The following is a 288358-nucleotide window of genomic DNA, read 5'->3' on the forward strand; positions in this document are numbered from 1 at the left end:
GGACCGTCGTTGGAGGTTCCGGACTGTGAAACGTCGCCGGAAGCTCTGGACTGGGAACTGTCGCTGGAAGCTCTGGACTGGGAACTGTCGCCGGAAGCTCTGGACTGGGAACTGTCGCCGGAAGCTCTGGACTGGGAACTGTCGCAGGAAGCTCTGGACTGGGAACTGTCGCCGGAAGCTCTGGACTGGGAACTGTCGCCGGAAGCTCTGGACTGGGAACTGTCGCCGGAAGCTCTGGACTGGGGATCGTCGCAGGAAGCCTGGTGCGTGGGTCCGGTACTGGTTGTACCGGACTGGTGACACGCACCTCAGGGCGAGCGCGAGGAGCAGGCACAGGACATACCGGACTGGGGAGGCGCACTGGAGGCCTGATGCATGGGGCTGGTACAGGTGGCACCGGACTGGTGACACACACTTCAGGGCGAGTGCGGGGAGAAGGAACAGGACGTACTGGGCTGTGAAGGCGCACCGGAGACCTGGTGCGAATAGCCTGCATCAATGGTACCGGTTCTATGACACACCTCACACGGCAAGTGCGAGAAGCTAGCACAGGACGCACTGGGCTGTGGAGGCGCAGTGGAGACCTGGCGCGTAGAGCCGGCACAAATTGTACCGGAACGATGACACACTTCGCATGGCGAGTGCGAGGAGCTAGCACAGGACGTACTGGGCTGTGGAGGCATACATCTGGGCGAGTGCGAGGAGCAGGCACAGGACGTACCGGACTGGGGAGGCGCACTGGAGGCCTGATGCATGGGACCGGCACAGATTGCACCGGACTGTTAACACGCACCTCCAAACGCCTGCGTTGCCGCATACTCCTCGCCAACTCCATTCTCCGGTATCCCTCCTCGCACTGTTCTATTGACTCCCAGGCGGGCTCTGGCACTCTCCCTGGGTCGACCGACCACCTCTCTACCTCCTCCCATGTTGTCACTGGTTCACACCTCGGCTCCGCCGACCACCCCATGTGCCTCCCCCCCAAAAAATGTGGTCTGTCTTTTGGGCTTTTTCTGTGGCCGCGAACCCCGGCGTCGTCGCTGTTCTCCCTTCTCTCTAGTGGGTAGGCCAGTAATACCTCAGTCACTCTGCTAAGTGCTCACCTGTTCAGGTAACTGAGGTATTACTGAGCTATTGTAAGCAGTTAGAGATCACATCTGCTCCTGCAACGCCCTCTACTGCTCATCCTATGTCTCCTTGAACTGCTGCCTCTCCCCCAGTACTCTCTCCCCATCCCTCTGTCTCTCTGTGTGTGTGATTGTGTGGGCGGAGACAGGTGTGCTGAAGTCAGAGTAGATCCCCACCAGCTGCAACCTGTTCCATAATCAAGACCTCTACAAATACTCAGCCCTGCTACTTCCACACTGCCAGATCGTAATCTCTGCTCAGTCAGTCTATGGTTGTAGCCGTTTGTTACTATTCAGATCCTGTTGTGCCTGTTTTTCTTGCCTGATGCTGTTTTCCGCTACAGTTCTGCCTGCTCTGTCTCTGGTCCCTGTCTCCAGTCCCACGTCTCATCATCCTGCTGCTCTGTCCTGGATGCCACACTACTACTCCCTTGGATTCCCTTCCGGACCTGCTTACCCTGTCCCAACCCCTCTCGTTCCAGCCTCAGCCTCTGCACCTGGTTTCCTGCAACCCACCCGAGCTTCCCCTGGCCTGCACTCCATCTCCCCCTGTATTGCAATAAATACCTTGGTACTTCATCCAAGTTTCCTTGTCTGAGTCTGCTCTTGGGTTCCCCTGTTCCACTCCGTAACAGTAAGATTTGGCCAAGAGATGAACCCAGCAGACTCTGCTACTCTCCACCAAACTCTTGCTGGCCAAGGCATCCTGCTCGAGCAACATGACCAAGCCCTGAAAGCCCTTCTGGAGCACATTAAGGAGTTTTCACAAAGCCTGTCTGACCTACGGGGCCGAACCTTCGCCCAGAGTTCACAACCCATCCCAAGTCCTTCTTCTCCGCCCCTGGAGCCATTTGTTCTGACTCCCAAGCGCTACGATGGAGACCTCAGAGCTTGCAGAGCATTTTTAGTACAATGTTCACTAGTATTTGAGCAACAGCCCTACTCTTATGCTAGCGAACGGGCCAAGATTTCCTTCCTGATTGGCTGCCTCCGTGGAGCAGTGCTTTCCTGGGCCACGGCGGTATGGGAGAGACAGTCCCCCATCTGCTTCTTCTACTCCCGATTCACGGAGGAGATGAGGAAAGTCTTTGACCACCTGGTCTGTGGTAAGGATGCCACTAAACGACTCCTGTCCCTCCGTGAAGGCCCCCATAGTGTTGTTGAGATGGCATGTGAGTTTCGCACCCTCGCCGCTGAGAGCATTCCAGAACGCGCTCACTGAGACTATCAAGGACGAGGTGGTGTCCAGGGATGAGCCTGATGGACTCGCTGAATTCATCTCTCTCGCCATCCACATTGACAACCGTCTCCGTGAGCGTCGGAGGGTGAGTAGGTAGGGTTGCATGCGCCATAACATCTGCTTCAGCGCCTTGTCCTCCTCCTGCATCCCTTTCCAAGGCTCTTCCTGATCCTGAACCCATGCAGCTCGGCCGGACCCGTCTCTATCCAGAGGCGAGGCAGCGGCAAATCGGTGCTAGGAGCTGCCTATACTGTGGCCAGGTTGGTCACTTTGTCTCCAATTGTTCCCTACGTCCAGCAAAAGAGGAGGCTTGGCAGTAGTGGGGGATATACTGTTGAGCCAAATTGCCTGCCCATCTTCCCCAGACCCCTGCTTGAAGGCAACCTTGTGTGGCAGAGCCAGGCTTTTCCTGTCTGCTCTCATCGGTTCGGATGCCGACGAGAGCTTCCTGGACCGAGGTGTCGTTACCCAGTTGGGCCTGGACACTGTCCCACTCGATTCACCCCTCGGTGCCAACGCTCTCAACGGACAGCTCCTCGCCCGTGTCTGTGGGGAAAAAATGTCCCTGTCTCTCTGGAAACCACCAGGAAAAGATCAGTTTCCACATAATCGACTGTCCTTACTCCCCCCGGTTCTTGGCCACCCACAGATTGACTGGACCGCCGGAAAGGTAACCACTTGGAGATCATTTTGTCACTCATTGTCTACATTCTGCACTTGCCTCTGCCTTGTCTGAACCTCCGCACCTGTCATCAGTTCCTCCAGAGTATCACGACCTAGCGCCTGTCTTCAGCAAGCACCTGCCGCCTCTCCCCCAGTACTCTCTACCCCTCCCTCTCTCTCTGTGTGTGATTGTGTGAGCGGAGACAGGTGTGCTGGAGTCAGAGCAGATCCCCACCAGCTGCAACCTGTTTCTTAATCAAGACCTCTACAAATACTCAGCCTGCCACTTCCACACTGCCAGATTGTAATCTCTGCTCAGACAGTATGGTTCTAGCTGTTTTTTACTATTCAGATCCTGTTGTGCCGGTTTTCCTTGCCTGACGCTGTTTTCCCCTCCGCTACAGTTCTGCCCGCTCTGACTCTGGTCACTGTCTCCAGTGCCACATCTTGTCATCCTGCTACTGTCCTGGATTCCACACTACTACTCCCTTGAATTCCCCTCCGGACCTGCTTACCCTGTCCCAACCCCTCTCGCTCCAGCCTCAGCCTCCGCACCTGGTTTCCTGCAACCCACCCGAGCTTCCCCTGGCCTGCACTCCATCTTCCCCCTGTGTTTCAATAAATACCTTGGTTACTTCATCCCAGTCTCCTCGTCTGAGTCTGCTCTTGAGTTCCACTCCGCGTAACACACATACCACAATTGATGCTGTCTGAATCAGCTATATGAGTAGTAAGCTACACATAATGCATTTCCAATGCCATGACTAGAGCATCACTGATTTTCAAGGGTTTTTGTATGTTTTTGCCAGGCTGATGTTTGCAGGGGACGTTATAGACATCATACTGATATCCACCTACTGCAGCCTCCCTCAGAGTCAGGGTATTTCAACAACTGTGTCCACTGCCCTTTAATTCTTTAATGGGAGGGACAGGGAGCAAAGAGCATCTACATTGACATATCCCCACAGTCAATTAGTGACTTCCGCTCAGCTCCAGACCATAAGGTGCATGTTACTGCAGAGCAAACAATGGGACACTTAAAATTGGTATAACATTAAGAAACGGAGACTGTGTCGAAGTAGATTAGATTGGTGTGTTCTGTAATGTCATTTAGAGGAGAGATTTTTGGGGGGGCCTGTTTCCAATCACTTACCTGCCAGTGAAGGGTGCTTGACATGCTGGTAATCAGACAAGGGGAAGGATTGTTTTGCCAAATACATTATTTTTGATGGGGCTGTCACTGCATTCTAATTTTATAAATAAAAAGGGATGACGCTTTTGGATCACAAATGGTCAAATTGATTAAGGTTAGGGTTAGAGACAGGTATATTATTGTCCCTTGTTCATCCGGGATAGAACAGCTGTAGTGAGATCTGCACATAGTGGAGCACATGACTGAAGTGAAGTGACACTGACAGTCTCACATGATCACAATCAAGTGATCAAGGGTGGAGCTCCAGGAACCTGAGCACAGAGTATGAGATGACTATATTATATTACAAGCTGGGCTATTATCTTAGGAGGGGGTTATTTATTTATGTACTATATCAAGGTGGGGCAAACAGTGTATGAAGGGTGTAGTGCCAGGTCATGACCAATAGTAGGCATACACATGAATTATTAACAGTGGATTAAATGCCAGAGTGAAGGAGAGAGAAAGAGAGAGAGTGAGGGAGAATGTCAGTGAATGTGTGTGTGTGCGTGTGTGTGTGTGAGCATGCGTGTTTATATTCCTGCATTAATTTGTGTGTGCTTGTGAGAGCATCTGTACGTACGTGCGTGTGTGTGCGTGCATGCGTGCGTGCGAGCGAGCGAGCGTGTGGGCAATAAGCCACAGACCCTCTATAGGACTTACTGTGCGAGCTCCGGCTCCCTGCACCGGATCCTAGTGTCAGTCCAGTCCATTCTTTATAACTGGGGGAATCCTTCAGCCCATTAATCTAGCCACAGAAGGACACAGAGCTCACATCTGCTGCTAGAGCCCTGCCAAAGAGCCAACGGTTACTCTTACATAATGTGTGTGGAAGACCAGAGAGACAGCTAGTTTTCTGTTTACATCTTTTCTTCAGCACATATTCCCTACATTCTTAGGAAGGCTTAGATGTTGAGAGAATCACTGGATAAAATCAAAGTGGTGGATCTGAGCCTCTTTGGATCCCTTACTCTGCACTGGAATAGGAGGCATTGTCATGTGCATGGTAGTGGGGTAGTGGAAATAAGAAATGACCAGGGTCAGGGCTGAGTCACCAGTGTTTCTCTAGATTAGCTCTGGGCCAGAGGGTAATCGCTGACTCCTCAGTGTGCCTGTGACATACCCACAGTGAGTCCGAAGGCCATGCTTTTATGACACACATGGCTTCTCTATATGAGCGTCTGTGTCTCGTGTTTCCAGGGTCCCTTTCCTCTATGGCAACAGAGATTTGCATAGTCTGTTTCAGTGGCGACCCGTCATTCAGGACAGGTAGGGCAGAGCCCCAACTGTTTTGAGCCCCACCTGTTTAGCTAAAAAAATATAGAGACATTTTAATGTTTTTTTTCTTTTTTTTAATTCACGGTTTTGCATGTTGTTTTGGATTAATACATGTCACATATCAGTTTGCAAACTGCATAAAGCTGCATACAAACATGGTCTCTTTTTGCTTTCTTGAGTAAGGCAGCTCCAAAATGCAGGTGTTTCAGCCTAGCTCAGTGCTTTCTGTGGTGGTGGTGGTGGGACAGCCAGCCAGCGGAAAATACGGAGCGTAGGGGTTGGTAATGCTCTCTTGTTGCTCCGTGATTGGCTATGTGTTCTGTCACTCATGGGGACACAACGTCACTGCAAAATCTATGGGGAGAGCTCGAAAATTCAAGTCCCTTGGGTGCTGCCATAGAGTTACATTAGAAGTGCCCATCCAAGAAAGCTCAAGGTTATTCGCCACAGATAGAATTGTGTCAAATAACGTTATATCTACAGTATCTTTGATTGGACTGGTCATGTCAATATCATACTTTCAAAACCTTAGCTAGAAAGCTACATGTAGCAGTCATCATCATTAATCAAGTCGACAATCTACTGGCAAATCATTTACAATCCTTGTCATATGAAGATAAATTATGAAGAGATATTATAGATAAAACGTATCGGTGCTCATCAGCCATTGGACATAAACATTACACAACAAGTTGGAAATCGCAAATTCCACAATGAGTGGTTTGGAAGGAATCAGTGGCTAACTGCAAGCGTTGCAAAGCAATCACTAGCCTACTATTCAGTGGAGTGGATGTGTTGTCCAAGTCTGCTGTCAATCCAGCATGACTTCTGTCACTTTCAAAACAACTGGAAACACGGAATTGGGAAATCTCAAACTTCAGTGAGTTCAAGACAACTGGGACCTCGGAAAAAAACGATTTTCCGACTTGGAAAATACGTTTTGAACGGTCATCCAACTCGGAATTCCAAGTCGGGAACCCAGGCCTCTTTCTAGAGCCCCGACCTGAAGATCACTAACGTCATGATTCAACCTTGTTTTTTCTGACTTCCCAGTTGTCTTGAAAGTACCATAAATCCAGAGAATGCCAGACTTTGATGATAAAGTTTGATGACAAAATTTGCCCACGAAGGATTGCCGCGCCACCTTCCTGTTCAAGTGAGCACAGCACAACAAGATGAGTCTAAAAAAGGCTTGTATGCTGCTGCATCAATGATGTAATATGCCAGGGAGATATTTATACTGTAGCTAAGAAAGTAATACTAATTGTATGTTGTGTAGTAAGCTGTTAGTAGCCCATGTGCCTCACCCTAATAATTTGGTCCATTTTCCCCTCATAATGTACAGGGAGAATATTGTAAGAACGGCCCATGTTCTGAATTCTGTCGCTGTACATTTCAAAAGTGCTGAAGAAATAGTTATATTGACTACATCATCCTAGCTCGCTCATTAATGTCTTAATCGAAATTACGGATTACCTCTTTTGCACTAGTTGTCCCCTTATGTCATAGTTTGTACATCTCAATTGTCAGTATAAACCACATTTGTTTAAGCAAGTCAGCCATATAAGCTATGTTTTTTTTAAAGGCAGTAAATGCGGCTGAATGAACTGTTTTGCTGTCAAACAAGGCTCAGCTGATAGCCAGGTGTAACAGTGGTAAGGTGCTGGGACTGTTGGGACTCTGCTGTTGGGACAGCTTTATGTAGGCCCTAACAGTTTGTGGGCACCATTTGTCACCGTTATAGCCCGATTAATGTATTGTTTAGTGTTGTGTTGTGTAGTGGCTTTGCTGTCATGCATCTAAAAAAAAAAGATTTACAATTTACACTGACCATATCCTATGCCTGCTACATGGTATATGTTAGATACTTTTTTTGATGGAACGTTGGTGGAGCTTTGCAGAGATGCGTCTCTACAACAGCACCATGGAAAGGTGAGCTGGGAATGGACAAGCAAAATATTTTGCTCCCCTGCCTTTGACAAAGTGTGCACTGCTTATCAAAGGGCGTCATTAGCACTCACCTAAAATGCCCATATGCCACTGGTTGAGAGAAATTGTCATTGTATTTGGGCAGAATTATGTAAGGTTTCATGTGTTGTTCTTGGAGGTGCATCTTGGTCAGTTTAGCTCAGAAAATACCGGCTTGTCAATCTGCCGCCATAGTCGGCCGCGGTATGTATGAACCTGTCCATGGGGACTACAGCTGTTTATAAACTGGGTGGTTCGAGCACTGAATGCTGATTGGCTGACAGCTGTGGTATATCAGACCATATACCACGGGTATGACAAAACATTTATTTTTACCTCTCTAATTACGTTGGTAACCAGTTTCTAATAGCAATAAGGCACCACAAGGTTTGTGGTAGATCAAATAGAATCAAATAAAATTTGATTAGTCACATGCGCCGAATACAACAGACCTTACAGTGAAATGCTTACTTACGAGCCCCTAACCAACAATGCAGTTTAAAAAATATACGAGTAAGAATAAGAAATAAAAGTAACAAGTAATTAAAGAGCAGCAGTAAAATAACAATAGCGAGACTATACATAGGGGGGTACCGGTACGGAGTCAATGTGCGGGGGCACCGTTTAGTTGAGGTAATATGTGCATGTAGGCAGAGTTATTAAAGTGACTATGCATAGACAAGTGACTGCGTCGTGCCTAAGAACAGCCCTTAGCTGTGGTATATTGGCCATATACCACACCTCCTCATGCCTTATTGCTTAAGTATAGCCAGCTGCATAGATTCCTTTGGACTGTAAAATTAAATTACTCAATATCGCCATCTGCCATCTTTTGGGCTAGCATCAAGTCTAGTTGAGGAATAAAGTCAAGTTCTAAAAAGTGAGTGGTTTGAAGATAAAGCAAATACACACAATATCGACCAGATAAACAAGTGAATTCAAGAGGCGTACAAAACTCTAATATCATGCTTTTATTGTAAGGGCTACAACCCTTTCAAAGCCTTCAACGGTGGGGAACCGGCAGTGGTGGGAAAAGTACCCAAATGTCATACTTGAGTAAAAGTAAAGATACCTTAATAGAAAAGGACAAGTAAAAGTGAAAGTTACCCAGTAAAACACTACTTGTGTAAAAGTCTAAAAGTATTTGGTTTTAAATATACCTAAGTATCAGAAGTAAATGTAATTGCAAAAATATACTTAAGTATCAAAAGTATAAATCATTTAGAATTCCTAGTATTAAGCAAACCAGACCGCACAATGTTCTCGTTTTTCCCCCCTCCAATTTACGGATAGCCAGGGGCACTCTCAAACACTCAGACATAATTTACAAACGAAGCATTTGTGTTAAGTGAATCCTCCAGATCAGAGGCAGTAGGGATGACCAGGGATGTTCTCTTGATAAGTGCATGAATTGGACCATTTTCCTGTCCTGTTGAGCATTCAAAATGTAAAGTTATTTTGGGTGTCAGGGAAAATGTATGGAGTAAAAAGTACATAATTTTGTTTAGGAATGTAGTGAAGTAAAAGTAGTCAATATGAATAGTAAAGTACAGATACCCCAAAAAACGATTTAAGTAGTACTTGAAAGTATTTTTACTTAAGTACTTTACGCCACTGGGAACCGTAGCACGCAAGTAGGAACTGACGTTCATTCACGAGGACGAATGATGTGGCAAAAATCAAAGGGCGAATCGCAAAGAAATAGTACCAATGCATCCTTATCGCCCAAATTGTATGCGCCCTTTGCACTACATTTTTGTAATTTTTCCTGGATTGTATAAAAATGAATAGGTTTCAATTGTGAATATTCTACATAAAATGCTAATCGTGATTGGAAATTACACTTTTTGAAACATAAATATGTGTATTCGTCCGCCCCACTGAAGTACACTGCCATTTCCGGATTGTTTCTCTCCCGAGCAGCCTCCACCACCGCCATTGAAAGTCCAGGGTGTTCAGTGCAGCGGTAGCAGACCGTCATCACTGGGGAAGCAAGTAAACAGCAAAAGGACAATTACAATCACCAGTATATTGACAACACATTTTCATACAAGTCTAAGAGTCTACCCAATTGGACTTTAAACTAGCCTTTTCCTGGCTGTCCGGCTAGGATCTGAGAAGAAGCCGTAGTGTGTTAGCATTAGGAGAATCGGGAGGAGAGCAAAGGAACCGCCATGGCTCAGATCCTGCCTATTCGCTTTCAGGAGCACCTGCAGGTAACGTTATGTTGAATGAATGGTGATATTTCTGAAAAATTATAATGTATTTCTTCATTCATTGTTCATTAGGATAGTAACATAAGCGATGCTTGTTACTCGTCGGTTATCTCAGAATGAAAATGACCTCAACATAATGTTGGCTGAGTTAGCTAGTTAGCTAATCATGACATCGTCGCCCAGCTCGGTGGGACGCTGACGATGGATGACATTAGTTAACTAGATACAGTAACTATATAGATATCGTTTCTAACTAGTGAGCAAGTTGCCTTACCCATTGGTTTGGACGGCGAAGTCGTTAGTTGGCCAATAACTTATTGTTGTAGTTGGCTAACGTTAGCTACAATATAACGTTAGATAGTTTGCCAACTAACCAGTATGAGACCAGCTAACGTTAGCTTAGCCTAAATCTACTAGCTAGCTACTCACGTATGTGTTGTAGCTAGCTACATTAAGGAAACAAATTAATACCAATTCAGCAATAAACAATCTGTCGTTAATTATGATTCCGGGTGTTTTGGTGTTTATCCGCACGTTATAGCTAGCTAAATGATGACCATTCAACCTGGATCAAATATTAGTAACGTTAAGCTAAAGTTAGCCAGCCACCTATGGTAGCTAGTTTAGCTAACATTCTTATGTCACAGATCTGAACTATCAGGCGAGTTGAGTTTCATTTCCATTTACACCTGTACTTGTCTTAGTTTTGAATAAGCAGGTCTAGCTCAGCCGGCGGAGTGAGGTCACTAGCTAACACCAAGCCTGATAGTCATTTCCCTCAATGTCAGTACTCAAGAATAGGAAACGTTTCATTCTTTCCTTCACTAACAATATCATGAATATCCTTTCATTCATGCAGATTAGGTTAAGTGGGCTTCCTGCCTCATGATTCTAGTGCTTTCCTGGTAGTAGTGAATGGACATTACCTTCTGAGTATACACACCTTGATAGTATGAGAGCATGTCATCAGCAGGTGTATGACACACCTTCACACATAATTAGATAAGGCTTTTTCATGTCCTTTTGCATTGGCTTTGTCATGTACCTTTTGTATGAATGCATACTGACTAATGATTTTCCATCACAGATCATTTTGATTACTGTTCTGTTAATGAAATAAGTTTAAACTCTTGGGCAGTTTGGCTGTAGTTTATTTTCAGTGGACAATTTATTTATTTATAACCTTTTATTTAACTAGGCAAGTCAATTAAGAACAAATTCTTATTTACAATGACGGCCTACACCGGCCAAACCTGGGCGACACTGGGCCAATTGTGTGCTGCTCTATGGGACTCTCAATCACGGCCGGTTGTGATACAGCCTGGATTTGAACCAAGGTTTCTGTAGTGACGCCTCAAGCACTGAGATGCAGTACCTTAGACCGCTGCACCTCTCGAGAGCCCAAAACAATTACCTCAAGCACTAAAAAGCTACACAAATGACATCTGACAGAGAAGACAATATAGTGTTAAAGAATCAGACCAATGAAAAAGCCTTCCTCTATTAGGCAATATATGTGACTGGGAGTGTTTGTGGTTTTGAATGACCACACCTTAGCCTGACATAGTCACCATGACATGATGTAGCCTATTAAACTCACAGTAGGTCAAGTTGAGGAAGTGGAAAACATTTATGCTCCTTGGAGTGCATGTATTGTGTCAAGACTGCTGGCTTGAAAGATCTCTAAGTGAGCTAGCTAATGAATAAATCAGTCTCTGGTCTTTTTGTGGAGCCTCAGATTCAGAACGAGACATGCGATCCGCCAACATCTTGGTTTCTGAAAAATCTTTTGTTTTACATTGTGTTTATTTGTTGCTACACACAATGCAAAGTTGGTTTGTTTTAAAGCATGTCTCGCACACAAAACCGTTAGGAGAGGTGGAAAAATGTAGTGTTTATTTTTCAGTCAGAATGATAGCTTTACTACAATACTTATAGACAAAGCGCTGCGTGTGCCAGACTACGTCACTTTTGCTGTTAAATTGTGCCGTTTTGCCTCGACATCTGGAGTAGTGCTGTTTTTGCTATTACATTGATTCTAGTTTCTCTTCTCTTTTCTCATGGATATTGTATAGTGTCTGAGGGGAATCGCAACTGTAATTCCTCAGTATTTCAATCTGTGGTGTAAAATGATAGGATATTCTCCAGAGGATTATGGCTAACCACAGATGTTAGAGAGGTGAAGGGATGAAAATAATATTTCTCTCTTTCTGTCACTGTGAGCCAATGTTGTTGGAGGACTGTCTTCTGTTTTTTTTTCTGCAGACGGGAATGGTGATAACACAAATGAACCCTGCAGGCGTAGTCCCAAACACTAGACCTAGTATCCACTCCAGCCGTTACTGCTGCACAGTGCATTCACAGCAATAGCCCTTAGGGCCAGGATGATGCCACTATCGCAATATTTTTTCCCATGGCTAAAATGAAAACACGAAGCAGGCCTAACTCTTTGGTCCTTTAAAAACCTGCTGTATGTAAAATATGATGTGTTTCAGCTTGGAAAATCTATGAATGTGACTGGATGACAACATAATGATGTTTGTTTCCAACATTGGAATCCGTTTTGTTTTTCTTTGCCACGATACTAACAATTATCAAGATATTGGTATCGTCCCGGCCCTAATAGCACTCCATATCACTAATGTACCTGTACTGAAGATAAAGTTGACTAATCAAATTTATCTAAATATAGCTTTAGTTATTCATACATCACGTCTGAGGTTGACAAGCCCCTGTAATGGGCTTTAGTCTGTGGAATTATAATGTACAGTTTATGGTGAGTTTTATGCCCTTGAAGGGTCTCTAATTGCAGGAGTGTGTGTTCCAGAAGATAGAGGAAGGTGGGACTGTTTAGATAATGTACTGGCTATTCTGTGAATTGAGATTGAGCTAAACTGGCACTGTAGTTTGTAGCTGTAGGGTGTGTGAGGCAGGGGTGTTGTGCACCACATTCACCATCTCTTTCTCCTGCATCCTGAGTGAGACTTAATACTAGTACTCTGTCTATGAATTATAGATTTTGACTGAAATTACCAATACTATGTGTGTGTAGAATTCACATTGACCTCTGGTGCATTCTTCCATTTTAAGGCTGTCAAGTTATTCTAGACATGAAAGCATTTTCAGTGCAAAGCCAGAGAAGGATATTGTGCTCTCACTATGCATTGCATTTCTTTACTAGTTTCTGTTGCCTAACAGCGCCGACAGCGCACAAGTTTAGTGTAATAAGAAGTGGGGAGGTTATAACTGAAGTAGCCTATGTATCCTCTGATTTCTGTGTCATTGGCACGTCAGTCATTTGTATGTGACTGATATACACTGCTCAAAAAAATAAAGGGAACACTTAAACAATACAATGTAACTCCAAGTCAATCACACTTCTGTGAAATCAAACTGTCCACTTAGGAAGCAACACTGATTGACAATAAATTTCACATGCTGTTGTGCAAATGGAATAGACAAAAGGTGGAAATTATAGGCAATTAGCAAGACACCCCCAATAAAGGAGCAGGTGGTGACCACAGACCACTTCTCAGTTCCTATGCTTCCTGGCTGATGTTTTGGTCACTTTTGAATGCTGGCGGTGCTCTCACTCTAGTGGTAGCATGAGACGGAGTCTACAACCCACACAAGTGGCTCAGGTAGTGCAGCTCATCCAGGATGGCACATCAATGCGAGCTGTGGCAAGAAGGTTTGCTGTGTCTGTCAGCGTAGTGTCCAGAGCATGGAGGCGCTACCAGGAGACAGGCCAGTACATCAGGAGATGTGGAGAAGGCCGTAGGAGGGCAACAACCCAGCAGCAGGACCGCTACCTCCGCCTTTGTGCAAGGAGGAGCACTGCCAGAGCCCTGCAAAATGACCTCCAGCAGGCCACAAATGAGCATGTGTCAGCATATGGTCTCACAAGGGGTCTGAGGATCTCATCTCGGTACCTAATGGCAGTCAGGCTACCTCTGGCGAGCACATGGAGGGCTGTGCGGCCCCACAAAGAAATGCCACCCCACACCATGACTGACCCACCGCCAAACCGGTCATGCTGGAGGATGTTGCAGACAGCAGAACGTTCTCCACGGCATCTCCAGACTCTGTCACGTCTGTCACATGTGCTCAGTGTGAACCTGCTTTCATCTGTGAAGAGCACAGGGCGCCAGTGGCGAATTTGCCAATCTTGGTGTTCTCTGGCAAATGCCAAACGTCCTGCACGGTGTTGGGCTGTAAGCACAACCCCCACCTGTGGACGTCGGGTCCTCATACCACCCTCATGGAGTCTGTTTCTGACCGTTTGAGCAGACACATGCACATTTGTGGCCTGCTGGAGGTCATTTTGCAGGGCTCTGGCAGTGCTCCTCCTTGCACAAAGGCGGAGGTAGCGGTCCTGCTGTTGGGTTGTTGCCCTCCTACGGCCTCCTCCACATCTCCTGATGTACTGGCCTGTCTCCTGGTAGCGCCTCCATGCTCTGGACACTACGCTGACAGACACAGCAAACCTTCTTGCCACAGCTCGCATTGATGTGCCATCCTGGATGAGCTGCACTACCTGAGCCACTTGTGTGGGTTGTAGACTCCGTCTCATGCTACCACTAGAGTGAAAGCACCGCCAGCATTCAAAAGTGACCAAAACATCAGCCAGGAAGCATAGGAACTGAGAAGTGGTCTGTGGTCACCACCTGCTCCTTTATTGGGGGTGTCTTGCTAATTGCCTATAATTTCCACCTTTTGTCTATTCCATTTGCACAACAGCATGTGAAATTTATTGTCAATCAGTGTCGCTTCCTAAGTGGACAGTTTGATTTCACAGAAGTGTGATTGACTTGGAGTTACATTGTGTTGTTTAAGTGTTCCCTTTATTTTTTTGAGCAGTGTATATACCCTGGGGAGTCCAGCTGCCATCACTAATGCTTTACTTGCATATGCTGTTTCATGCGTGTTTCACGGATGGTATAGAGCGAGGTATGAGCAGTGGATCATGCGGAATATTTCCCACACATTGTCCTTCAACTGGGCCGTTCATGGTGGGCAGTAATTGGAAATGAAGACCCAAAGGTTCCCTTCAGTGTAGGTCACCCATTTACATGATGAAATGCAAAGCAGAGGCCTATGGGGCGACAGATAGGCTAGTGGTTAGAGTTTTGGGCCAGTAACCGAAAGGTTGCTGGATCGAATCCTCGAGCTGACAAGGTAAAAATCTGTTATGCCCCTGAGCGAGGCAGTTAACCCACTGTTCTCCGGGCGCCGAAGACGTGGATGTCGATTAAGGCAGCCACCCGCACCTCTCTGATTCAGAGGGGTTGGGTTAAATGCGGAAGACACATTTCAGTTGAAGGTATTCAGTTGTACAACTGACTAGGTATCCCCCTTTCCTTTCTATTGTGATCATTTGTCAGCCTCCCTTTCAGGTTTATGTCCACACTCCCTCTGGAGTGTCTTCATAAATCTCTGCTGTGCTGTCAGGTATCTGGGGCGGTAGGTATAAGGCTCCATACACACAGGAGAGCTAACTAGCTCCCAGGAAACTACCAGGGCCTCACTTTGAGCCAATTGGTGCAGTATGGTCACATGATCTGAGTCAGTCACTGACTCCTTTAAGGTCAGCCTCTCGTATCTGCTTCTGTGACATCACGGTGCTCCAGTGGGTGGATGTTTTCTCACACACCTATCCAGCCTAGTACTGCTGTTCTAATACAATACAGCCACAGAGACCGAGCCAGCCAAACTCAGTCAGGTCCATTACTTTTTATTTTATTTTTTATTTAACTAGGCAAGTCAGTTAAGAACAAATGCTTATTTACAATGACGGCCTACACCAGATAAACACTATTTGTTCAGCAAGCAGCAGCAGTACGATCTGCTTTAAAGCACACTTAAGTTCACCCAGACTGACCCCAGAGGCTGAGGGAGCCTCATGGTGAACTGCACCACTGGGCCTATATGTTGAAGCCTCCCATCCACTTTATTTGCTCTCCCTCTGACGGTGTCCTCTGTCCTCACTCATCCGGGGCCACTTGCATAGCTTGCATTTTTATAAATCAACCATTTATACAGCTGGCTGTATAGAACTGGACTTTTCCGCTCTCTGAGGTACAAGGGCTCTGACTTTTTTTCCAGGCATTGTTTTTTTACACACCACACACACACTTGGTTTTCCTGAGAGTTGGAGCTAGTGTCTTGAACATAATGCATGTTGGACTCCTATTCACTGAGTGAAGACATTGTGCCTGGCCCTGTGTTGACAAAGGCTTCCCTTGCTAATAGTATTCTGTAACAGAGGGTGTGAGGAGTCAAGTTTCCTTACCTGTGCCAAGTGTTTGTTTATATTGAGAGGAAAAACTGGATATGTCAATAAATATCTAAGTGCTTATCAAATATCTCGGCAATGTTTCACTTTAATAAGGCCACTATCTTTATAATCCTTCCCACTTTATTCAAGAGATGGCTAGTTGTCTCTTGATAAAGTGTTTTTGATTACATGGCAGATGGTCCTGGGAGCATCTGTAAGAACATCTATCTGCTTGATGTGACCCTACATGTAGTCGTCTAGTATTATCCTGCTAGGGCTGCTAGCACAGAACAGAACATGCATCTCATTCTCTCTATTTATGCAGCTTGAACAAGTTATAACAATGTAACCAGTTCAGCTGAAAATGAGATGCCCTACTCAAGGTCACATACTGTACATTTCTCCTCCTACATGACTGCTCACTGCTTAAGTCTTTGTGCATTTTACCACAGCAATAACTTGTCGAATGGCATTTAAATTGAAGATATTACATTTCACCCCACCACTAAACTTAGTTTAGTGCGTAATAGGTGTTAAGAAACTTTTTATGCCTGCGTTCTTTAAAACCTCACCTTAAAAGGTTTGTGTGGGGAACTTTGAACTCTCACCTGGTAAGCAGCTGATATCTCGTGACATGCTTGTGAGGATATGGATTTGCTGAACACTTGACATTCCTCAGTGTAGGACACCTGAACGTACAATAAAGCAGCAAAGCATTTCAAAAAAGGAAAAGCCACTAAACTATCTGGAAACCAACCCTCAGTCAGCAGAACTGGCTGGACTCCACTCTGAATTCCTCTTTTTATCTCTTTCCTTTCCCCCCCTCTTCCCTTATATCTGTCAGACCAGAGCACCCGTCTTCCTTACCCCTGGGTTGGTGCTGGTCACATGTCCCCTGGCCCGTGGTCAATCTGTGAGACAATGGGCTCCTGCTTCCTGTTGTGGAGTAATCGAGCAGTTTGGAGCTGGACCCCCTGCAAGCCTCAGCACATCCTGCCCTTCCTTGAATCCCTGCAGGACGCAGGGGCTTTTGTGCTGAGCAAGGTGCCCTTGTTCCCTTGAAGGAAGAGAGGAAAAGCAAACCTCTTGTTAAATCAGCAGATGGATGCATGGGTCTGCGGCTCGCTCAGGTTGAGAGCTTCACATGGGGTTCGGGGGAAGTGTCTGATTTGCATTTTAGCCTATTCATCTTAACTTCTCTAGGGTAGGGGGCAGCATTCGGAATTTTGGATGAAATGCATGCCCAAATTAAACTGCCTGTTTCACGGGCCCAGAAGATATGAAATGCATATAGATTTGGATATGCATGGTAGATTTGGATAGAAAACACACAAGTTTCCAAAACTGTTAAAATAGTGTCTGTGAGTATAACAGAACTGATTTGGCAGGCGAAAACCTGAGAAAAATCCATTCAGGAAGTCGTTTTTAGTTTTGTTTTGTAGTTTTCTATTCAATACCATTAGAGTATCCATTGACTTAGGACTCAAATTGCAGTTTCTATGCCTTCCACTAGATGTCAACAGTCTTTAGAAAGTGTTTCAGTCTTGTATTCTGAAAAATGAGGAAGTAAGAGCAGTCTGAATGACTGGACCCTAAAGTTTCACGGAGCTTTTTCATGCGCACAACTGCGAGTGCGTTTCTTGTTTACATTTTATATTGACAACGTTATTGTCCGGTTGAAATATTATCGATTATTTAGGCTAAAAACAACCTGAGGTTTGAATATAAACATCGTTTGACATGTTTCTATGAACTTTACGGATACAATTTTGATTTCTTTGTCTTCCTGTTTTGACTGCATTTGAGCCTGTGGATTACTGAAGAAAACGCGCAAACAAAACTGAGGTTTTTGGGTATAAAGAGACTTTATCGAACAAAAGGGAAAAAAATTGAGTAAATGAATGTCTGCTGAGTGCAACCATATGAAGATCATCAAAGGTAAGGGATTAATTTTATCTCTATTTCTAAATTGTGTAACTCTTCTACTTGGCTGGTTACTGTTTGTAATGATTTGTCTAGTGGGCTATGTTCTCATAATCGTAAGGTATGCTTTCGCCGTAAAGCATTTTAAAAATCTGACACCGTGGTTGGATTCACAAGAAGTTAATCTTTAAACCTATGTAAAATATGTTTTGTTTTCTGAATTTTTATAATGAGTATTTCTGTATTTGAATTTGGTGCCCAGCAGTTTCACTGGCTGTTGAGGAGGTGGGACGCTACCGTCTCACGTGCCCAAGAGAGGTTAACATAAGCTTTGATTATAGCCAGGGAGAGAGAGTACAGTTGCATCTTTCCTTGGAATCTCATTCATTCCACACAGTGCACCACTACTGAACCACTATCTGCCAGTGAGGCTGTAGTGTATTGGGTATCCATTTGATCCAGCCACTCCAGTGCGTCTGGGACCAGGAGCTGCTAATCTATTATAGAGCTGCATGTAAATTTCCTGTCTGCTTCCCAGTGTTACGTAACAGAAGTATGCAGAGCATGCTCCACTGTAGTGCCATTTTAAGATCTAGTTAGGGGTTTTCATGTGATTTGTGACAATGATAAGAGAGACATGGTTTGTAAAGCTAGTGGTGATGGTAATGGATGATGAGTGGTCTGACGGATGAGGAGTGACTCGCTGCGGCCTTGTGGCAGTCTGTCTGTTTCTTCCTGCAGCACAGAGTCAATCGCCTGGCTGGTGTCATTACTCCTTTTAGGAGGCGAGACAATCATGCTCCCTTCATCCTTCACTCTGTAAACCTCTTTCATCCCTTTTTTTGTATCACCAATCTCTCACTCTTTCTCACTCTGTTCCCTCTCGCCTCTCTCTCATCGCTCTGCCGTGGCAAAGTGAACTCAAACGAGGACACCCGCCAGATAAATAAGCGCGATGCTTTGCGGCAGCCTTGGCGCTAACAATCTCTCCCTTTCTCACTCCTTTCTTACATCTCTCTTCTGTCAAGTCTTGCTCATGCTCCCCTGCTGTCGGCTTACATGTCATAGTTAATGCAGTGTTTCAATAGCATCTGGAATAAAAGGCCTTGAGCCGGCATGTGCGCAAACCCACCAGTCTAGCTATTGCCAAGGGGTAGTTAACCCAACACCAGGTCTGTGAGAGCACAGGACACAACCTCATGACTAAATTAGTGAGTTTCCAGCCTCCTCCAGGTTGGTGTGTATGGTGTTAATTTGACTTGGTTTCACACACATTCCTTCTCAGTGATGTCATGCATGCCTATGTGGGGCGGCTATGTTAGTGCCTGCTTAGCCTGTGCTCATAATCTTAGCCATGGAAATTTGGTGTGGACAGACAAATCATTTTGCTCTAGTTCAACATCTGTCTGACTCTGAGCTGAATTATTTGGGTCCGGTCAGTGTAACACATTCATTGTGCAGAGGAGATGGAGAGCGCACTGGGGGCATGCCTGCTGGACTTCACGTTCCTGTTTTATGGCTGTTTTCATGTTGAATGAAAAGCTTTTTCTCCAGACGCCAGCATAGAGGGATCTCATGGAGGATGAAGAGCATGTAAATCTGTCTAGACCATTGTGGAATGACTGTTATAGGACAAGAGGGAGTTCTGTCCAGTGTCCACTCCGAGTAACATCGGTCAGATATACGACTTCCTCAAATGCTTTGGCATAGGCATCATGTCTAGAGGTTCAAATGCATATCCAGTATACATACATTCCCTTTGATTTGTCAGCCATGAGTTTATTTTTTGTGGAGTGATATGCACTGTTCATTTTGAAGAACATTGGTGAACTTCTCCAGGGCATGTCTGACAAGGCATCAGTGTGTCTTCATTTTTACAAATATCACCACAAATGTCACCACAAATGTCACCATAAATGACCAAGCCTCCAACCAGGTTTGTTTCAAACACAAATCATCATAGTCCTGTCATCAGTCAGGTTTTATAACTGGAATCTCTTGAATAATGGCCTTGCATATCTTGAAAAGTAGTTGTCGTGTGTATTCTGTTCTGGGCTTGGATAAGGCCAAGCTTATCTTTAGGGAGATGGTTACCTTTGTTGTGTGTTTCTGTGTGAATCCCCCACAGTGGCCAGGCAGCTCTAAATGTAACGGAGTGTCTTTCCTGAGTGATGAATCGTGTTTGGCTGTAGGGCTGCTTCTGCAGCAGAGCTCCATTGTCTACTGTTCAATTCAGTTGGGGATCGTTACTTCTTACGCACTGCCTACAGAGTTCCCTTCCACCGACCAATAGCAGCAAGGTCAGGGCATCCCTCTAGCCAATGAGTGATGGTTACGCTGCGGTGACATCATCAGTGCTATACTAAATGGCACTAAACTGGAGTGTACAGGAACTGATCTGCAACTATCTGTGTAATAGAATTGCGACCATACAATTAGATGGGTAGCTAGCTCTCTTTCTCTTTTTTTGTCTCTTCTGTAATAATGATACAGGAGAGTTCCTGCTTATTAACTCCAATAGCCCTTTTAATGGGCTCTTAAAATACTTTTACAGAACTTTCAACTTAGAACTGTCAGCTGTTTCCTTAATTTGATCAAGAGAATTTGTCCAAGAAGTGCAATGAATAATTTTGGTCAGAATGCATTGTCTGAGAGTAAGCCATCTGTCTGTAGGCTATTATATTTCTGTGTGTGCAGTGGTTCTTCCTTTTAAAAATGTAGAGCTGGTTTGTGACAGATTGTGGTAAATTGCATCATTCTGTCATTGCTCCACACTATCACAAGGGGGAGTTAGAACGCTGATCTATCGCTAGTCTAAACGCTGCACAAATTGACTATCTTTTTTAAATTTTAATTATTTTAATATTACCCCCTTTTCTCCCCAATTTCGTGGTATCCAATTGTTAGTAATTACTATCTTGTCTCATCGCTACAACTCCCGTACGGACTTGGGAGAGACGAAGGTCGAAAGCCATGCGTCCTCCGAAGCACAACCCAACCAAGCCGCACTGCTTCTTAACACAGCGCGCCTCCAACCCGGAAGCCAGCCGCACCAATGTGTCGGAGGAAACACCGTGCACCTGGCTCCCTTGGTTAGCGCGCACTGCGCCCGGCCCGCCACAGGAGTCGCTGGTGCGCAATGAGACAAGGATATCCCTACCGGCCAAACCCTCCCTAACCCGGACGACGCTAGGCCAATTGTGTGTCGCCCCACGGACCTACCGGTCGCGGCCGCCTGCGACAGAGCCTGGGCGCGAACCCAGAGTCTCTGGTGGCGCAGCTAGCGCTGCGATGCAGTGCCCTAGACCACTGCGCCACCCGGGAGGCAAATAGACTATCTTTTCATAAATTTAATGGAGGTGTGAATGTTTTCAGTCAGAGTCTCTTCTCTGGCACTAGAGTCCTGCAACAACAACAACAACTTCTGGCGGTGTTCCTGGAATTGAGGGAGAACTTAGGTAAATGCAATGCCGAATTACACTTGACATATGGACTGACGATTTTGGAAAAATAGGCACGGTGGGCTTTTAGTTTCTCTCCCTCTAAAAACAAAAATAAATAATTGTAAATAACAAACAGTCTTTTTTTACCACAGTGTGAAAGAGTGATAGCCCCTCTATAGAAAGTGAGTTTCTGAAACACCGAGCCCTTTGCTGATGTGAAGAACAAACTGAATGAAAGAGTCCAGCGAGGATTTGTCAGCATAAAGCTGAGTGACTCACTCATTTGTGGCTTTGGATGAAAATAAATAAGTACCAACATTCTTTGATAGTCTTTTATACATGTTTTGACCAAGTTAATCTGCTTATGTTGTGTGTTCAATTATTTGTGACATTGTGGTTACAATGAAGAATGTAAATTAAATAAATCCTGTTCATAATGAATAATCAGATGTGTTGCAAGCTTGTCATTTTTCCTTATTTGATATTTTTAGGCCATACAAAACATACCAATGACAACTACTTCACACCTGCCCAGACCCACCTGCTCACACCCCCATCTCTGACTCTCCGCTTCAAACTGCACCATTTTGTTTCTCTCCGTTGCCCACACGCACTTTCAACATTTGGATAATAAAGCATTTAAAGGCTGACATTGGTTGATTTTTAATACTTCTGTCAGCCAAATGTCTAACTCCTCCTGTAACTTTTGGACTTTTTAACATTCCCATAAGGCATTGATTATTATAACATAATGAAAATGTACCAGGTAATTTAAATTACTGCAGGCCTAAGACCTATGGGTTTAACTTTCTGAATGAATGATTATATTGAAGATGGACTGAAACATTCACACCTCCATTAATTTACAAAAGGATAGTCTAATAGCTTGGCTAGGTTTGACAAATTCCCCAATTTGTGCCAGTTTAGACTACGGATAAATGCTGCGGTCAGTCAGAGTTGAGTCCTTTTGTAAAGTGTAGCCTAATGGCCAAAAAAGGGCAAACTTACAATGTATTCGATGCTTAAATACTCTAAAGTTTTACATTTCCGCATTCCACTGCAAAATGGATAAAGCATATACTGTACAGTATTTGTTCATCAACATCTTTAATGCTTTTGTTAATAAAATCAGCTACTGTACAGCTCAGTTCAATTTTAGTTGCGCTTCCAGCTCCACGACCACGGGTAAAACCTTGCTGAGATGGCCTCCCGAGTGGCGCAGCGGTCTAAGACGCTTGAGGCGTCATTTACAGACCCGGGTTTGTCGTAGCCGGCTGTCGTAGCCGGCTGAGACCGGGAGAGGCGACACACAAATGGCCGCCCGGCGTCGTCTGGCCCATGTGTCTTACCAGTGAACCTCTGAGTGTTCATCATTAGTCCTGTTTCACAGAACTTTCTTTCCGTGACCGATGCAACCTGAAAAGCGTTAAAGACCGAGTTAATGAGTACTTGAGGTCACAGAAAGTCTGGTCATGTCCTGCTCTCCCTTGTGTGAGAAATTAGGCACTTTACTATGTAGGCTACAGACAACACTGTCCTGTTGGTTTTTGTCAGACTGCACAGTAGCATAATAAACATATACGTTTTAAAAGTAAAAAAATCTAATTCAATAATATATTTGCACCACTGCAGATACTGTGTATTTATTTTTATAATACTGTTGTCGGTTTACAGTGGAGGCACTTTGAAAATAACATGTTTTCAAACACTTGTTTTTCACAAGTGTAGCAGGTTGTGAACTCTGCAAACAATGTTTCCACTTTGAGAATGGCAAATCACTGTAATGAATACATTCATTCAATACATTGGAATACAAAAGAATCCATCCACCCATGATGGACTAGCAGGACAATACTCTTGCCAAGAAGGACATCGGGTAGGAGGACCATTGTATTTAAAGACACTGCACAGTAGCCTAATAAACATGATTTTAAAAAAAATTCTCTCTTCGAAATCAATCATTTCAAATCTAACTTTATTCGTCACATGCGCTAGATACAAGTGTAGATCTTACTGTGAAATGCTTACTTACAAGCCCTTAACCGACAGTGCAGTTCCAGAAAGAGTTAAGAAAATATTTACCAAATAAACTAAAGTAAAAAAATAATGAAAAGTAACACAATAAAATGACAATAACGAGGCTATATACAGGGGGGTACCAAGTCAATGAGTAAAATGCATAATTTTTTCTTGGAATAGAAACACCATAAATAAATCCCATAGTCTTTTAACACAAAAAGGTTTTAAAGTCTCCTAGTAAAGCCAATATTAAGCTGTCAAATGCATTCCTGAATGAAATCGCTTTAGCCGACATGTTGCAGTTTATTCATTGTTTAAGGCTCCCTTTTGTTATTTCGTTTTATAACAAATGATTGATTGTATTTAAAGACATGGATGACTTGTATGCTTTGCCAATAGGAAAGTTAAACAGCTACAGAAGCAGGACTCTTAGGCCTACAGCTCCATGTCATTTCAATAACTTAGCTTCTCAAAGATGCCCCCTGGTGGTCAAACTAGCACTAACTAGCATTAATGGCAACAATGGCTGACCGTTAAATAACTTCAGAATTCTGCGGCACCCCGCAAGCCGTTATGCAGTATGACACAACTTTTAAAGGAAGAACCACTCTGTCCTTGAAAGCCACCCAGACTGCTACACATGAGTGAAAGAATGCGGTGCCGGGCCGGTTGGTTGTGGAGGGTGTGTCTCACCATTGATAAAGATGTAGGCCCTTCCTGGAAATGTGGTTTGTGTTAGCTGATTAGCAGTGGGCCAAGTCGTCTGTGCGGTATTAACAGAGGAGACACTGAAGTTGACCCATATGCTTTCCATTCTCTACACTACACCCTCAGGCCTGATTCAGTTAAAACCGGTAACTGGGTTACCTGGATATGTCAACAACTAATTAGCATTTGACTTGTGTGCAGCAAGAGGGCACGTTTGAATTGTTTCAAATTGACTGGCCTAGACTACATTGTTTGAGTAGGCTACATTAATTCAATCAACAAGTTTTATTTTATTTTTTGTTTTTTTATCAAATCTTATGCATTTTGGCCAGTAACCTGTAAAGCAGCTACTGGTTTTGATTTGAATAGATTAGGTCTCTATGTTTGTGCTTCTTCATGTGCACTTTTATAGAATCAAGGGCATTATCTAGGGGAATTCCAGTATTAAGAGCCTGGAATGACATGTCCTCCAAGATTTGCTTTGTGAGGAGGAATAAAATACTTGGCTTACATTCCCTAATTGTATGTTGTTTTGCCTTTGTGTAATACAGATTTATTTAAAGAAACTAAGGAATATGCCATCTGATATTGGTTGAAATGTCTGAGTAGATGTGGTGAGGCATGAGGGGTTGTGCCAAACAGCTGCGTACAGAATAGTTCTGTAGTAGTGATGTGTTTTAAGCTTGGGGCAGCAATTAAAACTCTTCACCCCCTACCCTGTCCCCTGCCCCTCTGTCAGACTCTATTCCTGTCACTTGCCACCTCATCTCCTGCAGCTGGTATGGTATCTCAGCCCTGTGTGTCTGTCTTGAGGGCGGTCCCTGTTTTTTATCTTCAGTTTAAATTCAACTCCCCTCAGTGTCAGGTATGTGATCTGAAAGCAAACTCAGTTTTGGCTGCATTTCAAGTCTGAGCAGCTAGATGGAGGATTCTCCCTCAGCCCCTAGTAGCTGTGGAGGGAGAAGGAGCTCCCTGGCCCGCATCATTAATGAGCCTCAGCCTAAACAAATACCTGCAGGTTGTAGTCTAACTATTACTCTAATAATCACAGACACGTTCAGCCTGGCAGCCCTAGTCCAGTAAACACATTCACAGCCTCACATTACACAACTCGAATATGGTGAGATAGTAAAACGAGGTGAGGAAAAACCTGTCCGACTTATCCTCAGAAACGCAGTGCCACCAAATGTTACCATGACCCTTCTCAGTGATAAATGGGTCCATGGGCACAGTATGCAGCACTTCCCTGCAGGCTGTTGCTGTGTCAGGGTGTGAGAGTCAGTATGAGTTTGAGGCTGGTCTATAGGTACTGTGCCAGCCAGGCCTGGCAGACAGACTGGGTGACAGAGTGGTGCTGTTAATCTAGCGTCCCGCAGGTCTTTATTTGAACACCGGTTAACCCCTTGTGTTCCTCCTCCTCATGCAGTTTGACTATACAGTCTCTGTGTGTGTTGTCAATGTGAGTTCAACAACCGGTCAGAACAGGATAGGGAGACTACTGAATTCCGGTGCTCTTAGGGTGGTATAGTCTGTTCCCCTGCGGGAACTTTCTGGAACATATATTTAAAGAGTCCCAGAAATGGGGTGTGTTAGCATCACCACAATGCCTTGTCATTGTTAGTACATTTGAAAGGTCATGGTTAATTTGCTAAACTTAGTGGAATTAAATTGGCGCGTGTGTATTTTATTTGTTACACACGCACAGTGTGCAGAGCCTAGTTTGAGGAGCGGAATAGACTGCGAGAGCACCTCGAAGCTGGTACTGGAGTGAAACGAGAGCACCTCGAAGCTGGTACTGGAGTGAAACGAGAGCACCTCGAAGCTGGTACTGGAGTGAAACGAGACAATTCTAAATGCAATTGTGTGTTAAAATGTTTTGATGGCCACGATTCAAAAGAGCTACAACACTGAACAAAATATAAACACAACCTGGTAAGTGTTGGTCCCATGTTTCATGAGCTGTAATAAAAGATCGCAGAAATGTTCCATACACTCAGAAAGCTTATTTCTCTCAAGTGTACAAATTTGTTTACATCCCTGTTAGTGAGCATTTCTCCTTTACCAAGATAATCCAACCACCTGACAGGTGTGGCATATGAAGAAGTTGATTAAACAGCATGATCATTACACACTCTGCAATGTTTTACGTTGGCCAAAGATCACCTCCCAGCCCCCCTCCCTACTCCGGGTCCTGCCCCCCCAGTCCAAGAGACCATGCAGCTCTGCTCTGGTCCATCTCTCTGGAGTGCTGCTCAGTGTCAGGCTCAATGACATCACCAGTCAGTTAGTCACACAGCAGCACACTCCTGAGCTGATGTTAAACCCCTGACATAACACTAGTTTAGCCATGGCCTTTCATTCATCCCATCTAATGGTGCAGATAGGCCTGCTGTACAACCTGCAGTTTTGTCAACCTTATTACCTTCTTGGTTAACTAAGTTACAAAATGTAGAAGTTATGACCCATGTGTTGTATTTTTTAATTGAATTTGCCCTTTTCCCATGTTCTCTTCCCACCTGTCATTCTGTCTGGCACCAGTTGATGGTGAAGTCCAATAAAAATGTTGATCTTCCTATAATAGCAGTTTGAGAGAGAGGCCTACTAAGGGTTGACCTTATTGCTATTTATTGGCTTGTTTTAGAGCCCCTCAGTGTTTCTGTTTCAGCTGGTTACTTCCCAGGTTATTAAACGCTAAATAGCACCTAACTTTTCTCCTCTCTCCCACCTCCCTTCTCTCAGCTCCAGAACTTGGGCATTAACCCAGCCAACATTGGGTTCAGCACCCTGACGATGGAGTCTGATAAGTTCATCTGTATCCGGGAGAAGGTGGGCGAGCAGGCACAGGTGGTGATCATCGACATGGCCGACCCCAACACGCCCATCCGCAGACCAATCTCTGCAGACAGCGCCATCATGAACCCCGCCTCCAAAGTCATTGCACTTAAAGGTACGCCAATTGGAACTGACAGTCTGAATTTCGTTTAGCCTTTATTAAACCAGGATAAAATCCCTTTGAGGTTAACCTCTGCAGGGAGTTATTTGTACGTACAAGAGTTATCATACGTAGGCTTACATTCCATCCGCTTAAGGTTGTGTTGATGTTTTTATGGATGTAGTACAGCAGCATTTAACCCTTAATGGGCCTGCCTATCTTCATGATTCAGTTTTTACACGTTTGTGTAATGTAGCCAGCCGATTTCTGTCAACATCCAACATCCATTCAGTGAAGTTAACATCTGTTTAAGTCCACATACAGCTATTTATATTTTGTTTTGTAAAGTCATTTTGATTGGCCCAGCCGGCTTCTTGCCAGACATTCGGTTTACTGACCTGTGAGCCAACAGAAGTGTTTTTTTTACGGTCTTGTTCAGCAGTCATAATTGCTTTGTCTGTTTTTGTTTTGTTTTTGTTTCTCTGTTTTGTTTGTTCTTTTTTTGTTTCTTTACTGCTTTCTTATGTGTATGCAGACGGTGAGTTAAAATTTCAGTACACCTGAGTTGTGGAAGTTTTAAATCCTGTTTTTAAATCAGTATATCAAGTCTACACGAGCTAGGGTCAATATAAAACACCCACACCAGTCTCTTCTTTCATATTAGACGCATGCAAACCAAGCTGTTAGCACCATGTTATCATCCAGCTTGAGACTGATTCCCATTGTGCCAGTCCCATTGTACTCTATTTTCCAAACCCTGTCTGCATATAGTTGAACATCAATTTGTCAAAATACACTGATTTTACATTTTAATATGGAATCAGGACAAATCCAATTTTTTTTTAAAATATATGCTATATTTCGTACATGTATGTTTAAGCTATTGTCTAACTACTAGGCCATCTAAACAGGATTTAGCTTTCACAACCATCTAGCTTGAATGTTGGCATTTCATCAATATCTTTTCCTAGATGTACCAGTGATTTAGTATTTGTTTTTGGGGGTGGAAATATTGTGGGTCAAATTATGATTTTAGCTACATTTCTATTTACACAAATTTATGCTGTGTGCCATTTGGATTCCCTGCCCCAGTTCCTCTGTGTTCAAGAGTAATGTTGCCCAACCCCATGGGTGCCTACAGGTTTCACTATCGTTGTCATAAGAGCTGTGTAGTTTATCATTGCTCTAAGCTTAGGTTATTTAATCCTGAAACGAGACCACATAAGTTTGAGGTAAAGCAGTAAATAGACGTGAGCTAGGTTACTCGGGATGTTATGTTTCATCTTTTATTAAAACGTTTAGAATTCCTTCATAGCTAGCCAACTATCATGGTAGATCCAGAGTTGTAGGCAGTGAACGTGCCCTGGCTGATGTTGAATCAGTGTTCATACTCTGATGGTTGCTCTGCTCATATAGTATTGATTAGATGATACACAGTGCATTCTGAAAGTATTCAGACCCTTTGACTTATTCAACATTTTGTTACATTACTGCCTTATTCTAAAATTGACTCAATCGTTCCCCCCCCTCATCTAAAAAATATCACATTTACAAAGTACTCAGTACTTTGTTGAAGCACCTTTGGCAGTGATTACAGCCTCCAGTCTTCTTGGGTATGGCGCTACAAGCTTGGCATGCATGTATTTGGGGAGTTTCTCCCATTCTTCTCTGCAGATCCTTTTAAGCTCTGTCAGGTTGGATGGGGATTGTCGCTGCACAGCTATTTCCAGAAATGTTGGGTTCCAGTCCGGGCTCTGGCTGGGCCGCTCAAGGACATTGAGACTTGTCCCGAAGCCACTCCTGCGTTGTCTTGGCTGTGTGCTTAGGGTTGTTGTCCTGTTGGAAGGTGAACCGTCGCCCCAGTCTGAGAACCTGCTCCAGAGCGCTCAGGACTTCATCAAGGATCTCTCTGTACTTTGCTCAGTTCATCTTTCCCTCGATCCTGACTAGTCTCCCAGTACCTGCCGCTGAAAAACATCCCAACAGCATGATGCTGCCACCACCATGCTTCACCGTAGGGATGGTGCCAGGTTTCCTCCAGACATGACGCTTGACATTCAGGCAAAATAGTTAGAGAATCTAGAGTTAGACTAGAGTCTTGTTTTTCATGATCTGAGAGTCTTTAGGTGCCTTTTGGCAAACTCCAAGCGGGCTGTCATGCCTTTTACTGAGGAGTGGCTTTTGTCTGGCCACTCATACAATAAAGGCCTGATTGGTGGAGTGTTGCAGAGATGTTTGTCCTTCTGGAAGGTTCTCCCATCTCTAGAGGAACTCTGGAGCTCTTCCAGAGTGACCATCTGGTTCTTGGTCACCTCCTTGACCAAGGCCCTTCTCCCCCGATTGCTTAGTTTGGCCGGGCAGCCAGTTCTAGGAAGAGTCTTGGTGGTTCTAAACTTCTTCCATTTAAGAATGATGGAGGCCACTGTGTTCTTGGGGACCTTCAATGCTGCAGACATTTTTTGGTGCCCTTCCCAGATCTGTGCCTTGACACAATCCTGTCTCTGAGCTTTACAGACAATTCCTTTGACCTCATGGCTTGATTTCTGCTCTGACATGCACTGTCACCTGTGGGACCTTATATAGACAGGTGTGTGCCTTTCCAAATCTTGTCCAATCTATTGAATTTACCACAGGTGGACTCCAATCAAGTTGTAGGAACATCTCAAGAATGATCAATGGAAACCGGATGCACCTGAGCTCAATTTCGAGTCCCATAGCAAAGGGGTCTGAATAATTTTGTAAATAAGATGTTTTTTTATTTTTAATGCATTTGCAAACAATTCTTAACCTGTTTTCTCTTTGTCGTTATGGGGTATTGTGTGTGTAGATTGAGGAAAACATTTTAGAATAAGGCTATAACTTAAAAAAATGTGTAACAAGTCAAGGGTTCTGAATACTTTCCAAATGCACTGTATGTATCTAGTTAGACTGTACGTGTCCAGTAAGACTATCCTATCAGATGGTAGTGGCGGTAGTAAGTGTACATTTCAGGCCAGGAGTATAGAGATGTTGAAAAGAGCCGTTTGAAGAGTTAGCCACCAGTTCATTGGTTGTTCAAGTAAAAAGACTGATGGTTTTTTAGACCTGTGGATTCAATAAGGGCCGTCCTCCTCTCTGTAGGTCCAATATTGCCCCTCCCACTCCTAATGTAATTTACATAGGCCTAAAATGCTTGAACAAACATCTGGTTTGAAATGAAATTCCTGGGATTTCCATACTGACAGACAGACATCCCTGTGACAGTGGTGCTCTCTGTCCTCCTGTCCTAAGTTGCCTGTCTCTTTCTCTTTGTCACCCTGCGTTTTCCCTGACCGCTTTCAGCAGCCATTCATTTATGTGAATACTGAGTGGATAACTATTATTACTGAGAGAGACTGTACCTCATAGCCAGTCCATTTGTAGGATATCTATAGTTTATATCAGTGAGGGTGGGATGCTTGTCGGATCCTATATTGTTTGGAGGAGGACTCATTATTGGTCTATGTCGGCTACAATCCAATAAGCCTATGTACTAATTTCAGGAGTGGATTTAACCAAAAATAACCACATAGTATGACTGTCACATGCAATTTTAGTTTTGGAGCTCAATGTTGAGAGGTGAGAAATGTGACTTGTAGCGCCTAAGATGGTAAAACACGCATAGGCTATAGACTGTGGCAATAAATAATACACTCATTTGAAGCAAAAAGCAGTCGTGAGATTATACTGGATTAGCAGTCATGACTTTTGTCATTCCCAATCATCTGTGTTGTAGCTACTGTTGGACAGAACTAGTGGGAAACGCAGGGCCGTGGTCACTAGCATAGTAGCATTACCTTCTCTTCTTCCTATTCCCTAATATGCATTCAGACTGGGCCTCCCCTCCCTCTCAACCACTTTGCTAAGTCTGTCATGTGATGGGTTAGTCACCCTGGGGGATGGGAACATAAGAATACACACTGTGTGCAGATTCTCTCCATGCACACTAAATTGCTTAATCTGTTCCAATCAAAATTCACTTTGTTGAATTTAAAATGTGGCTGCTGACGCTATTATTGGTGCACTGCAAACTAGTCTGATGCTGTGATTATGAATCAGCGGCTGTCACTGATAACACAGCAAAAATAATTCTGCAGCTTTTGGAAGTGAATTGCTTTTTGTGATTTACAATTAGCTTTCGATATGGTAAATGAACAGGAAATACATTAATGCTTCTTAAGGCTTTAGCTTACCTATTTAATGTTTATTCACCCAAAACTAATCAAACAAAACACAGGTGAGTAACCTTTTCTAACCTATCATCATTGATATATTAACACTATTAAATAACATGTAACAACGCGCAGTCTTAATCACTATTGAGAACCCCTCCATTAGTTTAAGTGGTTTTATTTGCCAGTCCCCAAACACACTGCAACATACTGTATCTTTCCTCTCCCTTTAATACTGTCCATAAGTATTAATTAGTCCTCTTATATTTGACCTTGATGCAGATATGTCAAATTTTAGTGGTTATCTGTAAAATTTTGCTTTTCTTTGCTTAATCTCTGACTGGTGTTTTAGTAAGTCATGGTGACCTCCTTGCCTGATGCTCTCTGAGCCATGACTACCAACATTTCCAGCTTGACTCTCGTTACTCAAGTGGAATTTGGTATTTACTTTACCTTTCCCTCAGTCCGGTGTGTGTGTGGCTCTCTCTAACTCTGACCTGTGTGTGTGTTGATTTAGCTCTCAGATTAGCCACAACGGGTTGTTCTCCCATGCGATGCCCCTCTCTCTCCTCCCTCTGCCCCTCTCAGCCGCCAAAACCCTTCAGATCTTTAACATTGAGATGAAGAGCAAGATGAAGGCCCACACCATGACTGATGATGTCACCTTCTGGAAGTGGATCTCCCTGAACACAGTGGCACTTGTGACTGACAATGCCGTCTACCATTGGAGCATGGAGGGGGACTCCCAGCCAATCAAAGTCTTTGACCGGCACTCCAGCCTGGCGGGCTGTCAAATCATCAACTACCGCACTGACGCCAAGCAGAAGTGGCTGCTGCTCATTGGCATCTCCGCACAGGTCACTGTCTTAAACACACACACACACACTCATGCATATTCATGCAAGCGCACTCACACTATATTATGTTTGTAAATGTGGGGAAGAGGTCTGTCGGTGATAGAGATGCTCAGATTTTTTGACTCCACAAAGCAAGCTGGTTTGCAGGGATTTGTGATCTTGCATGATGTCTACTTTGATGCTAATTAGCATTTTTGGATCTGAGAATAAATAGAGCCAAATATAATGATAAGTCATCTTGCCTGCGAGATTTACATGGTTATCAAAACGTCACGCCAGGGTAAGCCTACACAAAACACTGCCCTTATTTCAAGTGTTTCTAAAATCACCTATGGTGAAAAATGAATGGTGGAATAATGTTTGGAACCATTTCCCTATTTGACTGCTAGGTTTTATAGGTATTATGACACCTCCACTGTGGTCAGGTGCTGCTAAGAAGGACCTAGAAAAACTGCAGCATGCCCAGAACACAACGGCACATCTTGTTCTTCACTGTAATCAGAGGGCTAATATCAATACTATGCATGCTAGTCTCTCTTAGCTAAGAGTTGAGGAGAGACTGAATGCATCACTCCTTTTTTTTAATAAGAAACATTTAATGTTGAAAATTCCAAATCGTTTGCATAGTCAACTTAGTCAGTTCTGACACACACACACCCACCAGACTTGCCACCAGGGATTTTTTTCACAGTCCCCAAATCCAGAACAAATTCAAGTTGACGTCCAGTATTATATAGAGCCATTATTGCATTGAACTCCCTTCATCTCATGTTGCTCAAATGAACAACAAACCTGGTTTAAAAAAACTGATAAAAGCAGCATCACTGCACAACGCCTGTCCCCTTTTTGACCTAGATATTGTGTATGCACTGATATGTAGGTCTGGCTTTGAGCTGTTGTCTATTAATGTCCTGTATTATGTCATGTTTTGTGTGGACCCCAGGAAGAGTAGCTGCTGCTTTCGTAACAGCTAATGGGGATCCAAATCAAATACAAAAAACACCAACTCCTCCATGACAGTGAATATCCCTGATCACACACGCGGCGTGGCCTTAGTATGCATCATCAAACTCAATCGACTGACTGCCAAGCAGGACATTGCATACCCTGTTGCTCTGTAGTTTGATGTGTTTTCTCTGCTGCAGCAAAACCGTGTGGTGGGTGCCATGCAGCTGTACTCTGTGGACAGGAAGGTGTCACAGCCCATCGAGGGCCACGCCGCAGGCTTTGCCCAGTTCAAGATGGAGGGCAACACAGAGGAGTCCACACTGTTCTGCTTTGCTGTGAGAGGACAGGCCGGGGGAAAGGTAGGACAGGGGAGAAGAGGGAGAAAGGACTGGCAGGTTGAAGTCTATTGTCGTTGGTAGATATTATATTTTTTTCATTTTCACTTGACAATACTCAGTGGACAAATCTGGTTTAAATAACGTAATTATAACCAGATTACCACTAAGTGGTTGAAATCTGGTTGTATTGACGTCATTGCAACCAGTTTTGCCCGTTGGCTAAGCACTTTGTAGATGACCGTAAATGACATTGTTCTCAATGATCCTCTCTAATGTAGTTGCACATCATTGAGGTGGGCACCCCAGCCACAGGGAACCAGCCTTTTCCAAAGAAAGCAGTGGATGTGTTCTTCCCTCCAGAGGCTCAGAATGACTTCCCAGTGGCCATGCAGGTAGATAATAGCTATGTACTGTACATATCACTGTTATACCCATTTCACACTACTGAGCCATGCCAAGCTGTGCTGCAGTGGCCTGGTTACGGATTCACCATAAATGCATGCTGGAAAGGAGAATGTGAAGCAATATCAGATTCGGCACAATATTGTGAAAAGGGCATTAGTGTTAGCCAATGATGGCCTGTTAGGAACCTTGGACTGTAGTTTTCACTGTTCGCCTCTGTTAGACCAGGGCAGCCTGACATTGTGACTCTGACTGCACATAGTGAAGAGGGGCATGCACATCACTGATGGCCTGAAATGGTCCATTCACACACAGTGTGGTGAAGGTGCAACAAGTGCCACTTCAACCTAAGGAGGCTGAAGAAATTCGGCTTGTCCCCTAAGACCCTCTACAGATGCACTATTGAGAGTATCTTGTCTGGCTGTATCACTGCCTGGTACAGCAATTGCACCGTTTGCAACCGCAGCGCTCTCCAGAGGGTGGTGGGGTCAGGCCAGCGCATCATTGGGGGCACACTTCCTGCACTCCAGGACATTTACAGCAACTGGTGTCACAGGAAGGCCAAGAAGATCATCATGGACCTCAGCCACTGCATGTACACCCCACTACCATCTAGAAGGCGAAGACTGTACAAGTGCATCAAAGCTGGGACCTAGAGACTAAAAAACAGCTTCTATCTCCAGGCCATGAGACTGTTAGTCACCACTAGCTGGCCTCCGCTCAGTACCCTGCCCTGAACTTTAGTCACTGTTACTAGCCGGCTACCACCCGGTAATCTACCCTGTACCTTAGAGACTGCTGCCCCATGTACATAGTCATTGAACACTCATCATTTTAAGAATGTTTACGTACTGTTTTAGCCACTTCATATGTACAGCGCCTTTGGGAAAGTTCAGACCCCTTGACTTTTTCTGCATTTTGTTACGTTACAGCCTTATTCTAATATTGATTAAATAAAAAAACAATTCCTCAGCAATCTACACACATTGCCCCATAATGACAAAGCAAAAACAACAGGTTTTTAGACATTTGAAAACAAAAAAACTAGCGGATATCACATTTACATAAGTATTCAGACCCTTTACTCAGTACTTTGTTGAAGCACCTTTGGCAGCGATTACAGCCTCGAGTCTTCTTGGGTATGACGCAACAAGCTTGGCACACCTGTATTTGTGGAGTTTCTCCTATTCTTCTCTGCAAATCCTTTCAAGCTCAGGTTGGATGGGTAGCATTGCTGCACAGCTGTTTTCAGGTCTCTCCAGAGATGTTCAATCGGGTTCAAGTCCGGGCTCTGCCTGGGCCACTCAAGGACCTTCAGAGACTTGTCCCGAAGCCACTCCTGTGTTCTATTGGCTGTGTGCTTAGGTTCGTTGTCCTGTTGGAAGGTGAACCTTCACCCCAGTCTGAGGTCCTGAGTGCTCTGGAGCAGGTTTTCATTAAGGATCTCTCTGTACTTTGCTCTGTTTACCTCAAACCTTACTAGTCTCCTAGTCCCTGCCTCGGAAAAACATCCTGACAGCATGATGCTGCCACCACCATGCAGGGATGGTGCCTGGTTTCCTCCAGATGTGACGCTTGGCATTCAGGCCAAAGAGTTCAATCTTGGTTTCATCAGATAGAGAATCTTGTTTCTCATGGTCAGAGTCCTTTAGGTGCCTTTTGGCAAATTCCAAGCGGGCTGTCGTGCCTTACTGAGGGGTGGCTTCGGTCTGGCCACTCTACCATAAAGGCCTGATTGGTGGAGTGCTGCAGAGATGGTTGTCCTTCTGGAAGGTTCTCCCATCTCCACAGAGGAACTCTGGACCTCTGTCAGAGTGACCATCGGTTTCTTGGTCACCTCCCTGACCAAGGCCCTTCTCCCCTGATTTCTCAGTTTGGCCGGGTGACCAGATCTAGGAAGAGTCTTGGTGGTTCCAAACTTCTTCCATTTAAGAATGATGGAGGCCACTGTGTTCTTGGACCTTCAATGCTGCAGAAGTTTTTTGGTACCCTCTACCAGATCTGCGCCTTGACACAATCCTGTCTCGGAGCTCTACGAACAATTCCTCCGACCTCATTGCTTGGTTTTTGCTCTGACATGCACTGTCAACTGTGGGACCTTTTTATTTAGACAGGTGTGCCTTTCCAAATCATGTCCAATCAATTTAATTTACCACAGGTGGACTCCAATCATGTTGGAGAAACATCTCAAAGATCAATGGAAACAGGATGCACCTGAGCTCAATTTCTCATAGCAAAGGGTCTGAATACTTATGTAAATAAGGTACTTATGGTTTTTGTTTAATACATTTGCAAAAATGTCTAAACCTGTTTTCACCTTGGTATTGTGTGTAGATTGAGGAGTTTATTTAATCCATTTTAGAATAAGGCTTTAACATAATAAAATGTGGAACAAGGAAACGGGTCTAAATACTTGGTGAATGCACTGTATATCCACTGAGTACAAAACATCTATCAATGACATACACTGACCAGGTGAATCCAGTTGAACGCTATGATGCCTTATTGGTAATCCACTTCAATCAGTGTAGATGAAGGGGAGGAGACCGGTTAGAGAATGATTTTTAAGTCTTGCGACATGGAATGTGTATGTGTGCCATTCAGAGGGTGAATGGGCAATGTAAAGATGTAAGTGCCTTTGAACGGGGTATGGTAGTAGGTGCCAGGTGCACCAGTTTGTGTCAAGAACACTGCTGGGTTTTTCACGCTCAAGTTTCCTGTGTGTATCAAGATTGGTCCACCACCCAAAGGTCATCCAGCCAACTTGACAGAACTGTGGGAAGCATTGGAGTCAACATGGGCCAGCATCCCTGTGGAACGCTTTCGACACCGTGTAGAGTCACCTTGTGTATTGTTTTGTATTACTTGACTGTTGAGGCTAGAAATACTATAATTTCGCTTCACCTGCGATAACGTCTAAAAATGTGTACGCAACTGATTTTGTTTTGAGGTGGCTGTAGATTAGGACAGGGATGTATTGGCACAGGAAGAGGGGAGCTTTATATATCCTTTCTTTCATTCATCAATGAATGATAGAAACCTGTACTGCCCTTGAAGGATTTTCTTTCAACCTCCAACATACTTGGCCTTTTCATTTTATACATTTGGTTTTTCTAAACAGATTTTTCCACCTTTTCCTCTCAGATAAGCTCCAAGCAGGATGTGGTGTTCCTCATCACCAAATATGGCTACATCCACCTGTATGACCTGGAGACTGGCACCTGCATCTACATGAACAGGATCAGCGGAGAGACCATCTTTGTTACGGCCCCTCACGAAGCCACCGCCGGCATCATTGGGGTCAACAGGAAAGGACAGGTACAGATACCACCTCTCCCACCCTCCTCTATTCCAAACCGACCTCCTTTATCCACACCTCCTCTACCCCGAGTGGTCTGAGGTAAAAATAAGTTGGAATAGAAATATGGCCTGATTGATTGACTTCAAGATGTTTAATGAGTTTCGAGTTGAACAATGTAAAGAGAACCTTCACCTCATCCTCCACTAATGATTAGATTATTTTCTACCACCTCTACTGTGTATCATGTAATATATAGCCTAATACATTGAAATCCATTCAGCTAGATGAGGCTAGTTGAAACCCTTGTGGTATTTCTATTGATGTGCTCCACTGTAACCCAGCCCAGTCTGTTTCGTCCTCATTACTGTACCACCGCTGGTCCAATACTGCTCTGCATTCCATACATTATACAGCCTATAATGTAGTCTCTCTGGGGATGCCAGAAACATCCACCACCGTGAGCTGATTACTCAAGCGGTACCATGGATAATACCACCCACCACCACCGCATCTAAGCCCCAATAAGACAATCATCACCACATTCAACCCTCTTTCATATTTAATCATGTTTTCATGAGCAACACAGGGAAGTGGATAAATGCTAGGTGGACGAGTGGTGTTGAGCGAACAGGATAAATAAACAATTCCCCCGGCCTGCCGTTGTCAGAGGGCTCAATCTAAGCCAGGAGCTGTGCGTTCATTATAAATAATCCAAGGTGTCACTGGTGAACCAGCGAGAGAGCCCCCCTCCCCTCCAACACACACATCCTCCACTGTGAAGGCATTACAGCAGGATAATGGGATCCATCTAGCTGATGAATAATGTTCCAGCCAGGCCACAGACCCCATGCATTATTGAGTGGAGGAGGGAAAGTTGATCTGAGAGAGACACAAACTAGAGCACAGAGCACACAGCGCTAGACATTGGCTGGGGGTTTCCATAGAGCAGTGAGCACAGACTGGCTGTGGTTTGTATAGATAATGGCATAGAGACACTGGCAGGGTGTGGCTTCTAAACAGTAGAGTGGTTGGGTTGGGCTACAGCCTCCACTTGACTAGGGCTCAGGTGAATGAATGGCATTGGACATATTTAGGCCTAATCCTCTCTTCTTGTCAGTGGAATGTTTGATAAGTGAATTCATTTGCTTCCCTTTGGCTGCTGAAGATGTAGCCAAGCTAACTGGAGTTGGAATGCAACAGCATAGTAGTCTTGTGTAGTTTGATTGCTCATTATAGTTGGAATGAATTGTAATATCTTAAGAGCATAATGCTTTGGTAATAGGGATGCCTGCTGGCTAAGCAGGTCCCTACAGTGCTTTTTTTCTCCATCGAGTCCCACACAGGGAGCTGTGGGGCTCACATCTCCTCTTCTGTGTGTGTGTGTGTGTAGCGTGCACCGTCCGTCCGTGTCCAAGATGCTGCGTCTGCAGCCTGGCACTGGCTGACCTTGAGATGGAGGAATCTCTGCAAAAAGCTGCACAAAGCTGCCCTTCAGAAATTGGAGAGATAAAAGAGAGGTGAAGAGAGAAAGGGAGAAAAGGGAGAGTGAAAGAGAGGGAGAAAAAAAGCCACTACCCTCTCAGCAGCACATGATGTTGAGTGGGAGGCACCAATGCTCTTACTGCTGACTGGCTGGGAGGAGAGGCTCTCTGTCAGCCAATCACAGCCCCTAGAGTCACCCCGCATCACAGGACTCTGACGTAAGCTTTGTCGTCAGTCACAACTGTGTGTGTTTGATTCAAGGCCACTGTAACACCGATACTACGGCTCGTCTCATTGGCAGCTCAGTGTCTGATGGGTCTATTTTTTTTTTTTTTTTTTAGATGTGGTTGTCCTAATGATATAAAAAGGGTTTTCTTGGTTGAGGGCCAAGATATGGTGACTTCCACTCTGTCAGAACCAGTTGTGGATGATGTCAGAGCTCTCTGTAGTCTAAGGGTTTGACTCACAGCTCATCCCCCTCCTGCCCATCTCTCTGCCCCTAGGTCGCTCTCTCTGCCCCTAGATCGCTCTCTGTGCAGCCTCTACCTCCTGCCCCTAGGTCGCTCTCTCTGCAGCCTCTCCCTCCTCCCCTACACACACACACACACACACACACACACACACACACACACACTCTCTCTCTGTGGTAGAGAGGGCATATCTACACTAAGAGCTCCATTGTATTTTTTTAACCTTTTCTTTCCCTCCATCCCACCCACCCTTTATTGGCCCATCCATATTATATGGGGATGTGGTCTCTGACCCCTCCTCTCTGAGTGAAGGGGAGAATGAGGTGCAGTCGTGCCTCCTATAGAGCCTCACCTACCAGAGGCTCACCATACACTGACACACTAATGATGTATTTATTACCATACCAGCCCCAACCCACAGCCTGGCTCAATGCCCCCACAACAAATTATAGCATTTAGCCTAATATGCCATGATTGCCCTCTACGTGTCTCTATTCTGTTTTATCTCCATGCTCATAGAAGTAAAACGGTGTGTGCTTCAATGTGCTTGCTGGAATATATATGCGACGCAGCGGAGTCTATGGTGCACTATGCAGTGTCCGTCATCGATGGTTGTCACTGAGTGCACTCACGCTGTGACGCTGATGGCGTTTGACAGGCCCTGAATCGTCTGCCTGTTAGTGAGACTACTACAGACTGAGGCCATTTCAAAGTGGTCCATTCAAGGCTCTTGTTATACATTTGCCCCCCACCTCCCTCCCTCTGACCTCACTGTCCTTCTCCCCTCTGATTGGTTGCTTGTCATTTGGAGTATTCTTTGAACAATGTGGCCAGCTGGTGCCTAACTGGGTTGGTGCAGGAGAAGTACAAAAAGGGAATAAATGAACGGTTAGCTAGCTCCATCTCTCCAGCAGAAAGCAGACACCCCTCTCTCTCCCTCCCTCGCTCCCTTCCACACATGTCTGTGTCCTTTGTTTACTTGTGACGTTGTAGCTTGGATTGCCTCTGGCCTGCCATTCACTGTCCTGTCTGTCAGTTACCTGATCTGGAGCATACGCTTTCATATCAACATGTCTGTCAATGGGAACAGTGTGTAAGAACAGAGGCCATTGTAGCTAGATAGTAGATACAGTCCCCTGTCAACAAGTTAGAGCAGTAAACACTAGTGAGATGGTAGAGCGCAATGTTGTTGATTTAATTTCTCCAGTCATGTGACAGTAGTTCTTAAATTGCGTTTTTAATTAAGCTTTTTTGTGACCCTGTAAATACTTCAGATTTTTCCATAATTCAACAAAAGCCACAATCCACTCTTAATCTGCAACCCACAAGTAGAGACTTGTCATGACCCACAGATCCAACCCACCATTTGAAAAATGATACTAAGCAATACCTTTATGACATCTGTGAAATGTCCCCTCAGGTTCCCCCTGTGCTGTGTCTAGGATAATGTCCAGAGACTCTTCTTTCACTGTGTCTCTCTGTCTCCAGGTTCTGTCAGTGTGTGTTGAGGAGGAGAACATCATCCCTTACATCACCAATGTGCTGCAGAACCCAGACCTGGCCCTGCGCATGGCCGTCCGTAACAACCTGGCCGGGGCCGAGGAGCTGTTCGCGCGCAAGTTCAACAACCTGTTTGCTGGCGGAAACTACTCTGAAGCTGCCAAGGTGGCCGCCAACGCACCAAAGGTAACGAACACATCAACGGTACACGGTCTCCCTCCAGGGGTGAGCTGATCACATCATTGTGATGTAACTAGAAGTTAAAGTAACTGTCTAGTTTTTCCAGATTACTATGAATATGACCCTTAATTAATTACATTATGAGTGAAATAGTTTTCCTTCCAAGAAATATTAATGACAAGTAAACAGCTGCTCAGCCAATGAGCCAGCGTGATGTCACATATGAGGAAGTGGCAAGCATTTTTGAAACGGTCTATTTGAGATACAAGTTTGAGGTGGGTTTTTGAAGTGTTTTATAAAAATTTAAAAAATGCTTTGGCCACATGAGTATATTTTAAAAGTGAGATTTTCACTGGACAGTTTAAAGTGTGATATCTACCTCTTTACAACCAAAGTGCATTTCCTTCCATTTGTTCTTGTCTTATGTCAATACACTAGAAAAGTGAATAATGGGTCATTTCATCACTGGAGTCTATAGTGTAGATATGCAGATCAGACTGTTCTAATGAGCGTGTCCCCAGCATGTACAATATGTTGCTATGTGGAATATGTTTTTTAGCAAAACCCTCCCCAAAACGTATATCAGCAGTATCTCTGTCTGTGTGTTTATATAAACTGCAGCTGACCCCTCCACCCATGTCTAAGTTGTTCCCTCTCTGCTCTCTCCTCCAGGGTATCCTGCGTACTCCAGACACCATCCGTAAGTTCCAGAGTGTGCCAGCCCAGCCGGGCCAGACCTCTCCCCTGCTGCAGTACTTTGGCATCCTGCTGGACCAGGGCCAGCTCAACAAGTTTGAGTCTCTGGAGCTGTGCAGGCCCGTCCTACAGCAGGGACGCAAGCAGCTGCTTGAGAAGTGGCTCAAAGAGGACAAGGTGTGTGTGTGACTGTGTCAGATAAAGGGGGGAGAGATGGGCATCTGACCTTCCATAGGAAGAGGCTGTGTGTCTGTCCATGTTGATATCTTCCCAGTCATCTGGGTTGTTAATCCTTTCTAAAATGAGCCAATCTGTTTATGCTGAGCATTTAAATCCTTTTTTGCCCCTCCTTCAAAGCATGCTTGGCAATATTAGCATCTCCTTTGTCAGTCTCAATGTTCCCCCCCATAGCTTCACACTAATCGTGAATATTAAAATGTGTTAACCCAACACCTGATGGTAATTCCGCACATTCCAAACATAACGTTCCAGCAGTGTTTTTCATTAGGGTCGTTTACCTGTAGGGCACAGGAGGTTGGTGGCACCTTAATTGGGGAGGACGGGCTTGTGGTAATGGCTGGAGGTGAATATGTGGAATGGTATTAAACATTGTTTGATGCCATTCCATTGACTCTGTTCCAGCCATTATGAGCCGTCCTCCCCTCAGGAGCCTCCACTGCTGTAGGGTAGTTGTGGTGAAACCTACTTTGTCTCTTAGCTGGAGTGTTCTGAGGAGCTGGGGGACCTGGTGAAGTCAGTGGACCCCACCCTGGCTCTCTCCGTCTACCTGAGGGCCAACGTACCCAACAAGGTCATCCAGTGCTTCGCTGAGACCGGACAATTCCCCAAGATAGTCCTGTACGCCAAGAAGGTACGTTGTCACTCTGAGACAGAGCTCCGTTGCTGTTCTTGTTTCGTTTCCTTGGTTTGGTTTCCTCATTACACAGTTGAGGAAGTGGATGAGTTGTATCTTAGTATCCAGAGGGGTGCTTTAGAAAGGGGCTGGGGCCAAATAGGGTTTGCAAGGAGGGTTTTTGCTTTTGTTAGCTAGATGCTTGATGTGTGAATGAAAAGTATGTCATACGACAATTACAGTTTTTTTGTGGGAGTATGTAATATTACAAATATGCACGTTGAGGAGCGGGATGGTGCATTGGTGGTTGTAACTGTTGCTCTTCCTGTGTCTGTAGGTGGGCTACACTCCAGACTGGATCTTCCTGCTGAGGAATGTGATGAGGATCAGTCCAGAACAGGGCCTGCAGTTCTCCCAGATGCTTGTCCAGGACGAGGAGCCTCTGGCTGACATTACACAGGTTGGTAGGAGGGAGGGGGAGGAGGAACAGGGGAGGGAGAGATGAGAGGTTACGGAAGGCTTAGGATAGAGGGGATGAGGCATCAGACAAATGTTTTGCTTCAGTTGCACTTTTCCACTCAGATGAGAATTGTCTATCGGCATACAGAGTCTGTAGCTTTTCTCCGGTACTTTTCCCAGTGTTTCTCCTGTAAAATGCAAGATTAACTTGAAGCAAAACATTAGGAAATGCAGCTGGCTACATTCTTCCTATGATAAACATTAGAAATGTGATGGCCATGCACCGTTTTTGCAAATAATGCATTGCTTTTTTCATTGTAAGCTCATTAACTTGTGTGGCTGCTAGCCAAATAGCGTTGCACTTCTGTCATCTTTAGTTGCATGTCCCTGATCACTCTATTGAAGCATAAAAACACTATTGACTTTTAATCGAAAACGCAGGTGAAATGGTTTAAAACGCAGATATTTAACGTTTTGTTAAGGCAGATTTCTGAACTGTAATACGACCCCTGAACACTGTGTGTAGTGGCTGTCTTATGTTGACAGTTGTTCCTTTCTCTCTGGCCCCTGTCTGTTCAGATCGTGGATGTCTTTATGGAGTATAACCTGATCCAGCAGTGTACCTCCTTCCTATTGGACGCCCTGAAAAACAACAGGCCTTCTGAGGGACCACTGCAGACACGCCTCCTGGAGATGAACCTCATGCACGCCCCACAGGTTCTCTCTCTCACACACACACACACACACACACACACACACACACACACACAGAGGGAGCGCTTACATTTTGAGAATATGCCAATTTAATATTTGCTTGCGCACAAAGCAAACGTGACTGTAAGTGACATTCACACGTTAACACTGTTCTATTCTTATCCTTCTCTGTAGGTTGCTGATGCCATCCTGGGCAACCAGATGTTCACCAACTACGACCGTGCCCACATAGCCCAGCTGTGTGAGAAGGCTGGTCTGCTGCAGAGAGCTTTAGAGCATTACACCGACCTGTACGACATCAAACGGGCCGTGGTGCACACACACCTGCTCAACCCAGAGGTAGTAACCCTACAAACTCTAGAGGACCCCCCCCCCACCCTAACCCTCTATGACAGTAGTACTCAGGCCACTCCCCTCTCATATGTGCCAGCTTGTGTGTGAAAAAACAACCAGAATACATTAGTTTCAATTAAATTCTAAATCATTAATTTGATTTAGACTTTTAGGACCCTTGTATGTATAAAAATAGATGTATTTGATGAAAGATTGAATTTGGCCTTACCTGATAAATGTTTTTATAAAAAGGAGGTGTGTTTGGAAGTGTCCTATATCTGAAGCTCTGGAAAATATTATTTTTGTTACCCATATTTAACCCCTTTTTTGGGGGGCACTTAAGTATTTCCATATACTGTACTTCCATAAAATGTTTTAACTGGTACTGGCCTACCTTCAGATGAGTCCCGTGCTGCTTGTGTGGGTCGTAGAGCAGAACTGATTTAAAAGTGGGGTCATATTAATTTGTAGCCCAAACCGTTCTGAACCCTGGCTAGATGAACATGACTGTCATGTATTTCCACATGACATTATCTAGCTCTGCTGCTGCTTCTACCTCCTCTGTGCCTCCTCTCTGTCTTTTCTCTCCTCTCAATTCAAAAGGGCTTTGTTTTTGATTAGCCAGTAATCCGACATTACCAGTAAACATTAAATACACAAACGTTTTAAAAGAATAACATGTTGTATTATAAGCTTTTAAAATGTTATGTAACGATTATAATGTTTTATAATTAGCTGTGTACAAGGTTGTGACAACGTGCAAATAGTAGATGGTATGAATGGCAAAGGGAAAATAAATGATCTTTCTCTCTCTCCTTAGTGGCTGGTGAACTTCTTTGGCTCCCTCTCAGTGGAGGACTCTCTGGAGTGCCTGAGGGCCATGTTGTCTGCCAACATCCGTCAGAACCTGCAGATCTGTGTCCAGGTGGCTTCCAAGTACCACGAGCAGCTCTCCACCAACTCCCTAACGGAGCTCTTCGAGTCCTTCAAGAGTTTCGAGGGTGAGACACACAGACACACTTTCACACTTATGCTTCATAGATCACTCTCTCTTCCAGCAATCAGCTAAGTAGGCCTGAGGCAACAGGGTCTGTCCATAGGCTCTGTAGAATGTCCTAGAGTGGAGTGGAGCCCACTAGGACAGGCTGCTGGACCTCTTTAAGCCCAGGGTAGACTAGATAGGAGGTAGTCAATCATAATGGAGGTACAGCTCAATAAACTAAATGAGAGACCCTGTTTTCAATTGTCCAAATAATTTTGCAAAAGAACATAGAGCCTGAAGTGTGATGTACATTTAATTAAACCAGGGGTGATGAGATGGCAACAGTAGCCATCCGCTCCAGTCTCTTGGGGTACAGTTGCCAGCCACCTTATCGTAATCACTGTTCTATTTCCCAGCCAATGGCTCACAATTGAACTTGACTGGATGTCCTGACATGTCAGACTGGCATGGTGTCTGGTACTGTATTTCCTCTTGACTGACATTGTCTCCATGGTGATGCTTTGTCCCAGGTCTGTTCTACTTCCTGGGTTCCATTGTTAACTTCAGCCAGGACCCAGAGGTCCACTTCAAGTACATCCAGGCAGCCTGCAAGACGGGACAGATCAAAGAGGTGGAGAGGATCTGCCGAGAGAGCAACTGCTACGACCCCGAACGAGTCAAGAACTTCCTCAAGGTAAAAGATGGAGGGAGAAGGTATCTAGAGGGAGATGAAATGCAATGGACTAAACATACTCTTGTTTTTTTATCCCCCTCCTATCTTTCTTTAGTTTAACTTTATTCTATTCTCTTTCATTCTCACACTCTCGTCTTTTCTTATCATTATCATTTATTTTGAAATTGTATTGCATTTAAATTACAAAATCTGACCTTCTGAACTTCTGTCTATCCTATGAATACGTAGATGTGCCTGCTAACACTAGCATTCGTGAAAAGCTTTCATTTAGCCTTCATTGGTAAGAAGTTCCTGATGGCAGTTATCTCTTGTGCTTTTCCCTGTTGTCTGTGGAATTGCAGGACATGTACCAGGTAAATCTATCCCCGAGTACAGGACACCCTCCCTATTTTAGTTTCACCGCCGCCCCTGACTTACTTCTAGAGATACAGGATTAAACCTGGGATTTGTATGACGAGTACAATGACACAACCCGTTAATGTACCCAAAAACCATTCATCCATGATGGGGTGCACTAAACTCTAGTCTGTCTGTCCAAAACCTGTAGTTTTACAGTTAGCTGAGCTACTAGCAACAGGGTGTTGTGAGTGTACTTCTGTTTTGGATTCGTAACTGTGCATATACAGTGGGGCGGCAGGTAGCCTGGTGGTTAGAGCTTTGGACTTGTAACCGAAGGTTGCAAGATCGAATCCCCGAGCTGACAAGGTAAAAGTCTGTCGTTCTGCTCCCGAACAAGGCAGTTCGGGGGCACTGTTCCTAGGCCGTCATTGAAAATAAGAATTTGTTCTTGACTGACTTGCCTAGTTAAATAAAGGTAAAATAAAAAATATATACCTAGCTGTTATCTGAGCTGTAGTCAAGTTAAGTTTTGGTATTGCAGTTCTGTTATCTGTATGTAAGGTCTATCCAGCACAAATGAACTCAAGTAAGCATGGCTATTGTGGTGCATTTAAATTTGTTTTCCTATGTGGATGGATTCAGAAACTAAATTTACGTCATCCAGATAACCTGGTATGCCCACATACTGTAACAGTCTTCCTGGCTGTGCAAGAGGAGTCAATGGGCCTCATCATACACTGAGTCCCAAATAGCACCTCATGCCCTACATAGTGCATGGGCCCTGGTCAACAGTAGTGCACTGTAGGGAATAGGGTGACATTTGGGATGGAACCATATAGTTTCAACAACATGCTAAAGCTAGATGTATTTTTGGTGGCAGACCCTTGGAGTGCTCTACAGGGCTGTGAGGTACTCAATCCCAGTGTATTAATCCTGTAGGAGTGTTGATGGCAGTCAGCCAGTGATCACACACACAACACGCACAGGAAACAACCGCAAAACACGCACTGTGTTGAGGGTCTACTGTTGCGGGCTCCAATAGTGGTGTGTATTGGGAGTGTGTGGCAGTACCTCAATAGTACCTGCAGAGGGAGACCTACGTCGGTGTACATGTGTGAGTGAGCTGTACTTGGCTTAGATCATTTTCTTGTTTCTTTCCTTTTTTGCCTCTTTCTCTGTCCATACTAGTAAACAATGTTTTCAATACCTAACCATCTTCTAATCTCTCAAAACGTGACTCCTTCCATTTGTCGTCGTAGTTGAAACATTTTTGGTTTTTGTTTTCCTCGATTGTGACATTTTTCAAATCACATGAGCAGGATCATTTTAAACTGGAAAATGAAATCCCAATTTCATATTCAGTGATTCTAATATTTATTTTGTCATTGTACATTAGTGGTTGTATGAGCCCAACGAGATTACAGTCAAACCTCTAGCTTTTTTTAACTACTTGCTTAATTTTGAGCTACTTTCTTAAAAACGTCTATACATACAGGTAATAACAACAAAAACGCTCCAAACTTTAACACTTGCCATTACGATCAGTGGTTAAACCCAACCCTTACATGTCAGGTTTGGCTGTGATCATTGGTGGGCTCTGATCAGATGTTCAGTCTCATAACTATGTTGTGCTAACCTTGGCCCCTCCCCCTGCTCTGTGATTGGACAGGAGGCCAAGCTGACAGACCAGCTCCCACTCATCATTGTGTGTGACCGCTTCGACTTTGTCCATGACCTGGTCCTCTACCTGTACCGTAACAACCTGCAGAAATACATTGAGATCTATGTGCAGAAAGTAAGTGAATGTGGTCACACACTTTTGCTCAAACAAACACACTGTCAAGCATCCTAGTTGACATAATGTACAAACTTTTAAGCAAGATATTATCACTAAGTTTCATGTTCACTCAAACTAGTGCAGACTCAAGATAATGGCCCCACAGTGAAAATGCACAGTGTCCAAGAATATTGACGTGTGTGTTAGGTGAACCCCAGCCGTCTGCCAGTGGTGATAGGAGGGCTTCTGGATGTGGACTGTTCTGAGGACGTCATTAAGAGTCTGATCCTGGTGGTCAGAGGACAGTTCTCCACTGACGAACTGGTGGCTGAGGTGGAGAAGAGGAACCGGTACAACACAACCCTTTTTCATCATATGGCAGAAAGAAACTACTAGTTAGAAGGGTTAATTTTAGTTGATAGTAGCTGTTATAGCACCTCAACCTATTTAAACACTGTGGTATCAAGAAATAAAGTACTCCTTACTTAGTCTTTTATACTAGCTGTGATATCAGCATCCGTAGTTGTCAGCAGGCTCATCTCCCTCTCTTTTTCTCTCCCTCAGACTGAAGCTTCTCCTCCCCTGGCTGGAGGCCCGTATCCATGAGGGCTGTGAGGAGCCCGCTACCCACAATGCCCTGGCCAAGATCTACATCGACAGCAACAACAACCCTGAGCGCTTCCTGCGTGAGAACCCCTACTACGACAGCCGCGTGGTGGGCAAGTACTGCGAGAAGAGGGACCCTCACCTGGCCTGCGTTGCCTACGAGAGAGGACAGTGTGACCAGGAACTCATCAACGTCAGTAGCTTCTCCCTTCCTCTTCTTTTTCTTATAGGAAGTAGTTTCATATAGGTTAGAATGTAGGTCTAACTAAAACATATGAGTGTACATTTAAATTCTCTGCATTGCTATGCATTAATATGAACTGACATGCTTTGTTTACAACAGTAATACTGGGAATAGCCTACATATGAAAGTACTGTTTCAGAATGTGAGGTGAGAGCCTAGTGGACGAACAGTGTGCGTGCTCTGTTTCCTGTCAGGTGTGCAATGAGAACTCCCTGTTCAAGAGTCTGTCTCGCTACCTGGTCCGTCGCAGAGACCCGGACCTGTGGGCCAGCGTGCTGCTGGAGAGCAACCCCTTCAGAAGACCACTCATTGACCAGGTAGGTAGTCCCCATACACACCAGTCTGGACCAGCTCTGAACCAGTATTGGGATCAATTCCATTCTCAATTCAGTCAATCTTCAATAAAGGTTTTTCAATTTAAGAACAAACTCGTTCAGCTGCTGGAGAAGATCGTACTGTATAACTCAGCCTTCGGTGAACCTTCTGAATTGACCCAAACTCTGATTCATGCATCTACTCATGACCATATCGAAATCTATTTTCCCCTCCCTGTCAGGTGGTGCAGACAGCCCTGTCTGAGACCCAGGACCCAGAGGAGGTGTCAGTCACAGTCAAGGCCTTCATGACTGCAGACTTGCCCAACGAACTCATTGAGCTGCTGGAGAAGATCGTACTGGATAACTCTGTCTTCAGTGAACACAGGTAACAGAGCTACTAGAGCTCTGATACCTGTGCTCACTGTAGGCTGGGCTGTCCATTGTGTTTTCTCTCTAGTTCACTTCCGCCATCTTTTTTATACTCTTCCAATAAATCAAACTTTATTGAAAATACATTTAAAATCGCAACACACTCTACAGTAAATGTAAAGTGAACTTTACAAGATCGTAACTTTACACACAGAATTGTAAACTTAACAAAGCTTTACATATACAATTGCTGAACTTTACAACTTGATTTCTGGGATGATTTGTGATTATTTGGTGTTGTAAGTGTTGATTCTGAGGGTTGTTTATTTATTTAGAAACCTGCAGAACCTGCTGATCCTGACGGCCATCAAGGCAGACCGGACCCGTGTGATGGAGTACATCAACCGCCTGGACAACTATGACGCCCCAGATATCGCCAACATCGCCATCAGCAACGAGCTTTTCGAGGAGGCCTTTGCTATCTTCAGGAAGTTTGACGTTAACACCTCTGCCGTGCAGGTGAGATGAACCCTGACCCACCCCCCAACACCATGTGGTATTCATATCACCCTAACACCATTTCAATCTTTTGAATATGGAGGTCTCAATGCCAGTAGACTTGTATAGCTTCCATTCCCCTTCTCCTTACCTTCAACATGATTGATACAGTGTCTGACTTCCTGTTATGGTATAATGTTGTCTCTTCTCCCCAGGTTCTCATTGAGCACATTGGGAACCTGGACCGGGCCTATGAGTTTGCCGAGCGCTGCAACGAGCCAGCTGTGTGGAGCCAGCTGGCCAAGGCTCAGCTGCAGAAGGGCCTGGTCAAGGAGGCTATCGACTCCTACATCAAGGCTGACGACCCCTCTGCCTACATGGAGGTGGTACAGGCTGCCGACCAGAGTGGTAAAGATGGTGGGGCAGGCTTTAGCTGGGATAGGGGGTTACAGGATGGGCTGATGGGCATTAGAATGTGTAAAATCTCCCAATGTCAGTGAATACATGTCCTCAGTGCGGGATATGTCCAGCTGTTTTTGGTGACTTTCTGTAATCATCAGCGGCTCACTGAATGACCTCAGGATTTTAGGTACTGTAACCTCCCAGCTTCTCAGCTGACTGTAATGGCTGTTCTGGTGTATGTCAGGTAACTGGGAGGACCTGGTGAAGTTCCTTCAGATGGCTCGTAAGAAGGCCCGGGAGTCCTATGTGGAGACAGAGCTCATCTTTGCCCTGGCCAAGACCAACCGCCTGGCTGAGCTGGAAGAGTTCATCAATGGACCCAACAACGCCCACATCCAACAGGTACTGTTACTGTAGTCCAGACTGATGTATTAAACAGTACAGGTTATTTTATTCCAAGTCAATGAGAAATAAACAGTGATGTTCCCTCCAGTTCCTGGTGAACTAGATTTTCTATGTTGTCGCAAACAACTCCCTATGTAAGACATTGATTGACATTCATACTCTTTCCTGCTCACAACGAAGGTCGGCGACCGCTGTTACGACGAGAAAATGTATGACGCGGCCAAGTTATTGTACAACAACGTGTCCAACTTCGGCCGACTGGCGTCCACCCTGGTGCACCTCGGGGAGTACCAGGCGGCAGTAGATGGGGCGCGCAAGGCCAACAGCACTAGGACCTGGAAGGAGGTGTGCTTTGCCTGCGTGGATGGAAAGGAGTTCCGGCTGGCCCAGATGTGTGGCCTCCACATCGTGGTGCATGCTGACGAACTGGAGGAGCTTATCAACTACTACCAGGTAAGACACACACACAGCCCACTTTGTCTCGATGTACCTTATCCTTCTTGCTGCTAGATGCTGGCACAGTTTGTATGAAATTTGTATTTTCACTCTAGTCAACATGAAAAGTTCTTATTTAGTCCACCTCTCTCCACACTCTCTTGATTGACAATCACATTTGGTGCTTTCGAACCCCTCAATGCTTTACCACTACAAACTGATGCCTACATGACCACCTTTAACCAATCCCCCCCCTCTCTCTGTGTTCAGGACCGTGCTTACTTTGAGGAGCTGATCACCATGCTGGAGGCAGCCCTGGGGCTGGAACGGGCGCACATGGGCATGTTCACCGAGCTGGCCATCCTCTACTCCAAATTCAAACCCCAGAAGATGAGAGAGCACCTGGAGCTCTTCTGGTCCAGAGTCAACATTCCAAAGGTTCTGCGGGCGGCAGAGGAGGCCCACCTGTGGGCGGAGCTGGTGTTCCTGTACGATAAGTACGAGGAGTTTGACAATGCCATCATCACCATGATGAACCACCCCACCGACGCCTGGAAGGAGGGCCAGTTCAAAGACATCATCACCAAGGTAACCCAATCAGTAATGTTTATGTCTATAATGACATCATCAAGGTAGCAGTCATTGCTGTATATGATCTATTATGACAAAGCTCGATTTGATGTGATATTGTTAAGTGTATATTTAAAGTACATTGAAACATCTCAATACACTTTACAATTGTAATACATGACAATATCTCTCCCTTTATCCCTTTCCTGTGACTGTGTAGGTGGCCAACGTGGAGCTGTATTACAAAGCAACTCAGTTCTATTTGGAGTTCAAGCCGTTGTTACTGAATGACCTGCTCATAGTGCTGTCCCCCAGACTGGACCACTCCCGTGCTGTCAACTTCTTCAGCAAGGTAAGACGTGCTCTGTCCCCTCCGATCTGCCAACACAGGAAACTGAAGCGGTGTGACACATGTTGTAGTTGTTAATCGAAGACTGTGACGTGTATTTCTATGTACAGTGCACTCTGCTTATAGTGAATGCAGTTCTAGTAATCAACGGTGTGTGTGCGTGTGGTCCAGGTGAAACAGCTGCCCCTGGTCAAGCCCTACCTGCGCTCAGTACAGAACCACAACAACAAGTCTGTCAATGAAGCACTTACCAACCTCTTCATCACAGAGGAGGACTATCAGGTTTGTGGTCAATTTTGGTTGGTTGTTACATTGTCAAACAATTAAGATAGACACATTTGTTTTATCCTTGACTAGGTTTAATATGGGTTTGGGAAGCTGGCCCTATGACAGTTCTAGTACCTTGTTTACTTGAAAACAAAGTTTGTTTTTTTACCTCATTGAACAACAGTTACTCATCCATCCATCCTTTCTTCCTTCCCTCTCTCTGTGGACTCAGGCTCTGAGGACCTCTATAGATGCCTATGACAACTTTGACAACATCTCGCTTGCCCAGCGCTTGGAGAAACACGAGCTGATTGAGTTCAGGAGGATCGCTGCCTACCTCTTCAAGGGAAACAACCGCTGGAAACAGAGTGTGGAGCTCTGCAAGAAGGACAAACTCTACAAGGTACTCATTCATTCTCTTCTCCTTACCCAAGCCTGTTTCTCCTCTGACTGCCATTATATTCTCATTGAACCTAATTGGTTAGTAGAGAGAGGAGGATAATGGGAAATGTAGTAGATTGCTGTTTTGTCTGGTAAGATTAGTGTTTAAGGGTAGGGTTAATGGTCAAAATCCCATTGTGGAGTGAAGGTTTTCTAGCATGACCAGGATACATACCAGACAAAGTGGCTTGTGCCAAGTTCCTCTCAAACACACAGCATCAAGTCACCGCTCCTTATCTTGAACCCCCATCTTGTTTCCATCTTCCTCCAGGATGCCATGCAGTACGCGTCAGAGTCCAAGGACACAGAGTTGGCTGAGGAGCTGCTGGGCTGGTTCCTGACGGAGGACAAAAAGGAGTGCTTTGCTGCCTGCCTCTTCACCTGTTACGACCTGCTGAGGCCAGACGTGGTGCTGGAGACGGCCTGGAAGCACAACATCATGGACTTCTCCATGCCCTACTTCATCCAGGTCATGAGAGAGTATCTCTTCAAGGTGGGTTGGCTGTCTGGACATGGCTGTCATGTTGAGTGGGCTAAACCAAACCAAGCATGGTGGTTCTATTCTACACGTCCAAGGATGTTGTTCATTAGGGCATCCAACAGAATTTCAGTTGTGGCTAATGAACAGAACCCAGGTCTGCTTTCAGTGGGAGTAGGGTGAACTATCCCCTAGACATTGATCTGGGCTCAGTTTGACATTTCTACCCCCAAATGGTTAGGATTGGGTGAAAGTAAGCTGATCCTAAATGCCACTTTTACCCAAAGCCCTTTCTAAACACGTTGTGCAGTGATCTTCTGTTGCTCAGTCAAATGCTTTTAGCAGTTAGCCACTTTTGAAAAGGCATTTAACTATTCAGTAGCACAATGCCTTATTTTTATATGGCAAGTTGCTACCAGAGATTCCTCAATGATTATATTACAACTCAGTCCAGCAGTCTTGACTTTGCAGCAGAGTGCGTGGCATCATATAAATAGATTTACAAGAATCATTATAATAGAATATTCTATTTGGAATAGAATAATTGTATTTCTATGTGGTGTGCCAATAGTCCTCATACTCTATACAGAAAGACAGTTATTTCTTTTTTGTTTTTCTATCAACTTGCCTTTTCTTTTTAGTGCCTTGTTTCTTCTGTGTGAGTTTGATAGAAGCTAAACAATCCTCCCAGCTGCTTTTCCTTATACTCATGTCATTCGTTTGTTTCCCCTCTTTTGTTCACAATTTTATAGCTTTTTGTTAAAGTTTTTCCATATAAAAGACGGTAATTGCTCTTTTGTTTAATGCTCTGACTAAATGTTACTGTACTCAACAGATTACAGACAATGGGTACAGTACAAGTGTTAATGCATTGTTTCAAGGTGGTGGACCCTCTGAATATCAATGACAAGAAAACAAACTATTGGACTCTATAGAGAGGAACTCAAGATCTTTAGTTCCTCTCTCTAGTGTCCAATAGTTTGTTTTCTTGTCATTGATATTCAGTGCCAAGTAAGTGGAGCTCGTCATTGGATGCTGCGTGACTGCATGTGGGACTGCTGTGACTGAACAAGAGTCAGCATGTGCCTGTCTGCTCTGCACACCTCAACTACATACATACATACATACATACAGTTGAAGTCAGAAGTTTACATACACCTTAGCCAAATACATTTAAACACAGTTTTTCACAATTCCTGACATTTAATCCTAGTAAAAATTCCCTGTCTTAGGTCAGTTAGGATCACCACTTTATTTTAAGAATGTGAAATGTCAGAATAATAGTAGAGTGATTTATTTCAGCTTTTATTTCTTTCATCACATTCCCAGTGGGTCAGAAGTTTACATACACTCAATTAGTATTTGGTAGCACTGCCTTTAAATTGTTTAACTTGGGTCAAATGTTTCAGGTAGCCTTCCACAAGCTTCCCACAATAAGTTGGGTGAATTTTGGCCCATTCCTCCTGACAGAGCTGGTGTAACTGAGTCAGGTTTGTAGGCCTCCTTGCTCGCACAAGCTTTTTCAGTTCTGCCCACAAATTTTATATGGGATTGAGGTCAGGGCTTTGTGATGGCCACTCCAATACCTTGACTTTGTTGTCCTTAAGCCATTTTGCCACAACTTTGGAAGTATGCTTGGGGTCATTGTCCATTTGGAAGACCCACTTGTGACCAAGCTTTAACTTCCTGAGTGATGTCTTGAGATGTTGCTTCAATATATCCACATAATTATCCTCCTCATGATGCCATCTATTTTGTGAAGTGCACCAGTCCCTCCTGCAGCTAAGCACCCCCACAACATGATGCTTCCACCCCGTGCTTCACGGTTGGGATGGTATTCTTCGGCTTGCAAGCCTCCCCCTTTTTCCTCCTTACATAAATGGTCATTATGGCCAAACAGTTCTATTTTTATTTCATCAGACCAGAGGACATTTCTCCAAAAAGTACGATCTTTGTCCCCATGTGCAGTTGCAAACCATAGTCTGGCTTTTTTATGGCGGTTTTGGAGCAGTGGCTTCTTCCTTGCTGAGCGGCCTTTCAGGTTATGTCGATATTGGACTCGGTTTACTGTGGAAATAGATACTTTTGTACCTGTTTCCTCCAGCATCTTCACAAGGTCCTTTGCTGTTCTGGGATTGAGTTGCACTTTTCACACCAAAGTACGTTCATCTCTAGGAGACAGAACGCGTCTCCTTCCTGAGCGGTATGACGGCTGCGTGGTCCCATGGTGTTTATACTTGCGTACTATTGTTTGTACAGATGAATGTGGTACCTTCAGGCGTTTGGTTCATCCTTGGAAGCAATTTCCAGACTTGTGGAGTTCTACAACTTTTCTTTTTCTGAGGTCTTGGCTGATTTCTTTTGATTTTCCCATGATGTCAAGCAAAGAGGCACTGAGTTTGAAGGTAGGTCTTGAAATACATCCACAGGTACACCTCCAATTGACTCAAATGATGTCAATTAGTCTGTCAGAAGCTTCAAAAGCCATGGAAGCCATGGAATTTTCCAAGCTGTTTAAAGGCACAGTCAACTTAGTGTATGTAAACTTCTGACCCACTGGAATTGTGATACAGTGAAATAATCTGTCTGTACAATTACTTGTGTCATGCACAAAGTAGATGTCGTAACCGAATTGCCAAAACTATAGTTTGTTAACAAGAAATTTGTGGAGTGGTTAAAAAACGAGTTTTAATGACTCCAACCTAAGTGTATGTAAACTTCCGACTTCAACTATACACACACACACACACACACACACACACACACACACACATTATATGGCTTTGAACGGAATAGTAGTCCAGCAGCTCTCTAGTCTAGCCAATGACATAGAGAACACAAGTTCTACCATGTCTGTCTATCAATAGAACAGGGCTAATGCAGTCTATACTGCTCTGCTCTCAATAGTAGTTTAGTGACTGAGTTGACCGGAACCTATAGCCTACTAAGTGGAAAACAGTTAAATATTTTACTAGCATCTGTATTTTTATGCATGCAAATGTGGTAGGTTAATCATTGTAGCGAGATCTCGCTATCTTCAAAACAATAGTTCTTAGGATAGAAACGATAGTTGAACAATTAAACTAGAGAAATTCAAGGCATTTTAGAGGAAGACATTGTTCCAGACTACCTTTTAGACAGGAGTGTGTTAGTCTTTTAGTTTGGATTCTTTTCTACTGTGTGGATATTTGGTTTCCCATCTTTGTATGCGGTCTCAGCCTGCTCTCTCTAGGTCTCTGCACTATGGTAAACTGAGTTATTTTTATTTTCTAAGCTGCGCTTCTTGAATTCCCTTCCAGGTTGATGCAATTAAGGAAAAGGTGAAAGTCTATTCCTATATTCCATCTCTCTCTTGCTGTTTCGTTCTTTAATTTAGGTTAATTTAGCCTGGAGCACTGCTACCTCAGGAATCTGCATGCATTGTTTTATTTTAATTCTACCATATGTTAGTTACACTGCTGCTTTTCCACAGACAGACACACAGTAGTGCCTTCTCAACTGGACTCTCTCTGACTGGGCAGCAGAGTGCTCTAGTAGATCTGTAGTTACTCACCAATGACAACCCTTAGTCTGAGGAAGTCTGTCAATGATGCCAGTCTGCCATTGGCTCCCAGTCCCTACCCTTGAACCCACAATGACCTTAAAGTGCTTTTGATGCCCCAAGAGTGTTAATTTTGTAGAATAAATAACGCCCATTAATGAACTCAGTCTTGAAGCTTCTGATTGCTGGCACATAGCTAAGACCCCCTCTCAAAATAGACTGAAAACCAGTTGTAGACTGCATTTAACCATAGTACTAAAACTGTAAGCCAAGAAATGCATTGTATGATCAAAGTTTGTGAAGCGAATGCACTTTTTTAGGGTGGAAAGTAGCATAGTGGTTAGAGCATTTGGACAAGGTGAGAAATGAAATATGTCTGCCCCTGAACAAGGAACTTAACCAACATTTTTTTCAGGGGCACCGTACTACTATCGCTGCACCTATCTGGTGGGGGTTTTTCTTCTCCAGAAATGTTTCAGTAGTGATGCCATTTTGTAGTGATGAAATTATATGTTTCTCATGACTGAGTTCATTCTCATATTGAAGTCTTGACAGTGAAATACAACTTGTGCTGCAGCACTAGAGGTGGAGAGAATAAAATCTGTCTGTTAATTAAGTTCATTTTGCATGGGCAGTAGCTGAAAAGTGCATTCCTTCACAGACCTTTACACTGTATCCGAGAGTATGTATGTTTGTATGAAAAACGGGTAATGGTACCTGCACTTTGGGAAATGTTCTCTGGTTTGAAAATATGCATGTGATTGAGCACCTGCCAATGAGAATCTAGCATCACTGAGAGCCTCTAGGAGACATTGATGTTGTCGGCTGTGCCTTGCTGTTGGTTGATGGGCCTTGAGTGGCTGGACTACGAATCATCCCGAGCTTTGACTCCCTCTGCGCTTCAGTACTTTTGCCTCTTTTTCATGCACACTATTTTAACCAATTGTAACACTACTACTGTAGCATGTTGTTCTCCTTTTAATGACGCCTCTGTTTGTTGGGATTTTGTGGGAAGAGATTTACTCATTATTTTTAATGTTCTTTACAAGAGGTATGGAGGGAACTGAACCCACTTTCAGCACTGAGAAGCACAGAAAAATAGTGAGAACAAAATCGTGAAAAGTTGTTTTTTTACTAGCGCAAAATGCATCTTGCCTCTTGCAACTTTTTCAAACGTAATTACGTTTTCTTCCTAACAACTTTTGGAAATCTGCTTCTGCTATGCTTAAGGTCACTCATTGGCGTTACAGTAGACTGATATTGATGAGCTAAAACTAAGCATGTTTGATTTAAGGGAAAGGGTGAATAGGTCCTAAATAAATCATAGAAAAAATACCGCCTGGCAGTTAACATCGCTACATTAAAATAGCTCAGAGATGACAAAGGTCAAATGTTGATCATGAGATTTTGTACTCCTGTTGCATACTTGATATGGGTTTGGTTCTCTGCATACATAGCAATGTTAATCTATACCGAAAACATCACTTCAAGAGTGGCTGAATGGAGGGACCAAATTTCATTGAAAGTATTTTTCCTCTCACACAAATCTTAATGGTCATCTCTCATATTTCTTCATTAGTTTTAAATGTGTGACGAAGGGGCAGCTCACAGCAGCCTTGTATGTGTTGCAAAGAATAATCACCTAGAATGCACACACTTCACACACCTGGAACAGTCCTATCCATCAATCACTTAACATATTAAACTACTAAATGAAAGAACAGTTAATGAAGGCTTTTCCAGCACGTCTTCTCTGGCCTGCCTGCTTGTAGCTGTTTATCATTGTGTTCTTTCTGACCTCTTCCAGGTGGACAAGCTGGAGACCTCTGAGTCCCTAAGGAAAGAGGAGGAGCAGGCGACAGAGACACAACCCATTGTCTATGGTAAGTGCATCATTCACAGCCAAGAATCTGACACGGCCAATGAGAACAGCCATTCACACCAACTCACTTAAACAGTGAAGATGACTCTCGTAACCCAGCCTTTTGTGCTCTAAGTAGTAAAGATAGGAAATAAGATGTAGAGTAAAGAGATTGATAAACTGTGTAAAGGTTTTTAATAGTGACAAGTTTGTTGATATTGGTGACATGCATGTGTATGTGGCTGTCCCTGTTTTGATATTCGTATCAGAATTGTCATTTCTAACGAATATTCGTATAGTCTGCTTTACCTGCGCCAAAACTCTGGTATTTCTCATCCTAATAGGTCCTGATAACTTAGTAAATGGTGAGCAAACATGTTTTCAGCACTTATGTCCATAACTGATCAACACTCGCTTTCTCGTGGCTCTCTTGTCCCTCTGCAGCAGACAGGCTGTAGTCTTGTGAACAATGCATCTAGGCTTCCGTGTGGGCCAGTGGCTACTGCCTCTGACCTCGGAACACTTATGGCAGAGTCGGCATGGGTTTGAATCCGGCCGGCTGCCCTTTGACTCAATCTCCTCAACCCGTCTTCTCTCTACAGTCTGCTGTTCAAAAGAAAAATCATTAAAATAAAAAATAAAAGTTGGGCTTCCTTGGCACTCTGGAATGTTAGAGTTGAGCTGTGGCTTGTGCTCCATGTTAAAAGATAAGTTTAAATATTCAAATCAATCGGCATCAAATTATTTTATTCAGTAAATTAATCGAATCCGAATAGATTCTAATCTTTGGTGTCAGCCCAACATGTGTAATGCCTCTCTCTTTCCTCCAGGCACACCCCAGCTTATGCTGACTGCTGGCCCCAGCGTGCCCGTGCCCCCCCAGCAGGCCTACGGCTACGGTTACCAGGCTCCTGCAGGCTACCCCCAAGCACCTCAGGCCCAACCAGGCTTTGGCTACGGCATGTAAAGGTCTCCTGGCAAGCCCTGGAGCCCATCCATCCATCTCTCTCAGCTCAGTCCTTCACTAGGCTATTACCATCTTCTCACAACATTTAGTGGATTCAAACAAGCAGTTTTTTAAAAATGTTTTTGTTTTCCTTAAAAAAAAACTCATGAAGGACATTATTTCTGTTGTCAAAGAAAAAGATTGGATCACAATTATTATAAGTTTTCACATTCCATTATATTTACTAGATGCCATTTTTTTTTATGGGGAATGGTTTATGTACAATGAGGGGGCTTGTGGGAAGAGCGAGTCCTCTTAATTAAAAAAAGGTATGTTGTGAAGCATCTGATTTGCACTCTGTAGTGAAGAAACTAATGTAGAATGTCTTCATTTTGATGTGTGTGAGCAGCTTGTTCTATCAGTCTGTAAAATGCATTTAATTATTGTATATTCAGAAAGGAAAAAAGCTACAATGTTCTTCTATATTTGAACATGACTGCCGCTTCCATGACCCACAAACTAGAAACACTATGTACAAATACCAGTAATGACCTACACAGGGTTAAAGGGGTTGTGTAGCTCTAGAGAAAGATTATTTTAAGATGCATACAGACATGATTTCCAAAAGTGAGTTTTATCCTTCCCAAGCCTATGCAGGCTCTCCAGTTAGTCATTGAGTCAGACCGTGCGTAGAGAGATGAAGTCGATGGTGTCTTTGCGTCTCACTCAGCTGCGTGTAAGACACTTTCCTTTCCTCATGCTGTAAAGTGCTCGTGTGGGACTATTCTATTTGGAGGGATTGATTACGAGAATTAAAGAAGCTCTGTTCTTCAGTTCAGTCAGACCTGTGCGTTACTACCCCCCCTCCTTGTGCTGCGGTTGGTTGGTATATGCCGGATATCGTGGTGTTCTAGGTCACTGTTCTTGATTGTACAGAAGAAGATATAAAACCTAATAGCCTTGATGTCCTGCCAGGTTTGTGTGGCCAAAATGGTACCCTATTCCCTATATAGTGCACTACTTTTGACCAGGGCCCATAAAGATTGTACTGCACTATGCAGGAAATGGGGTGCCATGGGGTGCCATTTGGGACTCACACCTATTATATTTGTCTGATCTAATTGAAGAGACTGGTAATTTGGTGTTTTTATCAAAGGCTTGTGTGTGTGTGTGTATACAAAGAAAATCATTAACTCTCCCTCTACCCTCAAAACAAATGAATAGTTGATTGTGCAGGATCTGGATCATGATGATGAATGAAATGGCAGTTTTCTTTTCCACATAAAATAAAGTCTTGTTTGTCAAGAAAAGTCTGGTCGGGTCTCTGTTCCCTTCTCAACCTTGTTTTGTCTGCCACGTTTGTAAGGATAGATTAATACGTCGGCCATGCACAGGTGTCAATGATTTGTGGCGATTCAACATTTAGAATTGCCAGGGAATTAATTGAAATGACGGCAGATGCAATAGGACTGCTGTGCACGGCCAACGTTTGTTGGTCTACCTTCACTCTTATGAGCCTTTTATCAAGGCATCCTTTAGGGGAAATCCATATCACTATGGATTTATGCCTGCCAAATGAGTGATGTACAATAGTGTTTTAATTGCAAGCTCAGATGGGTTTGGGGTAGTTTAAGTACAAGTGCACATTCTAAGCACAGGAAAAGATGTAGGCCAATTGGGTCTGGGTATCAGTTCTGCTAGGATGACATGGTTGGACCTTTTAATGTATATACATAGTTCCCAGATGACCACTTCTCTGTGAACCAGGATTATCCAATTCCAATACAGAAATCTCAAGTCCTAATTTCTATCTAATACAGTTTCAAGTGTCCAAGTGACTTTGTCCATGAGATCAGCTGGTTCAGGGCCTACTCCCAGCACAGTAAGGGACCCTGGTGCTATCTGGGTCCTCCCTGCATCTTGGAGCAGAAAGACAGGCAGCCCTACTTTGGCATGGGTTAGCAGTTCAATCAGACTGTCCTCATCCGGGGCTTTAACCACGATTTCGGGCTGGCCGCAGTACCCCCATTGCATCATCAGCTCAGGGTTCCTGCGCTGGACCTGCTTGTAGGCTGACAGCGGCGTGTGAGCACTGGGCTGCCACTTTCCCCATACCCATCTTCAGCTCTGATCGGACCACCTGGATCATTTTGAACTCCTCTCCCATGAAGCTGGCGTATGCTTCGCCCCCACTGTCGTTCCCCATCGCCGCTCTGATCCCGTAAGTGCCTGCCTAGGCGAAGTCCACAGCCCACTCCTTCCAATATTCAAATGACTACCTGGCCGTACAGGGAATACATTTTGATACTGGTCAAACCATTACTTAGAAAAACATTGTAGGGCTTCGATCATGCCCCTTTTCATGATATCAGCCACGTGAACGCTAGCTACCGACGACGGAACTAAAAGATAGTCCGTTTGTTTGTGTTGGTCTTGGCTATGCAGCTACACGTAGTGATTGGAGTTAAATGGACTATACTAAACAAGTCAAATGTCTTGTGATTACATGTTTTCCACACACATAGCTACGTGTAGCCTACTTGGAAACTAGGCCCCAACATTCCCCACGCTGAATAGCCTGAAGCTACAGGGGTCTTGTAGCCTATATTTCCCTATGTTGGAGCATTGCGAACCGTAGGTCAGGATGTTTGATCTGGTTACATGTAAATTGAACACAGCAGCTTTTCAGAATGTTTTGTTAATGTACAACAATATTTACGACAAAGTTGTCTCTTTTACAATGGGCGGTCAATTGGAAAGACCTGTTTTCCCCATTTTGTCGGCGTGGTCGATGGGAATTCCTTATTAATAGTGAACATCGACTAGGAGTATTTGAGTTGTGCCTGTTGTGCAGTCTCACGCGTATCTACCCTCTCATTGGCTAGAATGGTCCCACCTGATCTCGCCTCCTCTCGCCTGGCTTCCATCTTTAAGGACATGTCTTTCCCTTGTTAGAGAGGTCACTCGACCATCTTGTCAATATATTAAATAATCTTTGATCAAATAAAATACACGTCTGTTTCCTGTGAGGCAGGCTGCAGCTTTTGACAGTTCGAGAGTGAAAAAGGAGAAGGTAAGGGGACTATTTGTACGGTTGATGTCTGCTCATTGTCGTGGTGTGTTTATAACAGTAGTAGCATAACATTAGGCCAAATACAGTCTATCCAGATTTGACATTAGGCTATCCTCTATCAGCATGTATTTGTAAAATGCTAGTTTACTGTGGCGTGACAGGTTTTGTCCAGCATATAATAAGGTTGATGATATTGCTATACCCTAATAATATTTTATTTTGAGCCGCTGTAATTTTGACCGAGTCCTTGATGAATGAAAATGGTCTAGTGTCTGGTGAAAAACATGCTTTCATAACAGTAGGATCTGATTAATTAATGCCATCGTGTATGAATGAAGCTAGGTTAGTGTGAATTAAAGGTGATGTGGATTTGATGGTTTGGGGGAAACAAAACAAACGAATCTATTCTATTGCATATTTGTTATGCTCTATAATCCACCTTGCATCTACTTACTGGTCTGTTTTGTTCAGGGTCAATTTGTTAATTTCTTGCTATTCTTTTCCTTGAGGATCTTTGGCTGGATATCTGAATCATTTATTCTCTAGAGGTGCTAGCTGCCAAATAAAAAGTGATCTATGGTGCGATTGAGGCTATAAAAATGTACTCTTTAAAAGGGGTAGCAACTCCTGTCCTGACAGAATGTTGGGTTATAGCTCGAGAGCAAGGTCACATTCTTGGGGCTTTGAAAAAACGTCTATCAAGCTTCAGTCATACAACAGGTCATTGATATTGTCAGACATTAGTTTTATTTTTGTCCTTCTCTACAGAGCTGGTCTGACAGCTGCTCTCAATTCAGAGAGTTACATTCAATGGCTTTAGAGCTCAATGGGTGTCATGTTTTTACAAAGTTCACATTTGTCATTGATGATTTAGATTATGGATGTAGGCCTATTACAATAGCATGAAATGCGTAATGAATGGAATAGCATGAAATGCATTATAATGCATTATAATGCAATTGTAGAAACCCCCCTGCCTTATATCACTTATTGAGTGCCTCATCACTCCTACAGGTCACCCCTTTAGTCATTATATGGTTAATTTGTATCTATATTAAACAAAAAGTTACACTAAGTGAGAAGTAAGCGTTGGTCTGAAGCTGAAAAATAAAATAAATCCACATGAGCATCAAAATGCCTACTTCACCCATGCTCTACCAAGGTTTTCCAGCACACAGCTTTTACATACTAGCTGTGTAGGAAGGTTGTTTAGGATTAAAACCTTCACAAACAGCCTAATTCATACTTAGAGGTGCTCCCACAATGTGATTTGTACTGCATACAAGGTCAAGTATTGGATTCTTTACAGAATACACTAAGACATTATCCCTTTCCATGCTCTCTTTTTAATTATATGAAAGCAAACTTCGCTTTTATACTTACAAGACCACCGGCTTGATAGAGTGAACTGGTTTGTCTTGTAGTAATGTGGTGCCTGCCTGCCTGTATTTCCTTAAACCTTTATTTTAGCTATACATGTCATTGTGAAAAATTATATATTTCATAATTCCATTTTGGTCAACATAACAGGTGTTGGACACAGTCACTCATATAGAGATCTATAGAGCTTGTCTGTGTTCCCGATTTCTGTAACCGCTAGCTTACCCGTGTAATATTGAAATAAGCTTAGAACCACTTGTTTTGCAAACATAGTCCTGATTTATCAATTGCTGTGCTGATCAATGGACAGTTCATTACATATTTATTTGACAGAGGTAGTCTAAAGTTGTTTGTATTTGTATTTATTTTTGCAATAAAGATGGTGACGCTACAATAATACACATGTACAATAGGCTAGGCATGGAAGCGAGCGCACCCATAACCACCAGGACCAACAGACACCCTGTGTCACGATCGTCTATGGGTGAGAGAGAGGACCAAGGCGCAGCGTGTGCAAAATACATTCTTTTATTCAGAGAAGGAAAAAACACGAAACGAACACTGAATACAAACTAAACAAAAACAACAAACGACCGTGAAGCTAACGACGTAAGTGCATAGACAAGCAACAAACGTTCAACATAGACAATTACCCACAAAACCCCAATGCCTATGACTGCCTTAAATATGGCTCTCAATTAGAGACAATGAACCACAGCTGCCTCTAATTGAGAACCAATCTAGGCAGCCATAGACATACAAACACCTAGACAAGACACTGACCAATATACCATACAAAACCCCTAGACAATACAAAAACACATACATTCCCCATGTCACACCCTGACCTAACTAAAATAATAAAGAAAACAAAGAATACTAAGGCCAGGGCGTGACACCCTGCTCACAGCCTGAAACTACCCATAACCACCAGGACCAACAGACACACCGCTCACAGCCTGAAACCAAAACAAACAACATAAATAACTAAACACAAAACATACAACAATCACATTCCCAACCTCCCCCCTGATTGGATGACCTCAAACGTGTGTATATATATATATTCCAACCTTCAGACAGCCACAGATCAACCCATCTTTCCCAGTAAATCATCATTCTACCATTTTCTCTTGCAATACATTCCTCCATTCTACCATGGCGTCTTACTAGGGGCTTGAATCTTCCCATCTGCAACATTGCCCCTGGACCTTCAAATCCCCCAACAATACAGTTTGCAGAGCCAATATAATTTTTTATTCAGCTAGACAAGTCAGTTAAGAACAAATTCTTATTTACAATGACGGCCTAGGAACAGCGGGTTAACATCCTTGTTCAGGGGCAGAACCACAGATTTTTACCTTGTCAGCTCGGGGATTCGATCTAGCAACCTTTCGGTTACTGGCCCAACACTCTAACCACTAGGCTACCTGCCACCCCAGGGATAATAGAAGCTTTAATATAGGTTTAATGCCTTGATATGTAATAGTTTTAGCCCTCTACACTTATATTCATTATATAAATATACCCTTTTAACTATCTGTTTTTTTAATTACAAATAAAATGAAATATTGTTTGCTCACGTGACTTACAAAAATATTTTCCTGGAGTGGGTAGAGCCATGAATAGATATGTAAACTGCGATATCACTAGAGAATTAATCAGGGTAATTTACTCAGATGGACAGGTTTCCCTTTCCATGGTTTCAAGATCCTATCAAAATGTATATTTGCAAGATCATTAAACTTATGGGGTTGGTCCCCCTTTGCTGCTATAACAGCCTCCACTCTTCTGAAAAGGCTTTTCACTAGATGTTGGAAAATTGCTGCGGGGACTTCCTTCCATTCAGCCACAAGAGCATTAGTGAGGTCGGGCACTGATGTTGGGCGATTAGGTGTGGCTCGCAGTCGGCGTTCCAATTCATCCCAAAAGGTGTTCGATGGGGTTGAGGTCAGGGCTCTGTGCAGGCCAGTCAAGTTCTTCCACACAGATCTCAACAAAACATTTCTGTATGGCCTTCGCCTTGTGTACGGGGGCATTGTCATGCTGAAACAGGAAAGGGCCTTCCCTAATCGGTTGCCACAAAGTTGGAAGCACAGAATCATCTAGAATGTCATTAGATGCTGTAGCTTTAAGATTTCCCTTCACTGGAACTAAGGAGCCTAGCCAGAAGCATGGAAAACAGCCCCAGACCATTATTCCTCCTCCACCAAACTTTACAGTTGGTACTACACATTGGGGTAGGTAGTGTTCTCTTGGCATCCGCGAAACCCAGATTTGTCCATCGGACTGCCAGATGGTGAAGCGTGATTTATCACTCCAGAGAACGCGTTTCCAATGGCGGCACACTTTACACCACTCCAGCCAACGCTTGGCGGTGCACATGGTGATCTTAGGCTTGTGTGCGGCTGCTCGGCCATGGAAACCCATTTCATGATGCTCCCGATAAACAGTTATTGTGCTGACGTTGTCTTCAGAGGCAGTTTGGAACTTGGTAGTGAGTGTTGTAACCTAGGACAGATGATTTTTACGCGCTTCAGCCCTCAGCGGTCCCGTTCTGTGAGCGAAGTGGCCTACCACGTCGCAGCTGAGCTGTTGTTGCTCCTAGACGTTTCCACTTCACAATAACAGCACTTACAGTTGACTGGGGCAGCTCTAGCATGGCAGAAATTTGACGAACTGATATGTTGGAAAGGTGTCATCCTATGACGGTGCCACGTTTAAAGTAACTAAGCGCTTCAGTAAGGCCATTCTACTGCCAATGTTTGTCAATGGAGATTGTATGGTTGTGTGCTCGATTTTATACACCTGTCAGCAACAGGTGTGGCTGAAATAGCCGAATCCACTAAGACCTCTCCGTCACGGTTGACACACTTGTCCTCTCCCGTCTGTATTACTGCAACTCGCTGTTGGTTGGGCTCCCCGCTTGTGCCATTAAACGCCTGCAACTTATCCAGAACGCAGTAGCCCATCTGGTTTTCAACCTTCCCAAGTTCTCTCATGTCACCCCAATCCTCCACACACTCCACTGGCTTCTAGTTGAAGCTCACATCCACTACAAGACCATGGTGCTTACCTACAGAACAGCTAGAGGAACTGCCCCTCCCTACTGTCAGGCTATGCTTAAACCCTACACCCCAACCCGAGCACTCCGTTCTGCCACCTCAGGTCTCTTGGTCCTCCCACACCCATGGGAGGGCAGCTCCCGCTCAGCCCAGTCCAAGCTCTTCTCTGCCCTGGCACCCCAACGGTGGAACCACCTTCCACCTGAAGCTAGGACAGGAGTCCCTGCCCATCTTCCCGAAAACCCTACCTCTTCAAACAGTATCTTAAATAATCCTCCTCCCCCGCCCTCCTCAAAAAAAAATGTATATAAAAAAAACGAACAATTGTACTTGTGTGTTCCAGGAAAGGGATCTGAATATATTTTTGGAGCTTTAAATTAGTTTTTAACTCTTGGGGTAGTTACTGCAAACGGTGAAATGTCTCCTCATTTACTTGCCACCACCCCCTCCGCGGCCCCCGACTATCCTTCTAGTGCGTTATCCCTTTCTGTGCCTCCACCACACCCCGCACTAGACTATAGTCGTGTAGCTTATATAATTCTATTGCCACCGGAGCTTGAAACGGTGGTTTTTGGCATATTGCTAGCACTCAAGACATCTCAGTATGGTAAGTTGCTCTATCTGCCTCGAACATTGTGCATTACTTGTTGCGTACCAAGAGATTCATATGACTTTTGGGTACTGTTGATAGGCTACTTTAAAAACTAGTGCGCACTGCGTGGAGAGGGAGTGATGCTAGAACTGCTTGTCAAAAAGAAATCACATTTAATTCGACGCGATTGTTTACTTTAATTATTTATCCCCTGGTGAAGTTTCACAACCATAGTTTTGCTTTCGAAGCGTAACGGCACAAATGGGTTCACAACAGGTCTCAAACACGCAGTCTGTTTATTGAAGGAAGTTATTGCGCAATCGAGTCCTTGGCTCTGGCGGACTTTGTGGGCGCTGCTGGATCTAGGACACGCGCTGTTTTGTTCTTTTCAGGCATCAGTCTTGAAATTGCAGATTGTGAAATCAACATGACAGGTAAATCAAAGATTGCGCTCTTTAAATGATGAAGCGTAGTGGGGGTTCCAACTCCCCTGTACTGACAAGCTATGATGCTGCTTATTTGTCAACTTTTTGCACCAAGTTACGTCACACAGCCAAACAACAGTCTTGTTGACGCACAAGAGTAGACAATAGAGTATATTAAATGGTCAATCCGGAGTTCAAACAATAACAAAAAGGTACACCCTGCCTCTTGTTTTGGTAAACAGCTGAGGGATGGGGCTTGAGAAATATAAACACTCAAATTCATAGAGCTGTGGCTGCAAGGACTGACCATCCATGAGATTAAAATGGTAATGTTAACCATGTTTTGAAGCCATACAGTGTTTGTTTACATTGTTTACAAACATTGGAGTAAAACAAGCTTATTTTGTGAGATCTTATGGGGTATAACATTTTAACTCATGAAGCATTTATAAAAGTTATATTCTTCAAGAATCAATGGCTATTAATTTAACTGACCAAAAATATATGTAGCAATTCCAGATTGTCCCTTTTAAAGGTGCTTGACTAGCTCTGCAATGCAGCTGGCTTTGATGCATGATGCTTATTGCTCTCCTTTTTGGATAGCTGTCAATAGACTGTATATCCAAGCTGTTTTGTTCTCAGCCAAAGTTACTTCTCTCACAGAAAACATTCATGGTATGATTAGAGGCAGTAGTTGAAGTTGATATGGGGTATCCAATACCTTTACTCCCCCTAAACGTTACATGACTGGCTTAACTGGTAGGTGTAGGAACCAGTCTATGTATTTTGTGCTTGTGTTGCACCAACTCTTATGTAAACAACCTCAGTGACCTCACTCTGCGTTATTGAGCATGTCGGTGTAGTAGGCTATTATCTCCTACACTGAATATTGTAGCCTAAACTCAACACCGACTGAGTGATGATTTTAATGCGGCAGTATTTTCAGTCCAATAAATAACATTTTCCCGTGCATCTTTTCTATCCAAGTATATGTATTAGAAGGAACAGGTAACTTTTTGTAAAACATCTGTTTGGCTACTTTTTTGTAGTGTTGATTGTAAATAACTTGCTCATTCACTTACTAGGAGGTTTGAATGAGCAGTGATGAACTTCTGCATTTAGACCTATAAGCCACCCTATACCGTTCAGTAGTAGGTTGTCGCTGTCCATGTGTGTTCCAGAGGCTCGCAGCTATTATTTCTCACCACAAAAACAACCCTACTCGGGCCTCAGTCAGCATGTGTCCATAGAATTCCTATCTATAATAGAAGAGAGCCATCATGGGCCCCTGTAAAATCCAACTCTGTACTGTGTCTGTCAGCCCAGTTAATGTGTACGTTTGTAAACTGAATACAGGGGCCCTCCTGTAGCAGAGCCAAGGGTGCTGGATAGAGGAATTATCAGGCTGTGTGACACTGACACTTCCACCAGAGCTGAGCAGCCTGCGTGCCTGTATGTCAGAGTCCCAACTCTCAGCTCTAAGTTGTCTCTGTCACACACACACTGTTCTGTGTCCTGCAGATTAGTGGTAACCCGATAAAGCCCTATGCATGACCTAATGATACCATCACCTTCTGCACTCTGATCATCACTCCGCCATGACTAGACCTGCCAACACTACACAGTCTGTCCCATATCTTGCTGCACTTTGTTCACCACTCAGTCTGAACTAACAGTCCCCTAGGTCTGCTCTAACCACAGTCTGTCCGCTCTCTGTTTTTTGTCATTCCTCTTTAGGTGTCCCCCGGTCCAACCACTATTCAATGAGATGGCAAAACATGGGTCAGACTGCGAGCTACCTCAGAGGCGCCTATCAGCCAGAGAAAAGCACAAGGTGCAGTGTGCAGGTAGGGACCGCTGAATGACCATAACCAGTTCATGAAGTTAATGATTGTTATTGTTGACGTAACATACGGTGATGTAGGCCAAAGTATTTCTGTTCACCCTGACTGAAGAAAATAACAACCAGCACAGCATCATTTGAGTTGATTTAAGCTACAGCCTAGTAGTTCACATTGACTGACATGTCTTCAGAGGTGGTAAAGGTAAACCCCACTGTGTGTGTGTGTGTTTTTGAAGACTCCTTGTCGCTTTGTGAGAGGAAGCAGAGGGACCGCGAGGAGCGTGTGTCTCTGGTGTTATGGAAGAAACCGCTCGTCACGCTGCACTACTTCCTGCGGGAGCTGCTCATAACCCTGAAGGACTGGATGTGGAGGTGAGACACACACACTTCCGTCCTCGTCTCCTCCATCTTGGAAGTGTTGAATATAAAAGGTGTTGACTACAAAGTGTTAAAATATAAAGTATTTCTGTTTCTCAGTGTGGAAACAGATGTTATGTATTCATGAATCTCCCCAACACATAGGGATCCATTGCACTATGACAGACTAAGCAAGTATACAGTCTAGCTGGTGGTGTGGAATAAGACACAGGTCTGAGCCCACACACACACTCCCTACTGCTGAGGTCATGTTATGGCAGCCCAGCCACAGACTGACGTGGAGGCAGCAGGGTCAGAGTCTACAGTAGAAGATATAGGCTCTTTCTCAATTAGTCTTTCCTCTATTCCTCGCTGCCTCTGTCCTCACCTCCTTCTCTAACTGCATTGGCGGAAAAGATCCAATGTCCCTCCCTTCGGACCTTCTCCTTCAAAGTGTTTTGAGAAGGATGCGAGGAGAAAGGACGTGCAGACAGGAGACCTTGAGACTACCTGCTGCCCTCCTGGCTCGCTCCCCTGTAATTCATCCTGTGTGCCTGGCTCTACAGTCAGACCAAACAAACACAGGACCATTTATTAAAACAACTACGTAAGCAGGGAGTAGTTTTTGCCATTAATCTTCATTGATGTTGCTATGAAGGATGCCAATTAGATGCACTGCCCAAATTATATTTTTACCGGCCCAGTTTAAAAAGTGTTTATAAAAATTGTATTATGAGTTCAGTTGAATAATACTCCCACGCACTCCGTATCATTGCAGGCTCAATGTTGATGGTAATATGGAACCCGTTTCTGATATGAATAACCTTGTCTCAAGGGTGATCCCCATGATGTTTTCCCTGTTTTTAGTCACTAATTGTCTGTTGACATGTACACGATGACATGACGTCAATGTGCACATTGAGCCTCTTGTGGTTGTGCATGAGGACATCATGTTTATTTTCTAAATGACAAGAGGATGTGGTAAACCACAAGACAAGTAGCGTGCTGCCAGAGTAAGAGGCTGCTTAGTTCAGGATAGCACAAGTTGTTTTCATAGCAAGTGGATTGCATGGGCTCCTGAATGGCGCAGCGGTCTAAGGTACTGCCTCTCAGTGCTTGAGGCGTCACTACAGACACCCTGGTTCAATTCCAGGTATCACATCCGGCCGGGATTGGGGAGTCCCATAGGGCGGCGCACAATTGGCCCAGTGTCGTCCGGGTTTGGCCGGTGTAGGCCGTCATTGTAAATAAGATTTTGTTCTTATTTGACTTGCCTAGTTAAATAAAATGTAAATGGTGAGAGAGAAGTGATATATATATATATATATATATATATATAAATAATATAAAACAGCTAGCGTGATAAGTTATAGCACAGATACTTATTTGTAGTATCTGAAAAGCTTTCTAAGCAGACATGTGGACATGAAGTTAGTGTTAGGGTAATGGCTAGGGTTGAGCTGACAGGAAGTTAGTGTTAGGGTAATGGCTAGGGTTAGGGTTGAGCTGACAGGAAGTTAGTGTTAGGGTAATGGCTAGGGTTAGGGTTGAGCTGACATGAAGTTAGTGTTAGGGTAATGGCTAGGGTTAGGGTTGAGCTGACAGGAAGTTAGGGTTAGGGTAATGGCTAGGGTTAGGGTTGAGCTGACAGGAAGTTAGTGTTAGGGTAATGGCTAGGGTTAGGGTTGAGCTGACAGGAAGTTAGTGTTAGGGTAATGGCTAGGGTTAGGGTTGAGCTGACAGGAAGTTAGGGTTAGGGTTGAGCTGACAGGAAGTTAGTGTTAGGGTAATGGTTAGGGTTGAGCTGACAGGAAGTTAGTGTTAGGGTAATGGCTAGGGTTAGGGTTGAGCTGACAGGAAGTTAGTGTTAGGGTAATGGCTAGGGTTAGGGTTGAGCTGACAGGAAGTTAGTGTTAGGGTAATGGCTAGGGTTAGGGTTGAGCTGACAGGAAGTTAGTGTTAGGGTAATGGCTAGGGTTAGGGTTGAGCTGACAGGAAGTTAGTGTTAGGGTAATGGCTAGGGTTAGGGTTGAGCTGACAGGAAGTTAGTGTTAGGCTAATGGCTAGGGTTAGGGTTGAGCTGACAGGAAGTTAGTGTTAGGCTAATGGTTAGGGTTGAGCTGACAGGAAGTTAGTGTTAGGGTAATGGTTAGGGTTGAGCTGACAGGAAGTTAGTGTTAGGGTAATGGCTAGGGTTAGGGTTGAGCTGACATGAAGTTAGTGTTAGGGTAATGGCTAGGGTTAGGGTTGAGCTGACAGGAAGTTAGTGTTAGGGTAATGGCTAGGGTTAGGGTTGAGCTGACATGAAGTTAGTGTTAGGGTAATGGCTAGGGTTGAGCTGACAGGAAGTTAGTGTTAGGGTAATGGCTAGGGTTAGGGTTGAGCTGACAGGAAGTTAGTGTTAGGGTAATGGCTAGGGTTAGGGTTGAGCTGACATGAAGTTAGTGTTAGGGTAATGGCTAGGGTTAGGGTTGAGCTGACAGGAAGTTAGTGTTAGGGTAATGGCTAGGGTTAGGGTTGAGCTGACAGGAAGTTAGTGTTAGGGTAATGACTAGGGTTAGGGTTGAGCTGACAGGAAGTTAGTGTTAGGGTAATGGCTAGGGTTAGGGTTGAGCTAACATGTGGACATGAAGCAAGGTGTAGGAATATGGTTGTGGTTAGGGTTGAGTCCGCATGTTGACATGAACTCAGGGCTACTGTTAGGGTTTGCTTTATAATCTCATATCTGATTGAATTGACTTTCAAATTATTAACAGAAAACCTTCAATAGGGTCAAAAGTTGTGCACTATGTAGAGAATAAGGTGCTATTTGGAAAGCAAATGGCACCTTCCTGCAATGCAGGAAATTTAACTTGTGTGAATTTCCACTTTGAAATTTCAGACTTGATTCTTTTTATTAATCAACCCCTACAAAAAAGACATCATCCACATTTCCTGTTGCTGCAGGATTATTTTCCTGCTGTAGCAAACTGGCTCAAACTAAGATATCTGTAATATCCTGTGACACAGATTAATAAGTGGGTGAAGACAGGAGAGGAAGTGAGTGTAAGTCCTTTAATATGGTTACCAAGGGATCAGGGCCTTAAGTCCTCCAACAGCCCTCAGCCTCAGATGCCCACTTAAACACATTGGGATGGGATCAGCCTGTGTGCCAGTGCTACACCAGCCACCACCTGATCTGAAATATCTTCCTCTCCTCCTCAACCTCTTTTCTCCCTCGTTATCCATCCCCTTCCCCTTGTTACGAAACCAATTAGCTAGCCATCTGATTTGGCTTCACTTGCTATGTCTAGGGTTCCCAGGTCTAGGTACATGGTCTGTAACCTGATTTAATGTGTGCATCTATATGAGAAATCAGTGTATGCGGACCTGTTGTATGCATGTGCCCAGGAGACGGCAACCTTACCTAGATCCAGGGCCGGCTCCATTCTCACTCGCATGGGTCGGCATCCAAAGCAGATTATTAGTTCCAAAGTAGATAATATACACACAAAAGGAAACTACAAAAAGGCATACCAAAACTAAATAGGTACCACAAAACAAACCAAGGCAGATTTCTGGCCACCTCTCTCACAGATTGACAAGCACCAATAATTGCCCACACCCATTTGCTTATCAAGGCTTCCAGGCAGAGCACCTGACCCAGTTGCTGCTGTGTGGAAGTGGTAGTGTTTACTAATGCTCCTAACAGCAAGTGAGAGAGCTGGCCTTTACTCTGACACTTAAAAGGACAGAATAAAAACGGTTCAGAAGTACTTAATTTAAAACTGCAGTAACAGAGCAAGTTAAAAACATACAAAACTGGCAGCTAAAAAACACGTGACTCACCATGGCTAGACATTCCACTCCAAACTGCTTCTTTGGCGTTATGGCAGTCCGCAAACAAGCTTTGGAGGTGCATGCCGCCACCTACTGTATGGGTGGCCAACTATAGAAAAAAAAAAAATCATTGTAGGAAGGGGGGGGGGGGGGGATCATAAATAAAATAGCAAAAAAAATAATCCCCCTCATTCAGTCACATTCCAATTCAAGTCACATCCCTACACAGGCTCAAGGGCCTGTGACGGCAGAACATCCTTTGACAGGACTTCTTACAAGGCCTCGGCTGTAAACTCAAAATTTTTTCAATTTTCTGATTTCTTCTTTGTTTGTGCTGTACTGTTTATGACCATTGCAAAAGAAGCTACAAAGTCCACCTTTTTCACATGTAATATATCAGGATCCCTTGATTGCCGGGAAACATTCACTGGTGCAGTTTCAATTACCATTGCGTCTTCAACACTACTCGCTCCTTCCACTTCTCACCGCCTCCAAATAAGAGACACGCTGGACAGCCCTTATTATCACCACCTCGGTCTCCTTCACCATAACAGGGCAATCCGGGGACTGAGGCACATGTTTGCCACAACAGTTGCAACATATAACCTCTGCTGGCATATGATATTCTTCCTCAAATCAAATTGTATTAGTCACATGCGCCGAATACAACAGACCTTAGTGAAATGCTTACTTACGAGCCCCTAACCAACAATGCAGTTTAAAAAAAAATACAGATAAGAAATTAAAGTAACAAGTAATTAAAGAGCAGCAGTAAAATAACAATAGCGAGACTATCTACAGGGGGGGGTACCGGTACAGAGTCACTGTGCGGGGGCACCGGTTAGTTGAGGTAATATGTACATGTAGGTAGTTAAAGTGACTATGCATAGATGATAAGAGAGTAGCAGCAGTGTAAAAGAGGGGGGGGGGCAATGCAAATAGTCTGGGTAGCCATTTTATTAGGTGTTCAGGAGTCTTATGGCTTGGGGGGTTAGAAGCTGTAGAAGCTGTTTAGAAGCCTCTTGGACCTAGACTTGGCTCTCCGGTACCGCTTGCTGTGTAGTAGCAGAGAGAACAGTCTATAACTTGGGTGGCTGGAGTCTTTGACAATTTTTAGTTCCTTTCTCTGACTCCACCTAGTATATAGGTCCTGGATAGCAGGAAGCTTGGCCCCAGTGATGTACTGGGCCATTCGCACTATCCTCTGTAGTGTCTTGCAGTCAGAGGCCGAGCAGTTGCCATACCAGGCAGTGATGCAGCCCATCAGGATGCTCTCGATGGTGCAGCTGTAGAACCTTTTGAGGATCTGAGGACCCATACAAAATATTTTCAGTCTCCTGAGGGGGGAATAGGTTTTTTCGTGCCCTCTTCCTGTCTTCATACACTTGATACAAGCCCAAATCTTTTGCATTTATAACACTGGAGGGGCTTGTGCAAAGGCTCTAACTGGGTATCTCATAAAACCTAGCTTTACATGAAAGGGAGAGACTTATGAAAAAAAACTATAATACGAACGAAGTGGGTTTCCTTACTCCATCCAGGTCAGTCGACGTACACCAATCACTTCACCTACTTCCCCAGATATAAACTCAGCAAAAAAAAGAAAATGTCCTCTCACGGTCAACTGCGTTTATTTTCAGTAAACTTAACATGTGTAAATATTTGTATGAACATAACAAGATTCAACAACTGAGACATAAACTGAACAAGTTCCACAGACATGGGACTAACAGAAATTGAATAATGTGTCCCTGAACAAAGAGGGGGTCAAAATCAAAAGTAACAGTCAGTATCTGGTGTGGCCACCAGCTGCATTAAGTACTGTAGTGCATCTCCTCCTCATGGACTGCACCAGATTTGCCAGTTCTTGCTGTGAGATGTTACCTCGCTCTTCCACCAAGGCACCTGCAAGTTCCCGGACATTTCTGGGGGGAATGGCCCTAGCCCTCACCCTCCGATCCAACAGGTCCCAGACGTGCTCAATAGGATTGAGATCCGGGCTCTTTGCTGGCTATGGCAGAACACTGACATTCCTGTCTTGCAGGAAATAAGGCACAGAACGAGCAGTATGGTACCCTTCCTGCAGGCTCATCTGACATGACCCTCCAGCATGACAATGCCAACATTGTCATGCTGGAGGGTCATGTCAGGATGAGCCTGCAGGAAGGGTACCACGGGGGAGGATGATGTCTTCCCTGTAACGCACAGCGTTGAGATTGCCTGCAATGACAACAAGCTCAGTCCGATGATGCTGTGACACACCGCCCCAGACCATGACGGACCCTCCACCTCCAAATCGATCCCAAGTACAGGCCTCGGTGTAACGCTCATTCCTTCGACGATAACCGCGAATCCGACCATCACCCCTGGTGAGACAAAACCGCGACTCGTCAGTGAAGAGCACTTTTTGCCAGTCCTGTCTGGTCCAGCGATGGTGGGTTTGTGCCCATAGGCAACATTGTTGCCGGTGATGTCTGGTGAGGACCTGCATTACAACAGGCTTACAAGCCCTCAGTCCAGCCTCGTTCAGCCTATTGCGGACAGTCTGAGCACTGATGGAGGGATTGTGCGTTCCTGGTGTAACTCGGGCAGTTGTTGTTGCCATCCTGTACCTGTCCCACAGGTGTGATGTTCGGATGTACCGATCCTGTGCAGGTGTTGTTACATGTGGTCTGCCACTGCGAGGACGATCAGCTGGCCGCCCTGTCTCTCTGTAGCACTGTCTTAGGCATCTCACAGTACAGACATTGCAATTTATTGCCCTGGCCACATCTGCAGTCCTCATGCCTCCTTGCAGCACGCCTAAGGCACGTTCACACAGATGACCTTGGGCATCTTTCTTTGTGTTTTTCAGAGTCAGTGGAAAGGCCTCTTTAGTTTCCTAAGTTTTCATAACTGTGACCTTAATTAATTGCCGACCGTCTGTAAGCTGTTAGTGTCTTAATGACCGTTCCACAGGTGCATGTTCATTAATTGTTTATGGTTCATAGAACAAGCATGGGAAACAGTGTTTAAACCATTTACAAGGAAGATCTGTGAAGTTATTTGGCTTTTTACTAAATTATCTTTGAAAGACAGGGTCCTGAAAAAGGGACATTTCTTTTTTTGCTGAGTTTATAAATCTGCATCCACTTCATGCTCAACCCCAGAGAGAACTCCATTGACAGGCTCCCTGCTTCGGAAATCCATACACAAAACATTCCATTCAAAAATCTTTAAGGCACAAAGCACGCTTTTCTGCAGACACAATTTTTTAAACTAATAATTTGAATAAGACCAGCTCTTTTGACTCTTACCGACGTCACCTCACCCATGATATTCCCAGATCCCCCTGGTAACGTTGAGCCAACACCCTCACTCAGACTATAAAATAATCTAGGGATTTCTTAGCTTCCATCACAACTTTACTTCTTTTGTTTCCTTTCTTTTACAGAACTGTAGCCCACTAACTCTCATCATCACCCAACATCAGCTTCAAATCTTTTCCACACTTGCTTCAAGGAGCTGTCTTCCTTCCACTCCAAACATTCTGGCACACCCATTTTAAAATGCCAGGTGACCTAGTTACTGAGCTGAAACACCTGCGTCAATTAACCACTTAATTAGCTGGACCTATGGAATACAAGAAATACTTGACAATGAACACCAGCCTGCAATTGGTTGAAAATTAGGGGACAGGTCGAGAAACTGGAATGGTTGGTAAACCCACATACTATAGTTAACTATAGAATACTATAGTACGTACTAGTATCCCACCATCGTGTAGTGCTTACTATAGACTTTTGTAGTATACTGTAGAACACTATACGACACACTGTACTATCCCTTGATCATGATTCATGTGTAGTGCTTACTTTATAATTTTGTAATATAATGGAAATACCATACTACACACTGTAATATCCCCCTTGATCACATAGTGCTTACTTTAGAATGTTGTAGTATACTGTGTAGAATACTTCACTACATAGCATTCCTTGATCACGTAGTGCTTACTTTAGAATGTTGTAGAATACTTCACTACATACACACTGTAGCATTCCTTGATCACGTATTGCTTACTTTAGAATTGTTCGATCGATTGGACTGCTAGCTAACTTTTCGCTAGCTTTGTCGATGCTGTTTTGATTTGAACATGCTGTCCTTGGGGAGCTCATGCAGGGGATCTCTGAGTTTCCTCCTCGATCGTGTAGTGCTTAGTATAGAACGTTGTGATATACTGTAGAAAACTATACTCCATACTGTAGTATCCCTTGATTGATTTTATATGACTATATAAAATCAATAAAAACACAAATGTGGATACAATGCATTTAGAAATTTGTCGAGGATAACACAAAAAAAGTTACACATATTTCCTTTGTGGTCCAAGTTCAAACATGTTACATATTGAAAGCTAACCCACATGAAAATACTATAGTATACTATGGTCTAAATAAATGACTACACTATAGTATTCACTGTATTGTTTTTTCAGACTTTACTGTAGTATTATTGCAGACATGACTGTAGCATACTGCAGTATTCACTGTATTGTTTTTTCAGACTTTACTGTAGTATTATTGCAGACATGACTGTAGCATACTGCAGTATTCACTGTATTGTTTTTTCAGACTTTACTGTAGTATTATTGCAGACATGACTGTAGCATACTGCAGTATTCACTGTATTGTTTTTTCAGACTTTACTGTAGTATTATTGCAGACATGACTGTAGCATACTGCAGTATTCACTGTATTGTTTTTTCAGACTTTACTGTAGTATTATTGCAGACATGACTGTAGCATACTGCAGTATTCACTGTATTGTTTTTTCAGACTTTACTGTAGTATTATTGCAGACATGACTGTAGCATACTGCAGTATTCACTGTATTGTTTTTTCAGACTTTACTGTAGTATTATTGCAGACATGACTGTAGCATACTGCAGTATTCACTGTAGCATACTGCAGTATTTACTGTAGTGTTTTTGCAGTATACTGCACCCCTGATTCAGAGGGGTTGGATTAAATTCAGAAGATGCATTCTGTTGTACAACTACTTTTTAATGAGTGGAACACCTCAACCAGAACATAACACACACACACACACACACACACACACACACACACGTTCGTGACAGGCCACCTATTGAGTTGGGTCAAAAGTTCTGAGCAATGAGTGGACCAGACAACAGCAAAAATACAAATGTTTTATTACAATTTGTAACATCAAAACATTAGACAGGTTTTAGGCCCATTAAAGGGAAACAGTACAGAAGCAGATAAAGAGCAAGCAAAGCATTAAAGCTTAGAGGATTAGGTTTGCTTGTTTGACACAGATAACACATTAACAAGAGTACACCACTTACATCTCTTACCTCCACTAGATAGCTTTCTGAAATACGTCAGTGCTTTCAGAGATTCAGCTGACCAATTTCACAAGATGACAAACCATACTTCACTTCTGATGGTAGAAAACAAACAGTTAACCACTTCATTTACATAATCAAGAGATATTTCTGAAATACTAATTACTTTACTTAAAAGACCTTATTGGAGGGCGCTGCCAATAAACTGCCACCTCCACTTCGGTCTTTAAAGTCCCAAAGGATGGGACATGTTGCTAATGTGTGCAAAGGAAAAATTAGATGTGCAAGGTGTGGTGGGCATCATGAGTAAGGAAAATGTGGACCTGATACTAAAGTTAAGTGTTGCAACTGTGATGGTGAGCATAGTGCAGCATATGGGGGATGTGAAGTACCAAAACAAGCCATGGAAACACAGAGGTACAAAGTAACGAATAATGCATCCAATGCAGAGGCTGTTTGTGAAATGAACAAGCCTTTTGATTGAAATGCTGGCTCCAATACATCAGTGGTGGCTGCTTCTAGGATGACTATAGCCCATGGCGCCTCAGCCTGGTGCAATGTGATATGCAAGCAATAATGCATGGTTACAGAGAAATCGTACAGAGAAATTGTAAATCGTACAGACTTCATAGCGTTCTTGTGTAGAGCAATCGATATGGGTCAGAAGAGGAGCAGGACTGCACGAATAATGGAAGTAGTGAAGGCAGCTCAAGAATTACTGAACATTACTGAAGTTTCAGTACCATTGATACATCGGATGTTGAATCATAATCCGGATAATGATCAGAATAAGTTTGATGTATTATACTTTTTATCATCCTTCAATGGAATACTAATCAAATCAAATCAAGTTTATTTTATATAGCCCTTCGTACATCAGCTAATATCTCGAAGTGCTGTACAGAAACCCAGCCTAAAACCCCAAACAGCAAGCAATGCAGGTGTAGAAGCACGGTGGCTAGGAAAAACTCCCTAGAAAGGCCAAAACCTAGGAAGAAACCTAGAGAGGAACCAGGCTATGAGGGGTGGCCAGTCCTCTTCTGGCTGTGCCGGGTGGAGATTATGACAGAACATGGCCAAGATGTTCAAAATGTTCATAAGTGACAAGCATGGTCAAATAATAATCAGGAATAAATGTCAGTTGGCTTTTCATAGCCGATCATTAAGAGTTGAAAACAGCAGGTCTGGGACAGGTAGGGGTTCCATAACCGCAGGCAGAACAGTTGAAACTGGAATAGCAGCCTTATTGAAGCCTAGAAGCCTTATTGCAAATGGTCAAGAGTTTAAGAAATATGTGATTGATTTAGAGATTAGAGAGATGTGGCTTAGACCACATCTTGATTTTCTTATTCCTGTTTATTGTTCAGTCAGATCTGACAGAACAACTGGTCAGGGTGGAGGATGCACTACGTTCATAAAGGAAGGTCTTGCATATCGTAGTATTTCTGTTCAACCTGAATATAAATGTGATGGTTGAAATCTACAGTAGGGCTATTAATATTAAGCTGTTCAAGTTGTACAATTCTTGTCGTGAACTATCTGTAGTGATCTTTGATGAAATATCAGGAGAATTGGGCTCTAGAGAGATATGGTGCAGCGACTTTAATACACATAATAGTTTATGGGGAAGCACACATACTGTTGCTAATGGTATGATTGTCCAAGAAATGATGGAAGCAAGAGCATTATATCTTAATGATGGATGTGGTACCAGAGTTGATGATGTTAGAGGAGTTACATCCTGCCTGGACCTCACAATGGCTTCTAATGCTGTTGCAGCCATGTGTGAATGGAAGGTAATGGATGATTCTGCTATTTGGAGTGATCATTTCCCAATTTATTTTGTACCATGCCTGGTGATGTCAGTATTCCAGATAGGATACCATTCAGAAGATGGTGCTTTCCTAAAGCGGACTGGGAAAAGTTTGGAGAACTTTGTTAAAAGTCTGTTGGATAGTTGTGTTTAGAGATTCCTGTTGATGTTTGTGCTGCCTCTTGTCACTTCTCTAATTTTGAGTGCAGGGAACTTGTATATACCAGTGGGTGACAAAAGAAAGGTGGTTCCTTGGTGGACTGAAGATTGTACTTTGGCTATTCAAGAAATAAATAGGACCTACAGAGTATTACGTAGGACTTTGACTTCTGAGAATCTACTTGATTTCCAAAGGAAGAGAGCTTTAGTACGTAGGGTCATTAAGTCTGTCAAGAGAAATGCATGTACACAGTTCTGCTCTACAATAGGCAGAACTGAGCTGGGAAGGTTGAAGATGACTGGAAGAAGCAAGAACACTCGAATTCCAGTTTTGGTTGATGGTGATAATCTGGCTGTATTAGATAAAGAAAAAGATGACATGTTGGGGAAGTCATTTGCTAATGAACATAGTGGGGTTACTTTGAACAAAGTGTACAAGCAACGCAGGCATGCGATTTTAAATGCTCATACTAATGTGTATAAGAAGAGGGATATTGTTCACTTGTCATTGGATGCTGATGTTACATTGCATGAGGTGTGATTAGCCCTTTTTGGCTGTGGATGTGTACAGTGTATTTGTCACGATCGTCGTTAGCATACTCGGACCAACGTGCAGCGTGATCTGGGTTCCACATATTTATTGGAGTGAAACGCACAAAAAAAAACAATAAAGAATAAACGATACGTGAAGCTCAAGCAGTGCTCACAGGCAACTACACAGAAACAAGATCCCACAAAACATAGTGGGGAAATGGCTACCTAAATATGATCCCCAATCAGAGACAACGATAAACAGCTGCCTCTGATTGGGAACCATACCAGGCCAACATAGAACTAAACAACCTAGATAGGAACACCCCCCCTAGTCACACCCGACCTAACCAAAATAGAGAATAAAACAGGCTCTCTATGGTCAGGGCGTGACAGTTTTCGGAAAGTATTCAGGCCCCTTTACTCCACATTTTGTTATGTTACTGCCTTATTCTAAAATTGATTAAATAGTTTTTCCCCCCTCATCAATCTACACACAGTACCCCACATTTACATAAATATTCAGAGCCTTTATTCAGTACTTTGTTGAAGCACCTTTGGCAGCGATTACAGCCTCGAGTCTTCTTGGGTATGACGCTACAAGCTTGTATTTGGGGAGTTTCTCCCATTCTTCTCTGGAGATCCACTTAAGTTCTGTCAGGTTGGATGGGGAGCGTCGCTGCACAGCTATTTTCAAGTCTCTCCAGAGATGTTCGATAGGGTTCAAGTCCGGGCTCTGACTGTGCCACTCAAGGACATTCAGAGACTTGTCCTGAAGCCACTCCTGCATTGTCTTGCTTAGGGTCGTTGTCCTGTTGGAAGGTGTACCTTCGCCCCCAGTCTGAGGTCCTGAGCGCTCTGGAGCGGGTTTTCATCAAGGATCTCTCTGTACTTTGCTTCATTCATCTTTCCCTTGATCCTGACTAGTCTCCCAGTCCCTGCCGCTGAAAAACATCCCCACAGAATGATGCTGCCACCACCATGATTCACTGTAGGGATGGTGCCAGGTTTCCCCCAGACGTGGTGCTTGGCATTCAGGCTAAAGAGAATCTTGTTTCTCATGGTCTGAGTCCTTTAGGTGTCTTTTGGCAAACTCAAAGCGGGCTGTATTGTGCCTTTTACTGAGGAGTGGCTTCCGTCTGGCCACTCTACCATAAAGGCCTGTTTGGTGGAGTGCTGCAGAGATGGTTGTCCTTCTGGAAGGTTCTCCCATCTCCACAGAGGAACTCTGGAGCTCTTTCAGAGTGACCAGCAGGTCCTTGGTCACCTCCCTGACCAAGGCCCTTCTCCACCCGATTGCTCAGTTTGGCCGGGGGGCCAGCTCTAGGAAAAGTCTTGTTGGTTCCAAACTTCTTCCATTTAAGAATGATGGAGGCCACTGTGTTCTTGGGGAACTTCAATGCTGCAGGCATGTTTTGGTAAAATCCTGTCTCGGAGCTCTACGGACAATTCCTTCGACCTCATGGCTTGGTTTTTGCTCTGACATTCACTGTCAACTGTGGGACCTTATATAAACAGGTGGGTGCCTTTCTAAATCATGTCCAATCAATTGAATTTACCACAGGTGGACTAATCAAGTTGTAGAAACATCTCAAGGAGTGGCGTAGTGGTCTATGGCACTGATTCGCAGTGCTAGAGGTGTCACTACAGACCCTGCTTCTATCCCTGGCTGTATCACAACCGGCCGTGATTGGGAGTCCCATAGGGCGGCGCACAATTGGCCCAGCATCGCCCGAGTTAGGGGAGGGTTTGGTCGGGGTAGGCCGCCATTGTCAATAAGAATTTGTTCTTAACTGTCTTGCCTAGTTAAATAAAGGTTAAATAAAAAATTATAATGGAAACAGGATGCACCTTAGCTCAGTTTCAAGTCTCATAGCAAAGGGTCTGAATACTTAGGTAAATAAGTTATTTCTGTTTTTAATTTTTTAAATATTTGCAAACATTTCTAAAAACCTGTTTTCGCTTTGTCATTATGGGGTATTATTAGAATAAGGCTGTAACCTAACAAAATGTGGAAAAAGTCAAGGGGTCTGAATACTTTCTGAATGCACTGTACAGCCCCAAGTTATGATAAATTGTGTTATGCAATGTTTAAGCATCTCCCTGATGAGGTCATAAATATTATCCAGGGATTATTTACACTAAACAAAAATATAAGTGCAACATGCAACAATTTCAACAATTTTACTAAGTTACAGTTCATATAAGGAAATCAGTACATTTAAATAAATTCATTAGGCCCTAATCTATGAATGTCACATGACTAGGCAGGGGCGGAGCCATGGCCCACCCACTTTGGAGCCAGGTCCATCCGCTGGGAAGCCAGGCCCAGCCCATGAGAATTTGTTTTTCCCCCCAAAAGGGGCTTCATTACAGACAGAAATACTCCTCAGTTTCGTCAGCTGTCCGGGTGGTTGGTCTCAGACGATCCCGCAGGTGAAGAAGCTGGATGGGGAGGTCCTGGGCTGCCGTAGTTGCACGTGGTCTGCGGTTGTGAGTCCGGTTGGACGTACTGCCAAATTCTCCAAAACAACGTTGGAGGCAGGTTATGGTAGAGAAATTCACATTCAAATCTTTGGCAACAGCTCTGGTGGACATTTGTGCAGTCAGCATGCCAATTTCACGCTCCTTCAAAACTTGAGACATCTGTGGCATTGTGTTGTGACAAAACTGCACATTTTAGAGTGGCCTTTTATTGTCCCCAGCACAAGGTGCACCTTTGTAATGATCATGCTGTTTAATCAGCGTCTTGATATGCCACACCTTTCAGGTGGATGGATTATCTTGGCAAAGGAGAAATGCTCACTAACAGGGATGTAAACAAATTTGTGCACAAACTTTGAGAGAAATATGTTTTTTGTGCGTATAGACAGTTACTGGGATCTTTTATTTCAGCTCATAAAATATGGGATCAACACTTTACATGTTGTGTTTATATTGTTGTTTAGTATAGATAACACAAAACAAACAAAAGCAGGCGTAGAGGCTTTTGCCCACCTCTCTCTCACAGATTGACGATCATCATTTGGCCCCACCTGTGTGCTTATCAAGGCTTCACAAGGCTTCCTGGCAGAGAATTTGGCCCAGTTGCTGCTGCCCCCTGGTGATGGAGTGTAGAAGTGGTAGTGTAGTATCTACTAATGCTCCTAAGACCTAAACTACCTAATCTATTCCAAAACACTTCTTTCCCTCCTCCCTCACTCCTCTCTTCTTCCCTCAGGTTATGGCGGCAGAGACATTCAGTCTTGTCTCTGCTGGTGCTGGTCACCCTCTTCTCCATCGCCTACTCTGTTAAAGGAACACATCAGAAGGTGAAGTGTGTGTGTATGTGTGTGTGTGTGTGTGTGAGCAGCCCTGTCCACACATCATCAGGGGTTGCTAATTAACATCCCTAAGACTTTATAAAACTGTTGTCTCCCAAGACCACAAGCTGAAAAAGAGTATTAAACTTAACACGCATTTACCTTCACCTGACCTATTTACCACATGTCCACATGCCCTATTTAATCAGTACATTAGCTGTACCACATGAACAGCTAATATACTGAGTACACACACACACGTGCGCCCTGTACCAAATTAACAACTAATGTACCACAGCAAAAGTGGCTCAAGAGATCCAAACAGAATTGCTTTAAAGCTGCAGCAATAACCATATTATTTACCATATTAGACTCTTAAGCTCTAGTCCTAAGGTGTTACGTCATTAATTCCTGATAAGCCTAAAAACAATTGGACATGGCTGGCACTTCCCACCCAGGCTTTTTACTAGGTGATGAGAGACACTGCTGCTGCTACTGTTTTCCCGAATTCACAGGGGTTTGCTGGGAAATAGAGTTCCGTGCCAAAAAACCTCCACAGTGTTCCCGTAATCTACACCATTACTGGCCCTTCCAGAAAACAACCTGTCTGCCCATGCTTGAGGAGGAGGTGTTGGTCCATATATGATGGAGGGAGAGATGGGTGGCAGAAGATGGAGGGAGAGAGAGAGGGAGAAAGGGGGAGAATAAGGGAGAGAGGGAGAAAGGGAAAGGGAGAGAGATACAGAGAAAGGAAGAGAGAAAGGAAGAAAGGGAGAGAGGGAGGAAGAAAGGGAGAGGGGGAGAAAGGAATAGAGCAAGAGAGAGAGAGAGCTGATGAAGAGTAGGGGAAATAAACTGGGTAGGAACTGGCTTCCTTGAAGAAGAAGAATGATTCTGTTCTTCTCTGTTTGTGTTGTTCTGAATCTGAACACTCCTACCCTACGGCCCTGTCCTCTAAACTCTCAACAACAGACACCAGCTTATATTCTCTATTTTATATTCTCACTCCCTCTCTCTCTATCACTTGCCCTCTCTCACCCCTGACACTCTCTGCTCCTTCTCTTTCTCTCTCTCTATAACTTGCCCTCTCTCGCTCCCTCTGCCCCCCCCCCCCTCTCTCTCTCTCTCTCTCACTTGCTTTCTTTCTCCCTCTCCCCACTGCTCCCCCTCCCCTCTCTTACCGTGGTGCACTTTGACTTTCTGCCTCTCACGCTTGGCACTGCCTCCTATTTCTAGAGTAGGGTGCACACACCCACCCTCCCTCCCTCCCTCCTAGTGTCTCTCCTACTTACATTTTTTTCACTCTGCCTGAGTCTCTCATGGCTGACAGTCTCTCTGTCTCTCTTTGTCCTGATGTGAAGCTGACACTGTCTGTCCCCTGTGTACAGTATGTGCAACACATGGAGAAGAGGTTCCTGTGGTGTGCCTACTGGGTAGGCTTGGGTATCCTGTCCTCTGTGGGACTGGGGACTGGCCTGCACACCTTCCTACTCTACCTGGTAAGAACTCTCTAATTTACCATGCAATACCATGTGTCCACTATGCTTAGCTTGAGCCCAAGAACGCTTTCATATTCTGTGCAATACATGTTAATGCATAATTTGAGACTTTAAGAACACGTGTATATATACCCTACAAATGCATGCTCATATTTAAATAGCATAAGAGCACCTAAGAATGTTTCATATACCATGCAAAATCTATTCATACTCAAGTTGAAATATCCCCAGTGTCTGTTTTTTTAGTATATTTAACCATATATATATATATATATATATATATATATGGTTTTCTTACTTTTTAACTCTGCATTGTTGGGAAAGAGCTTGTGAGTAAGCATTTCCCGGGTAAGTCTACACCTGTTGTATTCGGTGCAAGTGACAAATAAAATGTGATTTGATTTGACGTTACTCAAGTCATTCACACTGTGTATGATGCCCATCTCAAACTCAGTGTTGATGTTGTGTGAGTTGCTGCTAAGAGACGAGAGTCTGTAATAGGCTGTAATAGAAGGTTGGAACATGGCTAAAAGTTCAAGGAGATTCCCTGTGTCTCAGAAGAGAGTGTGTGTGTGTGTGTTTGTGTATGTATGCGTGTGTGAACGTTTGTGTGCGTGCATGCGTGATGTCTGTGTATGTACGCTAATGTGTGTGTGTAGAACATTGTGGTGTTAAGATCTCCTCAGTGAATAGGTACACACTGCGGCGGGGCGGACGGGCGGGTAGCAGTAGTGTTTTGACAGGCAGTCCAAAAAAAAACGAGCGCACTCAGTGAACCCACTGACTGAGTTCATGCAAGGCTAGCCAACCTTTCTCTCCTCCCTCCCTTTATTTCTTTTTCTTCTCTCTCCCTCTCCCTCTCCCCCTCCCTTTCCTCTCTCTCTCTGCTTCTCTGTCTCTCTCCACCCCTCCCTTTCCCTGTTTTGAGTGGCAGTGTGGAGCAGAGGAACAGGGGCTGGCTGGCTGTGCTGCAGATCTGGGTTCCCAAACATCTGGTAGTCTTTACCACTCTGAGAACACTATTAACACTGAGCCACCCATCTGTCATTTGGGAGCAGCATAGTCGCAGTCCCATTGCATAGCCAGTGGAGCTGAACTGGAAACTGTTAAGTGTGTCCTCCATTCTGTGTTTTTGAAAGCCAACTCTCTCTGTGCTCCCATATGTAATTTGAGAAGTTTTTATTTTGTTATTGTTTTGGGTGATCTGACTTACTTTCCAAGACGCCAGTCTGTTTTTAAAGGAGGATGTCGCCATCTAATGGTATTTTGTGGTAATGGATCAGCAGTTTTTCAGTGCTGTTTGAGGAATCAGTTAAAGTTGCCTGCTTTAGAATGTGAAGCTGATTCACGCTGCTGTATTTATGGTGGCTATAGACGGGTGGGTTGTTTAGCAACAAAACCGATCCGTGCGCAACTTTGGGGCAAAACAGAGGGGTTGGCTCAGGCTTACATTCAAAATTCATTATTTGACAACATGTAAACTATATTTCATTTCCAAATGTTTATTGACAACATAAAAACAAATGCATCGTTACAGTTGTTGGTTAGCTAGCTAGGGAATTTTAGCCATATTAGCATAGACGTGACCTAAGTCAAAACACCTCAAAACAAGACATGGTATCAAGAACAAGATACAACTAGCTGAAACAAGCCACTAACTATTCCCCACATGGCAGCTTATTGTCATTGTTGCTAGCTATCTGATGTTCAGAATCATAGCAACACACAGCAGTATTTCCCCCCTGTATTCATTTAACAGCGGCGCACCGTCAGAAATTCCTTTTCGGGGTGGAAAACCGCTGTGTGTGTAAACTTAAGCAGACAGAAAGTTTGTAGAAAAGATCATTGTTACATATTTTTTTTATAGTATAATCTTTTATAGTTTTTATTTTGGTGATTTCTAGTTAAGATTTAGGAGTACTTTTGGCATGGCGGGATAACCGATTGGGGTCCTCATAGATTTCTTTATAATGTTTAACCATAACACAGAATTAGCCATGGCAAAATACGTAGAATTGCAGGAAATTTGCTTTTACACTTCAACATTTTCTGTCAGCTCCATGACAAAATGTGTACAGTCGTGGCCAAAAGTTTTGAGAATGACACAAATATTAATTTCCACAAAGTCTGCTGCCTCAGTTTGTATGATGGCAATTTGCATGTACTCCAGAATGTTATGAAGAGTGATCAGATGAATTGCAATTAATTGCAAAGTCCCTCTTTGCAAATGAACTGAATCCCCCAAAAACATTTCCACTGCATTTCAGCCCTGCCACAAAAGGACCAGCTGACATCATGTCAGGGATTCTCTCATTAACACAGGTGTGAGTGTTGACGAGGACAAGGCTGGAGATCACTCTGTCATGTTTATTGTGTTTGAATAACAGACTGGAAGCTTCAAAAGGAGGGTGGTGCTTGGAATCATTGTTCTTGTTCTCTGTCAACCATGGTTACCTGCAAGGAAACACGTGCCGTCATCATTGCTTTGCACAAAAAGGGCTTCACAGGCGAGGATATTGCTGCCAGTAATATTGCACCTAAATCAACCATTTATCGGATCATCAAGAACTTCAAGGAGAGCGGTTCAATTGTTGTGAAGAAGGCTTCAGGGCGCCCAAGAAAGTCCAGCAAGTGCCAGGACCGTCTCCTAAAGTTGATTCAGCTGCGGGATCGGGGCACTACCAGAACAGAGCTTGCTCAGGAATGGCAGCAGGCAGGTGTGAGTGCATCTCCATGCACAGTGAGGCGAAGACTTTTGGAGGATGGCCTGGTGTCAAGAAGGGCAACAAAGAAGCCACTTCTCTCCAGGAAAAACATCAGGGACAGACTGATATTATGAAAAAGGTACAGGGATTGGATTGCTGAGGACTGGGCTAAAGTCATTTTCTCTGATGAATCCCCTTTCCGATTGTTTGGGGCAACCGGAAAAAGCTTGTCCGGAGAAGACAAGGTGAGCGCTACCATCAGTCCTGTGTCATGCCAACAGTAAAGCATCCTGATACCATTCATGTGTGGGGTTGCTTCTCAGCCAAGGGGCTCACTCAGAATTTTGCCTCAGAACACAGCCATGAATAAAGAATGGTACCAACACATCCTCCGAGAGCAACTTCTCCCAACCATCCAGGAACAGTTTGGTGACGAACAATGCCTTTTCCAGCATGATGGAGCACCTTGCCATAAGGCAAAAGTGATAACTAAGTGGCTCAGGGGAACAAAACATTGATATTTTGAGTCCATGGCCAGGAAACTCCCCAGACCTTAATCCCATTGAGAACTTGTGGTCAAACCTCAAGAGGAGGGTGGACAAACAAAACCCCACAAATTCTGACAAACTCCAAGCATTGATTATGCAAGAATGGGCTGCCATCAGTCAGGATGTGGCCCAGAAGTTAATTGACAGCATGCCAGGGCAGATTGCAGAGGTCTTGAAAAAGAAGGGTCAACACTGCAGATATTGACTCTTTGTATCAACTTCATGTAATTGTCAATTAAAGCCTTTGACACTTATGAAATGCTTGTAATTATACTTCAGTATTCCATAGTAACATCTGACAAAAATATCTAAAGACACTGAAACAGCAAACTTTGTGGAAATTAATATTTGTGTCCTTCTCAAAACTTTTGGCCACGACTGTATAATTGCTAAAAACTGCTTTAGAATTGCAACATTTCCTCTCAGCTCCATGGAAAAATGTATAGAATTGCAGTTAAGTAGCCTCTTTTTGAGCCGTAAAAAAGCTTGCTTATTGCTTAAAGCACACCTGCCTGATAATATGGTATGGTGCCACAGGCTATGGTAAAAAAAAAAATTGTGGTTTCTTGGGTGGTTTTATACATTGATGGCGTCGGCAACATTTGATTTTAACAAATGTTTTAGTTATCCCTTTATGCTTTGAATCAGCCTATATGGATAGGGATACATTTAAATGTTTCTTATAGAAGAAATATGAAATGCATAACCATGGTAGCAATTGGAAGGGAACAGTTTTGAGATGATGACTAAATTATTAGACCAAAGGTGAGGACACAACAGTTCACCAGACACAAGACTGAATCCAAACATTACACTGTTGATTTAATGTGCATTTTACATGTACTTTTTGCCTCATTTGTTTACAACGAAATCATTCAGTAACATGATAAGAATATTCCTGTACAATGTGGGGTAGTTGGTGCAACATAAGACAATGACAAGGGTTTGAGTGAGAGGACTAACTGGTGTCTCCAAGTGACTACACACCTCTCTAAAGTGTGCACAGTTCCTAAGTAATTTCAATGCAGTTTTATGACTCAAAGAAGAGTCTTTAACTATAAGGTGTTTTGTTGAGCTCTCCTAGCTTTGCCATTGAGGAACTGAAGCAGGCACACTTATAGTTGTTTTATTTGGAAAACAACCCCACATCCCCTCCCCCACACAATTAATGTTGTTGTTTACGCAATCCAAAAACGGTCCATTATAAATCACAATCTGGGTCAGGTGGGCATCATTTGAAATTATGTTGAAATTATGAAATTATGAAATTATGTCTAATTATAAAATACAATATTACAGTGTTAGGCCTTCACAATGCAATTCCGGGAAACATATCATCATTTTGGTGCGCATAGAAAGGAGTCATGATTGCATTTAGGTGCTTGTGCCGTGGCTAATTTTCTTCACAGTGGACAAACAGGCTCATTCTGTTTCAGAACTACCAAGGGTATGACGACATGTCATCTCGAAATGTGATATGGAAGTGGGAAGTGCACATTTGGACTCATAGATGTTTTGTTTGCTTCTATGACATCAAAGGGGTATTTATTATAATCCTCAATGTCTTATCTTTCAAAACACATAGACTCCTCTTAATTTACAGCGTTTCCCTCACTCAGACAACAAAGAAGTTGCCCAATTAGCGGGAGGAATGGGGCAACTGCTTGTCACGTAAGGTGCTCAAGTTCAGAACAGCTGTCAGTCAAAACCCATACAGCAGTGTGAAGCGCAGAGGCAGAGCTGTATAGCATGTTACTGTACAGACACTGCGTTTCAATGTAGGAATTATGACAGTCTTGTTTTGTTTTTAAATCCCCCGTGACACCCCCTTCCTTGACCTTTGCCACTGCTGCAACAACAAAACATCTATGAGAAACACTGCATAGCCTTTTACCTATTTGCGTGCATACTTTTTGTGATGTTGCGTCGGAGGATTTGGATCATTGTGGGTTTGTGCTCTCCTACTCACAGAGGCCTTGGTAGAACCATAGACTTATGGTTAGAACACTGCTCCTTATCTGATCAATCTTGTTCTGACGATTACAGAAAATGTTCACTACTACAGGAAATCATATGTATGTCGGTTATGAGTTTTGCAATGTTCGCAATGTTTGATGGTTGCATTGACATATTTTCCCTTTCTAGATAGTGTCTTCTACTTCACAATGGTTGATGCATCTTTCCTGCTTGGGTTCACAGGGTTCACTGTAAACCCACTTTTGTGAGCAGTAGTTGGCACCATTTGTCTGTGAATGTGAATAAGATGCTGTATGCAGTGCATGTAGAGCAGGGATGGGCAACCCTTTCGTAGGCCTGCGGACCAACTAATTAAAGAAATCACATTTTATTTGTCACATACACATGGTTAGCAGATGTTAATGCGAGTGTAGCGAAATGCTTGTGCTTCTAGTTCCGACAATGCAGTAATAACCAACGAGTAATCTAACCTAACAATTCCACAACTACTACCTTATACACACAAGTGTAAAGGGATAAAGAATATGTACATAAAGATATATGAATGAGTGATGGTACAGAACGGCATAGGCAAGATGCAGTAGATGGTATAGAGTACAGTATATACATATGAGATGAGTAATGTAGGGTATATAAACATAAAGTGGCATAGTTTAAAGTGGCTAGTGATACTGTACATGTATTACATAAAGATGGCAAGATGCAGTAGATGATATAGAGTACAGTATATACATATACATATGAGATGAGTAATGTAGGGTATGTAAACATTATATTAAGTGGCATTGTTTAAAGTGGCTAGTGATACATTTTTACATACATTTCCATCAATTCCCATTATTAAAGTGGCTGGAGTTGAGTCAGTATGTTGGCAGCGGCCACTAAATGTTAGTGGTGGCTGTTTAACAGTCTGATGGCCTTGAGATAGAAGCTGTTTTTCAGTCTCTCGGTCCCTGCTTTGATGCACCTGTACTGACCTCGCCTTCTGGATAATAGCGGGGTGAACAGGCAGTGGCTCGGGTGGTTGTTGTCCTTGATGATCTTTATGGCCTTCCTGTGACATCGGGTGGTGTAGGTGTCCTGGAGGGCAGGTAGTTTGCCCCCGGTGATGCGTTGTGCAGACCTCACTACCCTCTGGAGAGCCTTGCGGTTGTGGGCGGAGCAGTTGCCGTACCAGGCGGTGATACAGCCCGACAGGATGCTCTCGATTGTGCATCTGTAGAAGTTTGTGAGTGCTTTTGGTGACAAGCCAAATTTCTTCAGCCTCCTGAGGTTGAAGAGGGGCTGCTGCGCCTTCTTCACAACGCTGTCTGTGTGGGTGGACCAATTCAGTTTGTCCGTGATGTGTACACCGAGGAACTTAAAACTTACTACCCTCTCCACTACTGTCCCGTCGATGTGGATAGGGGGGTGCTCCCTCTGCTGTTTCCTGAAGTCCACAATCATCTCCTTTGTTTTGTTGACGTTGAGTGTGAGGTTATTTTCCTGACACCACACTCCGAGGGCCCTCACCTCATCCCTGTAGACCGTCTCGTCGTTGTTGGTAATCAAGCCTACCACTGTAGTGTCGTCCGCAAACTTGATGATTGAGTTGGAGGCGTGCATGGCCACGCAGTCGTGGGTGAACAGGGAGTACTGGAGAGGGCTCAGAACGCACCCTTGTGGGGCCCCAGTGTTGAGGATCAGCGGGGTGGAGATGTTGTTACCTACCCTCACCACCTGGGGGCGGCCCGTCAGGAAGTCCAGTACCCAGTTGCACAGGGCGGGGTCGAGACCCAGGGTCTCGAGCTTGATGACGAGTTTGGAGGGTACTATGGTGTTAAATGTTGAGCTGTAGTCGATGAACAGCATTCTCACATAGGTATATATACACTACCGTTCAAGGTATATATACACTACCGTTCAATATATATATACATATACCTTTTGAACGGTAGTGAATATATATATATACACTACCGTTCAAAAGTTTGGGGTCACTTAGAAATGTCCTTGTTTTTGAAAGAAAAGCACATATTTTGTCCATTTAAAATAACATCAAATTGATCAGAAATACTGTGTAGACATTGTTAATGTTGTAAATGACTATTGTAGCTGGAAAAGGCAGATTCTTTTATGGAATATCTACATAGGTGTACAGAGGCCCATTATCAGCAACCATCACTCCTGTGTTCCAATGGCACATTGTGTTAGCTAATCCAAGTTTATCATTTTAAAAGGCTAATTGATCATTAGAAATTATGCAATATTGTTAGCACAGCTGAAAACTGTTGTCCTGATTTAAAGAAGCAATAAAACTGGCCTTCTTTAGACTAGTTGTGTATCTGGAGCATCAGCATTTGTGGGTTTGATTACAAGTTCAAAATGGCCATAAATAAATAACTTTCTTCTGAAACTTGTCAGTCTATTCTTGTTCTGAGAAATGAAGGCTATTCCATGCAAGAAATTGCCAAGAAACTGAAGATCTTGTACAATGCTGTGTACTACAACATCCTGGAATCGCCTCTTCACTGTTGACGTTGAGACTGGTGTTTTGCAGGTACTATTTGATGAAGCTGCCAGTTGAGGACTTGTGAAACTTTTGAACGGTAGTGTATATAAAATATATCAAAATATATATATACAGTACCAGTCAAAAGTTTGGACACACCTACTCATTCCAGGGTTTTTCTTTATTTATACAAATTTCTACATTGTAGAAAGTAGTGAAGACATCTAAACTATGAAATAATACATATGGAATCATGTAGTAACCAAAAAAGTGTTAAACAATTCAAAATATATTTTATTTTTGAGATTCTTCACATTTTTATTTTCTAAATGTTTTATTTAACTTTTATTTAACTAGGCAAGTCAGTTAAGAACCAAATTTGTATTTACAATGACAGCCTACTGCAGGGACGGAGGGCTGGGATTAAAAATATATTAAAGAAGGTAGAGACAACAATACATCACGCAAAGCAGCCACAACTGTCAGTAAGAGTGTCCATGATTGAGTCTTTGAATGAAGAGATTGTAATAAAACTGTCCAGTTTGAGTGTTTGTTGCAGTTCGTTCCAGTCGCTAGCTGCTGCGAACTGAAAAGACGAGCGACCCAGGGATGTGTGTGCTTTGGGGACCTTTAACAGAATGTGACTATAGCCAACCTTTGCCTTGAAGACAGCTTTGCACACTCTTGGCATTCTCTTAACCAGCTTCATGAGGTCAGCTGGAATGCATTTCAACTAACTAACAGGTGTGCCTTGTTAAAAGTTAATTTGTGGAATGTCTTTCCTTCTTAATGCATTTGAGCCAATCAGTTGTGTTGTGAAAAGGTAGGGTTGGTATACAGAAGATAGCCCTATTTGGTAAAAGACCAAGTCCATATTATGGCAAGAACAGCTCAAATAAGCAAAGAGAAATGACAGTCCATCATTACTTTAAGACATGAAGGTCAGTCAATATGGAACATTTCAAGAACTTTGAAAGTTTCAATTGCAGTCGCAAAAACCATCAAGCGCTATGATGAGGACCGCCACAGGAAAGGAAGTTCATTAGAGTTAACTGCACATCAGATTGCATCCCAAATAAATGCTTCACAGAGTTCAAGTAACAGACGCATCTCAACATCAACTGTTCAGAGGAGACTGTGTAAATCAGGCGTTCATGGTCGAATCCACTACTAAAGTACACCAATAAGAAGAAGAGTACTGCTTGGGCCAACACAAGAAATGGACATTAGACCGGTGGAAAACTGTCCTTTGGTCTGATGAGTCCAAATTTGAGATTTTTGGTTCCAACCGCCATGTCTTTGTGAGACGCAGAGTAGGTGAACGGATGATCCCCACAGTGAAGCATGGAGGAGGAGGTATGATGGTGTGAGGGTGCTTTGCTGGTGACACTGTCAGTGATTTATTTATATTTCCAGGCACACTAAACCAGCATGGCTACCACAGCACAGCGATACGCCATCCCATCTGGTTTGCGCTCTGTGGGACTATCATTTGTTTTTCAACAGGACAATGACCCAGAACACCTCCAGGCTGTGTAAGGGCTATTTGACCAAGAAGGAGAATGATGGAGTGCTGCATCAGATGACCTGGCCTCCGCAATCACCGACCTCAACCCAATTGAGATGGTTTGGGATGAGTTGGACCGCAGAGGGAAGTAAAAGCATCTAACAAGTGTTCAGCATATGTGGGAACTCCTTCAAGACTGTTGGAAAAGCATTCCTCATGAAACTGGTTGAGAAAATGCCAAGAGTGTGCAAAGCTGTCATCAAGGCAAAGGGTGGCTGTTTTGAAGAATCTGAACATTTTTTTTGCTTACTACATGATTCCATAGGTGTTGTTTCATAGTTTTGATGTCTTCACTATTATTCTACAATGTCAAAAATAGAAAAAATAAAGAAAAACCCTTGAAAGTAAGTGTGTCCAAACTTTTGACTGTTACTGTCATATACAGTGGGGCAAAAAAGTATTTAGTCAGCCACCAATTGTGCAAGTTCTCCCACTTAAAAAGATGAGAGAGGCCTGTAATTTTCATCATAGGTACACTTCAACTATGACAGACAAAATGAGGAGAAAAAATCCAGAAAATCACATTGTAGGATTTTTAATGAATTTATTTGTAAATTATGGTGGAAAATAAGTATTTGGTCAATAACAAAAGTTTATCTCAATACTTTGTTATATACCCTTTGTTGGCAATGACAGAGGTCAAACGTTTTCTGTAAGTCTTCACAAGGTTTTCACACACTGTTGCTGGTATTTTGGCCCATTCCTCCATGCAGATCTCCTCTAGAGCAGTGATGTTTTGGGGCTGTTGCTGGGCAACACGGACTTTCAACTCCCTCCAAAGATTTTCTATGGGGTTGAGATCTGGTATACTTCTTCTCCCCACTGTATATATACTCAGCAAAAAAAGAAACGTCCCTTTTTCAGGACACTGTCTTTCAAAGATAATTCATAAAAATCCAAATAACTTCACAGATCTTCATTGTAAAGGGTTTAAACACTGTTTCCCATGCTTGTTCAATGAACCATAAACAATTAATGAACATGCACCTGTGGAACGGTCATTAAGACACTAACAGCTTACAGACGGTCTGCAATTAAGGTCACAGTTATGAAAACTTAGGAAACTAAAGAGGCCTTTCCACTGACTCTGAAAAACACCAAAAGAAAGATGCCCAAGGTCCCTGCTCATCTGTGTGAACGTGCCTTAGGCATGCTGCAAGGAGGCATGAAGACTGCAGATGTGGCCAGGGCAATAAATTGCAATGTCTGTACTGTGAGACGCCTAAGACAGCGCTACAGGGAGACAGGACGGACAGCTGATTGTCCTCCTGTAACAACACCTGGACAGGATCGGTACATCCGAACATCACACTTGCGGGACAGGTACAGGATGGCAACAACAACTGCCCAAGTTACACCAGGAACGCACAATCCCTCCATCTGCTCAGACTGTCCGCAATAGGCTGAGAGAGGCTGGACTGAGAGCTTGTAGGCCTGTTCTAAGGCAGGTCCTCACCAGACATCACCGGCAACAACGTCGCCTATGGGCACAAACCCACCGTCGCTGGACCAGACAGGACTGGCAAAAAGTGCTCTTCACTGACGAGTCACGGTTTTGTCTCACTAGGGGTGATGGTCGGATACGCGTTTATCATTGAAGGAATGAGTGTTACACCGAGGCCTGTACTCTGTAGCGGGATCGATTTGGAGGTGGAGGGTCCGTCATGGTCTGGGGTGGTGTGTCACAGCATCATCAGACTGAGCTTGTTGTCATTGCAGGCAATCTCAACACTGCGTTACAGGGAAGACATCCTCCTCCATCATGTGGTTCCCGTCCTGCAGGCTCATCCTGACATGACCCTCCAGTATGGCAATGCCACCAGCCATACTGCTCGTTCTGTGCGGGATTTCCTGCAAGACAGGAATGTCAGTGTTCTGCCATGGCCAGCAAAGATCCCGGATCTCAATCCCATTGAGCACGTCTGGGACCTGTTGGATCGGAGGGTGAGGGCTAGGGCCATTCCCCCTAGAAATGTCCGGGAACTTGCAGGTGCCTTGGTGGAAGAGTGGGGTAACATCTCACAGCAAGAACTGGCAAATCTGGTGCAGGCCATGAGGAGGAGATGCACTGCAGTACTTAATGCAGCTGGTGGCCACACCAGATACTGATTGTTACTTTTGATTTTGATCCCCCCTTTGTTCAGGGACACATTATTCCATTTCTGTTAGTCACATGTCTGTGGAACTTGTTCAGTTTATGTCTCAGTTGTTGAATCTTGTTATGTTCATACAAATATTTACACATGTTAAGTTTGCTGAAAATAAACGCAGTTGGCAGTGAGAGGACGTTTCTTTTTTTGCTGAGTTAAAAAAAATATATACACTGCTCAAAAAAATAAAGGGAACACTTAAACAACACAATGTAACTCCAAGTCAATCACACTTCTGTGAAATCAAACTGTCCACTTAGGAAGCAACACTGATTGACAATAAATTTCACATGCTGTTGTGCAAATGGAATAGAGAAAAGGTGGAAATTATAGGCAATTAGCAAGACACCCCCAAAAAAGGAGTGATTCTGCAGGTGGTGACCACAGACCACTTCTCAGTTCCTATGCTTCCTGGCTGATGTTTTGGTCACTTTTGAATGCTGGCGGTGCTCTCACTCTAGTGGTAGCATGAGACGGAGTCTACAACCCACACAAGTGGCTCAGGTAGTGCAGTTCATCCAGGATGGCACATCAATGCGAGCTGTGGCAAAAAGGTTTGCTGTGTCTGTCAGCGTAGTGTCCAGAGCATGGAGGCGCTACCAGGAGACAGGCCAGTACATCAGGAGACGTGGAGGAGGCCGTAGGAGGGCAACAACCCAGCAGCAGGACCGCTACCTCCGCCTTTGTGCAAGGAGGTGCACTGCCAGAGCCCTGCAATATGACCTCCAGCAGGCCACAAATGTGCATGTGTCAGCATATGGTCTCACAATGGGTCTGAGGATCTCATCTCGGTACCTATTGGCAGTCAGGCTACCTCTGGCGAGCACATGGAGGGCTGTGCGGCCCCACAAAGAAATGCCACCCCACACCATGACTGACCCATCGCCAAACCGGTCATGCTGGAGGATGTTGCAGGCAGCAGAACGTTCTCCACGGCGTCTCCAGACTCTGTCACGTCTGTCACATGTGCTCATGTGCTCAGTGTGAACCTGCTTTCATCTGTGAAGAGCACAGGGCGCCAGTGGCGAATTAGCCAATCTTGGTGTTCTCTGGCAAATGCCAAACGTCCTGCACGGTGTTGGGCTGTAAGCACAACCCCCACCTGTGGACGTCGGGCCCTCATACCACCCTCATGGAGTCTGTTTCTGACCGTTTGAGCAGACACATGCACATTTGTGGCCTGCTGGAGGTCATTTTGCAGGGCTCTGGCAGTGCACCTCCTTGCACAAAGGCGGAGGTAGCGGTCCTGCTGCTGGGTTGTTGCCCTCCTACGGCCTCCTCCACGTCTCCTGATGTACTGGCCTGTCTCCTGGTAGCGCCTCCATGCTCTGGACACTACGCTGACAGACACAGCAAACCTTTTTGCCACAGCTCGCATTGATGTGCCATCCTGGATGAACTGCACTACCTGAGCCACTTGTGTGGGTTGTAGACTCCGTCTCATGCTACCACTAGAGTGAGAGCACCGCCAGCATTCAAAAGTGACCAAAACATCAGCCAGGAAGCATAGGAACTGAGAAGTGGTCTGTGGTCACCACCTGCAGAATCACTCCTTTTTTGGGGGTGTCTTGCTAATTGCCTATAATTTCCACCTTTTGTCTATTCCATTTGCACAACAGCATGTGAAATTTATTGTCAATCAGTGTTGCTTCCTAAGTGGACAGTTTGATTTCACAGAAGTGTGATTGACTTGGAGTTACATTGTGTTGTTTAAGTGTTCCCTTTATTTTTTTGAGCAGTGTATATATACTCAGTCGGGGTCTCAACTTACTGTTGACAGTTAGAGTAATAGAATACACAAGGTGAAATTTCGAAATTTGGTGGGCATCAGCCGTCACTAAATTAGCCCATGTCGGCCCATGATTGGTAAGTTAGTCTAGCGAGCCATTCATGATGAGTTCTGTTTTTTTGTGGGCCCCACCACCATCAAATTCGCCCATCTCTGATGTAGAGGTGCTCTCTCCTTTACGAGGTAGCACCATTAGACTCCGTTATAGCAGTCCTATAGAGTCACTGAGAGGTCATGATGTCACAGGGATTCCTATCTAAGCCAGAGCTTCCTGTGGACATTGTACAAAACAAGATGCTTCCTAAGGACATAAAGGGCTCTGCTTATGAGGCGTCTTGTGACTTGAGTGTCATCATGTGACTCACTTCCTGTGTCTGATATAGTGGCATGAGATGAGACAGAGGCCTCTGTTCTAAAAGGCAATGTCTTTTCTATTCATTTATGTCTAAAATGTACAGGATGTGGCACTCTCCTGATCACAGTGGTGATTCTGTATGATATCCCAATAGTGTGTTGTACCATCAGCACTCAGCAGAGGGAGATAGAGTCAGAGCTGAAGTTGTCCTGATACTGACTCACTCAGACAGTGAATAGGAGGATCTCCTGTTCACTGACATTGACATTTCTGCACTCGTCTCCTTTGTGTTTGTGTCCCAGTGAGACTGTGAGCTATTGAGTATATATGGACAAGAATGGCTATTGGATTAACACACACACATGCCTCCTGTCCTAGGTTGAAGAGTTTGGGGCGGCAGGTAGTGGTTAGAGCATTGGGCCGGTAACCGAAAGGTTGCTGGATCGAATCCCAGAGTTGACAAGGTAAAAATCTGTTGTTCTGCTCCTAAACAATGCAGTTAACCCATTGTTCTCCGGTAGACCGTCATTGTAAATTAGAATTTGTTCTTAACTGACTTGCCTAGTTAAATAAAGGTTAAATATAAAATAATATTCACCCAGCTGCTTAGAAAGTACTGCTCTTAAAAACAATAGAGTTGTGAATGCACCTCAAACCCAGAGGGTCGGCAGAGAGACCATGATGACCTTAGTTTTCCTGTTGTGTGTTCAGTCTCAGCTCAGACACATGACTCAGCGCTCCTGCTTCTGGACCATCTGCTCCAGCAACACAGCCTTTATTTACAGAGCCTATCCCCTCTTTACTTTACCCACCCTCTCAACCCATCCACCCACACAGCGGGCACAGCTCTCACAGCAGGGGCCTGGGGTGGAGGCATCCCTGTGCCATGGCACATGAGAGGGGGAGGAAGGAGGGGATGGAGGAAGGGGAGAAAAAGGGGGAGGTAGGGAGGCGCTGTGACTTGCTGAGGCGTGGTTCCCCACTAACTGGATCTCTGACACAACAGTCTCCACTCCCAGGGGGTTTAGGTCCCAGAATACAGACACATCCTACACACACTTCTACGTCTTTGTACTATACCTGAGCCTATCAGCAACTATGATGAAAGTGGTGATGATGATGAAGAATATGAGTGATTACCCTCTTGTCACAGCATCTAGAGGAGTTATTTTGTTTCTCTGTATCATGTGTTTTCTAATGTCAACCACGACTGATGTGTCAGTATACCATATGAATCCAGCTTTAATGGGCCTAGGTGATGGATGATTGGGACTTGGGGAAATCCAGGCAAAGCTGTAAATAGTTTTGACGAGAGCTCATTTGAGTCATCCACCATTAAGTTGCATTCAATAATGGCTGTTGTCATTAAGTAATTATGGGAAGCTTAGAAAATTGCTGTGATTAAGAGTAAATCAACAGCAACAAAGCATTAAAAAAACATTATATTCGAAGTCGAACACATTTGTGTTTGGATAAAAGAAACCACGTGCCCCAGGGCTCCACCCTCCAGCCCCCGTCCCTTCAGATAGCATATGAACATGTCATAAGCAAAGGCAATGTGTAGAATAGCTGGAAATTAGCTTTAAAACTGCAACGGTTTCTCTTATGATATGTGAAGAATAGCATGAGATGAGCTATAAAATAGCACATTTTTCTCTGCCCCAAAGGCAAAATGTGCAGAATTGCAGGAAATGTGCTTTAAAACAGCAAAATGTTCTCTAAGCCTCATTAAAAAAATGTGTAGAATAGAATGATAAAACTGCACATTTTTTCTCTGCGAACAGAGGTACGGTAGGTGCCCCAGGGCGCCAAATGTGGTAGTTTGGCCGTGTGTGTGTGTGTGTGTGTGTGTGTGTGTGTGTGTGTGTGTGTGTGTGTGTGTGTGTGTGTGTGTGTGTGTGTGTGTGTGTGTGTGTGTGTGTGTGTGTGTGTGTGTGTGTGTGTGTGTGTGTGTGTGTGTGTGTGTGTGTGTGTGTGTGTGTTTTATGACTATCACTATAATGTCAGTTAAACCTCCAGAAAACGCTAGCTGTTCTTGGGATTATAAAAATACTATAGTGTTTGTCTAAGCAGTGTGATTTACCATGTCTTTCAGAAATATCCCAGAGGATTAGGTGATCCAAGATGGCGTAGCAGTGAAGACGTGTTTTTGTTCGTCCTCTCGTGTACTTTTGTATTTCTCTTCTTTTTTGTATATATTTCAATTTTATTTTCACTCTTTTCCATTTTAATTCGATTATACCTTCCGGTAACCTGCCTCACCCAATGTGATACGGAATCGCTATTATTTTTAATTTTAGAACACATTCAAGAACAACCAGAAGCTAACAAGCTAATTAGCTACAAGCTATTTAGTCATTGTTAGCCACTGCTAGCAGCTTTTACCTTCTGCACAGATACCAGCCCTGTTTTTAGCCTGGATAATACTCGCCAATCTACCAGTATTGGACTGTCTCTCCACTACAACGCCGGATTCCTGCCGTAATCCCTGGACCACTACTTCTGATCTTCACAGCTAGCTAGTGGCTAACGCCCCTGCCACGAAGCTAGCACCAGTTAGCCGTGAGCCAGGCGCATCTCCCGGCTAGCTAAATTTTACAATACCTCTTTCGCCATCTGGCTTGGATCCTCTGTCGACACGGCGCCCCGCCGCACCACCACGACTGGTCTGCCGACGAATACTCCATCCACTGTGCCTTCAACCGGCCTCCGTCGGAGCAGACGCTCCTTCTAGCGCCGGGCTGCTAACTTTAAACGCTGTGTCGCCCACGTGCTAGCGTAGTGGCGACTACTCCGCGGCTTCCCTGTTCCATCTACTGCTGCCCCCTGGACACTATGATCACTTGGCTACATAGCTGATGCCTGCTGGACTGTCCATTAATCACGGTACTCCATTCTGTTTATTTTTTATTTGTCGGCCCCAGCCGCGAACTCAGGCTCTGGATGTAGTTAATCCGACCCTCTTTGTCTAGTCATCGCCATTTTACCTGATGTTGTTGTGTTAGCTGATTAGCTGTTATTGTCTCACCTGTTGTCTTAGCTAGCTCTCCCAATCAATTCCTGCGATTACTTTATGCCTCACTGTATGTCTCTCTCAAATGTCAATATGCCTTGTATACTGTTGTTCAGGTTAGTTATCATTGTTTTAGTTTACAATGGAGCCCCTAGTTCCACTCTTCATACCTCTGACACCTCCTTTGTCCAACCTCCCACACATGCGGTGACCTCACCCATTATAACCAGCATGTCCAGAGATACAATCTCTCTTATCATCACCCGGTGCCTGGGCTTACCTCCGCTGTACCCGCACCCCACCATACCCCTGTCTGCACATTATGCCCTGAATCTATTCTACCACGCCCAGAAATCTGCTCCTTTTATACTTTGTCCCCAACGCTCTAGGCGACCAGTTTTGATAGCCTTTAGCCGCACCCTCATCCTACTCCTCCTCTGTTCCTCGGGTGATGTGGAGGTAAACCCAGGCCCTGCATGTCCCCAGGCACCCTCATTTTTTGACTTCTGTGATCGAAAAAGCCTTGGTTTCATGCATGTCAACATCAGAAGCCTCCTCCCTAAGTTTGTTTTACTCACTGCTTTAGCACACTCTGCCAACCCTGATGTCCTTGCCGTGTCTGAATCCTGGCTTAGGAAGGCCACCAAAAATTCTGAGATTTCCATACCCAACTATAACATTTTCCATCAAGATAGAACTGCCAAAGGGGGAGGAGTTGCAATCTACTGCAGAGATAGCCTGCAAAGTAATGTCATACTTTCCAGGTCCATACCCAAACAGTTCGAACTTCTAATTTAAAAAATTAATCTCTCCAGAAATAAGTCTCTCACTGTTGCTACCGACCCCCCTCAGCTCTCAGCTGTGCCCTGGACACCATTTGTGAATTGATCGCCCCCCATCTCTAGCTTCAGAGTTTGTTCTGTTAGGTGACCTAAACTGGGATATGCTTAACACCCCGCCAGTCCTACAATCTAAGCTAGATGCCCTCAATCTCACACAAATCATCAAGGAACCCACCAGGTACAACCCTAAATCCGTAAACATGGGCACCCTCATAGACATTATCCTGACCAACTTGCCCTCCAAATACACCTCTGCTGTCTTCAATCAGGATCTCAGCGATCACTGCCTCATTGCCTGTATTCGCTACGGGTCCGCGGTCAAACGACCACCCCTCATCACTGTCAAACACTCCCTAAAACACTTCTGCGAGCAGGCCTTTCTAATTGACCTGGCCCGGGTATCCTGGAAGGATATTGACCTCATCCCGTCAGTTGAGGATGCCTGGTCATTCTTTAAAAGTAACTTCCTCACCATCTTAGATAAGCATGCCCCGTTCAAAAAATGCAGAACTAAGAACAGATATAGCCCTTGGTTCACCCCAGACCTGACTGCCCTCGACCAGCACAAAAACATCCTGTGGCGGACTGCAATAGCATCGAATAGTCCCCGCGATATGCAACTGTTCAGGGAAGTCAGGAACCAATACACGCAGTCAGTCAGGAAAGCAAAGGCTAGCTTTTTCAAGCAGAAATTTGCATCCTGTAGCTCTAACTCCAAAAAGTTCTGGGACACTGTAAAGTCCATGGAGAACAAGAGCACCTCCTCCCAGCTGCCCACTGCACTGAGGCTAGGTAACACAGTCACCACCGATAAATCCATGATAATCGAAAACTTCAACAAGCATTTCTCAACGGCTGGCCATGCCTTCCACCTGGCTACTCCAACCTCGGCCAACAGCTCCGCCCCCCCCCCGCAGCTACTCGCCTAAGCGTCCCCAGCTTCTCCTTTACCCAAATCCAGATAGCAGATGTTCTGAAAGAGCTGCAAAACCTGGACCCATACAAATCAGCTGGGCTTGACAATCTAGACCCTCTATTTCTGAAACTATCCGCCGCCATTGTCGCAACCCCTATTACCAGCCTGTTCAACCTCTCTTTCATATCATCTGAGATCCCCAAGGATTGAAAAGCTGTCGCGGTCATCCCCCTCTTCAAAGGGGGAGACACCCTGGACCCAAACTGTTACAGACCTATATCCATCCTGCACTGCCTATCTAAGGTCTTCGAAAGCCAAGTTAATAAACAGATCCCTGACCATCTCGAATCCCACCGTACCTTCTCCGCTGTGCAATCCGGTTTCCGAGCCGGTCACGGGTGCACCTCAGCCACGCTCAAGGTACTAAACAATATCATAACCGCCATCGATAAAAGACAGTACTGTGCAGCCGTCTTCATCGACCTGGCCAAGGCTTTCGACTCTGTCAATCACCATATTCTTATCGGCAGACTCAGTAGCCTCGGTTTTTCTGATGACTGCCTTGCCTGGTTCACCAACTACTTTGCAGACAGAGTTCAGTGTGTCAAATCGGAGGGCATGTTGTCCGGTCCTCTGGCAGTCTCTATGGGGGTACCACAGGGTTCAATTCTCGGGCCGACTCTTTTCTCTGTATATATCAATGATGTTGCTCTTGCTGCGGGCGATTCCCTGATCCACCTCTACGCAGATGACACCATTCTGTATACTTCTGGCCCTTCCTTGGACACTGTGCTATCTAACCTCCAAACGAGCTTCAATGCCATACAACCCTCCAACTGCTCTTAAACGCTAGTAAAACCAAATGCATGCTTTTCAACCATTCGCTGCCTGCACCCGCCCGCCCGACTAGCATCACCACCCTGGACGGTTCCGACCTAGAATTTGTGGACATCTATAAATACCTAGGTGTCTGGCTAGACTGTAAACTCTCCTTCCAGACTCATATTAAACATCTCCAAAATCAAATCAAGAATCGGCTTTCTATTTCGCAACAAAGCCTCCTTCACTCACGCCGCCAAACTTACCCTAGTAAAACTGACTATCCTACCGATCCTCGACTTTGGCGATGTCATCTACAAAATAGCTTCCAATACTCTACTCAGCAAACTAGATGCAGTTTATCATAGTGCCATCCGTTTTGTTACTAAAACACCTTATACCACCCACCACTGCGACCTGTATGCTCTAGTCGGCTGGCCCTCGCTACATATTCGTCGCCAGACCCACTGGCTCCAGGTCATCTATAAGTCCATGCTAGGTAAAGCTCCGCCTTATCTCAGTTCACTGGTCACGATAACAACACCCACCCGTAGCACGCGCTCCAGCAGGTATATCTCACTGATCATCCCAAAAGCCAACACCTCATTTGGCCGCCTTTCCTTCCAGTTCTCTGCTGCCTGTGACTGGAACGAATTGCAAAAATCGCTGAAGTTGGAGACTTTTATTTCCCTCACCAACTTTAAACATCTGCTATCTGAGCAGCTAACCGATCGCTGCAACTGTACATAGTTCATCTGTAAACAGCCCACCCAATTTACCTACCTCATCCCCTTACTGTTTTTATTTATTTACTTTTCTGCTCTTTTGCACAACAGTATCTCTACTTGCACATGATCATCTGATGATTTATCACTCCAGTGTTAATATGCTAAATTGTAATTATTCGATCCTATGGCCTATTTATTGCCTACCTCCTCATGCATTTTGCACACAATGTATATAGACTCATTTTTCTCCCTACTGTGTTATTGACTTGTTTATTGTTTACTCCATGTGTAACTCTGTGTTGTTGTCTGTTCACACTGCTATGCTTTATCTTGGCCAGGTCGCAGTTGTAAATGAGAACTTGTTCTCAACTAGCCTACCTGGTTAAATAAAGGTGAAATAAAATAAAAATATATTTTTTTAGATAAATAAAGGAGATTCTGTAGTTTTCTATATCCAGACTTGTAGGATTTTCTAAATTACACGTTGTAGAATGGTTTGCATAGCTTAAACACATTTTCCCCAGAAAAGCCCCTGAAATGAAGTTTTACTGTTGACCAACACAGCTCAAATGAACGACAACACTGTCTAAGAGCGTGCCAACCAACATCTGTAGTATCGTTCCACTCAGTCATATCAGTGCTGGACTATTGTCTAGTTAGAAATCTATATGACTATCACATTCAGAGTGATGCAGACACTTACACAGTACAAAGCCATTTCAATTCATCAAGAGAAACAAATGAACAAACTCCATTACACCCACACTGACACTCACATTTCCTCTGAAACACACGCACATGCATGCACACACACACGCAAGCACATACGCATGCACACACACAGACACCTTTCACACTCAAACAAGCACCCTCACACGAGCACACACACACAGGTGAACACACACTAGAGGTTGACATGGGAACAGGACTCCCGTGGGTCTTACAGGATTCTGTCAGGAATGGTAGTCAATTTCTAGAGTCAAGTCCGGGACAGGATAGGACTGGATCAACAGTCTACAGGAATAGTTATAAATTAGTTTTTTGGGCGGAAATATGTAATGTGTGGAGCATTTCATGAAAACAACTGTGTAGGCTAGGCTAAATAATGTTTTACTTAAGAAATCAAATTGTATTGGTGACATAGACATATTTAGCTGATGTTATGTGGGTATAGTGAAATGCTTGTGTTCCTAGCTCCAACAGTGCAGTAGTATCTAACAGTTCACAACAATACACACTAATCTAAACAAATGGAATAAAGAAATATAAAAATATTAGATCGAGCAATGTCAGTGGCATTGACTAAAATACAGTAGGATAGAATACAGTATAACATATGAGATGAGTAGAGCAGTATGTAAACATTATTTAAACATTATTAAAGTGACTAGCATTCCATTATTAAAGTGGCCAGTGAATCGAAGTCTATGTATATAGGGCAGCAGCCTCTAAGGTGCAGGGTTGCGTAACCGGGTGGTAGCCGGATAGTGATGGCTATTTAACAGTCTGATGGCCTTGAGATAGAAGCTGTTTTTCAGTCTCTCGGTCCCAGCTTTGATGTACCTGTACTGACATCGCCTTCTGGATGATAGCGGGGTGAACAGGCTGTGGCTCGAGTGGTTGATGTCCTTGATGATCTTTTTGGCCTTCCTGTGACATCGGGTGCTGTAGGTGTCCTGGAGGGCAAGTCGTTTGCCCCCGGTGATGTGTTGGGCAGACCGCACCACCCTCTGGAGAGCCCTGCGGTTGTGGGCGTTGCAGTTGCTGTACCAAGCGATGATACAACCCGACAGGATGATCTTACCTGTTTCAATCCGCAGAGGCAGTATACCTGATCTTACCTGTTTCAATACGCAGAGACAATATCCCTGATCTTACCTGTTTCAATACGCAGAGACAATATCCCTGATCTGACCTGTTTCAATACGCAGAGGCAATATCCCTGATCTGACCTGTTTCAATACACAGAGGCAATATCCCTGATCTGACCTGTTTCAATACACAGAAGCAATATCCCTGATCTTACCTGTTTCAATACAGAGGCAATATCCCTGATCTTACCTGTTTAAATACACAGAGGCAATATCCCTGATCTTACCTGTTTAAATACACAGAGGCAATATCCCTGATCTTACCTGTGCACACAGCGATCTCTTGTTTTTAGATGGGTTATACATAATATATCTCTCACACACGAATTCATCCTTAATCAAACAAAATGTTCACAATTTGGGTTTATGATTAATCTCCTCCACCCATTTTTTTTCATATTGCATCAACAGTTTTTAAAAATCATATCTATGTCTCCCTTAATTTTTTTTTCATACAAATGTTCACAGTCAGACTGTTGAAAAAGGTCAGACATTTCAGTTGTCCATGCTACCCCTAATGGATAGATCCCATTGAAAAACTTTACTAGCTATTCTGGCAGTTGGCATATCCAACAACCTATTCCAAAGTCTCACCATACACGCCTTCCATCTCACCTCACAGGGTTCCCAGCCCATGTCCCCAGTTATTGCAAGTATAGGTGCAAACTTGTGGACACCTAAAAAGTAACATACTGCTCTGTTATGGACATGTTCATTTTTTAGATTCCTTTTAGCACCACACACCTGCTGAATAGTCCAGAACAGGACACACGCATGTCTGATACAGTTGAATACGTAACATAACCAATGTCTTTCAGTGTTTTGTTTTTCCTAGAACTCCCCCAACAGTTCTACTTCCTGAGTCGCCAGGTCAGATGTTCCGTATAGAAAGGTCATATGTTCATCAACAAAAAGACCAAAATATTTATGAACGCTAGTAAACTCAAGAATGTCTTCACCAAAACAAAACTGAAAAGCACTTCTCTTAGTAGCTGGTTTTCTAAAAGTCATTATCTGTGTTTTTGTCCGGTTGATCGTGAGTCTCCATCTTTTACACCAAGTGACTACACATAATAACATGTTCTGCAGGTCTTGTTCAGTTTCTGCCATCAAAATATTATCATCAGCATGTAAGATGTCAGGGTTAAAAGTCTGGTTGTTAGCTGGCAGAATGAGTGAGTGAATATTGTTTCTTGTCATAATGTGCCCTATCATTTGCCACAGGCAGCCCTTGGCAGCTGTAGAACGTAGTGGAATATGATTGAGTATTCAAGAAGACAAGAGTGACAAATCTATGGTGGTGGATATGTGTTCCATGCTTATGCAGTAGAGGAACACACTTTCTCTTTATTCAGTAGAGGAACACACTTTCTCTTTATTCAGTAGAGGAACACACTTTCTCTTTATTCAGTAGAGGAACACACTTTCTCTTTATCCAGTAGAGGAACACACTGGATGTTTATCCAGTAGAGGAACACACGGGCTCTTTATCCAGTAGAGGAACACACTGGCTCTTTATCCAGTAGAGGAACACACTGGCTTTTTATCCAGTAGAGGAACACACTGGCTTTTTATCCAGTAGAGGAACACACTGGCTCTTTATCCAGTAGAGGAACACACTGGCTCTTTATCCAGTAGAGGAACACACTGGCTCTTTATCCAGTAGAGGAACACACTGGCTCTTTATCCAGTAGAGGAACACACTGGCTCTTTATCCAGTAGAGGAACACACTGGCTCTTTATCCAGTAGAGGAACACACTGGCTCTTTATCCAGTAGAGGAACACACTGGCTCTTTATCCAGTAGAGGAACACACTGGCTCTTTATCCAGTAGAGGAACACACTGGCTCTTTATCCAGTAGAGGAACACACTGGCTCTTTATCCAGTAGAGGAACACACTGGCTCTTTATCCAGTAGAGGAACACACTGGCTCTTTATCCAGTAGAGGAACACACTGGCTCTTTATCCAGTAGAGGAACACACTGGCTCTTTATCCAGTAGAGGAACACACTGGTTCTTTATCCAGTAGAGGAACACACTGGCTCTTTATCCAGTAGAGGAACACACTGGCTCTTTATCCAGTAGAGGAACACACTGGCTCTTTATCCAGTAGAGGAACACACTGGCTCTTTATCCAGTAGAGGAACACACTGGCTCTTTATCCAGTAGAGGAACACACTGGCTCTTTATCCAGTAGAGGAACACACTGGCTCTTTATCCAGTAGAGGAACACACTGGCTCTTTATCCAGTAGAGGAACACACTGGCTCTTTATCCAGTAGAGGAACACGCTGGCTCTTTATCCAGTAGAGGAACACGCTGGCTCTTTATCCAGTAGAGGAACACGCTGGCTCTTTATCCAGTAGAGGAACACGCTGGCTCTTTATCCAGTAGAGGAAAACGCTGGCTCTTTATCCAGTAGAGGAACACGCTGGCTCTTTATCCAGTAGAGGAACACGCTGGCTCTTTATCCAGTAGAGGAACACGCTGGCTCTTTATCCAGTAGAGGAACACGCTGGTTCTTTATCCAGTAGAGGAACACGCTGGCTCTTTATCCAGTAGAGGAACACGCTGGCTCTTTATCCAGTAGAGGAACACACTGGCTCTTTATCCAGTAGAGGAACACACTGGCTCTTTATCCAGTAGAGGAACACACTGGCTCTTTATCCAGTAGAGGAACACACTGGCTCTTTATCCAGTAGAGGAACACACTGGCTCTTTATCCAGTAGAGGAACACACTGGCTCTTTATCCAGTAGAGGAACACACTGGCTCTTTATCCAGTAGAGGAACACACTGGCTCTTTATCCAGTAGTGGAACACACTGGCTCTTTATCCAGTAGTGGAACACACTGGCTCTTTATCCAGTAGAGGAACACACTGGCTCTTTATCCAATGTCAGTCATTTACCACCAGACTTTCACATCCCCCTTCTGTGGGTTCTTCATGGTACTCTGTGTTTCACTAGAGCACTAACTGGAACTTAACTGTCTTACTGTCTGGACTGTTTCATTTAGCACACTGAATATGGCCTATACACATGTACCTTAATTCATCCTGCCTTGTGTCTATGTACTGTATGTCCTGATGCACCGCGGCAGGCAGCCCTCTTACTAATGGCCCTAAGGGGCAAATTAAGTTGTGAGTGGAAGTGAAACCTCTCTGTGCCCCATGTCAGATTTTCTCCCCATAATATAACAATGGCTCCCTGAAGTTGGCTGGTTTCCTGGTTTGCTGTCATAAAAGACGAATGAATGACACCTCATGGAGAGGCTGTGTGGGGCATGCCAGGTTTCCAATCCCTTCCCAAGTGTCTCACACACACACAGCTTTGAGGTACACACACGCTGGGATCCTGCTCATCGCTCAGGCGATGGTTTCCGCAGGACGCAACAGGAATGCCAGCTATGTTCCCTCCAAATTGGACTGACAGGAGGGTAACACAGCTGTGTTTCTCAGCTATGTTCCCTCCAAATTGGACTGACAGGAGGGTAACACAGCTGTGTTTCTCTGTGGAAAAGCTGTTTTATTTGAACACAAACAATACTTTATGTACACACTCTCATCCAGTTGTCCCCTTATCTTTAAGGGTCAGGGTTAGTTTGTTTAGTTAGAGCCTATTGTATTAGTTGCCATTATTAGTCCAGCTCTCTGCGGATTTGGTCAAAAAATGCAAATTCCTGTGAGAAGGTAAGGCCTAGTAAAGCGCAACTTGCAATAATGGTAAAGGCTGGTGGGCCAAACCCTCTCCTGCAATGCCATGTCAATTAGCCAGATGGTGGCGCTATAACATGCAATTGAAAATGCTAACTTTAAAAGGTCACGCCTCTCACCCCGTTTGATCTAGAGTCATGAAATTTGGTACATGGGTCCCTCTCCTCACAAGGAACAAATTTGCTTCAAATACCCATAAGAGCCGCCATGATGGGTTGTACGCCATTTTGAATTTTGATTGACGATCTGCATGAAACTTGATATATAGCATCTATGGACCAAGGTCTCTCAAAGCAATATTTTCCAGGCTAGTATCTCAAACAACATGGCTGTTACTCACCAATAAACATTACTTTGGGTGTGGTCAGGAACATAAATACAAAGAAATCCAACATGGTTATTCGAATTGTAATAAAACTTGCTATACACTACCGGTCAAAAGTTTTAGAACACCTACTCATTCCAGAGTTTTTATTTATTTACTATTCAGTGTGCTTATTTACTATTTACTAAATAGCCCTTACACACCCTGGAGGTGGGTTGGGTCATTGTCCTGTTGAAAAACAAATGATAGTCACACTAAGCACAAACCAGATGGGATGGCATTCGCTGCAGAATGCTGTGGTAGCCATGCTGGTTTAGTGTGCCTTGAATTCTAAATAAATCACACACCGTGTCAGCAGCAAAGCACCCCCACACCATCACACCTCCTCCTCCATGCTTTACAGTGGAAAATACACATGCGGAGATCATCCGTTCACCCACACCGCGTCTCACAAAGACAGGTTTGTTGGGACCAAAAATGTGGACTCATCAGACCAAATTACAGATTTCTACCGGTCTAATATCCATTGCTCATGTCTCTTGGCCCAAGCAAGTCTCTTCTTCTTATTGGTGTCCTTTAGTAGTAGTTTCTTTGCAGAAATTCGACCATGAAGGCCTGATTCACACAGTCTCCTCTGAACAGTTGATGTTGAGATGCGTCTGTTACTTGAACTCTGTGAAGCATTTATTTGGGCTGCAATTTCTGAGGCTGGTAACTCTAATGACCTTATCCTGCGCAGCAGAGGTAACTCTGGGTCTTCCATTTCTGTGGCGGTCCTCATGAGAGCCAGTTTCATCATAGCGTTTGGTGGTTTTTGCGACTGCACCTGAAGAAACTTTCAAAGTTCTTGAAATGTTCTGTATTGACTGACCATGTCTTAAAGTAATGATGGACTGTCGTTTCTCTTTGCTTATTTGAGCTGTTCTTGCTATAATATGGACTTGGTCTTTTACCAAATAGGGATATCTTCTGTATGCCCCCCTACCTTGTCACAACACAGCTGATTGGCTCAAACACATTAAGGAAAGAAATTCCACAAATTAACTTTTAAGAAGGCAACCCTGTTAATTGAAATGCATTCCAAGTGACTACCTCATGAAGCTAAGCTGGTTGAGAGAATGCCAAGAGTGCGCAAAGCTGTCATCAAGGCAAAGAGTGGCTATTTGAATCATCTCTAATATATTTTGATTTGTTTAACACTTTTTGGTTACTACATGGTTCCATATGTGTTATTTCATAGTTGTGATGTCTTCACTATTATTCTACAATGTAGGAAATAGTAAAAATAAAGAAAAACCCTTGAATGAGTAGGTGTTCTAAAACTTTTGACCGGCAGTGTACATGTTCAAGCACATTAAGATTGCCCACACGGTGGCCCTATAATGGGCACATGTTTATAAATCTTGTTCTGTTTGACTCAGAGTCATGGAATTTGGAACACATGCTCAGGGAGGTGAGGCTAGCTAATCTGTAGAGTATGATTATGTTTGGCCGCATGGGGGCACTGTTAGACAAGAAAAACAATTAATGCAATCTCATTTGCTTATAGCAGCCATATTGTTTGAGCTAGTCCTAGGGCTATCTGTACAATTTGTCCTGATGTGTCACTGTGGGACCATAGATTGAACACCTCCATGGCTGCTTGTAGCTATATTTTCTGTTGGGTTTTATGTGTGTTTCCTCATGTAAATTCATTTCAGACTTCCCAAGCGTAGGCATTCATTCCATTGGAAGAATCATGAGTAGAGTGACAGATTTACCCCCTAGTCATGAAGTATTATGTCACTGCCAGCTCAAATCCTAACTGTAGATCTCCCTTTAGTCCTAAGCCTCTCTCTTTGTGTTTGTGTCCTGTTCACGTTTCCAGTATCCTCTCTTGCCTAACTGATGTGGAGAAGCTATAGAGGCTGCTAGCTGCCTGTTTAGGGTTGGGCTCCAGATTAGCCGTGACTCAGCAGGACATGAAAAGACTTGGCGGTGTGTATTTGTTTGTGTGTAGGTGTGTGTGTGATATGAGAAGCAGTGACACAGCGCTCTGTGTGTGTGGGAGACGGGAACAGGCATGCATACAGTACATGCAAGTCTCTCCTGCCACTCTCTGCCGGCCATGTGTGTCTGTGTGTGTGCGTGCGCGCGTGTGTGTGTCTGTGTGTGTGTGTGTGTGTGTGTGTGTGTGTGTGTGTGTGTGTGTGTGTGTGTGTGTGTGTGTGTGTGTGTGTGTGTGTGTGTGTGTGTGTGTGTGTGTGTGTGTGTGTGTGTGTGTGTGTGTGTTTGTGTGTTTAGTAAACACACCTGAGAGCCAGAGAAATTAAGTGTTGGCCAGACACAGAGACAGGCAGTCCACTCTGTTGTAGTGGGAGTCTGTGTGTCTGTGTGTCAGGGCAGTGTGTTTTAACCAGCTCCTGCCAAGAGGCATGGAGTCTAACTAGAGGATGTGAGGAGTAGGCTAACCTTAGACTAGGTCAGGCTTGGGAGTTTCCTGTGTTATGTTTTGGGGTCAGGAAATGTGTTCTTTCCCCCTCTTTCAGGGAAATTGTGTTGATTTGTGATATCTTACAGCAGCCAGTGAGTCGTATTTTTCAGGGATTATTGTGAATCCATGTTCTTGAGAAAAATGATAAAGCTACGTCAGACGTGTTCCTACTCAGTCAACATCTTAGATAAGTGTTCTAGTATTGAGTCTTGCAGGGGAGTACACCTGCCCCAGAGAAGACCTTAGTGAGAACATTTCACACACACACTCTCTCCTTACAGGCTGCTGCTTTACTGCTCTATCCTGGCTGTCCTGGTTCCTGGCCCCACCCTAATGAACTCAGAGAGGGAGAGAGACCAAAACAAAGACAAAGTCTTCTCATGCTTTGTTTATTTCAAAAAAGCTTTCGACTCAATTTGGCATGAGGGTCTGCTATACAAATTGATGGAAAGTGGTGTTAGGGGAAAAACATATGACATTATAAAATCCATGTACACAAACAACAAGTGTGCGGTTAAAATTGGCAAAAAACAGACACATTTCTTTCTACAGGGCCGAGACAGGATGCAGCTTAAGCCTCACCCTCTTCATCATATATATATCAACGAATTCGAAAGGGCACTAGAACAGTCTGCAACACCCGGCCTCACCCTACTAGAATCTGAAGTCTACTGTTTGCTGATGATCTGGTGCTTCTGTCCACAACCAAGGAGTGCCTACAGCAGCACCTAGACCTTCTGCACAGATTCTGTCAGACCTGGGCCCTGACAGTAAATCTTAGTAAGCCAAAATAATGGTGTTCCAAAAAAGGTCCAGTTGGGTCCGCTCACCAACCAGGAATTCACAAAATGGGACAAACACCAAATTGAGACTCTGCATACAGAATTCTGCAAAAATATCCTTATCAAAATCCAGAAAAGAGCCGTTAAATTCTACAACCACCTAAAAGTAAGAGATTCCCAAACCTTCCATAATAAAGCCATCACCTACAGAGAAATTAACTGGAGAAGAGTCCCCTAAGCAAGCTGGTCCTGGGGCTCTGTTCACAAACACAAACAGACCGCACAGAGCCCAAGGACAGCAACACAATTAAACCCAACCAAATCATGAGAAAACAAAAAGATAATTACTTGACACATTGGAAAGAATTAACAAAAATACAGAACAAACTAGAATGCTATTTGGCCCTAAACAGAGAGTACACAGACTACTGTGACTGACCCAAAATTAAGGAAATCTTTGGCTATGTACAGACTCAGTGAGCATAGCCTTGCTATTGAGAAAGGCCACCGAAGGCAGACCTGGCTCTCAAGAGAAGACTATGTGCACACTGCCCACAAAATTAGGTAGAAACTGAGCTGCACTTCCTAACCGCCTGCCAAATGTATGACCATATTAGATACACATATTTCCCTCAGAATACACAGACCCACAAAGAATTTGAAAACAAATCAATTTTTGATAAACTCCCATATCTATTGGGTGGAATACCACAATGTGCAACCACAGTTGCAAGATTTGTTACCTGTTGCCACAAGAAAAGGGCAACCAGTGAAGAACAAACACCATTGTAAATACAACGTATATTTATGTTTATTTATATTCCCTTTTGCACATCATTACAACACTGTATGTAGACATAATGACATTTGAAATGTCTTTATTGCTTTGGATTTTTGTGAGTAATGTTTACTGTAAATTTTTTGTTTATTTCACTTTAGTTTATTATCTATTTTACTTGCTTTGGCAATGTTAACATATGTTTCCCATGCCTATAAAGCCCCTTAAATTGAAATAGATTCCTTTTTTAATTTAACCTTTATTTAACTAGGCAAGTCAGTTAAGAACAAATTCTTATTAACAATGATGGCCTACACTGGCCAAACCCGGAAGACGCTGGGCCAATTGTGCGCCGCCCTATGGGACTCCCAATCACGGCCGGTTGTGATACATCCTGGAATCGAACCAGGGTGTCTGTAGTGACGCCTCTAGCACTGAGATGCAGTGCCTTAGATCGATGCGCCACTCGGGAGAGAGAGAGAGACTGCTTTGGCGTAATATTGCATAACAATCGACTGCCCTTTGACTGTGAGTAGAGTAGAACATGCGTCACAAACCGCACCACTCCTACAAACAGTGCCTTTGGAAAGTATTAAGACCCCTTGACTTTTTCTACATTTTGTTACGTTACAACCTTATTCTAAGATGGATTAAATAAATCAAAATATTCAGCAATCTACACACAACAGTCCATAATGAAAAAACGAAAACAGGTTTGTAGAATTTTTTGCAAATGTATTAAAGATAAAAAACAGAAACACCTTATTTACATACGTTTTCAGACCCTTTGCTATGAGACTCAATATTGAGCTCAGGCGCATCCTGTTTCCATTGATCATCCTTGAGATGTTTCTACAACTTGATTGGAGTCCACCTTTGGTAAATTAAATTTATTGGACATGATTTGGAAAGGCACACACCTGTCTAAATGTATATAAGGTCCCACAGTTGACAGTGCATGACGTCGAAGGAATTGTTCGTAGAGCTCCGAGACAGGATTGTGTCGAGGCACAGATCTGGGAAAGGATACCAAAAAAATGTCTGCAGCATTGAAGGTCCCAAAGAACACAGTGGCCTCCATCATTCTTAAATGGAAGAAGTTTGGAACCACCAGACTCTTCCTAGAGCTGGCCGCCCGGCCAAACTGAACAGTCGGGGGAGAAGGGCCTTGGTCAAGGAGGTGACCAAGAACCAGGTCACTCTGACAGAGCTCTAGAGTTCTTCTGTGGAGATGGGAGAACCTTCCAGAAGGACAACCATCTCTGCAGCACTCCACCAATCAGGCCTTTATGGTAGAGTGGCCAGGCTGAATCCACTCCTCAGTAAGATGCACATGACAGCCCACTTGGAGTTTGCCAAAAGGAACCTAAAGCAGTAGCAACCCGTCATTCAGGGCAGAGCTAAATTTTTAGCAAAAAAACAAAACAAAAACAGGCTTGCCTGTTTTGCATGTTATTTTGGCATTAATACGTGTCACATATCAGTTTGCAAACAATGTAAAAAAAATATATATTTATAATTGAGTTAACCTGTCTAGGACTGGGGTGCCGCTAGCAAGTCCAATACAGCTACAAGTCCAATACAGCTAATGAAAGATACAGATCGTGTGAATCCAGCCAACATGTCCGATTTTTAAAATGTTTTACAGGGAAGACACAATATGTAAATCTATTAGGTAAACACCTTAGCAAAAGAGACCATTTTTTCTTTGTCCACCAACACCACTAGCTATCACCAATTCGGCTAAACTAAGATATTGATAGCCACTAACCAAGAAAAAACCTCCTCAGATGACAGTCTGATAACATATTTATGGTATAGGATAGGTTTTGTTAGAAAAATGTGAATATTTCAGGTAGATATCATAGTTTACAATTGCACCCACCGTCACAAATCGACTAGAATAAATAGATAGAGCAACGTGTCTTACCTAATTACTAATCATAAAACATTTCGTAAAAATACACAGCATACACTAATCGAAAGACACAGATCCTGTGAATACAGACAATATTTCAGATTTTCTAAGTGTCTTACAGCGAAAACACAATAAATCGTTATATTAGCATACCACATGTGCAAACATTACCCCAGCATTGATTCTAGCCAAAGAGAGCGATAACGTCAACATCGCCAAAAGATATTAATTTTTTCACTAACCTTCTCAGAATTCTTCAGATGACACTCCTGTAACATCATATTACAACATACATATACAGTTTGTTCGAAAATGTGGATATTTAGCCACCAAAATCGTGGTTATACAATGAGAAAAGTAGCCGAGCTGGTCAGAAAATGTCGGACGCAATATTAGACAGTGATCTAGTCGTATACATAAATACTCATAAACGTGACTAAAAAATATAGGGTGGACAGCGATTGATAGACAATTTAATTCTTAATACAATCGCTGATTTACATTTTTTAAATTATCCTTACTTTTCAATACAGTTTGCGCCAAACGAAGCTACACGAAACAAAATGGCGGTATTAGCGATTAACATTTTTCGACAGAAACACGATTTATCATAATAAATTGATCTTACTTTGAGCCGTTCTTCCATCAGAATCTTGGGCAAAGAATCCTTTCTTGGGTCTAATCGTCTTTTGGTCGAAAGCTGTCCTCTTGCCATGTCGAAATGCCCACTGCGTTCGGCATGAACTGAAAACGTGCCCAGAGCTTGAAATTGTCTCAGAAATAAATGTCCCAAAATCGCACTAAACGGATATAAATTGCTATAAAACGGTTTAAATTAACTACCTTATGATGTTTTTAACACCTATTACAAGTAAAAACATGACCGGATAAATATTACTGGCTACACTAATGCTTGGAAAAATAGTAGGTCGGTGTCCACCGCGCGTCCGACGCAGCTGGAAAAGAGTTACTTCCTACACGTTGATCTGTTTTATAGAGGCTGTGATTGCGCAATCGACACCATTCAAAGCGTCATCACGTAAAGACATCCAGGGGAAGACGTAAGCAGTGTCTGTATCCTCATAGCATTTACGGGGACCTTTAAACTGACTCCAGATCAGGGGCCAAGATGTGTGAAATCTGACTCCATGTCAGGGAAATTGCTGTAGAATGAGTTCTGTTCCACTCAGAGACAAAATTTCAACGCCTATAGAAACTAGAGACTGTTTTCTATCCAATAATAATAATAATATGCATATTGTACGAGCAAGAATTGAGTAGGAAGCCGTTTAAAAATTACACGATTTCCAGAAAAAGTGACAACAGCACCCCCTATCCCAAAAAGGTTAATAAAGCTGCATACAAACATGGTCTCTTTTTTGTTTTCTTGAGTAAGGCAGCTCCAAAATGCAGGTGTTTTAGCCTAGCTCAGTGCTTTCTGTGGTGGTGAGGCAAGCCAGCAGAAAATGCGGAGTGTTGCGCCGTGATTGGCTCATTGTTCTGTCATTCATGGGGACACTACTTCACCGCCAAGTCTAAGGGTAGACTATGAAAATTCTAGCCCCTTGGGTGCTGCCATAGAGTTACATTAGAAGTGCCTATCCAAGAAGGCTCAAGATCATTGGCCACAGATAATATGACGTCAAATCACGTTATATGTAGAGTAGCTTTGATTGGACTGATCATGTCAACATCATACATTCAAAATCTTAGCTAGCAGTCATCATCATGAATTAAGTCAACAATCTACTGGCAAATCCTTTTCAATCCTTATCATATGAAGAGATATAATGAAGATGAATTATAGATAAAACATATCAGTGCTCATCGGCCATAGGACATAAACATTACACAACAAGTTGGAAATCGCAAATTCAACAATGAGGGGTTTGGAATGAGTCAGCGATAGTGGCTGTGTGGTCACACATCTGGAATTAAGGGTCTCTTTTCCAACTTTAAAATGATAAACATTCAACATTGGCCATTCCGTCAATGAAGTATGATTTGTGTCGCGCTCAAAACAACTGTTAACTGGGAACTGCAAAGTCTTGAACTCACATGAGTCAAGTTAACTGGGAAGTCGGGAATAAACGAGCTCCGACTGGGAAAATATGTTTTGAATAGAGCTACGACCTGAAGATATAACGACACAAGGAGAGACCCAGATGCAGACACAGGAGGCAGATGGTTTGAGCTCTGGTATTTATTATAGTCCAAGGGATAGACAAAAGGCAGGTCAGAGACGGACAAGAGTTCATAGCCAGGGCAGAGTCCAAAACGGTACAGGACAGCAGGCAGGCTCAAGGTCAGGGGCAGGCAGAGTGGTCAGGCAGGCGGGCTCAGAGTCAGGACAGGCAAGGGTCAAAACCAGGAGGGCAAGAAAAAGCGAGACTGGGAAAAAATAGGAGCTGAGAGAAAAACACTGGTTGACTTGGAAAACAAGACGAACTGGCACAGACAGACAGAAACACAGGTATAAATTCCCAGGGGATAATGGGGAAGATGGGTGACACCTGGAGGGGGGTGGATACAAGTACAAGGACAGTTGAAACAGATCAGGGTGTGACAGAAGATCAATGATGTCATCATGATTCGACCTTGTTTTTTTCCCGAGTTCACAGTTGTTTCGAAAGCAGCATAAATCCAGAGAATGACAAACTTTGATGACAAAATTTTGATGACAAAACATCCATGAAGGACCTCCGCGCCACCTTCCTGTTAAAAAATGTATTGTATGCTGCTGCGTTTGGCCTACTGTTCAGACTTGGTGGTGCACATGTAGCCTATAACCTGTTTTAGAGAAATGTAATCACCAAATATTGTAAGAGCTTTCATTATCTTCTTATATCCCCCTTTTATTTATCATACGGTTCTGACTTACAGGGAGAACACTGTAAGAACGGCCCATGTTCTGAATTCTGTCGCTGTACATTTCAAAAGTGCTGAACAAATAGTTATATTGACTACGTCTGTCCTAGCTGGATCATTAATGTCTTATTCTAAATTACGGATTGCCTCTTATCCGCATGTCATCCCCTTATGACATAGTTTGTACATCTCAATTGTCATTAGAAACCACATTTGTTTAAGCAAGTCAGCCATATCAGCTATGTTTTTTTTAAAGGCAGTGAATGAGGCTAAATGAACTGTTTCGCTGCCAGACAAGGCTTCGATGATATCCAGGTGTAGCAGTGGTAAGATGTTGGGACTGCTGTTGGGGCATCTTTATGTAGGCCCTAACAGTTTGTGGGCACCGATTGTCACCGTTATAGTTCAATCCATGTATTGTTTAGTGTTGTGTTGTGTAGTGGCTTTGCTGACATGCATCCCACTTTTTTTTTGGCCCACCAAGATTTACATGCTAAAATCGCCACTGACTTAAATACTCTCAGACCATGAGAAACAAGATTCTCTGGTTTGATGAAACCAAGATTGAACTCTTTGGCCTGATTTTTTTCGATTTTTTTTTTCACCTTTATTTAACCAGGTAGGCTAGGTTGAGATCACGTTCTCATTTACAACTGCGACCTGGCCAAGATAAAGCAAAGCAGTGCGACACAAAACAACAACACAGAGTTGCACATGGAATAAACAAACATACAGTCAATAATATGATAGAAAAAGTTGATATACAGTGTGTGCAAATGAGGTAGGACAAGGGAGGTAAGGCAATAAATAGGCCATAGTGGCGAAATAATTACAATATAGCAATTAAATACTGGAGTGATAGATGTGCAGAAGATGAGTGTGCAAGTAGAGATACTGGGGTGCAAAGGAGCAAAATAAATAACAGTATGGGGATGAGGTAGTTGGATGGGCTATTTACAGATGGGCTATGTACAGGTGCAGTGATCTGTGAGCTGCTCTGACAGCTGGTGCTTAAAGTTAGTGAGGGAGATATGAGTCTCCAGCTTCAGTGATTTTGGCTTTGGGGGTGACCAGTGAAGTATACCTGCTGGAGTGCGTGCTACGGGTGGGTGCTGCAATGGTGACCAGTGAGCTGAGATAAGGCGGGGCTTTACCTAGCAAAGACTTATAGATGACCTGGAGCCAGTGAGTTTGGCGACAAATATGAAGCGAGGGCCAGCCAACGAGAGCATACAGTCGCAGTGGCGGGTAGTATATGGGGCTTTGGCGACAAAACGGATGGCACTGTGATAGACTGCATCCAATTTGCTGAGTAGAGGGTGGAGGCTATTTTGTAAATGACATCGCCGAAGTCAAGGATCGGTAGGATAGTCAGTTTTACGAGGGTATGTTTGGCAGCATGAGTGAAGTAGGCTTTGTTGCGAAATAGGAATCCGATTCTAGATTTAATTTTGGATTGGAGATTAATATGACTATGGAAGGAGAGTTTACAGTCTAACCAGACACCTAGGTATTTGTAGTTGTCCACATATTCTAAGTCAGAACCGTCCAGAGTAGTGATGCTGGACGGGCGGGCAGGTGTGGGCAGTTATCGGTTGAAGAGCATGCATTTAGTTTTACTTGCATTTAAGAGCAGTTGGAGGCCACGGAAGGAGAGTTGTATGGCATTGAAGCTCGTCTGGAGGTTAGTTAACACAGTGTCCAAAGAAGGGCCAGAAGTATACAGAATGGTGTCGTCTGCGTAGAGGTGGATCAGAGAATCACCCACAGCAAGAGCGACATCATTGATGTATACAGAGAAAAGAGTGCCAAGCGTCACGTCTGGAGAAAACCTGGCACCATCCCTATGGTGAAGCATGGTGGTGGCAACATCATGCTGTGGTGATGTTTTTCAGCGGCAGGGACTGGGAGTCTAGTCAGGATTGAGGAAAGATGAACGGAACAAAGTACAGAGAGATCAACTTCCAACAGGACAACGACCCTAAGCACACAGCCAAGATGACGGAGGAGTGGCTTCGGGAGAAGTCTCTGAATGTCCTTGAGTGGCCCGGACTTGAACCCGATCGAACATTCTGGAGAGACCTGGAAATAGCTGTGCAGCAACACTCCCCATCCAACCTGACAGAGCTTGACAGGATCTACGGAGATACCTAAGAAAACTCAATGCTGTAATCGCTGCCAAAGGTGCTTCAACAAAGTACTGAATAAAGGCTCTGAATACTAATGTAAATGTTACATTTCATTTATTTATTTTTTTGTAAATTAGCAACAAAAAAAAGAAAACGTTTTTGCTTTGTCATTATGGGCTATTTATTGTGTGTAGATTGATGAGGAGGGGAAAAAACGATTTAATCAATTTTAGAATAAGGCTGTGACGTATCAAAATGTGGAAAAAGTCAAGGGGTCTGAATACTTTCCGAAGGCGCTATATGTCCTCTCAAACACAGATATGCACGCACACCGGCGCACTCTTCAGAACCACTCATGTTTATAAATGTGAACCTCTTAAGGATCCGCCCCTTTTAATTCTTTTTTGCCTGAAATGATATACTCAAATCTAACTGCCTGTAGCTCAGGGCCTGAAACAAGGATATTCATGTTCTTGGTACCATTTGAAAGGAAACACTTTAACGTTTGTGGAAATATGAAAGGAATGTAGGAGAATATAACACAATAGATCTGGTAAAAGATAATACAAAAGAACGGTTGTTTTTCTTTGTATATTTTTTTTTGTACCATCATCTTTGAAATGCAAGAGAAAGGCCATAATGTATTATTCCAGCCCAGGTGCAATATACATTTTTGCCTGGTATTCTTTCACTGTAATAACTACTGTAAATTGGACAGTGCAGTTAGATTAACAAGAATTTAAGCTTTCTGCCAATATCAGATATGTCTATGTCCTGGGAAATTTTCTTGTTACTTACATCCTCATGCTAATCGCATTAGCCTACGTTAGCTCAACCGTCCCATGGACACTGATCGCGAAGAAGGTCAGTTGTATGGGTACTTTATGAAACACCCTGTTTTCACGTTTGCTAGTTTCTCAGTATTCTTTTTGGACATGTCTGTTTCTTGTGTAAAAAGTGTGTGCTTTCGTTCGTCCATGGTACTCAAAGTGTGTGTGTGTGTGTGTGGGGGGGGGGGGGGGGGGGGGGGGGGGGGGGGGGGGGGGGGGGGGGGGGGGGGGGGGGGGGGGGGGGGGGGGGGGGGGGTGTAATTTTCTACGGTATGTGTTTGTGTGGTCTAGGAGTCTCCTTTTTTTTTTGGCAGTGGTGGTATTGAGAGCCATCTTGTCTGATCTTGTCGAGGGAGCATTAGCTCTGTTAGTCTGTTCAACCAAACTTTCACCAGTGCCACCACACATCAAAGACATACACCACTCTCATCCAACCTCCTCTCCCCTCCTCTCCCTCCATTCTCTGACTGGAAGCATATTTAAAAGAGTAAATAAACAACAAGCAAGAATGTAAACAGGACGACACAATGTCAAAGACACTCCTCAGAGCAGAGGCACGCTGGGCTCATGCACCTGCCTATCAGTAACCAGTCAACTCTGTCTCACTGACGGACTGCTGCTTTCACAGATATACACTTCACAGATACACACTTCACAGATACATGTTTCACAGATACACACACTTCACAGATACACATTTCACAGATACACACTCTTCACAGACACACACACTTAACAGATACACATTTCACAGATACACACATTTCACCGATACACACATTTCACCGATACATACAATTCACAGATACACACTCTTCACAGATACACACTCTTCACAGATACACACATTTCACTTACACGCTTCACAGATACACACTTCTCAGATTCACACACTTCTCAGATTCACACATTTCACAGATTCACACACTTCACAGATTCACACACTTCACAGATACACACGCTTCACAGATACACACGCTTCACAGATACACACACTTCACAGATACACACGCTTCACAGATACACACGCTTCACAGATACACACGCTTCACAGATACACACGCTTCACAGATACACACGCTTCACAGATACACACTTCTCAGATACACACACTTCATAGATACACACACTTCACAGATACACACTTCTCAGATACACACGCTTCATAGATACACACGCTTCACAGATACACACGCTTCACAGATAAGTATCTTCTCAGATACACACTTCTCAGATACACACGCTTCACAGATACACACTTCTCAGATACACACGCTTCACAGATACACACTTCTCAGATACACACGCTTCACAGATACACACGCTTCTCAGATACACACTTCACAGATACACACTTTACAGATACACACGCTTCTCAGATACACACTTAACAGATTCACACACTTCACAGATACACACATTTCACAGTTACACACGCTAGACAGATACACACTTTACAGATACACACGCTAGACAGATACACACTTCAGATATATGTTTTTTACAATAACACTTACTAGGTCTGTATATTCCGCCCCATATGGGTCAACCGATCGACGCTTCGTTGCTGCTGCCACGTCATTTCAGTATTAGTTCTATGAGTGTAGTGTCACCCAAGGGGCCATGGGGAGGAGATGTTTTCAGACTGCACTGTGAATGGAAAGCCCTACCGATGTTTTCTGAAGTCTCCAAGTTCTTTGTCTTTGGCGCACTTTGTCACAGGTGCAGCTCTCAGTGTGTGTGTGTAACGGTTTCTTGTCCCCAGCTTTCGTTTCGGGTTCTTTGATGTTTCAGTAGGGGAGTTTTGACCCACCTTTTAGCTCTAGGCCTCAACCCCTTTGTCCCGCGCCTCCCCCTGTTTTACCACAACATGCAGGAGGTTTCTCTGTAGTCTCTCACCCCTTATCCCTTATAACTCACAACTCATTTGTAAATCCCCCTATCTGAATCATATTGAAGGAATGGCAGGAAGGTAAAGGAGACAGGCAGGCAATGCAAATTACGTTCCAATCTTACAGAGAAAGACAGAGGAGTTGCCATAACCATTCATATAAGTACTTTTAAGCAAAGGCTTATACCATAGTTTTATATATGATCTATTTCCATAAGAGTTCTTCCCTCTTTTAATGCAAATGTTGCCAGGGCTCTCCCTGAAAGCTTCCGTTGAGTCATAAATTCCAACAATGTTGTTGATGTACAACTGACCTCCCACTCGTCTCCCTCTCTCTCTCTCCCTCTCTCTCTCTCTCTCTCTCTCTCTCTCCCTCTCTCTCTCTCTCTCTCTCTCCCTCTCTCTCTCTCCCTCTCTCTCTCTCTCTGTCTCTCTCTCTCCCTCTCTCTCTCTCTCTCCCTCTCTCTCTCTCTCTCTCTCTCTCCCTCTCTCTCTCTCCCTCTCTCTCTCTCCCTCTCTCTCTCTCTCTCTCTCTCTCTCTCCCTCTCTCTCTCTCTCTCTCTCTCTCTCTCCCTCTCTCTCTCTCTCTCTCTCCCTCTCTCTCTCTCCCTCTCTCTCTCTCTCTGTCTCTCTCTCTCCCTCTCTCTCTCTCTCTCCCTCTCTCTCTCTCTCTGTCTCTCTCTCTCCCTCTCTCTCTCTCTCTCCCTCTCTCTCCCTCTCTCTCTCCCTCTCTCTCTCTCCCTCTCTCTCTCTCCGTCTCTCTCCCTCTCTCTCTCTCTCTGTCTCTCTCTCTCCCTCTCTCTCTCTCTCTCCCTCTCTCTGTCTCTCTCTCTCTCTCTCTCTCCCTCTCTCTCCCTCTCTCTCTCCGTCTCTCTCTCTCTGTCTCTCTCTCAGGGTCCACACATAGCATCAGTGACCCTGGCAGCGTATGAATGTGGTTCAGTGGATTTCCCGGAACCCCCCTACCCCGAGCAGGTCATCTGCCCCCAGGAAGAGGTGCTGTTGGGGGGGACAGAGACCGTGGCCCAGGCGGGTGTGGAGGGCTTGGCGGGGGTGGCAGCAGCTGTACAGGGAAGCATCTCCCTCTGGACCATTGTCTCCAAGGTCCGCTTAGAGGCCTGCATGTGGGTGAGTCTATTCTACATACAGTCTCTACACAGTCAACACACAACTGCACAGCCCATGACACATAGTCGAGACATGCAGTCTACAAACAGTCAATGCACGCAGACGACATGCACAGTCTCCTACAAAGTAGTTTACACAGTCTTTTACACACAGTGCATATGCCCCTCAACTGGGGTTTAACTATCCGTATTGGTACATGTCAGGTTCACTGGCACTAATGCTCTATGATCAGTAAGCCTCAAAGAGTTAGAAGTAAAATAACATTGACTGTAGGTCAAGATTATTTCTAAAACATGTGATTGCTAAGTGAAATATCATTGACAATTCAATACAACAATACCCACTGATGGTTTGGAAAACCCCAGCCTTTTACGGTGAATTTCCCCTTAACACTGCTGGTGGTTTCACACCTCTAACCAAACATAGCCATGTGGTTAGGTACTGGGGACATGAGACTGACAGTTTGTAATCCTTCACTGCTGTCACGCACACACACCACTGTCACACCACTATCACACATAGTTCTGTAGCTAGAGCCAGCCCTGGCACAGGTAGACGTTAACCCTTCACCAGATACTCTGGTTGCATTCTGACTCTGGTGGCTATGGTAACCACTACAATGACTCAGCCATGACATAGAGTTGCCATGGTACTACCACCACCATGCTCTGCGTCAAAAGCCTATCAACCCTCACACTATTTATTTTTACCTTTATTTAGGCAAGTCAGTTAAGAACAAATTCTTACTTACAATGACGGCCTACCCCGGCCAAACCCTAACGATGCTGGGCCAATTGTGCGCCACCCTATGGGACTCCTAATCACGGCCGGTTGTGATACAGCCTGTAATCGAACCAGGGTCTGTAGTGACACCACTAGCACTGAGATGCAGTGCCTTAGACCGCTGCGTCACTCGGGAGCCCACCTCTAACTGGTAACTGCCTGTATCAGCTTCCCAATGACGACCAGCAGTTCTCTTCCTGGATTCTCAGCATTCACAGCTCTTTTACCGAGAGTCAGGCAGTGTCAGGCCCTTTTCTCAGAGCTTCCCTCTCAGTGTGAAACTGTCTCTACTGAAAAACACAGATGGTTAACAGACAGAGAAGTCTGAGAAGAGAGAACTCATCTCTATGACCTGTGGTGAACTGGGGATTTTTATGTTCCTCTAAACTGACCGAAAATGAGAAGTGGAGGATGTTATCTCACTCTTGTTTATTCACATTTCACATGTTACTGGCTGTGGGGAACAGAGTACCTCTACTTCTACTACTTTACTACTGCTGCTGCTGGGGGCCTTTCCCTGGAACAGAGTGAGTGAGTGAGTGAGTGAGTGAGTGAGTGAGTGAGTGAGTGAGTGAGTGAGTGAGTGAGTGAGTGAGTGAGTGAGTGAGTGAGTGAGTGAGTGAGTGAGTGAGTGAGTGAGTGAGTGAGTGAGTGAGTGAGTGAGTGAGTGAGTGAGTGAGTGAGTGAGTGAGTGAGTGAGTGAGTGAGTGAGTGAGTGAGTGAGTGAGTGAGTGAGTGAGTGAGTGAGTGAGTGAGTGAGTGAGTGAGTGAGTGAGTGAGTGAGTGAGTGAGTGAGTGAGTGAGTGAGTGAGTGAGTGAGTGAGTGAGTGAGTGAGTGAGTGAGTGAGTGAGTGAGTGAGTGAGTGAGTGAGTGAGTGAGTGAGTGAGTGAGTGAGTGAGTGAGTGAGTGAGTGAGTGAGTGAGTGAGTGAGTGAGTGAGTGAGTGAGGTGTATTCTACCACCATAGTTTTAGTTACGCCAGGATAAGTGTGATTCCTTTTCTATTTCACCAGGGACTCTGATTTCAGTGGAGCAGATTCAAGGTTTGTTTAGCTGGCACGTCGTGCCCATACCAAAGAGTAATTATGTGGTAAGGGCAGAGCTGTGTGTGCCAGCTAGGGGTATGCCATACGATCCCCTGGCCTCGCCCCCAGATGCTGGCACAGCCCAAAATGCTGCAACACCTGCTGTGCCCACTTGATGCTCACGGCATTAAAGCCCCAAAAAGCTACGCCATTCACCCCACCCTTCTCTGGCACCAGTAGCCCTTCTTATGACATTACCCCCTCGCTCTCCCCTCTGGCCCTCCCCTCTCCCTCTCTCCTCTGGCCCTCCCCTCTCCCTCTCCCCTCTGGCCCTCCCCTCTCCCTCTCCCCTCTGGCCCTCCCCTCTCCCTCTCTCCTCTGGCCCTCCCCTCTCCCTCTCTCCTCTGGCCCTCCCCTCTCCCTCTCCCCTCTGGCCCTCCCCTCTCTGTGTCAACCCGTCCACCGCTGCAGGGTCTAAGTGGTCCACTTCAAAAAACACGGCGCAGGTGGCTGCAGTCTGGCACACACGCAAACACACACATGCAAACACACACATGCAAACACACACACACAAACACACACACACACACAGTAGTGTAGTGCAGTGAATAGAACAGCTGCCCTGGAGATTAGGGCACGTCTGCATTATGAGCAAACTGGCAGGTTTCATCAAAGACTGCTGTGTTGACATGGAACAGGATGTCCAGCTTAAGTATCCCATCACCCCTCCCTCCCTCCCTTCTCCCACCTCCCTCACCCACCCCACCCCTCCCCTCCCTCCCTCCCTCACCCTACCCCTCCCTTCTCCCACCTCCCTCCCTCACCCACCCCACCCCTCCCCTCCCTCCCTCACCCTACCCCTCCCTTCTCCCACCTCCCTCACCCACCCCACCCCTCCCCTCCCTCCCTCACCCTACCCCTCCCTTCTCCCACCTCCCTCACCCACCCCACCCCTCCCCTCCCTCCCTCACCCTACCCCTCCCTTCTCCCACCTCCCTCACCCACCCCACCCCTCCCCTCCCTCCCTCACCCTACCCCTCCCTTCTCCCACCTCCCTCACCCACCCCACCCCTCCCCTCCCTCCCTCACCCTACCCCTCCCTTCTCCCACCTCCCTCACCCACCCCACCCCTCCCTCCCTCCCTCACCCTACCCCTCCCTTCTCCCACCTCCCTCACCCACCCCACCCCTCCCCTCCCTCCCTCACCCTACCCCTCCCTTCTCCCACCTCCCTCACCCACCCCACCCCTCCCCTCCCTCCCTCACCCTACCCCTCCCTTCTCCCACCTCCCTCACCCACCTCACTGCATAACCTCTCTCCTTTCCTCACCCCCCTCACCCCACCCCTTCTTACAAGTTTCTCTGTGCCTGAAAACATTACCATAATGAGCTATGAGCAATTCCAAAGCACTCGTTTTCTCTGAAGGTTTTTCATTGTGTTAATTAAGTCTGTTGCTCCGCGCTCCCTCCTCATCCTCGTGTTCCTGGAGGAATGAACCCACTGAACCTGCCTGGGATGAGGATTTGTTTCACTCAAATCTCTTCCGTCTTTCTTCACAATTCGGCGAGTGATACCGTCTTATAATTGAAAGCTATTTAGGATGTTGGATATTGATATAGTTTGATCCAAAAAGCTCTTTGAGGCCTTGTAATAACACCTTAATTGAGCCGACAAATTTAAAACATCTTTTTTAAATCATGTGAGCCAGTGTCGTAGGTGTATTGTATTATACTTGTATTGTGAAAGGTTGTGTGTGTGTGTGTGTGTGTGTGTGTGTGTGTGTGTGTGTGTGTGTGTGTGTGTGTGTGTGTGTGTGTGTGTGTATAGGGAGCAGGCACAGCCATCGGGGAGCTGCCTCCCTACTTCATGGCGCGGGCAGCGAGGCTGTCTGGAGAAGAGCCTGATGATGAAGACTATGAAGAGTTTGGAGAGTTGTTGGAGCAGGCAGAGACTTCACAGGTAAGCCCTCATCCTTATCCAGCCTCTATCTGTACTTTTCTCTCTCCTTTTTCTCTATCACTCCTCTCTCTCTCTATCTCATCCTCCCCCCCTCTCTCTCTTCTCTGACAGAGACAGGTGGCACACAGCCTTTCCATCTCTCCTCTTGACTTCCCTCTCCAACTCTGCTTTCTCTCCTCCCTCTTCTTCTCCTCTCTCTTCTCACTGCTCATGCTCTACCTGTTTTGTCACTACTGTCCTCCAGGTCTCACTCTATTTTCTTCTGCCTTCTCTCTCTCTCTCCTCATCTAGCAACCTTTTGTGCAACTTTGTTGAAATAAAACAGTCACATTGTATACATGTGTCATACCAGCGGAAACCTCTTGGATGTGTATGTGCACGCACAAACACACACACAGAGCGGAGCGGCGCGAGTTGAGCCCTGACGGAGAGATGGCTAAAGTTCATCTCATTAACTCCCCACAAGCCCGTTCCCTTATCTCTCTCTCTCGCTCAACATGCACACACACGCATTAGCTAACCCATTCCCAGTTCCCTACCTCAGGCCTGAAGCAGTCATGTGTTGCTGCCTTTTACAATGCTCTGCTCGGTCTAAGTGTGTAGCAATGCCATCAAGGGCAAAGCCATTGTTTTCAAGGTGCCTGCATTGGCTTTTGTAATACCATGACAAACAGCATTTTCATTTCTAAATACGCTCGACAAGTACTTTGACCATGACAACTCATAGTAAATATTATTTTCCTCCGTGAATGAAAGAATAGACAAGATGTCAGTTGCTTTGTCCCTCCATAATCTTAGCCGGTCTTCTCTGAGTGCACTTTAATCCTAAGGATTGTATTTCACAATGTCATTCAATGTCATGAGCATTCCAACACAATACAGGTCAAACAATGGGGGCAGGCAGGAAAACGGTTTGGAGAAGCCAGTGCCAAAAGATGACCCTATTCTCCTTCATGTTTGAAAATAGACTAGTCAAAGGTTTGTTCTATTCAAATTTAAATCAGACATTTGGGTCAACTAGTGGTTGACATGAGTTGAGGGGCTTTAAGGGTTCATTAAGTAGTGATTTAATGAGTCGTTATACTGCAAGCTATTGATAGTACTCTGAGCACTGTCTGCTCTTAATAGATAGACTCACACTATAAGCTCACACTCTGTACAAAACTGTACATGAATTACTTTCTGCCGATATAACCAGAAAAGACATTGGCGTTCAACATCAGGCACATTGACATATGTGTTTTCATCCGGTGGGTCAGCAGGGTGTGACAGGCACTGGTGGTTTGATAGTGGGTGAGTGCTCCCTGGCACCGTACTGATGAGGGTACCTACTGTCATGTTTAGTTTATCACTCATACCATGGGCATCTGCAAATGGCACAGTCTCCAGCCTCCTTTGGCCCTCAGACCACATGTGTGAGTCTGGAGCTCTGACATCATTTGACACACTGATAAAGTCCCGCTCAGCTCTCCACCAAAACGAACGAACGAAGAGGAAGAGAGAGGGAGCGGGAGAGAGCAGAGGAAAAGAGAGGGGACGTGTGAGAAAGACAGATGCCCCGTTGTGGAGAGTCATGTTTTGTCCGTCGACACATTAATCTTGTCCGCTCTTCGTTATTGTTGTTTCTTCTTCTTTTTCTCCGCTGTAACTTTGACGTGTCCGAGGCATCAGGGAAGGCTTGTTGGTTGTTTGTTTCGCATCCTCAGAGAGAAAGGTTGAACAAGTGTCACCGACCACAGAGCTGCTGCCTCAGGACTGCTGGGTCTGAATTAGTGCTCTGAGGCTCTTTCACTCTCCCTCTACTGCTCTCTCTCTTTATCTCTGTCACACACTCTATTTCTGTTGATATCCCTCCCTTTCTCTCTCTCTCTTTCTCTTTCTCTACCTCTCTCTTTCTCTACCTCTCTCTTTCTCTACCTCTCTCTTTCTCTCCCTCTCTCTCTCTCTCTCTCTCTCTCTCTCTCTCTCTCTCTCTCTCTCTCTCTCTCTCTCTCTCTCTCTCTCTCTCTCTCTCTCTCTCTCTCTCTCTCTCTCTCTCTCTTTCTCTACCTCTCTCTTTCTCTCCTCTCTCTCTCTCTCTCTCTCTCTCTCTCTCTCTCTCTCTCTCTCTCTCTCTCTCTCTCTCTCTACTTGTTCTGTCTCTTTCTGCTGACATCTTTACAGTGTGGTCTGGTCACCGGGTGTGTGTGTGGACAGCATCTGGCAGTAGGTTGCTCACACCAGGAGAGTTTGCTGAGCTGCAGGAGTCGGAAGCCTTATTTTCCTTTCTTCTCTCTCCTTCTGTCACCTACAACGAGGGTGGATTGTTTCACTGGCCGAGAGAGAGAGAGAGAGAGAGAGACCGCTTATTGCATTGCGTGCTTGTTATACTGTACATTCTTAAAGGAAGACATCACAGCGATTATGGACATCTCGTTACGGTGGATATATTGCATCGTTATTCTCTGTTATTTTAACCAAGATTAGAATAGTGATTATAGAAAATAGAGATGTGATTGAATGGTAACATGGGAGAGTTTGTGATCGGATGTGTCTTTGGGCTCCACAGCAGGTTGGAGATGCTGACTCTCTTCTCTCTTACTCTGAGATCATAGGGGTGTCAATGTGCCAGGAGCTTGACTTAAACCCAGTGGCATTTCTCAGAATGCGCACGTGCCAACTTCCTGCCGCAAGCAGGCGCACATGAGTGACGGCAGAAGAACACAGTCCCCCCCCCTTCAAGACTCTATTCAAGAATGATAAAGTCATGACTTTACTAAGCAGGTCCAGACGCTGATGTCATGAAAATCTGCATTTTTAAAACATTTGTTTGAACATTTGGATGATACTTATGATCTGAAAAGGAATCCTGGAATCCTCTCTAGATGAACAACGTCCAAAAAGTGGCATGGTGATTCAGTGGTTTCCCTCAAGTGCTTTATGTTTTTGGCCGGCATGGAAGTAGTTAACCAGCACTGTGAATTCTTGATTGCCAACTCCCAGGATTGTATCTCCTGTATCCTGAATAAGAGCCGTCTGCGCTGGGCTGGGCTGGGCGTGTGCCCTCCCCCCTGCCTCCCCCTGGCCTACTACACTCCACTCAAAGGCTTTCTGTGCTGTGGTTTGCCCAGCCCCGTCACATGACTTCTCTGAAAGTGCCCTCTCCCTCCTCCTCCCCCTTTATTTCCAGTAAACTGTTTGAAAGGAGGGGGTGAGTCAGAGTAAAACCAGCTTCCCTTCAACCACAGCTTGTTAAAGAATTTGTCAACGTGGACTCGGGGGCACTTTTTTTTGTCTCGATAGATTTGAATTTTGTAGAAGGGACTATGGGGCTGGGGTTGGGTTGCGTCAGGAGCCTTAACCACTCTGCTTCCTGTGTGTGTGTGTGTGTTTTTGTGTGTGTGAGAGAAGGGAACGGGCTTGTGTGGAGTTAACGAGATGAACTTTAGCCATCTCTCCGTCAGGGCTCAACTCGCGCCGCTCCGCTCTGGAGATGTGTCCTCCTTTCTGTGAACGAGTTTCATTCAGGAAAAAGAGAGAGAAAAAAACAGTGCATGGGTGTTGATTCTTCCTTAACTGACACTTGACTTTTCCAGATGCACATTGCTTTGTCGTCTGCCTATTTTGGATGGTTTTCAACTCCTTACTCCCACCATGTCTATTAAAGTCTGTAGAATAGCACAATTATTAATTATCCAACCACCCACATGTTTAAACCTTTCAGTTCATCATAAAGCATACATTTATGTTCTAGAGTACATATTTGCATCAGTACAGTGAGTCATGCATATATTGCATAAATTGTATAAATTGATATCTGGGCAAGTTGTTATCATAAACATGGAGGGGCCTGGTTTGTTTATATAAACTGTTTTTCAGAGTCCCGCAATTTAGAATAGGGTTGCTATATCATTACATGTGAGGAGGGAAACGGTGAACTCTTTTACTTTTTTCCCACTGCCTATTTGCGTCAACCTTCGTCATCTCTCTGGCAACAGTAACCATTGGTATTCAAACTATTATGCTAAACATGGTGCTCATTGGTGCTGTTGTGGAACAGTGAATATAGAATGTGTTCAGATAGGCTCTGATAATGTAATATCCTTGTAAAAATCTTAGAACCTAGATTCCATGTAATCACCATGGTGAATCACATTGTTTCATTACTAAGAAGTCCCCGACAGTCACTCAACCTTGGGAGACCTACTGTACCTTCAGACATTACCCTAACGAGGTCTATCCATGTTAATTTGCATAACTTTAGTTAGCAAAATAAGAAGCAAACTCCATAGCAGGTGATGGGGCCACTAACTGTAATAGCCTTAACATATAAATGATAGATCAGACGTGTGATTTTTACTTCACGCTGTAGGCATCATCTTGATGTGGGGGAATATTGGGTACAGAGTGCTGAGTAAAGAGATGGAGAGCCAAAAGCTGGAGCCATGCCCCCATGGTTTTAATGACACTGCACCCTTGACAAGATCTCCAAAATGTAATTGCTGGTAAGCCCTGCCCTGGGGGATAGCGCGCTGCGCGGGGGATGGGGACGGGAGGGAGGCGGCCGTGGGTGGAAGCCTGGCCAAGATGGTGATTTTCCATGAACTGCGTACAACACACATTGTGTGGTGTCTGGATTTCTGAACACTGGTCATGTAAGATGGACAATTTTGTGGTCCAGAAGGTACATACAGAAGGAGAAAAGGGGAGAGTCCCGCTAATAAATCACAATGTCACGTGTAAACACACAATATTCCCCCCCACTGGGACCTTCATTTAAGGTGAGGTAGCTATTTTCCTTTCACTCATCCATACCAGTCAAGTGAGTGGAAATCCAGAACTCCACTAACTTGGTAAACTATACCAACGCAAATATCATATTTCATCTAATAAATGTGATTCATTGACTAAACTATGCTGATTTCCCTAACAGTTATTAGTTATTGAAGCATAAATCCCCTACTCTAGTCCTGTGGTTGTTAGGTGTTTGTGGTCAACAGACGGTCCAGAGACGTTCAGCTGTAAACCATACACATTCCTTCCCCCAGACAACCAGCTCCGTCTCCAAGATTTAGAAAGGGGGGAAAAACGGTGAAAAAAAGAACAAAAAAACTGAATAAAGAATTTGGAACAGAAGGCTAGAATTAGAGAAGCAGGATTATCCTTGTGGAAAGCTCCTGTGATTGGATAGAATCTGAGGGAGAAATTCAAAATGTGAGCCAATCAGAGTGGATGTCAGTTGGGCCCCCCTCTTTTAGTCTACTCCCTATGTCTCCAAAATTTCCTGTGGGCCGGCTCCTGCTTTTGAAGCAATGCCACCATTACTCTACTGCTTTGTTGACCATATTAGGCATGATCTTGTCTTAATACCCTAACCTCAGTCTCCCAGTCAAGTTAAACCTCTCAAGTTTCAATTTACCGGTATGTGTGTGAAACAAAGGTGAAAGTCCTATAAATAAAATGTTCACCCATAAAAGTAGATGTCTTATTGTTTGGTCATTATAAATAAGCAATTTTCATCATGCATTGATGTTTAATCAATTTCTTGTAGAACATAATGATTTGGATGAGTATATTACTAATTCTGGGGGGCACGTCCTATCTGATTTGAAATTGCAGTTTAATTTTGCAAATAATTATAGCAATTGAACATATTAAATGTGAACTACCATTAACTAGTAATAATATGGTATAGTCATTTGAAAGCCTGCAGTTTGAGGTCTGGCCAGTTAAGAGTTGTTTATGCATCATATCAGATCTAGCCTGAGAGATGACCTAAAGGTTAGTCTAAAAGTTAGTGGATGATTCCAGTCACTTCTCTAAAACATGTATATCTTTACATGCATACAGTACCATCTCATGTACAGATAATAACAGTCAATTAGGAAATACCATTCTAATTCATGAAGTTCTTTGGTTGGAGCTATACTATATCAACACTTTAGTCAAATGTATTTGTGCTATGCAACACATTGTTTAGAGAAGTAAAACATGTTCCTACAGCTCACAAGTCAAATGTATTTTACATTTTATATCAAAGGAAGGATGTGTTGATGTCATCTAATGTCATTACCGTTGATTAGAACATAAAAGGGATAATGTGTTAGATATGCACTTAAACACACACATATTTAAACACATCAAGACTTCATATCAAAGTTTCAGTCATGGAGCAATCAATATCTACAGAATAGATTTTTGGAGTCCAGTCAATAAAAGTCTGGATATACATTTTGCAATATTAAATACAAATCTATACATATAAATAGATAATATCCTCAACATGATTTCACAAATTAGCCCCAGTGTGTTTTTAGATTTAATTGACATTACATTTTTTATTCCCCTTAAATGTATATACCAACCTTACAGCATTGGCATAGTTAAATATCTGTAAAACAACAATAATTTTCCTAAAATCAAGACAAAATAAACACATCAGCACATGCATACAATTTGTACTGTTATCTCTAGTGGCATTCTAATACAATCACCAGAAGTGGGACCAATTTACCATAATCATTCCAGGATAATTCCACCATCCTTCCGTCACAGTTCCCAGAAATATTTTGAACTACATCAACTAGAGTTTAACCCTCATCTTCCCAGCATAGGTATATTGAGGAAAAATCTATTTCATTGCTTTGAAAAGAGCCTTTCGTTGAGTTGTCAGGAGAGATGGCGGGAAAAAGCTGCAGAATTAGTAAGAATCTGTGAGTCATTGGAATGACCATGAAGTCTAGTCTTGCACTCACATTCCCAATGATATTGGATTAAAAACTGCCAGTTAGAGGATGTGAATATGATAATATCCCAGTATAAAAGGTGTTTGGATGAGTTTGCAGAGGGTGATTGTTCCAATTAGACAACTGACAGGACAATTGACTGTGTGCAGCATTTTTGCAGGGCTTAGAACACTTTTTTGGTTAACAGAAATATTGATATATGAAGGAAAATAAATATTTAGATAATAGTGACTTGGAAAAATCTGTAAAGCATGTCACAATATTCTTTTAAATAAATAGAAAGATGTCATGTTGCCACAATTCAATATGTTAATTGTACATTTACTTCTAAGAGAAATAGGTTTACTTGATATAAACCATATTATTCGTTAATCAATAATCTGCTCTCTGATATATTTGTACATATAAAATGCCAGCATCCTTGTTTTCTTTATATTCATGGTCAGCGTGTTAAAAATACAAAATATAAATGAGAAGAGATGCTAAAAAAGACACCTGTTTGTCCTAAACCTACAGTAAGTATATTTTCTATAGTCTAAAAATCTTGCTCCATAATCTCACATTTTACTATACTAATAGTAATGTTAAGTCTCAAATCTCCACGAGCCTGTTTTAGTCTAATTTATTTATCATTTCAAATACAGAAATGCATTACAACTCATAAATGACTTTCAGCACACACCACAACGATATTTCCTCAGAGAGGATCAATTATAAATAATGCCATTTTTAACTAATGGAATTCCTTAGACTGTAACTCAATTGTTTTTATTGGATCAATTTGATTTGTGTTGATTTTGCAAGGATCATCTCCGATTAATTTTAAGATTCGCTCCTTGTCGACAAGCCTCAAACAATTTTGAAACCTTTTTCCTAATGATACAAGTTCCGAGATAAATTACAGAATGAACAATGTTTTGGAAGTATTTTTTGTAATGTTACTACCATGTGTTAATCTGTGAGATATTTATCATCACATATCATCCTTCTACCTTTAATCACCATAGATTAGTGAAAAGGTTATTGATTGCATAAATAGCTTTTGGTCTTCCCTGCTGAGAAAAAATTGAGTCTGCTCAAATGAACATGATATGTTACTCATTAAAGATTCATACATTACATTGCTATGATGAAATGTGAATAAGAATTACATGGTCTTATATTTAACTGAATGATCAGTTAAATATTTGCCATTATTTTTGCTCCTTTTCAGGACTTTGCCACCAGAGCAAAACTAGCAGTGCAGAAAATGGTTCAGAGAGTTGGATTCTTTGGAATTCTCGCCTGTGCCTCTGTAAGTGAAATCACATATCAACTGTATTCTGTTGAAACGTTTTAATCACCCCCATTAATGTCTGAAAATACTAGAAAGTGACTAGAAGTTAAATTCAAGCCTTAAAAGAGCATTAAATAGACTGTCTGTCTATTTAAAGTGAACTGCTGATTCTCAAACCAGAAGACAGAACAGATTATTAATAAAGATAAATATAAATGTAAATATAAAGCTACCTATATTCTGTAGATTTCAGTCATTGTATTACTAATCTGTAAGATACCTCCAGTAAGTGGTAAATACCTCAAACATAGGAACGTTGAACAAAACTGTTTGTACTGAAGTATATTGAAGTATATTGAAGTATATTGAAGTATATTGGGTCCCTGCACTTTTCTATAGAATAAAGTTGTTTTCTCTATAATTGTTGTCAGTTGTTCATGTTAATTTCTTATATTTAATACATATTCTCTGTTTCTCCAGATTCCAAATCCATTGTTTGACTTGGCAGGTATAACATGTGGCCATTTCCTTGTTCCCTTTTGGACCTTTTTTGGAGCAACACTAATTGGGAAAGCCATAATCAAAATGCACATTCAGGTGAGTTTACCGTATACAAGCACACATTTTTACATAGATGTCTTGCACACTCACTCTCTTGGATAAGAACGTTTTTACATAGATGTCTTGCACACAGAGCTCATTTTTCTTATTTATTTTTTTGTTCTGTCAAAGTGGCTACTTAAGGTCTGTAGTTTGATATAACATTTTGACAAAGCAACCTTTTTTCTTATAGAATTGATAGATCAAGGCTTCCGTTTATTTTGAATATGAATATGTCAGACATGATAGTAAAACCATGAAGAGGATGAGAAGGGATCCTCCTGTACTGTACTCAACTAACTGAGAGTGTAAGGAGGCCATTTTGGCCAGTGAAAGCAAGGGTCGGTCATCCATTTTGTGAAAGAAGATGCTGCGCTCAGAGATAGGTACTTTAGTAGGGAGAAGATATTTGAATCACTTGAGTATTTTTTGTACTGAAAGGTGAATCTGTACTGTAAAGAAGTATACAGTGATGGCAATTTGTAAGTCGCTCTGGATAAGAGCGTCTGCTAAATGACTTAAATGTAAATGTAAATGGTTATTGTGTCAAAGTTCAATCAGTTTTCCCATGCATGCAAGGATTAAGGACTTAATCCACTTTGTGCCATGGTAGTGTCTGTATGCTTAATGGATTAGACTTTCTAACTCTTCTATAAATAAATAAAGTATAATAAAGTATTTTATAAAAATAAATTAAACACCAATGGAGTAAGCTGATTTATTAGGATTTATTATCTTACTAGTAATGTTAAGTTCACTTTCTGTAGATGCACAAGCAGTGAGGGGTGGGTGTGGGGTGGTGTCCATAGATCAAACCCTATTGTAGATAAACACTGCCTGTGATGATACAGAGAGTGGCGTGGGCAGCAGCATCTTAGAGTCAATTAGTCCTGGTGTCCCTTGGGCCGATGACTGTGACTCCACAGCCAGGCAGAATCAGAGGTGTGTCACTGTCCCCTACCTGCCTGGCACGGCCAGGGCCAGCTTTACAATGATACACCACACTGACTGGAAACGGAACCATCATAACTGGCTGGGGTCAGCCTGGGATGTATTCAGTGAGATGAAACGTCCTGTGTTGCAGATAGAAATTTAATGAATATAGCTGATACAATGCTCTATACCTGACAGATCATGTCCTCTGTAAACAATACAGTTATATCTGAACATTCTGAACAAACCCCCTGTTCTCTCAGCTTCTCTTGTTCTTTCCCCCCATTGTGTTAAGTCTGGAAAGAATGTAGAAAAGTATATTCTATTAGACGGCACTTCTTTGTAGTTTTATGTTGACAGTATACTGTACTGTACTGTGAGTCACAGAGATGTATAGTTGCTGAACTTGTCATGAAAGAGAGGGAATGAAGGGGCAATATGATAGACTGTAATAGGGAACAGGTGAACATTCTCCCTTGTGTGCCAAAGCAGGGGAACAATGCACTAGGGGGATTTGAGAGCTGGATAACTGTAATGTACTGTACCTGCAGGTCAGGTGGTAAATTCAGGTTCACAATAACAATCTGTTCCTGTAAACAATGGCACATGAGTCCCCGAGGATCCAAACCTTTTCACAACGCTTGACCCTGTCATACTCTAAACTGGATCTGGTTTTCTGACGGTACTTTGTGGTGATGTTTACTAGCTAGGTTTTGAAATATTGATAGGAACTATTAAAAATTATATCATAAAATCTAAGGAATTTAGGTTTTATAAGTCCTAAATGTACAGATTTGGGATCTTAATTTGATTACTGTTTTTATGCAAACTTGTAATGTATTCAAGGTTTAAAAATGATTCTGAAGTCTGTAATTTCCACTTTAAAAAGTCAGACTTGATTTGCCCTAACTAAAATGTAACAGCCCCTACAAAAATGTCCATTAATTATAATCTATCTGTAAAATGTTGAAATGGCTCCGTTAGGTTTAGCTGAGCGGAGACATGAGTAAATGTCCTTCCATTTAAGAAGTGGACAGTAAAAGCTCAGTTTCTGGTATTCTCGTTTACCTTCAGTACCTGTGACACACAGTCTGGCCTAAACAATAGGAGAGAAGTCATCTCTGTTATGATAGCCTCCCTGACTTCCACATTCCTACTAGTTTAGTTATGGGCTCTGTGTTTCAAGGGGTTTCAACAGACATGCACATTGCTATTATGAGAACCCACTCCAGTGTTGATTCCCTATATGAGTGGCACAATGGGGTAGTATCATCTTGTTAAACCTTTGCACTTCCCTACCAGGTTTTCATGAGTCCAAAAGGACAAAAACATATTTGTTAGACTTGGTCTTTGTTATGAGCAGTGGCATCCATTTTGGCCTCTCCCAGACCCAGTACTTCCTGGTTTCCTGCTCAGTGGGTGGCTGAACAGTAACTGAACGGTAAACAGAGACGTAATGAGCCCCCTAATAGGGTCTGATTGAGCCGTAATGGCCAACCCCCCACCCCCCTGTCTCCTGTGTCCAGTCTGGGGCAATGAGTAAGCAGGAATGAGACTGGACAGGAACAAAACAAATCCCCCTTTACTGTTATAAACGTCTGTCTGAGAGGAGTGACACATCTCCTCCTGATCCCCTCAATACTCCTCTCCACCTCCTACTCCTCCTCCCATCCCCCTCTTCAACTGTTATCTGTATCAGCTGTAACCCCACACCCTCCCTCATCCTCACCCCCTGAAGAAAGCCTGCCTGTGTAGACTCATTTCTTGACCTGAGTGTCTGTGCGTTGGTTAAAATGTGTCATAGGGCCTCTGACTTTTGTTCCTGGCCTTGATGACAAAGGGCCACTTCATGGCTGGTTTTGGGCTGACTGCCTGTCAGGCACCAAATGTGGTGTTGGTTGACTACAGGGGGTCCAACAGAGGGGGTATTAATGATCAAACCATGAGTGTACTGCCGTGGCTGGGCTTGTCTGTACCCCCTTAACCTCAAGGTCCACTGACTGACTGATTGTCTCTCTCTTTCTTCCTCACAGAAACTGTTTGTGATCATAACCTTCAGCAGCCACATAGTGGAGCAGATGGTGTCTCTGATCGGGTGAGTAACCTAGCCACTAAGTAACATTGGACATCCTGAAGAAATGGAAATGTGTGTGTGCTTGCTTGCATGGGTGTTTGTGTCACAGGATGGAGGAGGACAATGACAGGGGTCGTATCCCACATTAAAGGGTTCATTTGGAACATGACGGTTGAGAGCGCTTCAAGTGTGACATTTTGAGGTCGTTTGTGCCCTTTTTTGGAAAAACCCAATCTAATTTTGTTCTGACTGTAACTCAGGTCTCTTACCAAAATGTTAGCATTAATTAATCATGGGGAACTGGAACATGCTGTGTTGCATGGAATACATTTTCTTTATTTGACAGACCCTGGAAGGGTGGTGATTATACAGTAGAATATGTACGGTATTGACGCTGCTCTTGTAAGAGGTATCTTTTGGCCCCTCAGTCTGTTACCTAGTCTGGATGCTGATGATGGCCATGCTCTGGCACTTGGTGTGGATGGCTATGAATATGGACATTGTATGTAAGACTGTTTCTCAGGTTAGGATGAACTGTCTCTGGCATGCGGTCTGGTTGAAATCTACGTTCAAATCTTGGTCCTGTTATGATGTGGCACTGCTTTGCCATGGTGACCTAAACAGACTGATTGTGTGCTATTCATTTGGTGTCATATGACACTCAAGCAGAACGGGGTTTGTTGATATCTACGTATAAAGACATTTCACACGTGCCTTAAAGAATGGAGCGACAACTGCCGTGTCCTTTTTCCGTCCTTCGCCCACCACTGATGGCTTGGTGTCACCCTCCCAGACTGATCTGATGTCCAGTCAGACGTCACTGTCACCAGCCCTGTGACCCCGTGGTCTGGCCTCCCAACTAAGCCTGCTGCTAATAGAGCCTTCACACTACTGATCCACGCTGCACTGGCATGGTTATGTATCCACCAGAATTGTTGGAACAGTGCTGAAAAAAACAACATAGGATCTTTCTTTTGGCCAGTATAGTAATATCTGAGCCAGCTCATTACGGGTTAAGTCGACACAATAGTGTGAAAAATGTATTACCCTGGCCTGTATATGGGGCTGCCTGCTGAGCAGATATAGGGGGAAGCAACCTGTTGCCTTTGTAGAGTTGTCAGGGCCAGGACCAGTGTGTGTGTGTGTAGCAGGTAACTACCCTCTGCCAGTTGGGATGGTGTTAAATTGGCACCTGACACACACGCACGCACACACCCCCACACACACACACACACACACACTTGGCTGTGCTGAAGTCAGACTGCGAGATTGCATCAGCTCTCATCCTTGCCAGCAGTTTCTTTCACCGCTCTTTTCTTTGTTTCAAGAATGAATACTTTGGTGGCTTTATTTAGAGCTGGTTTTAATAAAAAGCTTTATTTTTTCTCTAATTTGTTGAAAGATTATTCCCAAATCGAGTTAACAGACAAACAGGCAATTTTAGTTAAAGCTTTTTGGTCATTCACAAGGGTTCAGAGAGTTTTATCATTCATGAGGGGTTTTCAGCATTGTTGTTCACATGCTTTTCAATTGAATGTATTTGAATATAGGCTATTCATTTCATTATCATATGAATCATATGAACATTTTATAGCTGTGTGTGTGTGTGTGTGTGTGTGTGTGTGTGTGTGTGTGTGTGTGTGTGTGTGTGTGTGTGTGTGTGTGTGTGTGTGTGTGTGTGTGTGTGTGTGTGTGTGTGTTTTTATAATGATGGATAGATAGTGTTGTGAGGGGTTTTGAGGGTTTGAGGAGTTTTCAGCATAACTGTTCATATCCTTTTCAAATTAATTTATTTCAATATAGGCTATTCATTTAATTACCGTATGAATCATATAAACATTTTATAGTTGTTGTGTGTTTGTGTGTAATGATGGATAGGTAGCGTTATGATAGTTTCAGTCCCCAGGGGGCTGATAGTCATTGAGCCACAGAAATACAGAGTGACACATCAGAGGTGAATGGAAAGTTTCACTGCAAGTCACAAATTCACTGTTTCCCCCTTTTTACAACCTGTTAACCGTCAACTTCCTTCCTGACTGAGGCCCATCCACCTTGAGAGTTGCCTGATAGTGAGGCTTTCACACAGAAACTGCCATCCAGCAATGGCTCTGTCACATTTCCACCTCACACACCTTCACTATTATTAACCCTTTACCGGACTAACCACACCTTTACTTTTAACCCTTTAATATTAACTCTTTAACTACCTACCCATGCCCATTGCCACTTTTATTTAACCCCTTTGCTGCCTGTCCGCATTTCCATTCATGAACCTTTTCATTGCCTATTTTGGCTTATTTATTGTCCTATCCACCAGAGTTCCTTTTCTCTTTCCATTTATTTTTATTTTTTTACACTTGCAAACAATGCTAAATCATCTTCTTTTTGAAGGGGATTTTTTCAGTTTTATATGTATTGAATAACATTCTTTCAGTGAAAATGCTCAGATTTTCTTATGTTGGTTGGTCGCAGTAAGCAGTGGTACAGTTAAGGACTGTAGAATTATGGTAGTTATAATCTCCTGTAAAAGTGCTGTTTGTGTTGTCGGTAATCATTTTTTAAACATATAAGACCGTTATGGTTTTAATGATGTTTAAACACAGGAATGGAAGATGATATCTGGTGATATCGCTGTTCTCCCTATGGGTTTATCACAACCACCGTTTCTCACATATTTATCTATTCACAGCTCATAAAAAGAGACCCCCTGTATCTCTTAGTAAATTATGTTTTAATATTTACTCTAGTTGCTGTTGAAATTATTGAGAAAACTGCTCTTACAGGCCCCAACTGTTTTCCTGTACAGCCAGTTTATAGTACAAGGGTCATAACTTGACTGTTAACGTTGTTGTGACATGATTTTTAACCTTTACTATTCATATTGTATAGTCTTCAGACAGACATGACTTTTAACCTTTACTATTCATATTGTATAGTCTTCAGACAGACATGATTTTTAACCTTTACTATTCATATTGTATAGTCTTCAGACAGACATGACTTTTAACCTTTACTATTCATATTGTATAGTCTTCAGACAGACATGATTTTTAACCTTTACTATTCATATTGTATAGTCTTCAGACAGACATGACTTTTAACCTTTACTATTCATATCCGTGGGGCGACGCACAATTGGCATAGCGTCGTCCGGGTTAGGGAGGGTTTGGCCGGTAGGGATATCCTTGTCTCAGTATGTAAAAAATTTAATAAAATGTATGCACTCTACTGTAAGTCGCTCTGGATAAGAGCGTCTGCTAAATGACTAAAATGTAAATGTAAATGTAAATATTGTATAGTCTTCAGACAGACATGATTTTTTAACCTTTACTATTCATATTGCATAATCTTCAGGCAGATATTCTCTGTGCAGCTGTGTTGATAGCTGTCAATATTTAACTAATTGTTTTTAATTTACTCAAACAAACAAATATTGACTGTATTGCGTCATTGCAAATCATTGCTGTGCTTACAAATCTTATTCAAAATTCTTTAAAAACACTTTTCAAAATGTACAGTATATGTTGGAGTGAGGGGAAATAACAGACGACTTCTCAAGTTTTATTAGATCAAATTTGTTCTAGTTTATTCTCCTATCTTCTTATTGAAAGTTCTGAAATAAATCAAAGCCATATTTGTTTATTGAAATTGTTTCATTTAACAATCCTGCCATATTTACACCATCTTTTACTCTCTTTTCCTCAGTTTCCTCATTGTTGTTATATTGTTTTGTTTCATCTGCATTTTTTACAATTTAATTGCAAAAAGATGACTATACCACGTCTGTCTCAAATGGAAAGAGGAGTGAAAGCGTTAAGTCATGGCATTCCTTGAATTAATTGACCGTTGGACTTGCGATGATTTCACTCTCACATGATATGAGAGAGTAGATTCATTTCCCTCTTCTTGCTAGTCAGTCAGGTTAGCCATTTATGATAACTGCACAGATACATATAAGTCAATGCCCTTTTAACCTCACAGAGAGAAACATGGCGAACAATTACAGCACTGGGAAAGAGCCATTAAAAGCAAATGTTTAAGCACGTGTTGTTGGACTATTCTCAACTTGTAAAGATCCATTTCTCTATTGTTCAGCTCGTTCAGCCCGTTCACATGTCAATGTATCAGAAAGATTTTGTATAAATCTTCTTGACACTAGAATAGCCTAAACTGTGTGGCTCAGAGTCAGACAGACAGTTTTGCCCAGTAGATTTGAGGATGTGCCCTTTTCATTTGAGTCCATCTGAACATCTGCTGAACAATAGGCAGCTATTGAGCACAGAGTAGGAACCTCTGGCACACAACTTTAAAATAACCATAATATGCTGTAAATTCCCCTATCGCAAGTCATAGCTTGACCTTTTATGAGACACAGTATCATTTCTCGCCAACACAATTATAGGTCATTTTGAAAACATATACTTAACCAATATTCAAAATTATAAGAAAATACAAGTTTACTGTATATGTAGGTATATTTGGTCAAGATGTCAGATTTGAAACCCAGTTGAAAGGAGATGTAAATCAAGTAAAACTTTATTTGTCACATGCGCCGAATACAACAGGACCGTGAAATGCTTACTTACAAGCCCTTAACCAACAATGCATTTCAAGAAAGAGTTAAGAAAATATTTACCAAATAAACTAAAGTGGAAAATAATAAAAAGTAACACAAAATAACAATAACGAGGCTATATACCAGGGTTACCGGTACCGAGTCAATGTGTGGGGGTACAAGTTAGTCAAGGAAATGTGTACATGTAGGTAGGGGTAAAGTGACTTGCATAGATAATAAACAGCGAGTAGCAGCAGTGTAAAATCAGATGGGGAGGTGTCAATGTAAATAATCTGGTGGCCATTTGATTAGTTGTTCGGCAGTCTTATGGCTTGGGGGTAGAAGCTGTTAAGGAGCCTTTTGGTTCTCCGGTACCGCTTGCCATGCGGTAGCAGAGAGAAGAGTCTATGACTGGGGTGACTGGAGTCTTTGACAATATTTTGGGCCTTCCTCTGACACCGCATAGTATATAGGCCCTGGAGGGCAGGAAGCTTGGCCGCAGTGATGTACTGGGCCGTATGCACTACCCTCTGTAGTGCCTTACGGTCAGATGCTGAGCAGTTACCATACCAGGCGGTGATGCAACCGGTCAGGATGCTCTCGATGGTGCAGCTGTAGAAATTTTTGAGGATCTGTCCATGCCAAATCTTTTCAGTCTCCTGAGGGGGAAAAGGTGTTGTCGTGCCTTCTTCACGACTGTCTTGGTGTGTTTGGACCATGATAGGTAGTTGGTGATGTGAACACTAAGGAACTTGAAACTCTCGACCCGCTCCACTATAGCCACGACGATGTTAATGGGGGCCTGTTCGGCCCGCCTTTTCCTGTAGTCCACGATCAGCTCCTTTGTCTTGCTCACATTGAGGTAGAGGTTGTTGTCCTGGCACCACACTGCCATGTCTTTGACCTCTTCCCAATAGGCTGTCTCATCGTTGTCGGTAATCAGGCCTTCCACTGTTGTGTCGTCAGCAAACTTAATGATGGTGTTGGAGTCGTGTTTGGCCACGCAGTCGTGGGTGAACAGTGAGTACAGGAGGGGACTAAGCACACACCCCTGAGGGGCCCAAGTGTTGAGGATCAGCGTGGCAGATGTGTTGTTGCCTACACTTACCACCTGGGGGAGGCCTGTCAGGAAGTCCAGGATCCAGTTGCAGAGGGAGGTGTTTAGTCCCAGGGTCCTTAGCTTAGTGATGAGCTTTGTGGGCACTATGGTGTTGAACGCTGAGCTGTAGTCAATGAACAGCATTCTCACATAAGTGTTCCTTTTGTCCAGGTGGGAAATGGCTGTGTGGAGTGCGATTGAGATTGAGTCATCTGTGGATGTGTTGGGGCAATATTCGAATTGGAGTGGGTCTAGGGTATCCGGGATGATGCTGGTGAAGTGAGACATGACCAGCCTTTCAAAGCATTTCATGGCTACCGACGTGAATGCTACGGGGCGGTAATCATTTAGGCAGGTTACCTTCGCTTCCTTGGGCACAGGGACTATGATGGTCTGCTTGAAACACGTAGGTAATACAGACTCGGTCAGGGAGAGGTTGAAAATGTCAGTGAAGTCACTTGCCAGTTGGTCCGCGCATACTTAGAGTACACGTCCTGGTAATCCGTCTGGGCCCGCGGCTTTGTGAATGTTGGCCATTATCACACAGTCGTCCGGAACAGCTGGTGAACTGATGCATGCTTCAGGGCTGCTTGCCTCGATGCGAGCATAAAAGGCATTTAGCTCGTCTGGTAGGCTCGCGTCACTGGGTAGCTCACGGCTGGGTTTCCCTTTGTAGTCCGTAATAGTTTTCAAGCCTTGCCACATCCGTCGAGCGTATAGTAGGATTCAATCTTAATCCTATATTGACGCTTCGCCTGTTTGATGGTTCGTCTGAGGGCGTAGCGGGATTTCTTATAAGCGTCCGGATTAGTGTCCCGCTCCTTGAAAGCAGCAGCTCTAGACTTTAGCTCGATGCAGATGTTGCCTGTAATCCCTGGCTTCTGGTTGGGTTATGTACGTACGGTCACTGTGGAGACGAGGTCGTCGATGCACTTATTGATGAAGCCAGTGACTGAGGTGGTATACTCCTCAAAGCCATTGGATGAATCCTGGGAACATATTCAAATCAAATCAAATTTTAATGGTCACATACACGTGATTAGCAGATGTTATTGCGGGTGTAGAGAAATACTTGTGCTTCCAGCTCCGACAGTGCAGTAATATCTAACAAGTAATATCTAACAAATTACACAATATATACCCAATACACACAAATCTAAGTAGGAATGAATTAAGACTATATACATATGGACGAGCTATGTCAGAGTGGAATGGACTAAAATACAGTAGATGTAACGGCTTTCTTCTTCCTCCTCTGATGAGGAGTAGTAGGAAGGATCGGAAGACCAATGCGCAGCGTGGTACGTATCCATAATGACTTTTAATGAGAATGAATACGACAAAATACAAACAAACAAACTGAAACAAAATGAAAACCGAAACAGTCCCGTAACGTGAAACACACAAACACTAAACAGGAAATAACCACCCACGAAACCCAGGTGGAAAAAGGCTACCTAAGTATGATTCTCAATCAGAGACAACTAACGACACCTGCCTCTGATTGAGAATCATACCAGGCCAAACGAAAAACCCAACACAGACAAACGAACATAGATTACCCACCCAACTCACGCCCTGACCACACCAAAACAAATAATTAACAAAAGAACTAGGGTCAGAACGTGACAGTACCCCCCCCCCCCCCCCCCCCCCCCCCCCAAGGTGCAGACTCCGGCCGCAAAACCTGAACTTATAGGGGAGGGTCTGGGTGGGCATCTGTCCGCGGTGGCGGCTCTCCACCATTGTCTTAGTCCACTTCAGTGGCGTCCTTTGAGCGGCGACCCTCGCCGCCGACCTTGGCCTGGGAACCCTAATAAATGACCCCACGGGACTGAGGGACGCCTCTGGACTGAGGGGCAGCTCCGGACTGAGGGGCAGCTCCGGACTGAGGGGCAGCTCCGGACTGAGGGGCAGCTCCGGACTGAGGGGCAGCTCAGGACTGAGGGGCAGCTCAGGACTGAAAGGCAGCTCAGGACTGAGGGGTAGCTCAGGACTGAGGGGTAGCTCAGGACTGAGGGGTAGCTCAGGACTGAGGGGTAGCTCAGGACTGAGGGGCAGCTCAGGACTGAAAGGCAGCTCAGGACTGAGGGGTAGCTCAGGACTGAGGGGTAGCTCAGGACTGAGGGGTAGCTCAGGACTGAGGGGCAGCTCAGGACTGAGGGGTAGCTCAGGACTGAGGGGTAGCTCAGGACTGAAAGGCAGCTCAGGACTGAGGGGTAGCTCAGGACTGAAAGGCAGCTCAGGACTGAAAGGCAGCTCAGGACTGAGGGGTAGCTCAGGACTGAGGGGTAGCTCAGGACTGAGGGGTAGCTCAGGACTGAGGGGTAGCTCAGGACTGAAAGGCAGCTCAGGACTGAAAGGCAGCTCCGGACTGAGGGGCAGCTCCGGACTGAGGGGCAGCTCCGGACTGAGGGGCAGCTCCGGACTGAGGGGCAGCTCCGGACTGAGGGGCAGCTCCGGACTGAGGGGCAGCTCCGGACTGAGGGGCAGCTCCGGACTGAGGGGCAGCTCCAGACTGAGGAGTAGCTCAGGACTGAGGAGTAGCTCAGGACTGAGGGGTAGCTCAGGACTGAAAGGGCAGCTCCGGACTGAAGGGCAGCTCCGGACTGAAGGGCAGCTCCGGACTGAAGGGCAGCTCCGGACTGAAGGGCAGCTCCGGACTGAAGGGCGGCTCTGGCAGCTCCTGACTGGCGGGCGGCTCTGGCAGCTCCTGACTGGCGTCCGGCTCTGGCAGCTCCTGACTGGCGGGCGGCTCTGGCAGCTCCTGACTGGCGTCCGGCTCTGGCAGCTCCTGACTGGCGGGCGGCTCTGGCAGCTCCTGACTGGCGGCTCAGACGGCTCTGGCAGCTCCTGACTGGCGGCTCAGACGGCGCTGGACAGACGGGCGGCTCAGACGGCGCTGGACAGACGGGCGGCTCAGACGGCGCTGGACAGACGGGCGGCTCAGGCGGCGCTGGACAGACGGACGGCTCAGGCGGCGCTGGACAGACGGACGGTTCAGGCGGCGCTGGACAAACGGACGGCTCAGGCGGCGTTGGACAGACGGACGGCTCAGGCGGCGTTGGACAGACGGACGACTCAGGCGGCGCTGGACAGACAGACGGCTCAGGCGGCGCTGGACAGACAGACGGCTCAGGCGGCGCTGGACAGGAGGGAGACTCAGGCCTGCCGAGGCGCACAGTAGGCCTGGTGCGTGGTGCCGGAACTGGTGGTACCGGGCTGGGAACACGCACCTCAGGGCGAGTGCGGGGAGCAGGAACAGGGCATACTGGACCCTGGAGGCGCACAGTAGGCCTGGTGCGTGGTGCCGGAACTGGTGGTACCGGGCTGGGAACACGCACCTCAGGGCGAGTGCGGGGTGTTGGAACTGGAGGCCTGGTACGTGGTGCCGGCACCGGAGGGCTGGTGCGAGGGGCTGCCACAGGAGAGCTGGTACGTGGGGCTACCAAAGGAGGACTGGTGCGTGGAGAAGGCACCGGATAGACCGGACCGTGGAGGCGCACTACAGGTCTCGAGCACCGAGCCTGCCCAACCCTACCTGGCTGAATGCTCCCCGTAGCCAGGCCAGTGCGGCGAGGTGGAATAGCCCGCACTGGGCTGTGCTGGCGAACCGGGGACACCATGCGTAGGGCTGGTGCCATGTACACCGGCCCGAGGAGACGCACTGGAGACCAGATGTGTAGAGCCGGCTTCATGGCACCTGGCTCGATGCCCACTCTAGCCCGGCCGATACGAGGCGCTGCTATGTACCGCATCGGGCTATGCCTGCGAACCGGGGACACCGTGCGCATATCTGCATAACACGGTGCCTGCCCGGTCGCTCTCTCTCCACGGTAAGCACGGGGAGTTGGCTCAGGTCTCCTACCTGGCTTAACACCACTCCCCGTTTGCTCCCCCCAAAGACATTTTTGGGGCTGCCTCTCTGGCTTCCAGCCGCGCTTATGTGCAGCCTCCTCATACCGCCGCCTCTCCGCTTTCGCTGCCTCCAGCTCAGCTTTTGGGCGGCGATATTCACCAGTCTGTGCCCAGGGTCCCTTACCGTCCAGAATTTCCTCCCAAGTCCATTTCTCCAGATATCGCTGCCGAGTGCTGCTGCTGCCCGTTACCACGCTGCTTGGTCTTAGTTTGGTGGGTGGTTCTGTAACGGCTTTCTTCTTCCTCCTCTGATGAGGAGGAGTAGGAAGGATCGGAAGACCAATGCGCAGCGTGGTACGTATCCAAAATGACTTTTAATGAGAATGAATACGACAAAATACAAACTAACAAAGTGAAACAAAATGAAAACCGAAACAGTCCCATAACGTGAAACACACAAACACTAAACAGGAAATAACCACCCACGAAACCCAGGTGGAAAAAGGCTACCTAAAGTATGATTCTCAATCAGAGACAACTAACGACACCTGCCTCTGATTGAGAATCATACCAGGCCAAACGAAAAACCCAACACAGACAAACGAACATAGATTACCCACCCAACTCACGCCCTGACCACACCAAAACAAAGAAATAACAAAAGAACTAGGGTCAGAACGTGACAGTAGAATAGTATGGAATACAGTATATACAGTTGAAGTCGGAAGTTTACATACACCTTAGCCAAATACAGTGGGGCAAAAAAGTATTTAGTCAGCCACCAATTGTGCAAGTTCTCCCACTTAAAAAGATGAGAGAGGCCTGTAATTTTCATCATAGGTACACTTCAACTATGACAGACAAAATGAGAAAAAAAATCCAGAAAATCACATTGTAGGATTTTTAATGAATTTATTTGCAAATTATGGTGGAAAATAAGTATTTGGTCAATAACAAAAGTTTATCTCAATACTTTGTTATATACCCTTTGTTGGCAATGACAGAGGTCAAACGTTTTCTGTAAGTCTTCACAAGGTTTTCACACACTGTTGCTGGTATTTTGGCCCATTCCTCTATGCAGATCTCCTCTAGAGCAGTGATGTTTTGGGGCTGTTGCTGGGCAACACGGACTTTCAACTCCCTCCAAAGATTTTCTATGGGGTTGAGATCTGGAGACTAGCTAGGCCACTCCAGGACCTTGAAATGCTTCTTACGAAGCCACTCCTTCGTTGCCCGGGCGGTGTGTTTGGGATCATTGTCATGCTGAAAGACCCAGCCACGTTTCATCTTCAATGCCCTTGCTGATGGAAGGAGGTTTTCACTCAAAATCTCACGATACATTGCCCCATTCATTCTTTCCTTTACATGGATCAGTCGTCCTGGTCCCTTTGCAGAAAAACAGCCCCAAAGCATGATGTTTCCACCCCCATGCTTCACAGTAGGTATGGTGTTCTTTGGATGCAACTCAGCATTCTTTGTCCTCCAAACACGACGAGTTGAGTTTTTACCAAAAAGTTATATTTTGGTTTCATCTGACCATATGACATTCTCCCAATCTTCTTCTGGATCATCCAAATGCTCTCTAGCAAACTTCAGACGGGCCTGGACATGTACTGGCTTAAGCAGGGGGACACGTCTGGCACTGCAGGATTTGAGTCCCTGGCGGCGTAGTGTGTTACTGATGGTAGGCTTTGTTACTTTGGTCCCAGCTCTCTGCAGGTCATTCACTAGGTCCCCCCCCGTGTGGTTCTGGGATTTTTGCTCACCGTTCTTGTGATCATTTTGACCCCACGGGGTGAGATCTTGCGTGGAGCCCCAGATCGAGGGAGATTATCAGTGGTCTTGTATGTCTTCCATTTCCTAATAATTGCTCCCACAGTGGATTTCTTCAAACCAAGCTGCTTACCTATTGCAGATTCAGTCTTCCCAGCCTGGTGCAGGTCTACAATTTTGTTTCTGGTGTCCTTTGACAGCTCTTTGGTCTTGGCCATAGTGGAGTTTGGAGTGTGACTGTTTGAGGTTGTGGACAGGTGTCTTTTATACTGATAACAAGTTCAAACAGGTGCCATTAATACAGGTAACGAGTGGAGGACAGAGGAGCCTCTTAAAGAAGAAGTTACAGGTCTGTGAGAGCCAGAAATCTTGCTTGTTTGTAGGTGACCAAATACTTATTTTCCACCATAATTTGCAAATAAATTCATTAAAAATCCTACAATGTGATTTTCTGGATTTTTTTCCCTCATTTTGTCTGTCATAGTTGAAGTGTACCTATGATGAAAACTACAGGCCTCTCTCATCTTTTTAAGTGGGAGAACTTGCACAATTGGTGGCTGACTAAATACTTTTTTGCCCCACTGTACATTTAAACTCAGTTTTTCACAATTCCTGACGTTTATTCCTTGTAAAAAAATCCCTGTCTTAGGTCAGTTAGGACCACCACTTTATTTTAAGAATGTGAAATGTCAGAATAATAATAGAGAGAATTATTTATTTCAGCTTTTATTTCTTTCATCACATTCCCAGTGGGTCAGAAGTTTACATACACTCAATTAGTATTTGGTAGTATTGCCTTTAAATTGTTTAACTTGGGTCAAACGTTTCGGGTAGCCTTCCACAAGCTTCCCACGATGAGTTGGGTGAATTTTGGCCCATTCCTCCTGACAGAGCTGGTGTAACTGAGTCAGGTTTGTAGGCCTCCTTGCTCGCACAAGCTTTTTCAGTTCTGCCCACAAATTTTATATGGGATTGAGGTCAGGGCTTTATGATGGCCACTCCAATACCTTGACTTTGTTGTCCTTAAGCCATTTTGCCACAACTTTGGAAATATGCTTGGGGTCATTGTCCATTTGGAAGACCCATTTGCGACCAAGCTTTAACTTCCTGACTGATGTCTTGAGATGTTGCTTCAATATATCCACCTAATTTTCGTGCCTCGTGATGCCATCTATTTTGTGAAGTGCACCAGCTGCCACCCCTGTGCTTCACGGTTGGGATGGTGCTCTACGGCTTGCAAGCCTCCCCCTTTTTCCTCCAAACATAACAATGGTCATTATGGCCAAACAGTTCTATTTTTGTTTCATCAGACCAGAGGACATTTCTCCAAAAAGTACAATCTTTGACCCCATGTGCAGTTGCAAACCGTAGTCTGGGTTTTTTATGGCGGATTTGGAGCAGTGGCTTCTTCCTTGCTGAGCGGCCTTTCAGGTTATGTCGATATAGGACTTGTTTTACTGTGGAAATAGATACTTTTGTACCTGTTTCCTCCAGCATCTTCACAAGGTCCTTTGCTGTTGTTCTGGGATTGAGTTGCACTTTTCGCACCAAAGTACGTTCATCTCTAGGAGACAGAATCTGTCTCCTTCCTGAGCGGTATGATGGCTGCGTGGTCCCATGGTGTTTATACTTGCATACTATTGTTTGTACAGATGAACGTGGTACCTTCAGGCATTTGGAAATTGCTCCCAAGGATGAACCAGACTTGTGGAGGTCCACAATTCTTTTTCTGAGGTCTTTTTTAAAATGTTCCCATGATGTCATGCAAAGAGGCACTGAGTTTGAAGGTAGGCCTTGAAATACATACACAGGTACACCTCCGATTGACTCATATTATGTCAATTAGCCTATGAGAAGCTTCTAAAGCCATGACATCATTTTCTGGAATTTTCCAAGCCGTTTAAAGGCACAGTCAACTTAGTGTATGTAAACTTCTGGCCCACTGGAATTGTGATACAGTGAGTTATAAGTGAAATAATCTGTCTTTAATCAATTGTTGGAAAAATTACTTGTGTCATGCACAAAGTAGATGTCCTAACCGACTTGCCAAAACTATAGTTTGTTAACAAGAAATTTGTGGAGTGGTTGAAAAACAAGTTTTAATGACTCCAACCTAGTGTATGTAAACTTCCGACTTCAACTGTACATATGAGATGAGTATTGCAAGATATGTAAATATTATTAAGTGAATGCCATTGAACATTACAAGCCAAACAAGTTCAAGAGAGATGGGACTATTCCTTTTAAAGGATAAATTATTGGATTTCTGTATTATCAACTTCAACTACAATTTAGAACATTTACAGGGTGTTCAAAAATGATTATTTAATTTAATGTTTATGAAAATATTCAGTAAATAGATAATTGCGTCTGAAGAACAATCGTCAGTACCAGTCAAAAGTTTGCACACACCTAGAAAACAGTATATACACTGCTCAAAAAATAAAGGGAACACTTAAACAACACAATGTAACTCCAAGTCAATCACACTTCTGTGAAATCAAACAGTCCACTTAGGAAGCAACACTGATTGACAATAAATTTCACATGCTGTTGTGCAAATGGAATAGACAAAAGGTGGAAATTATAGGCAATTAGCAAGACACCCCCAATAAAGGAGCAGGTGGTGACCACAGACCACTTCTCAGTTCCTATGCTTCCTGGCTGATGTTTTGGTCACTTTTGAATGCTGGCGGTGCTTTCACTCTAGTGGTAGCATGAGACGGAGTCTACAACCCACACAAGTGGCTCAGGTAGTGCAGCTCATCCAGGATGGCACATCAATGCGAGCTGTGGCAAGAAGGTTTGCTGTGTCTGTCAGCGTAGTGTCCAGAGCATGGAGGCGCTACCAGGAGACAGGCCAGTACATCAGGAGACGTGGAGGAGGCCGTAGGAGGGCAACAACCCAGCAGCAGGACCGCTACCTCCGCCTTTGTGCAAGGAGGAGCACTGCCAGAGCCCTGCAAAATGACCTCCAGCAGGCCACAAATGTGCATGTGTCTGCTCAAACGGTCAGAAACAGACTCCATGAGGGTGGTATGAGGGCCCGACGTCCACAGGTGGGGGTTGTGCTTACAGCCCAACACCGTGCAGGACGTTTGGCATTTGCCAGAGAACACCAAGATTGGCAAATTCGCCACTGGCGCCCTGTGCTCTTCACAGATGAAAGCAGGTTCACACTGAGCACATGAGCACATGCGACAGACGTGACAGAGTCTGGAGACGCCGTGGAGAACGTTCTGCTGCCTGCAACATCCTCCAGCATGACCGGTTTGGCGGTGGGTCAGTCATGGTGTGGGGTGGCATTTCTTTGTGGGGCCGCACAGCCCTCCATGTGCTCGCCAGAGGTAGCCTGGCTGCCATTAGGTACCGAGATGAGATCCTCAGACCCATTGTGAGACCATATGCTGACACATGCACATTTGTGGCCTGCTGGAGGTCATTTTGCAGGTGGTGACCTGCAGAACCACTCCTTTATTGGGGGTGTCTTGCTAATTGCCTATAATTTCCACCTGTTGTCTATTCCATTTGCACAACAGCATGTGAAATTTATTGTCAATCAGTGTTGCTTCCTAAGTGGACAGTTTGATTTCACAGAAGTGTGATTGACTTGGAGTTACATTGTGTTGTTTAAGTGTTCCCTTTATTTTTTTGAGCAGTGTACATATGAGATGAGTAATTCCAGATATGTAAACATTAAGTGACTAAGATACCGTAGAATAGTATAGAATACAGTATATACATATGAGATGAGTAATGAGTAATGCAAGATATGTATTCCAGTCTGTGCTAGCAAAACAGTCCTGTAGCGTAGCATCCGTGTCATCTGACCACTTCTCTATTGAGCAAGTCACTGGTACTTCCTGACAGTGGTGGAAAAAGTACTAATTTGTCATACTTGAGTAAAAGTAAAGATACCTTAATAGAAAATGACTCAAGTAAAAGTGAAAGTCACCCAGTAAAATACTACTTGAGTAAAAAAAAAAGTTAACGTTTTTGGTTTTAAATGTACTTAAGTATCAAAAGTAAATGGAACTCCTAAAATGTACTTACGTATGAAAAGTTAAAGTATAAACCATTTCAAATTCCGTATAAAAAGCGTATATATATTTTTTAAATTGACGGATAGCCAGGGGCACATTCCAAAACTCAGACATAATTTACAAACAAATAATTTGTGTTTAGTGAGTCTGCCAGATCAGAGGCAGTAGGGATGACCAGGGATGTTCTCTTGATAAGTGAATTGGACCATTTTCCTATCAAAATGTAATGAGTACTTTTGGGTGTCAGAGAAAATGTATGGAGTAAAAAGTACATTATTTTCTTTAGGAATGTAGTGAAGTAAAAGTAAAAGTTGGCAAAAATATAAATAGTAAAGTACAGATGCCCCAAAAACTACTTAAGTAGTACTTAAAAGTATTTTTACTTAAGTACTTTACACCATTGCTTCCTGTTTTAGTTTTTGCTTGTAAGCAGGATTTCGGAGGATAGAATTATGGTCAGATTTGCCAAATGGTGGGAGAGCTTTGTACGCGTCTCTGTGTGTGGAGAAAAGGTGGTCTAGATTTTTTCCCCTCTGGTTGCACATGACATGCTGGTAGAAATGTGGTAAAACTGATTTAAATTTGCCTGCATTAAAGTCCCCGGCCACTAGGAGCGCCGCTTCTGGATGAGCATTTTCTTGTTTGCTTATGGCCTAATACAGCTGGTTGAGTGCGGTCTTAGTGCCAGCGATGGTTTGTGATGGTAAATAGGCCGCTACGAATAATATAGATGAGAACTCTCTTGGTAGATAGTGTGGTCTACAGCTTATCATAAGGTACTCTACCTCAGGCGAGCAATACCTTGAGACTTCTTTAATATTAGACATCGCGCACCCGCTGTTATTGACCAATAGACAGACACCCTCGCCTTACCAGACGTAGCTTCTCTGTCCTGCCGATGCATGGAAAATCCCACCAGCTCTATATTATCCGTGTCGTCGTTCAGCCAAAATTTGGTGAAACATAAGATATTGCAGTTTTTATTGCTCTGTTGGTAGGATAGTCTTGATCGTATATCATCCATTTTGTTTTCAGAACTTGCTCTTGGCATACAACACATCTCAATATTTTTGTAATGTATTGTTAAATCATAATAGAAAGCTTTTATATGATGTGGTGGTCCTGATAAGACTGAAGCCACCAGTATATTATATTTGATGACTAATGATGTCTCCTCATCAAAAGAGAATGCTTTTCCTGTCATGGTTGTCATGGTGGATCAGAATGTGCCCCTCTCTCATCTCATTTAGCTTCTGATTGAAGTCTAGAGCAATCATAAATAAAGACGAACATTTTTGATATCTTGGTAAGAGTGCCAGCACACCACAACCATAAATAATCTTTCATCACATTCTATCCCTGTTTAGTGTTGCCAAACCATTCATATAAGAATCACAGTGGATAGAGCTTATCATGCTACTTCCTGTATGATATGATGTCGCACAGCTGCATGGCACACCAGACTCATCATGACACCCCCCAAGTCACAATGACTCTGCTGGTGTAATCAGATAATCAGCATGTTTCTTTGTTACCATCCCCCTTTACTTCCCTCTCTTGTTATCTCTGATAAAAGACTAGTCAGTGTGGTTGGGATTCCAGAGGAAAACACACATCATTGTAAGTTATTTTCTGGAACTGGAGAGGTTGGTTGGTTTCCTGTGTTAATCATGCTTGATGAGCGTCAGCAATGAGAGCTCAGTGATTAGATACTGTATTAATTCCACCCCAGCCCCAACCTAAAGGGATGTTTGATGTCTGCAGTAATAATAATAATAACTTTATTTGTATAAAGCTTTTCAATATAAGTAACAAAGTGCTTCACATCAAAATAAAAGTACTATCAAAGAAACAAAGACAGGAGGAAGGAGAAATGGAGAAGAAAGAGAAGCAGCCTGATCTCCAACCTAGAATGGTCCACAGCGCCCTGCCAGAGGATCTCTGGCTGCGTCCTGGCTCATAGGGAGATAAAGGATCTGAGATATAGGATGGGTCTAAACCAAGCCTAGCCATAAACGTGATTCATAAAATGTATTCTAAAAGTGACTTGTAGCCAGTGTGGAGAAGCTGAAATAGGTGTCATGGTTACATTTTCGGGTGCCTGTTAAAAGCCGAGCTGCAGCATTTTGAACTTACTATAGATGGAGTGATTTCTGACTGAGTTACAGTAATATAGGTGTGAGGAAATAAAAGCATGTATAACTTTCTCCAGATCAGTGACTGAAATAAAATACTTTACTTTAACTATATTTCTTAGATGATAAAAGCAGGACTGGACAACCTTTTTTACATGCAGCTCGAGGTTTAGGTCAGGGTCAAAGAAAACGCCAAGGCTTATGGACGTAAGCTTTACATTGGTGGACAAATTACCAAGGTTATCTACAATCTGGGTTCAAGCAAGGTGGGGGCCAAATAAAACATCCTCTGATTTCCTATCATTGAGCTGGAGAAATTTGTCAGACATCCAACATTTGATCTCAGCAAGACACTTGTGAAGGGTAGCTACCTTAGCTTGGTCCCTGGGTCTGATTGGTAAATAGAGCTGTGTGTCATCTGCCTAGCAGTACGGCTGTGCATTTAAGCTGGAGTAGTGGTGAGACTGGCTATGCCAGCTATTCAACACAACAGCCAGATCACATGAGATGACATGTGGGAATGAAGGGTTCTTGATGATGATGATTATATTGTATAGTTTCAGACACTGATTCAGTGTGTGTGTGTGTGTGTGTGGGGGGGGGGGGGGGGTTATTTTGTAGCATTTTTACCACTTACTGTAACTATACTGTACTTAGTGTTTTTAGATCTTGAAAGCAGCATGGGAATTCCCTGGATGATATTCAATCACTTTGATTGAAGCCCATCTACTGCGGTCAATCAGCCACTGTAACATGTATTGTAATTCAGTAATCCCTCAGATTCTGTGTCAATGGAGGGGATTATTGGTGAGGGGTCCATTGAGATGCAGGGGCTGGTGTGGTGAAAACCAGGCTGACTGGGGTCTCCCTATGAATGGCAGGGATAGAGAATGGGGAAAAAGGGATCCTCTCCATGAGAAGGTATCAATTTCCATGTGAGTCCATCTCTTAGTGTGGAGCACATTATCAGCACAATGTCCATGCAGATGGCCTTTCTTGCTCCTTGACTCCCTGCCTCCCTGCCTCCCTGCCTCCCTGCCTCCCTGCCTCCCAGACCAACTAACACTAAACTACAGTAAGCTTAACCCTGTGAGCCTTTTTAAAATGTAACTTTTATTTAATCAGGGGAACCCATTGAGACCAGGGTGCACTGAGCCCTGCTCATAGGGAGGGCTTGGAGGATGCAGAGGGAGAGCGAGAGAGAGAGAGAGAGAGAGAGATGTGTGCCTGGGCTAATTGTGTTTGTATCAGTAACTGACTAGTTTTAAAGATCTGACAGAGAATTATCCAAATTTCCTCAGATATTCTATCAGGAATTTACCAGATTCTAAGTAATTGTTCTAAATGAAGGTGAACTTTAGGCCTAGGAGATGAATTAAATGTAGGTTAAGTTTGGATGATTATGGTGACTCCTCACCTCTCACAAGATTCTATTAGCAATTCCAAAATCAAATCAAAGTTAAATTAATGGCTTTGAGTGGAACCCCTTCATGTTTATTCCAGGGTTATGGAATGCACCTCACTGGTCCTTATAAATAGCCAGACCCTCATTGAGAAATATGAGCAAATTCTTCCTATTAACGCAATTGGCAGGAAGGGTGGGGGTTGTTTGAGGGTTTTGGGTAGGGCTGGGTGGTGGGGGTGTTTTTTTGCAGGGAGGGCCGACAGGGCAGACCACATGATTTCCCCCCTTATGTTGTTAGTTGTTAGTCACTGGCTGCTGAGAACGAAGGCTGGGAGGGACGGATCACCTGAAAAGCCCTCATAAAGATGGCATTTATCAAGCCTATAGTGGCAGGCCGGGCCAGGCCTCTCTAGGGGGAAACACAGTCGGATCTCTCATTTAGGAGGACAGGAGAGAGGGGTCAGAGCGGAGGAGAGAGTGATGGAGGGCCAGATTGGGGTTGACGGTTTTTATAACAGAGTCGTTAAGTTTAATGCAAGTCACAACGGGGAGCCCCTTTACTCATCTCCTCTTCTTATGATTACAGCGCTTGGCTCCCTCAAAAAACTGATTTCTCTCAATCGGAGAGAGTTTGAGAAATACATAAGAACTTGGAGAGCTTGCTCGGTCTGTCCAGAATCCAGGTGGTCTTCAATAGTAAATGAGAGTTATAAGTGATATTTGTATTTATTTATTTAACTTTTATTTAACAGTAAAGACACTTGAGGTTAGACAACCACTTTTGCAAGGGCGACTTGGCAAGAGGTCAGTAGGAAAGTATGATATAGGTGATATGCATACAGTACCAGTCAAAAGTTTGGACACACCTACTCATTCCAGGGTTTTTCTTTATTTTTACTATTTTTTACATTGTAGAATAATAGTGAAGACATCAAAACTATCAAATAACACATATGGAATCATGTAGTGACCAAAAAAGTGTTAAACAAATCAAAATATATTTTATATTTGAGATTCTTCAAAGTTGCCACCCTTTGCCTTGATGAAAGCTTTGCACACTCTTGGCATTCTCTCAACCAACTTCATGAGGTAGTCACCTGGAATGCATTTCAATTAACAGGTGTGCCTTGTTAAAAGTTAATTTGTGCAATTTCTTTCCTTCTTAATGTGTTTGAGACAATCAGTTGTGTTGTGACAAGGTAGGGTGGTTTACAGAAGATAACCCTATTTGGTGAAAGACCAAGTCCATATTCTTGCAAGAGTGTGTTAAAAAAATCAAAATGTATTTTATATTTTCGATTCTTCAAAGTAGCCATCCTTTGCCTTGTAGAAAATAGTAAAAATAAAGAATAACCCTTGAATTAGTAGGTGTGCCCAAACTTTTGGCTGGTACTGTATGTGGTCATTATCACATTGAAGGCCTGTGAAGGGGTTGGTACTCTGTGTTCTGTTCTCTGTGTGTGTTTATGGTACAGATGAGTAAGAGCGGGGGAGATGGGGTAGGGGGTCAGATGAAGTAGGGGGTCAGATCAATGCACTGGGTCCGGTGTCATGTGTCGTTGCCCTTAAGTTTGGCGTGATCATCATTGCACGGCACGCTACTTCCTGCTTTATTCATCCCTGATTCATTTGTTTTTGTCTCCTGTTCCCCCAAGTATTTTTCATTTGTACAGCATCATTGATTAAATTAGCAACAAACAACAAATCTATTATGTCTTGATATAACGACACAATTCCTGTTTGATTTTAGTCAACATGATGTGAGTGTTTTGGATAGGTTAGTATCAGCCTGTGGTTTGTTGTTGTGTATAGTGATGCTCTGTCTGTATGAAGCTGATGATGCTATATGAAGTGCTGTATGAGCACCTCTCCCCAGAGATGGAGGACAAGTCATCAAAGAGCCGTCCAGTCCACCTCTGTTCACCCTGCGTCCTGAGTCACTGGCCTGCTTTACAGCGCTGTCTGTCTGTTACCAAAACACATGGCAGGGCAGGATGTTGCTCCAAGGCAAGTCATTCAACATGAACACAAACAGAGCAGTTATATCAGAACAATGACAGCCAAGCTAATGAGTCAAAGGGTGTGTTTTAGTAGGGGTTTGTATCTAAATAGGGATTATTTACAGCTAATTTCTCCATACAAAGAGACTGAATAACAACTGTTTACTCTTGTACCTTTAACACCCTTTTATCAATTTGTGTTTGAAGAGAGAGGTGATATACTTGATTAGACTTGTTATAAATGATTGGAAGAATGTTTAACTTGATAGTACTAATAGGTGATTTTGCAATTATCAGAGCTTCACATACATTTTTATCCATGGTCTTCATCTAATGGTTTTAAATGTTTTTTTTTAAAGGAACATGTGAGGTTATTTATATTGAGAATCAAAATGTAGTTACTCTTATTTCATGTTTTGATTGACCACACAGTGCCTTCAGAAAGTATTCATACACCTTGACTTATTCCACATTTTGTTGTGATTACATTTTTTCTCCCCCATCTACACACAATACCTCATAATGGCAAAGTGAAAACATGTTTCTAGAAATGTTAGCAAATTGATTGAAAATTAAATACAGAAGTATTCACACCCCTGAGTCATTCATGTTAGAATCACCTTTGGCAGCAATTACAGCTGTGAGTGTTTCTGGGTAAGTCTCTAAGAGCTTTGCACACCTGGATGGTACAGTATTTGCACATAATTCTTCAAGCTCTGTCAAGTTGGTTGTTGATCATTGCTAGACAGCCATTTTCATGTCTTGCCATAGATTTACAAGCCGATTTAAGTCAAAACTGTAACTAGGCCACTCAGGAACATTCAATGTCATCTTTGTAAGCAACTCTAGTGTATATTTGGCCTTGTGCTTTAGGTAATTGTCCTTATAAAAGGTGCATTTGTCTCCCAGTGTTTGTTGGATAGCAGACTGAACCAGGTTTTCCTCCAGGATTTTGCCTGTGCTTAGGTTTATTACGTTTCTTTTTATCCTAAAAAACTCCCTAGTCCTTGCCGATGACAAGTATTCATGCAGCCACCACCATGCTTGAAAATATAGAGAGAGTGGTACTCAGTGATGTGTTGTGTTGGATTTGCCCCAAACATATCTGTATTCAGGACAAAAATTACAATTAATTTCTGTGCCACATTTTTTGCAGTTGCCTTATTGCAAACAGGATGCATTTTATTCTTTACAGGCTTCCTTCTTTTCACTCTGTTATTTAGGTTGGTATTGTGGAGTAACTACAATGTTGTTGATCCATCCTCAGTTTTCTCCTCTCACAGTCATTAAACTCTCTAACTGTTTTAAAGTCACCATTGGCCTCATGGTGAAATCCTTAAACTGTTTCCTTCCTCTCCGACAACTGAGTTAGGAAGGACCCCTGTATCTTTGTAGTGACTGGGTGTATTGATACACCCTCCAAAGTGTAATTAAGAACTGCACCATGCTCAAAGGGATATTCAATGTCTGCTTTTATTTGTATTTTTGCCCATCTACCAATAGGTGCGCTTCTTTGTGAGGCATTGGAAAACCTCCCTGGTCTTTGTGGTAGAATCTGTGTTTAAAATTCACTGCTCGAATGAGGGACCTTACAGATAATTGTATGTGTGGGGCACAGAGATGAGGTAGTCATTCAAAAATCATGTTAAACACTATTATTAGTATGACTTGTTAAGCATATTTTTACTCCTGAATGTATTTAGGCTTGCCATAACAAAGGGGTTGAATACTTATTGACTCAAAACATTCCAGCTTTTCATTTTTAATTTGTAAAAATATATATTTTTAACACAATTCCACTTTGACATTATGGGGTATTGTGTGTAGGCCAGTGACAAAACAATCTAAATGTAATCCATGTTAAAATCAGGCTGTAACACAACAAAATGTGGAAAAAGTCAAGTGGTGTGAATACTTTCTGAAGAATACTTTCTGAAGAATACTTTCTGGAGAATACTTTCTGAAGAATACTCTCTGAAGAATACTCTCTGAAGAATACTCTCTGAAGAATACTTTCTGAATACTTTTTCACCTCAGGCAGTAACAGTGGTTGTAAAGCACTGGAACTAGCAATAGACAATTGCTATTTTGTATCGTTGTAGTGTTAGAAAGGGGCAAGGTCAACAAAGTAGGTCTTGAACAGTACTTTCACTGGCTGTCTGTACATTAGACAGACAGACAGACACATCCTGCCCAAAGCGTATGCACAACCTAGCCACAAACCTGAGACTATTACTGTGCTCAAAGGGGAGACTGAAAAACTCCTCATGATTCACCGCTGAAGCACTTTCTCTCCCTTGTTCTGAGGTCTGACAATAAAAATATTAGAATTGAGTAAGAATAATATATTTATCTTAAATGGTTGCTATTTGTTAATGTGTTGTTATTTTTTATGCATGTAATGAAAGTAGAACATATTGTACACAATTTTAGAGCGAAAGACTGTCTTGCAGCCTGTGGGTTTCTCCAGCTCCATAGTAACCTATGTGGTGATCTGTGGAATGTCAAAGTAGATGATCAACAAGGTGAATGTATTATATGAGCCGCACGTACACAGCCACCCATTATTCACTGCATACTCTATAAGCCACACATTCTGCATTGGTCAGTCATAGATTTGTTACTTACATAATTAGTTTGTTGACAATGGTCCAGAAATGGCGTGACAATTTTGCAACAATAAATATAGCATGGGAGATATTCAACCTATGTGGAGTGTCTCTGACTCAGTAGTGTGGCCATCGATACCTGGTTAAATAAGGGTGAAATAAAACATTTAAAAAAAATGAATCAATGGGATCAGATCTGCCCAGGCAGACTCTGGTTCTAGCTTTCTCCCATACCCCCTGCTCCCCTCCTCTTGGCCTCTCCTGCGTTCCAACTGGGAATCCTGGCCAGGCTAGTCATGGCTGTCTCTATCCCTCTGTGAGTCAGTCAACCATTCCATTCCCCACACCCTACCTCTGGAAAGGCCAGCAGCACAGTCACTGAGTGACACAGACCTCTCACCTCATCACACCTCCTCAGCCACTCATAGGCCCAGACCTGGGTGGTTGTTGGTGGGTTGTTGGGGGCTGTTTTATAGGACTACGTGCATGTGAGGTGACAGGAATAACAGAGTGCTATATATAATTGGTGCTCCTTGTTTCCTGGCAGTGGGCACCCCTGGGGGCAGACAGTGTGTTTAGCTGGCAGTCCCTCCCTGCAGACCCGTGCTGATAAGTCATTTCCAAAAAAGAAATGATCTCATCCCTTCTTCCCTCCCTCCCTTCATTGTTTAGTGCTCCCTCCTTTCTGTGAATTTGTCTGAGAGTATGTATGTGAAAGAGATTGTGTGTGTGTGTGTGTGTGGTGTGGTGTGTGTGTGTGTGTGTGTGTCTGCCACAGATAGTTGAGAGGGAAGCAGGCAGAGTTGTGATAAACACACTGGCTGGGTAGTACTAGGGGGATCTCCATCCAGGAGCGGGCTCCATGCCTTAGTGATGAAGTCATTGGGAAAGAGCCTGATTCAACGGGACCAGATCAGACTGACATACTGAGACATGGAGTCACACATACATTTTTTTCACCGTATTTTTTCACCGTAACTCAACTAACTTTTTTTACACTCTTCACAAATCATTATCGGGGATTATTGCTTGCCTACATGAGCCATTATTACATGCAGGCATGTGCACATATAGAGTCCTAGGTGTGCTGGAGCACCTGCCCTTTTGATTGGTGTTGTTTTTTAAAGCACATTACAAATGTTTTCTCTCTTTTTTCTCTTGTAACTGTAAATGCAACGAATTGTCTATCAAAGGAGATAATCTTGAAAAAAAGTCCCCCTCGAGCACGGTGGTGCGTTGCTGCATGAAGTACCCACCGGCGCCGAGCGGAGAAATTAATATTGCCAGTAGAAGGTTACTTTGGAGTCGTTAGCGTTTGTTGTCTCATGGTCAGGCACAGGGGTGAAGGGGCCAACTGCAGTAAAGACTAGCTTGTTTTGACAGCATAGCCTAGCCAACTAGCTGATTCATCTAGTCTAGTAGTGGTTGTAGCAGAGATACTTAACCAACTCCCTTTCATCTCTGGTTCTCCCTGGCTTAGCCTACAATGTGTGATGAGTCAGTGTGTTTTTGTAGAAAATGAAGGCCTATGTAAAACACATCGTGGACAATTTGGCTATAGGAGCAGTAGAAAAGTAGGAGCACCTGCCCTGATGCCATTATTATTACCAGATAACAACAATTCTACAGTTTGTGTTACATCTTGAACAAACTGTACATTGAAATATTATAATTGTAAAATTAGATGGAAACCTTTTAGATGAGTGGTTTATTCATAGTTGTGACAAAGACTTCCAGGTTTCATTGTCTCAGGTCAGACAGACACAATGCCATTAACACCAAGCCTGAGTTTCTGGCTGTATCTGGTTGTACTGGCAGAAGTGTTATGTTTGATGTGAACTTGGGCTCTGACGGTGTTGTGTTGAGTAACACTAACGGTTGCCTAAGCTCTTTGTTGTGATGTTGTAACCAGTTGGACCTGGCCAGGGGTTAGCTAGCTGTGCTCGCTGTCATGTGAGAATTGTTCTCTATCGCTGTCATGTCCTGCCCCTGGGTTGGGTGTGTGTGTGGGGGTATTTATGATTGTGCCACTAGTTTTCATGTGTGTATTGTGGCTGCTTGTGGTCGTGTGTGTGAGAGAGAGAGAGAGAAATTTGTGTGTGTGTGTGTGTGTGTGTGTGTGTGTGTGTGTGTGTGTGTGTGTGTGTGTGTGTGTGTGTGTGTGTGTGTGTGTGTGTGTGTGTGTGTGTGTGTGTGTGTGTGTGTGTGTGTGTGTGTGTGTGTGTGTGTGTGTGTCAGGCAGCTTCACAAGGGGCCAGGGGTCATAGGTTACCTCTGAATCATGTTCTGTAGAATTTGGTCTCAGGGAAATGAACGCACCAAAAAAAATGGGAATATAATATACGTGACAGAAGGAAATGATAGCTCATAAAAAAAATGGCCCGTTGTTGACGGTCACAAATGAACTCTTTAATGTTTTGTCCTCTATGTAGGAGGAGGATGTATTGGTGGTGGTTTCGTTAAGGAAGCAAGTCTCCTTGTGAGATGTTAAGAACATGGCTCAGCACCTGAACATTCTACTCCTCCCTGGTTATTTATCAATAAGTAGATTTTTCCTCCTTGATGTGACTTGGCTGTGAGTGGGTAGGCAAATAGACCTTCACAGCCAGACAGGGAGCTCAAATCGCTGACGGGCTAAATGAAACCATGGTTATCTGATTTGGCCCTGCTCGTTTCTTACATATAAAAATGCATTAGGTACTAGTAATTTCTATTCTTCTAAGTATGGCCTAGGCCCTATCTCTTACCTGTCAGCATGTGGATGTCCACAGGTCTCCCCACTCAATCATGCTGGCAGGGCTTCAGTCACAGCCTCTCGTCTCCCCCATCTTTAGACAGAACACTGTCGATTTGACCGTTTGACCGTCAGCGTATGGAGTGTGTGTGTGTATGTCTGTCACTGTGTGTGCATGCATGTTTGCTTCAGTTGTTGTATGTTTCAGTGTGTGTGTCAGTGTGTGTGATGATACCTATACCTCCCATAGATCTGTCAGTTCTCAGTTCCCAACCCCTGACCTGAGATGTGAGCTCACAGGGTGAGGAGAAATGAGACTCATCATCTGCTTGATAAGGTCCTCCCTGCATGAATCTATATATCACTTCATTTAAATGTATCAATACAGGCTTCATAGAGTTAACAAGAGAGTTAGTACACCCAAATGTGGCACAGCAGCTGATCTAGTATATCAATGTAAAAAGTAAGTGTCCACTGATAGTTTGCTGCAAAAGTTATCTGTTAGGTCAGTGATGCATTACAAGTCTTAAAGTCCCCCTCTGTGTCCTACCTGGCATCATCAAATAGCTGCTGCTCCCATGTTATGTCCAGATAGTTTTTTTAGCGTGGGCTCTGTAGTCCAAACATACCACCTCTTCTGGTCAATGACGCCATATATTTGCCCTCAATGTTGCATATTGATTAAATCTAACCTTAAATCTAACAGAAACAACATTGATTTATTTATCTTAGCTCTCTATTTTAGCTTTTGATCGCATATAATTGGGCTTTATTATGCATTTGTAGATTATTGTAGGACTTTATATGTAGCTTCAGTTTGAATCTTTTTGTCAGATGTAGTTATGTAGGCTCTGGTATATTGTGAGTCACTGAATGAAGACCTGTCTGATCTAGTACATGTTTGAGTTTTCTTAATTCAGTAATAGTTCAAATTATCTGAATAAATGTGGAGACAAAATGTATGCAATGTTTTGTGTTTGATGTTGATATATTTTTTTAACGGCACATTTGAATCGTTTTGTCTCCCGTCGGAAACATTGCAATGGGTTCTCTCCCGTTGGATTACATAATATTACTGCAATTTGGACTCCCTTGTTATGGTTTATTGAAAATAGAATTATCTCATTCAATGTGAAAATAATTAGAATTTAGAATTAAATGTAGCATTTGTTCAACAATAGTTAAATCAATAGCATCTTTTCACCAACATGCAAAAACAAACTGATTTTAGAAATTGGTGAATATTTCATACACTGATGTGTAAAAATATATTTTATAGGGATTTTATAGAAAAAAACATTTTCAGAAAAGTATTATTTTGCAAAAGTTCCAGATACTGTATCACAAAATCATAAAGATAGAGTCCTGAAGTACTAAAATCATGTTTTTGACCATTGGTTTGAGAGTTTTCTAAAGGTAGAAGGCAGTCAAGAAATAGACTACTATTGATTGTAGAATTTGTGGTTGATTTTATATTTTGCTTATGTTAATTTCCTTAGTTATTTGTATTAGATTCATGCTTTTAATAGATTTAGGATTATAGAGTAAATGCATGACGTGATTCAAATCTATCATTTAAATGTGTGATATGTTTTTGTTCTGTTGCTGATACTTATGTCTGCTTGTTGTTCATTACGAGAGACATTTTATTTTGAAATCAAGTGGCGTTATTTTAGCTAGAATCTATATGGATCAATTGTGACTGATTACGGGAACTAGATAAGCCATATTCCTCTTTAATAGAGAAATCCTCTTTTTATATTTGATTGTTAGGCTAATTCTAAAAGTGTCAATTTGGTTTTCTAGGTTTTTCTTGTTTGCATTGAATTATAATTATTCTCCACCCACCCACCCTATAACACCCACACTGTTGCTCTATAGTATATATCTTTATGTTCTAGTATTGTAAACCACATGATTTCAACAAACATGGTGGTTACAAGGTTTGTTCAGTAGCTGTTAAGCAAATAACAGGAATGTATTGTTTACTGAATAGCACTATTTTATTAGACTTTTACTGAAATACGGCTACTACCACGTTCTCCCTCTTATGATTAAAGAGCCAGCAAACTCAGGGTGTGGTTACAAAAATAATTTAAGAGAAAACATTTCATTTAAAAACTCACAGAGAGTAAATCTACTACAATAATGACCAATCACATTTTTTCATTTTTTTAATCACAGATATTTGAATGCATACCTTCAGAAATTCTATATTTTCCAGATTCCACATACTCACATTGTCTGAATGTAACATTTACAATTCCCCTTGAACAAAAATACATTACAATCACTGTCTGTGCCTCTTACAAAAATACAGCACAATATATGGTTTTAAAGATACTTACAGGTATATAGTACAACACAAGTCCAGAAGGTTCGGTCTGTAGAATGTTCTAGAAAGTTTGTGATAGTTCCAAAAGCTCAAAACAGGCAGTTTTATGTACATAAAGACACACAGATACAGCCCTGAGGTATTAAAACATATTTGTGACTGTTAGCTTTGAGTTTGTGTCAACTTGTTAAGTTTTGGTGTCAGGCTCATGACTCAGTGTTGCTCATCATACAGGACATGAATTGAGCCCGCCATTTCTCAAACCCTGACTTGCTCTCTTTGTTCTTGTCAGTTTGTGTTTCAGTCAGTCGGAAATTGAATATCTGATCTGATTTTGAATTTATTTATTTGTCTTAGAGTTAAGTTATTACCAGAATTGTTGTACTATTTAGCATTTAGGAAGCGGTTTGGTTTATATGTGTGTAAAAAGTGCTGTAGAATGTGTTGGATGAAGGGTGGAGGGGATGAATCTTTAATCCACTCATCTTCCTCTGGATCTTCTTTTGTGCATTCTCTATTGGGTCAGATGAGCATGATCCATCTCTAGGATTTTCTTTGTCACTTACAGTCTTTTTATTCTGTCCATTCATGACAAGGATATCCGTAACTCTGTGTTTGGTTAATGATTAAAATAAACTTAACTTTCTCACACAATGAGAGGGAAGATTGTGTGTGTGTGTGTGTGTGTGTGTGTGTGTGTGTGTGTGTGTGTGTGTGTGTGTGTGTGTGTGTGTGTGTGTGTGTGTGTGTGTGTGTGTGTGTGTGTGTGTGTGTGTGTGTGTGTGTGTGTGTGTGTGTGTGTGTGTGTGTGTGAGAGAGAGAGAGAACACGCACACGTGTGTGTTCAGTGTGTGGGAAGTAAGTAAATTAAAGAGTTTGAAAGAGAAACTTATCGGTCCTATGAAGTCAACAGCCTTTGTGAACATACGGTTTGCACTTTGAGTTGTGTCTTGGAACATGCCATCCCCACACCACCGTTACAGATGTATCATTTTCACCTTTATAATCAGGAGTTGGAATGCTTTTAACAATGTTGGTAATGGGTTATAATTGACAAAGTTGTGCCACTAAAGAGTGTAAGGTCTTTAGTATGTATTTGTTTAGTGATTAATCACTAACTCCTGACTAGGGATGGGCCATTCTCTGTTCCAGAGCATTCTCTCTCTCTCTCTCTCTCTCTCTCTCTCTCTCTCTCTCTCTCTCTCTCTCTCTCTCTCTCTCTCTCTCTCTCTCTCTGCCTCTCTGCCTCTCTGCCTCTCTGCCTCTCTGCCTCTCTGCCTCTCTGCCTCTCTGCCTCTCTCTCTCTCTCTCTCTCTCTGCCGCTCTCGCTCTCTGTCTGTTCCTCTTCCTTTCTTCTGTGTGTGTGTGTGTGCGTGTGTGTGTGTGTGTGTGTGTGTGTGTGTGAGAGAGAGAGAGAGAGAGAGGTGGGGGGTGGTAGTGTGCTTGTAGTTGGTGGCTGAATCTTGTAAAGGGTTTTCCTAATATGGGCTGTCTTACAGCAGCCTCCTCATCCTATGGCTGGTAGAGGGCAGGGCCTTCCCCCTCTCTCAGCCAGTGATGACACAGGCACGACTCACTTCCTCATTAATTGGCTGAAACCAGTTCTTACAGGAACCGCTGGTGATAAATGTGAGAGTTCTGAGAAGTCATTCATTTCTCCTCGCTCGCTGCAGCAGAGAGGAGAGGAGCACTGCAGGGGAGTTGAACGGGTTTGCGGATGTGTGCGTGTATGTGTGCCAGAGTGTGTGTGTGGTTGCCAGAGCCGGAGTATGTGTGTGTGTGTGTGTATGTGTCTGTGGACTTAGAGGACAAGCCAACTTTTTCCCCTTTTCTTTTTATTCTCTCTCTTTTTGTTCTAAAACAAGCTGAAGTGTTAGAATATGTAGCTCTCAGTACATCCTGTACTTTTTCACTGTTTCTTTTTTTTTGGTCTGTTCTGAATTCCTGTCTGTGGGGATGAGCTGTTTGAATGCACAGTCTCTCTCGCTCTCTGTGTGGAAGAGGGAAGCAGGGAGAGAGGAAGGGAGCAGGAAGGCAGGACAGCATGTCTCCCTTTGTTGCTGCCCTTGGCTTGGTGGTGAGTAACAATGATGTGACGTGTTCTGTGTTCCCCTCCTCCCTCCCCTCTGTCTCTCTCCTTGCCGCCATCCCACCCACCCTCCCTCCTTCCCTCCCCTTCTTTTTCCCTCTATCTGTTGGCTGTGTGGCAGTGCTGTCCCAGTGCTGGGCTCCTCTCTACAGAAGCCCTTTAGGGAGTACTTGCAGGCCCAGAGAGCCAAGATGCACCACCACGCGGGAGAGGGGACCTCAGCCGTAAGTACCTCATCCAGGGGCCCATCCTCTACTATACTCTACTGCCTTCCTCTATTCACTACCTCCCTCATGGAGAGGCCCTCTCTCTAAAGAATGTTTCCCTCACTTTCTTTCTATCATTCTCTTAGACTCCCTCCACTTTTCTTTCTTTATCTTCTCTCTATCTCGCTCTCTCTTTTTTGTCTCCCTCTCTTTCAGTAATTTACTTTTTTTATTATTCACTTTCCTTTCAATCTCATTTTCTTCTCTCTTTTTCACTTTTATTTTATTTTCTCAGATTTGTAATCCTCCCATCTCTCCCTGAGTCTTTCTATTACAGTAGTGGGATGAATATATATAGTGGAGATGATACTGTAGTCCAGCAGTAGCAATGTAATAGTACTGTACCTCTCAGGGCCTCTGGGCAGCGTTTAGAGTTACAGGGAGAGGGTTCATTGGGTGCATGGTGGGCTGGGCAGGCTGAGGGGAGGCTAGGAGGGGGCTGGGGCTAAGGGAGAGGGGGCCAGTGTAGGGTCTGGCTATAGCACTATTAGCAGTGTAGCACGATTAGCACTTAACAGTGTTAGCAGTAGGTGTGCTGAGTCATGCTTAGTCTGAGTTGATGTGAGTGTTCAGTCACTCCACCTTGTCACAGAGTGCCCCGCCTGAACCCACTGCTAGTGATGACTGGAGGGCGGGCGGGGCCCCCCTGCCCTGCCATTGACAATCCATTAAAAAAAAACTGTCTGGAACAAAAAGAGCCAGTTGTAGCTCGAGCCGTATCTCTTTGAAAGCTTTTTAAAAATGTCTCTCCCTCTCTTTTTCTCTTTCTTTCTCTCTCTGTATCCCTCTCCCGCTCCTTCTCTCTCTCTTTCTCTCTCCCACTCCCTCTCTCTCAAAATTATTAATTGTAAACCTTTTTCTTTTTTCCCCCCTCATCCGATGTGCGAGCTAGTAAGAAAGAGAGAGAAAAGGAAAGGAGAGACTTTGAGTTGCACAACGAGAGATTAAGGCTGTTTCTAGAAAAATGTTCCTTTTTTCTTGTAACTTGAACCTCCTGCAGTTACAGGAGAAAAGCGAGGCAATTTAACTTTGGGGAAACGGAGGCTGCCAGTTGGGGTCACCGGGGGCAAGGGAGGAGGTTTGGCGGGTTTGCTTTTTACTACTACTGATCTCGCTCTGTCCTGCACATGGATGTGGGAGCAGATCTCATCCCACTCAGATAGAACATAGGTTATAGTTTAGCATCAGAGACTGTAGATGCTAGGGACTACGTGGGGAAGGCTGACTCCAGAGTGACCAGGGTCTTGCCCTTCTGTTTCTGTTCCGTTTCTTGCAGGATGAAAACTGGCTGTCGTGGGGCTTTGAGAAGGTGATCGTGGTCATGGTTTGTTTCTTTGTCTGCTCCATCGTCAACTCCATGGCCCAGAGCTATGCCAAGCGCCACCATCAGCAGAAGTACTCTGAGGGGAAAACCAAGTGAAGGCAACACTGAGAAGCGAGAAGAGCAGCTAGCCTAGCACACATTCTGGGCTCTCGGTCAAAAAACCCTCAGCACAAACTTGCTGTATCCTCCTCTTTTTTCTCTGTCTCCAATAATCTCCAATGAGACACAAACCGCCATAATCCGAAGTATGGGTGTCCATGTTATCGATCGATGGATATCCATCCGTATGAAGTAATCGTTTTCTTTGTTTCTGTAGTGATACTGAAGGTTATCCGTTTACATGGAACTTGGACTTAATTTATTTGCTTTCCAGGATTTTTTGATAGAGATGATGGCCCATAGTTTTTTGCTTCCTCAGTGGTTGTTCACTATAAGGTAGGTGCTTGGCCATGTGGTGTGGTGTTGTATGGATAGGACATCCATTTCATTGAGCAGCTCTACAGTGACTGTGTGTGGGTGGGTCAGCAGCTACTGGCACTGATTCTCCTCTGCGAGGCCTTAAGTACTCTTTGGTCCAGCTTCCACGACTAGAACTGATAGTCTTATCATAGAGCCTGTTTATTTAAATTATTATGTTTGGCTTGGATCGGTTTTATTTTACTTAAATGATTTGGTGAGTGCACTGTAATGCAGGGACTGATGTTATATATTATTTAAGTTGTGTAAGGCCTAATCTGTTTTTTCCCAGTTAATTTTTTAGGATTTGTGGGTTTTTTGTGGGGTTTTTTCAACTGAAATGGGATAGACAAGGAATGTACATGGACTGCACATCTTGTAAATATAGCTATGATAATATATGATTTTCATAACTTCACTTCTACAAGTCTGATGTAGATAGATCTGAATAAATCAAAACAGGGAGTTAAATCACTTGATTTTTATCTGTACCTATACTACTATTGATGTAATTTCTATGCTGTAAAATTCCACAGAGTGAGCACCTTTGGATCAGACTTCATAAATCGTCCATGAATCATTCTGCTGGTCCCTTTGTCTAGAGTTATTTTCTACTTCCAATAAGAGAGCACATGAGTCAGACCTGGGGCTGCTCAACCAACCAGACACACTGATGGATTGAATCAGATCTGTGTTTGTGCCACTTCTGTAACTCTCTTCCTTATAGAGCCTTTCATTCGGATCACAAGTCGTATTTGGTGGTATCTGTTTACTTTATATGATCTTTTAGGGGTTGTGCCTGGTTTGAAGCTTGTGGTAAGTGATTCCTTTGTCTTCAGTGCCTGGCTGTGGAGGGAGTTTCAGACAGTGTGTGTGTTAATGCAGCAGACTCCTCTGCACTCTCTCAACTCCCATGTAAAGCTTGAACGCTCCGCAAGCTCATGTTCACAATTCCTCTGGGAGGAAGGGCATCACTTAAAATGATGTTATGTCATCAATATGTTACTTTTTTTCTGTCTTATGCTTGTTGGATAACGTCAGCTGACTTGTGATCCAAGATTCCTATTTTTCGTAATTGCTTGTGAATTATTTTTGTATTTTTTTTGTACTGTTGCCCTGGTATGTTGGTTTGGGAGCTCCGGGCAGACAGGCAGGAAAGGGGGGGGAGCGAGCGGAGAGAAAAAGAGAGCGAGTGCAGTGAAAAGGGTCTGTGGCGTTACCTCCAGTGAACCCTCCTATGAACTCGCTGCACTGCCCCAGTGACGGAGCCAGGAGACGAATCAGTCGAGTAGATTCAAAACAGAGAGGCACTGTTGAACGCACAGAGCCTCAGCCTCCCTCCAGTCTGCTGCAGCTCTGATAATCACCCCATTCAAATACAGCCTCTCTCTCTCAGGGTAAGTAATGGAAGGAATTTTTTCCTCCTCTTTCCTCATATTACGTGTGTGTTTGTGTCTCAGGCATGTCCGTCACTCTCTCGGCCTGTCAGATAGCTTATCAGACTGGTGTTGGCTGTTACATTGCAAGGCGACAACAGTCTGTAGGCTGTCTGACATTTCGGGCTCTTTCATCTGACCAGCATCCTGTTTTCTCTTTGTCCGTCTGTGGTTGTTGTCATTGTTGAAGCAACGGTTCCCATGTTGAGCTGTGTGGTCTGATGTTATTGTTCCTTTGTTGCAAAATATTTTAGACATAAGTTTGGTTTATTCGCTCTTTTATTGATGTATTCTTTGTTGACTTCTTTTAAAGTGGTTATATATGTATATCTGTTTGTAAATTAAAATGTATTGCCGTTAATTTGTCCGATCGGTGTGTGTGTGTGTGTGTATGTGTGCATGTATCATTGCCTATCTGTTAAAAGGGCTTGTGTGTGTTTCTGGAGTTTGTCTTAATCCCCTTGAATTTCCAGAGAATCAGGAAAGCACACACCTTATTGCAACACTCCATTGTGACAGCCAGCCAGTATTTGCTATGGTACACACAGTCCTCACCTCAGATAGTTCCTCCTTCCACTTTACACTTCTCTCTTTTCTCTCACACACTTCTTTCCATTTTCCACTATTGCTCAATAGCTGATTTTTTTTGTCTAACGTTGCATTTTATTAGTACAGCTTTTTCTTGTTTTTGCTTCAGGGTTTGTATTTAGAAAAAGTTGAAATCATAGCTTGACCAGTACATGTTCTTTTTGTGGTCATAAATTTGCTGAACCAAGATGACTTACCTTTTGAGAAATGACTTATGTTTTCCTTGGCAGTTTTAGAACATCTTGTTCCATAAGGGAGCCCCATTTTTGCGTGTGTGTGTCTTTCTCTGTGTGTTTACGTTTCTATGTGTAAATGTCTGTAATGGTGGGTGTCTGTACTTCGGAATTCTTTTCGATGTATGTATGCATGTCCTGTTTTATCTGTTTTCTCTTTAAATAAAGGACTGAAATAAAGTCACTGGGTTTTGTTCATTATTTTTTAATCATGTGATATGCCGTGACTGTGGCCACACAACCCATTAGTACTGGCCCGAGAGTTCCTCAGAGACACTCACATATCAGCCTTGGGGAGGGACAGGGAGTATATTGACTTCTCTCTCACATTTCATCTACTTATGTTTCACATTCAATCACGTTACAGACCGGCTCTTTTCCTTAAACATTTACATCATATCACTTTCAGATTGCAAATCATGTCAGCGCTGTGAGGTTACAGTAACAAATGTGATTGATTATGGTTAATGAAAAACGACTATTCCAAATCAAATCCATTTTTATTTGTCACATGCGCCGAATAAAACAGGTGTATAATTTACCGTGAAATGCTTACTTACAAGCCCTTATCCAACAATGTAGTTTTAAGAAAATGGAGTTAAGAAAAGATTTACTAAATAAACTAAAGTAAAAAATTTAAGAAAAAGTAACACAATAAAATAACAATAATGAGGCTATATTCCGGGGGTACCGGTACCGAGTCAATGTGTGAGGGTACAGGTTAGTCGAGGTCATTTGTAGATGTAGGTAGGGGTGAAGTGACTATGCATAGATAATAAACAGCAAGCAGCAGCAGTGTAAAAACAAAGGGGGGGTTCAATATAAATAGTCCGGGTGGCCATTTTATTAATTGTTCAGCAGTCTTATGGCTTGGAGGTAGAAGCTGTTAACCTCTTAGCGCACGGATCCCGCTAGCGAGAGCCTTTTGGACCTAGACTTGGTGCTCCGGTACCGCTTGCCGTGTGGTAGCAGAGAGAACAGTCTATGACTTGGGTAACTGGAGTCTTTGACAATGTTTTGGGACTTCCTCTGACACCGCCTAGTATATAGGTCCTGGATGGCAGGAAGCTTGGCCCCAGTGATGTACTGGGCCGTACGCACTACCCTCTGTAGCACCTAATGGTTGGATGCCAAGCAGTTGCCATACCATGCGGTGATGCAACCTGTCAGGATGCTCTCGATGGTGCAGCTGTAGAACTTTCTGAGGATCTGGGGACCCATGCCAAATCTTTTCAGTCTCCTGAGGGGGAAAGGTGTTGTCGTGCCTTCTTCACGACTGTGTTGGTGTGTTTGGACCATGATAGTTTGTTGGTGATGTGGATGTGAATGGGGGCGTGTTCGGCCCTCCATTTCCTGTAGTCCACGATCAGCTCCTTTGTCTTGCTCACTTTGAGGGAGAGGTTGTTGGCATGGCACCACACTGCCAGGTCTCTGACCTCCTCCCAATAGGCTGTCTCATCGTTGTTGGTGATCAGGTCTACCACTGTTGTGTCGTCAGCAAACTTAATGATGGTGTTGGAGTCGTGCTTGGCCACGCAGTCGTGGGTGAACAGAGATTACAGGAGGGGACTAAGCACGCACCCCTGAGGGGCCCCCGTGTTGAGGATCAGCGTGGCAGATGTGTTCTGCCTACCCTTACCACCTGGGGGCAGCCCGTCAGGAAGTCCAGGATCCAGTTGCAGAGGGAGGTGTTCAGTCGCCGCGTCCTTAGCTTAGTGATGAGCTTTGTGGGCACTATGGTGTTGAACGCTGAGCTGTAGTCAATGAACAGCATTCTCACATAAGTGTTCCTTTTGTCCAGGTGGGAAATGGCTGTGTGGAGTGCGATTGAGATTGAGTCATCTGTTGATGTGTTGGGGCAATATTCGAATTGGAGTGGGTTTTGGGTTTCCAGGATGATGCTGGTGAAGTGAGACATGACCAGCCTTTCAAAGCACTTCATGGCTACCGACGTGAATGCTACGGGGCGGTAATCATTTAGGCAGGTTACCTTTGCTTCCTTGGGCACAGGGACTATGATGGTCTGCTTGAAACACGTAGTTAATACAGATTCGGTCAGGGAGAGGTTGAAAATGTCACTGAAGACACTTGCCAGTTGGTCCGCGCATGCTCTGAGTACGCGTCCTGGTAATCCGTCTGGCCCCGCGGCCTTGTGAATGTTGACCTGTTTAAAGGTCTTGCTCACATCGGCTACCGAGAGCATGATCACACAGTTGTCCTGAACAGCTGGTGCTCTCATGCATGCTTCAATGTTGCTTGCCTCGAAGCGAGCATAAAAGGCATTTAGCTCATCTGGTAGGCGTCACTGGGCAGCTCGCGGCTGGGTTTCCCTTTGTAGTCCGTAATGGTTTGCAAGCCCTGCCACATCCGACGAGCACCAGAGCCAGTCTAGTAGGATTCAACCTTAGTCCTGTATTAACGCTTTGCCTGTTTGATGGTTCGTCTGAGGGCCACATGAGGTGGAAGCATGAGGACAAAAGAGGACCACATGACAAAGTTAGATGCACAGTGATGAATGTCTACTAGGGGAAGAGGCAGATTGGTCCTGAGTCTGAGGGTGCTTCTCTTACATCTTGGTTGCCCTGTAGTCTACCCATATGCTCAGTACCCACTTCCCGTGTTAGTTAATCAGACGTCGTATGGGTTTTGGAAGCTGAGAACACAGGTTGGGGAAATGAGTTGGCATTGGTTTTGTCGGGCACTCATTGGACTGCAAATTGAACCAGGGTTGACCATCTAAATGTTAGTTTGCAACCACTTGCATGATGAGGCAGTAATATTAACAAGTGTTGCTTATTTGCTAAGTCATTATCAGTGATTTGTATGTAATTGTGGGAAAAAGTGAGAGAGGAAAATCTTCACCTGCTCCATTCTGCACAAACCACATGCATTAATGCAAGTCACCAGTCTCTGTTTGTCTTCTGAATATGCATATGGTTTCATTTCTGAGTAAGAAACCCCTCAACCCCTCACCTGTTCCAAACGAACCATAGTAAAGTTATTGGGTTCCTCTGAAAACACACACGCCACCCACTGGGCATAAACATCAGTTCAACATCTAGTTTTGGGAATTCACCTCAAAATCAACCAAACATTTCACCCTGTCATTCGATTTAGGTGAAAAGTTAGGTGAAAAAAATACAAGTGTTTGGCTTTTTGCAAATCCAATCAGTTTTCCACATTTATTTAACGTCCTCACTCTTCACATTACATTTTCTGGTTTAAATGAGTTTGAAACAATGTTGATATAACTAGTTTTCGCCCAGTGGGCACTTCCAAATGGTCTATTGTGCCGTTACAGTGTCTTTCCACTAAAATCACACATGCACACAGGCTCACACAATAACCACTTCTGAACAAATGAAACTAAAAATGAATTTCACAGCTATGGCATAAATCATTTCCTTTGTTGTGATGTTATAGCCTACAGCAATCTAATTAATCAACTGCTTCAAACGGCATGTTCTCATGTTGTTATAACTCAGTAAATCTGAGTGTGTAGTCATAGTGACATTCATGTTAATCGGTATGCTGTTTCGGAATGACTGTAGCTACGTGACTGAAACAGCTTATTGAGAGGTTTTAAAGCCGGTAAACTTGGTGTTACTGATGGTAATTGTAGACCAAAAGTGGTAGATTCCGGCTCCTCTGCACCACACCATTGCCAATATGGCAGAGTGCTTCACCCTTAACCTAACTGGCAATGCGAGCCAGGTGGCAATGCTAGCAGGATACAGAGTGTGTGTGTGTTGTGCGTGCGTGTGCGAACTGTGAGAATACAGAGGAGAACAGACACACCCTGGTAATCACCAGGCTGGCACAACCTGTTCTGCTCTGTCCCGCTGTACAAATCTCACCAGATTCCATTCAATCCAATTCACAATTTGCATAACTGTAATCATTACATTTTTGGTGGTTGTTGTGTCACTGACTAATACATAACAAAAGAGCACCCTTGAATCCTTGTGGTGCATATCCTTTAGAAAGAGCACCATCATGATTTTGTGATGATTCTTTTAGGGAAGAACCCGACAACATAACCATGTAAGTTAATGTCCAACTTTCCCCCCCTCCATCTTCTTTGAAGCCATTCGTTACTGACAGACAAAGCTTGTTTCTATCTGCCATGGTCATCTACAGCAGTGGAAGCTGCTGAGGGGAGGACGACTCTTAATAATGGCTGGAAAGGAGCGAATGGCATCAAACACATGGGTTGATACCATTTATTCTGCTCCAGCCATTGCCACGAGCCTGCCCTCTACAATTAAGGTGCCACCAACCTCCTGTGATCTACAGTAATCTCTACAGCATATACACCCACAGTCTCTCTATGGCCGTGAAATACAACCAATATTGTCTATTGATTTGAACACGTTTGTCTGCCTCTTTCGCTCTCATTTCCTCTCTTCCACTAACCCGTTTTAATATTTTCATTCTCACTTCCTCTCACCAACAACCTGGCCAAAGGATGCACATCACTCAGTCGTGTCTCAGACAGTTACTCACTGGAACAGACCACTAATGAATCAAACATCCTAACATCCTAATGTGCATGCCAAGGCAGAGAATGTTGTAAATGCAGGGTGTACCCACTATACATGCATGCACACACTCAGGCACACAGACACACACACACACACATAGCCCCTTAATCTGGGAGCACTGAGTCCCATAGACAAAGTCAACCATCTGAAGAACGCATGCAAGTCCTCTTCCCCTCTGGCTGAATAAGCCTGTGTGTGTGTGTGTGTGTGTGTGTGTGTGTGTGTGTGTGTGTGTGTGTGTGTGTGTGTGTGTGTGTGTGTGTGTGTGGTGAACAAATACTCCCAGGTATGTCGGTCATCATCACAGGCATGAAGGTGATGCTATATGTGCAACATCAAATCATAATATATTTCACACCTCCTCAACCCAAGGTGACTGTGTACATTTATGTGGGTTATTCTACAACAGGAAGACAAGTTGCACCTGAATCAGGCTAAGAGGCAAACTGTAACACTACCGAATACGGTTTAGCTATACAAATCTTTGGTAACACCATATGGGCGCCCCCTGTTGACACTTTAAGATCACTGCAATACTCAATACTCGAGGTTCAAAGAAGGATTCCTTTGTTCTCACTGCCATCTTTTGCTGATAAAGGGTAACCGCACACAAACAGTTATTCTGGTTACAGTTTAGCGTGATTACAAAACACAAAATGATCAAAATCAACCATGTGATAATACAGAAAAAGGCTGTGAACATTTTGCCACAGTGCAATCACACTTGTTGTTGGAAGGAAGATGCCAGTCCATTCGTGCCTGTGACTGACTGACTACAGTATCACAATCATGGCTAACTCCTGAGCCATACCACACACATCCCTTTGTGCCTGATGAAGGATAAGATAACTAAGAAAATGTAAAATATAAGATGTTCAAAATGGCAAAATCTCCTTAAAAAGAAAATACACAAATATGGGGCATCATGGACATTAAGCTACTATAATAATACCAAAGATTGTATAGTAGGTTTACAAACTCTGTGATAATACCAAAGATTTGTATCATTGTTCTATTGTTCTACCAAAGATATTTATAACTAACCCAAGTTAGTTCATCTGTGTTGTTTTCAATGGGAGAAAAGTAAGCATAGTGGGCAGAACAAGCAAGGTGGGCAGAGCCAAGCAACAGTTAGAGAGATCCTATTGGAGCGTTCTAGCATGTATTTCAATATTATAAAACGATGGGGTCTAATCCTGAATGCTGATTGGTTAAAACCGCATTCCAGCCTGTGTCTATTCCACAAGTTACCACCTGCTAAATCTATGACATTAAAATGCCTACTTTGTTCCATCTGACTGCGCAATCCACTGTCTCATCAGCCCAGCCAGGCAATTTATAAACTCGATCTCCACTATAAAAAGCATCCTGACATTATCTCACATTTCTTTTAGACTTACATTTAGTTTTCAACAGCAGATATTTGTATAGACCTTGCTATCTGTCTTGCCGACATTTGCAACATTGTTTAACCTGTCTGACTCTAGCGTTCCGCCAGCGGAACTCCTCCCACATTCCACTGAAAAGGCAGAGCGCGAAATATTTAACTTTCACACATTAACAAGTCCAATACAGCAAATGAAAGGTACACATCTTGTGAATCCAGCCAACATGTCCGATTTTTAAAATGTTTTACAGCGAAATCAGCACGTATATTTATGTTAGCTCACCACCAAATACAAAAAAGGACAGACATTTTTCACAGCACAGGTAGCATGCACAAAGCCAACCTAACTAACCAAGAACCAACCAAACTAACCAAGAAACAACTTCATCAGATGACAGTCTTATAACATGTTACACAATAAATCTATGTTTTGTTCGAAAAATGTGCATATTTGAGGTATAAATCAGTTTTACATTGCAGCTACCATCACAGCTACCGTCAAAAATAGCACCGAAGCAGCCAGAGTAAGTATAGAGACCAACGTGGAATAACTAAATACTCATCATAAAACATTTCTGAAAAATGCATCGTGTACAGCAAATGAAAGACAAGCATCTTGTGAATCCAGCCAATATTTCAGATTTTTTAAGTGTTTTACAGCGAAAACACAATATAGCATTATATTAGTTTACTACAATAGCCTACCACACTCCCGCATTCATTCATCAAGGCACGTTAGCGATAGCAATAGGCACGTTAGCGTTAGCGAATAAACCAGCAAAATATATTAATTTTCACTAACCTTCATAAACCTTCCTCAGATGACAGTCCTATAACATCAGGTTATACATACACTTATGTTTTGTTCGAAAATGTGCATATTTAGAGCTGAAATCCATGGTTATCCATTATGCTAATGTAGCTTATTTTTCCCAGAATGTGCAGATATTTCTATTAGACTCTCACCTATTCTGACCAAATAGCTATTCATAAACATTACAAAAAAATACATGTTATATAGGAAATGATAGATCCACTAGTTCTTAATGCAATCGCAGTGTTAGAATTCTAAAAATATCTTCATTACCACATAAGGCTTACGTTATGTCGACCGAGTGCCCAAAACCTGGGCGCAAAACTACTAGTACACAGTTCGACAGATATATGAAATAGCATCATAAAATGTTTCTTACTTTTGGTGATCTTCCATCAGAATGTTGGACAAGGGGTCCTTTGTCCAGAACAGTCGTTGTTTGGATTTAGAACGGCAACTTTCCCTCTTCATTTAGCAAGCACACTAGCCAAGTGGCGCGAAGCTCTCCATTCTGAACAAAGGGCACACAACGCAACACGCCTAACGTCCCGAATAAATTTCAAAAATCTAATAAAACTATATTGAAAAAACATACTTTACGATGATATTGTCACATGTATCAAATCAAATCAAAGCCGGAGATAGTAGTCGCCTATAACGAAAGCTATTCCGAAGGCAATCCCACTGTCCTCTTCGCGCCTTCCTGAAAACATGAAATCGGTGACACGTCATTCCAAGAGGATGTATTCCATCTCAGACCAAGATAATCACCTCATTTCTTCTCTCACTGCATCTTGACATCCAGGGGAAGGTGTATGACGTGCATGTATACTAATAGCTATCATGCCCATTTATAGGCAGGACTTAGAAGAGAGCCTCGATTTCAGACTTTCCACTTCCTGGTCAGAAAGTGTGCTGCCAAATGAGTTCTGTTTTACTCACAGACAAAATTCAAACGGTTTTAGAAACTAGAGAGTGTTTTCTATCCAATAGTAATAATAATATGCATATTGTACGAGCAAGAATTGAGTACGAGGCCGTTTAAATTGGGCACGTTTTTCCCCCAAAGTGACAACAGCGCCCTCTGTCCTCATCAGGTTAAATGTTCAAAATTCGATCTCCAGCTGTCCAATAGTAATGAATGTGTCGTGAGTAAAAAGGTAAAACGAAACGAAGTGCAGCTAGTTTGCTGTCTTTCCAGCTTCAGTTTAAAATGATTGTGTTAGCTGTGTTGTTTACTAGCTCCTCTGAACAAAAGTGTCATGATGAGTGAGCACATGTTCTATGCCAGCCGAAATCGGGCCTCATTAGCTCATTGTTATGGATGTATCCAAATAAATGTCACTAGATAACAGCTTAAACAAATGCAGCTACTTTGCTGTTATTCTGGATGCACTTTTTGACATGACTGTAAATTAAAATAGTAGTGTAACGACCCTGGATTCATAAGCGTGGATATCGACTCTGCCACTCGAGCATGCTTTTGCGGCACAGTCGATAGCGCGCTGGACTTCGGTCTAGAAGGTCGAGGGTTCGAGGCCTGCTCCCTGCTGTTTCATTACATTGGTGTCAGAAGTGATCGGACCTTACATCCTCGCATTACATTGATGTCAGAAGTGATCGGACCTTGCATCCACGACAGTGCGTGTGTTTGGCCGGTGAGCGCGTTCCTATAAGATGTTGAGTCGCAAGCTAGCGAGAGGACGCACTCTTTGAAAGGAGGGAGTAGTGCAGTGTTGCCAACTCCTCAGTAAGGAAATTAGCTATTGGCTGTCCTAAAAGTCGCTAAATGACGTAAACACCTAATTTGCATAATTGGCCATGTGCATGTAATTGTGATGGATGCTGTAGGAGAGAGGAATAACGTCGTGGGAGAGACAAAAAGTGAGTTAAAAACACCCTAAATATATTTAGAACTACAAATGAACTTTTTTTTTTTTTTTTTTTTTTTTTTGGGGGGTGGATCAGCTTAATATTGCGGAAAGAATGTTGCTTCCAATGTAATTGTCTGCATCATTTCCAATCCCCCATATTTTTTTGGGTAAATATATATATCCATTCACGTATGCATACATATACACATATATACATACACATACCTACATAGACATACATACTTTTTTAAAGAGTATACCTTTATTATTATTCCCCGCAAACCCTACCACCGATCCCCCAATTGGAGTAAACTGATAAACATTTCTGTTTTTACCTTCAATTTATACATCTTATACACATTTTACAGACACAGTCTACTTTATAATAGTTCTCTCTTGTTTGTTCTTAGTCCTTCCTCTATTTCTGTTGTCCATCCAGTTTGATTTCCACTTGTAACTGTGCTATTTCACAATAGCTCCGCACCTATACACATTTCACAGATCCCGTATGCCCTACATTGTTTATCTTGTTATTAGTCCCACCCTTCAGCTCCACTCAACCTTTCCCATCTATCTTCCAACATCATCCATTTCGGATTTTTATTTGCCATATATTTTTCAACTGTGCTGTGATGCTTCACAAAAGATTTGAATCTTCCTATTCTCATAGCTTCCACGGATTGTAAATTAAAAATAAACATTTTTGCTAAAATAATTATTATATTATTGATTGATTGACTATGGCTTTTCAAATCCCCCAGTATTGCTATCTGTAGCGTTAGTTCTACGCAAATGTTGCAATTCTTCAACCATTCCTGGACCTGTGACCAAAAACGAGCTACATGCGGACAATACCAAAATAAATGGTCTAATGACTCTGCCTCCTCACAGCAGAATCTACAGAGCTGGGAAGATTGTATCCCCCATATATATAACATTCTATTAGTTGCAAGAATTTTGTACAAGAATTTAAATAGAAAAATTCGAAGTTTTGAATCCGGCGTTGTTTTGCGTATCAATTCATACACCATGTGCCATGGAATGGGTACATTGAAAATCTCTTCCCAACTATTTTGCAATTTATATGGCACAGCTGTAAGTTTTTTGGTCCTTAAATGAAATTGGTATATGTTTTTATTTATCACACTTTTCTTTAACCATTTATGTTCTTTAATATAAGGCCGACATACAAGTTCCTTACTTTTATCCCCTTCCACCTGCCTCTTCCATTTTTGTGGTAATGCTGCAATTAATTGGTTGTAATTTTGGGTAGAGCAGACATTTCCATATGTCTGCGTTAGCTGCATGTGTGACATTACTCCACCAGTCCTATTTATGATATCATTCACAAAAATTATACCTTTTTTAAACATTTCTTCGATAAATACAGTTTTTTTATCAATTACTATATTTGAATTTAACCACAAGATTTGTTGTACTATTTGTTCCGTCCTTTCAGGTGGATTAAACTGAAATTGCAACCAACTTTCTAAGGCTTGCTTAAAAAATAAAGATATTTTGGAGATTATTTCCTTTTCAAGCAACCGAAAGTGAGCAGGTGTAATCTGAATAAAGGGAAAAAGGCCCTTCTTGAACATAGGATGAGACATTCGTACCAATCTACTAGAGAACCAGTTTGGATTTAAGTATAACTTTTGTATGACTGATGCCTTTAGTGAGAGGTCTAATGCTTTAATATTTAATAATTTCTGCCCTCCGAATTCATATTCGTTATATAAATAGGCCCTTTTAATTTTATCTGGCTTGCCGTTCCAAATAAAATTGAATATTTTTTGTTCATATAATTTAAAAAGCAGGTCACTAGGTGTAGGCAAAACCATAAGCAAATAGGTAAACTGTGATATGATTAAAGAGTTAATCAGGGTGATTTTCCCACAAATAGACAGGTATTTTCCTTTCCATGGTAGCAAGATCTTATCTATTTTTGCTAACTTTCTATAAAAATTTATTGGAGTGAGATCATTTCTTTCTTTTGGGATTTGTATACCGAGTATGTCCACATCACCGTCAGACCATTTAATTGGTAAACTACATGGCAATGTAAAATGTGTATTTTTTAGTGATCCAATACGTAATATGGTACATTTATCATAATTTGGTTTTAATCCAGAGAGGATAGCAAATATATCTAGATCCTCTAAGAGGCCGTGGAGAGATTCTAGTTGTGGTTTTAAAAGAAAACATGAATCATCAGCGTACAATGACACCTTAGTTTTTAGGCCCTGGATTTCTAATCCCTTAATATTAATGTTTGATCTAATTTTAACAGCTAACATTTCGATGGCAATAATAAATAGATATGCCGATAGTGGACAACCTTGTTTTACTCCTCTAGATAGTTTAAAACTTTCTGAGATGTAGCCATTATTTACTATTTTACACCTAGGGTTACTATACATAATTTTTACCCATTTTATAAGAGATTCCCCAAAATTGAAATATTCTAGGCATTTATATATAAACTCCAGTCGTACTTTATCAAAAGCCTTTTCAAAATCAGCTATGAAAACCAGGCCTGGTGTCCCCGATATTTCATAGTGTTCTATTGTTTCCAGTACTTGCCTTATATTATCTCCAATGTATCGTCCATGTAAAAAACCTGTCTGATTAGGATGAATAATATCTGACAAAACTTTTTTTATTCTATGCGCCAAGCATTTTGCTAGGATTTTTGCATCACAACACTGAAGTGTAAGAGGTCTCCAATTTTTTAAATGGACTGGATCTTTATATATACCACTTGGGTCCTGTTTCAGTAATAATGATATCACACCTTCTTGTTGCGTGTCTGATAATCTATCATTTATATAGGAGTGGTTAAAACAAGCTAATAATGGTCCTTTGAGTATATCAAAAAAATGTTTGTATACTTCCACTGGTATGCCATCCAGTCCTGGAGTTTTCCCATCCTTAAAGGCCCCAATTGCATCAAGTAGTTCCTCCTCTGTAATTAGGCCTTCACATGAGTCTTTCTGTACAGATGTTAATTTTACATTATTATTAGGGAAAAAATCCATACAATTAGTTTCAGTTAGTGGAGATGGAGGAGCCTGAAACGAAAATATATTCTTAAAGTACTTTACTTCCTCTTTCAAAATATCATTTGGTGAATCATGCGTGACTCCATCATTTGTAACAAGTTTTAATACGTTTTTTTTGGTAGCATTTCTATATTGAAGATTGAAAAAGAATTTGGTGCATTTTTCTCCATATTCCATCCAGTTCGCTTTATTTTTGTAATATATTACACTGGATCTTTCTTGAATAAGTTCCTCCATTTCTTTTTGTTTTTCCTCTAACTTATTCTGTGCCTCTATGGTACCGTTTTTATTGTTATCTAACTGTACTGTTAGTCCTTCAATTTCCTTTGTTAATATGGACTCTTTTGATCGAAATTGCTTTTGTTTTATAGATGAGTACTGAATTGCATGGCCTCTAAAGCCACACTTAAAAGTGTCCCATACAATATGGGGATCTGCTGTACCTATGTTATGTCTAAAAAAGTCAGTTATAAATTCTTCTGTCCTAGTTCTAAACAATTTATCATCTAGTAGGCTTTGATTAAATTTCCAATATCCTCGCCCACGTGGAAATTCTGTAAGAGTAATATATATGCCAATTATGTGATGGTCCGACCGCATTCTGTCCCCTATCAAACACTTTTTAACTTTTGGTGCCAGAGAGAATGATATAAGAAAGTAGTCAAGGCGACTAGCTTGATTAAGCCTCCGCCATGTATATCTCACTAGGTCAGGGTATTTAAGTCTCCATATATCCACTAATTCCAATATATCCATGACATTCCTGATTTCCTTAAGTGCCTGAGGGTGATAGTTTGTAGTGTGATTTCCTTTCCGGTCCATAGAGGTATTTAAGACCGTATTAAAATCTCCCACTATAATAATAGAGTCTAGTGTTGCTTGTAGAGTTGATACATTCTTATATATATTGTCAAAGAAGCTTGGATCATCATTATTCGGACCGTATAGGTTAATAAGCCATATATGTTTATTGTCCAATAACATATTTAAAATAATCCATCTACCTTGAGGATCTGTTTGGACAAGTTGCACATTTGGATCAAAGTTATTATTAATTAAAACCATCACCCCTTTTGAATTTCTTTGCCCATGGGAGAAATATATTTCGCCCCCCCAGTTCTTTTTCCACAAAACTTCATCTAAAACTGTCGAATGGGTTTCCTGTAAACAGTAGATATTATAATCCTTCTCTTTTAGCCAGGTAAATACTGATCGTCTTTTCTTATTATCTGCTAAGCCATTACAATTGTAACTGGCTATACTTATTTCACCACTTACCATAATGAGACACACCTTTCAATTATTTTTATCAAAATATATGTTTGTAAACGTCCTATTAAAAAGTAACATAATGATTGAGTGTCTATATAGTTGTACCATGACATTTGCATCTCCACTAAGCAAACCTCCAATTGGTCCCCACTATTCCACCCGCCAAAAGCCCCCATCTCGAGTTGGGTTGTCATCCCAATGACCGGCAGACCACCCCCGACCCCCCGCATCGCACAGCCCCGGACCGACTGGGATCCATCCTTCGAAAAGTGCACACAGCGCCATCCACCGAACCGAAGCAGATCCATTGCCAAATGCATTTCCATCGCCCTCACCTCTATTTTTATTACATATTGCTGTGAATCATCCTCTATAGTCCCTAACATCTTTTACTTCTTCCTTCGCAACAGTTGTGGGATACACACATACACCCACACACATTCAGCCCTTACCCCCACACAACCATAAGCTCACCCTCTCAACAATTGCACCATCCCAGAGCCCAACTCAAGATGGATCATGATTTACAAATGTACTTGCAGTTGCAGCTGCATGAGAAGGCCTGCAAGACCGCGCAAAAAATGAGCATAAATGTAGAGATTTATTTACCATTGTCACATCCTAAATGATGGAGGTCAAATGTACACCTTCTTCCTGAAACACCCACAATACGGTCATCCATTTTGACCATGTTCCCAAGCATCTCCATGCAGTCCGACTTGATTTCGTGCCACCAGGGCCACAATAATATACCCCCTCTCTGAATGTCCGAGTGTGACCCCCTCCCCATGGGTTACTGCAGCTAGTGTTGCCAGCACTGCCACTGCCTGGGTGGGGGCACCCCACCGGAATCCCCACCGGCTAGGTACAAGGTCGTCAAGGTTCTCATTAGCAGCTTTGAGAATTTCCTTGTTTATTATGCTCTCCCTTTAGGGGGCTTTGGCTTTGCAGGACCAACCCTGCCAAGCAGGCTCAGAATCTTGAGGGGGCAGTGCTGCTCTTGGTCCCTGACCTCATTTTGGCTGCATACAGACCGCTTACAGCATGCACATAAAACAGTTAGGGACTTCTCCTTAGTATCTGGGCCATTCATGTGGGTGTCTAGGGTATAGGGCCATGGACCGTACCATTAAAATAGGATAATAAATAATTAGATATAATTTATTTTAAAAATGTAGTTCCCCATGATAGGACAATAAATAAATAAGACGTATAATTCATTATAAAAGTATATCCATCATCTGAACAACATTGAAAGCCCTCTCATACCCGGCCCACAGCAATACACTGGCTCTGGGATATGCAACTATTTCATTACTCACTCACTCAACTTTCCAAACATAACAAATAAAAATAAACACACACCACACCATCCACACATACTGTGCCTTCTGTTTACTTAGTTTTTATCTTCACTATGTAGAAATAGTGCTTGTGTTCAATTAGTTATATATGAAGATTTATAGAAAAGCTATATTTTGTATTGTATTGTTACAATCAATAACCGGGCTTGAATTGTGTTTATTTTCCTCATCTATGAGAACTTTGTAATTTTTAAAATAACCATGGAGTAGTCTTTGTGTCTCTGAACAACTGGTTATCAATATATAGTTTATCAACGACGAGAGCTACTCGTTTCGCTTTTAATCTATTTTCTTTGAAAATTGGATACAGAACTTTGCGCCGTTCTGCAATTTCTTTCGGAAACTGATCATTCATGCCAATTTTGGTCCCAGCAAGTCTTTTACCCAGGCTTTTAACCATTATTTTATCTTTAAATTAAGCAAATTTGGCAACGATTGGGCGTTCGTACCTCTGCCCTCTCTGTCCGAGGCGGTGTACACGTTCAAGTTGGATCTTATCGATAACTTCGCGTGGAATCTGAAGCGCTGCAAAAAGGAACTCTCTAACTACAGATTCAGGAACCTCTCCTTCTTTCTCTTGGATACCTGTAAGTACCAAATTCTCTCTCATGGATCTAGTTTGTATGTCTAGTAAGCATTCCTTCAGAACGGTGTTCTCCTTTTTAATTTCATTCATTTCGGTTTCAATTTTATTGACTGTCCCTTTTAGCGCGTGTGTTTCCTTCTCCAATGTCGCAGCTTTTTCATCACTCATCTCTAGGCTTGCCTTCAACTCTTTTATATCTTTACTAACTAATTCAAGTATACCCAGTTTGTCATTTATTGATTTTAACAGATCGGTTTCGACCTTTACCATTGCCGGTGGTGAGAATATTAAATCATCCGTGTCGGTTGAGGAGTCACGTTTTCGTTTTTGAATCGGTTCCCCTGTCTTACTCTCCGTCATGTTTGGGTGTTGCTTGTTTTCGTAATATTTGTCGATAAATGTCTCTAATCTTAGGATTTGTTTTGTGTTATTATCCAGATTGAAGGTTATCACCCACCAGATTATTTAGTGCTAATATTTTAGTCTAATTTAGCAGATATTTCGAATATTATGTTTTATCTTGAGGTGCTCTACATAACTTCGTTCAGTCCGCCATTACCTTTACGTTACCTTTACGTCCGCCGTCCTTACCCATCTACCAATAGGTGCCCTTCTTTGTGAGGCCTCAAAAAATGAACTTTCTTCTGTCGATTCTTGTTTTTTTAAATGTCACAATTCCAACCCTCCTCCTTTATCCGGGCTTGGGACCGGCAAAAGTGACCCAAAAGAGACACTCTGGCGGAGTTACTTAGTTTAAAAAAATATATATTTTTGTTTTTTACATTTACATCCCGCCCTGAATGTAAGCCAGTGGGGGGGCCCACGGCAGCACCTGCTGCTCGTTGAGAAGAGTAAGACCGATAAGTGCTTTCACGTCAGTCTCCAAAAGTCTCCAATAACACCAGAAAAAGTCGCTAGATTTGTCGCTAGTCACTTTTTTGAAAATGTGTCGCAAGAGGGGTCTGAATACTCGCTAAATATAGCGACAAAGTCACTAAGTTGGCAACACTGGAGTAGTGTAACGACCCTGGGTTTATAAGCGTGGATATCAACTCTGCCGCTCGAGCATGCTTTTGCGGCACAGTCGATAGCGAGCTGGCCTTCGGGCTAGAAGGTCAAATCAAATCACTTCTTCTCAGGTCTAACAAAACACCGTCTTTTCCGGCATTATCACTTAATTACCTTTAAGGAACGCCTTCTCTGAAGTGCAGGTGTGCAATTACTAAATTCGCACTTGCAAACAACGCAATTTTTAGAAACTTTGGCAAATGGTCAAGTCTACAAATCTTGGTGCACTCTGTTTGTAACAGATTTTTATTTTTGGGAACAGGAAACATTGAGATCGTGTTTTTCTTAGATTTGAAAATCAGCAGAATTTCGGCCCAGTTCCATCTCGCGCCATACTCTCCCGCTTCCCGCCACTGGGCATCCTTTCCTCACCATATTTGGTGGGGAGTGGAAATTGCTTCGTATTTATAAATCTGGTGAAATATCTTACTCCTTGTTCTATCTGTGATAATACCAAAAATGTTTTATAAATAAACAAAGACAGACCACAGCCTGTCGTTTCCAATGGGAAACAAATTAGCCATAGTCTGCAGAAGAAGCCGGGGGGGGGGCAGGCAGAGCCAGCACGAGCTAGCGAGATCCTATTGGCAGAGAACTGTATTCAGATCAAATGTTTAATCGAATATCGGCCAAAATCCATCTCGTTCCATCTTCTCCCACTGTTCGCCAGTGGGCTTTCAATTAAATTCAAGGGGCTTTATTGGCATGGGAAACATGTGTTAACATTGCCAAAGCAAGTGAGTAATATACAAAATACTCACTACCATATTTGGTAGTGAGTGGAAACGCCAAGCGGATGCTTCACATTTAAACATCCAGTGAAATATCTGTCTCATTGTTCTATCTGTGATAATACTGTGTCATTTCAGCATGCTCGCCCACCATAGTAGGGCACATTACTGCGCAAGTGTATTATTGCACCAGTAGGGAGGGAAAAGTTCCCGACCAGACGAACGAAAGATGCGGAAGCGGATGAAGAAGTGGAATCTGAAAACAATGGTGGTAGAATCAAGGAGAATTTGAGAATTGTCCAAAAGAATGGAAAACAGAGTAAAGTAGTGTACAGTGATGAGAATGACCATTCGTATCTAGTAGGAGTACTGTTAAACAGCCACCACTAACATCGAGTGGCTGCTGCCAACATACTGACTCAACTCCAGCTCACTTTAATAATGGAAATTGATGGAAATTGATCAAAAATGTATCACTAGCCACTTTAAACAATGCCACTTAATGTAATGTATATGTATATATTGTACTCTATATCATCTACTGCATCTTGCCATCTTTATGTAATACATGTATCACTAGCCACTTTTAACTATGCACTTTTATGTTTACATACCCTACATTACTCATCTCATATGTATATACTGTACTCGATACCATCTACTGCATCTTGCCTATGCCGTTCTGTTCCATCACTCATTCATATATCTTTATGTACATATTCTTTATCCCTTTACACTTGTGTGTATAAGGTAGTAGTTGTGGAATTGTTAGGTTAGATTACTCGTTGGTTATTACTGCATTGTCGCAACTAGAAGCACAAGCATTTCGCTACACTCGCATTAACATCTGCTAACCATGTGTATGTGACAAATAACATTTGATTTGATTTGTTAAATGAGGAGCAGTTGAGCATAGTACCAATCTTGAAGAAACCATTTGAGTTATCCAAACTGTTGGAGAGAGTGCTGGGTAAAGTGAGGAGGCAGTTTTGTTTCGATTTTTTTTGTGATTCTTTGGATCAGAAGGGATGTGCGTTGTGGCTTAACCGATTTGATAAGTTTGAAGTCTCTTGTGTGTGTCTTCGGAACAGGGCATCCCTCAAGGGGGTTATATCGGCGTCTCGTGGGAAGGCGATTTTGAGGAGATATTTCTGGCTTGATAGAAGCACGTCAGATGAATCGTGTGGTGAAAAAGTGAAGAGGCTAACGTTATCTGTTCTTATATTTTTTGATATGGCGTCTCTCCCTACTCAAGTACAGTTAGGGTATATCAACTACAGAGTCAGAGCATTTATCCCAAGACCAATGCAGTGTGATCATTGTAAAGCTTTTGGTCATGTAGCAAGTGTTTGCAGAAGGGAGAAGCCGAGATGTCCAAGTTGTGGAAAGAATCATATTATGTGTTATAAAAGTGATGAATGTTGCAATTGCGGAGGGAACCATGAAGCCACGTCTTCCAAATGCCCCACGAGGGTGAAAGAGAATGAGGTGGCCAAAGTCAGGGTTGTACAGAGCATTTCATATGCAGCAGCTGTGAAAAGGTTTTGCATGGTAGTGGATAGGCCTACACTGCAGGCTGCAGGGGTTGCCTTTCATCAGCAGGATCCTGACATGTTAAGAAGGTGGACTTTGTGGCATTTATAGCTATGGTAATTAATGGCACTGTCAAGGTGGAGAGAAGGTCCAGGAAGATATAAATAATAGTGATTGCTGCAGAGCGGTTCCTGGGGCTGAAAGATTTATCAGCGAAGGAGTTATATGGAATATTGGCACAAGCCCTACCACCCTCTCATGGAGATAAGGATAACTGAAAAAATTTAAGTTTTGTTTGTTTTGGCAATGTAGAATTGTTTTAGGGTGGACTAAGTTAGTTTCACTATTACGTATGGATTCATTTATTTTATTTTATTTGGTTTCAAACCGTCCAGGTGGTGGCAGCAATACATCTTTTGGGGTGTAGTCCGCCATAAAACCCAAAGAAGAAGTGCGCGTGCTCAACACTTGGCTCGGTTTTGTTTTTGTTCGGCAGCATGGTTTCTACTGTAGCCGGTATCGCAGCGATGTATATTCCATGAGGCAGTGAAGAAGAGCCCTTCATTCGCACTGAGTGAGAGGGAACAAGCAAAGGCCATGGCGGGGGTATTCGACATTGATTTGGATCAGCAGGACGAAAATGTGTCTGAGGACGAACTCGAGGATGGAGTGAGTTACCAAGCAAAACATAAGCTAGCTAGGTTCTATCGTTATGGTAGTTGGAGCTAGCTGCTAGTGATGTAGTGAGGTGCAAACTAACTCGCGCTAGCTAGCTATTAGCTAGCGGAACCCAAGGCGGTCTTGACGTTGGTGGCTAGATGGTTAGCTAACCAACTAAAACAGACCTATCTGTCTTCTCAAGAAACTATCCATGTTTCGCCTGATGTATTGTCTCTACCTTCTTGCCCTTTGTGTATTTGCCCAATGTTTGTACCATGTTGTGTTGCTAATATGCTGTGTTGTCATGTTGCTGCTATGTTATTGTCTCAGGTCTCTCTTAATGTAGTGTTATGGGTTTTGTCCTATATTTTTATTTTTAATTCCAGCCCCCGTCCCCGCAGAAGACCTTTTGGTAGGCCGTCATTGTAAATAAGAATGTTCTTATTAACTGACTTGCCAAGTTAAATAAAAATAAAGGAGGCACGCATTGATGGATTCGTTTAACAACCAGAATATTTTTGAAGTGCATCAGCTAATAATTGTCTAGATAAAAAAAACACATGAAACCACCTGACCTCTGTCATGCGTATAATCAGATTTCTGCATCAAGTGAAACAAGTGGTTGTACTCTTTCAAACATAATTTATTTTAGCGTCATTAGCTTGTTTTTCTTCAGCAGTCTGCCACTAGATTGAGATGCAGTCAGTCCCTTATGAATACACAGTAGCAAATAGTAGTTTTATTGCTGAGATACAAAAAAGTATTTTATTTGTCTACATTAACCTGGTAATTGTTTGTGATATGATTAAGAGAAAAAATCTGTGTTAGGGTGTGGTGCCTGGCCTTAGCAGGACTGATCCTTCTCCATTGCTAAGCAACTTCAATAATACACCTGTTCCAGTTGCTGTAAAATGTATTTGCTTTATCATATCACTATCAACTGAATACCAGTTGAATGTAGATGCAAATAAAAAAATTCTGGACACTGGATGATGTCAGCCTAAATCTTTTGGTTTAATTTTAAGATACTCCAGGCCTGGACTTGTCCAGAGCAGTGTGTATAAATACTATTTTCATCTTTCTATCTACAAAATACTAAAGGTGTATGTAAAATGCATTTATGGAGAATATAATATTTTTTTAAATACAATGTTATCTAGAATAAAAAGCATTGTCAACAATTCCCTCTGGCAAAGTTGGGAGAATATATCTAAGGATAACCACACAACATTTGGTGAATGCAGATGCTTCTGAAGCTGAGATTTTTTGGGGGCATGTGAGAAGTCTGACTTTCGGGAAGTTACAGTTAAAGACAAGTACACTGAGTTAAAACTACCAAAAGCCTATTTAGACCCAATCACCATCTCTTCAAAGTAAGTTACGTAGGGTGCGTTTGTAAATTTAGTCGGGCTATCTACTCTCGTGTGAGTGTGCCAGAGCGCAGACTAACTAGGAATTTACGAACGCTCAACACCTGTTGAATATGGCTGGTGTCAGTAAATGTCGGCAAAAAAGCTTAATTAAATTGATGCCAGCAGTGGAGTTAGTCACCAATGCTCTGGATAACATGAAAACAGCCTAACCAGCTGTGCTCAGGTGAGTAAAATGGTCAATGAGGTGTTCTCTCATTTGTGTCTGGAAGTAGCTAGTTAGCCAGTTAACTTGGGTGCTTGACTGCTGTTGTGTGGTCAGAATGCTCAGAACTACCCTACTTCTCAGCCAGAGCGTCCAGTGTGCGCTCTGAAAGCTCCGAGAGCGAAACGATCTGAATTTACTAACGGACAATCTGACAACGCTCTGAATTTACAAACCGCGCACTCTGGCACTCCAGACTGAATTTATGAACACACCCTAAATGTCATCCAGTTTGTAACATTCTCTATGAAATGGGCTTGGAAATTGTGTAATTCAATGAAGTGAGCTTTACAATTATTGATGTATGTTCATTTTTAAAGTGGCTAAAATTCATACAAATGTTGACAATAGTATGATAAACTAAAGAAAATATACATTAAATTGTAAAAAAAAAATATATATATCTTCCTCAATCTACACACAATACCCCATAATGACAAAGTAAAACAGGTTTCTAAAATGTTCAGAGACTTGTCCCAAATCCACCCCTGCATTGTCTTGTTGGAAAGTGAACCTTTTCCCCAGTCTGAGAACCTGCTCCAGAGCGCTCAGGAATTCATCAAGGATCTCTCTGTACTTTGCTCCGTTCATCTTTCCCTCGATCCTGACTAGTCTCCCAGTCCCTGCCGCTGAAAAACATCCCCACAGCATGATGAAGTCACCACCATGCTTCACCATAGGGATGGTGCCAGGTTTCCTCCAGACATGACACTTGACATTCAGGCCAGAGTGTTCAATCGTGGTTTCATCAGACCAGAGAATCTTGTTCTCGTGGTCAGAGATCTTTAGGTGCCTTTTGGCAAACTCCAAGCGGACTCTCATGTGCCTTTTACTATGGAGTGGCTTCCGTCTGGCCACTCTACCATAAAGGCCTGTTTGGTGGAGTGCTGCAGAGATGGTTGTCCTTCTGGAAGGTTCTCCCATCTCCACAGAGGAACTCTGGACCTCTGTCAGAGTGGCCATCGGTTTCTTGGTCACCTCCCTGACCAAGGCCCTTCTCCATTGATTGCTCAGTTTGGCTGGGCGGCCAGCTCTAATCAAAATAAAAATGTATTTGTCACATGCGCCAAATACAGTGGGTGTAGACCTTACAGTGAAATGCTTACTTACAAGCCCCTAACCAACAACGCAGTTAAGAAAATTCTTTAAAAAAGGAGATAAGAATCACATAATTAAAGAGCAGCAGTAAATAACAATAGCTATATATACTACAGGAAGAGTCTTGATGATTCCAAACTTCTTCCATGTAAGAATGATGGAGACCACTGTGTTCTTGGGGACCTTCAATGATGCAGAAACTTTCTATCATTCCCCAGATCTGTGCCTTGACACAATCCTGTCTCTGAGCTCTACGGACAATTCCTTTGACCTCCTGGCCTGGTTTTTGCTCTGAAATGCACTGTCAGCTGTGGGACCTTTTTATATAGACAGGTGTATTCCTTTCCTAATCATGTCAAATCAATTAAATTAACCACAGGTGGACTCCAAGTTGTAGAAACATCTCAAGGATGATCAATGGAAACAGGATGCACCTGAGTTCAACTTTGAGTCTCGTAGCAAAGGGTCTGAATAGTTATGTAAATAATACATTTGCACTTTTTTTATACATTTGCAAACGTTTCTAAAAACCTGTTTTTGCTTTATCGTAACGGGGTATTGTGTGTAGATTGAGGACATTTTAAAATAAAAAATATGTGTGTGAATGAGTGAGGCTGTAACGTAACAAATTGTGGAAAAAGGGAAGGGGGTCTGAATACTTTCCGAATGCACTGTAGATGCAAAAAAAATCAATTCAGCCTTTGGGGCCTGGCCTGCTTTTTTTTGTTGCTAGATCCAAATGAGCGAATATGGGCGGCAATGCAGCGGGTTTGAATTGTGAGTATTTACAACAGGTTCAGCCTGTATTTTGGCACTCAAGCTTATGTGGCACACTTACCACAACATGTTTGACAACACAATTCTTCTTTGTCATGTTATCCTGTGTTTGTTTTGTCTTAGGTGTCAATATATTTGCACTACAGGGATCTGTGTAATCTGATCTTTGTCAATTACAGGAACACCTTTGATCACTGTTATGATGTATGCTTTGATGAACAGATACAGGATAATTGAGATGATAGAACTCCTCAGATAAAGTTGGTTGTGCAGGACTTGTCATTCAGGTCCATTCAACATTGACTCAATGCAATGATGATGTGTATTTGACATGTATGAGTTATGTTTCAACGGTTGTCTTTTTTATTATTTTTCAAGTAACATGGATGACTGTGAAAGGTTTGAAATCTCTGAAGACAGCGTCAACAAAGGAACGGAGCAGATTCGTCCGGAATGCTTTGAGTTGCTCCGAGTTTTAGGAAAAGGAGGCTATGGAAAGGTGAGCTATCCCTAATCGCCCTATGCCTTGATCAAGTATTCTCATGTCTTCCCCTTCGATTAGATGGCATCAATTCAGTGAAATTCATGTTTTTTTTCTTTTCCTCCAATCACATTCAGGTTTTTCAAGTTCGTAAGATGTCGGGTGCTACTTCGGGAAAGATCTTCGCTATGAAGGTCTTGAAGAAGGTGGGCTGTTTGGGTTATCAGGCTGAGATACTTATCTCTTGTCTCGTCTGCCCCAAAGGAACTGCACACTTAACTTCTGTGATATTTATTCTCTAAGTTTCATTGATATGACAATGAGCACAGATTGAACACTGACCCTCTTGTTACAGTAGTATACAGAACGCACCGGTGCAGTCATTCAGGCACGCAGTCAGAAGTGAAGCTGCCGAACACATAACTTAAACAAATTGACTGAACGACTTACCATGAAACCTCAGGGCTGTTCGTTCTCCCCATTTTCTTTCCATCGGCTCCTTTCTGTAATTGACGACCGCCCGTCTGGTTTGCATCTTGGCCCCAGAACCAACCTCTGTTTCCCAGAAGCCTTACAGGTTTTGGTAATAGGGGTTCTGTTTATAGTTTGTATGTGTCTGTATTTACTGTTGCTACCATGCAGGAGCTAAGAGCTCAGATTCCTATTCTACCTCTGTTACTGAGGATGAAGGTGTTTAACCAGGCAACCAGCAGCCATCATCACTGCCAAATGAAACCCAAGGGTCCCACCTCTTTCCCTCACTTCTTGGAAACCCTCTCTAATTGGCTGATCTTTGTCCATCACCATCTAGTATAACCTTCAGAACCATTGGATTTCATAGTGCAAGCAGCACAAGTGATTTTGGCTAAACAAGGAAGTGCGTTCGAGAAATTGTAAAGTATGCGTCTTAGAAATAGTTTTCACTAACTTTATATGCGCTAACTCCGAATCAATTGGGTCTTCCAAAAATGATATGGTCGCTGTGAATGGGACATTTATTTTGATTGCCGATTTAAATTTTTATATATATATATAAAGAAAGAATCAGAATTTTTCAAAGTCCCATCTAATAGGCCTACAGCTGTAGCAGGCTCTCTCTCTCCTGCCTTGATTTCAAACAACGCCCCCTTCAAGTCCCACTTTGTTGCAGTGTTTCCAGGTTCTATACGCGGTAGCAATTGAGCCTGGGATGAGGTTATGGAAACTCCTATGTGTGCAGCAGACATTTCCCAGTATTGGTGTTTAGCATGGTTGACTTAATCTGCCGTGTCAGAACCCATCGCTGTGCATGTAAGTGGCTATGTAGCACGGTAGGCACAGAGCCTCACGCAAATGACTGACCATGCTCTGCTCTCGTGCTCTGGCTTCTAGTTCTGCCACAGGGCTCCGGCTTAATCCAACAAACAGATCTACTATTGGACCCGATGGCTGAAATACAGTATACTGATATAAATGGGTGGGCCATGGGTGGGCCTGGGAGGGCGTAGGCCCACCCACTTGGGAGGCAGGCCCAGCCAATCAGAAAGGGCTTTATTACAGACAAATACTCCTCAGCACCCCTCCACACCTCCTCAGACTATCCTGCCAGATGTGGAGGTCCAGGGATGGCGTGGTTACATGTGGTCTGCGGTTGTGAAGCCGGGTGGATGTACTGCCAAATTCTCTAAAACGACATTGGAGGCAGCTTATGGTAGAGAAATGAACATTCAATTCTCTGGCAACCACTTTGGTGGACATGCCAGCAGTCATCATGCCAATTGCACGCTGCATCAACTTGAGACATCTGTGGCGTTGTGTGACAAAACTGCACGTTTTAGTGGCCTTTTATTGTCCCCAGTACAAGGTGCACCTGTGTAATGATCCTGCTGTTTAGGCAGCTTCTTGATATGCCACACCTGTCAGGTGGATGGATTATCTTGGTAAAGTAGAAATGCTCACAAACAGGGATGTAAAAAATTTGCACAAAATTTGAGCCAAAGGTTTGTGTGATTATGGAACATTTCTGGGATTTTTTATTTCAGCTCATGAAAGATGGGACCAACACTTCATATGTTGTGTATATATTTTTGTCCAGAGTGGTTTGAATGTTTTGGATTCCTTTGAGCCAACAAGATTTGCACGTGATCTGGACCGGAGGGCGAAGATAACTGCATTAATGACATGGCTCAGAGCAGAGAGGTTCTCTCTCTTTTACTAATGCTGGGGAAAAAGGAGAGCAGAAAAATAATAATCTAAACCAGATACCAAATGAGAATTTCCTTCACGCTGTTATGTCTTCAGAGCGTCTGGATCCGGTAGTCAGTGTCCTTCTTTTCAAATGCATATCATACCTCAGTTTCTATCTGTAAGAAATGTTTTTCATTTGGGCTGACTAACTTACCATACTATTACCAGGTTATTACCATTATGTTCTCTGCTGTGAATGTAAAGTGCTACCATTGTTATAATACTGACAGTGCTTGACATTTCAAGCCTTGTTTGATCCCTCCAGGCCATGATAGTGCGTAACGCTAAGGACACTGCTCACACCAAGGCAGAGAGGAATATCCTGGAGGAGGTGAAGCACCCATTCATAGTGGACCTCATCTATGCCTTCCAGACAGGGGGCAAGCTGTACCTCATCCTGGAGTACCTTTCTGGTGAGTGGCTGAGGCATGGTGTGTGCGCATACACACAAACCACACAACACAGCGTAGCGTACACCTACACGCATCATTCGCACACACAATGGCAAATAATTTAATGCTGTATTTGTTATTTGTAGGTGGGGAGCTGTTTATGCAATTGGAAAGGGAGGGGATCTTTATGGAGGACACAGCGTGGTAAGTGATCAGTCATGCTGGAGATGTGTATCTAGTGTGTAGAATAGATATGAGTTTCTGGACCCTGCAGTCCTCACTCCCATGTGTCAACAGACGGCAGATGAAGGTAGTGATTACATAGCATAAGGTTGAACCATTTCTAGAAGCAGACAAATGTAATGATGTTGAAACCACAACACCTCATGTTTAGAATGTAGCGAGGGCAGCTAAAGGCAAATCTGAAAGGATGCATTAAAAAAGGGCTGTGAAAATATCTGCTATTCCTGCTTGACGGAAAGGTTTTTCGTCATAGTCCTGTGTAACTATATACAGTGCCTTCAGAAAGTATTCATACCCTTGACTTATTTAGCCAGTTCGCCCGCGATACATGCCAGTATTCGACGTCCATCCATGTCTGAGGATGCCTGGAGATGACGTGGAAAACTACCTCTAGGGGCAACAGTGGGCGCTTTTACCTTCAAGTAGGTTTCGGTTTTGCTAGGGTGTTGTGGATGGGCGTAAGCATCTGCCTCTGGTGCCAAAGGTTGCATGTTCGAATCCAGCAATAGAAAGTTGTTTTTGTCTTAAACCTATCCCAATCCTTAACTCTTACTTTTAAAAATTTGGAGTTAATGCCTGAACTTAACCTTAAACACTTTGAAATTTGACGTTTGGAACAACGTTGAAATTTTATGTTTGAGAAACATGGATGAATGTCTAATCCTGACTTGAGACAGAGCTTGTTGGACTTATTCCACGTTTTGTTGTTTCAGCCTGAATTCAAAATTGATTAAATGTATATTTTCTTACTCATCTACATGTAATACCCCATAATGACAAAGTGAAAACATGTTTTGAGAAATTAACACATTTATTGAAAATTAAATGCATAAATATCTAATTTCTGTAAGTATTCACACCCCTGGGTCAATACTTTGTAGAAGCACCTTTGGCAGCGATTACAGATCTGAATCTTTCTGGGAAGGTCTTTAAGAGCTTACCACACCTGTATTGTCCAACATTTGCCTATTTATTTTTTCAAGTAGATTTAGTCAACTGTAACTTGGCCACTCAAGAACATTCACTGTCTTCTTGGTATGCAGCTCCAGTGTAGATTTGGCTTTGGCCTTGTGTTTTAGGTTATTGTCCTGCTGAAAGGTGAATTAATCTCCCAGTGTCTGGTGGAAAACAGACTGAACCGAGTTTTCCTCTAGGATTTTTGCCTGTGCTTAGCTCCATTCCGTTTCTATTTTATCTTTAAACTCCCCAGTCCTTAATGATACTCATAATATGATGCAACCACCACTCTGCTTGAAAATATGGAGAGTGTTATTCAGTAATATAGTGTTATATTGGATTTTCCCCAAACATAATACTTTGTATTCAGGACAAAAAGTTAATTGCTTTGCCACATTTTTTGCAGTATTCAGTGCCTTATTACAAACAGGATGCATGTTTTGGAATAGTTTTATTCTGTACAGGCTTCTTTCTTTTCACTCTGTCAATTAGGTTAGTATTGTGGAGTAACTCCAATTTTGTTGATCCATCCTCAGTTTTCTCCTATCACAGCCATTACTACTCTGTAACTGTTTTAAATTCACCATTGGCCTCATGGTGAAATCCCTGCTGGTTTCCTCTCTCTCCAGCAACTGAGTTAGGAAGGACACCTGTATTTTTGGAGTGACTGGGATATTGATGCACCATCCAAAGTGTAATTAAGAACTTCACCAAGCTCAAAGGGATATTCAATGTCTTTTTTCTTTTTCTTTGGCTAGCCATAACAGTGGTTGAATACTTATTGACTCAAGACATTTCAGCTTTTACATTTGTATTTCATTTGTCAAATGTCAAACACAATTCCACTTTGACATTATGGGGTATTGTGTGTAGGCCAGTGACAAAACAATCTAAATGTAATCCATGTTAAAATCAGGCTGTAACACAACAAAATGTGGAAAAAGTCAAGTGGTGTGAATACTTTCTGAAGGCACTGTAGATGCCATATTTGCTGAGGCACACTGTGAATGTACAGTTGAAGTCGGAAGTTTACATACACTTAGGTTGGAGTCATTAAAACTCATTTTTCAACCACTCCACAAATTTATTGTTAACAAACTATAGTTTTGGCAGGCCGGTTAGGACATCTACTTTGTGCATGACACAAGTAATTTTTCCAACAATTGTTTACAGACAGATTATTTCACTTATTAACTCACTGTATCACAGTTCCAGTGGGTCAGATGTTTACATACACTAAGTTGACTGTGCCTTTAAACAGCTTGGAAAATTTCAGAAAATTATGTCATGGCTTTAGAAGCTTCTCATAGTCTAATTGACATAATTTGAGTCAATTGGAGGTGTACCTGTGGATGTATTTCAAGGCCTACCTTCGAACTCAGTGTCTCTTTGCTTGACATCATAGGAAAATCAAAAGAAATCCGCCAAGACTTCAGAACATTTTTTGTAGACCTCCACAAGTCTGGTTCATCCTTGGGAGCAATTTCCAAATGCCCGAAGGTACCACGTTCATCTGTTCAAACAATAGTACGCAGGTATAAACACCATGGGACCACGCAGCTGTCATACCGCTCAGGAAGGAGACGTGTTCTGTCTCCTAGAGATGAACGTACTTTGATGAGAAAAGTGCAAATCAATCACAGAACAACAGCAAAGGACCATGTGAAGATGCTGGAGGAAACAGGTACAAAAGTATCTACATCCACGGTAAAACGAGTCCTATACGAACATAACCTGAAAGGCCGCTCAGCAAGGAAGAAGCCACTGCTCCAAAACTGCCATAAAAAAAGCCTGACTATGATTTGCAACTGCACATGGGGACAAAGATTGTACTTTTTGGAGAAATGTCTTCTGGTCTGATGAAACAAAAATAGAACTGTTTGGCCATAATGACCATCGTTATGTTTGGAGGAAAAAACATCCCAACTGTGAAGCACGGGGGTGGCAACATCATGTTGTGGGGGTGCTTTGCTGCAGGAGGGACTGGTGCACTTCACAAAATAGATGGCATCATGAGGAGGACAATTATGTGGATATATTGAAGCAACATCTCAAGACATCAGTCAGGAAGTTCAAGCTTGGTCGTAAATGGGTCTTCCAAATGGACAATGACCCCAAGCATACTTCCAAAGTTGTGGCAAAATGGCTTAAGGACAACAAAGTCAAGGTATTGGAGGGGCCATCACAAAGCCCTGACCTCAATCCCATAGAAAATCTGTGGGCAGAACTGAAAAAGCGTGTGCGAGCAAGGAGGCCTACTAACCTAACTCAGTTACACCAGCTCTGTCAGGAGGAATGGGCCAAAATTCCCCCAACTTATTGTGGGACGCTTGTGGAAGGCTACCCAAAACGTTTGACCCAAGTTAAACAATGTAAAGGCAATGTTACCAAATACTAATTGAGTGTATGTAAACTTCTGACCCACTTGGAATGTGAAATGAATAAAAGCTGAAATAAATCATTCTCTACTATTATTCTGACATTTCACATTCTTAAAATAAAGTGGTGATCCTAACTGACCTAAGACAGGGAATTTTTACTAGGATTAAATGTCAGGAATTGTGAAAAACTGAGTTTAAATGTATTTGGCCAAGGTGTATGTAAAACTTCCGACTTTAACTGTACTTGATGTAAAAGTTCTGTTTTCTGTTCTGCAGCTTCTATCTGGCAGAGATTTCCATGGCTTTGGGACACCTGCATCTGAAAGGCATCATCTACAGAGACCTGAAGCCAGAGAACATCATGCTCAGCAACAACGGTCACGTCAAGCTCACAGACTTTGGCCTGTGTAAAGAATCAATCCATGACGGCACTGTTACTCACACCTTCTGTGGCACCATAGAATACATGCAAGTTATGGTCCTAATCATTAATCAATTAAAAGTTAATGCCAGCCTCCGAGTCTGTTGTAAACGTCCCATCTCCTCAGAGCAATACTTTACGTACTCTTTTGTTTGAGGAAATTTGTGTTTGGTTGCACATTGTGTAGGCTTACCTGACTGTCCTCCTCACCCACTCCCCTCCCATCTGTCACTTCAGGGCCCCAGAGATCCTGATGAGGAGTGGACACAACCGGGCTGTAGACTGGTGGAGCCTGGGAGCTCTCATGTACGACATGCTGACAGGAGCAGTGAGTACAACTCTTCTTTCAAGAGAAACATTGATTTTCTTTAAAACGTATGTACTCTGTACAAGACAACATCAACATTTGATTGATCAATATTTATGTTTAACCTCAGCGCGACACAATGTCAGTATTGTTGTTGGATATAGCTTTTATGTTACTCCACAGCCACCATTCACTGGGGAAAACAGGAAGAAGACCATTGACAAAATCTTAAAGTGCAAACTGAACCTGCCACCTTACCTCACACAAGAAGCTAGGGACCTTCTGAAAAAGGTAAGGGTGTTAGATGTTCAACTGCCCCAGTTCTAATAGTGTTTTGATGGCATTTCAGGTAGGCTCTGCCTTCTGACTGTCTAATGCTGGGCTCTTCAACCCTGTTCCTGAAGAGCTACCGTCCTGTAGTGCTGAGCGATTTGTTTGAGGTCGGTTATATTATTAAAAAATAATCACATTTTTTTATTTCTGTTTCGATCATTTTAAAACATTAAATGTATTATAATTTTAAAACATTAAATGTATTATGTGGGTTGAATGCTGTAACACAGAATAAAACAATTAAAGTCCTATGATGGTAGTGACTGTCCATTACTGCTCATCACTTATTAACCATCATTTATTGACATTAACTTACTTTAATAAAATATTTAAGTTTTATTTGATAGCTTTATTATTTCATTCCAAGTCATCTCATCTCTATAGATATGCTGTCTGACAAAATCACTATTTTGTAGTTCTTCAAAGTAAATAAGGCAAACTTTTTTATGAAGGTCTCTTTCGTAGCAGGCATTAAAGAAACACAGACCGGACAAATGGAATATGGTCATTGTAGTTAATTACCACATTTTTATGCACTAAACTATGTAGAATATTGGCCTGTTGGAAACTAACTCCCTACTACATAAAGCACAGTTCAGGCTGGATCTGATATCTCAAAATAAACTGTTTAATGTGTGCATTGAGCTCACAGAAGGGGAGTGGATAACGAAATGGAATTCAAGTCATTGAACCTACTATAATTTATAGTTTTTGCTCCAACCCTAATCTAGCACACCTGATTCTAGTAATTAGCTGGTTGATACGCTAAATCAGGTTAGTTACAACTGGGTTTGGAGTGCACCTACAGGAGGGTATCTTTCCAGGAACAGTGTTGGAGGACCCTGGTCTAATGTAACACAAGTCAGATCAAATGAAGACTGAGGAGCAGACTTGCATTACCTGTCACTCCCTTTGTTCCAGCTGCTGAAACGCAATGCCTCGTTACGGCTGGGGGCAGGCCCAGGAGACTCCTCAGAAATTCAGGTAATACAGTTTAAACAGACCTGTTGTAGGATTATTAGAACATTGTTGAAGGTGGTAAAAAAGAGCAACCTTCATGTGTTGTGGCTTTCTCTCTGGGAAAAGTAAAGTTATTCTGTCCGCTTCTCCAGAGCCACCCGTTCTTCAGGCATATTAATTGGGATGATCTTCTCGCTCGCAAAGTGGAGCCTCCATTCAAGCCTTTTCTGGTGAGCCGTCATTCCTTATTCATAGCATTTCCATTGTGAACAGCACCTGTGCCTACCAAGTCCTCCTTGACCCACAGAGACTAGAGGTTAACCGGTTTCCTTCTTTCCTTCCGTTGCAGCAATCAGCTGATGACGTGAGCCAGTTTGACTCCAAGTTCACTAGCCAGACTCCCGTGGACAGCCCTGATGACTCCACGCTCAGCGAAAGTGCCAATCAAGTCTTCCTGGTAGGCTGCCTACTGCTTACTCTGCACATTCCATTTGGTCTTGTGTTTGTGCGCGTGTGTTTTACTGTGTGCACGGCTGCACGTAAACGGGTAGGCAGAAGCTACACTGTTTGTTTTTTCTCTTTTTGAAAATAGTTGGTTATTGCATTGCATCTGTTATTTTTTTAATGGAAACCGATATAGTTGAATGAGTGTTTCATTGCACATCTCCTCTGGCATATGTTGTTTTGGTTGTGATTGACCATGAGGAGAATGGCTGTAATCTTCCCTGTGACAACCTCCCCACAGGGTTTTACGTATGTAGCTCCCTCCGTCCTCGAAAACATCAAGGAGAAATTCGCCTTTGAGGCAAAAGTCAGCTCGCCAAGAAGGTTTCTGGGAAGCCCAAGAACACCAGTGAGGTAAGCGTTTTTTCCCCCCCCCACCAGTCTAATTTTCCTCTAGATTTGTGTAGAAATTGAATTTTCCCATGAAGTTGTCCTGCCAACCAGTGGTTGAATCCAGTGTCATTCTGGTACTCGGTTCTACTGGGATTTATCCTCACTGTTAAAATGTCACCATTCTGTCTGCCCTCCCCCAGTCAGTACTATTCTAACCTTGCCCTGTATCCTCTTCTCTTGGCCCCCCAGCCCAGTGAGGTTTGCTGTGGGGGACTGCTGGCCCCGGGCCCCCACTCAGCCTGGAACCTCGTCCCTTTGGGGTTTTGGGTCTGGAGACCAGCCCATGGAGGTTGGTGTGGAGCAGATGGCCATTTCCTCCAACGAGGTGTCTGCCCCCCTGCCTATCAGAAAGCCCTCTGGCAACACCACCACAGGCGGCCCCTTCAAGAAGCAGGCCTACCCCTACCCCATCTCCAAACGGCCCAAGCACCTCCAGATGAATCTATGACACTGTTCCATCTAGAACTTCTCTTTCCTAAATCCTCCATTCACTTATTTTTTTCTTTTAAGAGACTTATAGAAATTAAATGACTGACGGACCGTCGGCACCATTCACCAGCTCCTTCAGACGCACCTTCCATCCCTGCCTCCCTCCTTTCCTTCTATCCCTGCCTCCCTCCTTTCCTTCCATCCCTGCCTGCCCCTCTCTCCCTGGTTGGGCAGCTTGGCAGCCACACAGGGCTGTCTACCCTAGCAGATATGACAAACTATAGGAGCCTCCTGTTAGGGAGAGGAGGAACTAGGGAGAGAACTCCCTCCCACCAATTAGAGCTTTAGTCAAACAGCAAGAGGTCTTGACTACTTCCTTCAGCCCTGTAGAGTATATCTGGAGGAAGAGATGAGAGCAGTGCTGCTAGATGCTGCTGTCAGATTGCGGTGTGCTTCACTGGGCTGGCTTCTCATGACACGCTGGTGCTTTGTACTTTAGGTGAGTGGGGACAGAGTGTTACTCCTGATGCAGCAGTGCTTTCCCTCACCAGGAGTGAGATGTTATTGATCAATGAAACTGGGTAATAGACTTTTAAAGCCTGAGGGTGGAGATGATTCCCTCTTAAATGCCTCTACTTCATTTTTAGAACTTGCTGACGAGGGGTTACAGGATCCATTGTAGCTGAATACAGTAGATGGAGTCAATCACAGTGACACAATGTACACAGAACACATTCACTGTAGACTCAATTATCCTGCTATAGTGTATTACATTGTTCAATTTATAAAAAATATGGAATCAACAATGCCTTTTTCTGCTTTGTCACTTGAACATCCCATCAGGATAAATCTTGTAGAACATGTCTGGGCCGTGTTCTGTATGTAGAAAACGTATTGACACTTGAGTGAAACAGGAAGGTACAACCTAAACTCGTCCAATGAGAACATCGATTTCCCTGATCCCTACTTAACATGACCCTGAGCCATGTTCAGTTGCCAAGCGTTGTTGTATGTTGCCGATAGAAATGGAATGAATAAAGCTGACATGAGTCCTTGTTCTACATATCACATTTATACCTGAACGTTGTGTCCTGCTGAACACGCCCCACGTGTGGGGTCATTGATGGAGGGGCAGCAAAAAACACGATGTGTACTATTTCAGCTGAATGCATCGCCTCCTGCCCCACTTATCCTTCAATGCTGACACTGCTTTACCAGTCTGACTGGATCTCTAGGTAGATGGAAAACCTTTATGTATGTTTTTGCGTTGAATGTAAACTGACTCGATGCCTTTTCGAGTGTCACTTACTCAGAAGACCCACATAAGTTCTCCACGATTATGATGCATGCAGGTTTATTATAATATTATGGACCTATTCTTTTTGGGCGTCTGCCAATTTGTGATTGTCAGAGACCAACCGAGAGCTTGTCTTTTTTAATTGAAAGAAGCAAAGCATTGAGGCCAAATTCTCATCACCACTGCCTTTTAGTGTTTAGCTAATTGCCAGGTTGCATTTTTCTAATAATGTACCTGGCTAGGTGCTTCATGGATGCTTCCCTCAGTCTTTATGCAGCCTTGGTGATATCAGTAGGGCTAGTACCTCTGATTCCATTTTAGCTAGGGATTGTTTGAAATATGGTGTGACTTGAAGCTTATGTATGCATGTATGTGGTCTTTAACTGTCTTAGCCTCTGGAGAAAAGCCATTTGATTCTCCTCTTCCCCAAACAGGAACATTTGTCACATTAATAATAATCCAATTGTAAGGTTCTGTCTAGATGAAGGCAGCATGCTTCCTGAGACCTAAACTTGAAATTATTCCTTTTGTCTGGAGATGTAACTATTTGCTCCAGTGAGTTTAGATACTGTAGTTTCCCCCCACCATGGAGCTATCAGATTCACATGACCAAGATGACTATCATGTTTAAGTGTGATTTTGATAAACTTGAAAATATGCCTCATTCAATAAGCAAACAATTGTACTATTCTGTATATTTTTGAACCAGGCAGTTTTATTTGGGTCGTTCTCTGGAATCTGTTAGGCCTACGTCATGACTGATAGGTTTGTAGAGGGACACACACACACAAGTCCTGTTCAATACGATTGAATGTGTATCCTGACAAAGGATTTCTTATTCCAAGACTGAGGTTTATTAAAATATAAATTTTCACCCCCCTGTCTGCTTGTCAGTGAAGGAATGGACAAATTGCTTTGGCTTCAGGTTCCATTAGAGAGGATGTTTGGTGTGCTTCAGAGCAACTTTCACCCCCACAGTGACCATGGCTTACCTTTTTGAATATATTTATAATCCAAGTTCTGTTTTATTTTTTTATAAGTGCCATTATATATTTTTTCCACTGCATCAGTCACACTATGCAAACAATGTATTTATGTATTTTACATTATGTTTAAAAAATGTCTAAGTATATGTTTTTTCCAATGAATCTCTTGAGAAACCTCAAAATGCAGCAGTTTGTTCTTTAGTTTGGAATAAAGAATGATGTAAGGGGCAAAATAGAATCCTATTGTATGAGAGACAAGTTCAAAAAGTAACTTTTTGATCATCTTGTACAGGCTTCTTTAATTCTGAAAACTTGATACTTAATACGATGCCTGCAGAGTGTTGAAACATGGGCAGTTTAGGTGTGTGATGAAAAATAGTCACTGATGCAAAAACTAATGGGGGGTTGGGGATGTGACTTTCTTGAAGAAATTGCATGTATTTTCAGAGGAAGATGATTGGACCATGTGTTTCTATCTCTAGTGGTATAGGGTCTTTGAAGTGGTTTTCTGTGCTGCTCTAACCTGTTGATACTGAAATTATCTGAATGATACTCATCTGAGTGATTTCTCTCGTGGTTTCGGAGCTTGAGGACCTTTTTATAGTTCAGTGTTCAACTGAAACAAAATGAGTGAGCTTTTGGGAACATGAATATGATTGATCTTCTCATTAGAAGACTGCTGCAAACAGTTAATCAGAGTCAATATTTCACCCTTATATTTATTCCTAGACATTTCAGGGGGTTTGGATGTTGATGTGTAATATGGATGTGAACAAAATAAAAAGCATTACTGAGTTGAAGACTGTGAAAGTGATTATAGTGCAACCTGGATGGATTATGCAACCCCAAAGTTACTGCTCAACTCATAACAGCAGTTGCACAGGAATGGCCAAAAGGAACACTGACTTAAGGTAAGTGTGATTGTGCTCATCTAGTTGTGCTAAATATCAAGCTGTGTCTTCTGACATTTTTCTTCAGTGAAAGTTGTAATTGTCATGGGAAATCCTGAATAAATAGCCTGAAATTCTTCATTTACATTGCACTGCAGATGTCAGCTGAATCAGAAATTACCTTTAGATGTCAACCATGCTACAACCTGGATCTTCTGCGGTACAGATTGAATCCTGTCCCTAGGTTGCCTTGACCCAAGCCTAGTTATTGGCTGCAGTGCCTCAAAGAGCTAAGCACAGGAAACATGGTTAAGAACATCCAAACTAAAATGACTGTCACTACCTGAATAGATGTGAACTCACCCAACTGTTGAATAAATGCAGAATGCAACAATATCAACAATTTTACTGAGTTACTGTTCATAAAAGGAAATCAATCAATTAGGCCCTAATCTATGGGTTTATGATTGGGCAGGGGCACAGCCATGTGTGAGCCTGGGAGGGCATAGATCCAGCCAATCAGAAAGGGCTTTATTACAGACAGAAATACTCATCAGTTTCATCGCCTGTCTGGGTGGCTGGTCTCAGATGATCCTACATGTGAAGAAACTGGATGTGGAGGTCCTGGGCTGGCGTGGTTACACGTGGTCTGTGGTTGTGAGGCCGGTTGGAGGTACTGCCAAATTCTCTAAAACGACGTTGGAGGCCGCTTATGGTAGAGAAATTAACACTAAATTCTTTGGCAACAGCTTTGGTGGATATTCCTGCAGTCAGCATGCCCTCAACTTGAGACATCTGTGGCAATATGTTGTGTGACAAATCAGCACATTTTAGAGTGGTCTTTTATTGTCCCCAGCACAGGGTGCATCTGTGTAATGAACATTCTGATTAATCTGCATGTTGATATGCCACACCTGTCAGGTGGATGGATTATCTTGGTAAAGGAGAAATGCTCACTAACAGGGATGTAAACAAATTTGTACACTTGAGAGAAATAAGCTTTCTGAGTGTATGGAACATTTCTGGGATCTTTTATTACAGCTCATGAAACATGGGACCAACACTTACCAGGTTGTGTTTATATTTTGTTCAGTATATATGCCTTCAGTTCACTTCTATGGCAGTCCTAATGGAACATTAGATAATATGGTACATATGTTTCATGTTACTGTGAATTCCTCCTGAGAACAGTATGTGAACAGGGACAGGCTAGATTGATGCTTTTCTGTGTGTCCCTCAGATCTCTGCACACTTCATTTTAATGATGAATGGGTTGTAAATAACTGAAAGACAAAGTTGGTTCATAACAAGCTTAAACATTGTGTGTATTATATCGTGAGTAAATGTAAATGCCCAGAGCCAATTTGAATTCTAGGCTATAATTGAAAAGAAAAGGAATTTTATATATTTAATTTCATTTGTTGATTGAACGACTTTATGCAAGAAAAAAATGAAATTTCACTACATAGTTAAATATGATAATAAAATAAATGGATTCTCCCACTCTTTGGTTTTCAAAAAGGATGTAACCGTCATCGCTTTAGAAAAATAATTTTTGGATCAAACCAAATCTCAATCTCATATTTGTCATCTGGAAAACAAATGTAAAAAATCTGACTTCATTTGAAAAGAATAAATCTCCAAAATGAAGAACTTCTTAAATAGCAACCTTGGTGTTTGTTATTGTTTCTCAATGTGTTGAATACATTTTGTTCTTTAACCACTACTAGCCTGAGTGCCTGTATCAGACACAGAATGGCATCCCCTTTGCAACACGCTGGATTCTTTGCCACTCAAAGAGAAAAGTGTTTGAAAGACCAGGTATCTACCAAACAAAGATCAAAGCGTGTTTTAATTTGGTATGATTTAGGAGGGAGTGATATAATACATTTGATTAAAATACTCTAACATATTCCTCTCATGAAGCCACCCCTATTTACAAGTAGAAGAAACCCCCAGGTATTCCTGGACTAGCCTGGTGCAAGATCAGTTTGTGCTGTCTTGCCAACTCCTATGGTCAATGGCAAACACAGATGTGGTAACAGGTTATTCCCTGACAGCTCTGCCTAATAAAGAAAGAGGCTGTCTGGTCTTTTTTTTAGGCTGGCTGTGAAAACAAAAAACATGAATATTTCCACATCATGATAAAAAAATATAAACGTTTGAAAAGAAAAGGAACTAAAAACAGCACTAGAGGGCATGCAGAGAGAGAACTACCGTCAGTCAGTCGTGTAGAAAAGTGACAGTCGGAGAGGGAGTTACAGTTGCAACAGTAACAGTAACATGCCAAGGTGCTGAATGCATCCCAATCCTATTGCAAATATTATGCGCTCTTACTGACGTTGGCCAGTAGTAGGCACAGCCCTTAATGAATGGAGGAACAGTGTGGTCATCAGCTTCACAAGCCAATGATGAGTGGAGTATTGCTGTCAATACAACTGTCATTCACACATCGCAAACAGTGTCCAAGAGTCTCCACTTCTTTACTCCATTGTCTCCTTCTCTCAGTAGATTTGGAGGTAAGGTGACGTGGCCCCGTCCCTCCACTTGTGGACCTTGTCTGTGATGGCCGTGCGGCAGAGTGGACACATCTTCTCCCGGTTGAACCAGAGAGCAATGCACTCGTCACAAAAAATGTGCTGTTGTTGAGAGAATAAACAGGCATTCTTTATCCAACCATTCGCAGAATCAAAAGGAACACAATGAGTATACCCTTGTGTGGCTGGAATATTGAAATCAAACTAGTATGTGTAACTACATAGTAGGAGTAAAGAAAAGTCAGTAATATTAGTGTTTGCCATCTCATGGATGAGTGGTGTATCTCACCTGACACAGGAGGGCCCTTGGGTCTCTGTACTCTGCCTGACAGATAGGACAGATGTCCCCAGCCTCACTGCACTGGCTCCTGGTGGCTGCTGCCCCCGTGTGCTGAGGAGGAGGAACAACGCATATTTACAACCCACAAAGTCATCCAAACTCCTTACAAGTGTCGCCATTATACTCACATGATACACATGATCTACACATGAGCAAGACTGTTCAAGACAGTAGTCACTTGTCAGTCAACCCACATACCACCACTAAGGAAACAGTTAACATGTTGATGTATTTAAAGTACTGTACCTCACCACTGAGAAATATCCTCACAGTTTTCTGGAAAGACCCCCACTGTCCATACAATCCTAAAAGCTACATTTCAAAAGTAAGAGTTTAGTACATTTAAACAAAGGTGAAAAAAATACAATGTAGCCGTTTTCAGAATTTCCACTACTAAGGAGCCACTTCAAAGCATACATCTTTGATAAATGCAGTGTGATGCAGTCATAAGGTCAGTCACCTTGAGTATGAAGTAGACCAAAGCCAGCAGAACTCCCAGGGTGAGGCCAGTATTTCCATCCACTTTCTGGTAGGTGACCAGGTAGCGGAACCATAGGGGGGTGGGAGCCACAGCCTGGTACACCTGGCCCACCTCTTCAGTCAGCATGTACCACCGTCCCTGGGGACAGACAGAAAGGCATAGATGAATGCTTTCTCTCCATACCTTTTGGGCCCCCAAAATGCTGGTAGAACCTACAGTTAATTCGGAAAGTATTTCAGACCCCTTGACTTTTTCCGCATTTTGCTATGTTACAGCCTTATTCTAAAAATGTATGAATTTCCCCCCCCCTTATCAATCTACACACAATACCCCATAATGACAAAGCAAAAACAGTTATTTTTTTAAAAAATTCTAGCAAAAAACTGAAATATCACATTTACATAATATTCAGACTCTACTCAGTACATCGTTGAAGCACCTTTGGCAGCGATTACAGCCTCAAGTCTTCTTGGGTATGATGATACAAGCTTAGCACACCTGTATTTGGGGAGTTCCTCCCATTCTTCTCTGCAGATCCTCTCAAGCTCTGTCAGGTTGAATGGGAGTGTCGCTGCACAGTTATTTTCAGGTCTCTCCAGAGATGTTCAATCGGGTTCAAGTCCAGGCTATGGCTGGGCCACTCAAGGACATTCAGAGACTTGTCCCGAAGCCACTCCTGCGTTGTCTTGGATGTGTGCTTAGGGTTGTTGTCCTGTTGGAAGGTGAACCGTCACTCCAGTCTGAGGTCCTGAGTGCTCTGGAGCAGGTTTTCATCAAGGATCTCTCTAGCTCTCTGTACTTTGCTCCAGTCATCGTCTCCCAGTCTCTGCCGCTGAAAAACATCCCTACAGCATGATGCTGCCACCACCATGCTTCACCGTAGGGATGGTGCCAGGTTTCTTCCAGACGTGACACTTGGCATTCAGGCCAAAGAGTTCAATCTTGGTTTCATCAGACCAGAGAATCTTGTTTCTCATGGACTGAGAGTCCTTTAGGTGCATTTTGGCAAAATCCAAGTGGGCTGTCATGCCTTTTACTGAGAAGTGGCTTCAGTCTGGCCACTCTACCATAAAGGCCTGATTGGTGGAGTACTACAAAGATGGTTGTTCTTCCGGAAGGTTCCCCCATCTCCACAGAGGAACTCTGGTCACTCTGACAGAGCTCCATCGGGTTCTTGATCACCTCCCTGACCAAGGCCCTTCTCCCCTGATTGCTCAGTTTGGCCGGACGTCCAGCTCTAGGAAGAGTCTTGGTGGTTCCAAACTTCTTCTATTTAAGAATGATGGAGGCCACTGTGTTCTTGGGGACCTTCAATGCTGCAGAATTGTTTTGGTACCCTTCCCCAGATCTGTACCTTGACACAAACCTGTCTCGGAGCTCTACGGATAATTCCTTCGACCTCATGGCTTGGTTTTTGCGCTGACATGCACCGTCAACTGTGGGACCTTACATAAACAGGTGTGTGCCTTTCCAAATCATGTCCAATCAATTGAATTTACCACAGGTGGACTCAAATCAAGTTGTAGAAACATCAAGGATGATCAATGGAACAGGATGCACCTGAGTTCAATTTCGAGCCTCATATTAAAGGGTCTGAATATTTACGTAAATAAGGTATTCCAAAAAAACTGTTTTTGCTTTGTCATTATGGGGTATTGCGTGTAGATTGATGAGGAAAATGTTTCATTTAATCCATTTTAGAATTAGGCTGTAACGTATCAAAATCTGGAAAACGGGAAGGGGTCTGAATACTTTCCGAAGTGCTGCAATTTCTATTTCAGTTCTTCACAGTGGAGACTAGAGCCATCTGTCACCTGTGTCTGACAAGAGCGAATGAGCATAGCCTACTTGTAGTCACACAACTGGAGAGAGCATCCTTCCATCTGTGACAGAAAAATTAACAATTGTATAGTGGATCAATAAAGCTGTATTGTATTTCTTCGTTACCTGGGCTCTGTAGGTCACCAGGTTAGAGGGCAGCAGTAGGATAAGGCACTTAAACCACATGATGAGGAACTTGAGTGTGAAGTTGGTGACGCCCACCACCCATAGGACCTCCCAGAAACCTAGGGGCTCAACAGCTGGGTTTAGGAAGATGAGGCTGAGAACGAGGAAAAGATGTGGATTACATATTCTGCTCCTGATGATTTTAATGTTGGTTTCTTTTGTGTATTATGTCACTATGTCAACCGCAAATGTCCACAATGTGTATCCAATAAGGTTTTCCTATTCTATTCGGTTTTCTGCTCTGGGCCCGGTTTCCCAAAAGCATCTTAAGGCTAAGTTCATCGTTAGAACTTCAGTAGCAGCATTGTTAAATCTCTGAGCTGTTTCCCAAAAGAATTGTTACTAAAGTTGCACTTGAAAAATCTTGTTATAGAACAGCTGTGCTTCGTTAGATTAGTTTTTTCCTTACCACGTCACTTTATACACAGAAGACCTCCACTAAACATAGAATCAATATGTTTATCTGTCTCTCTGTGACCACCGGTAACTTCACAACAAAGTTGACTACATATACAAAGTTGACAATGTCGAAGGATAAAAAGATGATTCAAATGAAAACAGATGACTGAATTAAAAGATGACTAGCTTACAGTATATGCTACAGGCCTATATAATTTAAAATGTCGAAATCAATTTCATGTTCATTCAACTGAGTTCTATTTAGCTAATTGGAGGCTAATGTTAAATTTTTGACTCATTTCATGATGTGTAACAACATGTGCGCATTGTGGCGGCAATTCTTGATTTAGTGCATTATTGTAGGGTAAGCATTAGAATAAGCCGCCTCAATATCGGCAGTCAAAGGTGATATCTTTCTAAGAGCTGCTCCGTCGTCAGTATTGTGGAAAAATTTGAATGTTAAGGTAAGATTTGAATGGAGAAAGCTGATCCAAGAGCAGCGCTGCCTTTCCTTCGGTCCTATCAGTATCGACACAGGCCTCAACGACGCATTTAGCGAACGTTCTCGGGAATCACGTTACATCTTCGGCCTTTGTAGGAAAGATGCATCACTTAAAAACACTTGTAAAAATATTCCATTGCTATCGGGAAGTTGGGCCCAGGTCTGCTCTGGTAAGTGAAGTAAGGGGAAACGGAAGTGTCTTACCAATAGTAAAGTGTCTCAGTGAGAAAAGTGTAGTAAAGCAGGAGTGTGGAGGACGCCAGGAAGAGGAGCAGCCATATGCACTCTATCTTTGACCGACGATCCTGAGATACATGAAGGATCATATTCAGAGGTTTGAATAGTGTTTAAACACTGATGTAGAAATGAATGAAGAAATAGTGTTACTGTTAGTGACTTACCTGAAGAAAGACTTGGGTTTGAATGTTCTTATTCACATAAAGAAAAGTTGTAAATAAGCCAACTCCAACAGCTAGACCTGCAACAATGTCATGAATTATATTTATTTCAAACTAACTTGAGATAAATAAAAAGTTGTTCCTGACTGTATAGCTATGTTATTGTTGCCCGACACTTACCTAGGGCATGTTGGATGACCAGTTTAGCACAAAGGATGATTATGAAAGGAAGACTCTTCTGAACCCAGCGGAAGAGGTAGCGCAGCTCCAAGAATGAGGTGCTGGGCTCCCCTGACTCCAGATCAGCATCAGCCGGGTCCACCTCACTGGGCTCACTGTGGGAGTGCTGGTGTCCCCCACAATGTGAATGAGAGTGGCTGTGGGAACTGGTTCTGGAACTGGCTCTGGACCTACGGGATGACGCCCCTCCTCTACATGACTCCCAGGGCCCGCTGGAGAGGATAGGTACCCGGACCTCTCCACTAGTCTCCGGGACAGCAGAGCCCCCTGTAGCCCCTGCTGGTGTCCTGGTCAGTAGCGTCAGAGACAAACCATGTCCTGCCTGATGGGCACCCAGCTCACTGGAGTTAGGCTGCATCACAGTTGGGGATTCCCTCGATTTCAACGTTCTTTTGGAATCACTCCTTCAACAAATAAATCGTTAGAGGTTAAGGAGGAAAGATAAGATGCCGTGTGGTTATAAATGTGCAGATGCTAGCTAACAATCTAGCTAACTTTTTCACGCTATGTTCGCTAGCTAGGCCTAGCTACAGTAACTTACAGGTTGTTGACAGCATAAACAAATATTGTGATGCAGCCTAGTAATGTTACTTTGGCTGGCTAAATGACAATCAGATTCAGGACGGTGTTTTCATCAATATATATATATACCAATACACACTTTTGTATTTGGTCTATCTAGCAACGGTTTTCTCTTTTGTTTACATTTAGGGAGTGACAGTCAGCTAGCTAACGTACATTAGTAGCTAGCGAAACAGCTAGCTAACATTAACTGTGTCGTTAACTGTGGCAAGCTGTCAGATCAACATTACAATTGACAGCTTTTTGACAAATATAAATATCATTAAGAGGTTGTTGACCGTGTTGGCACTGATTACAGGATTTCTTTTAAAGTACCCTTACTTCACCAGGTAAGTAGACTGAAAACATATTTACAACAACGACCTGGGGAATAGGTTCTGCATGGGAGAGGAGGGGGGGTGAATGAGCCACCTGGAACATGATAGAGATGGCAGTTAGCTAACTACTGTACTGTTAGATTTCGGATGACAGATCTTTGCCAAACGGCTAACGTTAGCAGCTAGCTAGGCTAACGTTGTTATAACGTTTCTTTAGCAATGCAAGCAGAAAGGTTTAAAATACCTGTCATACTGAGTCTGGAGTTTCATGACAAGCCACCGTTCTCCATCTAATAATCTGTCCAAAACCCAAAATTGAACGAAAATAAAAGAAACAACCTAAAAGAAAACTAATTCGCAAGTTAAACCATAATCCTATCGTTTGGGAGCATAGAGCTAGATAGAGGACTCATCTTTATATCTGTGCCATTATTCGCTTTATGTAGCCCCGCCCACTTGACCCAGTTCCATTCTGACTCGATTGTGTTTGTGTTTCCGTTTCACAACTTCCTTCAATGCTAGCGAATTACCTCAGAGCGGTGGCTAGCTAATAATATAAAACCGCACGTCATTAACACGTCTTAACAAATAAACAAAAACATGGCTCACATTTGGGAACACACACACATGGCTATTCGGAGGTCGGATGATAACCATAGACCATCCGTCCATGATTAATTGATCAAATTGCCTGAAATTACGTATGGGGACATTTTTAATTACGTCGTGCTCTCCTTGGGAGTGGATGGTTCCACTATGAAAAATTACAAGAATACAGACGCCTATCAGTACCTCCACAGTGGTAAGGTGAGCCGAGTTCTTCACCAGGAGGGGAAAAGGATTGGTATTTTTTAAGGCAGATGTTCAGGCCAGCCAATCAAGCAGCTCTTACCACACTGCTTGGGTACCTTTCCAACAACGGATCAGTAGAGACGGCTGGATGCGCGTGCATCGCTGACATTGGAAAGTCATGCAGCCTACATTTTGTGGAAGGTAGGAAAATAAGCAAAGTCACTTGCATTTCTATGTCTAACATTACTTAACATAAGCGATTATAGCAGCCTGCATGTGTTGTGGTGACAGTTACTATAACCAATAGAGTTCTCAGATGATATCTATGATCAATATTCACATTTCTTGGTCTTGTAATTTATGTTTCTAGTTTATTTTTTTCGTTCCTTTTATAGATGAAAGTGCGCAATACTGCCTTATCTAGACACAGAATGATAAAATAGTCAGGCTTAACATAGCAGTTAGACCAAACGTTTTGTTGGATGAAAGCTGGATTGAGAATGTCATGATTTATTGGTTATGTTACATTTATTTGTGTGATCAACAGAACTGCCTTATTCATGTGGGGAATCTGTAAGTATCCTGTCAAGTCACATGTTGGTGAAGCAATGTAAGTTTATGGAGTACAGGTGAGTAGGGTATAACATTTATTTAAAAATGTTAGCATCACATGTATTTCTTTAGTGTTATTGTTTTTCTGTGTGAATAAGGTTTGTAAAATATCCTTGTGGTTGGGGGTAATGCCTAAAGTATGGTAAGTAAAAGTGGTCTCATCTCATTGGGAACAGTAGCAAGGTAAGTTTATGATGAAACTTGCATGTGTTTGAATTAAGTTGATCACATAGTCCTCAGTCACACAATTTTTAATAATAGGATTTTTTTCTGAATGTCTTTTTTTTGTAACAAACGTTATATCACAGGTGCAGAATGCAGTGTCCAGTGGCTAACTGGCATAGCCTGCACAGATGAGCAGCGACAATGGAATGTTGGGACTCTGAGGAACCTTGAGCCAATGCGGTTAAACAGCATTGACTTCACACACCATAAGGCCAGTGACCAATATGCAGAAAAGGATCCCGAATGTCCACCCCTGCCTCCCACTACTGCATTCCACGCACAGGTGGAATTGAATAGGAGCCTGAGACACCTGTATCTGCCTATGGGGAGTCTGCTCTGTGTGTTAATGCTGAACCGACAAATAATATCACAGCCAGTAGCACCCCATGTAAAATTGGACTGAAAGGAAAATGTATTTGTGGCTGTACCATTTTAATCTATTTAAACTGATGTGTGTCTCTTCTGTTCAATGCTTTCTAACTTCATATAATAACTTAATATAGATTCTCTACTCTTTCCCAGCCACATGGAGAGCATGTCAATTACAACTGCCAGAAGTGCCTGTCCTTCTACAATGAAATTTTGAAACTTGACCCAACTCAGTCGACTGCTTTGGAACACATCACAAAGGAGCAGAGTGTCTCACACTTGTGGCAGGACTTAAGGAAGCTTTGAGTTACTGCAAGCTCAGCCACGAAGGACCCTGTCAGGGAATCCACCAACCCTGGTAAGTTTCTCCAGGAGCATCTGTATCCCAGGTTCCGAGGGAATGTAGCCACACGGTACGGGAAAGATAATGAGCTGATGGCCTCCCAGTGGCTGGAATACTGTGAATACTCTGTGGACCACAGAGCCACTGTTGTCAATGTTGAAGAGCTATGGCTATCCGAGTGCTGAAATCCAAGGAGCTGTTGGAGACCTAGTGTCCTGTCATGGGGAAGGGCTGTGATTCTTTGGATGATGTCTTCAATGGGAAAGCCAGTTTAAAGATGGCGCCGGAGGGGATGGCTGCCATCTTATCGGCTCTTAACAAATCATGCTATTTTTTGTTTGTTTTTTCGCGTTGTTCGTAACTTGTTTTGTACATAATGTTGCTGCTACCGGCTCTTATGACCGAAAAGAGCTTCTGGACATCAGAACTGCGATTACTCACCTCAGATTAGATAAAGAGTTTTTCTTCAATGAGTCGGACGGGAGGGAGATCCTACAGACACCCGACCAGGGTCAGATACCCGAAACTGAGATTGTGCGGAAAAAGATCAGGGTGCCTTGTTGAGGAACAGGCGACGAGTGGCTAATCTGCCTTTGCCTTCTGTCCTGCTAGCTAACGTTCAGTCGCTGGAAAATAAATGGGACGAACTGAAAACACGTATATCCTACCAACGGGACATTAAAAACTGTAATATCTTATGTTTCACCGAGTCGTGGCTGCACGACGACATTAAGAACATACAGCTGGTGAGTTATACACTCTATTGGCAGGATAGAACAGCAGCCTCTGGTAAGACATGGCCTATGCATGTACAGTTGAAGTCAGAAGTTTACATACACTTAGGTTGGAGTCATTAAAACTCGATTTTCAACCACTCCACAAATTTCTTGTTAACAAACTATAGTTTTGGCAAGTCGGTTAGGACATCTACTTTGTGCATGACAAGTCATTTTTACAACAATTGTTTACAGACAGATTATTTCACTTATAACTCACTGTATCGCAATTCCAGTGGGTCAGAAGTTTACATACACTAAGTTGACTGTGCCTTTAAACATCTTGGAAAATTCCAGAAAGAAATGTCATGGCTTTAGAAGCTTCTGATAGGCTAATGGACATAATTTGAGTCAATTGGAGGTGTATCTGTGGATATATTTCAAGGCCTACCTTCGAACTCAGTGCCTCTTTGCTTGACATCATGGGAAAATCAAAAGAAATCAGCCAAGACTTAAAAAAATATATATTCTAGACCTCCACAAGTCTGGTTCATCCTTGGGAGCAATTTCCAAACGCCTGAAAGTACCACGTTCATCTGTACAAACAATAGTACGCAAGTATAAACACCATGGGACCACGCAGCTGTCATATCCCGCTCAGGAAGGAGACGCGTTCTGTCTCCTAGAGATGAACGTACTTTGGTGCGAAAAGTGCAACTCAATCCCAGAACAACAGCAAAGGACCTTGTGAAGATGCTGGAGGAAACAGGTACAAAAGTATCTATATCCACAGTAAACCGAGTCCAATATAGACATAACCTGAAAGGCCGCTCAGCAAGGAAGAAGCCACTGCTCCAAAACCGCCATAAAAAACCCAGACTACGGTTTGCAACTGCACATGGAGACAAAGATTGTACTTTTTGGAGAAATGTCCTCTGGTCTGATGAAACAAAAATAGAACTGTTTGGCCATAATGACCATCGTTATGTTTGGAGGAAAAAGGGGGAGGCTTGCAAGCCGAAGAACACCATCCCAACCGTGAAGCACGGGGGTGGCAGCATCATGTTGTGGGTGTGCTTTGCTGCAGGAGGGACTGGTGCACTTCACAAAATAGATGGCATGAGGAGGACTGGTGCACTTCACACAATAGATGGCATGAGGAGGAAAAGTATGTGGATATATTTAAGAAATCTCTCAAGACATCAGTCAGGAAGTTCAAGCTTGGTCGCAAATGGGTCTTCCAAATGGACAATGACCCCAAGCATACTTCCAAAGTTGTGCCAAAATGGCTTAAGGACAACAAAGTCAAGGTATTGGAGTGGTCATCACAAAGCTCTGACCTCAATCCTATAGAAAATTTGTGGGCAGAACTGAAAAAGCGTGTGCGAGCAAGGAGGCCTACAAACCTGACTCAGTTACACCAGCTCTGGCAGGAGGAATGGGCCAAAATTCACCCAACTTATTGTGGGAAGCTTGTGGAAGGCTACCTGAAAAGTTTGACCCAAGTTAAACAATTTAAAGGCAATGCTACCAAATACTAATTGCGTGTATTTAAACTTTTGACCCACTGGGAATGTGATGAAAGAAATAAAAGCTGAAATAAATCATTCTCTCTACTATTATTCTCACATTTCACATTCTTAAAATAAAGTGGTGATCCTAACTGACCTAAGACAGGGAATTTACGAGGATTAATGTCAGGAATTGTGAAAAACTGAGTTTAAATGTATTTCGCAAAGGTGTATGTAAACTTCCGACTTCAACTGTAAGTAAACAACAGCTGGTGCACAATATCTAAGGAAGTCTCGGTTTTGCTCGCCTGAGGTAGAGTATCTCATGATAAGCTGTAGACCACACTATTTACCCAGAGAGTTTTCATCTGTATTTTTCGTAGCTGTCTACATACCACCACAGACCGATGCTGGCACTAAAACCGCACTCAATGAGCTGTATACCGCCATAAGCAAACAGGAAAACGCTCATCCAGAGGATGAGTCCCCTAGTGGCCGGGGACTTTAACGCAGGGAAACTTAAACCAGTTTTACCTCATTTATAATCAGCATGTTAAATGTGCAACCAGAGGGGAAAAAAATTCTAGACCACCTTTTCTCCACACACGGAGGTCTCCCTCGCCCTCCATTTGGCAAATCTGGCCATAATTCTATCTTCCTGATTCCTGATTACAAGCAAAAACTAAAGCAGGACGCACCAGTGACTCGGGTCTATAAAAAAAGTGGTCAGATGAAGCAGATGCTAAACTACAGGACTGTTTTGCTAGCACAGACTGGATATGTTCCGGGATTATTCCGATGGCATTGAGGAGTACACCACATCAGTCACTGGCTTTATCAATAAGTGCATCGAGGACTTCATCCCCTCAGTGACTGTACGTACATGCCCCAACCAGAAGCCATGGATTACAGGCAATATTCGCACTGAGCTAAATGCTAGAGCTGCTACTTTCAAGGAGCGGGACTCTAACCCGGAAGCTTATAAGACATCCCGCCGACAAACCATCAAACAGGGAAAGCGTCAATACAGGACTACAATCGAATCGTACTACACCGGGTCCAACGCTCATCGTATGTGGCAGGGCTTACAAACTATTACAGACTACAAAGGGAAGCACAACCGAGAGCTGCCCAGTGACACGAACCTACCAAACGAGCTAAATAACTTCTATGCTCGCTTCGAGGCAAGTAACACTGAAACATGCATGAGAGCATCAGCTGTTTCAGACGACTGTGTCATCACGCTCTCCGCAGCAGATGTGAGTAAGACCTTTAAACAGGTCAACATTCACAAGGCCGCAGGGCCAGACGGATTATCAGGACGTGTACTCCGAGCATGTGCTGACCAACTGGCAAGTGTCTTCACTGACATTTTCAACCTCTCCCTGATCGAGTCTGTAATACCAACATGTTTCAAGCAGACCACCATAGTCCCTCTGCCCAAGAATACTAAGGTAACCTGCCTAAATTACTACCGACCCGTAGCACTCACGTCTGTAGCTGTATTTTTGAAACGCTGGTCATGGCTCACATCAACACCATTATCACAGAAACCCTTGACCCATTCCAATTTGCATACCGCCCCAACAGATCCACAGATGATGCAATCTATATTGCACCCCACAATGCCCTTTCATACCTGGACAAAAGGAACACCTATGTGAGAATGCTATTCATTGACTACAGCTCAGCGTTCAACACCATAGTGCCCACAAAGCTCATCACTAAGTTAAGGACCCTGGGACTAAACACCTCCCTCTGCAACTGGATCCTGGACTTCTTGACAGGCTGCCCCCAGGTGGTAAGGGTAGGTAACAATACATCTGCCACGCTGATCCTCAACACGGGGGCCCCTCAGGGGTGCGTGCTCAATCCCCTCCTGCACTCCATGTTCACACACGACTGCGTGGCCGTGCACGACTCCAACACCATCATTAAGTTTGCCGATGACACAACAGTGGTAGGCCTGATCACCGACAACGATGAGACAGCCTATGGGGAGGAGGACAGAGACCTGGCTGTGTGGTGCCAGGATAACAACCTCTCCCTCAACGTGATCAAGACAAAGGAGATGATTGTGGACTACAGGAAAAGGAGGACCGAGCACGTCCCCATTCGCATCGACGGGGCTGTAGTGGAGCAGGTTGAGAGCTTCAAGTTCCTTGGTGTCCACATCATCAACAAACTATCATGGTCCAAACACACCAAGACAGTCGTGAAGAGGACACGACAAAGCCTATTCCCCCTCAGGAGACTGGAAAGATTTGGCATGGGTCCTCAGATCCTCAAAAAGTTCTACAGCTGCACCATCGAGAGCATCCTGACTGGTTGCATCACTGCCTGTTATGGCAACTGCTCGGCCTCCGACCGCAAGGCACTACAGAGGGTAGTGCGTACAGCCCAGTACATCACTGGGACCAAGCTCCATGCCATCCAGGACCTCTATACCAGGCGGTGTCAGAGAAAGTTCCTAAAAATAATTAAAAACTCTAGCCACCCTAATCATAGACTGTTCTCTCTGCTACTGCAGGGCAAGCGGTACCGGAGCGCTAAGTCTAGGCCCAAAAGGCTTCTTAACAGCTTCTACCCCCAAGACTCCTGAACAACTAATCAAATGGCCACCCAGACAATTTGCATTGTCGTCGTCATCCCTTTTACGCTGCTGCTACTCTCTGTTTATTATCTATGCATAGTCACTTTAACTCTACCTACCTGTACATATTACCTCAATTACCTCGACTAACCTGTGCCCCCCCGCACATTCACTTTGTACCGGTACCCCCTGTATATAGCCTCGCTACAGTTATTTTACTGATGCTCTTTAATTACTTGTTATTTTAATTGTACATTTTTTGTTACGGGCTTGTAAGTACGCATTTCACTGTAAGGTCTACACCTGTTGTATTCAGCGCATGTGACAAATACAATTTGATTTGGTAATGCCTGGAGTGGAATGAGTGGAAAGGTATCAGCCATGTGTTTGATACTATTCGCTCCATTCCAGCAATTATTATGAGGCGTCCTCCCCTTAGCAGCCTCCACTGGTTGAAATCAGTTTGTCTATGAGGGTATATGATGGTCGTATGGTTGATTTCTCCATAACCATTCAAATTCAGCCTTGAATCTCATAGGGATCTCACCATCTGTCACCACTGGTCATCTAACTAGCCATGTTAGCCAGCAGGGTTGCATCAGTTTCCATTGGACTAGACTAGAGCTTGCTAGTTGGCTAGCTAGGTAGCTAACACTGCCTAGCTAGCTAACGCTAGTGTCACTAGCTAATGACGATACGCCATAGTCGTGGGTCTGCAAAATCATGCAAAGTGTCTTGCTGTTTTGGTTGTTGTTTTTTTTCTTAGTGACATTGCGAATATCATCTTTTGCCATTTTGTATCTAATCCGGTTTCGGCATTCGAATAGACTTGAATCCCAAATTCCCTCAAGATATTTTAGGAATTTGCACACTCACAGATGCAGAGCCTCAGAATTAAAGAACCGGTCACCGATTAGGAGACACTCCCTATTTATTATCGCTCCAATCTGGCACTTATGTTACCTTTCTCAAAAGCTTTAAAACTGGCAGCAATAATGTTTTTAAAGTAGTCCAACCTACAGAATAAACCATCAGACCACTTCAACTACAGTAACATTCTCAGTAACAGATTTTTTTCCTTCTTGCTATGACTGTGATATGTTGTTGTTTATCTACCTTAGTTGAATACACTGTCAGAGCGTCTGCTGAATGACAAAAATGTTAATGTAAAAACAAACACTTGCAACGCATGCTGGGTATTATTTGAATGAGCTCCGTCCCCCAAACAAGTACACATTTGGTCAGTGCAGACCAGATCCAAATCTGAACGAATCATAGATGGCTTGGTTTCAAAGTTTGAACATCACGTTACAGTACGGCAGTTTAGTACAGTGCAGTACGGTACATGACAGTAGAGTACAGTAGGGCAGCAGGAAGCCTAGCGGTTAGAGCATTGGGCCAGTAACTAAAAAGGTCGCTGGTTCGAATAGCTGAGCCGACAAGGTGTAAAATCTGTCAATGTGCCCTTGAGCAAGACACTTAACCCTCATTTGATCCAGGGGCGCTGAACTTTTTTTTGTTTTTTGTTTTTGTACAGTTTAATTCATTAGAGTGCAGTTTAGTTCAGTAGAATAGAGTACATTAGAGTAAAATAGGGTACACTATACTTTACTGTGCTCTACTGTATTGTATTGTACTATACTCTACTTATCTTTACTGTACTCAAGTAAAATTTTGCGGGCCTTTCCCAACCATGCAGAGAGAAAGAAAAAAAATATTCGAAAAATAATAAGGAATACATATACAGTGAGTAACTTGGCTATATACACAGGGTACCAGTATCAAGTCTGTGCAGGGGTACGAAGTAATTGAGGTAGATACATGTACAGTGTATTCGGAATGTATTCAGACCTGTTTTTCCAAATTTTGTTACTTTACAGTCTTATTCTAAAATGTATTAAATAAAAACATTTCCTCACCAATCTACACACAATACCCCATAATGACAAAGAGAAAACAGGTTTTCAGAAATGTTTGCTAATTTATTAAAAATAAAAACAGAAATACCTTATTTACATAGGTTTTCAGACCCTTTTGCTATGAGACTCGAAATTGAGCTCTGGTGCATCCTGTTTCCATTGATCATCTTTGAGATGTTTCTTCAACTTGATTGGAGTCCACCTGTGGTAATTTAAATTTATTGGACATGATTTGGAAAGGCACACACCTGTCTATATAAGGTTCCACAGTTGACCGTTTATGTCAGAGCAAAAACCAAGCCATGAGGTCGAAGGAATTGTCCATAGAGATCCGAAACAGGAAGCCACTCCTCAGTAAAAGGCACATGACAGCAAAATACACCTAAAGGAGTCTCAGACCATGAGAAACAAGATTCTCTGGTCTAATAAACCAAGATTGACTTCTTTGGTCTGAATGCCAAGCTTAACGTCTGGAGGAAGCCTGGCACCATCCCTATGAGGAAGCATGGTGGTGGCAGCATCATGCTGGTGGGATGTTTTTCAGCAGCAGTGACTGGGAGACTAGTCAGGATTGAGGCAAAGATGAACGGAGCAAAGTACAGAGAGTTCCTTGATGAAAACCTGCTCCAGAGCGCTCAGGACCTCAGACTGCGGTGAAGGTTCACCTTTCAATAGGACAACGACCCTAAGCACACCGCCAAGACAACGCAGGAATGGCTTCGGGACAAGTCTCTGAATGTCCTTGAGTGGCCCAGCCATAGCCCGGACATGAACCCGATCGAACATCTCCGGAGAAACCTGAAAATAGCTGTGCAGCGACGCTCCCCATCCAACCTGACAGAGCTTGAGAGGATCTGCAGAGAAGAATGGGAGAAAAGCCCAAATACAGGTGTGCCAAGCTTGTAGCGTCATACCCAAGAAGACTCGAGGCTGTAATCGCTGCCAAAGGGGCTTCAACAATGTACTGAATAAAGAGGCTGAATACTTACAGTACCAGTCAAAAGTGTGGACAAAGCTACTCGTTCCAGGGTTTTTCTTTATTTTTACTATTTTCTACAGTGTAGAATAATAGTGAAGACATCAAAACTATGAATTAACACACATTAAATAATTTAGTAACCAAAAAAGTGTTAAATCATTGTATATTCTTCAAAGTAGCCACCCTTTGCCTTGATGACAGCTTTGCACACTCTTGGCATTCCAATTCCATATGTGTTATTTCATATTTTTGATGTCTTCACTATTATTCTACAATGTAAAAATAAAGAAAAACCCTGGCATGAGTAGGTGTGTCCAAACTTTTGACTGGTACTGTATGTAAATATATTTATTTATTTATTTTTACCCCCTTTTTCTCCCCAATTTCATGGTATCCAATTGTTAGTAGTTACTGTCTTGTCTCATCACTACAACTCCCGCACGAACTCGTTAGAGGCGAAGGTCGAGAGCCATGCGTCCTCCGAAACACAACCCAACCAAGCCGCACTGCTTCTTAACACAGCGCGCATCCAACCCGGAAGCCAGCCGCACCAATGTGTCAGAGGAAACACCGTACACCTAGCGACCTGGTCAGTGTGCACTGCACCCGGCGCGCCACAGGAGTCGCTAGTGCGTGATGAGACAAGGATATCTCTGCCGGCCAAACCCTCCCTAACCCGGACGACGCTAGGCCAATTGTGCGCCGCCCCATGGGCTACCCAGTTGTGGCCGGCAGCGACAGAGCCTGGGCTCGAACCCAGAGTCTCTGGTGGCACAGCTAACACTGCGATGCAGTGCCTTAGACCACTGCGCCACCCTGGAGGAAAATATACAGTGGGGAGAACAAGTATTTGGCTGTATGCCAATTGGAGTGGGTTCACGGTGTCTGGGATAATGGTGTTGCTGTGAGCCATGATCAGCCTTTTAAAGCATATCATGGCTACAGAGGTGAGTGCTACGGGGCGATAGACATTTAGACAGGCTACTTTGGCGTTCTTGGGCACAAGAACTACGGTGGTCTGCTTGAAATTTGTAGTTACTACTGACTGGGTCAGGGAGAGGTTGAAAATGTCAGTGAAGACAATTGCCAGCTGGTCAGCGCATGCTCTGAGTACGCGTCCTGGTCATCCGTCACATCAGAGCCGGTGTAGTAGGATTCGATCTTAGTCCTGTATTGACGTTTTGACTGTTTGATGGCTCGTCGGAAGTCGTAGCGAGATTTCTTATAAGCGTCCGGATTAGTGTCCCGCTCCTTGAATGCGGCAGCTCTAGCCTTTATCTTAGTGCGGATGTTGCCTGTAATCCATGGTTTCTGGTTGTGATATGTACATACGGTCACTGTTGGGATGACGTTGTCGATGCACTTATTTATGAAGCCGGTGACTGATGTGGTAAACTCTTCAATGTTATCGGATGAATCCCGGAACATATTTTGGTCTGTGCTAGCGAAACAGTCCTGTAACTTACCATCCGTTTAATCGGACCACTTACATATTGAGCCGTCCTTGGTACTTCCTGTTTGAGTTTTTGCTTGTCAGCAGGAATCCAGAGGATAGAGTTATGGTCAGAGAGGGAGAGCTTTGTATGTGTTTCTGTGTGTGGAGTAAAGGAGATCTAGAGTTTTTTTGCCTCTAGTTGCTGGTAAAAATTAGGTAAAACAGATTTCAGTTTCCCTGCTTTAAAATCACTGCCACTAGGAGCCTTTTCTTGTTTGCTTATGCCCCTATACAGCTCGTTGAGTGTGGTCTTAGTGCCAGCATTGTAAATAGACAGCTATGAGAAACATAGATGAAAACTCTCTTGGTAAATAGTATGGTCTGCAGTTTATCATGTGGTAGTCTAACTCAGGGGAGCAAAACTTTAAGACTCCCTTAAATTAGAGACTGTTAAATTAGAGACACCAGCTGTTGGCAGAATGTCCTTTGGGTGGTGGACTATTCTTGATACAAACGTGAAAATGTTGAAAAACCCAGCAGCGTTGCTGTTCTTGACACAAACCGGTGTGCCTGGCACCTGCTACCACACCCAGTTCAAAGGCACTTAAATATTTTGTCTTGCCCATTCACCCTTTGAATGGCACACATACACCATTTTTTATTTAACCTTTTTTAACTAGGCAAGTCAGTTAAGAACAAATTCTTATTTACAATGATGGCCTACCCCGGCCAAACCCGGATGATGCTGGGCCAATTGTGTGCCGCCCTATGAAACTCCCAATCACGGCCGGATGTGATTTAGCCTGGATTCGAACCAGGGACTGTAGTGACGCCTCTTGCACTGAGATGCAGTGCCTTAGACCACTTGGGAGCCCAAAATCCATGTCTCAATTGTCTCAAAGGTTAAAAAAATTATTTTTAAGCCGTCTCCTCCCCTTCATCTACACTGATTGAATTGGATTTAACAAGTGACATCAATAAGGGATTCATCTGGTCAGTCTATGTCAAGGAAAGAGCAGCTATTCTTAATGATTTGTATATTCAGTGTACAGTCATGGCCAAAAGTTTTGAGAATGACACAAATATGATTTTTTACAAAGTCTGCTGCCTCAGTTTGTATGATGGCAAATCAAATTTTATTTGTCACATACACATGGTTAGCAGATGTTAATGCGAGTGTAGCGAAATGCTTGTGCTTCTAGTTCCGACAATGCAGTAATAACCAACGAGTAATCTAACCTAACAATTCCACAACTACTACCTTATACACACAAGTGTAAAGGGATAAAGAATATGTACATAAAGATATATGAATGAGTGATGGTACAGAACGGCATAGGCAAGATGCAGTAGATGGTATAGTGTACAGTCTATACATATGAGATGAGTAATGTAGGGTATGTAAACATTATATTAAGTGGCATTGTTTAAAGTGGCTAGTGATACATTTTTACATAATTTCCATCAATTCCCATTATTAAAGTGGCTGGAGTTGAGTCAGTATGTTGGCAGCGGCCACTAAATGTTAGTGGTGGCTGTTTAACAGTCTGATGGCTTTGAGATAGAAGCTGTTTTTCAGTCTCTCAGTCCCTGCTTTGATGCACCTGTACTGACCTCGCCTTCTGGATGATAGCGGGGTGAACAGGCAGTGGCTCGGGTGGTTGTTGTCCTTGATGATCTTTATGGCCTTCCTGTGACATCGGGTGGTGTAGGTGTCCTGGAGGGCAGGTAGTTTGCCCCCGGTGATGCGTTGTGCAGACCTCACTACCCTCTGGAGAGCCTTACGGTTGTGGGCGGAGCAGTTGCCGTACCAGGCGGTGATACAGCCCGACAGGATGCTCTCGATTGTGCATCTGTAGAAGTTTGTGAGTGCTTTTGGTGATATGCCGAATTTCTTCAGCCTCCTGAGGTTGAAGAGGCGCTGCTGCACCTTCTTCACAACTCTGTCTGTGTGGGTGGACCAATTCAGTTTGTCCGTGATGTGTACATCGAGGAACTTAAAACTTTCCACCTTCTCGACTACTGTCCCGTCGATGTGGATAGGGGGGTGCTCCCTCTGCTGTTTCCTGAAGTCCACAATCATCTCCTTTGTTTTGTTGGCGTTGAGTGTGAGGTTATTTTCCTGACACCACACTCCGAGGGCCCTCACCTCCTCCCTGTAGGCCGTCTCGTCGTTGTTGGTAATCAAGCCTACCACTGTAGTGTCGTCCGCAAACTTGATGATTGAGTTGGAGGCGTGCATGGCCACGCAGTCGTGGGTGAACAGGGAGTACAGGAGAGGGCTCAGAACGCACCCTTGTGGGGCCCCAGTGTTGAGGATCAGCGGGGTGGAGATGTTGTTACCTACCCTCACCACCTGGGGGCGGCCCGTCAGGAAGTCCAGGACCCAGTTGCACAGGGCGGGGTCGAGACCCAGGGTCTCGAGCTTGATGACGAGTTTGGAGGGTACTATGGTGTTAAATGCTGAGCTGTAGTCGATGAACAGCATTCTCACATAGGTATTCCTGTCAAGTTTTGACCTCCTTCTTGTGCAATTCCCCACTTGAAAAGGACAGTCCCTCCACATGAAGATTTTAACTGGATTTCACTCAATAAACAGCCATGGAATCAGTTGTTTGTCTTTTATTTACCATTCTTTGGTTGGCAGTAAACAGGTGAAAAACCTCAAAAAAGAGATGACAAATATAAGTTATTATTTGAGTTGACAGCCTAATTAAATACACAAAATTATCCACATTCACCTCAGATAAACACATTTCTGCCATTATAAAATACAAGGTTTCCACTTTTAAGCAAATGTTTCCCAAAATAGAAACCCACCATTTTGAATCAAAAGAGCAGAATCAGTATATTTTTATCTAAATTTGCATTTTAGCCAAATACATTCAAAATATTTTTAGTAGTAAAACATTACATTTATTTTCTAATCAGTAATTTTAAGCAGACAAATCTTACATCTTTTAGCCAAAGATTTTTTAGACTATACATTTGTTACTGAATTAAGAACTTGGTTTACTAAGATTTCTACAAAGTTTAAATTACTTTTAACCATTTCAAACAAGTTCTATCAACAATGAATTTGGCTCTTCTTACTTTTCCTTTATACCCCACAAACATTTGAAGTTATAAATACCACTGCAAAAAGTCCTATCAAAGTTAAGAGTCTGTGTTTTCCAGAGTATCATTAGCAGTGCACTGCTTAAGTCAGTCTAACCAAACATGGCCAATATGGCGCTTACCGGCTGTCTTTCACAGTTTTGTAGAGGGCTTGGACTTGCACAGTCACCTCGATCACAAAGATGAAGTTTCCTTGGTCTTGTGGTGTTATAAATACTCCTTTCACTGCGGTCTAAAGACAACAGCAGAGCCAGGTGCTGGCACGCCCAGATTGCCTGGAAGATTTGTTCCACCTGGTTCACCACTGATTGAAGGAGGAGGAGTTTCACCACTGAGGAGCTCCCAGGCAGTTTGTCAGCACACCTCCCACTCAATCTTCCCACGGGAACCGATGGAAAGATCGTAAATCAGCACCTACATACTGCCGGTCAGCTCCGAGTTTGATCCTCAACTGGTAGCAAGACAACCAGGCGTCGAACATCTCTGTGCACGACTGTGGTTTGCGTAGCTTCTTTCAGGACTTTGGCCGATGGCCGGTTTAGTGCGGGTTTTGTGACAGGAAGGCAGGAGCTTTGGACCACTTTGACGTTCACGTCTCGAACAATGCCCTTAGCATCTGGATTAACGCTCACCACCCGTCCTAGCTTGAATTGGCCCCTCACTGCATTTTGGTCACACAACCAGACAATATCTCCGACAGCAACGTTGCGATATGAAGTGTGCCATTTACTTCTCAGAAATAAGTTTGGGCCGGCAAGCTGGCTCCAAGACCTCCAGAATTTGTTGACCTGGTTCTGCATCTCTCTGAGTCTCTTGTAAGGGTAGTTCGCAAAGTCAAATGTTCTGATCTCACCGCTTGGAGAGGCCCGGCCCAGGAGAAGTGTGTTGGGTGACACATACTGCACGCTTTCTTCATGGCTTTGCACCCTGGCATCTATTGGGCATTCGTTGGCAAGGTTTGCAGCAAGTTGTAGTGTTGTCTGAAGCTCGCTGTAACTAAGGCCAGTGTTGTTGCCCAGGCTCTGCAGTGCCTTCTTGAGAATGCGAACAGCGGCTTCAGCAGCCCCATTGCGGTGAGGTGAGTCAGCAGGGTGAATTGTCCACTCCCATTTGGTACCTTTTTGAGCCGACATCTCTTCTATTGAAGTTCTATTCTGAGCATCCAGGAACTGGTACAGCTCTCTTAGGACAGGTTTGGCGCCGATGAAGTTTGTCCCCGGGTCGGACCAGATCTTTCTTGGGTGCCCTCTAATTTCAGTAAAGCGTTGGTAAGCCATCAAGAAGCTGTCGACATTGTGTTGACCAGGTCTGCATGAATTGCCCTGCTGGCCATACAGCTGAAGACGACACCCCACACTTTCATTGAGACCCGTTTCTTGATGTCATCTTTGACAAGGTACGGTCCGAAGAGGTTGACTGTAGTGAACTCGAACGGAGCTGCAGGTGTGGCTCTTTCAGCAGGTAAGTCAGCCATTACCTGTTCGCACCTTCTTGCTCTTGACTTTTTGCAGAAAAGGCAGTTATCCACTACTTTTTGGGAAATTTTTCTTCCTTGGATGACCCAGGCTTTCCTCCTCATTTTCAGCAGGGTTGCAGCCACACCTTCATGACCATCATTGTGCGCCTCCCGTGCCAATAAAGTAGAGACCCATGCATTGAAAGGCAGAAGGGGAACTGCAGCGCCATCCTCCCTGAAGCCATGGATTCTCCCACCGCAGACTAGTAACCCAGATTCTGGCTCTCTGTACACAACCAAGCGGTCCGTAGTGGTAGTTGGGAACGTCACCCCCTCTTGAGCAGCAAGATAGATGTCTCTTATTGCCTCTTGACGTTCTGTGGCGGTGATAACTCCTTTTGTGGGAATCGCCTCCCACTTTGGGGTCTCAATGGATTTTGTTGCAGATCTAAACTTTTTGGCGGCTCTCCAGATCAAAGCAACAGTCTTGACTAGACACTTTAGGCTACTAAAGCGCCTCTCATCCACCAAGTTTAGGACAGCTGCACCAGCAGGAAATCGTCCCACCAGACTTGGAAGACTTCTTCTCGCTTGGGCTCTGGTGAGTGCTGCCACAAATGACTTCTTTTGCATATTGTTAATGCTCTCTCGAGCTGTCACAGACACATCTTTTGACGACATAATTGGCCACTCGCTCTCTGGAAGATATAGAAACTCTGGCCCTTGCTGCCACTCTGAATGGGCATCAAGTTCCTTTGGCCCAGCTCCTCGAGTGATAATGTCGGCTATGTTGAGTGGTCCAGGGATCCACCACCAGTCCTGTAGCCGTGTGCTCTCTTGGATCTCTCCAATTCTATTAGCGAAGAAAGTCTGAAATCCATAGCTTTCACGCTGGATAGCTCCAAGAACAGTCTGACTGTCTAACAAATGGTACCACCTTTTTATCTGGATCTGGGTTCTGTTCAAAGTACTTTTTCAGGCGGCTTGCAAAGACTGCACCGCAAAGTTCTGCATCCCCCTTCTGGTCTAGTGGTGTCAGCTTTGCTTTTGACTCCACTAGTCGAATTGTTAATTGTTTGTTGCAGTTCCACCGCAGGTAGAGGACAGCACCATAGGAGCTTTCACTGCCATCTGAAAAAGTGACAGCGACTGGTTCAGTTGTTGCCTTTGGTGGAGTAAGAGCTCTTGGGAACATTACTTTGCTTAGCTGGACGTACTCCTCAAAAATTCCAATTGCATCTTTGCGGAGCTCATCCGACAGGGGAAGGTCCCATGTGTCCTTGACCATGCTGCACTTTGATTTTGCCTCTTGGAATGCCCTTCGGACCAAGATAGCCCCTCTTTGCTTTGATGGCGTTGTCAGGCCAACTGGGTCGTACAAACCAGCAACTTGACTCAGCAGTTCACGTCTTGTCAGCGGGTCTGGTGTCTGTGCTCGTACTTCTTCTAGCAGTAAGTCTTGCCCAAGTCTCATCTTTTTCTTCCGCCTGGAGAAGTTGACCCTCACCATGACATGCAACATGTCTTCATCCACAATGTAGCCGAGACCGAGCGCCTTGTTGTCTTCCTCCTTAAGCTGATTTGGCAGGACAACAATATTTGGTGATGCCTTTTCTCTTTCTCCTTTATTTTGGCCTGAGAAGACCCAAGGCTTCAGTGCAAACCCTCCTGCTTTTAGAATCAGCTCCACATTCTTTGTGATGACTTCGAGTTTTTCACGGCAGTTGTGGGATGTCAAGATGTCATCGACGTAGCTGTGCTCATGTAATACTTGGCATTCATCTGTGAGGTGGCCGAATTGAGGCAGGTTAGCCGTCTCCCTCATGGCCAGTTGTGCTATGCACCCTGCTGGCTTGTCCCCGATATTCACTCTGGTTATGGCGTATTGTTCCACCTCATCGCTCTCTGAATCCCGCCACAAGAACCGGTGTAGATGGACTTCCCTCTCCTCGAGCCACACAGAATTGTACATTTTTCTGACGTCTCCTAGAGCGGCATAGGAGCCTTGGCGGAACTTGAGGAGGACAGCTCGAATCGGATTGAGAACGTCAGGGCCTTTCATCAGAAGGTCATTGAGACTTTGGCCTTTGTACTTCTGACTGCTGTTCCAGACAAGTCTTACCGGAGTTGTAACAGAGTGGGGGTTGGGTGCGATAAGATGACTAATATACCAGACAGGTCCATTCCAGTTGGTTAGATCCTCTTTGGTCAGCTTTCTTGCAGCCCGGCGGTCAACCATTTCGTGGACTTGAGCACCATAGGCTTTTTTCCACTGCGGTTCTTTGGCGAGCTGTCTCTCTGTTCTGAGAAAGGTTGCCTCCACTGCTTTTATGTTGTTTGGCAATGTAGATGGGTCAATGAGCCATGGATACCTTGCATGCCAGTGTGGACTATCACTGTGGTCATCAGCACCAACATAAGTCAGGCCACCCTTAACAACTTCCAGCTCCCTTTCTTCGGCCAGAGTCATTTCTTTGCCACCAAGTTGACAACTGCCGCAGCGACATCCTCCACATTTTGGGGTGCAGGGGGCGCCAATGCTATCCCATCTCCACCACTCAATAAAATCCCGAGTGGAAATAGCAGAATAAGAAGACTTGATGGTAGGTTTGGCGCAGATATGTTCTTCATACATCAATGCTGCTGTTCTCATGGATCTGGCGAAGTGCGCTCTGGACTGGTGTGCTGTAACTGTAGCCTCTTCCAACAGACCAGGGTGTGTCCCTGCAATTGTCTTTCCCAATGGCCCATCCCATAGTACAAGGTCCCCAACGGTGCGTATTTTCTGTGGGACCAGTCGCCCTTCCTTATGGCTTATCAAAAGCTGTATCTGTCTTGGTCTAACAAGTTCATTTTGGGGGACATCTGGAAAGAATTTTTGGAGTCTTTTGGCTGTCACATGTTTGTGAATCTCTGCAATGCTGTCCAAACCATAGCAGAGGAGTTGGTGGGATCTGACATTGCCTTGCTCTGTGCGGACCCGGATCTTTAGGTGGTACCGTTTTGTGGTGACTTGAACTTTCATTCCTCCCACACCATGGACAACAAGGGTTATGGCTTCACTTCTAAGGTTCAAACGATCAGCTGCATCATGAGTTATATAGTTTGTATCCGATGCCAGGTCGATCAAAGTCCCAACTTTTTGTCCTGCATTGGCCGTGACCTCTAAGAGCATCATGATGACTGGCCACTCCACTATTCCATTCTCTGCTAGAAGACTGGGTTGGTTGGACACAAGAGAGGTTCTGGCTATAGTGTTGCAAAAGGCATTGCAACACTTCTCTGCAAGTTCAGGTGAGAGACTTTTAATGAACTCTTCTTGGGCTTGGGTATAACGCTCTCTTGTGTCACCTCCCACTTTGCTGTTATTGGACCTCTGGACGACATTCCCTTTGGATGTACCAGCTCTCGGGCAGAGGTAATAGTGGTGTTCTGCAGCACGCTGTTCTATGCAGTCTGGCCTCCTGCACAGAAACTCTGATTTACAATAGTCACCTTCCTTGTGAATCTCCAGGCATCTTTTGCAGGCTCCCAGCTTCCTGACAGCATCTCTTTTCTCTGACAGCTTAAGCGTGCGAAACTTTTGGCAGAAATATAGCCTTTTCTTATGCTTGCAGTCTCCGCAGACCACACATCCTTGAGCCTGATCGCTTAGTTGGGTGGAGGTTCTGGTTCGAGCTTGCCGAGGTTCAGATTTCGGTTTTGGTTCCTCCTCTCTCAGTTGGTCCAGCTTCTCATAGATGGCTTCTTGACCTTGAAGAAACTTGTGGAGGTAGTCAAATCGCTTGTCTTCTTCAGCTTCATCACCTTTGCCAGCTACATGAAGAAGCCATTCCTTCTTCAGGCCATCAGGAAGTTTACTCTCTATTGTCTTTGTTACAAGAGGGTTCTTTATAGCACCGGTCTTGCCAAGCTCGTTCAGATCGACCAGGGCTTTTTCTACTGATTGGATGAGCTCAACAATCCTCCTGGGCTGGTTACCTTTAACTGCTTGGAGTCTTTGGAGCTCTTCTACTATCTCAAGGGCTATAGTTGTCTTATTTCCAAAGCGGTTCTCCAAGACCCGGAAAACCTCCTCAGCAGTTGTGTAAGTTGTCAGGTGAAGGTCTCATATGGTCTTCTCATCCACACTGTCGAGAAGTTGGAACTTTTTAACCTCTCTGGATCCAGTAGGTTCTCCCTGCATCTGGAGCGCTTCCCAGTCTTTTTTCCACCGGTGAAACTCTCGGCGGATGCCAGAAAACTTTGGGAGGGCAGCAGGCTTTAATTTAATTGCTGGTGTGGCCACAGAACTGTTTGAAGTAGTACTCAATCTGCTGGTTTCTCCTCTAACGTGTGCCCCTGTAAAGTCTGCTTGTCTTAATGTGAGATTTGGCAGGATAGTTTCAAGGTCTTTGATACGACTCTGGAAATGTTGTTGCTCTGCTGGGGGGGCCCAGCACTTCCAATGTTTATGCACCTCCTTTGCAGCCTTCACAAGTTTCTCTAGTTGTCCGATCATGAAGAAATATGCATCTGGGTTTTTACTTGGGTCCACAGCTCCCACGTTTTCTGCTTGCGACTCTGCTGTTGTAATTGCTTGTGTCAGTTCATATTCCCCGAAATTGGCCCACAATGTCTTTTGTATGAGGTCCTTTAGCTCTTGCAGTTTTTTCTCACACTCATTTGCTGTTTTGACCAAGTCAGACTTCTGCTGCTCGCTCAACTCCTCTGCATCAGAGTTTTCTTCAATACATTGCCCCTCTACATCATCGTTGGCTTCCAGGACTTTGCCAGCTTCTGCAGTGAGCTTCCTAAAATTGTCTCTGAGCTCCTCTTCTGACATCATTGTATGCATTCGTAGCACATTATTGGCCAGACGGGAAAACTGACGCTTCGCTGATGTCCTTGCGGTCTTTAGCTGCTCCACCAGTAATGAATCAGCCATTTCAATCACAGCAGCAGGCGGGAACAGTCTTCACTTGTCTCTCTGGACACGTGTGGTCACTTTTCTGGTCCTTTTCCAGTCTTGAGCCACGGTTTTTCACTGGCAAGTTTTGACCTCCTTCTTGTGCAATTCCCCACTTGAAAAGGACAGTCCCTCCACATGAAGATTTTAACTGGATTTCACTCAATAAACAGCCATGGAATCAGTTGTTTGTCTTTTATTTACCATTCTTTGGTTGGCAGTAAACAGGTGAAAAACCTCAAAAAAGAGATGACAAATATAAGTTATTATTTGAGTTGACAGCCTAATTAAATACACAAAATTATCCACATTCACCTCAGATAAACACATTTCTGCCATTATAAAATACAAGGTTTCCACTTTTAAGCAAATGTTTCCCAAAATAGAAACCCACCATTTTGAATCAAAAGAGCAGAATCAGTATATTTTTATCTAAATTTGCATTTTAGCCAAATACATTCAAAATATTTTTAGTAGTAAAACATTACATTTATTTTCTAATCAGTAATTTTAAGCAGACAAATCTTACATCTTTTAGCCAAAGATTTTTTAGACTATACATTTGTTACTGAATTAAGAACTTGGTTTACTAAGATTTCTACAAAGTTTAAATTACTTTTAACCATTTCAAACAAGTTCTATCAACAATGAATTTGGCTCTTCTTACTTTTCCTTTATACCCCACAAACATTTGAAGTTATAAATACCACTGCAAAAAGTCCTATCAAAGTTAAGAGTCTGTGTTTTCCAGAGTATCATTAGCAGTGCACTGCTTAAGTCAGTCTAACCAAACATGGCCAATATGGCGCTTACCGGCTGTCTTTCACAGTTTTGTAGAGGGCTTGGACTTGCACAGTCACCTCGATCACAAAGATGAAGTTTCCTTGGTCTTGTGGTGTTATAAATACTCCTTTCACTGCGGTCTAAAGACAACAGCAGAGCCAGGTGCTGGCACGCCCAGATTGCCTGGAAGATTTGTTCCACCTGGTTCACCACTGATTGAAGGAGGAGGAGTTTCACCACTGAGGAGCTCCCAGGCAGTTTGTCAGCACAATTCCTCTTGTCCAGATGGGTTAGGGCAGTGTGCAGTGTGGTTGCGATTGCGTCGTCTGTGGACCTATTGGGTCGGTAAGCAAATTGGAGTGGGTCTAGGGTGTCAGGTAGGGTGGAGGTGATATGGTCCTTGACTAGTCTCTCAAAGCACTTCATGATCACGGAAGTGAGTGCTACGGGGCGGTAGTCATTTAGCTCAGTTACCTTAGCTTTCTTGGGAACAGGAACAATGGTGGCCCTCTTGAAGCATGTGGGAACAGCAGACTGGGATAAGGATTGATTGAATATGTCCGTAAACACACCAGCCAGCTGGTCTGCGCATGCTCTGAGGACGCGGCTGGGAATGCCGTCTGGGCCTGCAGCCTTGCGAGGGTTAACACGTTTAAATGTTTTACTCACCTCGGCTGCAGTGAAGGAGAGCCCGCAGGTTTTGGTAGCGGGCCGTGTCAGTGGCACTGTATTGTCCTCAAAGCGAGCAAAAAAGTTATTTAGTCTGTCTGGGAGCAAGACATCCTGGTCCGCGACGGGGCTGGTTTTCTTTTTGTAATCCGTGATTGACTGTAGACCCTGCCACATACCTCTTGTGTCTGAGCTGTTGAATTGCGACTCTACTTTGTCTCTATACTGGGACTTAGCTTGTTTGATTGCCTTGCGGAGGGAATAGCTACACTGTTTGTATTCGGTCATGTTTCCGGTCACCTTGCCCTGGTTAAAAGCAGTGGTTCGCGCTTTCAGTTTCACGCGAATGCTGCCATCAATCCACGGTTTCTGGTTTGGGAATGTTTTAATCGTTGCTGTGGGTACGACATCGTCAATGCACTTTCTAATGAACTCGCTCACCGAATCAGCGTGTTCGTCAATGTTGTTGTTGGACGCAATGCGGAACATATCCCAATCCACGTGATCGAAGCAGTCTTGAAGCGTGGAATCAGATTGGTCGGACCAGCGTTGAACAGACCTGAGCGCGGGAGCTTGCTGTTTTAGTTTCTGTTTGTAGGCTGGAAGCAACAAAATGGAGTCGTGGTCAGCTTTTCCGAAAGAAGGGCGGGGGAGGGCCTTATATGCGTCACGGAAGTTAGTATAACAATGATCCAAGGTTTTACCAGCCCTGGTAGCACAATCGATATGCTGATAGAATTTAGGGAGTTTTGTTTTCAGATTAGCCTTGTTAAAATCCCCAGCTACGATGAATGCAGCCTCAGGGTGTGTGGTTTCCAGTTTACAAAGAGTCCGATAAAGTTCGTTCAGGGCCATCGATGTGTCTGCTTGGGGGGGGAATATATACGGCTGTGATTATAATCGAAGAGAATTCCCTTGGTAGATAATGCGGTCGACATTTGATTGTGAGGAATTCTAAATCTGGTGAACAGAATGACTTGAGTTCCTGTATGTTGTTATGATCACACCACGTCTCGTTGATCATAAGGCATACACCCCCGCCCCTCTTCTTACCAGAAAGATGTTTGTTTCTGTCGGCGCGATGCGTGAAGAAACCAGCTGGCTGCACCGACTCCGTTAGCGTCTCTCGAGTGAGCCATGTTTCCGTGAAGCAAAGAACGTTACAATCCCTGATGTCTCTCTGGAATGTTACCCTAGCTCGGATTTCATCAACCTTATTGTCAAGAGACTGGACATTGGCGAGTAGTATGCTAGGGAGTGGAGCGCGATGTGCCCGTCTGACCAGGAGACCGCTTCGTTTGCCCCTTTTACGGCGTCGTTGTTTAGGGTCACCGGCTGGGATCAGATCCATTGTATTGGGTGGAAGGCAAAACACAGGATCCGCTTCGGGAGAGTCATATTCCTGGTTGTAACGATGGTGAGTTGACGTTGCTCTTATATTCAGTAGTTCCTCCCGACTGTATGTAATGAAACCTAAGATTACCTGGGGTACCAATGTAAGGAATAACACATAAAAAAACAAAATACTGCATAGTTTCCTAGGAACGCGAAGCGAGGCGGCCATCTCGGTCGGCGCCGGAAGTAGATGTGCAATTTGCATATACTCCAGAATGTTATGAAGAGTGATCAGATGAATGAGATGAGTCCCTCTTTGCCATGCAAATGAACTGAATCCCCCCAAAACATTTCCACTGCATTTCAGCCCTGCCACAAAAGGACCAGCTGACATCATGTCAGGGATTCTCTCATTAACACAGGTGTGAGTATTGACGAGGACAAGGCTGGAGATCACTCTGTCATGCTGATTGAGTTCGAATAACAGACTGGAAGCTTCAAAAGGAGGGTGGTGCTTGGAATCATTGTTCTTCCTCTGTCAACCATGGTTACCTGCAAGGAAACACGTGCCGTCATCATTGCTTTGCACAAAAAGGGCTTCACAGGCAAGGATATTGCCGCCAGTAAGATTGCACCTAAATCAACCATTTTATCGGATCATCAAGAACTTCAAGGAGAGCGGTTCAATTGTTGTGAAGAAGGCTTCAGGGCACCCAAGAAAGTCCAGCAAGCGCCAGGACCGTCTCCTAAAGTTGATTCAGCTGCGGGATCGGGGCACCACCAGTACAGAGCTTGCTCAGGAATGGCAGCAGGCAGGTGTGAGTGCATCTGCATGCACAGTGAGTGTCAAGAAGGGCAGCAAAGAAGCCACTTATCTCCAGGAAAAACATCAGGGACAGACTGATATTCTGAAAAAGGTACAGTGATTGGATTGCTTAGGACTGGGGTAAAGTCATTTTCTCTGATGAATATCCTTTCCGATTGTTTGGGGCATCTGGGAAAAAAGCTTGTCCGGAGAAGACAAGGTGAGCGCTACCATCAGTCCTGTGCCATGCCAACAGTAAAGCATCCTGAGACCATTCATGTGTGGGGTTGCTTCTCAGCCAAGGGAGTGGGCTCACTCCCTTGGCTGAGACTCTTACCTCCCTCACTAGCTTTAAGCACCAGCTGTCAGAGCAGCTCACAGATCACTGCACCTGTACATAGCTCATCTGTAAATAGCCCATCCAATCTACCTCATCCCCATACTGTATTTATTTATCTTGCTCCTTTGCACCCCAATATCTCTACTTGCACATTCATCTTCTGCACCTCCTACCATTCCAGTGTTTAATTGCTATATTGTAATTACTTCGCCACCATGGCCTATTTATTGCCTTACCTCTTATCCTACCTCATTTGCACATGCTGTATATAGCTTTTTCTACTGTATTATTGATTGTATGTTTGTTTATTCCATGTGTAACTCTGTGTTGTTGTATGTGTCGACCAGCTTTGCTTTATCTTGGCCAGGTCGCAGTTGCAAATGAGAACTAGCCTACCTGGTTAAATAAAGGTGAAATAAATAAAATGTAAAAAACTCACAATTTTGCCTAAGAACACAGCCATGAATAAAGAATGGTACCAACACATCCTCCGAGAGCGACTTCTCCCAACCATCCAGGAACAGAAGACGAACAATGCCTTTTCCAGCGTGATGGAGCACCTTGCCATAAGGCAAAAGTGATAACTAAGTGGCTCGGGGAACAAAACATAGATATTTCAGGTCCATGGCCAGGAAACTCCCCAGACCTTAATCCCATTGAGAACTTGTGGTCAATCCTCAAGAGGCGGGTGGACAAACAAAAACCCACAAATTCTGACAAACTCCAAGCATTGATTATGCAAGAATGGGCTGCCATCAGTCAGGATGTGGCCCAGAAGTTAATTGATAGCATGCCAGGGCGGATTGCAGAGGTTTTGAAAATGAAGGGTCAACCCTGCAAATATTGCATCAACTTCATGTAATTGTCAATAAAAGTCTTAGACACATGAAATGCTTGTAATTATACTTCAGTATTCCGTAGTAACATCTGACAAAAATATCTAAAGACACTGAAGCAGCAAACTTTGTGGAAATTAATATTTGTGTCATTCTCAAAACTTTTGGCCACGACTGTATATTATCCATGTTCTTGTTCAGCCACAACTACGAGAACCATAGGATATTACAGTTCTTCAGGTCCCGTTGATAGGATAGTCTCAAGCAGAGCTCGTCCAGGTTGTTCTCCAGTGATTGTAAATTTGCCTATAGAATGGAGGGTAGAGGCAGTTTATTTACTTTTCCACCTAGTCTCATCAGGGAGCCCGCTCCTTTACCTTTATTGTGCTGTCTCTTCCTCTTTTGAGTCCCAGGGATTAGGGCCTGGTCCGGGATGAGCAGCACATCCACAGCTGCTGACTCGTTGAAGTAGATGTCTTCATCCAAATTGAGGTTTCTGATCACTCTTCTGATGTCCAGAAGCTGTTTTCAGTCATAGTAAATGGCGGAAATATTATGCGCACAAAATGCTGTGAAAAAACACAAAATATCTGAATTGGTCAGAAGCCTGTAAAATGGCAGCTGTTTATCTCTGCAGTGCCATTTCTTTAATGTACTCTACTCTGCTGTCCTGTACTGTACTGTGGTGTCCAAACTTGTGAAAAATAGATGTCTATGATTGGTTCAGATTTGGTCTGGTCTGGACTGAACCAAATCAGAACCAATTATAGATGCCTATGTTTGGGCCAAATCAAGGTTGGCCAGGACTGGACTAAATCTGAACCAATTATAGATGTCTATGTTTGGGCCAAATATAGGCCAGTCCGGACCAGACAAAATCTGAACCAAACATAGATGTCTAAAAATCAAGGCCGGTCCGGACTACACCGAAAAAGACGTCCAAAAAGATGTCGCCGTCGGTAAATACTTAGTGGGGAGTGTAGGCCTGTACTCATTCACAATACTATTTCCCACAAATCTAAAAGTAGGATGGAATTCTGGACTAGTAGGAGATTCCACTATATTCCTTACACGGAACCCAAACCGGCTGCGCGCGTGCGCCATCGTGCATAAATGTATTGTAATGACCTGACTAGATCATAAATGAACAATTGTCCAGACAGAGGATTGAGTTTGCGAATTGACGGTTTATTAAATCAACTTTACACAGGCTACTGTTTGGCCGTAACCCACGCCAAATAAATGGAAAATAACCCACAAGCCAATCGTGACCTTCTCTTGTGAAGCCCAGACGTAAGAGAGAGAACAAAGGCTAAACCTGGTCTTAACTTCCAATGCTCCCTCCCCCTGCCCAACCCCCCTCCACGCCACTCCGCCAACCGCCAGGATGCCCGGCATCAGAACATTCCAGGCATTCCCGTGATTGGCAGATAGCAGGTTGATTGACATGTCGGACCCCGTGAACACTGGGTACTGGTCAGTACAACACAACCACCTACTAGCCTAACACATAACACACAGCTGTCTGTGCGGGTCGCTACACAGCCCCCCACCACAAAGTCCCTATTCCCCGAGGGAACAAACAAAGTCTCTGAAGCGACCCAGAGGTCTCCTTTGCCTGCGTGGCCGTGATGGTCGCAGAGTGCCCCTCTGGGAACCAGGAGATGAAGGCAGGGATATGGGGGACAAGGAAGCGGGAACGGGTAATACAGTCCGTGGCTCTGAGGAACCACGCCGTGACACAGGGGGGGAGACAGGGGGAGTTGGCTGTCTGGAGCCTTGTCTGCGGCACCTGGGGGTGGGTGCCTGGAGAATGTCATTGCCAGAGAGGGGAATTGTGGGGGTTCCTGGGGTTTGGGGAGAAGAGTCCCCTCTGTATGGGGCTAACCTGTCCCGGTGCAGTGCCACCTTTCTCCCCCTGGGAGGAAGCTGCACCCGGTACACAACCTCCCCTACCCTCTCCAGGACACTGCAGGGTCCCACCCAGTGACTGTCCAACTTGGGGCATCTGCCTTTTTCCTTAGGGGGCTGTAGACCCAGACCAGCTCCCCAGCCACAAAGTGCCTTCCCCGGGTGTGCACGTCATAGTTCCTCTTCTGCCTCACACCTGCATTCACCAGCTGCTCTCTGGCGAAGGTGTGGGCTGTCTCCAGGTGGTCCTGGAGTCTCCGGGCATACTCTGGCCCCGGGGGAACATGAAGGCTATCCAGGGGCCGACCAAACGCCATCTCCGCAGGGGTGCGGATCTCTCTCCCCAGCATGAGGAGGGCAGGCGTGCAGGAGGTGGAGTCTTGGACAGCGGAGCGGCATGCCATGAGGACCATAGGCAGGTGCTTGTCCCAGTCACGCTGGTGTTTGGAAGAGACGATGGCCAGCTGCTGTCCAAGCGTTTTGTTGAAGCGCTCCACAAGCCCATCACTTTGAGGATGGAGAGGAGTAGTGCGGGTCTTGTGCATACCCAGCCTCTCACACATGGTGGCGAACACACGGGACTCAAAGTTTCTGCCTTGGTCGCTGTGGATGGACTCTGCAGCTCCAAACCTGCTGAACATCCCCGCTGTCAGGGCGTCGACGATGGTCTCTGCCTCCTGGTCAGGCAGAGCATAGGCCTCGGGCCATTTTGTGAAATAGTCCATGGCCGTGAGCACCCAGCGGTTTCCACTGTCTGTGGTGGGGAACGGCCCAACTACATCCACTCCCACCCTCTCCATGGGAGCCCCCACTGGGAACTGTTGGAGCTGAGCATGAGAGCGGCCTGGGGGGCCCTTTCTCGCTGTGCAGTTGTCACAGCGGCGACAAAATCCCTCTTGTGCTGCCCCCAGTAGAAGCCCTGACGGAGGCGGCGCAGTGTTTTTGTGACCCCAAAGTGTCCAGTCCCCACCCCCTCATGAGTACTCTGGAGCACAGCCTCCCGCAATGCTTTTGGGACCACCACCTGCCACCTCTCCTCTCCCGTAGCTGACTCCTTCCATGCTCGCTGTAGCACGCCATCAGCCAGCCGCAGTCTCTCAAACTTTGACCACAACCCTTTGGTCGCGAGTGAGAGCGCTGTCACCTCTTCCCATGGTGGCCTCACCTGCGCCTCTACCCACTGTAGCACTGGCTGTAGGTCTGTGTCCCGTCCCTGCTGCTGCCCCCATTCAGCCACGTCGACAGTCTGCAGCTCACAGCAGACAGGCCCGCTCGCCCGACACACTGTGGCACAGACCCCCTCCTCTGCACACAGCTCTCTCTCCCGTCCCTCTCTCCGTTCACAGTGGCGGCAGCCGTTTGCAGTACAGGGCCGACGGGACATGGCGTCGGCGTTGGAGTGGCGTGCCCCTGCCCTGTGCACCACCGTGAAGTCATACGGCTGAAGCTCCTCCAACCAGCGTGCCACCTGCCCCTCTGGCTCTCTGAAAGACATGAGCCACTGGAGAGCAGAGTGGTCAGTCCTTACAGTAAAGGGCAGACCACCCAGGTAGTACTTGAAGTGTTTGACGGAAGCCACAACAGCCAAGAGCTCCCGCCGGGTGACACACTAGCGGCGCTCATGTTTGTCAAATGTTTTGCTGAAGTACGCCACCACTCTCTCCCCCTCTGGCCCCACCTGGGCCAGCACCCCACCCATGCCCACATTGCTCACGTCTGTGTCCAGGATAAAGGGCAAGGTGAGGTCAGGGGGGGCGAGCACGGGGGCCTCGATCAGTGCACGTTTGAGGGTGTTGAACGCCTCCTCACACTCCACTGTCCAAGTGAAAGCCTTGTCCTTCGGCAGCAGGCAGTTCAGTGGAGCAGCAACGCTTGAGAAGCCCCGTACAAACCTCCTGTAGTACGAGGCCAGGCCCAGGAAGCTCTTCAGCTGACGCTGGTCGGTGGGGGTGGGCCAGTCTCTGACAGCCCCTACCTTGTCCTCCATGGTGCTGATCCCCTCCTTCCCCACTCGGTGGCCCAAGAAGGACACCTCTCTCCTCATGAAGTGGCACTTCTCGGGGTGGAGCTTCAGACCTGCGGCAGCCACCCTCTCCAGCACACGCCGTAGCGCCCCCAGGGCTGACTGGAAGGAGCTGCCATGGGCCAGGATGTCATCGAGGTATACCAGACACTGCTGTCGGGGGATGCCATCCAGCACCCTGTCCATCAAACGCTCAAAAGTAGCTGGAGCGTTGCACAGGCCAAAGCACAGGACCTTGAACTGGCAGTGTCCTCTGTTAGTGGAGAACGCAGTTTTGGCTCTGGCCTCTGGGGAGAGGGGCACCTGCCAGTAGCCACTGCGGAGGTCTAGTGAGGAGAACCAGGAGGACCCCCTAACCAGGTCCAGCGACTCATCGATATGGGGTATGAGTCCTTCCTGGTTACCTCATTCAGCCGCCTGTAGTCTGCACAGAACCTCAGCTTGCCCCCCTTCTTCGGAACCATGACGACTGGCGCCGCCCAGGGGCTGTCTGAGGGCTCAATGAAGTCTGCCCGCTGCATCTCCAACACAGCCTTGTCTGCCGCCTCCTGGCGTGCCAGCGGGATACGGCGGGGACGCATCTTGATGGGTCGAGCATCACCTGTGTCGATCTCATGCTGCACCAGATGAGTCTGACCCACCTCTTCCTCACTCAGCGCAAAGCTGTCTCTGAATTCAAACAGCAACTGCCACAACCGTTCCTGCTGCTCGGGGTCAAGACCAACACAGTTCCTCCCCCATATCTCCCTCACTGCAGACAGTGTCCTCTCCTCTCCCATCTGGGGTAGCTGGGCTGAGGGGGGCGCGGCCCGGGCTCACAGAGGGCTGTGTCATGGAGGTAGCTGGGGGAATGTAACACACCGCCGTAGGTGACAGGGGGGCTGGGGAAAAGTCACACACAGCTGTGGGGGAGGGGGGGCAGCCATGAGTCTCTGCTGCTTTAACTGTTGGAGTAAAGGGTTTGTTGGGTTGAGTGAATGTGACATTAGGGGGGGCCATGGTGACTTCCGGCCCTCCCTGGAAGCTCAGTGTGCCCCTATTTAGGTCTAACTGGCAGCCTGTGCTCCTAAGAAAGTCCAACCCCAGGATACAAGGGTCCTGCACAGCCGCCACCCACACAGGATGATGCACAGTCCTGCCCCCTACTGTCAGAGTCATTATGCCCTTCCCTTTCATGGGTGCCAGCTCACCTGTGACTGTGTGGAGCTGCACAGTTGTAGGCTCACACTGAGTCCAACCTGGCACAATATCTGGCCTCACCAGGGTTACTGTGGACCCATTGTCCACCAGGGCGGAGCAGGGCACCCCCTCCACAGTGACAGGGACATGACAAAAGTCCCCAACACAGGTCCGGCCCACCACAACAACAGGCTCCATCCGCTTGCCCTCGTCTGCTTCTGGGGGAAGTGGAGCCTTGCTTCCCCGTCTGTGCCAGTGGGCTCCTCCTGAAGAAGATGGTGGTTGGGATAGAAAGCCAGGGGTCCGCACTACCCGGTCTATGCGGACCCCGAGCCGTTTCCCTGAACTCTGAGAGACATGGGGCAATCTCGGCGCAGATGGCCTGGCTGGCCACAACCCCAGCAGACCCTGGGACCAGGGCGTGTGTTTCGTGCCGCCTGTAGCGACACAGCACGAATGAGTTCTGTCATTTCAGCCACCCATGCAGGCTTTTCCGGCTCCGGGCTGCTCTGCCCCCCAGCTCGCACAGAGGTCTCCCTGCACCCCCACCAAAGCCCCAGCTGAAGCCCCAGCCCACACCAGCTCCCTCTCCAAAGCCATCTCCAAGGCTATCTGCAATGACTCAGGATGAGCCAGCTGGGTCTGTATGCGCAGCTCCGTAGGAGAGAGCGCCTGTATGAACTGGTCCCGTGCTAGCTCGCTCTGCACGGAGGAGGGCATGTGAGCATATGCCCGCCGAGAGAGGCTCTCAATGTCATTAGCTAGCACCCGTAGAGGCTCTCCAGGCTGACTGCGTCTATTACTCAGTTCGGAACGCAGTAGCCCGGGCTGTACACACTGTCCATAGCGCCTCCTCAGTGCTCCCACTAAAGCACCATAATCATGTCTGTCCTCGGGGCTAATCAATATCAAACAGGCCAGAGCTTCATCCGTGAGGCATAAAGCCAACTGCAGTGCCCTTTCTTCATCCGACCACCCCCTAAAATTAGCTAACTGTTCAAACTGAGCATGAAAAGCTTCCCAATCCGCCTTACCGGAATACTTCGGGGTCTTAACAGATACGGACGCAGCCGGGAACTGGGCGCCGCCATGTTTGTTTACATCCTGAGCCCCAGATTCCTCGTCCCGCCGCGTCGACGTCACCCCTTCGGTCCGCCCACCAGAATCCGTGCGAAACACAGTCGACGAAGGACTCATGCCCGCTTCAGCCGCCATCACTCTAAAGTCCTCCCTCTAGCGGCCTCTGGGCTCCGACGCCCTGGAGATCTCCTCAGCCAGAACCTCCGACGTCCATGCACACGCACCTCCTTGGCCATAATCGTCCCCTACCTCCACCTTCACTTTCGGATTCCCTCGAAGCATTTTCAACCCCCGTTCTCTAGCCACATAAGTCAGCTAGCTAGCTGGCTAACTTTTACCAACGTTTTTACTTCTGACACCAATGTAATGACCTGACTAGATCATAAATGAACAATTGTCCAGACAGAGGATTGAGTTTGCGAATTGACGGTTTATTAAATCAACTTTACACAGGCTACTGTTTGGCCGTAACACACGCCAAATAAATGGAAGATAACCCACAAGCCAATCGTGACCTTCTCTTGTGAAGCCCAGACGTAAGAGAGAGAACAAAGGCTAAACCTGGTCTTAACTTCCAATGCTCCCTCCCCCTGCCCAACCCCCCTCCATGCCACTCCGCCAACCGCCAGGATGCCCGGCATCAGAACATTCCAGGCATTCCCGTGATTGGCAGATAGCAGGTTGATTGACATGTCGGACCCCGTGAACACTGGGTACTGGTCAGTACAACAACCACCTACTAGCCTAACACATAACACACAGCTGTCTGTGCGGGTCGCTACAGTATTTTGCCCCCCCACACCAAACGCGATCACGACACGCAGGTTAAAATATCAAAACAAACTCTGAACCAATTACATTAATTTGGGGACAGGTCGAAAAGCATTAAACATGTATGGCAATTTAGCTAGTTAGCTTGCACTTGCTAGCTAACGTTAATTTGTCCTATTTAGCTAGCTTGCTGTTGCTAGCTAATTTGTCCTGGGATATAAACATTGATTTGTTATTTTACCTGAAATGCACAAGGATTTCTACTCCGACAATTAATCCACACATAAAACGGCCAACCGAATCGTTTCTAGTCATCTCTCCTCCTTCCAGGCCTTGTCATCGTTTATATTATATGGTGATCGCATCTAAACTTTCATTGTATTACCACGACTACCGGCAAAACAGTTCGTCTTTCAATCACCCACGTGGGTATAACCAATGAGGAGATGGCATGTGGGTACCTGTTTCTATAAACCAATGAGGAGATGGGAGAGGCAGGACTTGCACCGCGATCTGCGTCAGAAATAGGAATGAGTTCTATTTTAGCCCTTGGTGTCGCAGCGCGCGAGCAGTGTGGGTGCAATAATTGAATAACATGGAGTTCTAAATTTATTTTGCGACGCTCGCGTACGCGACGTGTCCGGTCTGGTCAGCATGTTAGGCTACCAGTCACTAGCTTAGACTATCAGATGTTTCACGGTCATGGCTGCCATCCCATTTCTGACACCAATGTAGCGAACAACAAACCTGGGTCGTGGCATGTAAGGCAAACACCCTACAGGACCAATAGACCAATAGACTATATTTGGGCCAAATCAAGGCTAGTCAGACCAAATCTGTACCATTCATTTATTGCAGGCATTTAGCTGATATCGTTCATTACAATAAGTAGCTTATGCTAGAGAAATGTGAAGTTTGAAATGAAATGTTTTAATGGGACAATTGATGGCTAGAACCATCAAACTAGTAGTAGTTTAAAGGATCATGAATAAAAAATGTATGTCATAAACGTATCGTTCTAGTTATCATTATCGCATTAATTCGGGCAATTTATTGTGATATGGATTTTTGTCCATATCGCCCAGCTCTTCCAGTCCGGACGACACCAAAAAAAGACCTAAAAGATGTCGCCTGACAGTAAATTCTTACTGGGATCATGTGGTAATTGTTCTCTGTTGGTGCTTGTTTAATTGGTTGGTGGTTGGCTTATCTATGGGTTTTTGTTTACTCTGTCATAAAATATTACAGTATTATTTTCTGTTCTATGATCTTGACTGAAGCTGAATTGCTCTCAAATCAAATGTATTTATAAAGCACATCAGCAGATGTCACAAAGTGCTGTACAGAAACCCAGCCTAAAACCCCAATCAGCAAGCAATGCAGATGTAGAAGCACGGTGGCTAGAAAAAACTCCCTAGAAAGACAGGAACCTAGGATGAAAATAAGAGAGGAACCAGGCTCTGAGGGGTGGCCAGTCTTCTGCTGGCTGTTCCAGGTGGAGATTATAAGAGTACATGGCCATTAAGGGCAGATCGTTCTTCAAGATGTCCAAACGTTCGTAGATGACCAGCAGGGTATTTTTCTTTATTCATTTATTTTCGAATGAGGCTGAATATTGTGCTGCTAATTAGTAGGTTATCATATCTTCCTGCATTATGAAGGACAGCTTCATTGTGTGTGATATTTTCAAATGTACAGGTAGGAAAGAATAGAAATAAAAGACATCAACGTCCTGTGAGACTTTAATGAAGTGTATTTAGGAGAATATGTGTTGCTTTGAACTGGTATGAAAGTAATTTAGGATTTGTAATATCTGTGCAAGGTTCAACATTTCACCCGCATAGCTGGGTTGCTATGAATATACTTAATTGGTGATTCAATTAACATGCAAGGAACAGAAAGCATTGGGAAATGTCTCTGTATGAACAGTGTATTGTCTTTTCTTGATTATGCAGTACTGTATGTTTGCTCTATGCTTCTACAGTGGATCAAACCCCTTCAGTGTTTTTTTTATTTACCAGAGGAAACAAGCCCATCCCATCTGAACATGAACAGGCTGTTAGTCTTCCTCTATGGCCAGGGTCCCCAGGTGCTGCTCGGCCTCATGCCAGCCATCTGTTCCAGCAGGCCTTGGGCCCTGGCAGAGCTACAGACTGGGCTGCGCTGGGCTCACCTGCAGCTAAGGCCTGTGGCAGGTGATCTCCCATTGTGTATTGGATCACCTACTGGAAGAGAGGACAGCAGCCATATAGTGATACTCAGATTTATTTAGAGACATTCATATCCACACAGGCTCTTCTAAATATTTAATCCACACCGAACAATGTGAGCTCAGGTATAAAACTAAAATATTTTATAGTTATTATCATATCAATGTTGCATGGTCATACATATGATCTACACATTCTGGTCGTAGTCGTACACATTCTGGTCGTAGTCGTACACATTCTGGTCGTAGTCGTACACATTCTGGTCGTATTCATACACATTCTGGTCGTAGTCGTACACATTCTGGTCGTATTCATACACATTCTGGTCGTATTCATACACATTCTGGTCGTAGTCGTACACATTCTGGTCGTAGTCGTACACATTCTGGTCGTAGTCGTACACATTCTGGTCGTAGTCGTACACATTCTGGTCGTATTCATACACATTCTGGTCGTATTCATACACATTCTGGTCGTAGTCGTACACATTCTGGTCGTAGTCGTACACATTCTGGTCGTAGTCGTACACATTCTGGTCGTAGTCGTACACATTCTGGTCGTAGTCGTACACATTCTGGTCGTAGTCGTACACATTCTGGTCGTAGTCGTACACATTCTGGCCGTAGTCGTACACATTCTGGTCGTAGTCGTACACATTCTGGTCGTAGTCGTACACATTCTGGTCGTAGTCGTACACATTCTGGCCGTAGTCGTACACATTCTGGTCGTAGTCGTACACATTCTGGTCGTAGTCGTACACATTCTGGTCGTAGTCGTACACATTCTGGTCGTAGTCGTACACATTCTGGTCGTAGTCGTACACATTCTGGTCGTAGTCGTACACATTCTGGTCGTAGTCGTACACATTCTGGTCGTATTCATACACATTCTGGTCGTAGTCGTACACATTCTGGTCGTAGTCGTACACATTCTGGTCGTAGTCGTACACATTCTGGTCGTAGTCGTACACATTCTGGTCGTAGTCGTACACATTCTGGTCGTAGTCGTACACATTCTGGTCGTAGTCGTACACATTCTGGTCGTAGTCGTACACATTCTGGTCGTAGTCGTACACATTCTGGTCGTAGTCGTACACATTCTGGTCGTAGTCGTACACATTCTGGTCGTAGTCGTACACATTCTGGTCGTAGTCGTACACATTCTGGTCGTAGTCGTACACATTCTGGTCGTAGTCGTACACATTCTGGTCGTAGTCGTACACATTCTGGTCGTATTCATACACATTCTGGTCGTAGTCGTACACATTCTGGTCGTAGTCGTACACATTCTGGTCGTAGTCGTACACATTCTGGTCGTAGTCGTACACATTCTGGTCGTATTCGTACACATTCTGGTCGTAGTCGTACACATTCTGGTCGTAGTCGTACACATTCTGGTCGTAGTCGTACACATTCTGGTCGTAGTCGTACACATTCTGGTCGTAGTCGTACACATTCTGGTCGTAGTCGTACACATTCTGGTCGTAGTCGTACACATTCTGGTCGTAGTCGTACACATTCTGGTCGTAGTCGTACACATTCTGGTCGTAGTCGTACACATTCTGGTCGTAGTCGTACACATTCTGGTCGTAGTCGTACACATTCTGGTCGTAGTCGTACACATTCTGGTCGTAGTCGTACACATTCTGGTCGTAGTCATACACATTCTGTATAATGTATGAAACATGAAAAAAAATCTGACATGTTTTCCAATCTAATGCTAAAGCTAAAGTATACCTCTGTCCCATACAGAAGAATCTCTACAAATACTGCATGTGAGGGATGATATACTCCTCTGTAACCCCTCTCTAACTTAATTTCTCTGAGAGGTTTTCTTTAATCTATGTCTCTGGGGTTGCCTCTATAGTGCAGCAAGGGCTAATATGAGCTGCAGTGTTTTGTGATCTGGGCAGCAGCATTGGCTAGTTAGCTGTACCCAGTCATCATCCTGAGAGGAGGTTAATGTTGTGTGTCTGTGAGCTACTTCCAGTTCCCTTGCCTTTCCTCCACCTGCCTGCCTCCTCACCACCCTGTAATTGTATTATTACGTCGTAGGATTGTCAGAGGACTCCTGGGCCCCAGTGAAGACGTCTGAACACAGAGCAGCAGTGCCTATGGAGGTTAACTTGACATATAAATTGCTATCTGACTGCCGGGAAAGAGATAAATGGAGCTCGCCAGAGAACAGATGCAGGGAGCAGTGACCTGACATCGCTTTTGACAGACTCTCTGTCGATTCTTGCTATCTTCACTGCTTGTTCTTTCTTTCCTTCTCTCTCCCTCACTCACTTTCTCTCTGTTTACTTTGTCAATTGCTGCTCCTTGCTTTGATATATTTACTAGTAGAGTTGCTAGAGATAGAACAGCAACACAGGTTCCATTGGCTTGGTGGGCTGTGTAGGCCTACTAGTGCAGGGATTCTCACACTGTTTGGGGCCGGGGACCCCTTTTGTGATAGCAACTTCATCAGGGACCCCTTCATAATCAGAACACAACTCGAGTGAGATAAAAAAAATATATATTTTTGTTGTAACGTTTAAAGCTAATATCCTGCAATTCTACACATTTTGCCACGAGGCTTTGTTTTAAAACTTAAATTACAGTGCATTTATGTTTTTTTGGGGGGGGGGAATACAAGAAGTATTGAGATGAAAAATTGGTGGAGTACTGAGGATATCAATATCCCTGTGAGCCTCCCAGGCCCATGTTGCCCAGGGTTAAGAACAGAAATTGTAGATGAATCATCTTAAATTGTATTGAATTACAACCTCTAAACTTATTTTACGGATCCCTTTGCCAACATTTGTTTCATCTGTTGTTGTCAGTAATACTCATTTTAAAAATGAAACGTAAAAGAATATAAAAAATGTCAAATATTTTAAGATTTTGAGCCGTGGACCCCTGTAGTAACTCCACTTTGAGAACCCGTGTCCTAGTATGTAGTTGTACAGACAGGTTGGGGACAGGTTGGTTATACTGTACATGATGGTGGTTAATGACTCATGGCCCTAAGGTCAGAGGTCAAGTCACTAAGGCAGCATTTTCACAGGGCTCAATTATTGGAAAAAGACCTGATCTGATTGGTCAAAAGACTAGTTGAAAAAGATCAGAATTGGGCTGCCTGTGTAAAAGCAGCCTAAGGTCATTGAAAGAGATGATAATATTTAGGTCAAATGAATGTTGTATTATTGCCCAGATGATTAGCACTGACCTCGCAGTTAGAAAAGGAACCATCATCTTACAGTTATGTTTCCCAAGAGGATGTTTTTCAATCTCTAAATGTTGTTAAGGAAACATCTGCCACTTTTATCTATCTTCATACAGTAATACAGCTGATCACGCTGCACATTACACTTCTAGTTATTGTGCTCAGTTTGAAGCAGCAAAACAGAGTCTGTGCCTCCATGCTCCAGCTCTTACAGTAGCCATTACAATCCAGCTTTGTTTGTTTGTGCAGCTGAGGAGACAAAAGAATTAATGACCAATTGATATCATGTTAGGTTGTGGAGATGTTGTAATGCTGTGTGTGTGTGTGTGTGTGTGTGTGAGTGTGTGTGTGTGTGTGTGTGTGTGTGTGTGTGCGCGTGTGGGGGGACTCCTCTCACCAGTCTGGAGACCCTTGCAGTTGGAAGGGCATTGTGTACACTAGCAGCACATCTGTTATTTTGTAGAGTGGTGCTGGACTGGGCAAGGTAGGACGGACAGGGTGAGATACATAGGAATTTCGTTCCACACACAATAACATTAGTTATTGACTAAGTGACATCCAGGGGTGAATGGAGGACGAGGGTTGGGGGATTGGAGCCTCGCACAAGGACACCAAGATAATGAAATAATGTATTTTACTGCACACGGATACAGACTCTGTCTCTCTCTCTCACTCTCACTTTCTGCTACCACTTTATTTTAAGGGTTCGTAATAAACTATTGATAATACATTATACATTGTGTGTGTGTGTATGTATACCATTTATTAATCATTACTCCCACATTTATAAACCATTTAATAATCAAGTCTTTTTGTAGTCCCTAATCTAAAGTGAGTGCTATTTAATACTTAAAAATACTTTCTAAATGTTTTCAGTGATGGTGTTATTTCCCACAAAAGATAGGCATGACATTGGTAGACATTCCTGCAGTACCTGGTAAAAGAATAAGCACACAAGACAGGATATTTTAGGAAATCCATGTTGCATTTATATTTTTGTTCAGTATATATGTGACGTGCCAGGGAATGTTACCACCACACCACGGCTCTGCACACCACCATTGTTATGAACAGAGTGGCTGCGGATCCAACTTTTTTGGACCATTCTTCCTGACAGGTCCCAAAGCTTCTGTGCATGTGCCGTATTCTCAACTTTATGTACAGTCTTTGCTCTGTGCTACAGGCGGCTATATCAGTCCGCTAATACAGGACTAGTAAACACCCAGTGCACTACTTTTGTGAAGATCCCCCCCCTCAGCACCCCTACTTCCCTCTGCTATGTTCAAGTGCATATCCCATGAAACTGATTTGAGATCAGTGGTTGGTATGCAGATGCTACAAGGACGTTTTACCCGTAAAACATGAAGAATTATCATTCAAGATTGACAGTGAGAAATGTAAAGGGAGGGTGAGCACAAAAATGTGAATTCGCAGAACATGGTTCAGATCTTCAGCTCCGGGGTAAAGAAATCCAGGGGTGCATGAAGGGGTGGTTCCCTACGGTTCCGCAGCCTCGGCCTATAGCCTAAATTACAGGACATGAGACGAGTGGAATTAGCTATGTTCTCATTACAGGACTGGTTAAAAAATGGAAGGCTTTTTTCTACGCCAAATCAGTCTTGTGATGTTGATTTTGGAAATACTGAATTATCACCTGGTCCACGTGTGAATAGAAAGGGGTACACTCCGTGTGGCAGGCAAGCCCAGAAGCCATGCAGTGTTTCGGTTGTGTAATGTGCATCGTGAATCATGTGGATGGTGTGTGGAGGTATACATCCTCGAGGCGGCATGACTACCAAGGTGAACAAAACCGTGACATTTGCTTGCACACCGTGTGTGTGAGCTCACCAGTCACGGTCCAGGCTCTCTTATTATCACTGTGATCGATGTGTGTGCAATGGTTATCTGGGACATTGCATCACTTGGGCTCGGTGGGTGCAGTGTCAGTGGATAATACTGTAGCTTCCACTCCTCCCCATCGTTCCTTACTGTTGTGATGGAATGACTGTGTTGTTGCTCTCCACACAGGATAGAGGAGACTGGGGACAACTAACACAACTGACCCATGTTACATTTGGCTCTGCTCTCCACTATAAATTCTTAGCAGTATCCCTTTGAATATTCCATGTCCATTATTAATTAACCTTCATTTGCATTCTGTGTTGTTTTTCTCTCTAGTGGTGCAATGTCAATGTGTGTATTGGAACAGCCTAGTCGAGGTGTTCTGAAAGACACTGTAAACAACAAGGCTTTGGAAAGAGCCTTAGGGTGTGTTCCAATATCCACACTAGAATGAATACCCAGTACATTGCTTCATTGTAAGTGGTATATCTTGGAAGTGGTATGCTAGTATTGGAACAGAGCCTTAATGTAAGCAAATGGTATTACTATCCCGTTTGCCGCCCACTACATTATGTAGTGGTGATGGTTTACAGTAGTATATCCCAGCAGAGGTCCTCCTAACTCCACTGCTTTTCTGTGCTCCTCTCCCAGAGGCTCCTCTCTAACCGCCTGGGCCCATATTCAGACATCTTCTAAGAGTGCTGATCTAAGATCAAGTCCTCACTGTCTATATATACTGAGTGTACAAAAATATTGAGTTGCCCTCAGAACAGACTCAATTTGTCAGGGCATGTACCCTACAAGGTGTCAAAAGCATTCCACAGGGATGTTGGCCGATGTTGACTCCAGTGCTTCCCACAGTTGTCAAGTTGGCTATTTGGATGGTGGACCATTCTCAATACACACGGGAAAGTGTTGTGGGAAAGTGTTGCGCATGAAAACCCCAGCAGCGTTGCAGTTCTTGACACACTCAAACCGATGCACCTACACCCATACCCTGTTCAAAGGCACGTAAATCTTTTGTCTTGCCCATTCACCCTCTGAATGGCACATATACACAATCCGTCTTAATTGTCTTAAAAATCTTTCTTTAACTTGTCTCCTCCCCTTCATCTACACTGATTGAAGAGGATTTAACAAGTGACATAATTAAGGGATCATAGCTTTTACTTGGATTCACCTGGTCAGTTTATGTCATGGACAGAGCAGGTGTTCCTAATGTTCTCTACACTCAGTGTAATTCTTATTCAGTATGATTTAAAAGATCCTGTATCAGCAGCTCTGGAACACCATGCCAATCCTAATAAATACTGGTCGGAGCGACACGACTTCCGCCGAAGTCGGCTCCTCTCCTTGTTCGGGCGGCGTTCGGCGGTCGACGTCACCGGCTTTCTAGCCATCGCTGCTCCATTTTTCATGTATCCATTTGTTTTGTCTTGTTCCCTGCACACCTGGTTTTCATTCCCCAATCCATATGTATTCATTCCTCTGTTCCCCATCATGTCTTTGTGTAACATTGTTTGTGTTACGTGTATTTTGGAATTGTGGATATTGTTACGCGCATACATTTTTGTCTATGTTCCGTGTTTGGGCACATTTTATGTTACTTTGTGCTGTCATTTTGGACCAGAATAAAAAGTGCGCCTGTTCACACTCTGCTCTCCTGCACCTGACTTCGCCTCCAATACACACTACTAACACGGAGAGCAGCAGCCCCACATTCCGCACACACACACAGAGACAGAGACACCTCAGCCCTACATTCCAGAACAACAAGAACCTCCCTTAATCTGCCTCGGAGTCAGAGATGGAGCAACAGTTGGTGGGCGGGATGCGGGAGAGGGCTGTTGGGAGACTACCACAGGAGAGGAGAGCTCCCTGCTGGCAGCAGTGTGATGTGTATGTAAAACGCTGGGAATGTTGGAATTGGATTGATTCTCTGCAGGGAAACAGATCCTATTACGTTGTTTTTCCCATAATGTTTGTGTGTGTGTGTGTGTGTGTGTGTGTGTGTGTGTGTGTGTGTGTGTGTGTGTGTGTGTGTGTGTGTGTGTGTGTGTGTGTGTGTGTGTGTGTGTGTGTGTGTGTGTGTGTGTGTGTATTTGGTTTGGGCACCTGTTGAACTTGGAAATGCTTTGCAGATGTGCAGAATGTCTATAGTTGAGCCCTGTTGTCATTTGTCTGCCAATTGACTGTTGTTGGCAGAGAGATGGACATAATTCACCTTGTAAGAGGGTTTGATGGGTTGGGTTCCCACCCTGTACAGATCTGTGTTATTTGTGGGGCAGGCTTTGTGAATGCATTGCTGTTATCATACACATTATGCCTCTTATGTTGAGTTATTGACTGATAGATTGATAGCGCCATTGTCACACCCTGGCCATAGAGAGGGTTTTTAGTCTCTATTTTGGTTAGGCCAGGGTGTGATTGGGGTGGGAAATGTTATGTGTTATATTTCTATGTTTTGGCCGGGTATGGTTCTCAATCAGGGACAGCTGTCTATCGTTGTCTCTGATTGGGAATCATACTTAGGCAGCCTTTTTTCCTTTTGGGAGTTGTGAGTAGTTATCTTTGTTAGTGGCACTATGGCCTTGTTAAGCTTCACGGTCGTCTCTTTGTTTCTTGTTTTGTTGGCGACATTTACAATAATAAAGGAAAATGTACGCTCACCACGCTGCACCTTGGTCTCCTTCCGACGACGACCGTGAAAACCATGTTAATAGTAATGGGTCCAGTGGGGTTTTGCGCTGACATGGCCCACACACAGGTAGCAGACTGAAGTGGTCTGGACTGGAATGTAGGAAGTGGCCTATGGTCGTGTTTTCCTCTCTTGCTGTTGGTCGCTAGCCTCAATTGATTGCTTTAATTTGGCCTGTAATGTGCCATGACAATATATTGCTGACTATGACCTGTCCAGGTTATCCACTTCTGATAGTGATGTTTTGAAAGCTGATAAAATGAAGTGAATTGATGTAACATTGTTGAATTTGTGACTTGAGTAGGACATGTTTTACATTTGTTTTTATACATTTATGAATCTCAACGCACCCTGAGAACACAGATGGTCTCTCCTAAGAGATTGTTGCATGTGAATATGTTTTGGCCTCTGTTATTATTAAACCCATGTACTGTATCTGTTACGGTACAGTAAAATCCCCTGCTGACTATGATGTCATCACTCTGTTGGTATGGATTTACAGTACAGGGGTGCGTAGGGAGGTATGGATTTACAGTACAGGGGTGCGTAGGGAGGTATGGATTTACAGTACAGGGGTGCGTAGGGAGGTATGGATTTACAGTACAGGGGTGCGTAGGGAGGTATGGATTTACAGTACAGGGGTGCGTAGGGAGGTATGGATTTACAGTACAGGGGTGCGTAGGGAGGTAGCCCTTTCCTGCAGCCAAATTACCTAGTGGCCTCATGGGTGGAATGTTATTAATACACCGAAAATCTGGTCTTTGTTTTTAAAACAGTTTTGTTATTTCAGTCTTCTGTGATGTATATAAAGTGTAATATTGAGATCCAAACTCAAAATGTAATACACCTCAAGCCTTCCCAGAAGAGTGGCAGCTGTTATAGCCGCAAAGGGGGGCCAACTCCATATTAATGCCCATGGTTTTGGCCCGTGGTTTTGGAATGGGATGTCCAACAAGCTCATACAGGTGTGATGTTCAGGTGTCCACATACTTTTGGCCATATAGTGTATTTAGAATATCATCAAATTTCATTTCAAATCTGAGGTGGACAAGTACAGTTCTAAAATGTCTGTCACTGTCCATTTATCTTTGGTGTTGACTGTAATAGCATATTGAATTCACATACCTGAGTTTTATCTAATCTTTTCAACTTCCTACAGGTTTACCAGCCAAAACAACAATTGGCGGAGTAGCGCTACCTGCAGCATCCAGTATGAATTGTGCATATCTGTTACAGCACATAGTCAACCTCCCTTAGTAGTGCCCAACAGCATCCACACATCCCTCTCTATTTTTCCCCTCAACCAAAACCATTGTGTTTTTCTGAAATGTCACAATGCACTGTTAATAATGAATGAATTGCTTTACGCTAAACCTCCTATCCATCCTCATAGGTCTCCAACAAAAGGAATCTGCATCCACAAGTCCTGTTCAGTCTCAAGAGATAATTACAATGATGTCTTGTTAGTACTATACATGTTCATCTGTGATTTAACAGTGCTTTGGTCAAAATAGCAACTCCCCTTTAATCCTTTCTGCTAAAACAGCTTGTCTAGGACCCAATTATGTCTCTGTTCTAATCAATGATGTTGTCTTGTTAAGCCTTTCAAACAAAGGTACTGATGAAGCTAGACATTATAATTTAGAACCAGCGAGAGCAACTGAGGCTCCTTAATCCTACAAGGCCATCGATCACAGTTGAGGACCTCGACATTCTGCCATCACCGTTAGACTCTGTGGCTGACCTGAAGCTACTGTGTTAGTGGATCTCAACAGAGGAGAATTTTCACAAACAGTTGGTATGTTCTCACTGCAAGTACTGTCAGACATATCAGTAATCAAATTGTCAATTACTCAACTAGACATCCTATCTCAGTATATATGGGTCCAACACATTGGAGAAGACTATGAGGAGGATGATAGGGCGCATTGGGACCAACAGACTGTAGTTCCACATCAGATATTTTGTGTTCATTAACAGTACGTAACAGTAGCACAAGTGTTTTACTTACTTGAAAATGTTCTTCATTGTAATTTCTCAGAATAATTAATTTGTATGATCGACTCCGTTGTAGCTCGCTAACACAACAGCTGGATGTTTAGCCTAGTGTAGCTAAATACCGTAGTAATCCACTCGCTAACACAACAGCTGGATGTTTAGCCTAGTGTAGCTAAATACCGTAGTAATCCACTCGCTAACACAACAGCTGGATGTTTAGCCTAGAGTAGCTAAATACCGTAGTATTCCACGAAGCAAAACATTAGCCAAGTAACAGCAGTAGCTATGACTTACCACATGCAAGTTATGCCTAACTATACATTAGTAACTATACAACCTATTTAGCTGTCGACGGGTCTACTTCATGGGTACAGCCATGTTTGTTTACTTCACCACTATCCCATAATGTTAGGTAACTTTCTTATTCCTTAACATTACTTGTCAAAATTGACACATCTGCCTCCAGAGAAGAAGAGAGTCGCAGATAAATAGAAAGAGCTCTGTGTGCCCAAATGGTGTGAGCGAGCACGAGCTGACTGTGCCTCTCAATTAAATGTTATTAGTTCAATGATGAGTTTTAACACTAAGTTACTTTGTTTCAGATCACAGCACCTGAAATGATGGAGAGAGACGGAAGCCCAAGAGAGAGAAGGAGCACAAGCATGGTGTCGACCCTAATGCTTTTTGACTAAAGAGGACATTTTGTATCTCCAGTGATTTTATTAAATGGGTCCAGTGGTTAAAAAAAAGGGAAATAGTAATGTAATTAGTTGCTAATCCAATTATAGTTCATCAATAGTTAGTAATTAACAGTTTTATATTGTATTTTGTATTTCCTTGTTGGTTAAATAATTTAAATGTTCTCTATAATAGTCTCCTTTTTAGTCATGTAAATAGTTACCAATCCAAGTATAGTTAATCAAGAGTTAGTAGTTAACAGTTTTATATTGTATTTCCTTGTTGGTTAAAAAAAAATATATATAGTCTTTATTAGTTGAAGCCATCCTCGTATATAACACCTATTACCGTTAACCAACGTTTATTAAACATTGGTGAACGTTGATGGACGTTTGAAACCCAACCAAACCAACGTTGTAAAATACACCTATTATAAACATTTGCCAATGTTTGTTAAATGTTGGTGGATGTTCATTAACATTTAAAAGGAACTAATGGCCAATGTTGTAAATTACACTAATACCAACGTTAACCAAAACGTTGATGACACCTATGAAAAATGTTTACAAAACGTAATCTGTCCCCTACACTTTAACCAAAACCTAACATTTATCTGAATGCATTCAGAATGTTTAGACAGCCAATCAAATACCTACATTTTTTTTTTTTTTTTATAAAACCCATTTTTGCTACCTGGGTGATGTATAACAGTGCCAACATACTTGTTTTATTACATAGGAAAGTATGCAATGTGCTGTGTTTGATTAATGTCTTGCCGAATTAAAAGCATGTCTTGTGAAGGCTTGTAGAGTTGCATTTTGACAGGCTGTTTCAAAGACAGTCACAACCCAAGTCTCACGTGAAAAGACTTCCAGCTGAGTTGCATATGAGTACCCAAGAGAGTCCCATGGTACTCATGTCCAATAGCTGTACCAAAACAGATTGGGCACCAGGTACCATGACAACTGCATCCTTCAGAGACAATAAGTAGTTTGTATTCAATGAGCTACATGTTTATGTATGTAGTGTATGATCACAACAACGAAATCATTATTTACAAAACAGAAACTCTTATCTAAAGTGAACTCAACCACTGTTTTAATTATCGAACAGCTTTTTATTCATTTGAAGTTTGGTACACGCTTCCTAATGATGGTGTTTCTGAGCGTGTGTGTGTGTCTACCACCAGCAGAATAAATACCAGTTGTTTTTCTCTTTCATTAAGCAGATAATCGCACATTGATTAACAAAGCTCATTACAATTTCCAATGCAGCACAAGCTGCTGATCTGAGTTCTATAGCGCTATAGGATCTAACAACCTGCCATGTTGAGGAGTAAATGGCTTGTCTTTTTTCTCTTACTCTCTTTTCAGATATCTGAGTCATTCTACATTATCCTTGACTGATACACCTCTCTGCTGTTTTTCAAGGAGGAAACACATACCTGCAGGTTCATGAGCATGCATGTATGGCCCAGTACATCACTGGGGCCAAGCTTCCTGCCATCCAGGACCTCTATTCTAGGCGGTGTCAGAGGAAGGGCCAAAAATGGTCAAAGGCTCCAGTCACCCAAGTCATAGATTGTTCTCTCTGCTTCTGCACGGCAAGCGTTACCGGAGCGCCAAGTCTAGGTCCAAAACTGTCATGCCCTGATCTGTTTCACCTGTCCTTGTGCCTGTCTACACCCCCTCCAGGTGTCTCCCATCTTCCCCACTTATCCTCTGGGTATTTATACCTGTGTTTTATGCCAATTCGTCATGTTTGTTCAAGCCTACCAGCGCTTTGTGTCTCAGCACCTGCCTTTTCCAGTTTCTCTTTTCTTGCCCTCCTGGTTTTGACCCTTGCCTGTCCTGACTCCGAGCCCGCCTGCCTGACCACTCTGCCTGTCCCTGACCCTGAGCCTGCCTGCCGTCCTGTACCTTTGCTCCACCCCTGGATTACTGAAGTCTGCCTGTCCGTGACCCTGAGCCTGCCTGCCATCCTGTACCTTTGCTCCTACTCTGGATTATCAATCCCTGCCTGCCTTGACCTGTCTTTTGCCTGCCCCTGTTGTTACAATAAACATTGTTACTTCAAACAGTCTGCATTTTGGTTTTATCTTGATCCCTGATAAAAACTCTGCTTAACATCTTCTACCCCCACAACATATGTCAGGGTTTTCGTTGCTGGTCATTCGAGTCAAGTGCAGGAGAGCAGAGAATAGGTGATCAGGCGACTTTATTAGCCAAGAGCAACACACAGACGGGCGCAAACAGCTACAACTCAAGCCAACCGGCAAAAGTGACAAGCGCAAAATACCGTCAATAATATAACAATAAGGTTCACCAACAATTCCCCAAATAGGGTACAGGCAATGCCCAGGGTGAAAAACCAGACTGCCACAATACAACAAACACAAAACAATTCCACACAAAGACATGGGGGGAACAGAGGAAATTATATGTGCAGTGTGATTAGGGAATGTAAACCAGGTGTACGGGGAACAAGACAAAACAAATGGAACAATGAAAAATGGAGCGGCGATGGCTAGAAGGCCGGTGACGTCGACCGCCGAAGGCCGCCCGAACAAGGAGGGGAGCCGACTTCGGCGGAAGTCGTGACAGCATAAGACTGCTGAACAATTAATAAAATGGCCACCCAGAATACTTGTATTGACCCCCTCCTTCCTGCTACTTGCTGTTTATTATCTGTGCATAGTCACTTTACCCTTACCTACAAATGACCTCCACTAACCTGTACCCCCTGTTTATTATCTGTGCATAGTCACTTTACCCTTACCTACAAATTACCTCCACTAACCTGTACCCCCTGTTTATTATCTGTGCATAGTCACTTTACCCTTACCTACAAATTACCTCCACTAACCTGTACCCCCTGTTTATTATCTGTGCATAGTCACTTTACCCTTACCTACAAATTACCTCCACTAACCTGTACCCCCTGTTTATTATCTGTGCATAGTCACTTTACCCTTACCTACAAATTACCTCCACTAACCTGTACCCCCTGTTTATTATCTGTGCATAGTCACTTTACCCTTACCTACAAATTACCTCCACTAACCTGTACCCCCTGTATATAGCCTCATTATTGTTATTTTATTGTGTTACTTTTTTTAACTTTAGTTTTATTTAGTAAATATTTTATTAATTCTATTTTCTTAAAACTGCATTGTTGGTTTTAAGGGCGTGTAAGTAAACATTTCACAGTAAGGTCTACTAAACCTGTTGTATTCGGAGCATGTGACAAATAAAATGTGATGTGATTTTCATGCTCCTGAACAGTAGTCTACATCATCCCTTTGCCATCATATGGTACACTTTATTTCACTGCCCCAACGTTGCCTTGAATTTATAGAGGAGGTCTAAGGCGCACTAACAGTAGGTTATAATTGCTACTGAACTGTCTGCTCTCTGTGACTTGTGCTGAAACACACTGTTAATATAAACCATCCACTATATTCCATCAAGACCTACATTTATAACATATTGTGCTGTTGTTGTAGAATTGCTATATAGAATTTATAGGGTTAGAGTTAGGGTTATGACTGGGTTTAGGATTGAACCAGGGTGTGGACATGAAGCTGGGCTTAGGGTTAGCGAGAACCACACAATCAGATGCTGACTGTTGTGTTTGTATACTGCACAGTAAGCATAGGCTGAAATAGTTCTGTGTTCTGTGGTTCTATCTTTACAGATCTACCCTTTACTCACTGTTTACTTACTGTATACAACTCTTTTCTTTCCCTAGTGCTCAGAGGAGTCTATCTCTTCCTGTGTTTTTCTCCTGAGCTGTAGACTGAGAGATGTCCCTACGAGATAACAGATGTTTTTTATTTATCCCCCCCCCCCCAACACACAGAGAGATAAATGCTCACACAGAGAGATAAATGCTCACACAGAGAGATAAATGCTCACACAGAGAGATAAATGCTCTTGCCCATGAAACCATTTGCTAGTAGCAGGACTGTGAACACTGCTGCACTACATTCCTGTAGGAATTACATTTCTAACCCTCTCAATCTTCAGTGATGGTTATACTTAGAAACTCATTTCTAGGGAGCTAGCTATGTTTGTGTGGCTACACTGCATTGTATTTTTACTATGGCGCTATTTCAAAGTACATGTGAAAAAATTATTTGCCAGTGTCTCAGATTGTGTAGACTGTGTAGATGCAGGAGGTGTGTGTGTGTGTGTGTGTGTGTGTGTGTGTGTGTGTGTGTGTGTGTGTGTGTGTGTGTGTGTGTGTGTGTGTGTGTGTGTGTGTGTGTGTGTGTGTGTGTGTGTGTGTGTGTGTGTGCGTGCGTGCGTGCGTGTGCGTGTGTGCATGTGTGTGTCTGTGTGGAGATGCAGAGGGTAGGAGGCTGCTGTGTGTGTGATTGACTGCCTCCACTGAGCTGTGAGTGTGATCTGGCAGGCTGAGCTCCCGAGGTCTGACCCTCATGCTGTGGGCTTTAACACAGGCCTTAACTCCTCTATCTGGGCTGCCCAGGGTGGTCCACACACACAAACACACACTCGCACACTTACACACACAGAGAGGGCTCAAAACACACCCGTGTGCTCATCTTGGCGCTATTTACATACATACATTACCATAGATAATACATGTTAAGGTGGATACAAGGGCGTTTGATAAAACCCTCTCAATCATCACTGATGGAATGTGTTGTGGTAGCTAACTACAGAAAAGGGCGTCTGGTCTGACAGGTCTGGAGACCCCCTGGGCTGGATGAAACTGGTGAAAGTGACAGTGATGGAGCCTAACACTACAGAAATTAGCTCCTTTGCTAACTCCAGCACATTGACATTGATGTGAACACTGAAATCATTGATGTGAACACACCCCCCCCCCCCCCCCCCCAATCATCCTCTTTTCTCTATTTCTCTCTGCTACCTGCTCATGCTGCTCAAGTGGGTGTTTTAAATGTGAAATATATATAATTACAGAGCAATAACACACTAGCACAGAAAGCATGTCTTCCTTTGTTAGCGTAAGAACTCTTAAATGTTAAACAATGAGAGAGAGAGAGAGAGAGAGAGGCTGCCATGGTACACTGACCCCCCCCCCTCTCTCTAGTTAATATGCATTTCATTAGCCTGCTATGAGCCCTGCTCTTTTGGCTTGTCTCCTCAGATTTCAGCGTGTCTCCCACAGGGACCGTTTCTAATCATTCTCATGGAAGGCAGCACGTGCAAATACACTTCACATCTAGTCACATTGAAATGTATGGAAGCTGCATCGCACCATTCTTCTCCCTGTTCCTAAGTGAGATGGATGCAGCTGAGGGTTTTTAATATATACTGTGTGTGTGGGGCAGATGTCCTTAAGTCTGGAAATGGATTGGTCCAGTAGCTGCTTCCTTAGACTGGCTGGTGAGGCAGGCAGGCAGGCGTGGAGGATAATCTTATTTAAAGCATGTCATTACCCCCACCCTCCCGTCATTTTAAAGGCATTTTTTATTTAACAAAGGCAGGGAGTGGATGAGTGAAAACTGTGTCTGCTTAGGTAAAAATCACTCTTTGCACATTGCACACTCTTTCTTTCTCTTACTTCTTGGTGCCCCCCTCCCCTCTCTCTCTCTCTCTCTCTCTCTCTCTCTCTCTCTCTTTCTCTCTCTCTCTCTCTCTCTCTCTCTCTCTCTCTCTCTCTCTCTCTCTCTCTCTCTCTCTCTCTCTCTCTCTCTCTCTCTCTCTCGGTACAGCCGTCACAGTGTCACTTTTCCCATCCATAATTGAGGAGTGCACAGTGCATAAAGCCCTGAAACCGTGTCATCCACTTCCTATTGCTCCTGTTGAATAATCAGCCAGAACCAATGGGGACTGTAGGACAGGGAGGAATCTGCCCATGAAGCTGCCTGTCCTGTGTCACTGGGTTGAGTAGTCAGCCCCAGGTCCCCCTCCATCCCCAGAACTAACATTCCCCTGGTCCAGTTGCTCCAGATATGTTATGTACGGGCAGAACTGACCTCAGTGGTCAGCTGTGAGAGGCAGTCATGTGTGTCTGTGTCGTGTGTCTGTCTGGGGGTCATAAGGTTGTAGGGTTGGAGTGTCTGGATGGAACATGAAACTAAACACCAGTGCTCATCTGGTCCTGACTTTCACTCTGGGGTTATGGTAATGATGGTGGTGGAGTTGAATGGATCAAGTTGACCTCAAAATGATCAGTGCTTTGACTCAGCCATTCTCAATACCACTGGCAAAATTGTTAATATATTATCTTTGTCACGCTCGTGATTAAAGACGGATCAAGGCGCAGCGTGTGTAGAGTTCCACATCTTTATTAAACGTGAAACTTCAACAAAACAAGTAACGAACAACGAAACGTGAAAGTCGTGGTGCACAAAAACACTCACACAAACAATATCCCACAAAGCAGGTGGGAGAAAGGGCTTCCTAAATATGATCCCCAATTAGAGGCAACGATTACCAGCTGCCTCTAATTGGGAACCATACAACCCAGCCACATAGAAAATCAATGACTAGAACACCCCCCCTAGTCACGCTCTGACCTAAACACCATAGAGAACCGAGGGCTCTCTATGGTCAGGGCGTGACAATCTTACATTTACTGTAATTCTATTATCTTATATGGTTATATTACCTACTACTATTACCTCTTTGGTGCTAAGCATTTGCTAAGAGTACATTGTTTGATTATTAGAATCTACATTTTAGTGTATGGTGGGTTACCTTTATTCAAGCCAAATCAGTGTTTATTAGTGAACAAACACTACCAGCTCCAAGATTAATTAACCACTGTAAGGTACAGTATCAGGAGATGTTTAATTAACCACTGTGAGGTACAGTATCAGGAGATGTTTAATTAACCACTGTGAGGTACAGTATCAGGAGATGTTTAATTAACCACTGTGAGGTACAGTATCAGGAGATGTTTAATTAACCACTGTGAGGTACAGTATCAGGAGATGTTTAATTAACCACTGTGAGGTACAGTATCAGGAGATGTTTAATTAACCATTGTGAGGTACAGTATCAGGAGATGTTTTCTTTATCTCCCCCCGCTTTCTCCTCTTTCCTTCTGTCTTCATTCTCCCTCTCTCTCCTTTTCTCTCCTCTCTCTATCCCCCTTTCTCCCCTCTCTCTCTTTCTCTCTTTCTCTCTCTCTCCCCTCTTTCTCACTCTCTACCTTTCTCTCCCTCTGACTCTCTCCTTTTCATCCCCCTCCTCCTTCCTCCCTTCTCTCTTCTGATAGCAGAACCTCAGCTCCACCTCACAGTGTCAGGAAACAAAGCAGGTGGAGACATCCCAGGGAGCTGTGTGGTGGCGTGTGTGTGTGCGTGTGTGTGTGTCAGCGTGTGTGTCTGGGTGTGGTTTGCGATGGCGACTGAGACATCCATCCCCATCCCGTCTTTGCATAATTAACCAACACCCTTCAGGAGCATCATGATTCACACAGTACTGTCTCAGGTGGAGGACCCTGATAATAATACCAGCCAACCCAGGTAATTCGCAAACAAATTAATCTGGTCCTTTAGAAAATCTTTAAAGACAAGTCAGAGTGCAAAGACAGGAAAGCTGTTAAATGAAAATCACTCAAAAACTCTCTTTTGGTATATTTCCCATTAGTCCACCCTTGATACAGTCCCAAAATGTTTTTCATGCCAGCAGTCAAGTTTTCAAGATATTGGAATTTCAAGAAGCAAAGTGTCACCCCGGCCAGGCGTTGGAGGCGGAGGCGTTGCAATCTACTGCAGAGATAGCCTGCAAAGTTCTGTCATACTTTCCAGGTCTATGCCCAAACAGTTCGAGCTTCTAATTTTAAAAATTAATCTCTCCAGAAATAAGTCTCACACTGTTGCCGCCTGTTATAGACCCCCCCCCCCCCAGCTGTGCCCTGGACACCATATGTGAAATGATTGCACCCCATCTATCTTCAGAGTTCGTTCTGCTAGGTGACCTAAACTGGGATATGCTTAACACCCCGGCAGTCCTACAATCTAAGCTAGATTCCCTCAATCTCACACAAATTATCAAGGAACCCACCGGGTACAACCCCCTTATCCGTAAACACGGGAACCCTCATAGATATTATCCTGACCAACTTGCCCTCCAAATACACCTCTGCTGTTTTCAATCAGGATCTCAGCGATCACTGCCTCATTGCCGCTATGGGTCCGCGGTCAAACTACCACCCCTCATCACTGTCAAACGCTCCCTAAAACACTTCTGCTAGCAGGCCTTTCTAATCGACCTGGCCCGGGTATCCTGGAAGGATATTGACATCCCGTCAGACCAGGATGCCTGGTCGTTCTTTAAAAGTAATTTCCTCACCATCTTAAATAAGCATGCCCCTTTCAAAAAATGTAGAACTAAGAACAGATATAGCCCTTGGTTCACTCCAGACCTGACTGCCCTCGACCAGCACAAAACATCCTGTGGCGGACTGCACTAGCATCGAATATTCCCTGCGATATGCAACTTTTCAGGGAAATCAGGAACCAATACACGCAGTCAGTCAGGAAAGCAAAGGCTAGCTTTTTCAAATAGCATCCTGTAGCTCTAACTCCAAAACGTTTTGGGACACTGTAAAGTCCATGGAGAATAAGAGCACCTCCTCCCAGCTGCCCACTGCACTGAGGCTAGGTAACACTGTCACCACCGATAAATCCACAATAATCGAGAATTTCAATAAGCATTTCTCTACGGCTGGCCATGCTTTCCTCCTGGCTACCCTAACCCCGGCCAACAGCTCCGCACCCCGCAGCTACTTGCCCAAGCCTCCCCAGCTTCTCCTTCACCCAAATCCAGATAGCAGATGTTCTGAAAGAGCTGCAAAACCTGGACCAGTACAAATCAGCTGGGCTAGACAATCTGGACCCTCTCTTTCTAAAATTATCTGCCGCCATTGTTGCAACCCCTATAACCAGTCTGTTCAACCTCTCTTTCGTATCGTCCGAGATCCCTAAATATTGGAAAGCTGCCGCGGTCATCCCCCTCTTCAAAGGGGCGACACTCTAGACCCAAACTGTTATAGACCTATATCCATCCTGCCCTGCCTTTCTAAAGTCTTCAAAAGCCAAGTTAATAAACAGATCTCTGAGCATTTCGAATCCCACCGTACCTTCTCAGCTGTGCAATACGGTTTCCAAGCTGGTCACGGGTGCCACCCTCAAGGTACTAAACGATATCATAACCACCATCAATAAAAGACAGTACTGTGCAGCCGTCTTCATCGACCTGGCCAAGGCTTTCGACTCTGTCAATCACCGTATCCTTATCGGCAGACTCAACAGCTTTGGTTTCTCAGATGACTGCCTCGCCTGGTTCACCAACTACTTCTCAGACAGAGTTCAGTGTGTCAAATCGGAGGGCCTGTTGTCCGGACCACTGGCAGTCTCTATGGGGGTACCACAGGGTTCAATTCTCAGGCCGACTCTTTTCTCTGTATATATCAACGATGTTGCTCTTGCTGCGGGTGATTCCCTGATCCACATCTATGCAGACGACACCATTCTGTATACATCTGGCCCTTCTTTGGACACTCTGTTAACGAACCTCCAAACGAGCTTCAATGCCATACAACTCTCCTTCCGTGGCCTCCAACTGCTCTTAAACGCTAGTAAAACCAAATGCATGCTTTTCAACCGTTCGCTGCCCGCACACGCCTGCCCGACTTGCATCACTACTCTGGACGGTTCAGACAACTACAAATACCTAGGTGTCTAGCTAGACTGTAAACTCTCCTTCCAGACTTATATTAAACATCTCCAATCCAAAATTTAATCTAGAATCAGCTTCCTATTTTGCAACAAAGCCTCCTTCACTCAAGCCGACAAACATACCCTCGTAAAACTGACTATCCTACCGATCCTTGACTTCGGCGATGTCATTTACAAAATAGCTTCCAATACTCTACTCAGCAAACTGGATGCAGTCTATCACAGTGCAATCCGTTTTTTCACTAAAGCCCCTTATACCACCCACCACTGCAACCTGTATGCTCTAGTCGGCTGGCCCTCGCTAAATATTTGTCGCCAGACCCACTGGCTCCAGGTCATCTATAAGTCTATGCTAGGTAAAGCTCCACCTTATCTCAGCTCACTGGTCACGATAACAACACCCACCCGTAGCACGCGCTCCAGCAGGTATATCTCACTGGTCATCCCCAAAGCCAACACCTACTTTGGCTGCCTTTCCTTCCAGTTCTCTGCTGCCAATGACTGGAACGAATTGCAAAAATCTCTGAAGCTGGAGACGTATATTTCCCAAACTAACTTTAAACATCAGCTATCTGAGCAACTAACCGATCGCAGCAGCTGTACATAGCCCATCTGTAAATAGCCCACCCAATCTACCTACCTCATCCCCATATTGTTTTAATTTACTTTTCTGCTCTTTTGCTCACCAGTATTTCTACCTGCACATCATAATCTGCTCATCTATCACTCCAGTGTTAATTTTCTAAACTGTAATTACTTCGCTACTATGGCCTATTTATTGCCTTACCTCCTCACACCATTTGCACACACTGTATATAAACTTTGTTTTTCTCTATTGTGTTATTGACTGTACGCTTGTTTATTCCATGTGTAACTCTGTGTTGTATGTGTCACACTGCTTTGCTTTATCTTGGCCAGGTCGCAGTTGTGAATGAGAACTTGTTCTCAACTAGCTTACCTGGTTAAATAAAGGTGAAATAAATAAAAATAAATAAAATGCTATATGCATTACCGACAATGTTCTATATGATCAAAAACCAAGGAATGTTCCACCTTACACATGAAGGTATTGTGTTTTCTAAGCACAGTAATCAGATAGATATAATTATTATGTAGTAGTGTGTGTAAAACCACCACTTCACAGGCATTTGGACAGGACACCCAAGCTCTTGGCTGAGAGTGGAGGTCCTCCATAACATGTGATGTTATGGTTCCCTGATCAGGGGTCTTGGTGGAACTATCCTACTGTGCAAAAAATGGTTGAACCAATGTTGTTTCGACTTCATTTCAATGGAATTATGTTGAACAAACGTGGAATAGACTTTGAATTGACATCTGTTCCCAGTGGGATAATAGACCCACTGCAATAGGGCCCAGTGATGGTGAGTTATCAGTGTGATATGGGGGAGGAGAGGAGAGGGATCTCATGTTAAGATATATCTCCCGCTCCTCTCTGTCATAACTTATGGAACCATAAAGCGGTGTCACACCAAGATTCTGAGGAGATTGTGACTGATGGTGCTTTTACGACCAGGACTGGAACTCACTGGGAGACACTGGTCCTCAATGTCACTTTAATAGTGTTTTTATGGACTTAACATTTTTAAGAGCGTATGTGTTTTCAAATGTTTTTTCACTTTCTCTGTGTGTGCGTGTGCGTGTGTGACATAGAGGTGTGTCAGTGTGTGACTGGAAGTTACAGACGTCAGCTGTTCAGGTTGAGCTCCGGGGAGGATATGAGTCTCTCTGACTGCATAGGATGGGGATCACGGTATACATCACGCGCAGTAAAAACAGAGTCATATATGGAAGAGTGATTTCGTATGGTATCTCTTGTATGTTATTCACACAAAGATCTGTTTAATGACTTTATAATGTGAGGGGAAATAGTGGTTGTGAATGTGCAATAATTCATTGATACTGTTACTTTAATATTGACTCCACTGTTATACATTGCTCCTAAAAGCATCCCCATTATGTCTATAACCCATATTACAGGCACAGTTTGTCCCATGATCCTAGAGCAGGCTAGTTTTCCACCGTCTCTGTCACGTTAATTCTGAATGATTTCTCTTTTTCTGTATTCCTGAATGGCCTGACAGGCTGAGTGTCCTTGGCTGAATCTCACTGAGCTGTCTGGGGAACGAGGGAGAATGTGCTCCTCGGTGTGTGTGTTTGTGTGTGTGTGTCTGCATGGATCCGCGTGTGTCTGTGTGAATGCCTGCGTGTGCGTGTGCATGCACGTGCATCCGCCCATGCATCCGCCCATGCGTGCGAGTGTGTGTCTGTGTATGTGTGTACAGTGAAACTCCCCAGCCCGGTGCTTTGGGCCTGAGCGGCGGTCCTCAGACATCCTGTGTTTTTCTGGTGAGTAATCAGGTAATTGATCATAGAGACAGGTAATTATTCCTGTGCCAAACTCCCTGGCAAACCAACAGCCCAGCTAGAAGGATCCATCTAATTCCAGTCTCCAACACAGTGAAGGATGAAAATGTGAGTAAGAAGCCCCGTTTATACCTGGTTCTAACTTGCGTCCTTTGTCCTGATCTTGTCCACGTTCTGATTGTGCTCACATTTTTAGACAGGTGTAGACAATCAAAAAGACACATTGTGATCTGATTGTGATCAGCTCATCCTGCCCACCTCATTAACCATTAACAGGTGGCACCATTGATTGAGTACATCAACATATGTCTTACAATAAATAAATAAATAAATAAATACATTGGGGCGGGCGTGCATCAGATGGCCACATCACCAGATGCACAATGAATACAACTAAATGGTAGATAAAAATGTACTAGCATTCAAAATCTTCAGGCCATTTGTGAGCTTTGGCTTCCTGTTTCAGTCATAATCAATATCTGTCAGTACAATACAGGTGAGTTACTAATTTCCTCTATCACATTCACATCTGAATACGCAACTGCAATTGTACAGTACAGGGGATGCAATAGTCTCCTGCTTAATACAATTGATGACTGAGTCTTTGAAATCCGTGTCCTCTATATATTTCCTCTGAGCTATGTGTTTCTGGTCTACATGGTATGAAAGGTGAGCTGACTGTAGACTATGACAGAGTGCTTACAACTGGGCTTTTCCTTCCTCCTCCGTCCTTCCTTCTGGCCCTGCCTGACTACATCACATCACAGGCCTCTCAGCCTTTCAGCCTCCCAGCTTCATTTGTGTAATTTAGTTTTTTTCTGGGTTAGTGAGTAAACCAATCTCCTTACATATATCCCCCTGTCTGCACTCTGCCTTGATTTATGAACATCTAATAACCAGAGCAGAGCTTTGGGGCCAATTCTAACCTGTCATTAAGATGTACTTGTGGAGGGGTGTTTGTGGAGGGGTGTTTTTACAGACAAATGGTTCATTCCAGTCCAAGGTAAATTCAGTCAGTGTTCCCTCTCAGTGTATTGTATTGTGGAGGAGAGGAGCGATTCATCCTGTTGGTTTTGATGCTGTGAATAAATCAGACAAAGGGAAAGGGTTATGGTATTGTTTGTGGTACAGTTTGTCTGTGGTAATAGCGCCGCGCGGCCGTCTCTACAATATATTTTTCCCCTCACCACTATGTTTCTTTGTCATTGTTCATATTAATGAGTGAGAGCATAGTCACGGGAAGTAGGGGTGCTGAGGGTGCTGCAGCACACCTGGAAAAATCTGAATTTCAAAAAATACATTAATACCAACTCAAAACAAAAATATATTTGTACAAAAGTAGTGCACTGGGCCTTTACTAGTCTTGTATTAGTGACCGATATAGCCTTCTGTAGCACATGTACAGCGCCGCAAAATGTACAGGGCCACAATATACTGAATCTCAGTTTATTGCATAAATCATGCATGCATTGTAATGCTGGTGCGGTAAAATAATCCGGCCCAGTTTAATGAATTACAGTGTAGACTAATCCATTTGTAGACTGACACAATGTAAGTGGAGAAGGATAAAACGTGGTCAGATCAAAATAGTGGCACGAAGTCTCCCGTTTAACGGAGGAGCTGTCCATGGTGCTGTCACTCAATGTCCTTTATTTACCCTGTTTGTAATGAGCATGGGACGGTTGCTTTTTGGCTTCTGCTCAGATGGATGATGCCAGCGGGGAACACATGCAGCATACAGACATACACCACGGAACAAACCTACCACAGATCTTACTTGCAGTGGTGTAGTGATATTCTTTTAGATGAGGAAGCGCAAAAAATGTGTAAATAACATCATAATTTCCTCAAAGTTTGTACCCAAAGATGCAGTCTATTGAACAGCTATCATGGCTCTCCAACCCTATTCCTGGAGTGCTACCGTCCTGAGGGTTTCACTCCAACCCCAGTTGTTACTAACCCCATTCGTTTTATAAAACAGATCATTTTTATAATCAGGTGCGATAGATTAGGATTGGAATGAAAACCTACAGGATGGTAGCTCTCCAGGAACAGGGTTGGAGAGTCATGATCTAAAATATGCATAACATGCATCCTCCAATTGCAACATTTGCCTATGCCCACACATATTGTCTCAAGAAAATGTTATATTTTTAATACCCTCAAACACCAAGTTAGGCATACCTAATTTCAAAATAGGCCATTATCATCACTGTCAATGGTGAATGATAGTTATGCACCTTTTACAGGTGAAACTGCATCTGCATGCTAATCATTTGATTGATCTCAGTCAGTTTCATGGGAATAGCCTATGCATTTCGATATTCTTGAATTACTGTTTCGTGAGCGAATGATGATGATGTTAACTAACTATTAACCTTTCTTGTGTTTTGTTTCAATCAAAGCATATATCCTGCCTAGTGGCTCTGAGTTTTGGTGCATTATAATTTTTTGGGGACTACTCAGCTTTAGCTAACCATCCTAAAATCTCATTATAAATTAGCTGTTTTTTTAATGTTATAGGCCTGCTATGCTATTCGGTTCTTTAATATATAATACGTATTCATCGTTATGTGATCTTGCAAGACATTGATTCATCTTTGATCTAACATTACTAAACGAGCACCACTGTGAAAATGATAATCTTCTATTTGTAATAATAATAATACTAATAATAAGTGATGAGGACTATTAGGCAACAGATCTTGATGAAGGTTATTTGAAACGATTGGAGCGCCCTTCGTGGTTCTAAAAAGACAGCGCTAAATACATTTCGATTTGATTAACTTGAAGGGTTTTTCTTTATTTTTACTATTTTCTACATTGTAGAATTATAGTGAAGACATCAAAACTATGAAATAACACATATGGAATCATGTAGTAACCATAAAAGTGTTAAACAAATCAAAACATATTTTAGATTTTAGATTCTTCAAAGTAGCCCCCCTTTGCCTTGATGACAGCTTTGCACACTCTTGGCATTCTCTCAACAAGCTTCATGAGGAATGCTTTTCCAACAGTCTTGAAGGAGTTACCACGTGTGCTGAGCACTGCTTTTCCTTCACTCTGTGGTCCAAGCCACCCCAAACAATCTCAATTGGGTTGAGGTTGGGTGATTGTGGAGTCCAGGTCATCTGATGCAGCACTCCGTCATTCTCCTTCTTGGTCAAATAGCCCTTACACAGCCTGGAGATGTGTTTTGGGTCATTGTCTTGTTGAAAAACGGATTATCGTCCCACTAAGCGCAAGCCAGATGGGATGCCGTATCGCTGCAGAATTCTGTGGTAGTCATGCTGGTTAAGTGTGCCTTGAATTCTAAATAAATCACTGACAGTGTCACCAGCAAAGCACCCCCACACACTCACACCTCCTCCTCCATGCTTCATGTTGGGAAACACACATGCGGAGATCATCCGTTCACCTACTCTGCGTCTCACAAAGACACAGCGGTTGGAACAAAAAATCTCAAATTTGGACTCATCAGACCAAAGGACAGATTTCTACCAGTCTAATGTCCAATGTGCGTTTCTTGGCCCAAGCAAGTCTCTTCTTATTATTGGTGTCCTTTAGTAGTGGTTTCTTTGCAGCAATTTGACCATGAAGGCCTGACTCACGCAGTCTCCTCTGAACAGTTGATGTTGAGATGTGTCTGTTACTTGAACTCTGTTAAGCATTTATTTGGGCTGCAAACTGAGGCTGGTAACTGATGAATTTATCCTCTGCAGCAGAGGTAACTCTGGGTCTTCCTTTCCTGTGACGGTCCTCATGAGAGCCAGTTTCATCATAACGCTTGATGGTTTTTGTGACTGAACTTGAAGAAACTTTCAAAGTTCTTGAAATGTTCCGCATTGACGGACCTTCGTGTCTTAAAGTAATGATGGACTGTCGATTCTCTTTGCTTATTTGAGCTGTTCTTGCCATAATATGGACTTGGTATTTTACCAAATGGGTCTATCTTCTGTATACCACACCTACCATGTCACAACACAACTGATTGGCTCAAACGCATTAAGATGGAAAGAAATTCCACAAATTGTCACGTTCCTGACCTTGTTTTCCTTTTGTATAGCTTTGTTTTGTTGGTCAGGACGTGAGCTGGGTGGGCATTCTCTGTGTTTGTTCCTTGTTAAGTGTCAGGGTTAATTGACCTTGTATGGCTCTCAATCAGAGGCAGGTGTTTTCGTTTTCCTCTGATTGAGAGACATACATATGGGAGGTTGTTTCACATTGTTTGTCGTGGGTGGTTGTCTTCCGTGTCTGTATGTATGTTCGTACCACACGGGACTGTAGCGTTGGTTTGTAGTCTGTACCTGTTTCGTGCGTTCTTCGTGTATTTGTAAGTTCACATGTTTTAGGTCAGTCTACGTTCGTTTGTTGTTTTGTAATTTTTCCAAGTGTTTTTCGTGTTCGTCTTTGACTTCAGTTAATAAATCATTATGTCATCATACCTCGCTGCACATTGGTCTTCCGATCCCTCTCTCCTCTCCTCGTCCGAGGAGGAGGAAGAATTAGAGTTCCGTTACAGAACCACCCACCAAATTACCAGAACCAAGCAGCGGGGAAAAGGGCAGCGACAGCAACCGCAGAAATCCCAGGATTCATGGACATGGGAGGAGATCCTGGACGGCAAAGGACCCTGGGCTCAGCCAGGGGAATATCGCCGTCCCAAGGCGGAGCTGGAGGCAGCGAAGGCAGAGAGGCGCTGGTATGAGGAGGCAGCGCGGCGACGCGGTTGGGAGCCCGAGAGTCAGACCCAAAAATTTCTTGGGGGGGGGGGGGGGCACACGAGGAGTGTGGCAAAGCCGGGTAGGATACCTGAGCCAACTCCCCGTGCTTACCGCGGAGTGAGAGGGCGTCGTACTGGTCAGACACCGTGTTATGCGGTAAAGCGCACGGTGTCCCCAGTACGCGTGCTTAGCCCAGTGCGGGCTATTCCACCTCGCCGCACTGGTAGGGCTAAGTTGGGCATCGAGCCGGATGTCATGAAGCCGGCCCAACGCATCTGGCCACCAGTGCGTCTCCTCGGGCCGGCATACATGGCACCAGCCTTACAGATGGTGTCCCCGGTTCGCCAGCATAGCCCAGTGCGGGCTATTCCACCTCGCCGCACTGGCAGGGCTACGGGCACCATTCAACCTGGTAGGGTTGGGCAGGCTCGGTGCTCAAGAGCACGTGTCCTCCTTCACGGTCTGGTATACCCGGTGCCACCTCCAAGTACCAGTCCACCGGTGGCAGCCCCCCGCACCAGGCTGTCTCTCCGGGTTCTCTCTCCAGCTGCTCCCACCTGTTCAGCGCTGTCAGAGCTTTCCTCCTCTCCAGCGCAGCCAGTGCCTATACCACGCACCAGGCTGTCTCTCCGTCTCCTCCCTACAGAACTGCCCGTCTGTTCCGAGCTGTCAGAGCTGCCCGTCTGTCCCGAGCTGTCAGAGCTGGCCGTCTGCCCAGCGGCGCCTGAACTGCCCGTCTGCCCAACGCCGTCTGAACTGTCCGTCTGCCAAGCGCCGCATGAACTGCCCGTCTGGACTGAGCCTGCAAAGCCGCCCGTCTGCCATGAGCCTTCAGAGCCATCCGCCAGACAGGAGCCGCTAGAGCCTTCCGCCAGACAGGATCAGCCAAAGCCTTCCGTCAGACAGGATCAGCCAGAGCCTTCCGCCAGACAGGATCAGCCAGAGCCGTCGTCCAGCCAGGACCAGCCAGAGCCGTCCAGCCAGGACCAGCCAGAGCCGTCCAGCCAGGACCAGCCAGAGCCGTCCAGCCAGGACCTGCCAGAGCCGTCCAGCCAGGACCTGCCAGAGCCGTCCAGCCAGGACCTGCCAGAGCCGTCCAGCCAGGACCTGCCAGAGCCGTCCAGCCAGGACCTGCCAGAGCCGTCCAGCCAGGACCTGCCAGAGTTCCCCAGCCAGGACCTGCCAGAGTCCCTCAGCCAGGACCTGCCAGAGTCCCTCAGCCAGGACCTGCCAGAGTCCCTCAGCCCGGAGCTGCCGTCCCTCAGCCCGGAGCTGCCGTCCCTCAGCCCGGAGCTGCCGTCCCTCAGCCCGGTGCTGCCCCTTATCCCGGTGCTGCCCCTTATCCCGGTGCTGCCCCTTATCCCGATGCTGCCCCTTCATTTAGGTGGGTTTAGTTGGAGGGTGGTCATTGGTAGGGGGATACGGAAGCGGGGAGTGACTATGGTGGTGTGGGGACAGCGTCCAGAGCCGGAGCCGCCACCGTGGACAGATGCCCACCCAAACCCTCCCCTTGAGGTTGAGTTTTGCGGCCGGAGTCCGCATCTTGGGGGGGGGGTAATGTCACGTTCCTGACCTTGTTTTCCTTTTGTATAGCTTTGTTTTGTTGGTCAGGACGTGAGCTGGGTGGGCATTCTCTGTGTTTGTTCCTTGTTAAGTGTCAGGGTTAATTGACCTTGTATGGCTCTCAATCAGAGGCAGGTGTTTTCGTTTTCCTCTGATTGAGAGACATACATATGGGAGGTTGTTTCACATTGTTTGTCGTGGGTGGTTGTCTTCCGTGTCTGTATGTATGTTCGTACCACACGGGACTGTAGCGTTGGTTTGTAGTCTGTACCTGTTTCGTGCGTTCTTCGTGTATTTGTAAGTTCACATGTTTTAGGTCAGTCTACGTTCGTTTGTTGTTTTGTAATTTTCCAAGTGTTTTTCGTGTTCGTCTTTGACTTCAGTTAATAAATCATTATGTCATCATACCTCGCTGCACATTGGTCTTCCGATCCCTCTCTCCTCTCCTCGTCCGAGGAGGAGGAAGAATTAGAGTTCCGTTACACAAATACATTTTTAACAAGGCATACCTGTTAATTGAAATGCATTCCAGGTGACTACCTCATGAAGCTGGTTGAGATAGTGCATAAAGCTGTCATCAAGGCAAAGGGTGGCTATTTGAAATATCTCAAATAGAAAATATATTTTGATTTAAGACTTTTATGGTTACTATAGGATTCAATAAGTGTTATTTCATAGTTTTGATGTCTTCACTATTATTCTACAAGTAGAAAATAGTAAAAAATAATGAAAAACTCTGGAATGAGTAGGTGTGTCCAAACTTTTGACTGGTACTGTGCCTATTATTACAGAATAAAAGAAAACAGAGGGCTTAACTATCAATACATATAATTTATTTGCATAGATTTAATCATCAAATCATTAGGCTAAGTAGTTAACATAAATCATTACCAGTGGTGTGTATTCATGGATGCCAAGAGAAGCCAGGCTTCCCCAACAATTTTACCAATATATATATATATTTTAAACATTAAATAATTTATCTTCAGTTTTTCTGTGTTTCATAATTTTCCTTCAATTCAGCAAGCATCTGGCCTCCCTTGACAAAAAAAGTATAAAAAATGTGCCAATCAGCATTGAGAACAAAACTGAGCGAGCTTCACTGTGAATGGTCCTGGCACACCAAAAAAAGTGTCAAGGGAAGCGAGCTTGGATTTGGTGTCACTCCTATCAAATCCCATTGAGAGCATACATCATTGACAGAAAAACTTGAATTGTTGCATCTCCTTGTGTTGTTGTCCAGCTGTGGCTAGTTAGCCAGCTAGCTAGAATTGTCCCTTTCCTAAATTAGCCATGGATGGAGATAGGGATTTGGACTTGTGGTTTTACTTAATTCTCCGTACTGGTCAATGATTATAAAGGCTATTCTGATCCAACCATTAATTCATACATTGTTGTGCCCCTGGACTTAGAGGATGGAAGTTCAATATGTAGCTAGATGTAGAAGGCTAATGTTAACTAGCTAACGTTGCCCATGAATGGAAGTTAGGCTAGCGAGCAAGCATTTCAGCCAGGTAGCCTGGGACAACAATAAATAAAAGCGTATACTGTATGACAGAGTGATAGACCGTTTTGTCAACATGAACGCGAGGAGGGTTGCATTGGCTTTTCTCTACAAGCAGGGTGAGTCAACATGTGTTTTTACTTGCACTAATGCCCACGGACACAACCACGCACACAGAAATCAGAACCTTGGACAGCCACATTATATTTAGCTTACGTTGATTGGACTAAATTGTTTTTGGTATCTTTTCGTTGTCAATGTATTAGACTAAGCAGAGTTGATTTGATGGTGCTGGAATAGTGGAGCCATCTCCTGTTTTCTTTGCGACTTGCGGTAACTCTCTGTGGTTCTAAATCAATAGTTGTTGGAAACATTAACTTGCTTGACCATGCTGTAGGTCATGTATCTGTCTGTTACTGTACATACAATATGCTTTGTGGACTTCACTGGACAGAAGTTGATGTCCGGTTTTGTAATAAGACAAAGGTGTGGTTGAATTTATCCTGCCACTGTGTCTTCTTATTGTTTTGGCCTTTGGGCCTATATATATATTAGTCGCAAGGCATATGAATTTATTATAGAGCAAACAACGCAATTATCACAACACATAGGTTGTAATATGTAGTACTGGCTTCGCCTCTACTGATCCTTACAACATAGAATTGCAGGAAATGTGTTTTCAAACAGCCATAAAATCAAGCTTTTGGTGTGGTGCATCTCAATAAACTAGAACCTAAATGCATTATTACCTCAAACTTGGCCCAAATCACATTTCCAATTTACCACACTGACATAGCCTACCCTAACGGGCCGTGCGTTTCAATCAATAGTAAATATAGGCTAAAGATCCCAAGCAGGGCTACAGCAACTTCCAGAGAGGGTCAGGCTCTTGGGCTTGCGGTGGCCGCTCTGGTTCGGGTCTCCTCAGCAGAACGGTGTTGTTGTAACCACGTGGTCACATGTCTTTCTGGGTTCCACAGCGAAAGAACAGGTCGTGGAGTTTTATAAACATCAGGGCAGACAGGAGATTTTTTTTGTGTGTTCTGAAGATGTCAAGCCTCCAATTGTCCTCTGCAGTGTACACATGTAGCCTACAGTTCTTCATAATTCGCCAGAGAGAAGACAAGGGCAGACGCCACTATTTACCTATTATTTACCCCCCCACCCAAAACTATATACTTCCAGCAGCTATGAGTAAGAGTTTTTTTCCCTCCTCTTTTGCTTCCACTTCCCTCCCACTCAGAATACTCTCCCTCCCTCCTCTCTCCATGCAGTGAAGTTACTTCGTTGCACTCCTGTGGGCAGATATTATTCCCACTAGAGACAGACACTTAACTTGACTAACAGATAGAGCATAGAGCTAGCAGTGTGCTGAATGGAAATGCTAACTCTAGCATGAAACCAACCCAAGTCATGGGAGACTAATCAGTTGCTGAAAAGTAAATAAATAAATTGCGCATTGCAAATGTAATTTAGCCCGGACCTGGATGGACTTATGCTTCTGCATTTCAGAGGGAGGGGAAAACATCCTGACTGCTGCTAGGGCCTGAACTGTAAAACACAAGAGAACATTGGAAGCTTTCCTTTGTCTCTATATGGAAGGAAGGGTGAGGGGGAGGGATGGAGGGAGGGAAGGGGGGAGGGGGTGGGTGGGGTGTATGATCCCCGCAGAGGTGAGAGGGGGAGAGAGGAAGTGAAGGGGTGGGGGGTAGAAAGTTGAAAGCAGCGAATCTCTGCACGACCAAGAAATTGTAGACTCGCCATTAATTATGTATTTCTTCAATAGAAAACCCTCTAAATATACTCCCAGAACTGGCATTAAATTGGTGTCCTCTGAGCTATGGGGAGAGAGAGAAATAAAGAGCGAGAGAGAGAAAAGGAGAGAGAGAGAGAATATAGATGACAAGAAGAAAGAGGAAAGAGAGAGGGGAAGAGTACAGTCAGAGAACCTGGAACCGTAGCCCTAATCACATGAAATGATATAAAATATTTAGTGACAGAATGGAGGAATGTCTGAAATACAAATCCAGGCATTGTTAACAGAAACATATGTCTACAACTATTTCAGTTCCGTTATTCATGTCAGTAGAGTGCATATACAGTTGAAGTCGGAAGTTTACATACACTTAGGTTGGAGTCATTAAAACTCGTTTTCAACCACTCTACAAATTTCTTCATAACAAACTATAGTTTTGGCAAGTCGGTTAAGACATCTACTTTGTGCATGACACAAGTAAGTTTTACAACAATTGTTTACAGACAGATTATTTCCCTTATAATTCACTGTATCACAATTCCAGTGGGTCAGAAGTTTACAGTGCCTCTTTGCTTGACATCATGGGAAACAATACA

General features: G+C 43.7%; 4 protein-coding genes and 1 pseudogene across 12 annotated transcripts; 3 read left to right on the forward strand and 2 right to left on the reverse strand.

Moving 5' to 3' along the window:
* The first annotated feature begins 9380 nt into the window (after window positions 1–9380).
* On the forward strand, window positions 9381–60543 carry LOC120057063 (clathrin heavy chain 1). Of its 4 annotated transcripts, XM_039005446.1 has the most exons (32): window positions 9381–9684; window positions 26794–27001; window positions 27522–27524; window positions 31765–32033; window positions 33179–33340; window positions 33598–33711; window positions 36866–37039; window positions 40463–40660; window positions 41327–41527; window positions 42069–42221; window positions 42541–42663; window positions 43242–43379; window positions 43551–43715; window positions 44530–44710; window positions 45222–45385; window positions 47394–47519; window positions 47709–47851; window positions 48066–48300; window positions 48546–48668; window positions 48908–49053; window positions 49373–49556; window positions 49751–49943; window positions 50182–50339; window positions 50523–50795; window positions 51048–51365; window positions 51568–51699; window positions 51868–51978; window positions 52196–52366; window positions 52676–52897; window positions 56182–56202; window positions 58231–58306; window positions 59115–60543. In XM_039005446.1, exons 1-32 carry the CDS (start codon window positions 9643–9645, stop codon window positions 59249–59251), a joined length of 5064 nt encoding a protein of 1687 aa, XP_038861374.1. In that variant the 5' UTR covers window positions 9381–9642; the 3' UTR covers window positions 59252–60543. The 4 variants fall into 4 exon arrangements, with proteins under 4 accessions (XP_038861374.1, XP_038861376.1, XP_038861375.1 ...); XM_039005448.1 differs by lacking the exon at window positions 56182–56202; XM_039005447.1 differs by lacking the exon at window positions 27522–27524.
* Window positions 60544–61041: 498 nt separating this feature from the next.
* On the reverse strand, window positions 61042–61542 carry LOC120056517 (annotated as a pseudogene).
* A 651-nt stretch (window positions 61543–62193) lies between these two features.
* On the forward strand, window positions 62194–175682 carry LOC120057065 (vacuole membrane protein 1-like). Of its 3 annotated transcripts, none has more exons than XM_039005451.1 (12): window positions 62194–62303; window positions 69503–69612; window positions 69845–69980; window positions 84858–84948; window positions 86328–86438; window positions 126811–127044; window positions 130680–130811; window positions 138750–138830; window positions 139293–139409; window positions 142379–142440; window positions 173176–173278; window positions 174597–175682. In XM_039005451.1, the coding sequence occupies exons 2-12, from the start codon at window positions 69534–69536 to the stop codon at window positions 174738–174740; spliced, it is 1290 nt and encodes a 429-aa protein (XP_038861379.1). In that variant the 5' UTR covers window positions 62194–62303; window positions 69503–69533; the 3' UTR covers window positions 174741–175682. The 3 variants fall into 3 exon arrangements, with proteins under 3 accessions (XP_038861379.1, XP_038861378.1, XP_038861381.1); XM_039005450.1 differs by lacking the exon at window positions 62194–62303 and adding an exon at window positions 67227–67355; XM_039005453.1 differs by lacking the exon at window positions 62194–62303 and adding an exon at window positions 67681–67774.
* Window positions 175683–196070: 20388 nt separating this feature from the next.
* LOC120057066 (ribosomal protein S6 kinase beta-1-like) lies at window positions 196071–212866 on the forward strand. 2 transcript variants are annotated; one of them, XM_039005455.1, is made up of 14 exons: window positions 196071–196261; window positions 199719–199762; window positions 200141–200261; window positions 200381–200449; window positions 202735–202882; window positions 203008–203065; window positions 206719–206910; window positions 207101–207191; window positions 207354–207461; window positions 208425–208487; window positions 208616–208693; window positions 208813–208920; window positions 209209–209321; window positions 209550–212866. In XM_039005455.1, the coding sequence occupies exons 1-14, from the start codon at window positions 196190–196192 to the stop codon at window positions 209806–209808; spliced, it is 1524 nt and encodes a 507-aa protein (XP_038861383.1). In that variant the 5' UTR covers window positions 196071–196189; the 3' UTR covers window positions 209809–212866. The 2 variants fall into 2 exon arrangements, with proteins under 2 accessions (XP_038861383.1, XP_038861382.1); XM_039005454.1 differs by lacking the exon at window positions 199719–199762.
* Window positions 212867–214325: 1459 nt separating this feature from the next.
* Window positions 214326–221213, reverse strand: LOC120057067 (E3 ubiquitin-protein ligase RNFT1-like). 3 transcript variants are annotated; one of them, XM_039005456.1, is made up of 10 exons: window positions 221010–221213; window positions 220812–220859; window positions 219807–220270; window positions 219630–219706; window positions 219433–219533; window positions 218268–218421; window positions 216300–216458; window positions 216086–216151; window positions 215789–215890; window positions 214326–215601 (listed from the first exon to the last, which is right to left on the reverse strand). In XM_039005456.1, the coding sequence occupies exons 1-10, from the start codon at window positions 221033–221035 to the stop codon at window positions 215467–215469; spliced, it is 1332 nt and encodes a 443-aa protein (XP_038861384.1). In that variant the 5' UTR covers window positions 221036–221213; the 3' UTR covers window positions 214326–215466. The 3 variants fall into 3 exon arrangements, with proteins under 3 accessions (XP_038861384.1, XP_038861386.1, XP_038861385.1); XM_039005458.1 differs by having other exon boundaries at window positions 220770–220859; XM_039005457.1 differs by lacking the exon at window positions 220812–220859.
* Between the last annotated feature and the right edge of the window lie 67145 nt (window positions 221214–288358).

The sequence above is a fragment of the Salvelinus namaycush genome, chromosome 12, assembly GCF_016432855.1.
Source record: "Salvelinus namaycush isolate Seneca chromosome 12, SaNama_1.0, whole genome shotgun sequence".
Lineage (NCBI taxonomy): Eukaryota > Metazoa > Chordata > Actinopteri > Salmoniformes > Salmonidae > Salvelinus > Salvelinus namaycush.

Excerpts from the sequence above, each read along its gene's own strand:
- LOC120057063 (XM_039005446.1), top strand. The coding sequence starts at position 9,643 with ATGGCTCAGATCCTGCCTATTCGCTTTCAGGAGCACCTGCAG. Across the intron at positions 50,340-50,522 it reads ACAACGCCCACATCCAACAG|GTCGGCGACCGCTGTTACGA; the intron begins GTACTGTTACTG and ends CTCACAACGAAG. Across the intron at positions 56,203-58,230 it reads TTGATGCAATTAAGGAAAAG|GTGGACAAGCTGGAGACCTC; the intron begins GTGAAAGTCTAT and ends GACCTCTTCCAG.
- LOC120057065 (XM_039005451.1), top strand. The coding sequence starts at position 69,534 with ATGGCAAAACATGGGTCAGACTGCGAGCTACCTCAGAGGCGCCTATCA. Across the intron at positions 127,045-130,679 it reads GCTTAGAGGCCTGCATGTGG|GGAGCAGGCACAGCCATCGG; the intron begins GTGAGTCTATTC and ends GTGTGTGTATAG. Across the intron at positions 142,441-173,175 it reads CAGATGGTGTCTCTGATCGG|TGCTGTCCCAGTGCTGGGCT; the intron begins GTGAGTAACCTA and ends GCTGTGTGGCAG.
- LOC120057066 (XM_039005455.1), top strand. The coding sequence starts at position 196,190 with ATGGCGGGGGTATTCGACATTGATTTGGATCAGCAGGACGAAAATGTG. Across the intron at positions 206,911-207,100 it reads TGTGGCACCATAGAATACAT|GGCCCCAGAGATCCTGATGA; the intron begins GCAAGTTATGGT and ends CTGTCACTTCAG. Across the intron at positions 208,488-208,615 it reads GAGACTCCTCAGAAATTCAG|AGCCACCCGTTCTTCAGGCA; the intron begins GTAATACAGTTT and ends CCGCTTCTCCAG.
- LOC120057067 (XM_039005456.1), bottom strand. The coding sequence starts at position 221,035 with ATGAAACTCCAGACTCAGTATGACAG. Across the intron at positions 219,534-219,629 it reads AAACCCAAGTCTTTCTTCAG|GATCGTCGGTCAAAGATAGA; the intron begins GTAAGTCACTAA and ends CATGTATCTCAG. Across the intron at positions 218,422-219,432 it reads ACTGAGACACTTTACTATTG|CCTCATCTTCCTAAACCCAG; the intron begins GTAAGACACTTC and ends CCTCGTTCTCAG.